Source organism: Lagopus muta, chromosome 1 (genome assembly GCF_023343835.1).
Source record: "Lagopus muta isolate bLagMut1 chromosome 1, bLagMut1 primary, whole genome shotgun sequence".
Taxonomy (NCBI): domain Eukaryota; kingdom Metazoa; phylum Chordata; class Aves; order Galliformes; family Phasianidae; genus Lagopus; species Lagopus muta.
Genome location: NC_064433.1, coordinates 167,230,878 through 167,484,702, shown reverse-complemented (window position 1 = coordinate 167,484,702; position 253,825 = coordinate 167,230,878). Strand labels below are relative to the sequence as shown.

General features: G+C 43.5%; 7 protein-coding genes across 18 annotated transcripts; 4 read left to right on the top strand and 3 right to left on the bottom strand.

Annotated features, from left to right (window-relative positions):
* The first annotated feature begins 3,955 nt into the window (after nucleotides 1-3,955).
* On the top strand, nucleotides 3,956-13,773 carry SPRYD7 (SPRY domain containing 7). The gene is made up of 5 exons (XM_048963557.1): nucleotides 3,956-4,146; nucleotides 4,644-4,760; nucleotides 7,651-7,817; nucleotides 9,480-9,582; nucleotides 12,545-13,773. The coding sequence occupies exons 1-5, from the start codon at nucleotides 4,041-4,043 to the stop codon at nucleotides 12,640-12,642; spliced, it is 591 nt and encodes a 196-aa protein (XP_048819514.1). The 5' UTR covers nucleotides 3,956-4,040; the 3' UTR covers nucleotides 12,643-13,773.
* Nucleotides 13,774-39,030: 25,257 nt separating this feature from the next.
* On the top strand, nucleotides 39,031-91,786 carry KPNA3 (karyopherin subunit alpha 3). Of its 3 annotated transcripts, none has more exons than XM_048963482.1 (17): nucleotides 39,031-39,167; nucleotides 58,091-58,135; nucleotides 70,613-70,702; nucleotides 70,915-70,944; nucleotides 71,032-71,084; nucleotides 71,178-71,273; nucleotides 73,557-73,642; nucleotides 76,265-76,351; nucleotides 76,744-76,913; nucleotides 77,627-77,671; nucleotides 80,667-80,798; nucleotides 81,839-81,967; nucleotides 83,653-83,757; nucleotides 83,893-83,964; nucleotides 84,066-84,228; nucleotides 87,010-87,104; nucleotides 88,667-91,786. In XM_048963482.1, exons 1-17 carry the CDS (start codon nucleotides 39,087-39,089, stop codon nucleotides 88,763-88,765), a joined length of 1,578 nt encoding a protein of 525 aa, XP_048819439.1. In that variant the 5' UTR covers nucleotides 39,031-39,086; the 3' UTR covers nucleotides 88,766-91,786. The 3 variants fall into 3 exon arrangements, with proteins under 3 accessions (XP_048819439.1, XP_048819447.1, XP_048819456.1); XM_048963490.1 differs by lacking the exon at nucleotides 39,031-39,167 and adding an exon at nucleotides 40,209-40,355 and having other exon boundaries at nucleotides 88,667-91,785; XM_048963499.1 differs by lacking the exon at nucleotides 39,031-39,167 and adding an exon at nucleotides 57,292-57,313 and having other exon boundaries at nucleotides 88,667-91,785.
* Nucleotides 91,787-96,683: 4,897 nt separating this feature from the next.
* On the bottom strand, nucleotides 96,684-98,272 carry ARL11 (ADP ribosylation factor like GTPase 11). Its single transcript, XM_048963566.1, has 2 exons — nucleotides 97,728-98,272; nucleotides 96,684-97,643 (listed from the first exon to the last, which is right to left on the bottom strand). The coding sequence occupies exon 2, from the start codon at nucleotides 97,634-97,636 to the stop codon at nucleotides 97,067-97,069; it is 570 nt and encodes a 189-aa protein (XP_048819523.1). The 5' UTR covers nucleotides 97,637-97,643; nucleotides 97,728-98,272; the 3' UTR covers nucleotides 96,684-97,066.
* Nucleotides 98,273-102,738: 4,466 nt separating this feature from the next.
* RCBTB1 (RCC1 and BTB domain containing protein 1) lies at nucleotides 102,739-123,628 on the top strand. 5 transcript variants are annotated; one of them, XM_048963446.1, is made up of 12 exons: nucleotides 102,739-102,895; nucleotides 106,773-106,923; nucleotides 107,345-107,495; nucleotides 107,973-108,139; nucleotides 110,553-110,711; nucleotides 111,701-111,808; nucleotides 112,335-112,477; nucleotides 115,369-115,559; nucleotides 118,031-118,157; nucleotides 118,639-118,790; nucleotides 119,575-119,705; nucleotides 122,689-123,628. In XM_048963446.1, exons 2-12 carry the CDS (start codon nucleotides 106,780-106,782, stop codon nucleotides 122,827-122,829), a joined length of 1,614 nt encoding a protein of 537 aa, XP_048819403.1. In that variant the 5' UTR covers nucleotides 102,739-102,895; nucleotides 106,773-106,779; the 3' UTR covers nucleotides 122,830-123,628. The 5 variants fall into 5 exon arrangements, with proteins under 5 accessions (XP_048819403.1, XP_048819420.1, XP_048819413.1 ...); XM_048963463.1 differs by having other exon boundaries at nucleotides 102,739-103,120; XM_048963456.1 differs by having other exon boundaries at nucleotides 102,739-103,134.
* A 1,091-nt stretch (nucleotides 123,629-124,719) lies between these two features.
* Nucleotides 124,720-161,848, bottom strand: SETDB2 (SET domain bifurcated histone lysine methyltransferase 2). The gene is made up of 25 exons (XM_048964504.1): nucleotides 161,581-161,848; nucleotides 160,828-160,992; nucleotides 157,664-157,786; nucleotides 156,551-156,616; nucleotides 155,655-155,757; nucleotides 154,419-154,985; nucleotides 152,331-152,453; nucleotides 151,389-151,558; nucleotides 150,780-150,999; nucleotides 148,953-149,037; nucleotides 147,680-147,788; nucleotides 146,546-146,871; nucleotides 145,382-145,470; nucleotides 143,342-143,453; nucleotides 136,358-136,464; nucleotides 135,718-135,822; nucleotides 135,490-135,625; nucleotides 133,649-133,756; nucleotides 132,765-132,898; nucleotides 130,580-130,626; nucleotides 128,945-129,003; nucleotides 128,284-128,350; nucleotides 127,288-127,410; nucleotides 126,596-126,667; nucleotides 124,720-125,486 (listed from the first exon to the last, which is right to left on the bottom strand). The coding sequence occupies exons 1-25, from the start codon at nucleotides 161,594-161,596 to the stop codon at nucleotides 125,347-125,349; spliced, it is 3,372 nt and encodes a 1,123-aa protein (XP_048820461.1). The 5' UTR covers nucleotides 161,597-161,848; the 3' UTR covers nucleotides 124,720-125,346.
* Nucleotides 161,849-163,885: 2,037 nt separating this feature from the next.
* Nucleotides 163,886-227,409, top strand: CAB39L (calcium binding protein 39 like). Of its 6 annotated transcripts, XM_048957612.1 has the most exons (11): nucleotides 163,886-164,022; nucleotides 177,978-178,103; nucleotides 180,472-180,679; nucleotides 189,922-190,072; nucleotides 199,681-199,845; nucleotides 204,559-204,677; nucleotides 210,667-210,835; nucleotides 214,799-214,858; nucleotides 216,394-216,459; nucleotides 217,094-217,237; nucleotides 225,895-227,409. In XM_048957612.1, exons 4-11 carry the CDS (start codon nucleotides 189,971-189,973, stop codon nucleotides 226,072-226,074), a joined length of 1,005 nt encoding a protein of 334 aa, XP_048813569.1. In that variant the 5' UTR covers nucleotides 163,886-164,022; nucleotides 177,978-178,103; nucleotides 180,472-180,679; nucleotides 189,922-189,970; the 3' UTR covers nucleotides 226,075-227,409. The 6 variants fall into 6 exon arrangements, with proteins under 6 accessions (XP_048813569.1, XP_048813560.1, XP_048813546.1 ...); XM_048957603.1 differs by lacking the exon at nucleotides 177,978-178,103; XM_048957595.1 differs by lacking the exons at nucleotides 163,886-164,022; nucleotides 177,978-178,103 and adding an exon at nucleotides 180,274-180,397.
* Nucleotides 227,410-230,724: 3,315 nt separating this feature from the next.
* CDADC1 (cytidine and dCMP deaminase domain containing 1) lies at nucleotides 230,725-245,538 on the bottom strand. Its single transcript, XM_048957526.1, has 9 exons — nucleotides 245,406-245,538; nucleotides 239,422-239,516; nucleotides 237,491-237,668; nucleotides 236,167-236,745; nucleotides 235,658-235,707; nucleotides 234,907-235,076; nucleotides 234,192-234,381; nucleotides 233,120-233,180; nucleotides 230,725-231,104 (listed from the first exon to the last, which is right to left on the bottom strand). The coding sequence occupies exons 1-9, from the start codon at nucleotides 245,491-245,493 to the stop codon at nucleotides 231,031-231,033; spliced, it is 1,485 nt and encodes a 494-aa protein (XP_048813483.1). The 5' UTR covers nucleotides 245,494-245,538; the 3' UTR covers nucleotides 230,725-231,030.
* Nucleotides 245,539-253,825: the final 8,287 nt, after the last annotated feature.

Below are 253,825 nucleotides of genomic sequence, written 5' to 3'. Positions count from 1 at the left end.
TCAGTGGCAGCCTGCACACGTGTCAACATAAAGCCGGAGTGCCCCCCTCAGCCATAATTTCCCAAATGCTTCTAGCCAGCTCTTGCCAAAGTCGCTGCCAAAAGTAACACAATCTTGCCCTTTGGCCACATCAGCTCCTCATCGTGGGCCCCAGCCACCCTCTGTGTTGTGCTGGAGAAGATATCTATCACAAAACTGATGGATAAAAGTAGCTGGAGGTCAAAGTAGCTCCTTTTATTTCCAGGTTTGCCTTCCCTGTCAGTAAGGCTTCTCAAAAGCCATGCTACTGAAGACGTGTCAGGCTGCAATTGTCTCCCACGGTGAAACACAGAGAATGAAGGGTTGAGGACATTTGCCAGACTTACCCTTGACTCTAGGTCTAGTTTTCTTTTCCCTGGAGGAGGTTCAGGCTTCGCGTCCCGTTGCAGAGGTGTCAGAGCACACCCAGAGCACGTTCCAGCTTCGGGCTTGTTGAAGCACGCTGCTTTATTCGTATGAGCATACCTCAGTTGGAGAGAGGCAACCTGAGATGTGCCATGAAGCTGCTGTCGGGACCTAATTGGAAATCAACCTGCAAGCGGTGCCAGTACAGCTCAGTAAGAAGACACTGTAAGACAGCATAAATAAACTAGTCAAAGCAGCTCTGTGTATCAAACACCTTAACCATGTATGAACGTTGCACAACTACGCTGCATCTGACTGTACTTTTTTTTTGACAGATACATCTGGACTACATTAAACACTCCAAAAGAAGGATCAGAGAAAGCCATTTCTTATCACTGTTCCATAAAAACTACTTTTAATATGCATTGTAAAAATACCAGGCATTAAGAATCCATGAAGGATCAGCAGCAGCTGAAATGTTCGACTGTACTTTAGAGGTCTGAATTTCAGAGACTGCCTTGGTATTCTGCAAGGTCTCCAATTCCCGATTCGGCAGCACTGAAAAGTCCCATCGTTCTACAGGCAGAGCTTTGACCCTAACTAATACTCAGCACTTTGTCAGATTTCCCCATGAGGACGAAAACTTGGTGATGAATTCAGTTATCTCCTCAGTGTAATCCTATTTATTTACAAAGAATGTACAGCCACGTCCCATTTCCTTGCACGCAGAGGAAGCAAATGGGAGGGAGCGTGCTGCAGCAGTCCAAGTTTGCTGCTCTAGCCAGGATGCTTGCCCAGAAGAAGCTGTCCCTTGGCTTTTTCTCAGGGCCATGCACCACTGCTTCTCCCACTGTCTGCTGGCTCTCGCCTGGTGTTTCCGCTCCCTGACATGCACGCAGGCAAACACAGCTGCAACCAATCTGGGCTCTTGCTGCCGCGTTCGCAAACCGTCCCCAGAGAAATCTGACTTTCCCCAAATTAGTGCTTGCTCATAGGAATTAGCTCATCTTAGTGCCTGGCTGTGCAGCCCTGTGCTGTGGGCAACGGTTTCTAGTTTTTCACTCTCTTGTGCCGTTAAAGAACTTAATTGCTCCTTCCTGAATGAAGCCTGGCCAGCATGCCTGTCAGTTTTAATGAGGTTTGTGACTGCCTATAGATCAAAGCTCTGCCCCGGTGCGTTTTGCTTATATTGCATAAAAATGAAAGGAGAAGTGACCTCCAAAGTAAATAGAACAACGAGGAACGAAGTTAATTTTCATACACCATTTCTGCTGTGCCTTGGCAAGTGTCAGATTAACTGTGTAAAGCAGGAGACTTCCTACAGAACGTAAATCCTCCCAAGAACACATTATGATGAAGATCTGACGCGCACAAGCACAACCTGTTTTTCATCTGAGACCTTGTCTGTATCATCTTCCAAACCACAGGCCTGACCCTGCGAGTGCTTGCAGTAAACAGACCTTGATTTTCCAGTCCTGCGCTATCATTTACTTCTGTGCAAGCTGTGTGAGGAAGTTACTACACCCATTCCAGCATATGTAATAACCTTTTTTTTCACTGGTTTTTACAGGTGGAAATGCCTCCCCCAAGCTCGTGGCAGCACAGCAGTGACTACCAGTGTTTTTTTCCTAGCAGGGCTCTAGAGGCAATGTGGATTAAGAGGAATCATTTTGCTGAGACTTATTAGTCATGTTGTATTACATGCTGTAACAACCGGTGATGCATTACATAGTTCCCTTCTCTCCTGCAGATTCGATGACATCAGGGAACCTTGCTGAAACGTATTCATCTGCAGCCTGTGCACCTAGCTTGCAGGGCTCACGAGAGATAATTGTGTTTTGTGAATGAGGCTCAGAGCAGAAGAACACGAGTCAGTGACTGCCCTCTTCTTTCAGCATGACCTCCAGATACTCCCACATTTGTGGAATGGATGGGACCCGTTCTAATTTTCTGTTCTTTCTCCTATTCTTCTAAGATGGTTCCCAGACAAATTGTCTCTCCTGCTACCGTTCAAGGAAAAGAAGATAAAACCCTATGAGCAACAAACTTGTTTAGGCGTGCGGAGCATAATTTTGCTTCCAGTGTGGGAGGACCCAAAATACTTGGCCTCCCCAGTGAAAGAAACACACACTCAGGAAAGGCAGATGCTGAATTAACCCTTCATTACCATCCCCAGTTGGAGCCCAGATCCCTATTTCCTTGGGGCAGCCTTTTGCACAGCATAAACATTTTGTGCAGCCCCGCTGTTCTAAACAGGCTGAAGGAGAAAAATATTCAGGTCTGGTACCATCCTGCTGGAATTTTTCATCTCCTCCCCCACAAAAGGCATATGAAAAAGCTCCACGCATTACCAGCTGCTTTCCTTGCTCTGGCCTGACCCAGGCTGTATGCTGTTGGTTTTCTCAGCTGTGTGGCTTTACCCACATACCCCACTGTGACACCGAGCTGTCACCAGCACTGGGGGACACCGGTGGAACCAGGTTTCCAGCTAAGGAAGCAATGGAGCAGGAAAGCACCCCCAAAAGCCCTGCTGCCCTGTGACCCAGCAGGCATGGTGATGCTGCCTTGGTGCAGCAAGACCTGCTCATTTCCCCAGTGGTCATATGGGGGGAAAAAACAGTAGAAAAAAATAGGATGGAAGTCATTTGTACGTTGGGTCTCTTCCTAAGCTTGTTTTGTTTTGCTTTCTAAAAATTATTTTATTTTTAATATATTAACATTTGCCATTCAGCATTTACTGTAACAAACCCACAGTGCACAATAAAAATCCCACAGTGCCTTAAATGGGACTAATTATGGCAACACCGAGCTACCAACGAGAACGGCGATGCCCTACATATGAAATGAATAAACATCAGTTTCCACCTCATATTGACTTCTCAGAAGTTCAGGAATAATCCCATTTGGCATATTTTAAGGAAGCGAGCTCTTGACCCCAGATGTTTATGGGCTGTAACAGTAAACCCAATAAAAGAAAGGAAGCATATTTGAAAGCCGCTCTTAAAATCAGATTGGTTTTAGGCGCTGCTTTGTGTAAGGCTGCTTTGCACCTCGTGCTTCACGTGGAGGGCTGAGTGTGACTGACACAGCCCGTCCCGACCAAAAAGGCACTTCTTGCTGCGAGCATTTCCTTCCACATCGCCTTTCCAACACCCACTTTCCACCCACTGCGCCCGCTCACGCTGTGCACACGCATTGCATCAGTTGCATCATTTTCTGTACCAAGCCTCCAGGGAGCGTTCTAGGTGAAATGCCAGGCAGAGAGAGAGTGGCTGAAAATCAACAGGGACGCCAAGCGTGGCCCAAATTGATTTGGAGATGAATATGCCTCTAAAGAGAGGTATTGCAGTCATCCGTTGTCCGCAGGTTGTTGCAGATCGGCAGCTCACTACGCGTGTTGTAAGCTTCCCTACAAATCAAGAACAGGGCTGCTGGGACACCCCTACAGGGCGGCAACGAGCCGCGCCGGATGCTGGATGGGGCGGGAGGACGCCCGCCATGTCGCAGCGCACAGCCCGCCCGCCGGCACCTCCCGCCCGCCAGGGGGCGCTGCTCTCACCGCCCCGCCCGCCGCCGCCGCTGCCCTGTTAGCCCGCGGCTGCGCGCTTCGGCCCGGCTCGGCTCGGCTCGGCTCGGCTGGCGGCGCCCGGCCAGCTATGGCCGCCTCCGTGTTTTGCTGCCTCCGCTGGTGCCGGGATGGCGGTGCCGGTCACATCCCGCTGAAGGAGATGCCGGCCGTGCAGCTGGACACGCAGCGTATGGGTGAGCGGAGCGGCCTCCGTGGCTGTGAGGGGCGGCGGGGCTGGGGAGAGCGGGAGGCGAGGTGGGGCACCGCGGGGCTGCTGTAGGGCCCGTGCTGTGCTCTGGGCACCAGCAGGCGAACGCTCCTGCCGTGGAAGAGAACCTCGTGTTGTTTTATTTTCAGACGGAGTGTGGGCTCGGTGCGTCCTCACAGGGAACCTCTCGGTTAAATTGTGCGTTCTGCCTCTGCTGTGGGCCGGCGTGCTGCCCCAAACTCCCCGGCTGAAGTGAGAGCGGCATACGGGTTTTAAATAAATAAAGCCCAACTGAAAGATGAGCCAGCCCATAAACTTCCCTCTGTTTCACTGTCAGAAGTGTGGCCCGTCGTTGTAGTTCTCGCAGACTAATGAAGCTCTGCCTGGGGCTGAAAGAACAAACATCGCCGTGTTGAGGGCTTTTAAGGGCTCTTCCAGACTCCTGAAAGAGTTTTGAAGTTTTGCTTTTCTTTCTTCTTGCAGGAACAGATGTCGTCATTGTTAAAAATGGCAGAAGGATATGTGGCACTGGAGGCTGCCTCGCCAACGCGCCCCTACATCAGAACAAGAGCTATTTTGAGTTTAAAATCCAGTCCACAGGTTAGTCAGCAAAAACTTCTAACTTGGAAGGCGTAGCAGGTTACTGAGTGGTCGTGTCTCAGATACCGAGCGTGCGCATCTTTCCAGTTGTATCCTTGAACTTTGTGAACATCGGAGACTCTTATAAATGGGCATTTAGAAAAGGAGGTTTGTTTGGTTTTTAATTGAGACTCTGCAATATTGAAAAGAACGGTAAGTAAACTTATTAACTAGAAGAGTACCAACACTAAGATGGTGTGTGTATACTGTCACATGCATGGTTTTTGGTTGACATATTATAGAAACAAACTAGGGAAGTAATCCTGCCCCTGTACTTAGCATTGGTGTGGCCTCACCTCGAGTACTGTGTTCAGTTTTGGGCACCTCAGTACAGAAAGAACACTGGGGTGCTGGAGCAGGTCCAAAAAAGGGCAACAAGGCTTGTGAAGGGCTTGGAGAACATGGCCTATGAGGAGAGACTGAAGGAACTGGGGCACTTTAATCTGGGGAAGAGGAGGCTGAGGGGAAAACCTTCTTGCTCTCTTCCAATATATGAAAGGTGCTCACAGCGAGAGCGGGGCTGGTCTCTTCTCACTGGTGACAGGTGACAGGACGAGGGGAAGTGGCCTCAAGCTGTGCTAGGGTAATTTTAGGTTGGATATCAGGAAACACTTCTTTACAGAAACGGTTGTTAAGCACTGGAATAGGCTGCCCAGGGAGGTGGTTGTGTCTGCATCCCTGCGTGTGTTTAAAATCCGTTTGGATGTGGTGCTCAGGGACGTGATTTAGCAGAGGGTTGTTAGAGTTAGGGTAGTATGGTCAGGTTGTGGTTGGACTTGATGATCTTTAAGGTCTTTTCCAACCTGAGCAATTCTATGATTATGATTGTATGTATGATCACATAAACCATTCGCTATGAAGTCTTAGTTTTTAACAGTGAGATTTATCCAGCAGTGTCTGTACCTATTTGTTAACCTTGATTTGTGATTAATGTGTACTGTGTTTGTCTGAGCAATGGTAACATTCCTTGTGCTCTACTGTGCTCTTCAAACAATGTGCAGCTTTTGTTCCAGCACTACTTTTATTGAAAGGAACCTTTTAGTATGTTTACTTCTTCTGCACAAATTTGCAATATAAGATAGCAGAAATGAATGGAATTTGCAAGCATTATGCTTCTGCTAATGCAGTCAGGTCTGCTAGTGCAGAGGGCACTCCAGACTTGCCTGTATTCCAGTATTAGAAAGGATCATTATTTTTAAAAACATTACACAGTATCAGAATGAAACTGTCCTTTCTCAGAGTGTAGGAAAACAAAAGAAGAAGGGAACTGTTACTCTGGAGACAGGCCTTAGTATACTAACCAGAGCTTGAACCTGACTCTTTCTGGGTAAGGATTATTTGCATCCAGCTTGAAGGGCAGGCAGTGTGAGCAAAGATCAGTCTAAAGCACCTCATGTTCAAAAGAGTTGTTTAGTTTTAAACTACGTATAAACCCCAGTTCAAGCAATTTTACTGTCCTTCCTGTCAGAGGGGGAGAATCAACTGCAGCTGCTGTTCACATATGGCTGTTCCTCACACAAGTGCAGTATCCATGCTCCTATTCTTTAGAAACACTGAAAATAAACTTTTCTTGTCCCTCTGAATCCTGTCTCATCTATTCCTGTGACCCAAGGCAGGAGAATTGTAGACTACTCAGCCTAAAACGTAGATTTGCAGTCTACCAGGGGTCAGCTAGCCTGGCTATTAGAAAGATTTTCAAAGTCTAATCTGGCTCCTGTTCAGATTTATGTCCTTTTCACTCTGGACTTGTAAGTATTAGAATAAATTGTTCAGCATTTTTTACTTTTGAAACTGACATATTTTTGCTTCATTTTAGTCTTGTGTAGATTAAGCAGACTTAGTCTTTTCATCAACTACTTAGTAGTTTGTATTTTTCCTTTTTTTTTTAATTGGTTTTCATGTTTCTTGTAGAATTTCTCTAACTGACCTAATTCATCATAGTGTACGATGCTTAAAATGGCTGCTGTGCTCCACCTGCAGTGGGCATCCTTCACATCCTTTGCATATATTTCCTTTATACATGTCTTACAACCAGAATTTGTTCATAACTTTAAACTGAGACAGGGGAGGTTTAGGTTAGATACTAGGAGGAAGTTTTTCACCCAGAGGGTAGTGATGAACTGGAACAGGTTGCCCAAGGAGGCTGTGGATGCCCCATCCCTGGAGGCATTCAAGGCCAGGCTGGATGTGGCTCTGGGCAGCCTGGTCTGCTGGTTGGTGACCCTGCACACAGCAGGGGGTTGAAACTGGATGAGCATTGTGGTCCTTTTCAACCCAGGCCATTCTGTGATTCTATGACTCACAGTCAACAGGTGCTCTGTGATAACCCTCAAATTATGTTAGCTGGTTGCCAAGCCACTGTTGTATCTGTGCTACTGATTATTCCTATCTAACTGCTCATCTCTGTAATTCAGAACAAGGAAACCCACTTGCCATGCTTCAGACCAATGTGTCAGGTTCATTTCAAAATGGAGTGGCTTGCACTCCTGGCAGGCTGATATGGGCGGTGCGTTTAATAAGCACATTGTGGTGGTATTTAAGTCAAGTTGTTTCAAATTCAAGTTGTTCACAAATCCATCCTAGCTAGATTTGTTTTTCACATCCTTCTAGATTTCCAGTGTGTTTTGGGAGTAGAAGTTGAGCTTAGTGGTTGGAAGTGTCTGGATCCTTATTTTTCAAGATAGATACTATTTTTCTTCAATGTTTTGTGACTGCTGATACCTCCAGTGTAAGCCTACTGGTAGTACTTCTTTGGCACTTGTTATGAAATCCTCTTTATGCTGTCCTACTTCAGTCAGACACTCTAAATCATGCATATTTATTTTCTTACCATGTTAATGTCACATCCTAGGCATTTGGGGTATCGGAGTTGCAACCCAGAAAGCAAACTTGAATCAAATTCCACTTGGCCGAGATGTCCATAGCCTGGTGATGAGGAATGATGGAGCTCTGTACTACAACAACGAGGAGAAAAACAGATTACCAGCCAACAGCTTGCCACAGGAGGGCGATGTGGTGGTGAGTTTCTTTGTGCTTTGTTGTCTTCTCTTGCTGTTCCCACATTTCTCTTATTTACAGCTGTGTGGTCAGACTGACTGTTTTGGTCATGTTATTGTTTGGCTCTTGTCTCACAGTTTGGAGAGCCTAGATGTAAACTACTGTTGTGTTTGACTAGATCAGCAGCCTGGACGTAAGTGGGCTTTGTTCTGAGCATTAGAGAATCATTATTGGGTTGGAAGGGACCTAAAAGGTCATCTAGTGCAGCTGCCCCACAATGGATGGGGACACCTACAGCTCAATCAGACTGTGTTTCTGAGTGGAGAGCCAACTTTACCAGCGTTTGAGCAGCAGCCATTAATGCTCTGCTGTGGTCTGGTGTCTAGCTGGCTGGTGAGTCCCATCACAGGGGTGATGAACAAACAGTGTGCTAGAATGCATTGCATAGTCATGTTCCATGCCCTGTTCAACTCAGGGTCCCTTAACTGACTGGTTAATGATTAGAATGATTGAACTGAGCAGTGATTGATCCTGGGTGACAGAGGGATTGATTTTTTTCTAGCCAAATTTGCAAAGAAGGAGTGAGGTGTTATGTGGGGATTGAATGGAAAAAGGGTCACATTCACTGGGAAGATGACTGAAAAGCAAGAGCAAATTGAGAATCCAAAAGTTTTTCTACTTTGCTGTGCCAGGTTTCCCAAAATATCTGTGTGACTTTGTGTTCTGTTTTATTGCTGACGTGTTCTCAGTGTCCCTTTGGAGATGTACTTTTGAAAATACTTGGGAGCGTATCACTGCTAGTTCTTCTTGCTTCTGAAAAGCACTGATTAGAAATATTATCTATGGAAGCCCTGAACAGCTAAAGCTGCCTCCTCCCCCCTTTACCTGCAGACTCTATGTTATTCTTTTAATCCCCTTCTGACATCATTTTCTTGGAGGGCTGCAGACTGTGTCAGGGTTTGGTTAACCTTTGCAGTCAGGAACAGCTTCAAACAGTTGATCACAGAACTGAAGGTGATGCATCGTTTGGTAACTCCCCACTTGTCGTAAATTTCAATTTATTGTGTTCTGTCATGGGAATCGATTCTGAAGCAGTGCCTGACAACACAAATTGTCACACTCAGACGTACCAAAACAACTGCTTAGCTGACAAAGAAGTAATTTATTACCTCACTAGCGCTTGCTTTCTGCTCTGTGGTGAGCATATTTATAGCATTGTGTATGAAACCATGGCCTGTTACTGCTGGCAGAGAAAATGAGCTGAGAGTGGCTTCCATGCATGGGTATGGACAAATATACAAATAGCATCCTTATTTATTACAATTATTCCCATGGAAAGATACAAACAAGAAGACTGCAGGCTGCTTGTTATTCTCAATTGTTAGAAATGTTGTGATTCTTTACCTTGTTGTGGAATAGTCAGGAAATCTGTGCTGTGAGCCAGCCTCATTAAGATACAGCGTGTGATACTGTTTTCAATGTGCACTAAGGGATCCTGCTGTTCCTCATCACTTACTGACTTCAAGTCCTTTGCAGGAGTATTTCAGGTGAAGTTTTCTAGGATGCTGTAATGGTTTGTGTAACAGTGTTAAAATCTGCCCGTGGCTGAAAAGTTGAGTAGTGTTCTTTTATGTATAAACTTGTTGATGGTATTTGGTTTTGTCAATCTCTTGTGTTTTGCAGGGCATCACATATGACCACGTAGAATTAAATGTATATTTAAATGGGAAGAACATGCACTGTCCAGCTTCAGGTATCCGAGGGACTGTCTATCCAGTTGTCTATGGTAAGCCAGAGATTTTCAGACTGTTTTATATTTTGGATGTTGTTTTTGCACCAGGTCTAATTTGTGAACTCTTCTCCTCACCCAGATGGAACACATATCTTTCCAGTCACACGTCTGTCATTTATTTTGACAATGAAAGCAATTACCTACATGGAAATACAAAACTAGGGAGATAAAGAAGTATATTTTCACTTCATTTGCAATGCTGTTAATAGCCAGAAAACAAAGAACATTGCTTCCTAGCAAAGTATCCACCTTCAACAGGCAGGGATGTTACTGCAGCTGGTCTATAAGCAGCCAGTTAAAAGGAACTATAAAGAGATGGAAGAAAGAAAAAGAATAAATTCAGCATAGCCTAGCTACGTGAGCTAATCTAGTTTATCTCTGAAGCTTGATGTTTATGCCTGTTAATTCTACATACTTGATAAGTGCTTTCAGTGTGAAATACAAATAGATACTGAATTGCCATCTGTATTCTCATACAGAAGTAATAACTGTCATGCAGTACCAGTGCAGCTGCTTGCTGTCTAGTGGGACAGCTTCTTTCCTACGTTACCAAAATGAAACCCAGTTCTGAAATCCAGCAGCTGTTGCAGTTGTGGTAGCTGCTTTGCCAGCAGCCGTCAATGCAGCAGAGCAGTTTTGAGCGAGGAATAAATACCATGTCCAATTAATCCCTGCACAGGCAGTTTAAGAAAGAATTTTTGAATTATGGAAGCTGGAATTTGGCCAAGACATGTGTTAACAATTTACTCTTCTAGAACTTGGCGGTGTTTTTGTAGTTCCCAAGTAGTCAGAATTCTGTTTAACATCTCGTCTGAAAGGCAGCACTTCCCCTTGCTCAGTGTATAATCTATGCTGTACTCTGGGTTGCCTTATAGTTTACAGCAAACGATAACTGCTCATCGGATTCCCTTTACTACATCTGCAGGCATCTCCAGTTTATTTTTGTTCCTGTGTGAGAACTTAGTCTGAGTAATATCCCCCATCTGAGCTCACTTACCTCTTGAGATACCATTAGCTATATGATGTGGATAATTAGGTCATTTCATGGTCGATTCCCACTAATATCTTGACACATTCTTGATGCTACGTTTTATGAGCAGGAAGCAGATACTGTTAGATATGCCACAGAGCCTTCAAAGTCTGTAAATCCAGACTTACACCTTTCCAAGCTATTAAGAATGGAAATTGTTTTCACACTGTTATTTTACCATGTGTGCTTAAGCCACATGATGGCGCTGCTAAAATGCTGTGGCAGACAATAGCTGCCCTGCAGCACTGCTCCTGACAGGCTGGGCCAGCAGCAGAATAGTTGCTGTGTAATAGCTGATTCTTCCTTCTTCCTTTTAGTCTAGAAGCAGTGTTAGAGAATGCTGGTTGCTTTCAGTAAACATTTGGTGACATGTCATCCTATTGTAAATCTTTTTTTCTCACTTTTTTATACAGTGTTTTTTTTTTTTTTTTACAGTTTTATGCAGTGGCCTTTTGTTTTGCCAGACTCTTGTTATCATCTTCTACAAGTGGGCATGATTTTATAATAATCATCATGTTTCCTATGTATTGCTATAACAACTGAAACCTGCAAATTGATTTTGCATGGCTCTTAATTGCTATAAATTCTAAATGCAAACATCCTTTTAATGTGAACTTTATGTCAGGGGAAGGATTTGAGCACAGAAGAGAGTTTCTTAAGCATTTGCCCCATCCATAATTCAGAGTGCAACTATAATGATAGGACAGGAGCGAATGGTTTTAAACTAAGGCAGCAGAAGTTTAGGTTAGATATTAGGAGGAAGTTTTTCACACAGAGGGTGGTGATGCACTGGAACAGGTTGCCCAAGGAGGTTGTGGATGCCCCATCCCTGGAGGCATTCAAGGCCAGGCTGGATGTGGCTCTGGGCAGCCTGGTCTGCTGGTTGGCGACCCTGCACATAGCAGGGGGTTGAAACTGGATGAGCATTGTGGTCCTTTTCAACCCAGGCCATTCTATGATTCTGTGTCTTTCTAAAAGAAACGCAGTGGAGCAGGTGAACACAGCATCATGTCTGACAGTGTAAAACAGAAAAGTGAACTCAAAGGCTGCTCCCTGCAACCTTCAGGCATTTATGCGTAAGTGAGATGCAGAACTGAACCTTAGAGGGGAAAATTCCTGTTGTAGCTCTGAGATATCTAAATTTCAAACCCAACTTTAGAGATGAAGCTCTTCTATTTTGATCTAATATTATTTACCAGGTTTGTCTTAGAAGAAATTGTATTTGAAAGAGAGCTTGCTTTTTTGTCCAGTTGGGCATTCCTATTTGCTAAAGCAATATGTGAAAGTTTTGTTGTGAAAATCCTTAGCAATTTTCTTTTGGTTTTACATACAAAAAGCAACACTTGTGTATATGGGAGGTCGAAAACTTGGAGAGGTATTTTAATAAGCATTAACTTCCAACTTAAAGATGCAGCCAAGGAAGCTGTATGTGTATCACATCCTAGAGCAGCAGTCTGACACCAGCCACTGCAGACATCTGAAATCTTTTAAACCTCCAGAAGAATCACTGTAGACTGCTGAAAGCCTATAAACCTCCAGCAAAATGAATAAGTGAACAGAAAAAATATGCAGCTGGGAGCTGACTACCCTGTGGTATTTAGTAGTGTTGTTACTCAACAGATTTACAGAGAAATAGAGTAGAAAATTTGAATGGAACTGCCTGAAGCTCTGCTAGCTTCCAGTGAAATCAGAGGTAGCATTCTCCTTGCTTCAGCAAGGATTGCTGTCAAGAAGAGTAAATGGGAGAAAAGAGACAATTTGATCTCATTGTGTGTGTGTAAAGGTGAACTTGTTGAAGAGAATTATTTCACCTGTGTTACGTGTACATAAATATTCCTCCTGTTTTGAGGACAGTAAGGGGGCTAATAGGAGACGAAACTGTAAGAGTTCCTTCTCTAATTCCTTCTGTTTGATTCTTTTCTGCAGTGGATGACAGTGCCATTCTGGATTGTCAGTTCAGTGAATTTTATCATACTCCTCCACCAGGGTTTGAAAAGATCCTCTTCGAGCAGCAAATCTTCTGAATGTCAACGTGGTGAACATTTGCACCCTGCACTGTTTTAAAAGCAAACCCAAAAGCTTTTCCACCTTAAATAAAGCTTCACATGTTACCTTTAGGAAACATATCTGTATTTTTAGTAAGTACTTGTGACCGTTGTCTGCAGAGTTATTTGATGCTGCAGTTAACACCTTAATTGTGTTGCAAAGACTAGATTTCTGGCAGTGTTTTGTTGTTGCAGAACCCAGTGTTTTGGACCAGGTTTTTTTCTGATTGATACTTGATGCATAAGGAGGCTAAGGGATGTAATTGACACCAGACTTCAGTATTCTGGACGAACTGGAGCTCTGATAAAAGCCTGTAGTTCTTATGCATATGATAGCTTTGCAGATTGATAGTTCTCATGATTTTTTTCCCAACTTCTTCCATACAGAAGTTACTTACCTTGTTAAAAGGAAGTACTGTGTTTCTAGTCTGTACTCTGGAATTGTGGTGTCCTGGTTGTGCACAATGACTGATACACGATGGCATAACCAGCGGCGAGGTATTTTTTCCTTTGCAAGGTGTAATTTAATCCATTCCCTCACTCTTAGAATGGCAAATAGGTATTTCTCCTAGCTTTTCAACTGCTTTTAACTATGGCAGGTAATAGGATACTTTTGAGTAATGCTTCAAATACTGTTCTGTTGAACCTTAACAAAGTAAACCTGAACACCACCTGTATTTATTTTTTGTTTTGAAGACCGCGGCGCCGTGTTACTCTGATAGCAAAGTAAGAAGCGATTGCTCAGCTTGAGTGTGTGAAGGATATGAGATGTTCTGGTGAAGCCTTACTTGTATACATTATTCTTTTATGGGATATCTTATTTAATTTCTTGTGAATGATTTATAAATGACGAGTGGCGAAGACATTGTTTTAAAATGTGATGCCCGTAAATATAAACTGAGATGCTTCCCCTCCATCCCCCCCTCACTGTCATGTATTTAATATACTTCCTAGAAGAACTGTAAAGAAAATCTTCATACTGGATGTTTGTTTCTTGGTTTTGGCTTTTCCTGGGTTGAGGCATTTGCATACGGGAATTATTTATTTAAGTATTTTTTAGAAATGATCTGATTCTGAAATTTACAAATACAGCTTTCTCAATTCCTCTCACCTTACGGTTTTCTGCATCTTGTCTTTTCATTCTGGGAAGTCCATTTTCCTTCTGTTTCGCCTTGCTGGAAGTATGAAACTGCTCCCAGAGAGTGGTCAGGCACTGCAATGGCTGCCCAGGGAGGTGGTGGAGGCGCCGTCCCTGGCAGTGTTCAAGAGGCGCCTGGATGAGGAGCTGTGAGATTTGGTTTAGTGCTTGTGGTAGCAGAGGTGATGGGAGGATGGCTGGACTAAATGATCATGCAGGTCCTTTCCAACCTTGTGCTTCTGTGATTCTATGATTTGATTCTTTGCTATAGAACCTGATAGGACTGGTGCCCTTTTCAGCATGATGGTATAAACTGGGGAGATTTGGATTGCAGTCCTTTTTCCCCTTCAAATCTGTTCTGCTTTGTTGTGCATCATATATTTGAAGATGATACAAAATGCTCATCCTTGAGTTGGTTTGGCTCTATTTGACACGTACCATAATGTTTCTGTAATCAAGTCTCAGCTTTTCAAACTTGAAATGAGTATATATGCTGTTGTGTTGAAATATAAAAGAAGAGGGAGGGTGTATGCCCTTTTTCCTTTTGGTATCTTTGAACGATGCCTTCAGCAATGGTTCTTTGCCAACAAAGACTACAGAGAATAAAGTGCTTCTTGTGGAATTAAATTTATGTTCCTGGGGAAAAGAGGAAATATTTAAAGGAATTCTTACCACTTCGTCTAAGTGAATCCCACAAACAACTTTTTGTCTGCTATATTGAAGAATATTTAGCAGTAAAAGCTGCTATCTTGAGCTTAATGTAGACTTGGCGAGAGAATTTGGCTTCTCCTTGGAGATAGAGAGAAGGCCATCTTCAAAGTTGAAAGTTTGAAATGGAAAACATTTTGATGAGTAGGAGGAAGTTTTTCACACAGAGGGTGGTGATGCACTGGAACAGGTTGCCCAAGGAGGCTGTGGATGCCCCATCCCTGGAGGCATTCAAGGCCAGGCTGGATGTGGCTCTGGGCAGCCTGGTCTGCTGGTTGGTGACCCTGCACATAGCAGGGGGTTGAAACCGGTTGATCATTGTGGTCCTTTTCAACCCAGGCCATTCTGAGATTCTGTGAAGAATAAAAATGTTCAAAACAGTTGCTAAGCTCATAAAAAATTCAGGAGGGTTTGCTTTTACAGCTGAAACTTGCTCATTTTGCATCTTTAGCAGTAAGATGTGTTTGTAAAACCGCGGTGTAATGACACCTCTAGTCTGAAAATAGGAAACTTCTTGTTCTATAATTGGTTAGACAGGGAAACTGAAGTAAGGAGGATGAACAGAAGATTACCATCCATTTTTTGAAATGGGAGGAGACAGTTTTCACCTGAAAGTGAGCTGTATGGAGACAATTCATAAAAGAATCGAGGGTACAGATAACACCATTGCGCAGGTAACTTACTGACCCACAGGAACAGCAAGTGAATAACCTGTGTCTGAGGGTTCCATTTCAACCTCAGGCAGTAAAACCAGCCTGCTGTGTTCCCAGCCCCAGCTTTGCCTAGGGGAAAGAGTCAGAGCTTATTTCTAAAAGCTTCACTAGCAAGCATTTTCAGTTAAAGATGTAGCAATACATTTACTAGGAGCTAATTCAGTTTATTAAATATGAATCATGTTTCCCAGTGAAACTGGCAAGGTATTTCCACTAATTGTACTGGAATGTTTTCTTAATCTTTGAATGCTACAATTTGGACACCCTATCTCCGAGTGCAAAATGTTGTATTGAGTAATACTGTGTATTTTCAGGCTCCTTTTGAGATTTACTGTGGCAGCAAGATAGAAAGTCTGAACCATCCATAAATAATCCATACCATAAAATTCCTGTATGCACATCCATAAATAAATAGAACTGACAGGGTACATAATACGGGTTGCATGTAGATCAGTAGAGCTGTTATTCTTACAATATTGGAAATGCTTATGGTGCTTTGAGGATAGATGTAGTCTGGTAGTGCTATCCCAAGGAGCTCAAAGTCCTGAGGAGATACTATAAAGCTACAAATACCTTTCAGCAGTTGCCTGAAAAGATGAGGGATTCAGAAACCAGAAAGCAGATTGCATTGGGTAATGGTGGGTAATGACTTAGACCTAAAAAAAAAAAGCTCTTTATAATGAGCAATTCCTTGGGTTAATATAAGTCCTAAGTCTGCAGTAAATAAGTGTAAATGAGGTGTGGGGGGTGTTTCTACCAAGCTTATGTACTCTTGGACAAAAGAGTCCTGTCAGGATACTGCAACAACCACTGCTCAAGCAGCACTATGATGTTCACTGGGGTCTCTTAATGCTCATTGAGAGCATTTCTGCCCCCAGGCCACAATGAGCACTTGGAAGCTGTCATGCCTTCAGGTGCACACATGGATCTGAATACACACTTGCAGGAGGGTGCATGCTATGGTTTTCTTCCTTTCTCTGGGCTTTTTTGCACACACATGCAGCCACGTGCAAAAAAAAACCCAAAACCATAAACAAACAAACAAACAAAAGCATATAAAAGACTCCTGGTCATTGATTTGAATATCTAGCTATCTATGAGTGAGTTCTTAAAGTATTTTTGTAGCACTCATTCAGCTCTGTTACCAATTGGGGTTGTGTTGATGTTGCTTTGCGTACTGAGAACCTATCAAGCTCGTGGCTTGGTTTCATGAAGTGAATCAGTGAAACAGATTCCTGTGTGCCATTGAGTCCAGTATTGAAGGCACAGGGATCTAGAAGGAGAATTCCTTGAGAGCAGCCCTGCAAAGAAGGACCTGGGGGTCCTGGTGGATGAAAAACTGAATGTGAGCCAGCAGTGTGCTCTTGCAGCTCGGAAAGCAAATGGTGTCCTGGGCTCCATCAGAAGAAGGGTGGCCAGCAGGGACAGGGAGGTGAATTTCCCTCTCTACTCTGCTCTTGTGAGGCCCCATCTGTAGTACAGGTGCGGGCTTCCAATGCAAGAAAGACAGGGAGCAGTTGGAGAAGATGCAGAGGAGAGCCACAAAGATGATCAGGGACTGGAGCACCTTCCCTACAAAGACAGGCTGGAGCTTGTTCAGTCTGGAGAGGAGAAGGCTGTGGGGTGACCTCATTGCAGCCTTTCAGTACATAAAGGGAGGGGAGTCAACTCTTTGAAAGGGTAGATAACAGCAGGACAAGGGGAAATGGTTTTAAGTTGAGGGAAGGAAGATTGAGGTTGGATGTCAGGGGGAAGTTCTTTACTATGAGAGTGGTGAGGTGCTGGCACAGGCTGCCCAGAGAGGTTGTGGATGCCCCGTCCCTGGAGGTGTTCAAGGCCAGGTTGGATGGGGCCCTGGGCAGCCTGGTCCAGTATTAAATGGGAAGGCTGGTGGCCCTGCGTGTGGCAGGGGTTTGGAGCTTCATGATCTTGGGGCCATTCTGTGATTGCTGCCTAAAGATAGCAAAACTTTGGAATGTTCTAGAAACTGAGTTAACTCTTGCCTCGTGCTGATGATGGACCTGCTTGTGGAGTCCAAAACCACACAGCTTCAAGGTTTGCAGGAGCCCTGTACCAGAAAACCCTAAACTAAGTGCTACGTGATCATGTTCACTGTTCCTTCCCTAATTCCACAAAGTGTTTTGCAGTTTATTAGTGCCATGGAGGTGGATTTCTACACAGAAGCTGAGAGGGCTGGGGGGAGAACTGTGGCAGACCTCTGCACTGCAGCAAGTCTTGGTTGCTTGAATGGTGAATGTTTACCAGCTGGATATGTGCAAGAATAAACAGACGGTAAGACCAGTTCCTTCATGAGCAGAGTGCTTTGTTTTCTTTCTCTCCATACAGACACTTTAGCATCTGTAGCCTGTGTTGGACCAGGAAAAGCCTGCTGGTCTGACTGCCCACATGAGTCAGCAGAAGAGCTGCTTATCTCCCACATGGTCCGAGTGTCTGACACTTCCAGGGAAGAGGAATAGTTGCTCAGACACTGGAATTTCCTTTGCTGCAGTGGAGAGGTGGGCTGGGGATTAAATGAGATCAGAAGAAGGTTCTCATGGGGAATCGCCTGCTAAAATGCCAGAAATTCCATGTGACGAGAAGTGCAGAAATAAACCTAATGCCATTTTTCCCTTATTCCAGAACCTGCCAAGAAAAAAAAGAATTGTGTCGTCGTGTGTATGTATTTAATACCAGGAGAGCAAAAATAGAAGCCAAGTCGCATCTGTGGAGAGCGCTGGCACATTTAAGAGACGAGACGATTCCTAGCTCTGAGGAACACGAAGGCTTGAGTCACGGCTCTTGGATGCGCTCATTATATTGGCGAGCTGCACATGCTACAATCCCTATTGTTGAAAAATCTGAATTTCCTTCTGCCTTAAAGTATCTGTACTTAGGATAAGATGTACTGAGGATAAGTGAGAAGGGATGATATCGATCATAATGTCAGGACTTCGGTGAGGAGGATTTTTTTTGTGGGAGCAGTGGAGCCCTGGGCCAAAGTAAACTCTGGCAGAATAAGATAAGCTGGTGGAAGTGCTTGCTTCAATGCTAGCTGGCAGCACGCTCCCCATCAAGTCATCTTTTCCTTTCTGTAGGATGGAAATAGTCCTTTCCCTTCAGCAGGACATGGGGAGAACGCATCTGCAGAGTGTGAGGCAGCTGAGGTCATGTTCAGGCTGCTTCTGTGCTGATGCCTGTCACAACTCCATCTCTCCATTGTCTTCAAGATCAAGTCTGGGCAGTCTGAATCACTTATGACTAATTTGAGTGTAATAGTTATAACTCCTAAATTGGGCTTGCAGAGTAGGGGGTGTGAACACACCTTCTGATGTGACAGTACAGGGAGGGCCATTATCCTGGAGTCTGTATTTTGCCACAGATTTCTTTAGGGGAGGATTGGGCTGCTTAGAGCCCATTTCCTGGTTTCTCATTGAAGTCTTTACCTGCTCTGAGGGCCCATTTTCCCACAAGTAGTAGGCCAGCCTTTTGCTTGTTGTGTGTTGCAATTCTGGGAAACTTTGTCCCTACTCAAAAGGAGATGGTTGATACAATCCCATCAGCTGAAGCCCCTGCAGGAGATGCATGACCATGCAGCAAGAGGGTTGTGCTGATGTTACATGATAGGGAAGCAAACTGAGCATCCTGGAGGCGTCTCAGCAGCACGGGCATGTTGAAAGTCAGAGCCCTTGGGAGAGGAATCAGAACTATACCAAAAACAAAATCCTCTGCATTTGCTGCCGCCATTGTGAGGTGGGATGAGCTGATGGCTGGGACTGCTGGCAAATCTGCATCCTAAATACTTTGTCCCAGGTCATATGGAAACCCTGGACTGGGAGAAGTCAGCCAGCTCTGCCAGCAAGTAGAGAGACAGGCTGACCTCCCTGGCTACCACAGCCATGTGGGTGGGAAGAAGCTCCAGGCTAGTGAGCATTAAGGTGTCAGGAGCTCAGCTTATGGCTGCATCACTGCTCACTGCTTTCAGGAGGGTGTTACTCTGCTATAAAATAAATCCAGTTTTACAGAAATAGCTCTGTCCTCACCAAACAAGCTTTGCAGGATAACGCGCTGCTATTCCCGTACTGATAATGCTGTGCTGTTATGAAGATCGCCTTAATGCCGCTGCTGTCTGTTCTCTGTAGGGTGGGAATTGTGATACTCCTCTCACCTTATTCCTTCATCCAAAGAAGTGGGGGTGTCAGATCCATGCTGTGGAATGGCCGGACCCTCCCGATTTGGCTGCGATAGAAGGCAGACCGTGACCTCATGCAGCAATGAAATGCCATGCGATATTGTTAGTGCCTTGTTGTTGCTTTAGGAACTGCTCTGCAAGAAAGTAAGTTCCCTTTTAGGGCCATCTCTGCTTCTGCTCTTTGTTCCTCTTCCTTCCTTACCTTCCTGCCCTTGGACCTAGCAACGTGAATGATTTATACCAGTGTGTTGTGTTAATGTGGAAGCTGCTGGTGTTTTCCTGACCAGTGAATTGCTGGCTGGCATTGGCTCCTGAGAGCCTGGAGCCTTGTTGCACAGTGATTACCCCTGCTGCTGCAAATTTTTATAAATGCAGCATGCAGGCAATAATGCAGTTAATGGTGGTGACTGCAAAATAGTGCTTTGTAGCTGAGAACTTCCTCTACCAAATAGTGTTATTGTGCTCTTTGTATCAGTTGTAGTTTCCATGGCAATAAATAGGAGGCATTACTTTCAGAGCGACGTGCGTACATATGTCTAGATAGCTCAGTGCTCTGGTCACACCGCCTTCACCCAGTCCTGCTTTCTGTATCCTCTGAGGAGAGGCATAAGCACAAGCCCTGTTTTCCCAGCCCATCTGCTTCCACCACACACAGAGGTGCAACCGTAGCAGTAGAAGCTGCAAGCAAGATGTCGTCTGGAGAAGAACAAGCTGGAAGAGTCAAAGTTGGCCTGCAGGAAGGCTGGAAACAAAATCAGGTGTGAGCTTCCCAAGCCAGGCAGCCTCTTCCTTCCCTTCCCTGTGCCACACTGGCCGTGGGGTGCAGGCTGACTGCTGCTAGGTGCAGTTGGCAGTGAACACCTTGCAGTGAGGATGCCTTTCCCAAGCCGCTGCTCCTGGCCTGGGGCACTGAGTGGCATGCAAATGCTCAAACGTGCTCCCTGGCTTGTTTCCCTTGATGGCAGTAGATAAATCATGCAGAACTGAACCCTTACACCAGTTTGCCAGTGGGGAAGGATTCAGCATCTGCTTGCCCAAGTCACTACTCTTCTCACCCAGAGCACCACTGGTGGTTCTTACCTGGATGTGATGCCTGAAGGGAGCTCAGCGCAGCTGGAACTGCTTTAAACCTTCTTTTAACTAACAGTAGCTGTCCCATGTTCTTTTAAATACCCTCAAGGAGACTCTTCTTTTAAATTAAAAGTACACATTGGGTGAAGCCAGAAGTTTGCTTAGCTCAGCATGCTCTACCCTACAGAACACCCTGCAATTAAGCAGCACTTGTGTAGTGTAAATCACAAAACAATTCTCAGCATGGGAACGGAGACAAAGTCACCCCTCAGCCAGACAAGGACGGCGATCTTAGGAGCACGGAGCCATGCACCTGTTTATCTATGAATTTGGGAGCTTCAAAACTGGTGCAATAGAAATTGAGGACAGACAGTGCTTCCACCCAAGAGCAGCCAGGAGCCCGGTGGTCAGCAGGTTGCCTAGAGGTTGAAAGCTTTGATCTTTGCTAGCTGAGGAGGAATGCAGAGCAAGAGTACAAATAAATAAACAGTGCAAGCAATGCAGAAGAGGCATCACCGCCATGTTTTAGAACAAGAAGTAATGGCCTTTAATTGCACCAGGTTGGATATTAGGAAAAAATTATTTTTCAAATGAGTAGTGATGTGCTGGAACAGGCTGCCCAGAGAGATGGTGGAGTCACCGTTCCTGGAGGTGTTCAAGTGTTCCTCCTGTCCTTTGGACAGGAATGAGGAAGGCTGCTGGAAGCCAAAGGGCCTGCCTGCACACAGCTGTTCTGTGGGTTTTGAAAAAGGTTTGGAAGAGTGTTTGCAAAATTCTTACCATGGTACATTCAGGGTGCTTTGCACTGGTACATTGGCCTGATTCTGTATTTCCTCCTTCTTGATGGGCATAAATTACACCATCAGTGCCTTTTGGCTGGAAGATCTGCTTCTTCAGGGAGGGGAAAAAGAGGCTGGGGATGGTAAAGCCTGGGAGAACTGACAAATCCACATCCAAACCCTGTGGTGGGATGGAGAGGAGGAGCACTACAACCGGAGCCACCGTGCTGAGCTGCACAGTGCAGGCTAATTCTAGGCTGTCAGACCGTGTCAGAGAGAGCCTTAGTAATTTCTGATAATTCCTCTTCTAATGCATCTTGATTGAGCAAGGTCCTACGACTGAAATCTTTTTTTCCATTTCAATCTTTGGAGAAAGTGCAGTGTTCAGACTCCAGCTCCAAGCAGTGCAGCAACACCACCACATCCATCACTGCTAGAAGGAGCAGGGCCGCCATCCTCACAGAATGGCACGGCGATGGCAGCAGGACACCGAATGCATCTGTCTTTATGCCATGCAGAAACGTCTCTCTTTCCCTGATAAATAGCCTGCCTTTTTTTTTTTTGTTAATGCACGAGCAAAAACAAACCCAATTCAAAATAGCAGAACTTATGTGACTATAACTGCATCTTTTTAAAGACATTCGCTAGTTCTAGCAGAAAGCTGGTCAAAATTGCAAGCAAAACTGATTGAAAATTTTGTTTTCAGTACAGAGTGACTGCTGAGGCTGCTTGGGATAAGAGAGAATCCAGCTCTGTAGAGCATCCCTGGAGGCATTCAAGGCCAGGCTGGATGTGGCTCTGGGCAGCCTGGTCTGCTGATTGGTGACCCTGCACACAGCAGGGGGGTTGAAGCCAGATGATCATTGTAGTCCTTTTCAACCCAGGCCATGCTATGGTTCTATCATTCTATGATTTCCAGTCCCCTTGCAAGGATGCATCACTCCAGAGGGAGTTCCTCTTAGCAGTAAGTTTGCAAGAAACAAAAAGCAGTTCTTTCTGCTTTCAGGTAGGTCACAGGACCATGGAAAATAGCTGCTAGCAATGCTGTTTGCATTTGCAAGAAGCATTCCTGTTTTTTTCCACTATGTCCTAATGAATTTTTCTAACAGTGGTAACAGCTTTGTAGACATCCCGCAGTGGGGGGTTGGAACTGCAGTTGATGTGCTTTGGTTGAAGTGGAATACACACATTAAACAATAACATGGGCATCAGGTGTTTTGGAGAACATATTGTTTAAGCAGACAGTGACCTTCCCATTAAAAAAAAAAAACTTCTCTGAAGCCCTCTGCAAATAAAACCTGCCTATGTAGGAGGGCAGGGCAGAGGACAGACGCAGTCAGACAACAAAGGCCGTATTGGAGGAGGCACAGCCCTGCAGATGCTAATTCACACTGAGCAGCCACCCTGCACAAAAGCAGCTGGGATTGAATTCCCTGCTCCTTTTTGGCCATCAAGGACATGAAAAAACTTGTAGCAATAATGACTGAATCGCCCCTAGGGAAAGGCTTTCTGTGAGAAAGAAGCAGGGCAGAGCCAGCGGAAAACAAGGGGTCGGGATTGGGGATGGCTTCAGCCAAAGGTACAAATGCAAAGCTCTGATAGCAACTGCCTCTATAAGCAGTGCAAGGTCTGAAGAAGGGCAGAGTAAACAGACAAAAAGTAATAGCAAATACTGCTGCGTGGATGGGAGTGCTCCATTTATTGGTGCAGTTAACACATATGGATCCCCTGCATGAGGCTGGCTGTTGGGGTGTCCTGCTGCTGCTGTGCAGCCCGTGATTATCATTAGGGCACATTCAGTTGCGCATCCAGGGAGGCTCCTGCTCTGCACTGGCTGCGTGCTGCTCTCCATCAGTCCCCATTGTTTCATAATTTCGCTGTACCCAAGGCTTTTTTTATTCCAGTGAAGTCTGCTGTGTTCGTTACCCTCCCAGTGACTAAGCCAGAGAGCGTTAGCGATGCATGATTTCATTTGACTCTTTTCTGGGGCTAGCTAAAAGACAGAATCCTTCTCCATTAATTGCACAACATCTCCAGCTTTGCAACAGCTTGTTTGAAGAGAAGGCACTGAGACATCTGAGAACTCCCTGGCAGGAGACGTGTCTGCTCACTCCCTCCAAGCATGGCAAAGCCCTGCTCAGCAGCTCCACACTGACACATTTCCATGGGATGGACAAGAGCCCCACAGGAGTGGGACCAGCACAGTGGATCTCTCCCTCCATCCCCCACCAGATTTAGCACTGTGAGACACTGACGTTTACTGGCCTGAGCTGAGAGGGCGGCAACATCCTCAACCCAGCAGAGCTGAACTGATGAAGCTCATGAATCAAACGTTGGACATGAGGACTTTGACACAGTCATCCCCTGTTCTGAGAGCATCGTCTGGCTTTAGAGTCAGGTAAGAAATAACTTATGAACAAACAAACCCAGGTGCTTCTGCCACCTTCAACTGGTTTCCCAAATGTCACAAGGAGCATCTTCATCTCTGAGAATGAAAGGCAGCCTCCAAACCTTGCACGTCCTCCATTCTTCCCATGGTACCTCCTGCTTGCAACATCCTCCCACCAGTGAGTTGCATCCATTGGGAATCCCAATGGGCCCCAGACTGCTGAAATCTCCCTCAATGTCCTTCCTTGCCCCAGGCTGCTAAAATCACTTCCTGGGTGTCCTCCTCTGGCTGCCCCCACCATCCTCCACAACACCTTTGCACCTCTCCCATTGAAACCTCAGCGGAAGCTCAGGAGGAACTCTGAGCTTCCCCTGGCTCAGGTTAAACTGTGTGTGCTGCAGCACACAGGTGTGCTCCTCACATGGCTGAACCTTTCCTGCATGAAGAGAGGAATGCACAGCGTGGAAATGTGTGATCCTTATGGAGCTTCAGAGCTGATGGGTGTAAAAAATATAAAATGTAATGTAAAAGACATGATCCTGGGCAACCTGCTTTAGGTAGCCCTACTTGAGTATGGAGACAACCTCCAGATGCCCCTTCCTCAACCTCAGCATAAATACATGACTGTAAAGAGTTTGTATATTCACCATGTATTGAGATACAAAAATGAATACTGTATTTCTATACTATGTTCATATATTTATGAAGATACAATAGTTATGCAATGTATTTCAGGCGTTGTTTATGGCTTGTTAAGATATTTTTCAGCCCAGCCTTTTCTTCCAGGACAGAGAAGAGAAGCCTGCACCCAGATGTGGATGTCTGTCATTCTTGTGCCACGAGTGGGGATAGGAAGGTTGGAGGAGGTCTGACATGATGAGTGGGGAGACCTTTACCAAGGAAAAAGAACTTCAGAGGGTGGACAGGCACTGGAACAGGCTCGCAGGGTAGTGGTCTTGGCCCCAAGCTGCCAGAGATCAAGGAGCATTTGGACAACGCTCTCACAAATAGGATTTGATTTTGGGTGGTCCTGTGTGGAGCCAGGGGTTAGACTTGATGATCCTTGTCGGTCCCTTCCAACTTGGGATGCTATGAGCACAGTCTCTAAATCCTCCTCTGGAGCAGGACCTTGGTGCAGTGCATCCCAAAGGCTGCCTTCCACTGAGAAGCCTGCCTGGTGCTACAGGAGCCCTACAGGACTGGGCTGGTGTGCAGTGTGGCAGCCAGCCATGGGCATTCACCTGTGGACCTGTTCTAAATCAGCAAAAATGCTGAGTTGTGAGTCCCCAGAATAAGCTGAGAAGTCTAGGAAGAGTTTTTACCTTCAGTCTGAGCCTTGAGAGGGCAGCAGCTGTGCCAACCCAGTACTAAAGCTGCTAGTGTTAATACAGACTAAATAGAGAGTGACAGAAGAAAATGTAAAAACCAAAATAGCTGTGTTTTGCCATTTCTGTTTTCTAAAGCATGCAGATATACTAACAAGAGTATCTTAGATCTGTATTCCCTCCAAAAGAGGAAAGCCATAATGAAATGCTGGCAGAAGTGTCTTATCTTCATCAAATGTAGATTTGCCTGCTTGTAATTTCTCATCTCTATTACTTTAAGGGAAAATAGTTTGAAATTGAAGGAAGGAAGATTTAGGTTGGATGTCAGGGGGAAGTTCTTTACAGAGAGAGTGGTGAGGTGCTGGAACAGCTGCCCAGAGAGGTTGTGGATGCCCCGTCCCTGGAGGTGTTCAAGGCCAGGTTGGATGGGGCCCTGGGCAGCCTGGTCTGGTATTAAATGTGGAGGTTGGTGGCCCTGCATGTGGCAGGGGGGTTAGAGTTCAATGATTCTTGAGGTCCCTTCCAACCCTGGCCATTCTATGATTCTGTAATTCCATTACTTGTGAATTTTTAAATTCAGTCCCATGTTTTCTGTAATTTCTGTGTATCACCTGCAGCTGAATTTCGTAGCAATTAACTCCCCAGTACTCATCAGTGGTGGAAAGAAAACCACGGCCTGTAACAATGGTTGGGTCTCACCTCAACCCCTTCACCCCATACAGCCCCACGGATAATGCTGCTCATACAGCACTGGGTGTAGTGCAAGAGCCAGAAAAGTCAGAGAGACAAGCACAGGGCATTCCTGAAGGTGGGCACTGCATGGCTAGTGATTAATAACAACATGCATAATGATAGTGATGGCGATGGCTGTGCAAAGAGTAACATATGGCAAATGGCAGTGTAAATATTCGTCACTCAGCCATTTTGCTTTTTGTCTTGACGCTCGTTTCGCTGCGCGGAATGTCAATATTTAGGAAGAATTAGCTAACAGATTAAATTACACATCCATCAGTGCAAAAGTATTGTGTTCCTGCAATTAGGATGTAAGGAAGGGATAAATGACTTCCTCACTGGTTCTTTTAAAAACATTTAGAGTCAAATAGAAAATAGGCATTAAATCACTGGTGCTGATGGATGTTAGCTTACCCAGTCTTGGCAGCTAGTTTTTCCTGAGATGAAATGAGCACACCTGCAGAAGCAGGAGCAAATCATGATTTCTTTGGCACAAGTGATCCACATATTTCTGTTGGACTCTGGCTCTGCACATCATCTCTCTCTACAGTGGGCCACTGCAGTGCCCTTTGGCCATCAGGAGACTTCCCAAAACCACAGGCCATCACATTGGCCTGCAGCTGGCCACCTCAGAGGTGAACGATCCCACATCCCTGGTAGGCTGGTAGCTGCTCATGCCATGACTTGGGGCTATCAGGAGCAAGCTTAAAAACCCCAAAGCTTCCCTGAAGCCTCCACCCTGGAAGTGGCAGCTGAGTTTTGATCTCAGCATGGGACAGGGAGGTGGGCGGTGCACCATGACTGTTGAAGAGGCATTTGGACAGTGCCTTCAGTAACACACTTTAACTTTTGATTAGCCCTGAAATGGTCACACAGTTGGACCAGATGATCTTTGAAGGTTCCTTCCAAGTGAGCTATTCCACTGGGTTCCATTTCATTTCATCCAAATGCCCCTTGAACACTGACAGGCATGGGACATTAACTACCTCTCTAGGAAGCCTTTTCCAGTGTTTGACCACCCTTACAGTAAATGAGTCTGAGCCTCCCCTGGTGCAGCTTTCATAGAATCACAAGATCATTAATGCTGGAAAAGACCACTAAGATCATCTAATCCAACCACAAACCCACCCCCACCATGCCTACTAACCATGTCCCTCTGTGCCACATCTACACGGTCCTCAAACACCTCCAGGGATGGTGACTCCAACGCCTCCCTGGACAGCCTGTTACAATACTTCACCAGTCTTTCTGAGAAGAAATATTTCCTAATATCCAACCTGAACCTCCACTGGTGCAACTTAAGGCCATTCCCTGTCATTCCACATCCTATCACCTGGGAGAAGAAGCCCACTCTCACCTCACTACAACCCGCTTTCAGACAGTTGTAGAGAGTTATAAGGTTTCCCCTGAGCCTCCTCTTGTCCAGACTGAACAATCCCAGTTTCCTCAGCCACTCCCCATAGGATTTGTGCTCCAGACTCTTTGTTGCTCTTCTCTGGACAAACTCCAGGTCCTCAATATCTTTCTTGTACTGAGGAGCCCAAAACTGAGCACAGTTCTCAAGGTGTGTCATCACCAGTGCTGACTACAGAAGGATGATCACCTCCCTGCTCCTGCTGGCGACACTTTTGTGATACAAATCAGGAAGCCATTGACTTTCTTGGTCACCTGGGCACACTGCTGGCTCATGTTCAGCCAGCTGTCAGCTAGCACCCCCAGATCCTTTTCCTCTGCACAGTCTTCCAAACTTGTAGTGATGCATGGCATCATTGTGATCAAAGTGCAAGACCTGGCACTTGGTCTCGTTGATCTTCATCCCATTGGCCTCAGCCTATAGATCCAGCCAGTGCTGATTGCTCTGTAGAGCTTTCCTACCCTCAGGCAGATCAACTCTTCCTCCCTGCTTGGTGTTATCTGCAAACTTTCTGAGCGTGCACTCAATCCACTCGTCCAGGTCATCAACAAAGATATTAAACAGGATGGGCCCCAGTACTGACCCCTGGGGAGCACCTCTCATGACTGGTCACCAACTGGATTTAACTCCATTCACCACCATGCCAGACAGTTCTTTACATAGCAAAGACTGTACCTGTCCAAGCCATGGGCTTTCAGCTTGTAACGTCTTAAATTACAGTTTTGTGCCATTCCTACATGTTTCATCAGTTCCCAAGGAGCAGAGCCTGCCATCTCCCTTTTCGCTTCCACTCCTCAGGAAGTGGTAGAGATCATACCTTGCATGTAGTTTCATTCTTTGCTTGGGAGGATAAAACTCAGAATATAGCAGAACTGTCATTTTTTTCACCCAGAAGAGGCACAAAAATGTAGTATTTTCCCCCTGCTTTCTTTCCCAGACTCACTGGTATTTGCTGTGCACCGGAAATCATCATCATTCAGTTTACTCCTTGAAAACTCACCTGATCTCCAATGCTGTCAGCATATTCCCATGTCAATCACCAGGAGACACCCACTGCACCAAAACGCCACGGTGTTGTGAAACTGCTTTGGGATACAACTGAACACCTTGACATGCACTGTTTGTTGGCATGCAATTTCACCTTTTTTCTGCATTGCACCGAGGTCCACAAACAAATTTAAGAGGGTGACTAGCATCCCTCAGCACTTTTCAAGGACACGGTAACCTCTTTAAAACAATGAATCTGTGATTCATGGCCAGTAATTTCATGGCTTAGGTGTGCTCCTCTGTTGGGTCTAGGATAAGGAAAAAGCCATTATCCCCGGATTATGTGCACCCGTGCTGAGAGGCCGAAGGCACAGTGCATCCCACCCACGCTCATTGCTCTAGCAGGCTGGTGGGCGATGGCTAACGGAGATAATCTAATCCTTAATCTTCCTACTTTCTCACTAGGGGTTGCTGGCCACTGCCACACAGATCTGGACCGTCACATGGAGCAGGCACAAGCTGTATGAAAGGAGAAATGATTGTGTTGTTGGCATCAGCGATAGCCCATGCTATGCCTGTAGAGACCCCAAAACAGGAGTGCAGCCCAATCCCACATTTCCTGATGAAATCTGCTATCAGAGCCCATCCAAATATCCAAAAGTCAGGAAGCTCAACCAGCCACGGAGAAAATCAAGAGGACTTTGTACCTAAACACAGAAGACGATGCTTGGAAAACAAATCATCTGAGCTCTTATTAGGTTCTTAATTCAGCTGATTCTCTCCTCTGTTGGTCTTCTGCTGCCGCAGAAGAAATCTGTATGACCAGAGCATAAGTTCTACTGAATGTTCATGGGAGACTGGAGAGCTCCTGGGGTCTATTGGGGTAAGAGGGAAGGGCTGGTGGCACCTGATAGGCAGCTGGTCTGCATCCGAAGCCAACTTGGTCTGTGCTTTATTAGCACTAGACATCTATTTCAGATCTCTTCCCTGTTCTCTGGCTTCTCAGAGGGGGTTTAGAAAACCCATTCCTTGTGCTGTGAACAAGGTTGACATTGAGGGAAGACACTGCTGTGACAGACTGCTTTGGACCAATGTTTGTGACAATTGTTGAGGCTGCTGCTGGTGTTTCACATGCCCATCTCTATGGTACTCCCATAGCTCTGAATGGCCTTTGCAGAACTCTCTTACTGACCTACCAGAAATGCAACCTGGGTAGCAATTAAGGAGAGCTTATGAAAGGCATCTGCCCTCTAATTCATTGTTTCTCTTCCCGGTGTCCTTTTGAGGAATAAACCAAAACGTAGGTGCTAAATAATGCTCACTATGAAGGATTTATTGCTATTTTAATTTTATACGTAACTCCCAAAAACTACAGCTCCCAATAACATGTGTATATTGGTCAGATATATCTAAGATATGAAGTTTTAATAACTCCATTTGTCTTCCTGAATTGCATTTCTACTAGACTTACAAAATGTGCTCATATTTCACTCCCTCTCTACCAGTATGGGTTTCTAATGATCTGCATAGAAATAGTGTCATTTCTGGCTTAACTGTTATAAGTAGAAGTTAAATGTGAAGGGAAGGTGAACAGAGGGTGGCTTCTTACCCTCATGATCTGCAAGGATTTCCCCTACAGTTTCCACATCCCCACGTATGTTCGCAGTGCTCGACGCTGTGCAAAGATGTAGTCATAATTATTATCAAACCTCTAGCAGCATCCAGCAAGAGCCTGAACAAAAACCCAGACACGTTAGCTATCAAAACAGGTATTTACATCTAAATTGCTTCTCAGTTTTTTGGATTTCTGGAGTTATAGAGATGTTTATTCAAGCACTTTCCCCTAGCAGCCTGGGAGGTTTTGGGTATAACAGCCATCAGTTGATGCAGCTTGGGTGTACTCAGAGCTGAGAGACCCCCTGTACTGCTGTCACAGCTGTAAGCTTAAATTAAAAAGCACAGCTATCTTTTGTAGCCTGGAGCACTTGTTATCTCTCCAAACACAGGGACGCCCTACTCCTTTTACATGAATGGAGCAATGCCAAGGATTCACCTCTATTCAACCTCAGATCCAAATATATATATGATATATTTAATATGGTACACCCACTTTAATTTCCAAACTCTTGCTTGTCATCTGAATCAAGAAGAAATCCTTGGGAATCTTGGCAAAAGCAGTGCCAACTTCCTTTGCAGCCAGGAGGGTTTCCCATATGCCTGGCCTCCCTCTTGTGCTAGCACCATCTCACTGAGCTCCGATGAAGACGTGCAGATGGATGGACCAGCTACCTATATATACCTATAGCTACTAATCTATAGAACTAGATCTAGATGCTATCTCTTTCTCTTTTTATCCCAGGTCAGTTCCCTGACCAGTTTCACCACCATTTTGTAGCAATGCTAAAAAGGGTGGGCATGGAGCCCTGCCTGCAGCTTTCTCATATGCTGCTGGATGCAGAAGGTGAACAAACTTTGCTGCTCTGAACCCATTCCTCCCTGCTCTTCTTACCCCTCCTGACTAAATAAATTGGTATTAAATACCAATGTGAGCTATATTTCTGTACCCACAGTTGGCTGGCTCACACCCAGGTCAATTCAGACAGGTTTTACATTGACTATGTTGAATCATCACAAAACTATCTGCAAACAAATGCTTACAGAAAGCTCCCTCCCCTCTCAATTACTCCACATCCACATTTTTATTTGTGTTATGCTACCGTTGCTGTGCTTCAGTCTAGATGTAGCATTGTCAACAGTCCTGCTGTTAGAGATTGCACTTTAAATCCCCTGCAGCTTGAGACAAGCGGAGAAGTAGGAATTGTGGCTCTCTCTCCTCTCCTCTCCTCTCCTCTCCTCTCCTCTCCTCTCCTCTCCTCTCCTCTCCTCTCCTCTCCTCTCCTCTCCTCTCCTCTCCTCTCCTCTCCTCTCCTCTCCTCTCCTCTCCTCTCCTCTCCTCTCCTCTCCTCTCCTCTCCTCTCCTCTCCTCTCCTCTCCTCTCCTCTCCTCTCCCCTCCCCTCCCCTCCCCTCCCCTCCCCTCCCCTCCCCTCCCCTCCCCTCCCCTCCTCTCCTCTCCTCTCCTCTCCTCTCCTCTCCTCTCCTCTCCTCTCCTCTCCTCTCCTCTCCTCTCCTCTCCTCTCCTCTCCTCTCCTCCTTTCCTGTTTTCCTACACATTGGCTGCATCTCTTGGCTTCCACGAGGGGACTCCCCAAAATACACACAACCAAGCTTGATAAGTAATAGGCCCCCATCAACATGCTTCCAAGAAGCATCAGCGGCTTTACGAGAAGGAACAATTTATAGGGAGTCTAAGCAGATCAAGACATATATATGCAAAAAATAGATAGTTATGGGAAATTTGTTGGGTTTGGAGCCACTACTGCACAAAAGAGGGACACTGTGCTCACCTATATCTCCTATAATGGAGATCATGTTGCTGAGATAGGCTCCAGGTGACAGGGAGATGAGCTCCATGTGGTACCCAGTGGCCCGTGGATAAGGTCCATCCACACATAGCCAGGACAAAGTCGAGGTTCATCAGAAAGGCAGAGCTGTGAGCAAAGAAACTGCCTGAATGGATGATTCTTGCATTGTCATATGCTATCTTCAAACACTTGAGGCAGCATCAAAAATGAAAACAGACTCCCATCCTTAACAGAAACACCCCGGCAGGCTTCCTATTGTGATTAAATGCTTCAGTTTGAAGGGGAGACACCTAAAAATACAAAGTGAGGCCAGGATCCATTTTGCTACCTCTCCTCTCCCATGTCACCATTTCAGTGGTATTTTTGCTGAGAAGATTAAAGCCAAATGGGTTCACAGTACACGGAATACATCTGATATCGTTAGGAAGCCGTTCAGAAGGATGAATGCCGGCCTACTTTAAAAAGTGGTGGTGTAAAAATAGCACTCTCACACTTGACACGTCTGACCCAGTCGAGCAGATCTCTCTGTGTGCTCAGAAAATAGCTATTTACTTTCATGGCTGAAACGAAACCCTCTCACTGCAAACATGTACCCATATGCTTAGCCTTATGCGCGTGTCGTCTGGTTTATCCAGTCAAAATAGCTGTGCACATTGTTATTTTCAGGATTTAGGATGCTATTACCATGGGGACAGAAGATCCAAATAGATCCTGAGATCAGATCACGGGAGGTTTTAAAATAAAATTGCCATTTCTGCCAATAATCATGTGAAAGCAGCCAAATGCTTTGATGAGTGAGCCTGGGGACTAGCTGCTTTGCTGACTTCTTACACATGGAAGTTACTGAGACAACAAGAACATTATATGTTTTTCTTAACAACACAGTACCAAATGTGCAATTATTTGCAGGCTTTAAATGTGTAGAATGTCTCCTCCAACGAATGGGATGTGGTAGCAATATAGCCAGCTGTGACGGGTATGACTCGATGCCAGAAACATAACTACACTTGAATTTTCTCCCATTAAGGCATACAAGGGGAAGGGGGGCTTATTCCACTTACACACTGCATCTGTGATATTCTACATGTGATATACACACACACACATACAACATACATAGAAGTAGAAACTAAAGCTTGTTATACAGAACAGAAGCTACTGAGATATGCCTCTATTTCTGTTGTACACTGGGGTGCAACCTCCACAGCAAACTGACCTCAGGTCTCCGGAAGGAAGCAATGTCAGGGCAGGTTAATACTGTGATGCAAGAACACGAAAGCAAATCCGCCACACTTAGGATGCTGTAATCAGAGCTGCATTAACGAGGGGCAGGGACAGCCCAATCTGTGGGAGAGTGCAGGAGGCAGTGGCTGTACGACACAGCATGGTGATGCGTGCTGCTTGCTGGCATCAGGGGGAGTAGAAGCATCCTGAGCCAGCCCAGTAAATCTTCACCTTTGCTGCAGTAATTATTCACCTAAAATTGCCTTTGCTCACAAGAGAAGTTCTCAGTCTGAGCTAGTGAAATCACATCAAGTCCACTCGAAGGCTCTTGATAACCTTTGATGACATGAGCACTAAAAACTGCTTTGGTGGCACTGCAATTCTAAATTGAGATGCTTGTGATAAAAAATGCCCATTTCCTACAGCACAGGTAGTAAGCCCTGTAGCTCTCATAGTGTGTAGGAGAAAACATGTATCACTGACACATGCCAAAGTCTGAAACTGGGCATCACGCCTTGTGATGGTAAACATGTGCTGGTTAATAAAATCTGGGCTAGCTAAATGTTTCTGGCTGTAGTAGATCAAACCAAAATTTCCCCATCCATCCCAGGACATTAACATGTGCTAGTTAATGTATATCACTTAGTACCTGATCAAAACAGCAGGGTCATGGCACCATAGTCTTTAGGAAACTGGCAGTCCATGAGGCATTCAGCATTGGTTTGCATTATGATTAGGAGGCGTTAAAGGTCACTCCTACTCCATGCACATGTTCCAACCACAACACTGTGTTGCACTGTCACCCTGCCTTCTTGTAGCCATGCAGAGCTGGTGCAAATGACACCAGTGAGGTCCAGCCATGGCAGATTGCCTCAGTTTTATTACAATCTTCAGTGCAAAGATGTCTGGTTTCTAAATAGTGGATCTTCTTCATGATGGGGCATACAAGGGGAAAATGTTAACCTCTACCCATGCTCCTCCATCAATTCAGGTCCCCTTGTAACCAAGTGACAATTTTAGGTCAAGGGAAGCAGTACTCACTGGTGGGAGCAAGCTGCGGGTCTCCCCATGCTGGCTGGCTGGGTCCAAGATCTCCATAGACAGACATGCTTCCTCTTTGCCATGAAACAGAACCAAACCTCTCCTGATGCAGAGGGTGAGGAATGTGGCAACCCATACTCTGTGACCACTATGTTTAAAGTAGGTTTTCATTATCCCTGCAGAGTTTCCCAAATCCAATGACGTTATTTTCCCTGCTGTAGAGCACTTCTGCAGTTATCTCCCTTCCAGACACACTTCCATCTCACTGCTTCTACTGCGGTATTCTGCGCATCTGTAATGAAGAGAAGAAAGCAAACTCCCAATTATACCAATAAATTATCCACTTTGAAATATAAATTAAGAGAGCTATCCTGCAGACAGCCTTCCCCAGGTCCTCAGGGACCCTCCCTGTAAACATCCCTTTGCTGTTTTCTTCAGATGCAGCTTTATCTGTGTCAAGAATTTCCTGCTCCTTTTTGGGGCTGAGCATCCCCAGACTGCCTGTACCAGAGGGTGTGGGCCATGGAGCAGACCACACAGAGCTGTTTATGCCAGGAAAATCAGCCAGCCCATCAATTTTTACTGCTCACAGCCCAGCCTAGCGCATCTTTCCAGTATTTGCATCCTAATGCCAAACACCAGGAAACTGGAGGACCCGTAGCTCTGCAAACTATATCTCAGAAGATTTTCTTGCATCAAAGCTGTGGGTAAGACGACACGGGCTGCTAATTGTTATCTGCCTTAAATTTGTGAGGGCTGGCCTGAGGCCCTGGCTTACGTCCCAGTGACCCCTCTGAATCTGCAGTGGCCTGGAGCTCAGATGTCAGGGGATATCTGCAGCTCCAGGTGTGTGTTCTGGCACCAAGGACATCCTCCTCCTCCTCCTGAGGTTGGCTGGGCCCAGGGCCAGCTCTGACAGCGCAGCTGGCTGGCCTTGGATCAACAAAAGGATTGAGATGTGAGAAGCACTGGCAGGGACTTGCTGCCCTTCTTGGGAGCTGCTGTTAAGCAGGGCTCTTGTCCTTAGTCTCTGCTGAGCTATGATGAAGTTATGCCCATACCTGGCCCTATAAGTCACCAGTATGGACCCTGACTTGACCTGGGATCTGACTGATCACTGTGGTCTTGTCTGGTGATCTGGGCTTTTGGCTGGCCCTGGATACTGTTACCCAACAAGCTCATCTTGTTTGGGCTCCATGGCAAGGAGCCGCTGTTCTAAAAGACGACACCCCACATCCATCTCGCCATCACCCTTGGTCTTCGTTCACCTCTCACTGAGCAGCTCTTGCTGCTTGCTGGAAGTGGGAAATAGCATAAAATGAGGAAGATCTGGGGTTTCTTACAAGAACAGCAGAGGAGAAAAGTGATACCCTGTCCCTGGGGAGATTCCCCTAACTGTTCTCACAGTCAAAGTATGGGCAAAGTTGCTGAAAGCAGCAACTTGCCTCATAGACAGCACAAGGGAGCTGTGAATAGCCAGAGATTTTATGGTTCCTCCTTCATTAGAAATGTCACCCAGGTTCTGGAAATGCTAGTGTAAAAGCCAGCTGCTCCATCAGTGCACCTGTTCCTTGACTGCAGATACCAAGGCATGAATAAACTCATGCTTTTATGCCTGCATAAACACTGGTCCCTCAAAAGCAAGCCTCATGTCAACTCCTCCACCAGCTCTTCAAGTCACCCCAGAAACAACTTCCCCCAGAAGTGAAGCCAATCCTCTGGGACTGTCCGGCACAGGTGGCCCCAGGAGGGGCCTGTTTTCCCTGAGCTCCAGGTCACCCTATGTTGCTGTAACAGTCCTAAAGGGGGGATGACTGGTCTTGCAGAGAGCCATTGGCCATGCTGCCTGTGGGAAGCAGTAGATGTTGTCTTGCTATAGAGAACTATTCAAGACAGTCAGACCCATTGAGATACCATTGGAGGACACAGAAAGACACCGGAGAGCCAAATTTGATGAAGTACATACTCCTCATATAGCTAGTATCCTTGTGTAAGCCATCCTAGCCTGTAGCTGAGTTTTCAGCCCAAAGAGCTGCATTTTTCACCCCAGACTGGAGCCTGTCACTAGGTAGGATGCCTCCAGGGTGGATTACTGAAGAACCTGGACCCTGATGTGAGAGAGACAAAGTGGCAACAAGAATTGTATTTGGGTATCAAATTCATAGTGGTATGGCTCATTGAGCACTACCTTGCTGATATAAATGTAAGGATTATGCTGGTTCAGAATAAAAGGTCATCATAGCCAGTCCAACAGACAGCAGTAAATGGATGTCTTAAGAAAAGCATAAGAACAGGAAAAAAGCAATAATTCCCCCAACACTTACCCAGGTTCATTTTCAGACGAGGAGTTTTCCTACCTGGGTGTGTATCTTCGTGCACAGCAACTTTCAATTTATTTCTCTTTTGGTGGATCTATCTTACCTCTCCTTCAGTGCATGTTATCTTATCTTTGATGATGGCATTTGACAAAGCTTGGGTCTTCACCAGGACTTACTCTGTGGTCACTACTAAGTCCTAGTCATCATGAGTTAAGAACATAACTTATCCTATCAAGACAAATTTTGACATCAGTGATAGAAACATTAATAACCTCCCTCTAACAGACTACAGAAAGCAAGCCCTATAAGTTAGAATCTGCTGGGAATTAGAGAGCACATGCAAATTCAGTAGAGAAAGGTCCATCCTGCTCTGCTGTGTCAGCAGTCCTACACTGTCCCAGAGGTCTTGCAACTCAAGTTGTCCCATTTTGTGATGTGCCAGCGAGACATGAGACTGACAAATGGGTTAGGTGAATTTTGAGGATTAATTAACAGTATGATTAGAAGTTGTATGACTATACAGATTATTTTTGACAGTGGTCTGTTTTAAATCAGGGGTTTTAAATCATACCACCTCACCAGCTGCCCCGCTCTCTTGCGGTGAGCTGCAGGAGGCACGCACATCTCCCACGTCTTGCCCACATCTGGGTCAGCTTGTTCTGCTGAAGCCAATAGGTCATCCCAGAAAAAAAAAAGCAGCACTCAGCTCCATGTAGTAGAGTGGGACACCTGAAAAGATGTTGCAATCCTTCATCTCTGAGTTGTTACGAAAAATCTTTCCTCCCTATGACTCGTAAGTGACAAAACGTACGTTGTTGGGGCACTGAAGGCACTCACAGATTTCACTGGCCACAACCAGCCTTCCTTCTTTCCCTTCACCTTTCCTTATTTCAGTCCAGACAGGACAGCAGGTTGCATTCAGATCTGTGGCCAGGCAGGGCTGTAGTGGAACTGGAGACCAGCCCTGATGCAGCATTGCTGGGGCAGGGACTGATGCCCCCAGAGGGGGCTGAAATGGAGTACTGGGGGGCTGCTCAGGGCCAATATATCTTAACAACCTGCTCTTGGCCCTAGTAAGTATCTTGAAGATTGTGTTGACTAGGAATACATCAGTACGAAGCTCATGTGGTGGGGAAGAACAGCCACCCTGAGCCATATAATTTGTTCAGTTTCCAAAGCAGCAAAGTACTCACTCCTCACATTTTAGTAGTGTCTGCTAATTATAGTGCCAAAAAGCAGTATTTGCTTAACTACATCAGAATGTTTTCTCTCTGAGTACATGCAAGTTTAATTATCTAGTCAACAGCTCCACCAAGAAGCTTTATTCAGGCAGTAAAACTAATCAAACTGCCATGTAGCTCTAAGAGGAATCCAATTCCTGAGCGTCTACTAAGACTTGCCCAATGCACCACAGCAACTGACAGGCTTATACGATGAGTAGGAAGAAATGGGGCTCAATGATCCTTAAGGGTGCCTTCCAACTTGGGTTATTCTATTATTCTGTGATTCTGATTTGGAGTCAGTGGTAGCAGTTGGCAGCCAGACTTGATGATATCTTGAGATCCCTTCCAATCCCTCCCTGCAATTCTATGATACTATGATCACTACCAACATCTATAAAAGTACGACCTATTTGGTGGGTGTAGGTTTACGGACTGGTAAATTGAGTTGCCTCAGCCTGTAGGTTTCCCATTTTTTATTCACAAGTTTTCCACTTTACCTCATAGGTTAAGTTGAATGGATCTGAACAAAGCTCCTTTGTTGCCAGCACCGCTCTGATGTCCGAGTGGCTCTGAGCAACCACAGCTGGCGGCTGCACCACCTTCCTTGGCGGGCAAAGCAAAGTTCTCAGCTACTGAATCTGCTTCGGCAGCTCTCCTGAAGACAGCTGGGCAGCTGGATCCAATTCTCCTTCACAGCAGCGAGCGTCAGACCTAGGAGCCACCCCTGACATGGCCATCTTGACAAATGTGGTCATGCTGTCCATTGCTCCCAGTGTGGCAGATAGATGCTCAGAGGAGCATCTGTTGGCAGCTACTATCATACAAGAGGGATGGATATGCTACATTGAGCCCTGGGATACAAGCATTTGGCACGCGGCTGAAAAGCAGACAAGCTTCTCCAGATTGCATCCATCCCCCAGTAGGCTGCAGGCCTCGGTTTGCAGAGCTGTGAGTTGGGAGCTGAGGGACAGAACGGGGCTGGGGGAGGCGGTGAGGGAGCACTGAGACCTGTCTCTGTGGGGCTGTGGCATAACATGAACTGGGTGTGAGCATGACATGGCTCGGGGTTTTTGAGGGGAGTGGGTTTTGGGTTTTCTCGGATGCTATCCACAAGAAACACACTCTTCTTCACGACAGGCACTCACTGTCCACCACATCACCTCGGCACTCCGTACCCGATGTCACCTCACCTCACACACCCCCGTGTCCAGCCTGGCAATGCTACGTGTGACTGAAGTACCTCAGACCCACTGGCAGCACGCTGCTGTGCTGCTTTCGATGGCTTCGGGAGGCCCGGCCGGTTTCCCTCCGCGTTCAGAGTCTGGCACAGAAGCGGCGCACTCACCGCGCCCGCCGGCCGCCTCAGACCCTTGCGCGGCGCCACCGGCTCCGCCCGCTCCACGTGCGAGGCCACCGGCCGCCGGGGACTACAGTTCCCAGCACGCCCCGCGCCGCCGCGGCGTGCGCCGGGAAGCGCGGTCTCTCCTCCAGCCTGGGGACGGCGAGCGCGGCGGAGAGAGGGCGGGGCGAAGCGGGCGGAGCCGCGCGGCGATTGGCCGAGCGCCGCCCGCCGCTCTCCCAGTCGCTCGGCAACGGCGGGCGCGCCCCCTCCCCCCCCCGCCGTTCTCTTCCCGCCCCCTGTGGCGCGCGCTCGTCACGGCGCGTCTCCCGCCCCCCTCTCCTCCCCCCCGCCCCTCGCGCGAGCCGCTGCCGCCGGAGCCGCCTCAGCCGCCGGGAGCCGCCGCCGCCATGGCCGAGAACGCCGCCGCCGCCGCCGGCCTGGAGAACCACCGCATCAAGAGCTTCAAGAACAAGGGCCGCGACGTGGAGGTAGGCGAGGGGCCGGTGGGGCCGCGGCTGGGCCCGGCCTCCGCCTCCTCCTCCTCCTCCTCCTCCTCCTCCTCCTCCCGCGGCGGGCGGGCGGGCGGCGAGAGGAGGGGCCGGGGCCTGGCCGCGCTCGCGGCGCCGCCGGCGGGAAGGAGGCGGCCGGTGGGGGAAAGCGCCGCGGGGCCGTCTCGCCTCCGTCAGTCGGGCGCGGCCGGCGGGGAGCGGGGGGTGGGACGGGGAGGCGGCGGGGCCCCACGGCGGGGTGCGGCCCCGGCACCGCCGCCCCCGGGGCCCGGGGCGGACAATGGTGCCGCCGCCTTTTGTGGCCGGGGCCGTTGCGCCCATCCCGGGGCCGTTGCGCCCATCCCGGGGCCGTTGCGCCCATCCCGGGGCCGCTCCCCGCCGCCCGCGGGGCTTCCCGTCTCTCTCCGCGCCAAGTCGGCCTTCCGTTCCGTGTTTAAATGTCGGTGGGCGCGGATTTGGTGTCCGGTTGAGTCGGGAGCTCCACCGGGGCGATGTGGGGCTGAAGGCCCGTCTGCCCCCCGCCGGCATCCCTCCGCAAGCACGGCGCCGGGGCCGGGCTGGGAGCTCGTCCCACCCCGCTTGTGTTTGAGGTTCTGTAACGGGAAGGGAAAGGGGTGGGAGCCGTGCTGGAACCGCACCGGGGCTGGAATCGGATGAGGGTTGACGGGAATGAAAGCGTCGATGTGTGTCAGTGTGCGCCGACTTCTCCATGCCTCCAGCGCTGTCGCCGAGATGGACTCGTGCAGTCGGCCCTTTGGAGAACGTGTGGTGTCTATGCAGGATTCCCACCTATTGTCTGGGTGGGGTGGCGGCGGTGCCGTTAAGCTGACATTCCCGATGCGAGCTAATCTTTACCTTGATTTTTTTGCTGAACTTATGACGGTGGAGCTTCCTCACACAGATATCACATGTGAGGAGCTCATTGACTTTGATACTTCTGGGTAACGCTGGGAAGCGTTAGCAAGTAGCTAAAAATTCCCATCCTTTCTTTAAGCAGTTGCTTCTCAGGGCAAGAGGAGGCGTGGTGGGGTTCCTTCTTCCCTTCTCCTCCAGCGAGGCTCTTCCTGCGGCTCCTCATTCATTTAGCCTGTGCTCGTTGCTGGCTTTGTTGCTGCTTCCTCAGCCTCTGGCCTGAATCCATCGGAGCTCCAAACAGGGAAAGGTTAGGTATGTTGGTGCCCGGTGCAAACTGAACTGTCATCCATCCTTGCTTATGTTACAGCGTGCCCAAGACGGAGGGGAATTAAATATCCGCCTCTGTGGGGGGGAGAGGAGAATTGACAGCCTGAGCTTTACTGGGATTAGTTAAAGCAGCCCTGCTGAGGTACCTCTGCTCTCAGGAGAACGTTTGCTCCTGAAGTGGAGTAATTATTTTGGAATAGGGTATTTGCAGTTACAGAGAAGTCTATCCTCCGGGGTTATCTCCCAGTCTGCTGACTGGCTCCTTTTGTGGCTGAGCCCAAGACTGTGGTGGATAACCACATTAACCCTGCTGGACCTGAAGCTGTCATCCGTGCTTTTGGGATGGGTCAGGCTCTCAGAGGAATCTTTCTTTTGTGGGCACCGAGCAGATGAAACACAGGAATAAGTAAAAGCAGCATGCTCGTGGATACTTGCTAGAATGAAATTTCGATTCATTTAAAGGACTATTAGAAATGCCAGTGTCTGTCGTGTCTTTGAGGACAACTTAATTCATATCAAGTGTCTGAAATTTTCTACTGTAGCTCTTTTTTGACTTTTTTTTCCCTGATCATGATCCTTATTTAAAAGCTGAAGTTCAGAGTGCTTCTATAAGTAAACTTTATGTAACTTGGGTGTCTAGCATGTAAGCTAAATTTATAGCAGAGAAAGAAAGAAGTGCAGCAGTGCTGTATAATTGCTATTACTTGCTGTGCTTCTCCTCAGATACCACTGTACGTTCTGACAGTGTCTGTATTCAGTGAGATTATCAGTTCTCCACAAAACAGTTCTTGCCTAAATCAAGTGCTGCACGTAATTCCCTACTGTCAGCAATTAAATGCACTTGTTTTGGTGCGTGCTGCAACAAGGAGTGTTACATAGAGATGCTGCCTCCAGTTTTTGTACGTGTCTTTTAAAACCAGACTGAGAAGTGCTGTCACTGATCTGCATCTGCACTTTCTCTTAGATTCCACCATAGGGAAAATAAGTGGTTAGAATGATGGAGCAATAAATCATGGTCTGGTATCTCCATTATATCCTTTGGAAAACCTAACCTATTCCATACCGTACGTTCCCAGGTTGGGTTTGAAAGCAGCATTGTTTGAGTCACCTTCTGCCTGGAGACAGTCCCTGCCTTTGAACTCATCAGGCTCAAAAGCATTTTAAGAATACCTTAGCAGCCTTCCCTTGGCTTCTAATAAATACTGAAGAGTTCTTATTGATCCCCTCTGGGTACAGGCTATTATGGCAGACCAGAACACTTACTCCTTTAATTTGTAGTTAACTCATATTTTATTACTGGGTTTGCTAGGCCACGATCATCTTTGCTGTTTGTTAATACAACTTTAAGAGGGAAACAAAAGATGAGTAAGTACTTCTGTCTGACTCTAGGACAGACCTTTGTGCCCTGTGGTCCTCTCCTAAGCCCGAGGATCAGGATCAGGGAACTGGGCAGGTTATAGTAGTCTGTTGCACTATTTGGCCTGTGCACTTCTTAAGTCTTAGATTGGGTTGGAGGTTTCTTACACTGAGTCACAGAATCACAGAATGGCCTGGGTTGGAAGGGACCTCAAGGATCGTGGATCTCCAACCCCCTGGGCGGAGACACACCACTCCAACCACCAACCTCCCCATTTAATACCAGACCAGGCTGCCCAGGGCCCCATCCAACCTGGCCTTGAACACCTCCAGGGACGGGGCATCCACAACCTCTCTGGGCAGCCTGTTCCAGCACCTCACCACTCTCTCTGTAAAGAACTTCCTCCTGACATCCAACCTCAATCTTCCCTCCCTCAACTTAAAACCATTTCCCCTTGTCCTGCTGTTATCTACCCTTGTCAAGAGTTGATTCCCCTCCTGTTCATAGGCTCCCTTTATGTACTGAAAGGCTGCAGTGAGGTCACCCTGCGGCCTTCTTTTCTGCAGGCTGAACAAGCCCAGTTCCCTCAGCCTGTCTTCATAGGGAAGGTGCTCCAGTCCCCTGATCATCTTTGTGGCTCTCCTCTGCACCCTCTCCAACAGCTCCCTGTCTTTATTGTACTGGGGTCTTCAAACCTGGACACAGTACTCCAACATTGCTGTTGCCTTCCTGCATTAAGGAGGTATGGTTGTGTGCGTAGGGCTGGAATTCTGACTTTGAAGAATTCATACTTGTTATCCCCAAAGAAAGAGTAATGGCAAAATCAAATGCCAGAAATAAAGTGCTACTCACTTAATGTTAGCTTGTGTTCTTGCTTTTATGAGTGAGGAGACTTCTATTTTTATAGGCACTGAAATATGATTAGCAGTAGTCAGAACTAACCTGAACCTGCACAGCTGGGTGATAGAAGCCAAAACACCAGTGTCTTCATTTGGATGAACAAGTGCCAGCACAGCCTTCTCTATTTTATATTCTCCAGAATTGTGAAAGGGCTTTTAAAATCGTCCCATGTACAAGGAGAGTGCCTTCCTGTTCATCGCCAGCGTGTGGTCTTAAGGCTCAATGGGTGATTTTGTAAAGGTACAGCACTGATTATTCCGACACAATTGAGGCTTTACTAAAAAAGGTTAAAAGAGTTGCAATTGCTTAATTTGTGATACTCCTTATAACTGCTGGGCTTATTTGTTTATGGTGACATTTTGAACCTTCTGATTTTTCTGCTTGTGGTTTTCCAGCTTCATTCTTTACCTCATAATGTCGTTCTGAGAGCTTTTTCCTCCTGCCACTTCTTGGAGCAGAAATATGTTACTTACTCTCTATTGCAGTAGCAGGCACCGTCTTGAGGATGGAGATGGTAGATCACAGAATCATAGAATGGCCTGGGCTGAAAAGGACCACAATGCTCATCCAGTTTCAACCCCCTGCTGTGTGCAGGGTCGCCAACCAGCAGACCAGGCTGCCCAGAGCCACATCCAGCCTGGCCTTGAAAGATGAAACCATTCAGCCAGTTTCTCATTATTGGGATCAGTCAGCATCGTTGGCTAAATAAAATTTAAAAATTCTTGATAAATTGAGATGTCACAGCCACCACTGCCTCCTCCAGTTACATTTTTTGAGCCCGCTGTGTCACCTTTTGGTCTGTGTCATCTGTGGGCCCAGGGACTTTGTGGCATCCATTCTTATTCCTTACCATCAGCAACCTGATTCTGAATGAGGCAGAGCAAGGCACTGGGCTTAGCCCAGATCTCCATCAGCAGCTCTGGCATCTTCTGTGTGTTTGCTGTTCCCGCTCTGCTAGCAGTGTGGATCTAGCTCTTGAAAATGCTGGGATTTATTCACGTTTTTTTGTCACGCTGCCATGAATTTTTTTGTTTTTTTTTTTTGCAAGCAGAGGAATATTGTTGTGGGGAGGCCAAATCCATGTGATCACTGGGCATCTGAGAAGGGTGTGGGCTGACTGAGAGCCTTGCTCCTGTCAGACGTCCAAGGCGTATTGCAGTGGAGGTACCATAGCTGTGCAGTGTTAACAGATGAGGGGATGTGACGCTACTGGCTCATCTCATGGTGCTGTTTGTGCACTGATTGGTGCTTTTGTGGCCTCCCTGTAATTCCCTCCAACACCAGCTGAAACAAATAAGGCTTGTAGCAATCCCAGAAAGCCAGTTGTTTCCAGCTATTTTGCAGTAACCCGCCTTCTTTCCAGGGCATGCTTTTGCAGGTTGATCAGCCTTCTGCCTCTCGCTTTGCTGGCACAGGATCTAATACTGACAAAGCAAGGGTTGGGAGGGAGTAGGGCTGGAGGGCTGGTTTAGGTTGGTTTAAGCATCTGTGGTCCTGTTGCCTTAACGGCCTCTGTGCAGCTCGGGAGTCAAAGTGAAAGCACAGGTGTCAGGTAGCTTCCTGCTGGGAACTGCTTTTAATGTAACATCAAATATGCTCAGGCAGAGCTTCTAACCTGCAGATCTACAGCTCCTTTATTAGCCTTTCAGGCCACTGTGCTCTCAGGAGAATGCAGATGTGCACGCCTGCACCACAAGAAGAACTGCTTGGGTAGGAAATAAGATGCAGATATGGGAAGCTTGTTGCCTCCTTGCTGTTGCTACATAGCTTTCTAAACTTCAGTTACTCTGCAAGTAAAAAGTGCAGTACTGTCAAATGTTTGTCACCATTGGCAGCAAACAGACACCTCCTTAGTTCACTTTGGTTTACTTTTTTCTTGTGAAACTCAATCAACTGAATGCACTGCATTTGGAAATGTTTAAAAACGTGTACTTTGGGGAGGCATTGTTTGTTTCAGAAATACCTGTGGAGAAGACAATTTGGAGATGGCATCTGATGATGAACATAATCTCTGTAAGCTGACTGGAATCTGTGCTTGCTGTATTGATACCCAATTATTATTTGTTCTTGTGATATCCCAAGGCTTCTCTTCCTGTAATTACACGATTTGGTTTTCTTCATTCTATTGTGTGTTCAGCAACTACAGCTCTTGCCCTGGTATTCCTAACACCTCTTCTATCACGGCGTCAATTTTTAACCTGTAGTCCATGTTGGTAAGTTGGTAGCAGCATAACTATCACGCTAATTTTAGGGGCTCCTTCACTATTTTTATGTGAGTTGTTTGAGGTTTTCATAATGCTTGTGCAGTACCAGCACAAAACCAAGGATGATTCTTTTCCTCTCAAACTGTGTTACCTGAAGAGGTGATGATTAGGAGGATGTAACAGCTACCACCAACTGGTTAGATTTGCATGTACTGTGGGGTTAGAAATGGAATTGGACATCTAATATCTAAGTCCTAAAGAGGCAACAAGCTGCCTGAAGCTGATGTCATTAAAGGAATAGAGACAAACTGCCACAAAATATTAAACCTATGTATTTTTCCAAGAATGCAGCCTGCTCATTGTTTAGAAAATACCTAGGACTGTGAAACTGATGCTGAGTTGGTATTCCTGGATCCTTCCGTAAGAGCTGGGGCTGTGGGCTTTGCATTCCATTCCACTGAATTTGATGTTGGTAATCAAAGAGCTTGTTTCCTCCAGAAGCTTGTCCTGCACCAGAACTAGCTGTCTGTGGAGTCAGCTAGTGGCTAAGCTCTTTGTGCTTCATTCTTTTCATCTTCTGCTCCCTGAGCTGTTCAGTCACATCTGGAGATGAACGGTTGCTCAGGGAGATTGGCATGAAGAGGAGAGTGTAGACCTTGGTCTAGAGGGGGATGTCCCTGCCTATAGCAGGGGGCTGGAACTCGATGATCTTAAAGGTGCTTTCCAACCCAAGCCATTCTATGATTCTATGACTGTTAGCCCTTTACAGTCAGGTTGACACCAGTAAATTTGCTGAGGAAGTTCCATGCTCATTCTTCAGGGTCAGCTAACGCTTGTATCCTTTCCTGGATTAAACAAAGCTGCAGTCCGTTTTCAGGTTGATTTTGTGTGTGTTTAGTGAAACACAGGAGTGCATGCTGCAGGGATGGCTTCAGGACCAGAGATGAAATGAGTATCTTCCCCATTCAAACACCTGCGTTGCTGCATTGGTCATTTCCCTCATTTTTTAATGTCTGTGTTCAGCTGAGGATCTCTCCTTGTATGTTTTAAACCGTGGTTATTGTCAAGTTCAATAACAGATGGATTTTGGAGGCAGTGATGGAATAGGTGACTGTGCAAAATCAGCTTGGAGAAATAGCTTCCTCACAGTTTGAGTTGTTAGCCTTTGATGGAAGTGCATTTTAATGAATGATCAAATCCTATTGTAAACTTGCTGTACAGAAGATAGTCAAACCTCATTTGTGTGAGGTTAAGGTGGTCAGATACGTGTGGGGCACCTCATTGCCTGCTTTCCAAAGATGCAGGAAGGGATTCCTGGCCAGGCATGACTTGATATCTCAGGCTTGCAGGTCTCAGAATAACCCAGTCCTTAACTTCTCCTAAGGAACTGCAGTCTAAGTCACAAAACTGGAATTACACAGAGACTCTGGAGCTCTCTCCCAGGTGAGCCCATGTCACCCTGATCCACTCCTGTCCCAGGTTGGGGGATGGCCCACTTTGTCCCTGGGTTCACTTTGTTCTCTGGCAGTCTTTTCCGATGGGTCCTGTAGCTGGGAGTTCCAGAGGAGCTGTGGTACTTGGCCGTCAGAACCACTCTGCTGCTGGTGGTGGCAGCTTCTTAGCAACAGCTGACACCCTTCCATGGAATGGTGTGCAAATGGGACGTTTAAGAAACTGAAGGCACGCCGAAGAGAGGTGGTGTAAGTATGGCATCGGGGCTCTTATCGCACTGAAAGATGAGGTGGAAGCACACAGAGCTCATGACGTTGCAGTGATTAAATTCAGAAAGATTGCTGATGCTGGAAATCAGTGTATTTTGCAGCTCCTAATGCTCTGTTTTCTCCTTGGCCTGTCAGCTGAGTCTGTTCTCTTGCATCTTGAGGAGAACGATCTCTTCGTAGATTTAATTAGGCAGCTTGCACATGTTATACTTAATTTTTTTTTTTTTTTTCATTTTGATTTTATCTTTCAAAAACAGAAGAAAACAACAACAACAATCATTTTATTTGAGCTAGGTAATTTTTAGACCAAAAAAGCTTCCTATAGAAGAATATAGAGTATCTCTGTAAGGTCTTTGTTTTGTTTTCCTTCATGGCACCCAATGAACGTGTGCAAATTGCATTTATTCTTTCCCATTTTATAGATGGGAATAACTTTCCCCACTTAACAGGGAGGATGTTTATAAGTATAATGTGGGAGGTACTTTAATATTACAGCAGAGGACTGTTTAAGTATCTGGAAACAGAGTGTCTTTGTTGAAACACAGATTGCTCAAGAAGGTATCTGGCATGTCCTTAGCTGAGTGTTTTGTCTGTTTGAGGGGAGAGATCTAGGTTTTGTCATTAGCCTGAGCTGGCATTTTTGGAGGGAGCATAAGGAAAATGAGTTGCAAATTCAGTGCCCAGGTTATGGAAATCCAGCAAGTCCCAGCAAGGGGGTCTGCCACTTTCTGGCTTAAAGGGGAGGTGGGGAGAGTTTGTTTGCTCGGTTTCTTCATGTGAAAGGGGGGGAAGGGGAAGCTAGGATAAATATTTGGCAAGCTTAAGAATGTCTCATCTTCTGTGGCAGGAGTCTGTGAGGCCATTCTGACCAAACACTTCATTCTGTAATTAGATTATGGAAAGTAGTCATCTGCAATTTTAGAAGAAGCTCTTATATTTAAAAGTAAGCTTTTACATTGATTTAAGATTTAAAGAAATCTGATAGTTGCACCCGCTTACCATGAAGAGCCATTTTAATTTTACTTTATTTTCTGTTGTCTCACCCCCAGTACATGAATAAAGACGATATATTGGCTGTGAAGTGCTGCATTAGAAGTGGTGGGTTTGGTTTCTTTTAAAGTCTGTTAGTGGGGAAAGAAACTGGGCTACCTCTGAACTGGATTCTTCTATGCTACATGCCCTATGCAGGGCTCCCCTTCTGCAGCAGCAGCTGGCTGTGCTCCTCAAGCAGACAGTGGGTGTACTTCCCCTCCTCAGTCAGGGAGTAGGAGGAACGCTGGCTTCCCCTCCTAGGAGAAGACAGATTGCTTGTTCTTTCTGGTGGGAGTGCAGGACAAAACTACTGCTTGGAAGGAGTTGGTGATCATGGCTTGGCTGCCTGTCGGCCTGAGCAGACAAACGTTGTATGGTGATGAGTTAGCTGGGGTTAACTGGAAGCTTGGCCTTTGGTGGAGCCCATGCGGCTGTACTGAAAGCTGTCTGCTCTCAGTCAAGGTGTGATGAATGGACTACACTTGTGTTTTGATGTTAAGCAGAGAATTCAGCCCTTCTTCCATTCTATATTAAAACAGCAGATAACAGTTGTATTCTGGATTGCTTCGTGTCCTTCAGCTTCAGTGCAATTCGTGTTGAATACAAACAGCTAAATTGCTTTGAGTCCAGTCTCCTGAGGGCTGGTTGATATACCTCTACCTTTAAACTGGATAATTAGTGTATGGAAATTAAAACAGCAGTGCTCACAACTCACATCTTTGGTGGTAGCTCGGTATGTAGGTTAAAGAAGTGCAAAGAGGGGGTGTCAGGATCTCAAAGAGTAGGCTTACAAAAGAGTGTGTTAGAAGAAAACTCAGCAGCTGCTTTTCTGTGGAGGTCACTTGGAGTAGCAGAGGAGGATAACGTGGATGGGCAGCTTTGCATCCTTAGGGCTTTCAGGTGACTCAGCACCATGAGCAACAATAATTGGCTTGTGGCTTTTTGTGTTGGCTTGCATGTCTGACTGCAGTGAGTCATTGCCCGTCATTGAGTAAAAAACTCAGTGGGTACCTGATGCACCCACTCTGCTGAGGCTCTCTGGGTTCAGATATGCCAGAACAGACTGAGAAACAAGCAGCAGGTAATCATTTTAGAGGCCACAAACAAACAAACAAAAAAAAACCCAAACAAGTAAACATGGCAGATGTAACTGAAAAAGAACTTTTTGGTGGCCTTCAAAAAATAAAAATCATTGCTCTTCAGAGGACAGTTTGAAAGTTTATAGAACTACTTTGTAATGAGATAAGTCTCAAAGTTGGACAAAGGGAAGAAGAATCTGTGTTCATTGTACACTGAGGGGAAAAAAACGTTGGCTGATATCCCTTGGTGCTCATACCTAAGGAAGCAAACAGAGTAGGAAGGGTTAATTCTGACAACAGTTTGATTGAGTTTGGCAAGGATGTCAGATCTTTCTGGGAAGAAATAGAAGGGATCCATGTCTGTATTGTCATTGGTTTCAGTTCTAAGTACTTGCATTCTAAGTACTTCCAGTTTTAAGTACTCACATTCACACCACTGAGATGCTGTTCCAGAATTTTGTGTTAATAATCCCAGAATTTTGGATTCATGCACTGGTTTTGCTTGCTGTTGTTGGAGCAGGCTCTGTGTGCTTTGAAGATGTGAACTAGTGGAACAGCAGCATCAGCTTCTATCAGTGTCTCTTTGTCTGAAGCTTTGTTTCTGGCTGAAGCCAGCTCTACCAGAACAAGTACAACAGTATCATCAGTCTAAGCCTCAACTTTGAACAGACAAACAAATTATATTCCTATGCAAATAGCGAACATCTAACTTCTAATGTTAACTGAAGATAGGCAGCTGCTAACCTTAGTCATCTGGAATACTGTATACAAAGGAGCGCTTGGATTTTTTGCCTTCTGACCAGAGCCAGCCCAGCTTCTGAGGCTTTTGCATTTTCACATAGGTTGTGCTGTTTCATGCTTGTTCAAAGGTGTCAGAAGGAATAAAGAAGAAAAGCTAGTAAAAAGATTTCAGGGGACGAACAGTGTTTACTTCATCAGTGGAAACGCCTTCTCTCACTGTACTGCACCCACAGCCACACTGTAAACTATTTAAAACTGCTCCAGGGTATGCTTATGTGCAGGGGGGGGGAGCTATTAGTTCAATGCAATCCAGCTGTTGGAACTGGGCCAGTTTCTCTTCAGTTAGGCAGGTGGAAGCAGATTGGAATTGACTTGCAAATGCTAAGCTTTCCTGGTCCCTGTACTCTAATCAAGCTACATACTATTCCAGGTGTGTATTCAGGGTAGCTCTTTCCTGTCGGCATTCATCTCCTGGTTTTCTGAGTCTGGTTCCCAAAATGGTGAAAGGTAAGAGCAGAAATAAAGAATTTCAGTGACCAGTTATCTTTTAATGAAGTTTGTAGACTCTAAGAAATTAGAATCAATTTATTCCCTTCTTTCCTTTTTAATAGTCAAAAGACCAAAAGCAGCTAAATGCATGTCTTAGCCAGGCTCCTGAAAACACACTTTGTGTCCAGAGAATCACCAGAACTCTTCTGCTGGCTTGCTTAAAAGCATCCGAGTCATAGAATCAGAGAATCTCAAAATTCTTAGAGTTGGAAGGGTCCTGTAAAGGCCATCTAGTCCAACTCCCTGCAATGAACAGGGGCACCACAGCTACATCAGGTTGACCAGGACATGATCCAGCCTTGCCCTGAAAGTCTCCAGGAACAGGGCATCCACCACTTTACTAGGTAACCTGTTCCTATCCCACCTATATCTACCCACTTTGAGCTTGAAACCATTTCCCCTTGTTCTGTCACTACGGACCCTGCTGAAGAGTCTGTCCCTTCTTTCCTGTTGCCTCCCTTTAGATACTGAAAGGCGGCTATCAGGTCACCTTTGAGCCTTCTTTTCTCCAAATCTTTCCTCTTCCAGCACTGATGGAAACGGTGTAAATGTTTTGATTAAAAGCTACCACTCCTTAGGTATTCTGCATAATGAGGTGGCAGGTCTGGGTGAGCACCACACTGAGCTCCAGATCTGCTTGTTACCGTGGTGAGTAGATTGAGCCATTAAATGGTGGCTGTGCTTTCATCTTCCCTCAACCCAACAGTATAGCTGAAAATGGTTAAAATGTTTAAAATTCATAGCACTTTGGGAGGTTTAGGTTAGATATCAGGAGGAAGTTTTTCACACAGAGGGTGGTGACGCACTGGAACAGGTTGCCCAAGGAGGCTGTGGATGCCCCATCCCTGCAGGCATTCAAGGCCAGGCTGGATGTGGCTCTGGGCAGCCTGGTCTGCTGGTTGGTGACCCTGCACATAGCAGGGGGATGAAGCTGGATGATCACTATGGTCCTTTTCAACCCAGGCCTTTCTGAGATTCTGTACTCTGGTGACATTTGATATACATATTTTTTAAATGTAGAAATGATGTGTGTTATTAAAACAGATTTTTGTGAAATTTCATTTGTAATTTAAACATAAAATCTTTATCCGGGAGTAACAGAGAAAGCAGTGACTCTAGATTTCTAACTAGTTGTATCATTCACACATTTGAATTGGTTTTGCTTTTCTAGTTTGTGCTATATCTGGAGATGAAGTAATCTTACCAGGCGCCCACAGTTCCTTGTCTCTAAAACCAATTTATCTCAGGGATTTTAAATTGCTACTAATCGATTAAGATTGAGTTTTAGATAAAATGTAGACATTACAGATTAATAGAAACCCTAGGACTAGTTTCAGTTGTGGATTAAAATTAACTTGCCATAAAGGAGTACCGGTGTTGGAAATCTGTTACTGCCTTCAGGGGTTGTCTTTCAACTGAGAAACTGCTGTATCTCATGTGTAGTTTTGTCCTTTTGAATTGGCCTGAATTTTCTTCTTGTTTTTCAGGAGAAATGTACTACACCGTGAATTTGCTAGGATAGTTTTTGGAAAATGCATTCATTTGTTCTGGTATACCTTAGGCTAAAATAACTAGATTGATTGCTGGATTGCTTTTATTTCTTTGTTCTGTTTCTGTTTGTTTATGGGAGCCCTTCGAGTTGCCTTTTCAAGTAGTGTGATGTGACATATTGTTCAGTTAAAGGCTCAAGCAGCCAAAGAAGCTTGTTTACCAGACTTAATGCTCTCCTTACAAACTTAATCTAAGTGCTATCCAGAACTTCAAAGTACTCGTTTGTTTTTCTTGGCCACAAAGGTGTGGGTGGCTTTCTGAAAGGCAAGGAGTGGCAGAGCTCTGACAGACCCTTAGCTCTTTAACATATTGTGAGCACCACTTACAGGGTTTCACAGATGTTACTGGTGAGGTATCATAGAGTGGTGGAGATTGGAAGGGACCTTTAAGGTCGTCTAGTTCCAGCCCCCTGCTATAGCACACCTCTAGACCAGGTTGCTCACAGCCCCATCCAGCCTGGCCTTGAATGCTTCCAGGGAAGGGGCATCCACGACCTCACCAGGCAAACCTATTCCAGTGTCTCGCCACCCTCACAGTAAAGAATTTCATCCTAATATCTAGTCTAATTCTACCTCTTTCAATTTAAAGCCACTTCCCCTTGTTCTGTTGCTCCATGCCCTTATTAAAAAGTCCCTCCCCAGCTTTCCTGTAGCCCCCCTCAGATACTGGAAGGCTGCTATAAAGTTCCCCAGGAGCCTTCACTTCTCCATGCTGAACAGCCCCAGCTCTCTCAGCCTGTCCTTGTAGGAGAGGTGCTCCAGCCCTCTGATCACCTTCCTGACCCTCCTCTGGCCCTGCTCCAACAGCTCCATGTCCTTCTTGTGTTGGGGGCCCCAGAACTGGATGCAGTACTCCAGGTGGGGTCTCATGAGAGCAGACTAGAAGGGCAGAATCACCTCCCTCGACCTGCTGGTCGCACTTCTCTTATATGCTTAAGCCAGGAGATCCCAAATGTTCAGTGACTTAAAGATGTGTCTTTAAATACACTAGTAACAAGGGTTACATTACAGTGACAATTCAGAAATTAGCAGGGTTATCTTCAGTCACTGCTTGATATCGAGAGTTTTATGCTCAGTTTTGTCTCCATATCTATTGACTGAAAAATGGGAAAGAAATTTTCCTTTTCTGACTGAAATTGAGCTTTGACATATCTTGTCAGGGGAGGAATAGCACAGTTGGAATGCTGATCTGATGAGAATAGCTTCTGCCCATTGACAGAATCAAAGGCTGTTTTGCAGGAGCTGTAGCATTCTTTGAAGCCTTGTTTTGGGACGTTGATTTGAAGAAGCTTGCTTTATTTTCAAGGCTTAGTCTCTTTTAATAAATTTTTATCTTGTGTCAGCTTAGCATCGTTGTGTTTTGTATTGCCCTGGAATAAGGTTCCTCCATTTGTTAGGTTTGAGTTTCTAGCTCTTCCTGACCTTTGTCATAAGGGTGGAAGAGCCTACAAAGGAGCAATGAAATAATTGGATTATATTAGTAAGTGTTGCAGTCCATAACACAGCAGCTCAGATATGCACTGTGACTTTCTTTGCTGACATATAAACGTCAGCGTCTGTTTTGGTGCTTGGAAAGTGGAGATTATATCTCTTTTAAGTGGAAGATGTCAGTGCTGCTCTTGACATGTAACGCTTTGCATCTGGCTTTGTGAGAGTATTCAGAAAGAACAGAAGTGAGAATACTGATTTATCTAGCAGCATCTGGTAGATTTTTTTTCTGATTTGTTTCATAAGGTAATGAAAAATAAACCAAGGAACCTGACATTAAAATTTTTGCTAGATGTCTGGTTTTGACTTGTAAGCAGGCTTAGTGTTCTTGGGGCATGACAGCTTCACCACTAACTAACTGTTCCACTACAAGACTACAAACTGGAAGAGAAAGATCACATTGCGAAACTTCATTAACTTAATTATGACTTGAGCGATGATAGAATCATAGACTGGCTTGGATTAGAAGAGACCTCAAGGATCATGAATCTCCAACCCCCAGCACCTCACCACTCTCTCTGTAAAGAACTTCCCCCTGACATCCAACCTCAATCTTCCCTCCCTCAACTTAAAACCATTTCCCCTTATTCTGCTGTTACCTGCCCTCGTCAGGAGTTGATTCCCCTCCTGTTCATAGGCTCCCTTTAGTTATTGAAAGGCTGCAGTGAGGTCACCCTGTGGCCTTCTTTTCTGCAGGCTGAACAAGCCCAGTTCCCTCAACCTGTCTTCATAGGGAAGGTGCTCCAGCCCCCCGATCATCTTTGTGGTTGTCCTCTGGACCCTCTCCAACTACTCCCTGTCTTTCTTGCATTGGGAGCCTACTCTTAGACACAGTATTCCAGATGGGGCCTCATGAGAGCAGAGTAGAGAGGGACGATTGCCTCCCTGTCCCTGCTGGCCACCTTCTGATGGAGCCTAGGATACCGTTTGCTTTCCGAGCTGCAAGAGCACACTGCTGGCTCATGTTGAGTTTTGCATCCACCAGGACCCCCAGGTCCTTCTCTGCTGGGCTGCTCTCAAGGATTGTTCCTCCTAGTCTGTTCAGTGATGTGTAAAGTTGTAGCACAACTTGTTAACTGTTATATGTTCTTGCTTCTTAGCAGTATGTGCTAACCAATAGTTACTACTGTTTATTTGTTCTACCATTTTGCACCTTGAATATGATGCTTTAGTACCTTTGTGCTTAGGTTTACGTTCTGTGGGAATAAACTTGAGTCAGTTTGTGGTTTTTAAGGATTCTGCCTTTGCTGAGTTTTCCCTCTGAGATTTGGGGTCTGGTTTCATGCAGTGAAATGGTTCAGCTTTGTCTTGAAAGCTTTGAAAGATGCCGTTTCAGCTTGGCTTGAAGTTACGCGTTTGAGTACGTTAAGCTGAGAAATGACTGCAGTCAGATGCTGTGGATGTCAAACATGGTATTGCCTCCATTGCTAACATCTTGCTAGGCTGCAGCTAATACTGTGTATGGAGGTTTTAGCAGATGGTTGTCCTCCCAGCCTAAAAGCTGGCAAGGAATCCATGGGCTTAGGTTGGGAAATCGTTTTCTGTTTTAGCTGGGGAAAATGTTTAAGCTTTCCATTGGTGTAAATCTCTTGTAAATAATACATACTGACTCTGTACATGTTGGGGCTTGTAGGTCGTATGAAAGCTTGTTCTTAAGTGGTAATGCTTCCTTAAAGGGAAGCTTCGTTTATAGCTGTTGGGTTATGTTGTGTTTGCTTCTGGAGCTGTAAGAAGATGCTGATAACTGCTGTATTTCTAAAATAATTCATCTGAAGCATGAACTTTCTATACCTACTTTTTAAGAAATTCTAATTAATTCACTAAGCCTGTTGCATAAAATAAAAACAGGTTGTGCTTATCAATCTGCACACTTGAAAGCTTACAAAAGCTCAGCAGATAGGTCCAGTACATAGCATGGTGCTGTATGGCACCTGGCTTCCTTGTCATCAGATGAGTGAAGCATGTTTCTGGGTTTAGAAGCAAGGTCTGTCAAGGCACAGATAGCCTAACTGCATTGAGATCTGTCATGGAGCAGTTCCTTCACTACTGGATCATTGTCTGCTCCTGTGGGAGAGAAGAGATAGTCAAGAAGGGGGAGCAGTGTAAACAAATCTTAATTAAACAGAAGGCGTAAAGCTAAGAAATGTGGCTGGTGCATACCCGTATGCATACGTGTATTTTTCACATACACTCTGTAATTCCAACAACTGACGTGTTTGGTGTGGAATCTGTGATCATATATCAGTATCTAGTGGCCAGAGGCACAAATGCTTGCATCATCAGTGTGCATCTGGTCACGGTCAGAGCATGGCAGCCAGGTGTAACCCTCATAGGCTCTTCTGTTCCATGTATGTGTGGGAGAGACCATAGCCCTAATGCTGCACTGCTGAGTTTTGCATGGCCCTGGGTCCCCTGACACACTGGATTTTTAAAGGCATGGTGATGACATGGAGCTGGATTCCCCCTGGGAGTCCTTAGTGCTTAGTGAAGTTGTGTCTAGGTGACATCTCCTGCTTGCTCTGCTAACGGAGGAGCAGCTCAGCACTTAGTGGTGCATACTGCCTGCGTTGTGTCTTTTAAAGGAGGAAAGGAAGAAAACCTGCCGGCGCTGCTTCAAATGTCAAACTGTGTACAAAAAGCTTAAAAGGAAATGCAGGAGAATGCCTAAAAAGGTAAAACTCAGGTGATGTGGAGATTGCCTTAAGACACGTATGGAAGCTCAGAAAATGTATTCAGCTACTCAGAAAAACGTCCACGAAGTTGATAAGCTCTCTGAAGAATGTTTCTGAAGAGTGATAGCTCTCTAAATGAGGAAGAGATGGGAGATTTCTTGCACGTCAAGTGTAAAACCATAATGCAGTAGTCAAATGTTTTGAAAAGCAATTTGTTAAAAGCAAACAACTAGTGAAGAACAATATTGAGACGGGATTGTAATAGGATAGGATCATTGGGGCTGAAATAATGGAAGCGTGAAGCAAAGGTAAAACCCAATTGAAGAGCTGAGTGAACGACTTGTCATTAGGAAGAAGCTTAGAGTCTTCCCAGTAGAGCTTTTGTGAAGAGTTCACTCTGAGTAACCATCTTCAGTTAAAGTATTGCTAGAGATAAATTGATGAAATGAATAGTAATGCTTGCTTGGTGCTACACTGTTTTTCTCTTTACTACAGCAATCAGCTACTAAACAGTTGAAATGGCGTATTTTTCTTAAATCTGCCTTGTTTGTTGAATGGTAGGTGACAAATGCTATGGTTATCCCCTAAGGAGTTTCAAATGTGGTCTGATTTTTTTGTGTGTTCAATGGAAAATATTCTCGAGTACTGTCACAGATAACTGAGAAAATGCAGGTGGAAATCATAATTTGGGATCAAACTGGAAGCTATGTTCTGCCTTGCATCTATTAGACGTCTGAAATTCCATAATCTGGTGCTTACAGTACTGGATTTGGTGTGAGGGGAGATGCTAAAGGGCGCTGAGCTTAACTGATGGGTCGTGCTGGGGTATGGCTTAAATGTAGAAGATTTGGTGTCCAGCATGTTCAGAACAATCCAAAAAAAAGTTTTGTAGTAGAAAATTAAGACAGATTTGTCTAACAGAGCAGAGTCATGACGGGAAATATTGAAAAGCATTTTTAGACTATTTAGTGGCCTTAGATTTGACTTAGTTATTAAAGTAAGTATAAAATTCTAGTTGGCTAGCAGCTTGAATGACTGACCAAGCTAGCTGCATGCAGTGACTTGACAAGTTCTTCATCTTTTTGCGTTTTTCACCCATTCCCTAGCTCTCCAGTTCCTTCCCATACCTCAGCAATCGGGTGTAGGTGGTCGCAGGGATCAAGTGGTATAACAAAATGGTGAGGGAGGGGAAAAGTGTGGTTCTGGTAGATGCTGTGGTGCGAGTGTCCTCTTAGTGCAGTGAGGACTTGTCTTGTTTGAGGCAGCACGTTTCATGCTTGTAGATGTGAAATGAGACTTGTGTTGACCTGAGTTGGTTAATCAAGCACTGAACAGGAAGACAAGTTTTCCTTATGCTTAAGTCAGCCTAAGATAATTAAATGGATACTGCAGTGCAAACGGATTGAGAGCAGTAAAGCCAGGGGTAATGTTGAATCTGCATCCCATGTAGGCTCATGTGAAGAGCTCTCATTTCATTTACCCGTGTGTGAGCTTTAGGATGTTCAGTGTTACCCTAGATGGCCAGTGGGCAGTAATGTTGGTTTTTGTGTACTGCTCATTTTGACAGAAGTTATTTGCTCTAACTCAAAAGGAGCGAAAGTAGCAGTGAAGGTCAGTAGCAAGGATGGAACACAGGAAGTATTTTAACAGGTAAGTTTTAGTGTGGCTGATCTTTCTAGGCCGCCAGCAGTCATTCAGTCCTGATTTTCTTCTGGTTACGTTCTGATGGTACACCTTCTCCACTGTAAAATGAGCCTAGGGAGAGTGCTTTCACGAAGATAAACTGTTCTTACTGACTCTTTTAATCCCTCTTACAATACAGGGATAACTGTATTGTAGAGAATGCATATCGAGTGCCTGGTATCTTCCTGGAATTAAGACTTGTATGGGCTCATTTTCCCTTACAGTGTTTAGGCTGTAGATTTGAAGTAGATTCCATGCCATTGTACCACTTGGTTTCCTTTTGCCACGAGCCTAACCTGTCTTTGCATTGAACTCAGTTGTCTGCTGTCACTCATGGCCTATTCTGGCCAGATGATAGGCATAGGTTATGTGTTTGGGTCATGAGTGTGGTCATAGGAATCTTGAGACTGTCTGAACCTGTATTTGCTGCTGCTTTTCATGCATGTACACAAACACCAGAAGAGTCATTCCAGTGAAACTCTGTGGAGAAGTAAATATTTTCTGTCTTCAGGATACTCATTGTGGTTTATAGCAAAGCTTTCTGTAAGGTGTGTAATCTCTTTATAGAAAACAAGAACAGAACAACTCATGCATCTTACTAGGAGAGATTGAGTTCTACATTATGCACACTGTTTTCCCTATCTTTGAATGAATGAGTGTACTTTTGACCTAGAAACAATGGATTCCAAAACATACACAACACTTCACTCATATATAAACTCTTATCTTTTTTTTTTCTTCCAGACTATGAGAAGACACAGAAACGAAGTTACAATTGAATTGCGGAAGGTGAGTGCTTCTGTTTATCAGTGTTGATTTTCTTATAATGCCTTGGTATCTTTGCTGAACGTTTTCCCATAATCTTTGCTGTTTGACCTCAGACTTGTATAGAGAAGTTGTGTATTTGTAGGTTATGAACTGTGGTTTCTAATGTTAGTTTTACTGTGCTGGTCCATAGGCTCTGTAGAGCAGAACTGAGTACTGATTTACTCAGATTTATGCCTTGGAAGTGAATGCTTTCTGTACCAGTTCTCATATTAGTGCGAAGCTGTCAGCTGTTTGAATGTTTGAAGTCTCTGAATGGGGAAAAAGAGTTTTAGCACTTAGAACATATGAAAGTTACTGTATTAGGTTTATGTGGCAAGATTTTGGTAGCCAGGGCTGCAGGGCTGGCCTCTGTGAGCAGCTCCCAGCAGCTGCCCTGTGTCAGATCACAGGCAGCTCCAGCTGCTCCAGCAGAGACCTGCTGCTGGCTGGAGCTGAGCTGTGAGTGATGGTTGTGCTCTGAGAGAGCAGACCTAAGAAAAGGAAAAACCTCTGTGCAACAGTAGCTGAAAGGGGAAAGAGAAGTGGGAGAGAAACAGCTCTGCAGCCCCCAACATCAATGCAGAAGGAGGGCAGGAGGTTCCCCTGCAGCCCGATGAGAGGCCCATGGAGAGAGCAGGCTGTTCCCCTTTAGCCCTTGGAGTACTGTGTGGAGCAGATATCCTTGTGCATCCTATGGAGGAGCCCATGGGGCAGCAGAGACAGAAGGTGACCATAAAGGAGCAGCAGAGACAAAGTGTTGTGGACTGACCACAACCTGTTCCCCCGTGCTGCTCACAGTAGGAGGAAGGAGGTGTTTTTTGCTTTTAATTTCTCACTGCTCCAGTCTGTTAGCAGTAAGCACTAAATTACATCGATCTCCCTATGGTGAGTTTGTTTTCCCTGTGAGTGATCTCCCTGTCCTTATCTCAACCTTTGAGCCCCTTTTCATTGTATTTTCTCCCTTGCTTTGAGGAGGAAGAGTAAAAGCAGTGCGGTAGAGGTGAGTTGCCCAACAGTGGTGTGAAACCACCATAGTTAGCATGTTTTATTTTCTGGAAAATACTATTTCTGTACTGTGGAGGAAGTTGATTTTTAGGGTCAGGTTTTGGTTATATAGGTTAAATGCCAGCATAGCTGGGAAGATAATAACCATGAGAAGTGGATCTGGTTCAGTTCTCTGCCTAAATACAGGACTTGTTGCACCTTTGTCATTTGTAAAATATTTGCAGCAGCCTTTCTAGGCATCTCAGAGGCTTGCTGCTGGAGGATGTGTCTGCAAGCTGAACTACATCTGGGCCATATATGTAAAGAGAAGGGTACCTTCAGTGTACTTCAGGATAGATCTTGTTCCTTTTAGGCTTATCTTGTTGAGGCAAATGCAGTTCTTCCCTCTTTATGTGCAAATACCTAAATTTAACTCATTGCTACTCATCAGTTTCAGATTGCCAGCATTTTTCTGGAAATGTAGAGCCTCAACTGAGGTTTAAATCGTGCTGAGGACAGTGAAGGGCAATTCTTTACAGTGTTCCTATTTATATTGAGTATGTTGTTAAGTAAAATTCATCCTGTGATCCATAATATCCTTTGGACACTGCCTTTAGTACTGCAAAACAAGGGTAGTTGTTGGTGCTCTACTTGCATAGTTCAGTAGATGCAGTTTTAGACATGGCTTCTTGTTAATTCCATATGCTTTTTCCAGACTTCCTTGACTTGAATTTCCATTCTGATTTCCAGTATTCTTCAAAGCCTCCTCAGCTTGGTATTCCCTGAGTGACTTGATGGAGGTGAATGCTTTGCATATTCCAGATTCGGGCCAAGCTCCTTTGGGTCTCCCTTTGATGCATTTCTCCATTCTGCCATTTGATTCACTTGATCATGTGCATAGGGCATTCTTAAAAGTGCATCTTCCCCCCACGTTCATGGAAACTTGTTTTGTGCATTGTTTGCACACCGAGAGAAGTCAGAAGCCTTGTTAACATCAAGGTGAGATGGAGCTGTATTGACTTTTTTTGATAAATCTTTTACTTGATTTTTGTAGGATAATACCAAGAATCTTATGCTAATACTTTTTGGGATCCTTCTGTTCTTCTAACAAAAAATTTTTTTCTTTTTTGAGTTTTTATAGAAACTCCTGTCTTCCATTATGATATTACAAAAAAATGCTTGTGAGATTTATCCTTAGAATACAAGGGATCATTAGAGAAACCTAAGTGGACCCAGATGACTGGAAAAAAAAATCTTAAGTACTTACATGAGTGTGATGCATCATCGAAAAGTTGTTTAATGCTTTCATATTTTCCTAATCAAAGAAACTAGCTGAACGTGTCTGAAAGTTTTGTGTAGCTTAACTTGACTATGGCCTCATCAATCCTGACAGAGAAACTGAGCTGTGGAGAAACCTGTCTGTGTATGTACAAACAGCTAGCAAGTGGAAAATTAAATAAGCAAGCTTTTACTAAAATGAGATTCAGGTAATTAATTTGATATTTGAATTATCATCATGAAATTCAGCTGCTATTATGGCAGAGGCTCTCTGTTTTTCAGAGCCAGCATGTTGACTCAGTGTAAAACTTGCTGCGTAACTGAGCTATGCTGTGGAGAGCCATTCCTAGCACTTGGGCAGGCCTACACCCATTAGCAAAGCAGTGCTGTAAAAGATGGCTTCTCTAATGCAGCATATCCTCATACAGCTGCTTCAGTTGTGAGACTGCTTACAAGTACTCCATCACATGAACAGGTCTGTTACGCACTTAAAGACATGTAAGCACTGGATGTAGGTCGTGCTGTAAATCATGAGTGAACAGCAGCTGCAGAACACTTGAACACAGGAAGTTGTGTTCTCTTGGAGTGTTTGCTGAGTGTCTTCCATTGCAGACACCCAAAGTCATCTGCGTTACAAGAGATTCAACGTGCATCCAAGTTGTTGATTTGCAGCAACTGAACTACTGCTGCTGGTGGCCACCTGGTTTTCTGCAAGAACTCTGTGGCAGATGTGAGGCCACTGTTTTTGATATAGACTTGGGACTGAAATATAGAGAGTAAATAATTTAAGTAAGTTCCAGCAGTAGAGTGGATCAGATGTAATATTGTTGTTTCAGTTTTCAGCTTTACAGCTAACACTGCTACTCTAGCACAAGTGTGTCAAATTCAGGAAATGCCTCTGTTGGCATGAGTTCAGTGATCCATCTGTGTCCCTTCATGGATATCTCTTCTCAATCCCAGCTATCCAGATGCTAAGTGTGCACCTGGCTTTTGAAGAAAACAAGCAAATATATACATATAATACATATTCTTGATTCCTACAATTGAAGGACTGGATAGGTACAGATCTGTCTTTTAAATCAACTTATAACTATTAAATCAATGGAACTGGTGAAGTTGCTTACATGTCTCTTTTGTAAGATGGAATAAATAAATCACAGCTTTGAACAGCAATAAGCAATTTGTGTGCATTAATGTAAGGTGCTTATTCTCTTGAAATTCCAGATATCAAGTTGCAACACAGTGTTTCAAAAATATATTAACCTTATGCTGTCTTTGTAGCATGCTGCAGCTCTTATTTAGAAGGCAACTTCAGCTTTTTTTTACATTTCTTTTTCCCAACCACATATTTGTGTATCAGCTGAGCAAGTGAAGTTGTTTCTGACATAGCAGTTGTCCATCAGAACGCTGGCCCAGTCCTGGGTTGGCACTGTCAGATGACAGTCAGATGACACTCCTACTAGTCAGATGTCCTTCTCTGATTCCATATTGGCCTTGCTAAACACTTCAATTTAGTGTTTAACACTTTGAGAGTGGACCTGCTATGCTTCTTTGATTCACAGAATCACGGAATTGTAGGGGTTGGAAGGGACCTCTGGAAAGCATCAAATCCAACCCTCCTGCAAAGCAGGCTCCCTACAGCAGGCTGCACAGGAAGGCATCCAGCTGGGTCTTGAATATATCCAGAGAAAGAGACTCCACAACCTCCTTGGGCAGCCTGTTTCAGTGTGAAAAGAGGGTCTTGGATTGTGGCTACACTATGAGTGCAACAGTGGGTCCTAAGAGGTTAAAAAGTAGCCACCTCTCTTGCCAGAGAAATAAAATAATGGTGCCAGTTTTAAACTTCTCAATGTGTAGTGATGGAGGAGGATTAGGATTCAGTTTAAAGTTCTGTACTTGAATGGAACCTGTAACTATATTGCTCTTAGGGATCCTTTGCTTTTAGGCAGTTTTTATAATTTTTTTTTTTTTAAGGGAGGATAAAGCTCTCAACTTGGAGTATTTATTTGCTCTAAGAAGTATAGTACTTAGCCTTATTAGTGCTAGTACAGCCATTAGGTCACATGCTACCCTTCATTTGAAGCGTTATACTCCAAATTTCAGCAGAAACAGAGGATGCTGTCCTCCTTTATCATGCGCTAACTAGAACCCTAAAAACTTCCAGGTCCCTCACAAGGTATTTATTTTTGACTTTGGCAAACTCAGCTGTCTGAGAGCTCACAGACATGAGCTCATCAAAGCTCTAATTGACAATTAACTTTGATGCAATACGCAGCAGTTATTTTCTAACCAGTGTGTGGATTAAGGAGCCGTGGGCATACGTCCATTTACCTGCTTCTCTGGCATACAGTACTTTTCTCTACTCTGATCCTTCTTAAATAAGATTTCTTATGTGTGCAGTACCTGCCAGCTACAGTCACGAGCCTTGAAGAGAAAGATCTGTCTTCATCTTACTGGAAGGACTGTGGTGGGGAAGATGAGAGTGCAAAAGGAAAAACAAATCTTCCTAGAATCACCAAAGTTGGAAAAGATATCAAGATCATCCAGTCCAACCGTCCACTTACCATCAATATTTCCCCACTAAACCATGCTGTTTAGTGTAACATCTAAGCATTTCTTGAACGTCTCCAGAGATGTGTTCAGGTTAGGTAGCAGAACCTCCTTTGTTTGTATGTGTTGTTTCACAGAATGGCTGAGGTTGCAGGGCCTAGCAGAGGTGCCCAGGGCCACATCCAGGCAGCTCTGGGAGATCCCCAAGGAGGAGACCCCACAGCCTCTGTGAGCCTGTGCCAGTGCTCCATCACTGCACAGCACAGAAGGGCTCCTGGTGTTCAGGAGGAACCTCCTGTGCTCCAGTTTGTGCCCATGACCTCTGGTCCTGGCACCAGGCATCACTGACAGAGCCTGGCTTTGACCTCTGGCACCCTACCTTCAGGGATTTACTGATGAGATCCCCTGCTCTCCAGATTGAACAGTCTCAGCTCCCATAGCCTTTCTTCATGGGACTGGCCCCTTCACTGTCTCTGTCTTTCTTTGCTATGCTCTCTTAAGTATCTCCACATCTTTCTGCTGGGGAGCCTAGAACTGGACATAGCTGTCCAGGTGTGCCACCATTGTTGAGTAGAGGGGAAGTATCACCTTCCTAGATCTTCTCAGTGTAGCCCAGGATCCATTAGCCTTCTTTTGATGGGGGCACATTGCTGGCTTGTGTCCAGCTTGATGCCTGCCAAAACTGCCATGTGCTTTTCCACAGAGCTGCTTTCTAGCTGAGTGGACACCAGCATGTCCTGGTGCCTGGGGCTGTTTGTTCCAGGGTGCAGGGCTTTGTATGTCATTTTTAGCCATTAGCCATTCTTGGAGAATGGAGGCATCATGTTTGCTTTCCTGCAGTCTTTGAACACTTCTCCCAGTTGCTGTGATCAATAAGGAATTACAGAGTGGCTTCACAGTGATGTCTGCAAGCTCCCTCAGCACTTTTGGATACATTTCATCAGGACCTCTGGATTTTTTTTTATGTCTGATTTGTTTAAATGCCCTGACCTGAACCTCTTCCATCAAAGGTACATTTTCCTTCACCCTTGATCTCTGAATCCAGGCATTTCCGAAGACCCGTCCTGCTGATAACAGCTGAAGCAAAAGAAGTACCTTGACCTTTTCCCTGTTTTCTATAACCAGGTCTCTTGTTTCATTCAACAGTGGGCCCCTGTTTTCCCTGTCTTGCTTTTTTTACAGATACGCTTACAGAAACTCATCTTGTTGCCCTTAACATCCTGGGCCAGATTCATTTCTGTTAGAGCCTTCACTTTCCTAACTTGTATGATGTAGATTTAGTTTTCTTCACTTCCCAAGATCACTGCTATTTTTTTTCTGGATAGCATCCTTGTATGCTTAACAGATGGCTGGAGAACATGTTCTTATGGTATCACCTCAAGGCTTTCTGACTGTTTTTTTTTCCCTTTGTCATGCCCTTAAATCTCTGTAGGTGTTAATAAGTTCTGTAAGATGGTAATAATAAGACAGTAAGTAGAGCCAACTAATGGTCCTTTCCCAACAATTAAAGAAATTAAATCTTTCCCCGGGTTCATATCCCAGAGCTGTTTCTAGAAATCCATTCAAGCTTTCATTAAGAAGTTGTTCAGCAGAGGTTTTCAGAACATCCCTTTGCCACTCTGATGTTGGATCTGCAGGCATTTTATTCCTTTCATGATGGACTGCAGCCAGTGCTCTCAGGTGCCCCACTCCAATCAAAAGTAAATCTAAAAGATTTTGACATTATATTTAAGTGAAAACCCTAGGAGTTAGCACAGTTTGTTCTCTTTTAGCAGTGGCACCTTAGAAGAGATGTCCGGACTGCTCAGATCTCCTTACTGGACACTGTGTTTGTGGACCTTTCCCTGATGTGAAGAAGTGTTTGATATAGTTTCTTTCACCTGAAGGCAAACACTTACTTGTTTCTTTTCACTTGAAGCTTCTCAATTGAAGAAAAGTTGAGAAGAATATATGATTATGTATTTGTTAACACCTTTCACAACTTCACTAGCATGTCCCATTGCCATGGTCTGAGGTAGTAAGCTGAACTCAGCACATAGCTTAATGGATATCATTTTTGACCAGAAGAATTCTTCCATCTTGTTTGCATTGATAGGCATTTTTTTTAATCCTGTGGCCATCACCCAAGAAGGTAAACAAGAATTTGCATGCTTAGTGGTAGTTAAATTTAACCTCCCCACTGTCAGTGAAGCAAGCAGGGTGGGTATCTATCATCAAAGGATGTGAATGGATCATCACAGTGCTCTCATGGTATTGTTATTGTTCCTATTTGGCATTCTTGCCAGTCATGTATGTCCACAAACCTTTTGTTCGTATGGAAACATCTGTAGACTATTGTAGTGTGGTCTTTACCAGAGCACTGACAAGCTCATAACCCGCAGTCAGCTACTGCTAATAAACTCGCAGACTTCATTATAGGTAACAGGCGTGGTTCAAGCAGTGGTTGAGGTCTTTCCCTTTTGAAGCAGAAGACCTGCATTGTTTCCTTGGTGACAAGGCCCTGCCCTTCAGCAGGAATTCCAGTCTCCTCTTGAAAGATTTCCCACTGGTCTTTGAGCAGGGTGGCTGTATCCAGGCAGGTTTATTTGTCTTCACCTTCACCTTAGATGCCCACAGAAGCTGGTGCTGTCATAAAACAAAAAAAAATAAGGTTTTTTTTCACCGTATGACAAAATGCAAGTGCTTTAAAATCATGCCAAGGTTCAAATTCTGTTTTATTTTATCTTATGCAGGGAAGCAATCATTTTATGGAAGCACTATATACACTGCTGTTTCAAATAGCCGTAGAGCTGCTTTTTAAGACTAGAAGGTTCCATGAATGTTTTGAATTTATAAGACATGCTAATAAGAACAGCTTCTTTTTTTTTTATTTTTTTTTCTTTCTTTTTTTCACTTAGATGATCTCCAGAGGTGCCTTCCATCCCCAGATATTCTCAGTAAGAAATTTTCAGTGCTTTTCAGTAAGTGCTGACCTGTCTGCCTCAGGCCCATGCGGAAGTTCCACTCCTCTTCTGTATGTTCTTGCCAGTTTTTCAGTCCAACCATCTGCAAACAATGAGCAGCTCCAGGAACTTTCTTGTTCAATCTCACTTTTCCTGGCTCAGATCATACTTTCTGAGCTTGTTGCACTGTATGACTGACAGCCTGAAGATGTTGCCTGCATTCACAGAAATTCTAGCTATGGTCAGTTGTGTCCTGGGAAATTCAGTTATCTCCTGCAGGTAAACGAGGGCAGTATATCTTACATGGTTGTTCCAGCTTATTTTGGTTAACACCAACATTAGGAGTTACTCTCTCGGGCACACTCATACTTCCAAAGGAATTGGCTATTGTGTTTGCAGGTGTAAGGGGCTCTTCAGGGAGCTACTTACTGAAACTGGGGAGAACCAGGTTTTTGATTAGTTCAGTTATGGTGTATTTTGTGGCCATTTTTAACATGCATCTAGAAATGGAAGACTTCTCAGCGTTATGCAGTCTCACCATGTTAAGATTTCTTAGTAGTCTGCTGCTGTTCTTCTTTAGTCAGGAGACCCTGTCCCTCAGTAGGATTTCACAGAAGCATTAGAATGGCTTGGGTTGGAAGAGACCTTAAAGACTATCAATTTCCAACCCTCTTGCCATGGGCAGGGCTGCCACCTACTAGATCAGGGTGACCAGGGGCCACATCCAGACTGGCCTTGAACATCTTGAGGATCCACAACTTATCTGTGAGCTCCTATTTCAGTACCTCACCACATTCATAGTAAATTTTTAAACCTAGATTATGTATGTTTTATGGATCAGAATTTGAAATATTGTTGCTTTGCAGTTCTCACTTATTGGTGGCTTTGCAGTGGAATGATTTCATTCCTGCTATCTGTAGAGTTGCTCGTGGAAGCTGTTTTCTATCATTAGAACAGTTCCGTGTCTTTTCATCTAGGGATTCATGAAACCTCCTTCCAGGTAAATAGGACTTTTGTGGGGAGTACTGTTTGGAGATACCCACTGCATCGGTGTGCATACAGACAGTTTCTTGAAGAAGAAACATTTATTTCTCTGTTCCTGATCTTCCTGTGTCCATTGCCAAGCAATGCCCTCTTTGTCCAAATCCCTGAAAGATGTATAGGGAATTGGAGGGACTTCAAATTAGTTTATTAATTAATTAAAAATATATATGTTCACCACCCATTTTCTGGCCACAAGCAGAGAGAACTTGTGCACACCTTTCTAGATATTACCCAAGCAAACTATGTCAGCTTACAGTATTTGTATAGAAGCTCACTCACTATGAATAAACGTGAAGTGTGCATCTTGAAGAATAACACCTTCAGCCAGGTGGTGTTTCTGAAGTGCTTTGTCTACTGGTATGCTCTGGGGTTACCACCTGGTGTTTGTGGGGAGTGATTTTCCAGTTGCTTGGCAGATGAGGGCTATTCCTTCCATTCTGTGCAGATGCTGTTCAGCCACCCACAAAGGGATTCATGCTTTGTTCCATCTGTGATTTCTGTACTCTCAGCTATATTCCAGCTCTTACCATCCTTGTATTTCAGGATGTTTGAGAGAGGTTATCAAGATGCATCTTCCTTCTTGTTTTCTAGAGTAACTGGATACCACAGCCTGTATGTTACACTGTCATAGAGATACAGCCCTGAAGAACACTGATAGCTCAAAATAATGTTTATTTTGAAGGGAGGCACACATCTATAGTGAGATATACATCTGTATTCAGTACCACAGTTACAGTGTGACTTTGCTTCTTGCATCCAAAAACTCCTAGATGTTTCAAGCTAGCAAGTGAATCATACAGTTTCATCTGTTTCTAGCTACTGTCATTTCGGAGGAAAAGAAAAAGGAGGGTCGATGAAATGTGTATTAGATACAAATGCAGTCCACATGTGTGTGAATATCTTAATGTTCCTGTCCCTTTTAATAGTGTGGTTTTTGTTACAAATGGATGGCATCTATTTAACATACACACAGTTGACAGGGTTTGGACTTTACTTTCGAATTTCCACAGAGGAAGACTGACTTGAAATGATTCTTTCATCCCTTCCACATTTTGGAGGGATCTCAGTGGGGGATGTCTAAAGTGTGCCTGTTCTCTCCTGTTCTGCCCCAGCACAGGTGATTTTGTGTGGAGTAAGCAGGGTACCTCCTTTCCCTCTGTGAATATGAAGGTAGTTCCTTAACATCAGTGGATTCAGTGGTGGGGGAATCCACTAAAACAGAGGTGTGAAAAAAAAAGCAACACCTAAACAGGAGAATTTGCAGTTAGAGAAGCTTTGTTTTATTTTTTAGTGATGGGAGGCTTCTATAAGCAAGAAACTAGAAAGAACAAATAGTGATAGGACAATGGGGAATGGTTTTAAACTGAGACAGAGGAGGTTTAGGTTAGATATCAGGAGGAAGCTTTTTGCTCAGAGGGCAGTGAAGCACTGGAACAGGTTGCCCAAGGAGGCTGTGGATGCCCCATCCCTGGAGGCATTCAAGGCCAGGCTGGATGTGGCTCTGGGCAGCCTGGTCTGCTGGTTGGTGACCCTGCACATTGAAACTGGATGAGCATTGTGGTCCTTTTCAACCCAGGCCATTGTGATTCTGTGACATTTCCTAACTGGAATTTTTTTTATTTCCATGAAAAGATAGTTCACATTTGCTGTAATTCTTGACTATTCCGGTTATTTCATCATTGCAGTCAGGGGATCTGCATGAGTCCTACATCTAAAAGTATTTCTAAAAAATATAAGAGTAAAGATCACCTGTTTTTATTGCAGGATGTTGCAGCGCATGGCTGAGCACCTCTGATAACGAATCACTGTTTGAAAACAAGTAAATATTACAGCTGAATGGCCATGGAGAGCAATTCTTAAAATAAACATACTTTACAAAAACCCTGTAAGGCTCTCTCCCTGAATTTTATGATCCAGTCAAATGTTTTAAGGGGAACTCAGACTGAAAACTACCTTTTATCACTGTAGTTTGCTGCTAATGACAAAGAAACTCAGTCCTTCCCAGTTGGTGATTTGCAGTGAATTGTTTAACTTGCTCCAGCAGAGAGCTAGTGGCCCTTCTGCACTAAGACCCCAGCTAATTCAGCCTGCATCTTTTCTGTAGACAAGAAATGAATGCTGAATCAGCGTGCGCACCCTAATAACTGTTTTTCTCCCTGTACATTCATGCATGTGTGGACTCCAGTGTGGCCAGTGTGAACTGAAGTGGTATCTCTGGGTGGAAGGAGAAGGACGGTAGTACTGAAGGTATCAGGAGATTCCTCCAGCATCAGTCCCTTCTCCCAGTTTTGGTGTGTTTTAGAGTCACAGCACAAGTGCTCATGTAAGAGCCATCCATCTTGAGACAGGAAGGAACCGCTTCCTCACAGGGGAATAATGCAGACCTGCACCTGGGAGGGGCCTCTGGAAATCAGATCTGTTCCCTGCAGTCGCCAAAGCATTGACTGTGAGTTAGACAAACAGTGGCAAAATGTGCTTGAGCAAAGCCAGATTGACTCAGGTAGAATGGTGTTTGCTCTTTGCTTAGAATGGCAGCACCAAGTATTTGGTGTGGGAGAATAACAGGAATGTGACACAGGTCTTCATGGTGAATCCATCTGTTAGCCACCCAGTACAGCTTGTCTGTGTGACGGTGTCTTCTCAGCATTGAACTGCCTGCTCATTTTTGTCTTCCTTCACTCCAAAAGAAACGCTGTGTGGGGGGGTCCATTGAACATAATTCAGTTTAAAGGGCTTGGGGTACATTAGAAGCAAGGCATAATATGATACGATCTCCGTAGTCATCACTGATTGTGCAGCAGATAATTGTTTGGAAACCACAAAGCCTGCTGTTCAGTGCTGGGATAATATATATGGTCGAGGTTTAATACACTTTTAATAGCTGTTTAATACACTTTCCCAGTGTTTTGCTTTGCTTTGATTGAAATCTTAATGTGCTTATTAAAATATAAAAAAAAAAGAAGTATTCAGATATACATGCTGCATCATCGTGTTCTGTAATTGTATCTCTAGACACAGCAAGCAAAAAATCTAGTCTAACATTTGGAAAATGCCACTTTATACTTTGGAATAATAATACTTTTAAGACATTGTAGATTGCAGAAGTGTCTGGATACAGTTGCAAGCACCGATTTGATTCCCTTCTTTTTTAATTAGGGCTCAAGGCGTTCTAATTAAAGGTATAAATATTGAATCATTACCTTATCACTGAAATGGCAGTGCTTTGTCTAATTCCTTAAAGGAGCTGTGGCTGGAGGCTGCTTTGTTGGAGCAGGCTGACTGCAATGCCACAGGTGTCAGTGCTGCTTTACACACAGGGCTAACACAGGGTTAAAACTAATGCAACAAAGGAGCTTCAAAGTACGTTTAGCTGAAGATCTTACACTGGAAAATAGTTTCTGTTACATGTGGCTGAACACAAATGTCATCCAGATCTACGTGTACAGTAATTTTGTTAGAAAATTGTTAACTGCAAGTTTTTTTTTCCATTCAGATTTCATGGACTACTATAGCTCTGTGTGAAATACTGTGAATTCTGTTTGCAGTTACAAATGGCTTTATAAAAGCGATTCTATTTGAAGTCTTATTTTGAAAGGGGCTATGATATCATCACCCTACTAATTAGCATTGAATGTATGTATTTTTTGCCATTCCTTTCCAGAACAAAAGAGATGAACATCTTTTGAAAAAACGAAACGTTCCCCAAGAAGAAAGTTTAGAAGATTCTGATGTTGATGCTGACTTCAAAGCAGTAAGTCCCTCGATTCTGGGAATTACTTCTGTAGCTTTGGTATCTCAAAACAAAGTATTCTGTTTTTACTTTAACAGTGGAAACCTTATAGTTACTTGAAAGCAAAATTGTGAACTGATGCACTGTTTAAATTAGTGTGATTGCATAATATGTTGAAAAAGAAGGAAACAAAAGCAACAGAATGACTGAAACATTTTGTTTTTCTTTTCAAGCAAAATGTAACACTAGAAGCTATACTGCAGGTACGTTACTTTCATTTCTTCATGTATTTGTTTATAATTAGCAGTGCTTGTTCTGTGCATTTTTAGTTGTTGTTGTTATTATTTCAGAACGCCACAAGTGACAACCCAGTGATCCAGCTGAGTGCTGTTCAAGCTGCAAGGTAAAAATGAATGAACGGAGGCACAGAAATGAACTCTCTGCACATTTTTCATGATGAACGTTACTTATTTTACTTCTACATTGAATTTCACAGAAAACTCCTATCCAGTGACAGAAATCCACCTATTGATGACTTAATAAAATCTGGAATTTTGCCAATTCTGGTAAAATGCTTAGAAAGGGATGATAAGTAAGTATACCTTTACAAATGTTCATTTTCACTGAAAAATTCTATCCAGATGACTGTTCAAAAGTAGCTGAGGATCCATAGCATGTTACAGTCTAACACAATGGATCAGATTCCATGACAGCAGAATATAAATTCTCCAGGAATATTGTTTACTCTGCTGCTGAGATGTCATTTTCTTTTTTAGTGCTTTCTTGAGTATATCTAATTAATGGAGTATACCTTACTACATTTCTCATTGGTTCTGAATACTGCAGACTCTCCTGTTAACTACTTTTAAGAAACCTGCCTCAGACTTCGTGTGGGCATTTGAGAGAGCAGAGTGTATGTATGGTTGTAAACAAGGCTGTTCTGTATGCAAGAATACAGTTGTCATCTGTTTCATTGGGGTTATTAGCTCAAGTTTGTGGCTCCTTTCACTCCTATTGCATGGTGGGCTTTCTGACTGTGTGCTGCTCCCTCATGTGATACAACACCACAGTAAGCACGCTTTGTGTTCTGATTCTTTGATGGAAAACGAGAGCTTCAGTAGAGGAGATAGAGAATGTTGTGCATGTTGTTGCACGACTTTCATGTCATGTAATGAAAAGTGCTGTATTCCACAATCTGTGAGCCTCTTATTGAGACAGATGGGGATTAACATGTTTGAGGTAAATGTTTTGGGCTATCTTTGGTCTCAGTGAGCCATAAATGTATTTGCAGGATTTCCATTTTCAAAGTCATTTCTGCAGCCACAGGGGCTAGGAGCTTCAAAAAGTGCAGACTGACATTTTGGGTGGAATTGGATGGCTGCAAAAAAATATGAAGTGTGACTAGCTTTGTTTCTAGTTTGTTTAGCAGAGGAGTTACTAAGAAAAGAGCAGGCAGTAATGTCCAAAGCAGATAGTGTTTTGAAAGCAGACAAATGCCTGTCTGCTCTAGAATTAGATGGTTCAGTGCTGTGAAAGTTTAAGGTGAATTTTATTTAGGTTGTTTGTATGATTTATCTTTGTAAACGTTTAAAAGGCCTTTTGAAAGTGAGCTCAGCACTTTCTTAGGCAATCCTTTTGATTGTGATTGCTATGTAATGTTCAGTAAAGGTAAATTTTGCTAAGAGTTTGTGAAGCAGGTAATTAAAGCTGTTGTTTGTGTTAACTGGAAGTTTATCCCAAGGGCACTCAGATCACAGGGGGAAGAAAAATTAATTGTGTGCATGAGGACCAGTTCAGAATTTCAAAGCATTTGATCCTAGAATGTAAGGTTTATAGATAGCTGCTTACACGTGCTGTTTGTTTTTACAAATTTTTATTTCCACATCTTGTACCTCCATCTCTATTTCTTTTCCAATCCTATCCCCAATAACTCCTGAAAATGCTTTGGAAACCAATGCATGATAAAAGCTTAAGGGAAGCAGGTGATATGGCTGTATGTAAAACATAGAGGAAGATGTCAAAAATGAAAAGTAGTCACCTCATAGTAAATATTCTGTGCTACTTCTGGGTCTTGGACACCTTGCTATTACTGCAGTCCTGTAAGCCTGAAACTCTTTTATAGATTTTACAACTCTTAGCCTCTAAAATTTGCATGCACAAGTTTTTGTGCTTTGTTTTATTGGGCTGCTGTTGGCACAAACAACAATTGATGGATAAGTAAGCTAGGATCAGTACTGGTATGATGCTGTCCTTTGGTACTGATTGGTGTACCTGTACCCTGTCTGTGATAGAGCAGACAAAAGCCTTTCTCCCTGTGTATCTGCTTGCATTTGATCTTGGATGTGATGTTAGAAAGGCTACAAGGTTTTGTTGGTTGTGGTCAGCCATGATTAATTTGCTAAGAACTACTGGCAGTAAGACAGTTGCACTTTCTTCATTAAACACTCATGGCCTTTGGGTGGGTTGGGTGTGAAGAGGTGTCTGTTACTTGTTAGAGGGGCATAATCCAATTTGTTGACGTTGTGTACCAGAAGTCTTTCATACTGAAGGCAATCTGCTGATTTGAGTAGCAGTCAGCTTCACTAGTTGGTGGATATTTCAACAAGTGTTACTGATTTTTCTTTTTATTTTTCACTAACATGAGGTTGGAATGATAAGCAGTTTAAAGAGCTCGTAAATGTAAAATTTGTGTTTTTCTTTCCTCTCTGTTCTTCTGAATTGTCCAAGCTTAGAGTTTTTCTAAAAAAATCTTATAGGCAAGTGGCACTGCTTAAATTTGGCATCATGGAGTGCATACAGTGAATAGTGCTGAAGTGAACCATAAAATAATCTGAAGATCATGTCAAGTCACTACTGTAAAATTATTTCATTACAGTCCTTCATTACAATTTGAAGCTGCATGGGCATTGACTAACATAGCATCAGGCACTTCTGCACAAACTCAAGCTGTTGTACAGTCTAGTAAGTATTACAATATGTTTATTGGGGGGGTGGGCGTTTGGGGTTAAAGGAAAAGGGATTTTTGGATAACAAACACTATCAAAACTAGTAAAACAATAAAAATATGTGCCTGTCCTCTTTCTCAGAACTTTCTGCTTTTGCTCTTAATGGTTAATCTGTTTGTCAGTAATGATTAATATTAAGGATCCCAGACCTGAATTTCCCTCAAAGAAGATAGAGAATGACAGGTGATACAGTGAGTGTGACAAAAATGTTAGTCCTTTCTAGTGTTGATTTTTGAGTTCATGTACTGTTAGTTCCCCTACACCTAAAACTTACATTAGAAAGTAATTCTTTCTACTTCAATGGTGTGTTCATAAATCTTAGCAAAGTTGTTAAATACACGTAGTTATGTAAAATTGCCCATCTAAATACAGAGTTAGAATTACCTTCCTTTCCTTGACTGTGTGATTCGTCTCTCCTGTATGCACTGTTTGTTGTGCTGGCTTTGGCTCCTAACCAGCCAGTGAGATTTCCATTACCAAGAGACAGGAAATTAAAGTTAGTTGAAGATAAATTATGTTTGCTGAGTTGAATCAAACTGTTCTTATTTTTTTTGTTGTTTATATATGTAGCTTTTGTGCATTGACACGGTTATCTTTAAGCAATCACTTTGATGCTAAACGCAATGTTTTGTCATTAAATGGGAAGCTATGGCTGAGCAGTTAGAGAGCAAATTGTCTAGACATATTGATATTCAGTGCTGTTATATGGGAAAATGATGACTTAGTTATTTGATTTTTTTTTTTTGTAAAGTGAAAATTAAAATCAAAAAGTGTGTATGCACAGCACAGCAGAGTTGAAAGCATTGCTGTTGGGTGCACAAAGGCTAGGAGTTCAGGGTGGATACGTCCCTCCACAATCTGTTCAGGTAACACTTGAAAAGAAGCAAGTGTGATAAAATGACTGTAGAAAAGCAAAAATATTTCCTTAGTTTTGCTTCTGAAGAGAATATGGAAGTTTAGTTGGAAAGCCTAGCTGCCTCTTTCTGGCAGGTGACCAAGGGACTCTGAACTGTGTTTAGATAAAGGCTGGTTTGCAGGAATGAAGCGATAGACCCTTGCAGCTACAGAGGAAGCTGCTGCAGCCTAAACACAAAAGAAGGCCTCAGCAGTCAGGGACAGATGGCAGTTGGAGGACTGAGCAAGAGAGGGAAGGTACTGTACACACAGAATAGATCTTGGCAGGAACGAATTTGGAGCAGAAGTAATTAATTTTTGTGAGAGCAGTGGATCAGATAGCCTGCAGATCCCACTTTCTCAGACTTTTCTCCTGCTCAGGTACCGATATGAAGTATTTTCATTTCTGCTTTAAAAGCAGGATTGCAGTCAAGTGTAAACTACATACCTGACCCTCCCCTCTGAAATATGTTGAATACATGTAGAGCTGCAGTGTAATTTCAGTAGTCAGAGAGAAAAGGAAGCATGAATATTCCCCTTGAGCTAATGGAAGTGGGATGGTTGTGACAAGAAAAGAGAGTGTTCTAAACAGTATTGTGTTGCTGTCCCTCCCAGCTCGTAGTAGAAATCTACTCCATTACTCATCCATGGCAGGGAAAGAATTTGACGTTCTCTTCATTCTTCATCCCTCTGCTTTTTTTTTCATGAAAACATATCAGGGATTTTTTTTGGCTTGTTCTCACATGTGAAATTATCACCAGGGTATCAATTCACAGTTGCTCACAAACCGTGTTGTAGTTTTTTAAAATTCCAAAGCCATTTTGGTTCTTACCGTCTCTACAAGAAAAAGTTTTTCCTTCTACATAAATTGATCTATTTTACATGAAAGACTATAGGATGAGTATGATAATATGTTGAGTTTAAAAACTGCTATAAGAATTCCCATGTGAAAAAGAATATGAGTTGTCTGAGGGAAGATGGCTCACAGCAACAGCAGAGGGATGGTTTCTTAGCTCTTAAGTGTATTTAATGCAGCAGAGATTGAAACAAAAAATCAGTACCACTTCCTTAATCTGCTGTGTTGCTTCTGTTATATAAGAAGAAATACAAACTTGTCTTAGCACTGTATGGCAGATGGATGTAAATCTTCACTACACGTGGAAGCTAACTATAGCCGCTTCTTGGGAGGAAGCTGTTTTCTTAAAATCAAGATTTGAAACACGTTTGCATGAGTAGGCATGTCATTCTGCTAGGTATGTATTGCTATCTTGGATAACTAACATCTGAATTACCAGGAAATTAAACCTAGCGCCTACGTACTTGTGGCTCTTAGGTAGCACTTGGAAAAATACGGGGAGATGTTGAAATGTGGACAGCATTGTTGTTTAATTCGCTTGTTCTCAGGTTTGTATTTTCTGCCTCTAGAGATTTTTATAGAAATGTTTAACAGGATTTGTATGCCCTTCATAACAGAAGCATGATCTTTTAGGTCTTTTCCAACCTTAGTGATTCTATGATTCTATGATTCTATGTACGTTAGTGTAAAGCACGGTAGAGAAGGTGTTGAATCTGAATCAATGGAAGTATTTTTAATTATGTCAGTTATTCCGTTTTTCATTATTTCAGAAGGTTATTGCAGTGTTTGAGTTCCACTGAACACAAATCCAATCTTTGCATTCCATAGATGCAGTACCCCTCTTTTTGAGACTACTCCATTCTCCACACCAGAACGTTTGTGAGCAGGCTGTCTGGGCGCTGGGAAATATTATCGGTAACTCTTGTTCTTACGATGATTTGCATTCAGGGAGTGTTTCCTTTTAGAATTTGACTTTTGAACATTGACATTATCATATGAGACTATGTTTCCTCTAAGTTCTGTGGCTTAATATATTTTTTCATGTGGCCAGAATTACGTACGTACATACTGTTGTTTTCTAAAGAATAGTGTCACTTGCTGCACAAAATGTTAGCAGGATAAATTTTGTGTCTCTTAAAATATACATACATATCCATATGAATGTATATTTAATTGAACACGAACTTTTAGTAGTAAACTGTTGGTGAGGAAACATAGAATTTCAGAATCCCAACATGCCATTGCATACATTTCAAGATTTTCCATTTTTAATGTAATTTCTTTTACAACAATTTTCATTTCTGTAGGTGATGGTCCTCAGTGTAGAGATTATGTCATATCACTGGGAGTTGTCAAACCTCTTCTGTCCTTCATCAATCCCTCCATTCCCATCACCTTCCTTCGGAACGTCACATGGGTCATTGTAAATCTCTGCAGGAATAAGGACCCCCCACCGCCTATGGAGACAGTTCAGGAGGTAAATACAGCATTATGAGACAGATGCTATTTTATACTCTGCACTAGAGGCCAGATATTTCACACTGTCACACTGTGAATTTATGCATGTCTTTTGCCACTGTCTTCTGCCACTTACTAGTTGTTAAGTAACTTGACTGAGATAGCAGCAAAGCTACTCATCTGAAGCTGGAAGATAACACTGCTTACTTATATATTAAAAAGGACACAAGAAAAATTGACATCTGCATGGTGTTAACGTACTTTTTATCTAAAAAGACTATAAACATGATTCTGTCTATATTCTATAAACAGAATCATTGGAATACAGTTATTTTCAGTAAGAGGAAATAAATATAGACTAGTGAATATAGTTTAGTTTGTGTTTTGACTAGCTGTGAACATACAGTTGTCAAGTCCCCACTTGAGAAGCACCTGAAAATCCCTTTACACTGATGATCGGGGAGATGTCTATGATGTTTGCTTGTTTTCCTCCAAAATATAGTCTACACTTTGTGTCTTTGAAACATATTACTGTCTTTTTTTGTGTTTTTACAAATTTTAAATAAGGTACATATTTTCATACATACTTTAGGGGAATGAGCAGTTGCTGAGAAGTACATGAGTGTAATATGCTAATTCAACCTCAAGCTAAGCTTTATGTTGACACTATTTGGATTCATGTTTGCACAGCAAATTTTATTCTGTTGTAATGACTGATGAACTTCTTTTCAGATTTTGCCAGCATTGTGTGTTCTCATTTACCATACAGATATAAACGTAAGTAATTTCTGAAGTTTTAGATATTTTGCTTTTCTGTGTTGTTTAAAGAGGAAATACTTTGAGATTGTATTTGAGGCAAACTTGATTTTGTTTGTTAACTTACATATAGTTGAGTAAATGTACAATTAAGTACTAAAACTAATGTAATTGTGATCATTCAGAGCAGGAAAAAGGAAGTGCGAGCACCATTTCTGAAATATACTTTCTAAAAGTCTTATTTTTACACTAGAAACTACATTTTTCAAAAATCCTGTTTTAGAGAGTTGTGCTCTAGAAGTTTGGAATTTTGAGATAAACTCTTGGCCTTAATTTAATTTACTTTCATTTTGCCTCAACTTGTTACTTTGCGTAAATAATAAGGTTTGAATTTTGGTTAGTCCTTTGTATGGTGAGAATCTGGTCTTTCTGATCCTTGTGGGTCTCTTCCAACTCAGGCTATTTAATAATTCTCTGGTTTGGAATGTATGATTCTGTTTATCAGTCCAGTCAAATACTGTGATCATATGGTTAAATCTAACTTCTGTAACCTCTTGGATGCCTGAATTTGCAACCTGTTTGACTAAGGAAATCGCATAGGAAGATGTATTTAAATATATTAATATTTAACTATTAAAGGTATTTAAATATTTATGCTCCTGAGCCATGGTTTTTGCATACATTTTCAAAGTCCTAGAGAGTGGTCTTACCTCCTGAGGTCTTTTATTGTGGCTTCAGGAACCAAGATCAGTACACGTAAGGGATACTGAGCTGCTTTTCAGCTCTTCTTCATATCAGGACTTTGTAATGTCTGGAATTGTTGCTCCCTGTAGTAGCACCACAATGTAAGGAAGCAGAAATTGAACACCTTGGTGGGTCTGGGGATAGGGCGTAAGGTTGGTGGAAGTGCCTTAGATAACCTAAGGCCTTAGATAACCTAAGGCATTTCCTTAGGCTTCCTCTTCGATGAAGCGTGTTTCTGCTGCTCTTTTAATGGTGTAGTCATTCCACAAATATTTGCAAACAGTTTAATTTGGGATTTTGCCAGGGTTATCCCAGTGTAATGTGAGTGGGAGACAGCACATGGTGACTTTACAGTTCATAATTTGGACAAACCAAAATGGAGAGTCATAGCAAAACCAAAAATACTTCTGACCTATAGGCTTTGGTTGGCTTTGCTTTGTTTTGTTTTCTGGCAAATTTGAAAGCTATTTGCAAGGAATGATTTTGTGGGAGCTTCTTAAATTAGATGTGAGGCTACGTGGTGCCAGGTTTTGACTGATCTCAGTAAGGGTACCCATCTTTCTCATCCCAAGAATCAGGTGCTGGTTGGAGGTACCAGCGTGGTCCCAGCCTCCCAGTACTGGAGCAGCAAAACTACCTGTGGTGATGAGTCAGTGAGGCAGGTAGATCAGCAGGCAGTCCTGTGAGCACCTCTGGTGGCTGCTGCTCTCATCACCACCAGGGCTGTGGGACAGGAAACTGGTGAAGCTCCATCTCTCACTGATTCTGCTGTGATGTTGGCTCCACTGCAGCACATACTGCTGTCCCTGTGGCAGCAGCGCGTGAAGGCAGCAGCAGGCTGCGTCAGGAGAGCAGTAGGTACATGTTGCTTGATCTCTGGAGATGGGTGGAATCAGTCTGTGGGACAGGTCCTTCTCACACCTTCAGTATTATTTAGCTTTCTTAATAGCTGGAAATTTTGAACAGCTATCTGTTTGAAAGTAAAGTGCAAATGCCTTTACTTAAATAGCAGATGAGGTTTCTTTCAGTTAAGCTGTCAGAGAGAGGAAGCTAGCTCACAGATCTCCATTTGGGTACGCTGCATTAAGCCATTCCCATCTCCTTCTCATAAGCTTCCTTAAATCTCAGCGAGCTGGGCTGCTAACTCCTTTTTGCTCACCATGAGACACTGGGCACAAACTCTGCCTGCAAAGCCTTCAAAAACTTCAGACCATCTAACCTCAGAACATAAATAAGTTGCTTAGATTTAGAGCCTATTGCTCTAACCTCTTTCTACTAAATCAGATGAGAGCCCCATTCAAAAGGTCGTTTAGTTCACAGAGTAGAATATAAACTGGGAGAGTGGGCTTACTGTGCTCTTAATTTAGACACTTCACTTAGGTGCAATGAGTTCAGGCTCTAGTCTTTCTTAAAATTCCAGAGAGTAACTGCTTTGCTTTTTTTAGCTTTGGAAATTGACTTAGAAATGCCCTCATGGGCATCTGGGCTTCTCTTCCTGTAGTTCTTAACATCACCTCCAAGTGATGGGATATTACCTCTTTTTCTGCTAGCTTTGTTTCTGCTTCAAATCCGACCTTTAAAACAACTAACTTTTCTACCTTTCCATTTTTTTGGAGGGCTCTCAAATCATCCATACCAAATCACCAGTGACTTCATTGTTACTTTCTTTAAGTGTGTAATAGTCGTTTCTTTGTGTTTGTTCCCTTCTCTTGAACAGTTGCCACCTTAAAATGTGTTTGTCCTTTAGCTGGTGTAAGAAAGTTCTTTGCTTTAGATTTAAATCTCACTGCACTGTGCATTGAAGTGTAGCTAGATGGCTTAAAGACTAAGGACATTTAGCTGTTGTGTATTCAGAAGATAGTAGATCTAACAGATGAGACCAGGGCTGAGAAGTTGGTTCACTATTGTCTTCAGAAAGTTACTAGCTCAGTTACTTAACTGAGCCATTCATCTGTCTCCAAAGTGCAAATCAAAGCCAACAATTTACCTTTGTCAGGTGGTGAGTGCTGTGACTTCATGTACCAAAACGTGTCAGTTAAAAGGATTTATAACTTACTATCACTGAACAAATGGCCCTGGTTTTCGTTGTTGTTTGTAATAATCCAACACTTAATGCATCAGGTTGCATTTGAGTTTTTCCTGTAACTAAATGGCATGCTTTTTTTTTTTCTTTCTTTGCCCAGACATGGAAAATAATCACTAAATTAAGATTCAGTGATAGGAATTTTGCTACTCAGTGTGTAAATTATGCTATGTTCTTTCCAACTTACAGATTCTTGTGGACACCGTTTGGGCTTTGTCCTACTTAACAGACGGTGGCAACGAGCAGATACAGATGGTGATTGATTCAGGAGTTGTCCCTTTTCTAGTTCCCCTTCTGAGTCATCAGGAGGTCAAAGTTCAGGTAAGTCTGCCTCAGTTTCCATGCATAGTCCTTTGTAACCTGTTTGCTTTCAAACTGTGCCATGGAGTATTTATTACTGCGGTTGAGATGAGCATTGTAGCTACAGTTGTTGTGGATAAACTGAACAAAAAGGTTACCTACACCAAGAAAAAACGTCTAAAATTATATTGAATCTCTTTTTGAAGTAATTTTTTTTATTTCAATAAAGCAGCAGGTTACAAATTTGTGAGTTAAGTTTCTCAGATTAAGTGTATTCTTTTCTGGTTACAGCATCTGAGTAACTCATGGAAATCAATTACAGTTTTGATACTTTTTGAATGTTAATGTCTTTGATTCTGAGTCTTTTCAGTAAATCTCTGATTTTCTACAAAAGGTAGGTTAACTGACTTTCAACACAAAGGGAAGCTTTAAGTTAGTTAATGTGTGCTTGATTTTTATAAATTAACCATTGGAATGTGGAAGCTTCTGTGCATATCTGTGCATTTGCCATATTTGTTTAGTTTGGACTTTGGATGAAGGTTGCCTGGCTCAAAATTTGTCAAACCAGTTCACTTAATGGAAAAGCCTCTCCAGTTTTCTATCACTTACAAAACATTTATTAATTCATAAGGATATAATGTGTGTTTTTGAAAGTCAACTGAGAGTAAATAAGAATATAAGTAGTCTTTTTTTCTTTATTATCCTGCAATGGAGATGTGAATTAAAAAGCTTGCAACGTTTACAGCCACAGTCAAGGCCTAGATATGTTTATTGTAACTCAGATCAGATACATGACAAATTATTTCTTTTGTTATTCTAATCTCTTTCTACTTTCTAATCTTTTGGAGTCGATCTGCAGCGTGCTTTTCAGTGAAATACTGCACTGTTTCTGTTTTGATGAAACAGTGCCTGTCCTAGAGTGCAGCTCAGCAGCCTGTAGTGCTGAACTCTCTTCTGCAGTGTTTTTGTAGAGACATTTAAAAATGATCTTTGTTTTAACAGAAGTAACAGCAACATTTTTAACACGCAGTTTTTTTTCCCTTCCCACTTTGCACGTTCAGACAGCAGCACTGAGAGCAGTAGGCAACATAGTAACTGGTACTGATGAACAGACACAAGTTGTTCTCAACTGTGATGTTTTGTCTTACTTCCCAAACCTCCTGACGCATCCAAAAGAGAAGATAAACAAGGTATGTTATCATCTGCTTCTTCTTTGCTTAATCCTGTTTAAAAAATAGAACAGTGATCTGTAGCATGGCACAGAAGAATTTCTCAGAGCTGTTATCTCTGGGTTGTCAGCAATTCTGCATGAAGACACCGCCTCTCAGTCTGGTGCAGAATTAGGGCAGAAGTCAAACAGGCCTATTGAGGGTCCCTTCGTTACTGTTAATGCATCAGTGCTGATTTTTGGGAGGACTGATTTTTTGCTTTCAAGTATGATTTTTTGTTTGCAAAGTGAGTAAGTGGTGAACTTATACCACAGGTTTTTGTATCTGAGGATTGTTGCTTTTGGTTGAGTTCAATGAGATGGGTAAGAATGGCCCAGTTTTTCCTCCCAAAAATTAAAGGGGTTTAACAAAACTACACTTTTTTTCACAGTTTTTTTTCTCTTCTGTTGTCCATCTTCATTTTCAAGGGAGTACAGAATACCACTGTCCTTTTTTGAAAACTATCCCTCCTTCCTTTTGGCAGAAGGAACTTTGCTGTTGCGAAGGATTAGATGGAATAGGGAGAATTAGATGAAAGGAAGTGATAAGTGCCCTCCTTTCTAGAGCTGCATTTGGTGATGTTTGCTTTATTTTTTGGTAATCATCATGCCATCTTTCCCTGCAGAGATGGGGCTGGCTGGAAAGGAGGCTTTTTCTCTTTTCTCTGCCCCTTTGTTTAGCTTACAAGATTTCCCCTTTTTAGTGTATCACAGAGGGGGATTCTGTTTCTTCAGGCCTCGGAAAATGCCAGTAGTGCTGAAGAAGTTAATTGTCAGCAGTTCAGACTGCTGTGATCTCTTTCTGTCTCCCCTTCTGGCACTCAGGAAAGAATGAGAAAGGGCTCTATGAAGGAGCTATTTTGCTTTAAGAGGAATCTATGAATACCTTTGAGTTTTTTGTTTTAATAATGTGAGGAACAAATACAAATAAAAGTCAAATGTACCTCCCTAAAAAATTGAACCCATTATGTTTTCTCCAGTATTTTATGATTGGTTTGATGGCTTATTAAAATCAGGTTGTTTTTAGGTCAGGTTGAGAGCTTTTTTTGGATATTCTTGATTGGCTTGGCAAAATAACCTGTTGTGAGCAGGAATTTTTTTATGCCAGTAGGTGTTAGCTATGCTGATGAACCACCTGAATGAGATAATTGCTTAGTAAGGTCTCAGGGCTGAAAGTCTTGTCTGATTATTAATGGGAAAACTCAAATGAGCTTTGTAAGCTGTGCTTCATATTTAAGAGAGTAAACAGGAGATGGAAGCACAAAAGGCTACTACTGACCGGTCAGGTCCAAATTTACAGTAGTTTCTTTATTTGGGCTTTCTTTGCTAAACTTATTTAGAGTTTACAAACGTGGCTATGGCTGTAGCAGTGCAAAGTGGATGTAAGGTTTAAGTTGGTATTGCTGCCACTGTGTGAAGTAAGTAATACTTTGACCAGTGAATTAATCATATCAATTTTGTAGTGATCTCGTGTGTGTTTGGCTTTCACAGTGCAATAAAACCTTGTCTGTTGCAAGTCCTACTGGGGAAGAAACCTGGAGGCTCTATTTAGAGATGGTTGTGATATGAGTTGAGGTTTTGAAGCTGTTTTTTTTTCAGTTTGATTTTTTTTCATCTGTTGACTGCTTTCAAAAATGTGTTTTGCTTTTTTATTTTGTTCAATTTTAGGAAGCAGTTTGGTTCCTTTCCAATATCACAGCAGGAAACCAGCAACAAGTTCAGGCTGTAATAGATGCTGGGCTAATCCCTATGATCATACACCAGCTGGCTAAGGTCAGTCAAGCTGTCAGCTATGCAAGTTGTCATCCTCTTTTTATAAACCTGACATGAGGAGTGTGTGATTTTTAATAATGAGCCTGACAGATGTTTCCATGTGGATTTTAATGAGCTATTAATTTTACTCTTCAGGGTGACTTTGGAACACAGAAGGAAGCTGCTTGGGCAATTAGCAATTTGACAATAAGTGGGAGGAAAGATCAGGTACGTATAGTAGGATTTCAGGTTGTCACTTAAACATTGCACATGCAGCCATTTCTAAGAAGCAAAATGTTCAAAGTCCTTTTTTTTCTTCCACTATTTAGGTTGAATACCTTGTACAGCAAAATGTAATCCCACCATTCTGCAATCTACTCTCAGTAAAGGATTCTCAAGTGGTACAGGTGGTGCTGGATGGTCTGAAAAACATCCTGATAATGGCTGGTGATGAGGCTAGCACAATAGCTGAAATTATAGAAGAGTGTGGAGGTATGTGCTTAGTGTGCTTAAAAAAAAAAATAATAAATTACTGAATTCTGTTCTGTCTTCTCTTTGCTGTCTGATGTTTAGTACAGAATTTTTGGGACTCTGGGCTATCTGAATAAGCATATGACACCCTATTCTCTTTATCTTGGTTTAGGGACAGTCATGTTAGAAACAATTAGTGGAGGAGCTTTCTGTAGCTAGGTGTTCCTAGGCTTATATGAGAATTGTACTTCATTTCATTTGGTTATTGAATATACTTGGTTTTGCAGTAAAACACACAATTCTTGTTTTAGTTCAGTGCCTTGGTAGTAGATGGCTGAATAGGGACCTGCTGGTCAAAGTGAGAGATGAAAGAAAATGCACAGGCAGTGTAAGTAGGGATGTGTTGCCTTGGAAGAATACAGGGATTCCATCTGAATGTGTAGAGATGGGATCAAGAAAGCCAAGGCACACATAGAACTGAAACTGGCAAGGGACATGAAAAATAACAAGAGTTTCTACATTTACACTGGTCAAAAAAGAAAGGCCAAAGAAAGTGTTGCCCCTCTGATAAATGAGAAGGGAGACCTGGCAACAACAGACATGGAGACCACTGACGTACTCAATGTGTCTTCACTCTCCGTTGGCCTTCTTGTGTCCCTGTACCTCTAGGCAGGTTGGGGGAGCAAAATACTTCCCAGTCTAAGAACAGAGCAAGTCAGAGGCTGAGTATGTACAAGCCTGTGGGGTTTATGTGCATGCTATTGTATGGAAGGAGCTGGCTGTAGTTGCCAAGGCTCTCTCTATCATTGCTGAAAATTCATGGTTGTCAGGGGAGGGTCCCCAGTGAGGAACCCTAACATTCCCCCAGAAGGGGAAACATAACTTCTATTTTTAAGAAAGGTAGAAAGGAATATCTAGGAAACTACAGGCTGTTGAACCTCATGTCTGTACCTGGGAAGATCATGGAGCAGATCCTCTTGGACACTGTGTTAAAGCATGTGCGAGATGTGGAGGTGACCCAAGACAGCCAACGCAGTTTCACCAAGGGTAGATGGTGCCTGGTCTGTCTGGTGGCTTTCTGTGATGGAGTGATGACATCAGTGGACAAAGGAAACATAACTGATGTTGTCTGTTTGGACTTTGATGTGGTCTCACACTACATCCTTGTCTCTAAGTTGGAGAGAGGTGGATTTGAGTGGTGGAACATTTGATGGATAAGGGTTTGGTTGGATGGTTGCAGCCAGAGAGTTGTGCTCAGCGGCTCTGTGTGCAAGTGAAGATGGGGGACAAGTGGTCTGTCCCCATGGGTCTGTCTTGGGACCGGAGCGCTTCAGCATCTTTATCAGTGACAGTGAGATGGAGTGTGCCCCTCAGCAAGTTTGCTGATGACACCAATCTGAGTGGTGTAGTTGACACTGTACAAGGGAGGGATGTGATCCAAAGAGACTTGGTCAGGCTTGAGAAGTGGACCCGTGTGAACTTAATGAGGTTTGACAAGGCCAAGTGCAACGTGTTGCACTTTGGTCAGAGAAATCCCAGGGATGTGTACAGAGTGGGAGGAAAACTCCTTGAGAACAGCCCAGCCGGACATGAATCAGTGATGCGTGCTCACAGTCTGGAAGCCCAGCAGTATCCTGGGCTGCATCAGCAGAGGGGTGGTCAGCAGTGAGGGCGAAGGCATTGTCCTCCTCTGCTCTCATGGGGCTCCAACTTGTGTACTGCATCCAGGTCTGGGGCTCTTAGCACAAGAAAGATGTTGCAGTGTGCCCAGAGAAGGGTGAAGAGGGTGACCAGAGGATTGGAGCACATCTACAATGAAGAAAGGTTGAGGAAGTTGGGTTTGTTCAGCCTGGAGAAGAGAAAGCTCTGGGGACACCTTGTTGCAGCTTTCCAGTATTTAAGGGAGCTTGCAAGCAGGAGATGGACTGACTATTACACAGTCCGACAGTGACAGGACAAAGGGGAATGTCTTTAAACTTCTTAAAAGAGGGGAGATATAGGTTAGATGGTAGGCAGAAATTCTTTATTTAGAGGTGGTGAGGCATTGGCACAGCTGCCCACAGAAGCTGTAGATGCTCCGTTGCTGGAGGCACTCAAGGCCTGGTTGGCTGGGGCCCCGGGCAGCCTGAGCTGCTGAGTGGCAGCCCTGCCTATGACAGAGTTGGAACTGGATGGTCTGTGAAGTCCATTCCAACCCAAACCATTCCATGGTTCCATGATAATAATTTCATTAAGGCTAACGCATACAAGGAATCAGGCTTTGGGATATTTCAATCTTAGTTTTAATTGATGTAGTGTATTAAGGTAGCACTGAATATAAATTTGAGATCTTGATGTATTGGAAGCTTTTCTCTTGTGTGTAACACATCCAGTGTTAGGGGACTAGGATTTTAATCTGACTTTAGGATGAGATTTTGTTGCCTTGGTCAAATAAAGCCACTTCCTTTGCTTATGTGCAGAATCATAGAATGGCCTGGGTTGAAAAGGCCCCCCCTGCTATGTGCAGGGTCACCAAGCACTAGACCAGGCTGCCCAGAGCCACATCCAGCCTGGCCTTGAATGCATCCAGGCATGAAACAAAAGCTATGCACTAGACAACAGTAGTTTTAAAAACAATATTTCAAAACAACCAGAAGCACAGTGGCTTTTATCTGAAAAGAGAGACGATTCCCTTATCCTATGTTCTAGTATGTTTCTGTAGTAATGTTTCATGGGTTTTCTTGGTTAGGTTTTTTTTCTAAAGTCATCACTAATTCACTCCCAATTAATTTTAAAATTCTTCTCATTTTTTTTTGTGTCCAGGGTTAGAGAAAATTGAAGCCTTGCAACAACATGAGAATGAAGACATTTATAAACTAGCGTTTGAAATCATAGATCAGTATTTCTCTGGTGATGATGTAAGTATGCTAAAGATGGAAAAGTGTATGCGCTGTGCTGTTAGCGCTCCGTTAGTAAGTACGTTGTCCTTGGTGATCTGTTCCATTTGTTGTGAGCATAGCCTGTCTGGGAGGCCAAGCTTCCTGCTCCCTTTTCAGTGCTCCTTCCCTGAATTGAAAGTCTTTGAAGAATTTCTCAATTCCAGGAATTTTCTTCAGCAGTATTAAGATGACTGATCTCATTTTGTGTAAATACATTGACACAGACCCAGCGTTCATTGCATTGACACATACATGAACATATAATTACTTATGATTAGAATCTGAATAGTTCTCTGGCTCTCCTTTTTTTTTAATTTTCTTTTTTACTTCCTCATACACCAGTCTTAGGAGCTGGGGAGTGGATCCTTGTTTCAGATAGATTACTGTATTTCAGCTCTGTAATTGCTCAGTGTGGAATTCACATTGAAGAGAATGAAAACAGAAAACTTTCTGCAGCTGATTGATGTGGACCACCTGATATTTTCTTGCATCCCGATATTTTGACCCAGTTCCCTATGCTTGTGATGATTCTGTGGACAGTGTCTGGTATCCTCCATAATGGTTCTGAGATATCTGTAGTTAACTGAAGGGCATGATCTTAGTTGGTATAGGTGGAAAAATAGCCTTGTTGAGGTTAGTGCTGCTTTTTTGTGCATTTACATTTTGCATAAACTAAAGTAATTTAGTGTGTGCCTAATTGGCTGAATTTACTGCCTTTTTTGGGGATCAAGACTGTACTTCAGATTATTGCCTATACTGGTAGCACGTTTTCTGGAGTTTCTGAAACTTATTAGAGATTGTAGAAATTCTGTAATTGGAAGACAGGAATTAAAAAACGTAATGACAGATGAATTTTCAGACAGTAACTTTAAGTTGCAAAATGAGCCCTTGTCGTTTTAGTACCACTGCAAACCAATGCAAATCCTGCCACTTTGGGAGCTCTGCATTCTCATAAGGTGTTGCTGGTCACTAGGTGCTCACCCCTTTGTTGTTAATCACATCTGCTCCTTTGGTGAGTCCTGTGAAGTGCGCAGGCAGTTGGCATTTACTTCAGAATCAGCATTGATAGCTTCCTATTGCATTAAAGGTGTGCAGACTTAGGCAGCATTGCTTTCAGAAGGCAGAAGTGTTAATTTGTCCACTCACAAACATCTGCAAGCAATTCTGAGACCAGATTCAGTCTTTGTAGTGGTGTGCCCTAGTCCTCCTCCTGAGAATTGCTGCTGTCCCCCAATGCCTTAGTCCCTCTTTCCAGTTCAGGTGTTAAGTTGCCCAAAGTAAAGAGAAATGCCTTAAGGTGAGTCAATTCTGCTCCTCTCCAGTGCCAGACCCCCAAAACCTATTTAGACCTCCCCACCCAGAAGGGCTCTAATGTGCTTGTGAACAACACACAGTGTGAGGCATGTGGCTGCTACAACCAAATTAATGCTATCGCAGTAATACTTAAAATAGATAAACAGATGAACATTTGTGGATCTCTTTTACAAGTACCAAATTGTGCTGGGAACAGACGTTTAACAGATTGCTGTTTTGTTTGATAGATCGATGAGGATCCCAGTCTCATTCCTGAAGCCACTCAAGGAGGTACTTACAATTTCGACCCAACAGCCAACCTTCAAACAAAAGAATTTAATTTTTAAGTTCAAAAAAGTGCAGCGTCTCTGTCCCACACCAGTATGAAGCACCACCAGATGGCTACCAAGTGAAGAAACAAAAGGCTCCAAGACACACATGCCTCTTCGTTTTGATGCTTCTAAAGCAAGCCATGTATCGGTCACTTTGCAGTTGCCAAACGTCACTATCACATGGACTGTAAATGCATATGCATGATCTCTTAAACTGTTTCAGAATTCTTTTTAACGGTCCCAACTACCTTTTTTTGCCTTTTTCCTGGTGCCACATGCTGACAACCGCAATCTGCAGTTCTGTTAAGAAAATTCCATAGTGGTGGCACATTGGCTTTCCACGGAAAAGTAGCTTCTTTGGAAAATGGTGCGCTGTGGATCAAGACACTTTGGTATGATGCGTACATTTTGGAAGACTACAGGGGCCCAGTTTGCTCTGAGCCTTCGTCATTGTCCTCCACAAACATATTTTCATATACTTTATGTGGAAGAATAGATTAAAAAACGCAAGCCAAATGATTTCATTGGTGAAACTGAAATAAAAGTAACTTAAGCAAAAACAAACAACAACACAACACTTGGCAATTGATTAAACACTTAAAGCAAACAGAAAAACTACTTCATCTATCAGTAATTGATGTGTGTTCATTAACTGCCTCAGAAACCAGGGTTGGAGAATGAACTGTAGATTTGGACTGGTAAAGCTTTTGCCATTATACCTAATTTTTGAGAACAGCGAGCCCTATTTGACCACTCACTTCAGCCTGTGTGTTCCTGCTGTTTTGAAGTAATCAAATGCTGTGCATGGTATTTTACCTGAGCTACAACCTGTTACGGACTTGAACTTCTGGTTAAGCTGAAAGCAAGAATCCCAGACTGTAGAGAAAAAAAAAAAAAAAAAAAATTCTGTCCAAAAAAACGTATCGGTTAAAAAGAATCTTGCTTTCAACTTTCAGCAGTCAGTATATTTTGTTTTAAATTGATAATTGGATATGGTTGATTCATATTGGGTTTAAACTGTGGAGCTTTCATGTTTACTGTAATTTAGTCTTAATCTATTTTTTACTTAGTAACCAGTGCTTTTGATGATGTGGTTGGCAACAAACCAGCAACTACTTAGAAGCGTCATAAAAGCTTCATTCTTGGAGTATTGGAAGAGTTACTCAGAAACCAGTCTCAAATCTTAGTCGCGCGATGAAACAAGATGCAAACTGGTTGCCGTGTGAGGCTGTATGGAAGCTGCCGCCATTCAGCAACAACCTGATGTGCAGCGCACATTACATAACTCTACGTAAGGTATGTGAGGTCACTGCTTTAGGAACATGGCCCAGTGGTTTTCAAAGGGATCTCGGTGTCGCTGGGGCGAAGATGGATAATTCCGTAAGCTATCACACAAACTGGTTTTGTTGCTGTTGTTTACTGGGTGTAATTTCCCAATGCGTTGATGTGAAGGGATAGAAAAATCTAAACTAATTTAGTTATTGGATGTGGGTTGTATTTACTGTGATGAAGATAAGGACAGATGCCATCAGAGCTTTGTGGATCAGCTGTTTTTCCACTGATGAACAACGCATAGCAGGTGTGCATTCATTAAATATATATCTGCCAAGGTGGAGCCACTTTAAAGAGCGAGTTGTCTTGTATCCCAGCTGGATACAAGCGTATGTTTAAACTGCAAGATTTTTACTTGCTAGATAATCTGTTTTAATATAGTGGTTTGGCCTCTGATTATTTATAGGTTTTATAAATTTTAGAATCAATTTCTCTTTAAGGTGGCTCAGATTTTTCAACTCTCGTGCACATAAAATTGAGTTGAAGTTCATTGTGCCTTTTTTCTTTTCCCAGAAGTTGAGTTGAAGCTTCATATGGTAACTGCATCCTATTCACACACTATAGTCTAAAACCTTGAAAATGTGTGGTGTTCGCTAAGAAACTAAACAATAAAAAGTCAAAGTTAGGTAAGGTCACAAAGGTTTTGTGGAATTCGAGTTCCAGCAGGTGTTATTGTGAACAAATATTTCCCCTTCTAACTCCATTTCGTTTCCTTCTCTGCCGTATAGACTGACGGTTACCCTGCTCAGCCTGTGCTCACTATTATCCTACCGATTACCTACAAATTGATATTAAAGTAATGGTTTTCCACGACTGTGAAGATCTGATCTTTTTCTTGCACTCAGTGCATTATGTTAAAAGTGAACATCGGCGAACTGAGTCCAGGCAAGACAAGGCGTGTGCTCAGTTCTTTCTGTTGTGACCTTATCAGCTTTTGATTGGGATTGCACCATCGCATAGTTAATAAAGGAAACAAAGTATATTGCTGCACTTTTACGTTTTCAGAACAGTGTTTAAAATTGCATTGTTTTTATTATTTTTTTAAACTATCAGTTAAAATAGACTAAAACGTTCTTTCAAAGAGGCATCTAAATGTGTTCCTAATTTTGTATATGGGCTTAGGTTTTGTAACCAATAAAAAGCTGCTATCAAATACTATAAAAAAAAAATAATTCAAGAAGTTATTTTGAAAGTTACGGAACTGCTTAGTCTTTGCAGATCAACCTATAGGGGTTTTTGTCCTTGACTAAGTATTAGTTAGCAGAAGTCCACCTCAACGTCTGCCGTATGTTACAAGAATGAATAAAGTAAGCTAACGCAGTGGTCTCTGGAACTTGGGTACTGTTCTGGTACGGAGTTTTATACATTTCTGTCAGGTGTTGCCATAAACGTGTACAGGCGGCGATGGTAGGCGGGCTGCGGCTGATGTGTGTAACTGGGAGACGGTGAGTTCTGCTGCCTGCATGGTGTTCTGTAGCATTGAGGAGCTCACCGTCCTGCTCCACCTCCAGAGATGTCTCCAGGTTCCCAGTGCCACTTGGGATCTGTTGTTCTGCAGTGATTTGCCACGCGGGATGGCAGGCGCCTCTCCTGCAGTGTGCCTTGGGAAGCCCTGGGCAGGGATCTGTGGCCAAGCTGGGTGGCAGCAGCCCTCACCTCAAGGTATGAGTTCCCCTCTTGGGGTTCACAAGTGGATTGGAAATGGGCTTTGCATTGTCCTGTGGTATCGTGGCCATCTGATAGCTTCCACTGGGCCCTACCTGACTGACTGTTGGAGAAATGAATGTGTTACTCTAGGAAACGTCTTAGAAGGAACAAAAACTAGAAGATACGCTGATCCTCCTCATACTTCTTAAAACACAAGTGTATCGTAGAATCATAGAATGGCCTGGGTTGAAAAGGAGCACAATGCTCATCCAGTTTCAACCCCCTGCTGTGTGCAGGGTCACCAACCACCAGACCAGGCTGCCCAGAGCCGCATCCAGCCTGACCTTGAATGCTGCACTTCCATTTTGTTTGCTTAATCTGCACAACAGAGAAATAAGCATGAAGATGCGCTGCAGATGTATTTAAAACAAAACAAAACACCACCTTAAAATCTCTAAGTATGGCCTATTTTGTTACTCTGCTCTGACCTATAATGCCCTTTGGGTTTTGAGTGTTTCAAATGGGTCTTTTCTACCAAAGCAACCTGGTTGCCTTGTGTTCTTTCTGCTTTGTTGCATAAAAAATTGCTCCCTTTTGTGGCAAAATCACACGTGTATTCAAGCAGATGTAGGACAACAAATTATGGCAAGCCATTAGGAAGCACCTCTCGAGAAGGGGAAAAGAAGCAGTGGAGAGCTTGGGCAGCAAGAGGCAGTGCTTTGTCACCATGGCCACCACCATCCCGCTGTCCCTGTGATCCAGGGACACAGGTGTGGAAAGTGAGCTGGCTGTTCTGTTTCCCGTGGCAAACTGTGGTTTGTTTTGTGGGTTTTTGTCGTGTGCTGAGATGAAGCATAATGGAGCTCATGTTTGCACCTTAACTATTTGTGTGCTGATCACCCTTTGTGATCTGTATCTCTGTTTGTTTAATCCTACCTCATGGAGCCAGGTGGGAACTTATGTGAATCCAAAAGAAAAGAGAGGGTGAGATGGAGATGTACTGCGAGCAATCAAGCTGCTTTCAATGTTTGTGCAGGAAGATGCATTTCTTGCCCCCTGATCACATCCATCGCTGTGCCCTGTTCCTCAGCCTTTCAGACAGCTCTGCAGGATTCACTGTGATCAGCACAGCTCCTGGAGGAAATCTTCCAGCTTTCCAGAACTGACTGCTGGAAAACATCACTCCTATCAGCTGGGTGAAGAGACTGGAACAGAATCCCATAGGAATCATAGCTTCTCCTGAACCTCGCTGCCTTTTTAAACATGGAGCAGAAAGGCCAGGTTGGATGTGGTGCTGGGCAAGCTGCTCTAGCAAAAGGTGTGCCTGCCCATGGCAGGGCTTTGGAACTGGGTGTATTTTAAGATCCCTTCCAATCCGGCCCAAAGGCAGCTGCAGAGCTGAAAGGAATGAGTTTGGTCTCTATTTCCACTAGGAACAGTGTCAGCAAGGGAATCTACGTGGGATGTAAGAACATCTCCCATGGCTAGGAGGAGAGACACCAGAGAAATACAGAGATTTCAGTTTCCGTGCTGGCTAAGGACAAGGTCATGAAGTCTGCTGGCTGCACCGGGTGGAGCTTCCATCAGATCTGTGCACATCCCTGCCTTCTTGGCATCTCCCATTGCTCAATGGGTACCAGAGACTGCATTTTCCTGGGGTGATGAGAGATGCAACCAGCGTCAGCTGCTGCAGGAACATCCCTCCCTTCTACCTGCAGTGGGTCCAGCAGCCACAGCACCCACATTGCCCACCTGCTTCCGTTGTCATCCTTTAATCCCTCCACACGCATTCCTGCAGTGTGAAAACCTCAGCATCTTCCAAGATTTTGTTTTTGCTTTTTTGTTCCCATGTGGATTGCTTGCCTTGCCAGCTCCTGGGCACCTGCTCAGGGTGTCCCAGCTGGAGCAGAGGGCTCTACCAGCCTTGGCCTCAGCAGGCAGCTCGTGGAGAGCAGTGACTGCTGTGGTACATCAGCAAAACTGGTCCTGGTCTGCTCTGGGACGGTGTCTGTCTTCCTGAGGAGATCTCCAGCTCAGTCCTTCCAAGGACTGGTTCCTCTGTTGCTAAATCTGGCCTGGGGCTGCATGGGTTTGTCCTCTCACTGGAGAAGCCGATGGCTTTGTGACCCCATCACGATGATGGCTTGGTTACAAAAAGTGAATTTAAGAATAATTCATCAACTCTGTGAACTTCGGGTCTTGTAATGCTTTGCAGACAAGAAGTTGATTGTGATTTAAATGCCATAATCAAGAGTCAGAAAGGTGAGGAAAGCCAATTAATTAACCCTTGTAAATGCCAAGGTGTATTTAATTGTAATTTATCATTTGTTGTGGCCTTAATTGCACGGCTGGTGTTTAATACCATGTGGCAATGGTGTTTTAAGCAGTGGTGGCAGATGAAGTTTAGCTCCTGTTTCTGTGAGCTACATGCAGTGAAGCTTTATAGGTGGTATTATTTAGGAGGAGGAAATGATTGTACACCTCTTAGGTGTATTAAGGTCATAATAATGACATTTCTCTGCATTTTCTAACAGTTGCTTTTGCAAACTCCTATGACGTAAAGCCTAGATGGAGCTCTGAGCACCTGATGGAGCTATTGGTGTCCCTGTTCATTGCAGGGAAGTTGGACCAGATGGTCTTTAAAGATTCCTTCCAGCTCAAACGATTCTGTGATTCTGTAATGTTGAAAAAAAGAAGTTATTCTTAGCATTTCTCATTCTCGTTGCCCTTTCTGCCCTGAGGTGTTCCTGTGTCTCTGCCTTACAGCTCCTCTTTGAACCGTCCCTGGGCAGTGGTTCCAGTGCTCCCCTTGACCCCACAAAGGCCCCTGGTCCTATCTGATCTTGGGATGCTCACCAAAGCCAAGGGGACGCAGGGCTGGGACCCATCAGAGTAGGCCCTGCCTCTTACTAGTTGTTGTCAGCCCTATGAAAAGGTTCCTGGGTCATCAGCTGTATCCTTTCCAACACTGTACATCCTCCTGTATGCATACAGAGATTCTTCTTTTTGGTGTCCCCAAAAGAGGTGGCCGTCCTTGGACGTACTTAGAATGGCTGCACAGTGCCTTCAGCAACCTGCTGTAACCTCAGAGCTGGCCCTGCCTTAAGCTGTGCTTTGAAAGATGTCCTCCCAAACTCAGCTGTCCCGTGACTTGGCTTCTTCTGCACATAGATATAACCTATGGCCTGCAGATTCAAGTCAGAGAAAAGCAGATCATATTACCAGCTGAACACTGATGATAAGGCCAGGGAAACAGGGCTGATACAGCTGTGGGGAGCTGCTGGGGTGGCAGCTGTAGGAAGTCAGCATCCAGGAAAGCTGTTGGGAAAGGTTCCCCTGCAGAATCTCCACAGTAAAGAAGTGACGGCCCCAACAGCTTCCTCCAACCCTCCACGCTGCTCTCTTTGCACCAGTGAGTTTTGACATGCAGTATTTAAGTGCTGTTGTGCAAGGCTTTTATTAGGACAGAGGAGGCTGGATAGATTTACCTGTTCTAACGCGCTCTGCAGCACAGGAGGAATGAACAAAGAAGAGAACCCTGTGGTGTTGTTTCAAATGTTACGAGCCAGCATCGTTCTGGCAGTCTCTGTCTCTACACACCAGGAGCCAGCTGTAAAAGCAGAAGCAGCACAGCGTTTCAATCTGCACTGAGTTTAATGCACTGCTGATCCCACAGTGTCCAATGGCCTATCTTGTACCATGAGGAATGTGAGGCCGCAGCATCAGCAAAGTGGGTACGGAATATTTTGGGGCACAGCAGTGTAACAGAGTGATTTGCACTGCACCCATGGGTCTGCTGCTCGAGGACACCATGTGTCCTTTCCACATGCTGCACAGACAGCCTAAGTTTGCTCATCTTGTATGAGTGCAGGTGCTTGAGCACTATTTTATCAGATATAAATAATTCTTCTGTCATGGTGCAGCTAAAAATTATGACATTTTTCACTTGGATTTTTTTATGGAGAACTTCTTATATGTGGTCTTGTCAGATTCTGTTTGTTCGTGACCATTTGAACTCTGCATTCCAGCTGCTGCCTCCTATGAAATGAGACCAACGGCTGGGTTGTTAATTCTTAGCACCATAAAATGCACTGTTAGAAATAGAAGAAGACTTTATGCATTTTTCTTTGGTGATTGTTCTAGGTTGAAGTTCTTCTGTGAAAGCACTTGATTTCTGCTAGCAAAAACGTTCTACCTTCTCTCTCTCCTTCCCCCCCCAACACTTCCATTCATTTCATAATAGAATTATAGAATCATAGAATCACAGAACATTCCCAAGGATCACGGAGTCTGACCCTGGCTCCACAAAGCACCACCCAAAATTCAAACCCTACATCTGAGAGTGTTGTCCAGATGAACTCCTTGAACTCCAGCACTGCCCTGGGCAGGCTGTTCCATGCCCACTGCTCTCTGGTGCAGATCCTGTCTCTAGCCCCCAGTTGCCCCTCTCCTACCATCTCTGTAGCCCTCCTTCAGATGCTTTCTAATAGTTTTATGTCCTTTTTGTGCCCAAAACTGCATCCAGTGCTCGAGGTGAGGCTGCTTCACTGCAGTGTAGGGCAGACAATCCCTTCCCTCAGCCATCTGGCAATGCTGTGTTTGATGCACCCCAGGATACGGTTGGCCTTTCTGTCTGCCTGGGCACACCACTGACTCAACCCTGACTAAGAGAATTTTGGGTGCAGGGAGCCCTCAGGCATAAATCTTATGGCTCCTTGCCCCCGTGGCCTCAGTGAGAGCAGATGGAGCCCTCACTGCAGCAAGGGCTCCTTGCCCCATCCTGAGCTGCACATGATGGGCATTTTGGGTGCCCAGGACATGGTGAACATGGGGAGCCCTTTGGCTCTCAGTCTGCCCACACGATGGTTTCGCCTGATTTTAAGATATCCCAGAGATGGGGCTTCACCTTGACCCCCAGTGTCTTGCCATGCAGGCATTTCCAAACGCTCAGAAGTCCAAATTTAATTTCTTTATATTTAAATATAATCCAAGGGAAAACAGGTGCCATTTTCCTGAAAACAGCATTCACTAAAAATAACAGAAGGAAAGAATGAACCAAGACAAGAATCACAGAATGTCTTTGGTTGGAAAGGTCCTTTAAGTCCTCTAGTTCCAACCCCCAGGGAACAAGGAATTAATACACACGCATTGTCCATCAGCACTAATCCTGATTGACTTCCATGGCTTGAAGATCATACCCACAGGTGACATCTTACAGCCGAACAGCTGCTGCAAGTCCTGCTCCACCAGGGTTGTAGTGTGAGCTGGGAGGAAAACAAAACCCTTCTGTTTCTTGTAGACACATCTGGCAGAGCAGAATCCTGTTCTGAATCCGGTTCAGCTGAGGGGCTGCTCTAGGGCCAGGGATCCCTGCCTCACGCCCCGGAGCAACTCCCCCAGCACCCCCAGGATGTCTTGCAAGCCCTGCCCAGTGTGGGCACTGCATCCCCGCAGCATCCATGGGTGCCCTGCCAGCCGTCCCCTGCACAGTTGCTGTCCCAGCTCAGCGGGAGCCATGGCCCCTGGCAGCTCCTGCTTGTTGGCCAGGAGGAGGACAGGGACCTCAGCAAGACCAGGGTGGCCCAGGGTCTCCTCCAGCACCGCCAACGCTTCAGGCAGCCGAGCCGTGTCTGCGCTGTCTAGCACAAAGACCAGGATGTTGGTGTCCTCCAGGTAGTGGTGCCAGCTGGCCCGGAGGTTGGGCTGTCCCCCAACGTCCCAGAGGTTGAAGGACATGCCGCAGGGCGTCCGCATGGCCTCCACGTTGAAGCCCACGGTTGGGCACGTCTCCATGGCCTGGCCGCCCTTCAGCTGGTACAGGATGGTGGATTTCCCAGCGAGGTCGAGGCCCAGCATGACCACACGCGCGTCTCTTTTGCGCCAGCCTTTGGAGAACAGCTTCCCCATCGAGACACTGTTGCAGCCAGTCAAAAAATATAGCTAAAATAAAACGTATTTCTTGGATAATATCAGTGAATAGCAGAGCACTCTGTCCTACCTCCCTTAGGATTGCTGAAGGAGGAAACAGGCAGCCGGCCCTGGCTTCTCCGCGCAGCTAGACCAAGGCAGAGCTGTTATTTCAGAGGCATGGAGCAGAGCCAAGGAGCACAGCCCAGAATTACGGCTTCTGCACTCCCGCCCCGCCGCCTCCTGCCTCCATCCCGCCCACAGCCCTAGGAGAGCTCCGCCAGCATCCCGCAGGAAGAGCCGGGCACTGCACGCTTCCTCCCAGCGGGGCAGGAATACACCAGCTTTTGTTCATTGGCTTCTCGAGGGGAAATCCACCCCCAGCCGGACAGGAGGAAACCCGGGCTGCTCTGGGAATGTGCTGAATCACAGCTCAGGGGTGTGGATTTCAACACGAGCCACAAGACAACCGACAGTTTGCAGTCTTAAGACCGCACAACACAAATCTCAGTTCGGCGTTGGTTTTCACGACCTGCTGCACGGTGCTGATGGATTTAAAGAGATGCATGCAGACAGAAATTCTAGTGTTTGGCAGAAATACGACCAGCACGAAAATCCATAAAACTTATTGCATCAAGATGCTCACTACATTTTGACTTCTGTAAGTAAGGCAGTCAGTCCTCCGACACTGGGGGTGGGGAAAGAAATCTCTGCTCAAAAAGTTTACCAAGATGGCACCACTCCAACTTAGACACCAGCGGCAGACACGGGCTGCTGAAACGGCAGAGCTTCTTGTGCAAGAGCAGCAGGTGGCAGCCAGCAGAGCCTGGCAAAGTGGATGGTACCCCCATCCGGTGGGTTTCTTGCCCTACAGCTGCTTGAAAGCACGCTGTGCTGAAGCAGCCATAAATCTGCAGAGCAGAGCAACGCTCTCCAGGTTTCCCAGAAGGAAATGTGATTTATGTGTTTTTCCCCATGCATCAGCAGGAGATGTAATTTCCTGGGTGCTGCTGTGCCTGGCAGCTCCGTGTCACATGGCACCACTGCTGGGACAAGCCCAGCACTGCAGCATAGGGAGGTGGCCGTCTGGACATACAGACAACTTTGGCAGGTGTTCCTATGAGAAAAGGCTGAAGCACACCCCGTACAGCTGGGGCTGGGAGGTACTGGGACCACCAGAATACAGAAACAGAAAAAGAGAACTACGGTAAGGAGCGCAGTGATCCTAACCCTGCAGCCCAAGGGCTGCCCAGTGGCCCGAGTCCTATTCCTTAAAGGAGTTAAATCGGTGCCTGGCTCTTTAACCTATTTCTCCTCCAATCTGAGGAAACCTTCCTCCCATGTTGCCTTGGGCTGTGAGATCAGCACAGTGGGTATTTTGTGATGTGCCAATGCGTGCCACGAATTGCCCCTTGAATCTGTGTTTCTCTGCCTTTGCTGCTGCTCTGCTCTGAGGCTGGACGAGTGGTACGGATGATCTGTTTCATTCTCATATCCCTGGTAATGAACACAAGTCTATTCATTTTCTTTCTCCCTGCCACTTGTTCTAGTCGTGGAGGTGCAGTAGATGCCTGCAGAGTCTGATCCACCCACAGCTGTGCTATAAAGGCATCATATTCCAATAAATAATACATGGGTGCAATTGCAATTCTGTGTAAGAGAGAAAAGAAAGTAAAAGCAGATGAGACAAGCGCTGAGTGAATCTATTGCTGGAGCAGGAAGGCTGTACACTAAATAATTCAGAAACTGTGTTCAGAGGTGAGGGCAACCCTTACTCCAGCTATATCTTTTGTGGGCAGAACAAATGCTCTCGCCTTGTTTTTCATGTCTCTGAAGCAAGGATGGCGGTAGTTAATTCTGCTTATAATTAATAGATTCATAGAATAATTAAGGTTGGAAAAGACACTGGGATCATCTGGTCCAACTGTCAGCCCACCCCCACCATGCCCACCATCCATGTCCCTCAGTGCCACATCCACACAGTTCTTGAACACCTTCAGGGATTGTGACTCCACAAATTAAAATATAGCTCTGACTGTCTTGAAAAGCCTGAATCTCGATTCTTCAATTATTTTTTAGTGTGTCTAGGTGAAAAGGGGGGGAAAAAATGAGCAAAAAATGTTATCTGGGCCAAAAAAGACTTTTGCTCAATCCTTTCTTGTACCTTTTACTATTTGCTCCTCCATCTGTTGAGCATCAAAGTTCTGAAGCTAAGATAGCTTTTTTTTATACACTGTTCCTTCAGTTTCTGTTAAAAGGAAGCCCTACAGAGGGAATCCACGCTGCCAACCTATTTGTACTATGTATAGGTAGCTTCTTATCTGAAACTGTTAATTCTATGGGAAGTAAAAATCACAGCTTGCAGGTAACTTGGTGAGGCTCTTCTCTGTAGATCTATCAGGATGAAAGTCTGCTTTGAAATACCCAAATCCGGGTTTCTTTTGTACCTTTCTATATGATACGATGGATGAAAGCGAAGAAAACCTGTGACAATTGATTTTAACTGCATTTTCTCGTGCTCACCACAGAGTGTCACTGTTGCCACACTTTTCTCAGCGAAGAAGCCGTCTCCAGAGGCATCAAACAGCTGCGGCCAAACCACTGGTGCTGGAGCTCCCTGCTTCGGTGAGGGGAGGGCTTCCTTTGGCATCCTTCTGTGACCGGATCTTTGAAACAGGTTTTCCTGAACAGCTCTCTCTCTATTTTGTGAACCTATTTATAGAACGATTTGGGTTCAAAGAGACCTCAAAGAACATCTATCTAGTTCCAACCCCACTGCACATTCGCAGGAAGCTGACAGCGAGGACTGCAGAGCAACACGAAATAAGGTGGCAGTTATAGGTGATATTTAGCTTCAGATCATTTCATCTGGCATCATATGCTAGGACTCTGCAGCTAACTAACTGATGGAAAAGGTTATGCTGAACAAAGAGGAGAGAAACACAGAAGAATTTTCTTTTAGTATCCTTTAACAGTTCATTGAGATTTGCCATCACGACTCTGTGCTGTAGTTGCTTACAGAGCTGCAGATACAGACAGATCTTTTTTATCCAAGGCAGACAAAAGGCAGTGCATTCTATCTATTCTTTTAATGTGCTCCTAGGAATGAATCTGATGATTCAGGTTACAGTAGGGCTCGTGGAGCAACTCAATGCTGTGCTATTGTTCCTTTTGAATTTCAGATGCTCTGAGTTTAATCACTGGAGAAAAGCATTTCATCTGCTCTGGTTATCAAAAGAGATGCAAGTCGAGACGATCAGTGCAAGAGAGATGGCAGCATCTCAGCTAACTCACCCTGAGCTAGCTCATCCAAGTCAGCAATGAGTTACAGACATTGGCAGCACGCCGTCTTATGCAATAATTGTTTCTATTCTTAAAGCAAACAAAAAAGCCTCTGAATATCATTATTTGGCCTGGTTGATCTGTTTAGAGCTTTTCTGAAGTTTCCAGTCTGTCATAACTTTTCCAAGACGGATATAAGGCTTCATATCCCCTTTCCTTCTGGAAAAAAACACAATGAGAGAAGAGTGGTTTTGTTATTGTTTGCTTTTATGAGAAGGAAAACAAGGGAACAGAAAAAGAACAGAAGTAAGCAGCATCCACTAGATTATTAAGTGAATTCCGCTTCTTATAAAGCATTTGTATCTGTTTCAGCCCATTGTAAAGCTCAGGCACCAGTATAAACCAACTGCAATTACCCTGAGGTGTTTAAGGACTTGCTGCACATGTTAATAACTAGCAATAACACCAAGAAACCTGAACCCACGTGAATAAAAAAACTCCACTGGATGCTGTGTACCAGTACTTGCTTCAAAAAAATGGGTTTCTCTATATGATCAGCAGATCTTTTCCACAGTTCTAAGTAGGATCAAAGTTCTGTTTATGTAGCCTCACCTTCTCACCATCTCCTAGCAGTGTCAGGAAAGGCAGCTATCCTCAACAGATTATTTGTTTGTGGGGACAAAAAGATGAGCAGAAAACAGACACATGTAGGCACTGCTATTTCTGCAGCAAAAAGAAAATCATCAATGTGTTTAGGTATACTGTAGCAATCCCCTTTCTGGCTCTTTCAGAGCTTCCCACTGAGGCTCTGACTACACTTTTCCACATATCTTATTTATGCTTTGACTTTGCAGCTCGATGCTGCACAAGCTACCCAGCAGTGTCTTCCCAAGGCCACAGCAGCACAGCATGCAGGAACTTGGCAGGGAACATCTTTCTACCCCTGGCCTCCTGCTGTGCCTTCTCTGCCTCATACTCCAGGGCAGAATTTCTTCAGCATCGCTGATTCCCTCTCACAGCAACCCTTCTGGATTTGACTCCTTCGGTGCTGAAATTATGATTACTCTTTAATGTACTCTTTCTTGTAAGCTGGCCATACCCAAACACAGGCTGATGCCTCTTGCAGGCCCTGCCATGCTGCTCCACAGCTCCCATCAGTCAGCTCCATCTGAGGGTGGTGACACACTGGAACAGGTTGCCCAAGTAGGCTGTGGATGCCCCATCCCTGGAGGCATTCAAGGCCAGGCTGGATGTGGCTCTGGGCAGCCTGGTCTGCTGGTTGGCGACCCTGCACATAGCAAGGGGTTGAAACTGGATGAGCATTGTGGTCCTTTTCAACCCAGGCCATTCTGTGATTCTCTCTGCTGTCGCAAGCCCCCGCTGCCCCGTGACCCTGAGCACGGCCAGGAAAATAAGGAAACTTGAAGCAGCAGCAACCATTTCCTGGTAAGAGCCTCGTCGAACAACAGCAGGCTCTCTTGGGAGAGCAGCTCTGCACTCTTCCCTTTCCTGGATCCTCCCTACAGCTGTGTCCCGTCCTTGAGCTGCAGCTATAAACACGCAGCTGTAAAGACAGAAAACGTCAGTACTGAGTAAAAGCGGAGCGCGAACGCTGAACTAAAAGCCTCTAAAACCCCCAACCCCGCCCCGCCCGCTCGCTGTCCCTCACAGCGCCGGGAAGGAAAAACAGACGGCTGTGACGTGTTCCACCCCTTGGAAGCAAAACACCAATAGGCGACGAGGAAGACGGTCACGTGACGGCAGGCGCGAACAGTCAAGCGGGAAGGGGGGTGGGGGAGAATAAGGGGGCGTGTCACGTGACGCATGGCCCTCCGTCCTCTTCTGGTCGCTGTCACGTGCGCCGTGCCGGCGCGCGCGCTGCCGTGGGGCGGCTGCAACGGTCGTAACGGCCGTAACGGGCGCTGTGTGTGGAGGCGCCTCGGAGGGAGCAGCTCCGGAGGATGCGGCAGCGGCCGGGTGAGGAGCGTGAGGTGTCTGCGGCCCGGCCGGCTCTTCCCGCCCGCCGCTCTTCCGTCCGTACGCTGTGAGGCTGCGGCTGTCACACAACGCTGCCCGGCGCCTCGCGAGCGTCTTCCTGCTTTTCTTTTCTTCAGAAAAGCATGTCTTCGCGTTCAGGACCTTCTGCTCATCATTCCCTTTGTTGCCCGTTTCCTTAAGGCACAGGTCGAGCACGCTGGGAAAGTGAGGCTCTGAAGGTTGTTTTCCTCGCTGGTCTCTATATCAGTAATTATTCTCTTTAGGTCTCGAGTCTCTTGTTTGGTAATCTGTATGCTTTTTTTTAAATGGGGGCAGTTTTGCCTCTTTGGGAAAGCGTCCTGCAGGCTGCTGATAGGAGGTAAGGTGGGCTCTCTGTGTTGGAACTCAGGGGAATGTGTGGGAGAGCCTTTGGGGCAGAGAGTGGCTTAGAAAAGCAGCATTTGGGAGGGAGATCTGATCTTTGCTGCCTTACTCCATGGGGCTCTGGGGCATTCTTATTTCTGTATGCATCTTGCTGGAATATAGGTGGGTTTTCCAGGGTGTCTTGTCCAGAGTGAATGGCTTCAGTGAGTTGTGCTAATGACTCAGCTTCTTATTGAAAAGGAAAATGCACGTTGTGACTGGGGCTGTAGCCTTGTTATGGTGGTTGAGTGGCTCGGTCATCCTAGTAAGGGTTTTTTTTTGTGTGATTAAAACAGCCTTGTGTTCAGTGGTGTCCATGTATGTGCTGGTTTTTGCTTGCATCTCTTTCAGCCAGCTGCTGAGCCAGGAGGACTGCTTGCCAGGTTTTAGTCTTCCCCTGCACTGCTCTTAGAAAGGCATCCAAAAATAAGTCACCTGCATGCAGAGGTTTGAGCATATTGTCTCAGGCATCCTGTCTTATGTAAGGTCTCAGGAAGGTAATAAGTTATGACATGTGATTTTGGGGATGTGACATTCTCCTTGCCATCAAAAAAGATGTCACAATAAAGTCACTTAGTTTGTGTCTCCTGTCAGTGTCAGTAGCATGCATTGTTTCCCTCTTCTCAGCACTGGAACTTGAGATTAAAAACCAAGCCAAATGAGAGAAGATGTTGGGAGGACCACCCTCCTGTCTAGGAAACCTCTGTGTCCAGGGTTTGGCTGTTCTTTGATTGAGGGGCACTTAAAAGAGGATCAAGTTTGCTGCTTGTTTCTTGTTTTTCTGAAACTGGATATTCTAGCTTTTGTATTCTCACTGCTGGTTGATTTCCCAGTAGGGGAAATGAAGGCCTCAGCCTGCTGTTTTTCTGTGCAGGAATAAGAATAAGCTGCAGTGTTGGATCCTGGGGAAGGAGTGACACAAACGCACAACTGTTCTCAGATAATCCTTACAGGGGGATAATCTCTGAAGAGTTAACTGAAGTTTTTTGTTCTGTTGACAAAGGGTACTGTTTTCCCAGTAGGATATTGTATTATTGTTCTGTACAGCATGGGTTTGCTCAGCTAAACTGTAAACTCCATAAAATTTTATCTAAAAGGATTTAAAACAATTTTGTAAACATTGTTTTCAGGGGCTTTGTCGTTTTGTTTTGCATTTTGTTAGACAGGGATTCATGTATGCATGCTGTGTATTGCTCGGAATCAGCCTGCTCATTGTTTCTGTAGAAGGCAGGCTAGTGAATGCATAGGCAGCAGTTCAGCACAGAATATTTGAAGGGCTTCTATCTCTGAAAGCACCGGGCTTGTCTTGTTGTGAACAGCTCTAGGAATTTTTTTCCCTAATGCTGATGGTGCCTTTGAGTTTCGTTTCTTGTCAGCGCAGTGTGAGGCCAGTTTGGTTTCCTTTTCGACAGGTCATCCTTTCTTGCTTATTTTTGGCATCCCTGAAATTTAAGCAGTCATCTTTGTTTCTGTTCCTGTTTGGCTGCTGATATTGTTGGGTAATCTGAAAGATGTCAAAGTAGTTAGAAGAGGCACGGCTGATATGAGCCCCCTCTCCTGGTTGGTTCTGCAGTGGCGGAATACTGGCGTGGCATAAAGCAGCATGGTTGGTGTGGTGTTGTTTATCATGGGGTCATGAGGCAGAAATAAAGACAGTTAAGAGGAGTGGGGCGCAGTGTTTTGCAAAGCAATATCTACCAGAGCACCAAGTTTAATATTATGCCTTCTGTACTTACAAGCATTTCATAGAACCTTGGAATGGCTTGGGTTGGAAGGGCCCCAAGGATCATCACGTTCCAACCAGCCTGCCACAAACAGGGCCACCAACCCCCAGGTCTGGTACTAGACCAGGATTTCTCATATTCTTTTCTTAGAAACGTAGGCATTAAATGTAGATATTGATGTATACATGATGGGTATTCATGGGAACTGCTGCTGTGTTGCATATAGAATCCAAGCAATGGCTTGTTAGCTGATTGATGGAGGCTTCAATTCCAGTACATTCACTACTGCATTGCACTTAAAAACTTCCCATTAAGGTGCAGGTTTTGAGAGGTGTGTATTGTAGTGGGGTCCAGGCCTCTGTGATTATCAGCACGAGTAAACTTAGCTCTTTGCTCGTGTTGTATAGGAAGGTGAGTGAAGGACGCCGTGTTCCTCTGTGCCGCTGCTTGCAGTGACATGTCTGAGGTCTTCTGGATCAGCCTTTCATTGCAAGGTGTGCCCAGAAGAAACTCTGCTTGTGCCTTTTGCTCCTCATATTCAGCTAGCTCCAGGGCTGAAATGAATTCTAGGTTGTCATTGGAGAGAACCTGGTGTGCTACACATGTAGCATAGTCTCTTGGTAGTGTCCAAGGACTCTTACTGGAAAGCTAGGAAAGTGGCTAAGGTTGGTAGGGAATCCATTTTTAGGTGGGGGGGAAGAATGGTGCTTATGCCTAAGTTGGGCATTTCTGTGGGAAATGGCAGATAAATAGTTAAGAAAAAATCTTTTTCATGGCAAGTTTGCATTAAGTAGGGTAAATTAAGTAGGTGAAGTCAAGAATGGACTGAGTTGGAACTTGGTCTTCTCAAAAGAGCAAGACATCACTTTTTTTTTTTTTTTTTTTAAGTGACCAATAACATGTAAGCATACTGCATTGCAGGATTCACTGCTGGTCTTAGATGGCACTTCTTCTGAAACTTTGCCTTGCTTGTCAGCACAGTTTTGAGAACCAAGCATGAGAAGCTAGAGTATCTAAAGCAGATAAAGGAGAGAACCAAGTATCAAGGAATTCCATGGAACTCTCCAATGAAAACTTTTTGGATCTCATGAGACTAGCTGATAACTGTGGGAATGGATCATAGATTGACAGTGGTAGAATCCCCCCAGGGTGTAAGCAATGGTATAATTTTTATGGGCAAGATTGAAGGCCTGAATGAGGTTTTGTTGGCTGGCAGCTTTGTTCTTAAGCTGGTGCGATTATCCTGGGGAAATTGGTAAGAAGCAGCATGGTGTAAGGACATATATACACATGTGTATTCACTGACAGGTGAATACAACATCTGTTATCCAAGCAACTGTTTCCAGCTTGTTTCCAACTAAGAAATGATGACAGTTTCACTTAATCAGCTTCTCCTCCCACGTATCTCACTATTTAATGTACAAACCAGCAAGTTTGTCTTGTGGAATGGTGGCTGTTTAGTAGTACCATATACAATTTGCTTATATACCTAGTTGAGAAAAGACCACTCTTCTAGTGTCCTACCCCAGTCATTTGCTGTTTGTTCACCTTACTACATAGGAATATAATGTAATACTTCCTATAGGATAGAATGCTTTACTCTCGGACACACCAATTAGCACATCTTTTTTCTCATTTAAAGGACATAATTTTACTACCTGTTAATAAAAGCATAAAATACACCTTTAGATAAGACTTTCTTAATTCTGACATTGTCATCTTGCTTGCAGTAAGTTCATGAGACACAGTAACATCATGGTGGATGTGGGAAAGTGGCCAATATTTACCTTGCTGTCACCTCAAGAAATAGCATCTATTCGGAAAGCGTGTGTGTTTGGTACATCAGCCAATGAAGCCATATACACTACACACAATGATGAGGTAAGCCTTTACTACAATGGAGCAGGTTTTGCAAGCCTGGGTAGACTGTGATTTGATTTCTTCTTTCACATCTTATAGAGCTAGTAGGACTGAGTCCTCAGAAGTAGAGCTGTAGCTGAGAGAACATGCTTTTACATGACAATACTGTCTTCCACTTTTGTGACTGTGTACTCTTTATAGTGCAGTTCCTGCAAATGAGAAGCCTGGCTTTCTGGCCTACACAGGTCTGAAGCATTCAGACTCATTAGTTAACTTCCCAAGTGCCCCAGTGCTGACATTCGAATTTAACTGTGAGTGAAGTCTTTGACCCTCAAAAGTCCACAGCAAAGCTCTGCCCTGGCTTCATGAAGACCTGCATATCACCAAATCTGTGCACACCTGAGTGTAAGTCACTTGAAATCAGTCTTCCTCTGTTTTTCAGGTGTTTGTCTTTGGACTGAATTGCAGCAATTGTTTGGGAACTGGAGATAGTCAGAGCACAATAGTACCAAAGAAATTAGAAGCCTTGTGTGGGAAGAAGATTTCCAGTCTCAGTTATGGAAGTGGACCACACGTTCTACTTTGCACCGAAGGTAGGAAATGAGTGTTAGATATAGAAGGATAAGTTACAGATTTAAGTTCTGCTTATATTTAACAAGAGTGGATTAGAGGACAGTTGTGTGAATCTGTTAATTGCATACTAATGCATTATTATGTGTATGCTAGGGGGTCTTCATTGATCTTAAGTGGAACCAGATATATTCAGTAATACGTTTCCCTTGCACCTCCAGTGCGTGGTAACTGCAGAGTTTTATGGTATCAGTTGTGGCTTACTTGGTTTTACCTGTGTGCTTTCACCTATTTCCACTGTAATCTGGAGGTCATACCATGTTATGTGTAGTGGTTGTACACAACATACATAATCTGTCAGCATCCAAAGGAACGTTGTACTAGTTTCAGTACTTCTTAGTTTCTTTTTACTGTCTTGTTGGCACTTTTCCAATCCTTAAAATTCTTAATTTCCTCAGAATTTGTGGTAGGTTTATCACATTCTTCAATGTCTTTTGCAGATGGAGAAGTGTATGCTTGGGGACATAATGGCTACAGCCAGCTTGGGAATGGTGCGACCAATCAGGGCGTTACTCCTGTTCAAGTCTGCACAAATCTGTTACTAAAGAAAGTGATTGAAGTAGCTTGTGGCTCTCATCATTCCATGGCGTTATCGTTTGATGGGGACGTAAGTTGAAACCCGTTCAAATCTCTTAATTCCTTCTTGAAGTGGGAGGTGTAGGTGACCTTGCAGTCTGCAGTGGTTACAACTCGTTCTTTTCTTTTGTTGCCTCAACCTAAGGTGTCCTTTACTTCAGAGCAGACTTGAAAATAGCTTCCCCACTACTTCCTGCCTTTCCCCCCCATTCTCTCCCCCAAAGAAAATAAATAATAGGGTAATAAACGTTTGTCTTATGTTTGTTGTAAGTTTCACAAGGAGGACACCAGGCAGCTGTACTGCTTACAGAGGGAAGACTCTTTGTGATGTGCAAAACTGGAGATTACTTGCTTTGCAATTCTGCTATTAAAGGTGTTTGTTGAGTTGTCACTGGTTAGCCTTCAGTCTGCTTCTTGCAGTCTTCATGATTTCCACTGTTATTATGGAAAGAATGTTGCTTTGTACATCTCTGCACACTTGTGTGTGTAGCTGCTGAGCGAGCATTTGGTTCACGTGCCAAGTCTGCTTTATGCTGTTTGTTTCTGTGGCTTGAGGCTGTGTGTCATGGGAAACACGTCCAATTATTCTCCATTTAGTCAGATTTGACCAGTGTGTGTGTGATTGGAACTGCATTTTACTGCATGGAAGAAAGCTCGAGTCGACTCTGCCTAAAAAGAAACAAAACCACAAAAAGCACAAAGCTTTCTAGCGATGAAAATGGAAACTGCAGCTCTGTCCATCCCAGAAATCTGAGCACGTCTGAGTTATGGTTAATTATGGAGTCATAATGCTGCAGTTAACACAAAGGAGCTGAGGGTAGGAAAGAGACTGAGTTAATTTAAGTGGAATGCATTATATCTCTGAAAGGAGAGCCTGTGCTTAGAAAAGATCTTTGTGCTGTCATGTTTGCTTGGATTAAACGATAGAATTTGATATGTAATTCTCTTCCACGTGGGAAGGCAATAATATTCATGTGTTAGCTTAACTCTTGGTGTCAGCTACTGTGTGGTAGCTGCCTGGGGTGACTGTGCTGTCTTTTGTAATAAACATAACGTGTTTGAAATCTCAGTGGAAGGGGGGGAACTTCTTTGTATTTCCCATGGAGCTGATGTTTGCAGCTGCCTAGCTGCTATGGCTAGTTAATGTACTATAAACACATCCATAGTGTACCTTGCTGTAGCTTAGTCTGTGCTCTGAGGTTTTATCTGTTTCAGAATCAATTAAATTGAAAGCAATGAAATATTTTAAGTGGAGTTTTAGTTACAGAAGGATTTGGCTGCAGAAAGCCTTGTGGCCTGATCTGAAGTTTTCAGAGAGGCGTTGGAGTTGGAAGTAACTCGTGGAAATGCTTGGAATAATTCATTTGTACTGTTGGTTCAGTGTGTGTGTAATGCATTGCAAATAAAAATCATGCAGAGATTTGTTAGATCAAAATATTCAGTAGGGATCAAAGATCCAAAAACTACGAGTAACAATAAGCAAAAGACTAATGCTTTCTCCTCTCTTCAAATTAGCCATGATGTATGAATAGTGGGTTTTTGTTGCTTTGTTCTGTTGCTGTTGTTACTGATGTCTGACTCTTGGCTTGATGAACTTGCTCTATTCTTGGTTAACTGGCACCCTAGGGTGTGCAGATTTGACATAAGGTATCTCTGTCAGCATGCAGGTGGTTAGCATCTCCATAGTGAGTATTTCAAGAGGACAAACTTGTGAACTGTCTGGTTTATCAGAGAGCTGTCAAAAACAGTTCTATGCCAAGGGTGTAACTTCAGTAATACTGAAGAAACTGAATGTCCAAAGCTGTAAGTGTTTTTATAGCAAACTACTTCCCTGTCTCTTGGACTTCCACATGAAAGAAGGCTTTACTAGTATGTATATTAGCTGTGTGCCACTGGCAAACTTGAAACTGCTAGGAATGCTGTTTTTTGTTAATGCCACTGTGTAACAAGGTTGTGTTACTTGGACATGTGGCCTGATAAAACCAGCTGCCTTAACAACTCCTAGAAGAGTGAAAAAGAGGAATGATTATCTGGCTGTAACCTAGGTTATTGTTTTCTCAAGAGTACTGAACAGGGGGGACTTCTGTGTGTCTGGGAATCAAATCACTTTCACTTGAATTCATGTCTTTCCAATATGGTGAAAAGCATGAAGTCCATTCATTCTGCTCTTCTGATCTGACTCTATTTTAGGTGGAAGTACATGCCTTGTGCTGGCTGAAGTCAAATGCTCTGATTCTGTGGTAAAAAGCTGGAGAAGTGCTGTGTTCTTATTTGTGATGTCAGTTCTGTTGTTCATTAACTTAAAACAGATGAAAATTATCTTAAGCATTTTAGCTAATTGAATAGGTTGGTTTACCTGATCTTGGCTATCATAAGATTATTATTTATTACTGCTATTAAGTATTAAACTACAATTTTCTGTTTGTTTCTTCTTTTATGGACAGCTGTACGCTTGGGGCTATAACAACTGTGGTCAGGTTGGATCAGGATCTACAGCAAACCAGCCGACTCCTCGGAGAGTTTCAAACTGTTTGCAGGATAAAATGGTAGTTGGCATTGCTTGTGGTCAGACCTCCTCCATGGCTGTAGTGAACAACGGTGAGGTAAGCATTGCTGTGCTCATTCACTCTGTGTCAGTTACCCTGTCTTATGAGATTGAAGTCTGAGCATGGAATAAATGCTGATACAAAGTGCTCAAGTTACAAATGGTCAAGTGTGCTGTCTTTATGTAGGTGTTCCATCTTATGGCAAAAACTGCAGTGAATTAGGCCTTCATCCAGTCTGCATCTGCAGGAATGTGAACAGTTGTATTCAATGTTTTCATCATTTCAGTAGCTTCTTGATTAGAGTTTTAAAAAATATGTATAATTAAATGGTTAATCTTTCTGCAGAAAGACAGGGAATGACCCTATTTCTTGAGTGTATTGCTGAATTACCAGCTCCAAAAAAAAAAAAAAATCCCACAAAAATCCACTAAAGGAAGAATTTGATTGTTTCCCTAATATTGTGCAACAGTCCCATTTCAAATAAGAAGTTTACAATACTAACTTGCCTCTAAGTTTGAACTGTAACTTCAAATTTACTTTGTCTCACTGTGTAATGTTTTCCTGTCACAGGAAGGGCTGCAGAGGCCCTTGAGGTTGAGATGAACTTCCATTTTGTCTTTGTCCGCCATAATAAAACTAAAAGGAAAACTTGAGCTAAGCTGGGGGCTTCATCTTAAGTGAATCCATTAGATTAATCAGGAGGAAAGTATAGGAAAAGGAAATAAGAAAGTCAGCAAAATCTGTTAAAACTTGCTGTAAACTAAAATCTGTGTCATTACAAAAGTGTTAGTACTTCAAAGAGATGTATTTTTGAACACAGAAAAATTTAAGATGTAATACAGGACTGAAAAGCTGAATGCAGTCAGTTGTACAATGTATTTAGTATCTGTCATCCTTCCCTGCATTCCTTTTGAAACAGTGTACAGATTTCTTTTAATAAGATATCCTTTTTGAACCTGTGCTTGATATTAAATCTGAAGAAACCAAGAATGTATATTCGGTATTTCTAGGAGGCTGGCTTACTGTTGTTTTCCTTTTGCCTTTAGGTTTATGGCTGGGGTTACAATGGTAATGGTCAGCTGGGTCTTGGAAACAATGGCAACCAACTAACGCCGTGCAGAGTGGCAGCATTACATGGTGTGTGTATACTCCAGGTATGTCTAATGCAGAAATGAGGGATGCTTTCATGTTTCTAGCATCTGTTAAAACTGTATCTTTAGAGTCTTACTGCTGCTTCTGGATTTCACAGCTCTAATGCTGAATCTATGTGGTTCCTACAGATTGCATTAGGAGTATAAGAAAGGGTAGTTACTCCACAGAGTGCTTGCTTTTGTAATTGTGAATGCTTTATGTTTGGCTACTGTAGCTGAGTAGATTGTTTTAGATAAAAATGACATCGTTGTTACTGAGCTGTAGGAGTGAACTGCACTGGGCAAATACAAAAAGGGAAACAAGGGAACGAATATGTTCCAATTAGATTCTGTGTTGATATGCTGATTAGCCCTTCTAATGTGTTTTGTGCTAGCTTTAAGTACTGAGAAATAACACATTTTATTAGGTTGAAGATAGGTAGATAAAAGAATGCCTGAGGTGTTTAACGTCAGCTAGACTAAGGTAATGTGTGTGGTAATTTTGTTCTTGTTTCTTTTTTGTTTAGTAATAATGCTTATACGTTTACAGATTGCCTGTGGCTATGCACACACTCTAGCACTAACAGACGAGGGTTTGCTCTATGCCTGGGGAGCTAACACTTATGGGCAGCTGGGAACTGGCAATAAAAGTAACCAGCTAAGCCCGCTGCAGATCATGATGGAGAAAGAAAGGTAATCTTTCTGAAGCTGTTTCTGAGTTGATATATTTGGGCATGTGTTATGTGGTCTGTAGCATTGGAAGCATGTGCATTTGGGGTTTTTATTCTATTTTTATTGCCAGTGTTGAAAGCACGGTAACTCTTTCTATAGACTGAATGCTTTTTGCTCTCTCCAGTGATTATTGAAAGTAAACATTTTATACTTTCCCAATGCTGAAAAAAATGACCAAGTGTTTGGCTTCTCTAAATGTGGTTCCTTTAAAAAAAAATAAATAAATAAAAATTGGAGCTATGGAATCAATGAGCCAAGCTTTTAAGCTGCATGGAGGCCTTCATTAAAGGGGAGGGGATGATGGCAGGAAGGAGAGACAAGTGAGGGAAAATCCAGTTTTGTGAAAGAGCTTTGGACAAGTGCCTCTGGACAGTGGTCAACTATGGAAACAGAACTCAATTTTCAAGCTTGCTAGAGCTGTGGCTAAATGCTCCTGCTTTTATCAGTGGTACCACTTAGCAATTTCTCAGATTTGTAAAGGATTGACCTTTGTCAGCACTCCTTCAGCACTCTTAGAATATTTGGGATGTAAGTCTTACAGCTCTTCTGCTGCTCACTTACAAACATGGACCTCACTCCCTTTCTCTGGGGCTGAGTATATACCTGAAGATAGTCTTAATTTAGTTTGGAAACATCATGGTCTATAAATCCCTTAACTTGTGTTATCTCTTATGTTACAGTCTCCTTTTAACAAAGGAATACTCATGGCTGACTTTCTTTTCCTCCGTTTGCATTGGAGTATTAAAATATAGCTGAGGAGATGTCCGAACAGTGATTCTAAGAAGTCATTCCTATTTTTTTCCTGTTTCTCACACTTCTCATTAAATGAAAAAGTGCGCAATGCTGGGATTATTTAAGGGCTTTAAAAAGTTTGGAGGGGGGTTGGAATAAGGATAGAAACCAACGCAGCAGGAACCACTGAGGTGAGGCTGGCTTGTCTGTGAAGGAACTGGCATAATGAAGCAAAGTGAAATATTTCATTTGGAGCTGAGTGCGAGTCCAGAGGAAGCCACAAAGGTGATCAGAGGCTAGGGCACCTCTCTGCTGAAGAGAGGTTGAGGGGAAAAAGGAGCAAGTAAATGTTTAAGTTGTGTCTGGAATCTAAGGGAGAGACAAGTCACTTGAACACACTCATCTTGCTTGACTTGACTCTCTTGGAAACAGTGCTCCAAGTGGGTGAGCTGTCATTTCCCATGAAGCATATTAATGCTTCTCCTGATCCTTTTGTTTATATGACTCTTCTGTCACACATAAAGTTGCTGACAGTTCCTTGGATTGCATTTTATGTTATTTTAAAGAATTTTGCCCATATAGCTTGTAAGGATCTTTTAGACTGAAGTTCGTGTTAGCTTTGGAGGCAGTTTTGAAGATACATTAGTTGCATTTTTGTAAGTATACACTTACCATGTTGTACCAAATGTTTACTACGAAAGTATTGTTTTATACTAAGCAAGCATATCACCTATTACCTGTATGTATACTGAAAGTTATTTTAGATCTTGGTCTTTTAACGTTGAAAGAATTTTGTACCTAAAATGTATGTGGCCTAAAAAGCTGACTTATCAAGAATATTGTTCTATAAAGGAATAAACTTGGAGATGCATGCTTTTAGACTGGTTGTTATACATTTATTTGTCCCAGTTGGTCCGTGTTGGATTTTTTTTTGTTTTGTCTTTTAAAACAAGAAAAGCACAGAAACATAAAGTTCTCTGATGCATTTTTAACATGGGGGAAGCCAGGAAAGCATAGCTTTCAGCTTTGAGCTTACCCTAGGACTTCCCCTGACTTTTGTTTGTTGTCTGGACAGACGTGCTGAAAATATCCTTGGCAGTCCTTTCAGTGGAACTGTGATTCTTCTTGGTTCTCTAAATAGCAAGATAGGGATTCTGCGAGCAATGGGAGGAACAACACAGATGTGTGCATCAGTAGCACACTTAAGACTTTACTTAAAAGGCAGTGATAGCTCTTTAAGAATGAGGAGTTAAGTGTGTATTCACTTTCAACAGGCAGTGCTTCATTTGAGCAGGAAGTTGTTCCAAGCTGAGTTTCAGCATTAAGGGAAGGAAATGAGGGTGGTGAGGCACTGGTACAGGTTGTCTGGGAGTGGCGGATGCCCCATCTCTGCAGACACCCAAGGTCAGGCAGGAGGGGCTCTGAACACCTGGTAGAGCTGTAGATGTCCCTGTTCACTGCAGGGCAGTTGGACCTGGTGGCCTTTAAGGGTCCTTTCCAACTCAAATAATTCTGTAATTTGATGAAAATAACAGCAAAATGGGAAGCCAGAAACACAGGCCAGATCTCTGTTTGCATAAGGGAGGTGGGGGGCAAGGATTAAAAGAAGGACAGAAATGTTTCTTGAAGAAAAGGCTTATTGAAAAATATGTAGGATCTTAATTTGAGAGAATTTTCATGGCTGTTTTGAAAGTTCTGTGAAGTGCTCTATCATACCATAGTGGTATTATAACATTCTGATCTGCTCACTGTCTGTAGGTTTGCGAGTTCTGTAAGCATTTATCACTGAGAATAAGTATCTGATGTGTATTGCTTTTAAAGGTGAGGGTGGGAAATACTGTTTTTCTTCATCTCCTTTCTATGATTATGGAAGAGGTGGAAAAACGTCCAGTAAAACTGACAGCATCAAAGCAATGTCTGATTACAATAAGATCTACAAGCAATCTGAAAACATCAGTGCAGCTCTTAATTATCTGTTCAGGCAGGATCATGCTGGTGCAGGGCAAAGAAGCACAGGAGTATCAGTACGTATCTTGCTCAGCTTTTATTTTGGTGCAGCGCTTAGAAGGTCAATCAGTTTCATACCTTGAAGTATCTGACAAGGTTTCTTCTGTTTGCAGGGTCGTGGAGATTGCAGCCTGCCACTCTGCTCACACTTCGGCTGCCAAGACGCAGAGCGGCCAGGTGTACATGTGGGGCCAGTGCCGCGGCCAGTCTGTGGTCCTTCCCCACCTCACTCACTTTGCCTGCACTGATGATGTGTTTGCTTGCTTTGCTACCCCTGCTGTTATGTGGCGTCTTCTCTCAGTAGGTGAGAACGAGCTCTGAGATGGCAGCTGGTGCTTGAAAAGCTGAATTGATTTCAATACTGCTATGAAATTTGTTTCTGTGTTGTAACCTCTGTGCAGACTTGTGGTTATTACCGCAGTGTACCGCTTCTGTTTGAGGGTGGTTCTTGCTTTAAGGAGAACTGTCGATTTAAAACTAGTTCTCTCTAGGGGGTGGTGGTGGTGTTTCTTTTGTTTCTCTTCCATCCTTCTACTGAAGGGAGCAGTCTGCTTCAGCCAAAGATCCAGAATGGGGTTAACAAGACTGTTTGCCAATAAACATCCAGAAATTGCCTTGTTTACACTGTGAAAATTGTGTATTTCATATGTTTGAGCTTCAGCTCAGGATAGGGAATGGCTCCTGGATCAGTGAGCATTACTTAGCACTCTTAAAACTCTTTCTACTCAAAAGAATGCTCCTGAGTTTTGTTACTTTGGTCTCTAATGACTTTGAATAGTATGCGTTGCCTTTAGCTTTTCCTCCTTCATATTTACTCTTCTAGCTTGAATGGGAAAGAGCAAATCTCTTGTGTTTCATGCTAGGAAAGCAAAAGTAACCTTTTCTCCAGACTTGTACTTTTACCTTTCCACGTTACACGTTATATTTGTCTTACCTGTAGACAGCCCTGTAAATGTTTGAGTCCCTCTCCCAACCTGGTTTCTCCACAATAACTTCTCATTTAGCACATTTTTGCACTTACAGTGGTCTGAGTAACAGCATCTCATCTATAGAGGAAACTAAACAAGCTTACCAGAGACAGAAGATCAGCTTGGATTGATCAGTCTCTGGGCAAATCCCAGTCTTGTTTTATCCCACTTCCTCAGTTTTCTAATCCTATGAAATATTTGTTATTCTTGCCCTTTGCAGAGGTCTGGTGGTTGTCCTGAACTGTATTTTCCTGGTTGTGAAGGCTCTAAATGGCACCTTCCCACTTTCAGTAACTTTAATTTTTAATTTTTATGAAGTATTTCCAGATTGAGTATGAAGGGTATTTGGATGTTGTTCCTCTATTTTAATTCTTAACCTAATATTTCCAATTACTCAATATTTACATCAAGAACAGTAATTCTCCGAGCATTTTTAATCTCCATCCTGTGTATATTTTTCCTTCTCCACCTGTTTTATTCATTACAGGCTCTGAAAACTTCTTTTTCTCAGCTTTTTCTTAGTGAGAGCTAACTCTGCATAAAGATTATGTTCTATTTCCAATTATGATGGTTCTACCAAAGAAATAAGTCAGTCACTCAGGATTGACTGTACTGAAGTTCAAATCTGCATCCTTTTTGAGGAATGGACTTAAGGTATCTGGGGTGAAAGTCCATCATCAGCATAGCTTAAACTAAGCTGGTGACCTAGGAAAAAAATCACATGAGCAAGTGAATGGGTATTGGAGTGTGGTTTATTTAGCCCCAGTGAGATGTCAGCTCTGTGTATGATCCATGCAGAGTAAACTACAAGAGTTTAGGTTTTTTGGGGGACAGAAATATAACATATATATACTGTTACACATTTTAAACTGTCCCTAATTATGAAAAGTAGTTAGCATGTGGATGATCTATATGCAGTCCTGTGGGTTACTGGAGACAAGCTGCATCTTTTTGCAATGGAAGCATTTTTTTTCCTTTCTTCTGTTTTCTCCTTCTTTGTACTTCTGAGATGCTTAAAATAATGGGTTGAAGTTGAGTTATCTAAAAATTTAGAGTTCTTGCTTTACTCAGTCTTAGCCAGCTTGTGCTGCATATGTTACTAGGATTTCTAGGGGTGAAGAACAGGACCGTTCTGAGGTCTCTGCAGTAGACCCTAGTATTAAGAACTATCAAAGAGCTGTGATCTCACAGCTTTAACCCCCTTCCAAAGTTGCAAAGCTGTCTATCCTTTAAAGTACATACTGTATTCTCAGTACAGTCTCCCTTCTTGCAGCAGGTCTTGTGTTGTCATGATTGACTGAACTGAGTGTAACAGCATCACCAGTGACTGATATTAGTGAGCTCTGGCAAAGAGTCAAACAACCTGCAGGCTGTTGCTGTACACAGTGTCTCTAGTGAGCTGTAGGTGGTGCAGATTGGCCAGAGATGAGTTTGCAGGCTGGTCTCTCTTGCTGTAATCCAGGTGCGAGTGCAGAGCAGAGCTGACCCAGCACTATTGCTAAGCTGCCAGAAGGCTGCCAGTTTCACAGCTGGTCTGTGCACGGAGACTGAGAAAGGAAGTCCTCCAGGTACTGGAGAATCTCCGTGGTGCTGGGTAATGAGCTGGAATGGGGACTGCTGACCATTGCTGCGTGCATCTTGTGGAGCAGTCCTTGCCACCAGAAAAGGGTAATAGATTCATTCATTTGAGCCCTGATACTGACCTTGACATTCAATGACTTCAGTGGCTAGCTTTAATTACAGTGATTTGTGTGTTCTGGATAAGGTGCTTACACATGCTTTCTTGGTTTAAAAATTGTTTCTGCAGAGCAAGAAGATTTCTTAACAGTAGCAGAGTCTCTGAAGAAGGAGTTTGACAGCCCAGAAACCTCAGACCTAAAATTCCGAGTGGATGGAAAGTACATCCATGTTCATAAAGCTGTTCTAAAAATCAGGTAGTGCTTGTATTTCACAGCTCCTGTTTAAACAATAAAACCTTTTAGCGTTGCCTCTAAGGGGAGATGGGAAATAGGAGGGGTGATACCTTAAATCTGCAGTATATACTACCTGTGTATCTGTAATCAGTTTAAGTGAAGTGACTGTAGAAGGCACTGAATCGAAACTCTGCCTTAAAACAGTCCATACTCATAGTATTCATTAAGTCTATTTGTTGTTACCAGAATAATATATTTTGTTAAGCTAGTCTGATTGCAGTGTATACTGAAATGTTTCTGTAGCATAGCTTGAATTGGTTTTGTCTTGATGCATAACAGTGTACACTTCATTACAAAGCAAAATCTGGACCACTGACTGATAAGATATGGTAACATATATGTGACTATTATAGAGGGCACCAAATATACACTTCAGAGAGGCTAGAATGTTTTATTCATTTGTTCATACAATAGTGTTCCAGATGGTGTCTTTGTCTCTTAGGTGTGAACACTTCAGAACCATGTTTCAGTCCTACTGGAATGAGGATATGAAGGAAGTGATAGAAGTAGACCAGTTTTCTTACCCTGTGTATCGTGCCTTTCTCGAGTACTTGTACACAGACAGTGTGGACCTTCCTCCTGAAGATGCAATAGGTATTGTTGTGGTCCAGTTCTGTTAGACAGCAGCATCCAGAGAAACTGAGAAAGGGCACGAAGAATAAATGTATTAACGTAGGCTTCTGGTCCTATGATGCGTTTTTTCTGGTGATTGATTGTGCTGCCTTTAAACAATCACTGGAGCAAATTTGCTACAGCAGAAGTAATGCGTGAAGCACTTGCACACGTTACTGAATATAAGACAGGATAATACAAAAGGATTTGTCTGTATGTAATAATGGAAACTTGGGTAGCAAAGCTAAGAACAAACTGTGACTCGAGCCTAGATTTTTACAGTGGTACACTTATGCTCATGTTGTGCTGATTTTGCAACAGCTCCACTATCAAGCATTTAGGTATGTGAATCAGTGGAACAGTTCACTTATTTATTGAGATTAGCAGGATTGTAGCATGTGGATAATAAAAGGCCTTTCTTCCTATCTGATGGTAAAATACTCTTATAAAAGGGTATGTGCAAGAAGTGTGCCATAGCCACATAGCACTGCACACAGAATGCAGATGCAGCCTGTACCATGGGAGAATAAACTTATAGAGTCACAGAATGGCCTGGGTTGCAAAGGACCACAATGATCACCCATTTCAACCCCCTGCTATGTGCAGAGTCACCAACCAGCAGACCAGGCTGCCCAGAGCCACATCCAGCCTGGCCTTGAATGCCTCCAGGGATGGGGCATCCACAGCCTCCTTGGGCAACCTTGGGAAATTGTTGAAAGGGTGGAAATAATTGCATGTGACTAATGTGGTGGCATTTTAATTGCAGGGCTTTTGGACTTGGCTACTTCATACTGTGAAAATAGACTGAAAAGACTGTGTCAGCACATTATCAAGAGAGGGATTACTGTGGAAAATGCATTTTCATTGCTATCTGCTGCTGTCAGATATGATGCAGAGGTAAATTTCCAAAGTTCAGTCTCTTAAATAGGTGGCTCCTTTCTGACCTAAACTGTGGAGGAAAGCAGTCAGTCATGTTTTCATATAAGCTAGCTCCAAATATCAGATAGCACTATCTGCCACTTGCAGGATTTGAGAATGTTGCCTTTGGAATTAAGAGCTTCATTGCAAATATGGTTTTTATATGTATTTTTTGGATATGACTTGGCGGAGAGGAGAGGTGTGGGGAGGGTGAGCTGGTACACAGATATCTAAAGATGACTGAAGTTGCAGGTAGAGAATTGGTATCTGTCAGTGTTTGCATTGCTTAGCTCATGGTGGAAGTCTAGAACAGTTTTCATGAATTATTGTTTCTGTGGGAGGAAAAAAGCCTCCAAAAAGAGAAGATAAAGACTAACTCTCAAATGAGAGAAGGGCTTAAAAACAAAGCAAAAATCACATTATGGAAAGAAACTTGTAGGTCTTGTAAGGTTGTGGGTTACACGTGATATCACGTGGTGGTAGGATCTGAGGAGTGGTTTATTTTCTGAGTTATTTTAACTGCAGTCAAATACACTTTCTTTAAATTATGCTTATGAAATGGCAAGATTACAGCTGCTTTATGAACCTAATTAATTTTGAAGACTGAGGAACAGCATGTGAAAAAGGAGGAAGGCCAGTAAAACATCCTGCAGAATGTCTGCATTAGGACATCGCTGGCACGCAGCTATGTCATGTAATCAGGAAGTATTCCTGGGCTTTCTTCAGTCCTTTGTGCTCTAAATAGTATCCATGCATCATATTTGCAGTTTAGTTTGTTTTTCACCTGCTATTTATAAAGAGTTGGTTCTCAGTAAGTGAATTCTGTGCTGCTTCTTGCACTTGAGAGCTGTCAGTAGGCATGAAATGCCCTAACGCAGCCACTTCAGAGACTGACTTCACAGCCTTATGGTGTGTTGCTGGTTTGATGTACCTTAGTGAAGGGCTGCCTTAGAGTCTGAATTATGGCTTCAGCTCTGTGGTGATTAAAGGCTGTGTCAGTGCAAGTCATGGAAAACAGGAAGCTTAGCCTTAGAAGGTTGGTTGTGGAATGGGTGCTCAGAGTGATTGATTCTGCCTATAAGGGGAAGCTGGAAGTGAAGTGCAAGTTGATCCAAATGCCTACATCAAGGAGAGAGTAGGCAATACTGAAGGGCTGCCTTGTTTAAAACAATAATTAAAGATGTATAGTAGTGGTAGATCAGAGTTTGAAATTGCTTGGGTGATGTCGTTCATTCAAGGGTCTGCGTGTCTGGAAGACAGCAGGTAAAAGGACTTCACTAATTTAAAGTGCTTTTAGGATGTGAAACTCCCCCATGCTTTTGGGGATTGAGTGACTGGATGAAGTGCCTAGATCTAGTTCAGGTCTTCCTTCTGAGGAAGGTTAAAACATTCATTGGATGTACTTGTGTTTTTTTTTTTTTCTTTTCACTTAAATCTGTATTAAGTGCAGCTTGCTGGGAGTGCATCCATCCACAAATGAAATTCAGACTTTTTGATACAGAGTTCTGAATTTCCTGAAGTTTCTTAATAGTGAAAGAACACTGTTTGTTGTACACCTTATTTCATTGACTTGGTATATGAATTTTTAATAAAGCAGTGCAAAATACCGTGATGTGTATGATGTAATTTTGTTTGAAATGCTGGTTAATTCTGTTCTTAAAAAAAAAAAACAAACCAAAAACAAAACAAAAAAAGACCCTCAGTGTTCAGTTCTAATAAGCTTGTCTTTTTTCATTGCACAGATGCCAAACAAGTCAAGATCTGCAGCTTCAGAAAGCCTGGTGTTAGGCCAGGATGCATTTCTGTATCACTGTTGTGTCAAGAACTCGCTGGCACACAGTTGCCCTAGTTGTCACTGTTGACCTTAAGTGAAAATCTGAATGATAACCAGCCTGTCATACCTATGGTGGCTTAAAGAGCTGCGCACACTTGCTGTGCCTTGCTGCAGCACTCAGTCTGAGCTAAGGAGGAGGGGTGTGTTCTCATGTAGAAAGCACAGTTCCATAAGTTGGTGAAGCACTGAAGGAAGTGGAACAGAATGGGGAGCTGCTGTTCTGGAAGGGCTGTGGCATATTCCTCAAAGCAGCTTTGCTCTGCACCACAAGGAATTGATTTCCTTCCTCCTCAAAGGAGAGCTGGAAACAAACAATGTGAGCGGGAAACCTTCTGTGCTCAGCATCACGTTGTCAGCTGCTGTCTTTTGTTTTTTAGACATCCTTTCTCTCTGACATCACATGGATGCAATGGGAGGCTTTTCAAATCCTTAAATGGAAGGCTCTTCCAAGCAGTCTCAAATATCCAGAGCAAAACTTCTGCAAGAAATGCTGTATTGTGCCACAGTGTATCTTCATTTTTATTTGGGTCATCTGTGAAATGCTGTGTAACCTGGGTCTGTTTCTAATGAGCACGAGGTCTTCTGCTTAAACTCTGCTTTGATGTTGCCTGTTACACACTTGCATTGAGCCTGGTGATGTGCAACTTGAAGGCTTTATATAATTAAGCAGGAAATTGAGCAGCCTTACACATAGGTCTGAGTTCATATTATGGAATGAAAGAGCTGAATTGTCTCCATCCACAGTCTTGGTTATGTTTTGCTATCCTAGCAATTCCTGTTGTTTGTATTGGGTTTTAACAGGTGTCGGTAAATGTAAATGAGATGGTTCATATGAAGAAACTTCAAAAGGTACAAAAAAATCAGATATTCTGAGGAATGTGACTCAGCTGTATAGGGAAAACCAAACCATGGCTGTTTTGTCCCCTAACTGTGTTAGTGAGGGTAGAATCATTTTCTGATGTGTTTCTGTAGGGATGCTGGGATGAGGGAGGAAAAGGTTGAAAGGTGCTGGATTAGTTTGTCTGGTTCTCTGCAGAAGTAAAGCTTAGAAAGGCATTTGTGCCCTACTGAATGTAAGCTGCTGTAATGGAAGAAAGATAATGAGGCTTTCCTTTTTTTTCTATTTAGGACTTAGAGGATTTCTGCTTTAAATTCTGTGTTAACCACTTGACCGAAGTGACCCAAACGGCAGCATTTTGGCAAATGGACGGCCCCCTGCTGAAGGAATTCATTGCTAAAGCCAGTAAATGTGGAGCCTTTAAGAACTGAGTTGAGGCTGCAAGCGACGGGCGTCTGTAGGATGTTTTGCAGATGTAACAGGTCGGTGTAACTGCGCGGGTAAAAGCGGTACCTGGTGTCTCACAGCAGAAGCTGTGCAAGGCCACAGCAAAATGTGCTCTGTACTCACAACTGAACTGCTGTAAAACTGTTAAGCAATGTACTTGCATTTAGCACATCTGGATGGAGGAACTAGCAGCAGAGCTCCTCACAAAGGAGAGAGTAAAAACTGCAGCATCCAAGAGGCACCAGGTGATGTTAAGGACTTTTAGGCTAGGAAATCCTGTTTCTAGCATTGCCTGTTAATATTTTAAATGTACTGTTTAAGGGCTCAGAGCCCCTGAATGAAGTCGTTTAAATCATTAGCTCTCTGGGTTATAAAGAGCCAAAGGGCATGGATATCTTTTGTTGCAGTTGCATGATGTGAAATTGCTGGTTGCTGCGTATTATTAACCAAGTGTATTCGGTGCTTAGAGAAGTGTGCAATACCAGTGCATCCTCAGAGCTTGCAGAAGCAACTGACAAAGGTAACTCAGAAAAGAGGGGCTGCTAGCAGATCTAGTTTGAAGCCAAATTCTATATTTGGGTTGTAATGTATACTTTCTGTAATCTGCTTAAGTAATATTTATGACAGTTAATGGGAAGATTTCCCACTTTGACTTTAGTTAATTGGTTCCCCTAGTGGAAAAAGAATACTGTTCTGAAAGCATTTGTTTCATTTTTTTTCAGTTAAGTATTGTATAAATTTAAACTACGTGCAATAAAATTCTTTTTTTTTAAAATAACTCTTTACAAGCAAACTTCCTTGAAGAAAATGTCAAGTTTTGTGTTATGTTGCTACACCTAAGTTGATTTATTAGAGGAAAAAAAAAAAAACAAAAAAAAAAACCCAAAAAACCTCACAGATGATGTATTACTGAATCTTACTGACCTGACTGTGCTTGATGTGCACCTGTGACCTCCATTTCAAAAAGCCTGAAGTTTGTAGGTACCAGCACAGCACCTGGTGACTGCAGTCCATGTTGCTGATGTTTCCAGACAGGAAACACTGATGCTGCAACTTCACAGCGGCCACGTGCTACCTACTGTTTGTATCGTGTGCAATAAGGATGTTACTGTGCTGCCTCCAAGGGTAGAGAAGTTTAAATTTGAAGTTTAGATTGACATTAACAGCAGATTGGCTTTTTGAGGTAAACCTTTGCTCAGTGTGGCAGAGCCAAGGGTTTCATAGTGCTGTTAGAGAGCAGGGATCTTCTACAGCATGACAGGAGGAGTTCAGTGTAGGATTGTGTGAAGAAACACTTCCATGTGTGTCAAAAGCAGTGTTAATGCACAACTTGTTCTAGACTGCAAACTATAAACTAATCTTGGCTAAAGGTCTAGCTTGGTGAGAAACAATTTGGGCTGCCCTCATCAGGAATTCAGATCTTTGCAATAAGGATGGAAAAAGAATTAGCCTGAGTTGAACGAGCTTTACTTCTTTCCACTGATGGTGTATTTTCATCTTGGTTTCCTAGTAACTCATCATAGATGATCCTTTCTCCACTTTGATGCATTGAAGGGCATTGCCTTGGTTTTAGGAGGCACAGGCTGGCCCTGGAGCCTGTTGTGCCACTCTGTAGTGTGAGAGCCATGCTCTTCAGTGCTGCTTCTACTTGCTGCTGAGAGGCACAGTGTTGGTAAACCCAAGGGGGTGACAGCCTGCCCCCTCCTAGGCCACATCCCATGCAACAGTGGGGCTTCTGAGCAGGACTGAAAACAGCTTTCTTAAAAACACTTTATTTTTATTAAGTTACTCTTTTCTAATTAATGCTTTTCTGTATTCAAATCATTTTAATATAATAGCTCTTAAAGGATACAACTTCCCTCTGTTTTTTTCTTAAGAAAGGAAAAAGACAGTCCCATTGTCTGATCCATTCTATACTGTACACATGGATTGGAGTGTAGTACCTCACCACTTCTGGTCTGCCTGCAGCCATCACTCTAGCACTGCTGCTACAGCAGACCTAATATCAATCAAAAAACACTTCTAAAAACCTCCAGCTTACAATCCCAATGACTTCTCTCAGTGCAAGTCCTGCTAGTTGATCTTCTTTGGAAAGCCAGGGCAGCACTGTGGTCCTTAAAACAACACCGTGTAGATGCAGACAGGGAAGTGGCCACTTCACACAGGCAGGAGAGGCTGCTGCAATTAAAGTGACTTGAAAAACCTTTCAGTGGCAGCTGATGATAGTCCCTTGTCTTTGAAGGAAAAAGTCCTTGGGGAGGGTTTTATTCAGCTTTAAAAAACTACAGCTGAAGTATAATACAATTATCCACAGTAAAATTTAAAGAGTAACAACTTCAAGTTACTGCAACAGTGAGGTATAAAAATGAGTAAAAACATCCAGTCTTTGCTTGTGGCCCTAACCTGGGGGAAAGGAAGTCACACACTGACCAGACGTGCTCTATATGGTTCCTATCGTCAGAAAACGTGGAGTACTGACACCATGACTGACAGCTGTGGGGTTACTCAGACACTGTACTGGATGTACTGGCAGTACTCTCTTGGGAGGGCAGGGAAACTTCTTTTAACTCCTGCAGTAGCTCAATCTGGTTATCCAGTCTTTTCCTGCTTTCCAGCAGTTCTTGAATTTTTTCTTCAGTCCCTATTATGGAAAAGAAAGGGATAAAAGCTTTTATTTATTTTTAGATAGAACAGTTATTAATGCCTATTTAGTGTTATAAATTAACAGCCACATTGCAGAGGCCTCTACTGCTCAGTTTTGCCTAGTGACACCAGTGCCTTTAGAGTGCTGCACTTTCTGTGACCCCTCATCTCTACTTGTCTTTACTGTCAGCCATCACAGTTGGCACTCATCCATTGATGAAGGTTTGGAAGCAGCTTCGACATGTGTTCTCATTATTGACTTGGAAAGTAGAAGTAGTTTGGATGGAATCAGAACAGAAGAGGGTGACTGAGGAAGATCTGAGCTGCAGAAGTAGTGGGGAACAGGAGGGGGGACAGCCTTCACCAGCATACCCATAGGTGGCAATGCCTGCATCTCTGCTGTAAGCTCAGAAAAGGATGCAGTGTGCAGCAAGTGTAACTTGGGATGATGAGCAGAAATGTGTCCAACTGCCCTCAGATGAGGCAGTGTTAGAACCTTGCATTGAGGTTACCTGCAGCAGGAGGCCTGGTGATTTAGGAAACAACAGCTTTTAGTCAGTGGCAGCACTCCATTTTAGGGCCTGTTCTCTATAATTGTTTTGGCAACGACTTCAATACTTGAAGGCTTGAAGGCACACTAAGTACTAAGGTTGTCTACTAAGTTTTATGCTTGGAAAAAACAAAAGAAATGCTGAGAAGTAGTACTAGGTCTTCCTGACCTGCTAAGGGTAGGGAAATTGACATGTTTAGAGTTAGAAATAGACTAGGGGCTGAGGGAATGGCACAGAGCTGTGTCAGGGCAGGGGCAGCGGGGGGTTAAGGACAGGGTCTGCACCAGAAGGTGCTGGGCATGGAACGGCCTGCCCAGGGCAATGGGCACAGCCCTGAGCTGCTGGAGTTCAAGGAGCGCTTGGACAGCACTGCCAGATCCATGGCTGAATGCTGGGTGGTGCTGTGCAGAGCCACGAGTTGAACTCAATGCTCCATGTAGGTCCCTTTCAAGCCAGCATGCTCTACGATTCTATTATTTTAACATAATTCTCAGAAGAATAACCTTTATACTAAAACCATACCAAGTGCTACCAGCTGACAGCATAATTCACTTACCTGAATGAATATTTGTCAGTATGTTCTCAAACAGTCCGCAGTCAAAGAGCGATATTACCGTCTCCTCATACTCTGCAGGGAATGATAATATCACAGAGGAAAGGTTTACAGAAGCCTTAATGTAGTGCCTAACATTAGATGCAGCACAAATTAATTCATTAATGATTTACATTATAGGAATTAGCTGCATTACAGCAATTGCTTGAGGTTTTAAGAAAAGCCAAGAAAACACAGCACATCTCCATAGCACATCTAATTCTGGACATCTTCATCTATCACTGCCTTAATGACCATGCCAGAATTATGCTTCAATTTCCCAATTGAGGCATTTTGTGTTTATTTCAATGGAAGCCTGCAGAGTTCACAGGACCATCAGGAGGTTCTCTCCTGGACTCTTCTTCACTGTGTGGGAGAGGAGCACAGCTGGTCTTCCCCAGCTGTCCTACCAAAATTCACGACATTGAGTACAACAATTTAAAGTCAGAAGGCCTACCAGAGCACACTGAGTTAGCAGCAAGTTCCCTCTATGCCAAAAAAAACAAAACACAGCACCTCTGCCCACCTGCAGAAATATGACAGAAGCCAGTTGCCAAGTACTAACAATGGCCCCACGTCACCGTTCTGAGGACTCAAGTGCTTGGCAGCCAGATCAACATTTCTGCTGTGAGAACAGCCACCGCAGAACCCCGTACCTGTCTCTGAAGTGTTGTCATCCATCAGCTTTTCCTGTGCCAAGTGAAGGGTGTCCAACATTTCTTCAAATATGTCATCCAGAAGCCCTGCTTGTTTGCATTTCCTGAGAAAGTCGATTCGGACTGTTAAAACACAAACACAAACACTCGTAAACATAAAAGATCTTGAGCACAGCAGCTTAGGCTTTACCCATACATTTCAGAAACTGAAACTTCAGTTCAAAGCCCACTTCTAGTAACACACATCCACCTGGCTCCTCTTTGCTACTCACTCAGCCCTCTGCAGAGGGAACAACAGTGTGGTCAAGTTCTTTACTGTGAGAGTGGTGAGGTGCTGGCACAGGCTGCCCAGAGAGGCTGTGGATGCCCCGTCCCTGGAGGTGTTCAAGGCCAGGTTGGACGGGGCCCTGGGCAACCAGGTCCAGTATTAAATGTGGAGGTTGGAGGCCCTGCATGTGGCAGGGGGTTGGAGATTCATGATCCTTGAGGTTCTTTCCAACCCTGGCTGATTCTGTGGTCAAGAGAATATAAGCACTGTGCTGGGTGTAAGTTCACAGAAACTCAAGATTAGGCTTTGTTCAGAAATCAATGCATCCCCAACTCCTGATTCACCGTTCCTAGAGCTGCTCAATACCCCTAGTGTAGAAAAGCAGGTGATGTGCTTTTACACTACTTATTTTTAAGTTCTCTGGACAGCACCACAGACTGAGCAGGATAAAGGATAGAAAACACTGCAAGGAGCTCAATATTTAAGAAGCCCATTTCCTGCCCAGGAAATTCTCATTTAAGGTGTACCGAGCAGCTCTTGCACACTGCTGCATGGCCAGAACCTGTGCAGATACTGTGCAAATCAGACTGTCTTCCTTGCCACAACAGTCACTTGTAGAAAAAGGAAATGGAAGTTTTCAGCACTGCTGCTATCAAACATCTCCAGACAGTGAACATCAATGCAACACAGCACAGTAGCACGCAGCTGTTCTATAAAGGCAGTCACACCTTTGTGTCTGCTGCTTTTCCTTCTTAATATCCGTAATCGGTTTTCTTCTGCCGTCTCTTCTGCCCTCTGTAAAAAAAAACAACACATTTTAACATCAAACTGATGTTTACTGCTCTGTTTTCCATACCTTACCTCTGTGTTAGTGGGCAGGGAAAAAGCAGCTCATGATTTTGTGAATCAAGTCAGCTTCTCCACACACCTACCAGTACCCCTCTCCAGACATTCAGGATTCTAAAAGGGGAAGCAAAAACTGCTTCAAAGTGAAATCTCTAAGGAAAGCACAGTGAGGGACACTGCCCTTCTTAACTGCAGTTACTGCACTTGCACAATATACTCAACAGCTGAGAAATTCTTGGAGACAAACAACCTAGTTGTGAAAGTACAGCTGAAAGCTGCAGACCGTCCATGTCTCCTCACATTGCTCCCTCTAATGCAGAGAGCTGGAGATGGCAGCAGCTCTTCCCAAGCTGCAGGCTGGCTCCTCTGGGAAGGAGAAATCCTGATACCCAGCACTCAGGGAAATTCCCATGAAAGCTCTGGTGGAGCCAAGAGAATCCTGTGAGTCTCTCTTAACACACTGTCAAAAATACTTCACTAAAGGAGTCCTTTACTGCAGCAGATGAGGGTTTCTGTTTTAGAACTATTTAAATTTGGAATTACCATTTGTTCCGTGGTGGTGGAAGATTTCGATGCATGTCTTTTCCTCTTATTAGCTGCATCTAGAAATCAAGAGACAAAGTCTGATTAGATCTGTGAAAACTGACTTTTTTCTTCCAACCAATCCTTGTTACTGTTAACACATGCTCAAAACAAAGGCTACACAAAGAATTATTTAGGTGTCCCAAAGGTATATGAAATACATTAAGTTTCCTTTGCTCCTAGAAAACCTCCAGAGCTCCCAATGGGAAGCAATGTTACTGGTGAGCTTGTATTAATTAAGTTGCAAAGCATTTTTAGTGGCAAAAATCTCTGCAAACTCTGCTTCTTTCTCTCTGTCCCTCCCATCAGTCCACACCAGCCTCTCTCCACCACAGCATCATAAGCAGAGGAGAGAAAGCTGAAGAAGGGCACAACCACCACCAAAACCTGAGGGCTTTAAACACAGTGGAGTGACATGGCTCTCTCCCTTGTAGCTCCACATGCCTTGGATAGCGTGTAGTAAGCGCTAAACCTACTAGAAATTAACTTGGGAATGAGGAGTTACTGCTGGTACAGAAAGAGCTGTTAGAACAAGCTCTTTTTGGGCTCTGTGCTGTACATTTGTATTTTTCCTGGCCTGAAAGGAAATCATATCCACCCAAAACAAAGCTGGGTGGCCTATTTTGGAGCACTACAAAGTGCTGGCATAGGCACAAAGCACGGCTTGCTGTCTGTCAGGACACCTTTGATGAACACTAGGGTTTCCTCAGCCCTTCCTGATACATTTTACAGTGCATTAAGAGTTGCCCTGGAAAGCAAGGGAACGCAGTCCAAACAGCAACCCAACCTCTCTGCTCCTCACAGACTGTCCTCAGCTCTTCTATGTGCATCAGGTTTCTCTCCAGAAACATCCAACACTTCCAGCTGAGCAAATGCTGGAGCCCACTTCCAAGTTCAAGCTGCCCTCCCACCCCTGCAGCAAAGAGCAGCCAAACCTCTTGCCCTTAAGGTACCCTGTCCTCTTTCCACTGCACAGCAGGGGCCTGACATTTCCATATAGGAATGCAGAATGTACCTAAAACAAGAGGGATGTTTCTCAACTCAATTTTCTCCAGACTGCCATGGAAAACATGCCTGGAGAGCTGGTTAACTCAGAGACACTCCTGACTACCTCCAAACGCAGCAAGCACCAGGACCATCAAGTTCAACTGCACTCCTGCAGCAGAGGAAGCAATTCTTTAACGCACCCTTTTGCTACATGTAAAAAGCTCTTTGGGATCCTTCAGAATGAAAGGCCACGTTTAAGAAGGACTGCAACGAATGGAGAAGATGCAGATGTGAATGTTCTAACATTGCTACAGACAAAATGCCAGGTTTTTACAAGTTGCTTGGGCCTTCCTGCCATGAAGGGTTGAGTCCACAGTCAGTTGTGGAGGAGATCTGGAGCTGATCAAATATCAACGTTTCCTAAATCAACAGAACTTATTGATTTCTGGTGCACATGTGGGTCTCAACCAACCGCCTCCTGCAAGATCAGAAACTCCCCACTCAACAGAAAGGAGGAATAACGTTCAGTCTGTTCAAATGTGCCACTGACTGTAGTATGCACACCTCTAAAACAGATACAAATCAATGAAGCCATTAAAAGAAACTCACCATAGTGATTGGTCCTGTTGCCTGGGTCATGTTTTGAGCAGAACACTCTGAAAGTTCAGTTCAATTTTAAGAGAAAAAGTATTAATGAACACATACACAGAGTTATGCTGACTGATTTTAACAAATATTTGAGTATTTTCCCCTCCATCCATTCTGTGTAAATTGAAAGACATCCTAAAAAGAATCAGGATTTTTCTCCAGCATTACCCACCTTGAAGTGAAGTCACACCCACACAAGTTTCTAGTGTTACTTCTGAAGCCTCAGCAGGTTCTGAATGTGGCAGCTTCAGATTAACAGCTCTATCACCCCACTGTCTGGCCTTGCTCACTGCTCAAATCAGCTCAGATGCATTTAATGCCAGGTGGCACTGGGCACTGACACAGTGCGTCACCTGCAATACTCTTCCCAAAGCAGCTCATTAAAATGAGATAAACACTGTCAGGACAAAATACTGAACTACTAATGCTACTTCTTCGTAGCTACTGCCCTTCTGCCTCCCCTGTCCAGTACCAGCCAGCTCCACAACTTGTTTAAATGCTGGTGCTGCCAGTTAAGTTATAACTCTGCAAATATGCAGGATGCGAAGATTTCCTCCACTTTTAGGTGAGAAACAGGAATCCCTTGGAAGAGGCAAAATGCAACAAATGCAGCTTGGAAACACTCCTTACCTTGTGGATACAGTTATTTGTAGATAACATATCCAGCTTCTATCAATGCCTTTCTTACAGAAGGATCCCAAATCACTTTTTCAACTGCGTCACCTTGTCAAGAGCATAGCTGAGCTCATCTTTTCAAAACAAACCTCCATTTGCAACGACTAATGCTCAAGTGTTAAGAAGAAATTTTTAAAGGGAACTGCACTTACTACACCATTTTCTAATTAGCAACATTCTTTTACTTAAAAATAATATTAGAAGTGCTGAAGAGTAGGCTGTTTCCTTGACAAGACAGCTTTTTCTTTTGCATGCAATTCATTTTGATGCACAAAGACTACTTGTGCATGCTTCACAACTTAGAAAGCTACAGTACTGGAGGCATTTTATTTATAGGACCATAGAATGGCCTGGGTTGAAAAGGACCACAATGCTCATCCAGTTTCAACCCCCTGCTATGTGCAGGGTCGCCAACCAGCAGACCAGGCTGCCCAGAGCCACATCCAGCCTGGCCTTGAATGCCTCCAGGGATGGGGCATCTACAGCCTCCTTGGGCAACCTGTTCCAGTGCATCACCACCCTGTGAGTGAAAAACTTCCTCCTAATATCTAACCTAAACCTCCCCTGTCTCAGTTTAAAACCATTCCCCCTTGTCCTATCACTGCCCACCCTCATAAACAGCCGTTCTCCCTCTTGTTTATACGCTCCCTTCAAGTACTGGAAGGCCTGTGAGGTCTCCCTGGAACCTTCTCTTCACCAAAGGTTCCCTCAATCTTTCTTCACAGGAGAGCTGCTCCAACGTGCCTGAATTTCCAACACTGCCCTCCAGTTGGGCTTTTAACTCCCCTCACACTTTTAAATCTATTCTTCCCCAGTTAAAAGCAGCCTTCATAAGCACAAGGACTTCTTATAATGCACACACAGCATTTTACTACCCAGGCCACCCTACCATCACTGGCACCATGCATTATGCTTACACCCCCACCCGTACTGTCACTAACCTTTAACAAAGCACCGTGTGCCTTCTCTTCTCTATTCTGCTCTGTTTGCTTCAATAATCTCTGCTCATCATCTCAACAGTGGCAATTCAGGATTTAAAACACCAGTTCTCCCCTCTCCAAAGGGATTCTCTCGCTGGTTCACTTTTCAGTGTATTTCACCATGAGGAAGGCTGTCGATCCATGGCCATAGGTTTTCAAGTCTCGTTCTTCTCTCCAGTAATTTCACAGCAGCTACAAATATCCCCCTCCTCTTATGCCACTGATCCAGTCAGTCCGAAAGTCTTTGCCATCAAATTCCTAAAACTTGCCTTACCACTTCTTTCTCATTCAGCCCTCTTGCACCTCTTCAGTACAGCTTTGCTATAGCTTTGCTCTGTGCAGGACAGGCAAACAGACTCACAAGAGGTGCTTCTGAGTCCTTTTCCCAAATCTCTACAGCACCAGCTCAGAAAACCATCAAACCCAACCATACATTTGACAAACAGCACCACAACCTGGACCATCCTACACCAGAAAAGACTGTTAAATACCGGTAGACTCCATTTACTTCATCTGTTTCTGTGGCTGCATCATCACACAAGGCACAGAAGTAGTGGTAGCTCCTGCGGCAGGCTCTCTCCTCACATCCCACTGTGGCTCCTTTCTTGCGACAGAAATTGCACACCTACAACAAAATGAAACCTAACTTAGGAAACCAACATCATCCTCTTTGGGAAAATCCAATCTTCCATTGTGATACTTAGAGCTCTGTGTAATGCAGCCAGCTCACAATGCCAAACTCTCACCCTGCTCAATGTTTCACTCCTCTCTCTGCTATTTTGCCTCAGCTGCATCATTTCACCCTTTAAGCAGCACAAAAAGAGCTACATGAGACATGGACAGCTTCCCTCCCCACCTCGCTCCAAATCTTGCCCAACCTATTTCTGTGCTTATTGGTTGCATTTATGTTTTTTACACTAACTTTATAAAGAAATGAGTTCCATCCAAGAAGAGAGAAGAAGAGCTGAAAACAAAACAATTAAGAAGATCTCATGTTAATCACCCTCCTGCTAAAAAGAAAAGGTGTTTCCCTTTATCCTTATGGGGTTGGATAATTTTGTTGCAGGCACTGGGTTGGTATTTCAGAGGCTCTCAAGGAAGTCTCTTAGTTTTTCCTCTTAGGAAAAAAAGGCCAGAAAACCCAATAAATTCCAATTACTAAGAAAAATAATAATGGAATTTCAATAAGTACGATATCAAATTGAGGTTTTTAATTCTAAATCTGTAATTTCTCCAATCTTAGTAGGTCAGGAGGACCAAGGCCTTCTTTTATTTCATCTCCCCAGTCATAGCAGACCAGACAACCTCAGTGTGCACCCTACCACCCTGCAGTGCTTTCAGACAGGACTGAGTGCAGATTCAGAAACTGCCTTACCAGTCGCTTTCCTCTTTTGAATTCATTCAACACGGATTCCACATCAAACCTTAAATCTAGATTTTCTGGGTTATACTCTTCAGATTCCACAAATCCAGAGGAAAATAACTAGAAACAAAGAAACAATGGCAGGAATTAACAGAGTCAGTTAGTCATCAATGTATAGAATGTCCCTCTCTTTTGTCACTGATTTCATACATCTGATCCTCTTGCACATACACGATCTCACATAACTTAAAGATGAACCAAGAACAGGCTGAAAGGTGAGAAAGTGAACTCCGTAAGAAGCATGAATGAAGTCCACAATGCCCAGAGTAAGGAGGAGAAACTGTTTGGCTGACAGACTTCCACACCTTGACCATCTTATCTGACCAGTTGTTCAAGCCAAAAAGCAGCCAAGCAGCACACTCTTCCAAAGGCAGACACATTTATAAAGTCATCAGAATCACAGAATGGCCTGGGTTGAAAAGGACCACAATGCTCATCCAGTTTCAACCCCCTGCTATGTGCAGGGTCACCAACCACCAGACTAGGCTGCCCAGAGCCACATCCAGCCTGGTCTTGAATGCCTCCAGGGATGGGGCATCCACAGCCTCCTTGGGCAACCTGTTCCAGTGTGTATGAAAAACTTCCTCCTAATATCTAACCTAAACCTCCCCTGCCTCAGTTTAAAACCATTCCCCATTGTCCTATCACTGTCCATCCTCATAAACAGCCATTCCCCTCCTGTTTATATGCTCTCTTCAAGTACTATGAGGCCACAATGAGGTCTCCCCAGAGCCTTCTCTTCTCCAAGCTAAACAAGCCCAGTTCCCTCAGCCCTTCCTCACAGGAGAGGTGCTCCAGCCCTCTGATCATCTCAGTGCCCTCCTCTGGACCCACTCCACGAGCTCCACGTCCTTCCTGTACTGGGGGCCCCAGGCCTGGACGCAGTGCTGCAGATGGGGCCTCACAACAGCTGAGTAGAGGGGGACAATCACCTCCCCCTCCCTGCTGGCCACCCCTTTGTTAATGCAGTTGGCCTTCCGGGCTGCAAGCACACACTGCTGCTTAGAGGTAAAATAAAAAAATAAAAAAATAAAAATCATTCACACAACATTTACAGCCCTAAAATCGATTTCAAACCAAGCATCCAACACTTAATTATGTTTTTGAAACACTGTGGAAAAATTAGTAGAAAAGTAAGGCAGGAGTAGTGAAAGCCAGAAAGCAGTTCCAGGAGCAGACACACTTCCTGCAGTAAGGAGCTCTCACTTATGGGAGAATATGACATCTGCAACTGATTCTGCACACCAAGAACCAGCTGCATCAAGACACCAGCATGAAAGAGAGGCATTTTGACAGCCAAGAAAACAACAATGTTCTCAGATCACTCAGAGCTTAACAGACATTTGTACATGGTTCACTCAATTCAGTGTCTCACGAAGACCGAATTTCTACTGCCAGACTGCATGTATCCATAACTGACCAGGACATGCATGCACTCGCTGACCAGGAACAGAGATGTGAAAACACCAAAGAGCAATGTGCCAAACTGCTGCAATCATGTTCTCCTCCTCCCCAAAATTCTTACAGATGTGTTTTACCACAGATCTAGCTATTTTCCATTGCCCCTTCTCGACTGACTAGTGATGCACCCATCTTTACTGCTATTTTTGAAGCAAACCTTTGTGCAGGATATCATAAACTTGAGAATATTTCCTATTTCAACTGAAAGAAAGAAAGGACAGAGTTCATTGTAAAGTTAAAAAGAATTATAATAAGAATGGACAAGCGGTAGAAGTTTCCCCTTTAGTGCTTCTCCACTCTCCTTAGGCACTGCCCAGCTGAAAACCACTCACCAAACAACTCTGATGAGCTGCAATATTTTGCTCTTTGGCAACGTACATTATAGAAGCAGCCTCCCCTTCTGAACAGAAGGCACACGTCCTTCTCACCATTTTGGCCATCGTCTGGAGAGCACCTGGAACAGGAAGACTGGGACAAAACAAGCCACTTACTTACTTCACAGAACAGTCTTCCCCCCCTCCAAGTTATTTACAGCACCACTCCATGCAATGCAGTCTTACTTTGTGGTTTTCCCTTCAAGTCCACAGCAGAAATCTTCAGTTTCCCACTCCCATGAGGTGAGATGCACCAAATGTCTGAGACGTCGCCGCCGACAGCCCTGAGCTCTGTAGAATAAGGGTGAGAACAGCCTGGTGTTATTTTTAAGAAAAAGGATTTGAAGAATTCCAGCAACAAAAGTACAAGATAAGGAAATCTCACAGCCCAGCAAATCGGGCGCATATTTCTCTCTTTCAGCAGTCAACTCCTGCCTCAGTTAGTTCCATATCCCGTCTACTTTATGAAAGGGGAGGTCTCCAATGAGGACACCAGAGCATAAGGGGATTTCTTTTTTCACCTCTGGCTCTGCCACTTTACTTAATGACAGGCAAGTCACTCAGCCTCCATGCATACCTGATTTCTTTTTCCCCCCAGCACCTTTCTGTACCTTGTAAGCAAGGTAGGATGGAGACAGACTTACACTATCTATACAGTAATCATCACAACAGCCTTAAAACTTAGGCATTAGATCAACAGACAACAGAAACAAATGGAAATCCATGGAAAAATTAGAAGCAGAACAGAAACAACAACGAAAGGAAACTAAAAAGCATGTTTATGGTGTTTGAATGGTTGGGAAGAGTTCTCACAGCAAGTTAACACCTGAAATCGCTGCAGATGCATAGGCCCTGGTCCTCCCAGTTGGATGAGGTGTCTCTGGGTGCCCTAGGAATTTGGCAAGATGCTGAAGTTGGAGGCTGCAGTCCCAGCTGTCCTTACAGGCTCTGAGGAGGAATCCTGGTGCTGAAAGATAACGAAAGATATTTGGTAAGGTCAGCCTTTGTATTTCCAGTGCCTTCGCAGGCACTCTGAAGCAATGCAAGGCCAGCTCTCAGCCAATCCTCACCGCAAAAGCAGCGAGCCTGCATCCAGTGCCCCACTTAGCTCACCATCCCACCACCAACAGCAGCTTTGCTTTGGCCCTATGCTCTTCCTTAGGTCTCTGCTACAGACTGCTGTCAGGAATAGGACACAGAGCTACATGGAACAGCAGATCCAGCTAACTGCTCTTAAGCAAGAAGGGAAAGGCTAAGAGCATAATTCAGCTCCAGTTTAATTATATTTTGCCTGAACAGCCATTGGTTTCACTACACCTCAAGTGTTCTGTGTGAAGGAGCAAGAAACCATCATTTCTGCAGTGAGGCCCACAACACCACAGACCTCTCATTCTTTCTCCTGCTGCCCCCTTTTCAAGGTGAAGAATCCTTGCACAGAAGCTGTTCTGCATCTTTGATCATCTCTGTCACTTCCACCTCCCTTCTCTTCTACAATCATAGAACTGCTGACGTTGGAAAAGACCTCAAAGATCATCAAGTCCAACCACAACCTGACCATACTACCCTAACTCTAACAACCCTCTGCTAAATCATGTCCCTGAGCACCACATCCAAACGGATTTTAAACACATCCAGGGATGGAGACTCAACCACCTCCCTGGGCAGCCTATTCCAGTGCTTAACAACCCTTTCAGTAAAGAAGTGTTTCCTGATATCCAACCTAAACTTACCCTGGTGCAACTTGAGGCCACTTCCCATTGTCCTGTCACCAGTGAAAACAGACCAGCCCCACTCTCACTGTAAGCACCTTTCAGATATTGGAAGAGAGCAATAAGGTTTTCCCCTCAGCCTCATCTTCCCCAGACTGAACAGCCCCAGTGCCTTCAGTCTCTCTTCCCCAAGCCTGTAGGAAGAAAATAACCTTCAAAACAGTGAGGTAAAAAGGCACAGTAGCACTCTATTCTTTCTTTTTATTTTCCCCTTAGGAATTCATAATATCCCAAACACATTTTGGATTGCTTACAAGCACACTGACAGAACCAACTGTTGCAGTCCCTTGGTTCCTTCCCTAAGATGCAGCAGGCAGCATGAGAGGCATCAGTGTTAGGACTGCTGTTCTGACCACGCACCACTTTCCAATGCTTGATTTTCTCACCCTTGATTTCATAGCAAAACAACTCGTCGCAAACTTCTTTTGTGGCTTTTGAGAGGTGACTTTCACCTTCGCTACCTCAGAACCTAAGGTGAACGTCATCTCCAGGAGCTGAAGGCTCTTTCTCTACTAATGGGAGAGATGATAAAGCTGTGAAACAGAAGATAGAGGGAAAGCAGCCAAGGGAATGAATCAGCTGTGTGCCCCTGCTACTGCTCTGCTTGGTCCTTGTGCTGTTTTGAATCAACACGCCTATCAGTGGTTGCAACGGCAGCAAAATGGAAGAAAGCAGTAAACGAAAGTAAAAGAGAGCATTTCTCAGTGCACAGTGATTGTGCAATGCCATGGTATATTTCCTTGAAATATTACTCATAGGTCCAACTTTCTCCTTTCCAGAAGCAGCTCTGGGAGCACCTGTGCAGGGAGATAAAGCACATTTTTGCCGGGCAGAACAAGAGGCACTAAAAGCCCCCAGCACACACATGGCAGGGTAAGGAGAATCCAAGGAGCTGCCTGACTCCAGTATCCTCACTGCTCACATCAGGCACGTGGAATTGTGCTGCCAATGCAAGGAACAGAAAGAAGTCACCACATACCCGTTCTTTGTGGGAAATCACAGAATGGCCAGGGTTGGAAGGGACCTCAAGGATCATCAAGCTCCAATCCCCTGCCACACGCAGGGCCTCCAACCTCCACATTTAGCACTGGACCAGGCTGCCCAGGGCCCCATCCAACCTGGCCTTGAACACCTCCAGGGACGGGGCATCCACAACCTCTCTGGGCAGCCTGTGCCAGCACCTCACCACTCTCATAGCAAAGAACTTTCCCCTGACATCCAACCTCAATCTTCCCTCCCTCAACTTAAAACCATTTCCCCTTGTCCTGCTGCTATCAACCCTTGTCAAGAGTTGATTCCCCTCCTGTCTGCAGGCTCCCTTTAGGTACTGGAAAGCTGCAGCGAGGTCACCCCGCAGCTTCCTTTCCTCCAGCTGAACAAGCGCAGCTCCCTCAATGAGAGCAGCAGCACAGCACAGCGCTGCGCTCCTCTCAGCCCTGCGCCGCGCCATCAGCAGCACAAACACAGCTGCCCATCGCGAGGCTTCCACAACAAACCCACCCTCTGCTTACACACAGGAAACGTTTCCACTATTTTTTGAAGCAGATGGACGGCCTGGCGGGTCCGCACCTTCTCACCGCCGTTCCACGTTACGGGATAACCGCAGGGCTCCTCAGCGGCTCCCGACTCTCCCCCGCTCCCGAGGCGCTCGGCCTCGCAGCGCCGGAAGCCCTCAGCCACTCCCTAACACCCTCGTTCCACGCGCTGCCGTGCCTACGGTGCGGCGGGACCGGCGGAAAGGCGCGGACCGACCCGCAGCGCCGCTACTTACCGCGGGCCGCCCGCTCCCGTCCACCGCCACCTCCGGGCCCGGCCTGCACGGCGCCGCGCTTCCACGCGGGGGAGGAGCGCGCAGAAGCGGGCGGGGCGCGGCGCACAGCGAAGCATGCTCAGTAACAGCCCGGGGCGACGGGGTGGGGCTTCGAGCGGCCGATTGGCTGCTGTACGGAAGCGGGCGGGGATTGGAGGCGGGAGGGTCGCGTGGTAAAGGAGCGGCTCTCGGCCCATACCCGCGCCTTTAGGTGCGGTAGAGCTGGGGTCGGGGGTTCGAATCCCGCTCGGGGCTCGAACCCGAACCGCCGGCAGCGGAATCACAGAGAATCATAGAATGGCCAGGGTTGGAAGGGACCTCAAGGATCATGAAGCTCCAACCCCCTGCCACATGCAGGGCCACCAACCTCCACATTTAATACCAGACCAGGCTGCCCAGGGCCCCATCCAACCTGGCCTTCAACACCTCCAGGGATGGGGCATCCACAACCTCTCCGGGCAGCCTGTGCCAGCATCTCACCGCTCCCACAGTACAGAACTTCCCCCTGACATCCAACCTCAATCTTCCCTCCCTCAACTTAAAACCATTTCCCCTTGTCCTGCTGTTATCCACCCTTTCAAAGAGTTGATTTAGGACCACCTGCTGTACAAACATTACACTGAGCCGTGCACAGTGGGTGCTAACACCCTCTCCCTGTAGACCACAGGGCCACACAACTGCCAGCCCTTCACCAGGACAGCCTCAGTCCCCACAGGCAGTGCCAGAACTGTACTGAGCAGGGCACCACCTCAGGAACCTCCTGCTGGTTCTGTCAGCACTCCTTCATATCCATGACAGGCAGTCAAGGATCCCTACACGTCTGCTCCTGGGCTCTGCAGGCTCGGCCACTTCCACCTCTGCTTTCTTTAGTACTTAAGTTTTTACACAGTAACTCTGCTGAAGTGCTGGTGATGCTGACAGCCATGGTCACAGACACCCATCCCTGCAGGCATTCAAGGCCAGGCTGGATGTGGCTCTGGGCAGCCTGGTCTGCTGGTTGGTGACCCTGCACATAGCAGGGGGTTGAAACTGGATGATCAGTGTGGGCCTTTTCAACCCAGGCCATTCTGTGATTCTATGAAACACAGAAATGGAGCAGCGTGAGAACAAGCAACCAACCCAAGAGCCCCATGCCATGCTGCTACCTGGTGTAACATTCACACTGATGGCAGGCTCCTAAATAGACACAGATCATGTATTTTCTGCAGCAAGGAACAGCTTTTGCACACCAGTCCCGCACTATAATTCCTACCATTGAGCCATGAAAGAAAATTAAGAATGGTAAAACAGACTTCTTTTTTCACCTTGATTTTTAATGACATTTCCATCTGTTTTTCCACATTCAAGGTGAGCTTGGAGACATGAAGGTGTTTTCTACGTCCTCACTTGTTTAAAAAGCTTCTAGCAGTGCTGACTTACCAGCAGGCTGTAAATCTTTAATACAGCAGCACAAATTCATATTTGAAGTTCGAAGTATCCAAAATAAACCCAAAAAACAACAGCTTAGGGGCACAGGCTCTACGTTTGTCCACAGTTACACAGAACTTCATCAAATCCAACTAGAGGAAGACAAATCCTAAGCTGTATGGACACAAGCCAGTCCTCTCGCCTCTGGGCCTTAGGGCCAAGAGCTGGCTCCTGCTTCTCTTGCAGTTTGTAGCGTAGATGTAGGCCTGAAATCCCTGCTGAAAGCGTGGCTGCCTATTTTTTGTTACTCACAGGACTGTGTTCAGCCAGTGTATCAAAATACATACAATTATTTGCCATGACTTGAGCTTGCCATAATTTATGTCTCATTTTCAATGCTCTTATGGTTTGAAACATAGTATATGTAAGCTGATTTACACCTTGAAAACACATTTAACTCATTTAAATGAGCAGTCAAATCCATAGGAAAAACATGTTGCAAATTATTTTATACTTTGTGTGAGCTTTCCGAGACAGTGAAAATTAAAACATTTGTCAGCACTGCATGAGTATTCTGGATATTTCTTCTGCAGTGAACAAGTTCATTTCGTAAGTTGTTTTACAAACGAAGCCCAAGCTTAATTATTAAAGAAGAAAACGTGTGTATCTGCTTAGTAATAAAAAACACATCCCTTCACAGGCACACACACCAGTAGGCAGGCTGAAATATTGTCATCAGCAATCACTGCATTTTATTTGCCAAGTGGCACCAGTTCACTGAGGCTGAGGGAACTGGGCTTGTTTACTCTGAAGAGAAGGGGTGACTTCATTGCAGCCTTCCAGTACCTAAAGGGAGCCTACAAACAGAAGGGGAATCAACTCTTGACAAGGGTGGATAACAGCAGGACAAGGGGAAATGGTTTTAGGTTGAGGGAGGGAAGACTGAGGTTGGATGTCAGGGGGAAGTTCTTTACAGAGAGAGTGGTGAGGTGCTGGCACAGGCTGCCCAGAGAGGCTGTGGATGCCCCGTCCCTGGAGGTGTTCAAGGCCAGGTTGGATGGGGCCCTGGGCAGCCTGATCCAGTGCTAAATGTGGAGGTTGGTGGCCCTGCATGTGGCAGGGGGGGTTGAAGCCTGATGATCCTTGAGGTCCCTTCCAACCCAAGCCATTCTATGATTCATGTACCATATATCACACATGTTTCAAACCACCAGAGCTCGTGCAGGTGAGAGAAGCAGTCAATACTGCACTTGTCACCTACGCAGCCCATACTTGACCTACATGAAATCAACTCATGGAAAATACTGCTAAAAACTATGTAATAACAGAAAAAATCTCCCATCTTCTGGGGTCCCGTTACTAACCGTCTAGGGCTGCTTCCTGTATACATCAGTGAGACCACACTTCAAGCACAGCGTTCAGTTTTAGGCCTCTCTCTGAAAGAATGGAGAGCTGTTCAAGTGTGTGCAGAGGAAAGCAATGAAGCCTTGAGGAATGGCTGAAGTAATTGCAGTTGTGCAAGCTGGAGAAGAGGGCACAGAGGGGAGTCCTCACTGCTCCCTATGGCTATTTGAAAGCAGGTTGCAGAGAGAAGAGTGCTGGCCTCTTTTCTCAGATGACAAGTGATGGGACACGAGGAAATGGCTTCAAGTTGTGCCAAGGGAGGTTTGTATTGGACATCTGGAAGAATTTCTTCATGGAGGGGGCAGTTAAGCCATGGAATGAGCTGCCCAGAGAGGTGGTGGAGTCTCCATCCCCGCAGTTGTCATGAACATGGCATTTAGGGACATGGTTTAGAGACAGGACACACGTTAGGCTGACAGAACTGATGATCTTGAAGATCTTTTCCAAGTCAAATGATTCTATGATCTACCAATTTTACAGCCTCCTCCTGAATCTGCACACAGTGTCATCAAACGTAGATCATTTCTTTCCTACCAACAAACCACACAGCAAGGATTTCTGTGTCTCACCTCTGACATACTATAGACACAGCACTGAAATGAGGCACAGCAGATCTTGAAGGATTTCACAGAATCAAAGAATCATTTGAGTGAGAAGGGACACCCACAGGCCATCTGGTCCAATTCTGCAATGAGCAGGGACACCTACAGCTCCATCAGGTGCTCAGAGCCCCATCCAGCCCGACCCTGAATTGTCTCCAGGGATGGGGCATCCACCACCTCTCTGGGCAATTTCTGTCACAAGCATGGAGGAAGATGCAATTACTTCTCTCACTTACAGCAGGACTTTCCCAGCTCACCCTGTAGCAAGTCACTACTTTGCTGAAGTTCTGATTAATCTCATTACTACTCAAGACAAACTGTCCCACCAGATCCATTGGATTTAGGTATATTTAAATAATTCTCAGCACTCAGACAGACTTGCATTCATATGAGTTTCGGGAAACTGAGTTATGCTAATTCATCATTGTAGGAGAGCACAGGAAACATCAATCAACCACTGCTGTGCACATCCATCATATTTCTGTTGCAAACTGCAGAACTGCATGATTTCTTCCAGCTTGTAAATGAAAGGTGAGCGGGGAAGGGATGCAGGGGAGGAGGTGGGGAGAAAGCTTAGGAGCACAGAAAATATCACATAGGACAAGTTTGATGCCTGTCTTTGTGACAACCAGCTTTATCCATGTAAACTATAAAAATGACATTTAAATGTAAATTTTAAAAAGTTATCAGATAAAAGGCATTTTTGTTCAGTGTAATTAGCACCACAGATTTAACTGTACTGCTCAGTATCCAGTCCCTTACAGCACATAAATCTCTATGTACACGAGGTGCTGACAGTAGAAAAGCTTGCTCTATAAGGTTTTCTTCCTGCATTTCTGAACTCCACACCAACAGGAAATCTCTGTCTCTGGCATACTTCCAACTTCATATCCATAATCCCACGTGAGTTCAGTTCCAGCTTTCACATGCCTAAGAAATAAAACATCTGGTCAATTTATTTAAGTGAAACAGTGATGTGCTTACAATTTGTCACCAACAACTCACAAGCAAAATCCAAACGCATACGGAGGCAAAAGCATTGCACAGGCAGCCTGCTCAGATTGAACCAAGAGATATAAGGAGTGGCACCAAGAGATATAAGGAATGCTGACTTCCCTACTAGAACCATGAGGAGTGCAAATACCTGCACCTAGCAATTAAGGTTTTGTCAAGCAGCCTGATAGAGTCAGGTTCTAAACAACCCATTCTAACTTCCAGGTGAATTTTTGGCAAAAAAAAATAAACCAGAGAAAAAGGAAAGAACCAGATACATGAATACAGCTAAATGAGAGCATGGGCAGCTTTGCTCTTTTTACTATGCACAGCAAATCACTGGGGTTCAAACAGTTCCATAGGTGCAGTGGTGATGAAGGTTACCATCTTCAGTCTAACAAGCAAGCTTTTAGTGCAACTGCACTGCACACGTGCACAAAGCCCAGGACTTGAAGTTAAGCACAAGATCTTCAAGAACCAGTTGCTGTGACAAGTATGTGAAAGAGAAGTAATTTCTTATGCAGGAAACTGACTGTTCATAATGAATGCCAAATTAAATAGAGACCAAGGCGCTGAGGTACAACCAAGGGAAAATACGATAAAATACTTGTACTGTAAAGAAGAGTAATTGTGTGATACTTCTCACAGGGTAAGATATGAAATACCCTGTGAATTATCAGGCAGCAGGCTGAAAATAAAGCAAATGAGAACTTATCAAGCAGAGCATAATTGTAATACGAGACTTTTTGCCTCAGGATGTTCTGGAAGCCAGAAATATCAAATAATTTAAATTGTGGCTGGGTAAGTTTACAGAATATGTAAAATGAAGTTCAATGATTCAAATGCTGTCCTTAAGGTAGAAAAGTTGCAAAGGGGTGACTGACAAAGCAACAGGACAAGCCAGGGGAACATTTCTTCAACTGTCCCCCTTAACTGCCTTCTGCTGACCACTGCTGCCTCTGCCCTTTGGCCTCAATCCCCCTTACACAGTTATTTATTGACTACCTGAAGAAGGAAGATTCCAGCTAAAATAAAATCTTGTTTCAAACTATTGTCTTCAGAGCTCTCATAAACCCCCCCAGAGCAATCCACAGCATGCATCAGCACAGGATCAAGGGCTGGGCCTACGGCTGCAAGGCTCCACAGAGTATCTGTGTACCTCAGGCAGAGGGTTTGTCTAAAATAAATCCTTTCTTCTGCATAACTAACTTCCTATAGCTCATATTTTCCTTCCTGGGTTTGCTTGTGGCCTTCTTTTGTCTCGCTGGCACCTGCAATCTGCATCTCCCCCTGTTGACATCTGGTAGGAGATAACCACACCTTTTGCTTTCAGAGGAAGTTTCCACTCTAGAACCCTATTGCCACATTCCCAAGACAAGTCTGACTATGCAGAACCTTGCTAATCTTGGCAGCTGTAAAGAAAAGGTTTGGAGTCAGCTTGATGCCCACAGAGAAAATGTATGAAATTCAAGATTCTGTAGGCTCCAACTCTGCCCTAAAGGACACAGCTCTGCTGGCCACTCTTTGGGACACAACACTCAGACCAGTCAACCCCGGCTTTTAAAATGACCACGCTGAGTTAAGCCTACTCTTCAGTGGAAATACTAGCTTTAATGATAACCAAAATGGATGCACCAAAACCAAGCTACCCCACATCACATTTCAGTGCAAACTAAATAAACTTAGTGACAAGCAGATTTTTTACTTCAGTCTTCAGTGCACAATGAAAAGCCACTCGCAAGCAGTCAGTTTTATGGTTTCATGTGGGTAAATACCTGCACTCTTAGCATAACTTTTCCTTCATAATTCAGCATTATTTTCTTCCCTCGTGCCTTGAACAAACCTTAAAATTCTGAAAAATTCACCTGTTTGTGAAGAAAGCAACCCATGGGAAACTTCTGTTGTGAGTCTCCACAAACACACTCTGTGCAAAGAGATTGGGGCAGCAGCTGTGCTGTGAAACAAAATACATGAATTAGAAACCTGGTCCTGCACTGAAGATTCTATTTTGTGTCAGGTGTGTCACTGCTACAAGAAATTCCTTCCTCCCCTCCTCCAGTCAACACAATTGCTGTTACTTAATGCACTGCCACTGGTTTTGTTTAGCCATGTCTCTAACGTATCATCTCCATCATATAAGTACCCTCTCTTAGGAAAATCAAAGCCTTTTTAATCAAGCTGTTCTCCAGTGATTTATGGTGAGAAATCATCTTTGATTTACGATGCGGCACAAATTATCACTAGATGACATGCATCTCAATGGCAGTGGAGCAAGCAATAGGGACACGTGCATGGTCATGGATGAAGGAAGGTTTCAGCAAGATGAACTGCTACTCTTACCCCCATACTACCTCTGCAAGGAGGTAACACTTACATATATGCAGGGATTTTGCAGTAGGACACATATCCATGCCACCAGAGAGAAATAAGTTACTTGTTGAGTGCATACAGGTGTGTGTGAAGCATTCATCTTAATTGGAAGTTCTCTGGAAATCACTGCTATCTCTGGTTAAGTTGAAGCTGAGAGACTTACTAACCAGGTATCTCACAGTATGACTTTTTTCTACAGCTCAGTCCTATTCAAGAATTTCCTACAATATCACAGCACTTACTTTAAACCAGCATAAGCCAGAACTTACAATGGCTTGGAAATAAAAAGCGAAGCTGGGAGAAGGGTTGTGGCTCAGTACAATGCATAATTTGATCTCTAGATACCCCACACTCCCAAAATCATATTCTAAAATAGAGGAAAGAAGTGTCACTCATTACTTGGGAACATTTCACTCTGTAACCCAGTGTTGCCAAAACCTACAGGCCATGCATCTTATGTAAGCCCTCACAGCTGGCACAAGCCAATCTGCTGTCCTGTCACTTCAGAGTGCAGGGAGCACCACACTGCCTTCACACACAGCCAACCACGTATTTGGGTTATGATAGAACAGACTTTTGAAAAACCTTTCTGGCTCATGAAAACACATTACTCATTTAAGCTAAAGTGAGTAAAAGAACTTGTGCAAGTTTTTACTTACATTAAGAAAACGACCCACATTTCCTTCTTTTGTGGCATCTAGTACATAGATATTTTCATCATTAGCATTCTTCAGAAACGTCCTGTCACCGTCTGCATCCACACAAAATATGCCTTGTTTTGACTGTCTGTGAGCTTCCTCTTTGCAGTTAGCTTTCTGTGGTGTGGATGGCTTCACAACGCATTTATCATTCAGCACATCCAATCTGCCACAGGCAACAGCCTTCACAGACAGACTCTTCCTTTTGCATTCTGCACTGCCCATTTCTGCAGGCTCCGTCTGTCCAACTTCCACCAGATCTTCTTCCTTCTGCTTCTGGATGGATCCTGTCAATTGATGTCCAAGTTACCTCCCAACATTAGTTCAAAGCAGAAGCCAAAGCCCTTGTTTGGCCCCAAACTCTTGTCCATCCATCTTTCTTTGTTCCCCAAAGTGCACGTGGTTTCCTTACCATTTGCAAAGTCATAACTATCCTTCCAAACACCTTTCACCACTTGTGCTGCAGATCACTGCACCTCCTTCTGCAGTTCCTAAAGCATTTGCTTATGCTTCCCATGAGTGACCCACTCCCTCCCTTCCTCTCAAATCCCACTCCAAAACCATTTCTTCCACAAAGCCTTTCCTCCTCATTCTCTACTTTAATTTAATTTCTGAGAGAATCACAAACTGCAATGAAGACAGAAGCAAGATGCATGTGCAAATAATACCAGTTTCACATTGCTTCCCAAGGTTGAATGCTCCCAACCCTGCAATTCCCCACGTATCCTTTTTTGTTGACTGCTACAAATAGCGGGTATGACACAACATTATTTTGTGTATATTTTGAAATAGTATTTCCCACAGCTGCCCTGTAGTTGAGAAACAATTTTATGAACTGTTTAATGTGCCCCAAGGTCAACTTTGCAGGCAAAATAGCATCCTGTGTTAGTTAATGCACTGTGATATGCAGGGCAGCAATAACTTTTGTACTGCTGAGCTGCTAGAGCAGCCTAGGCACTCCACGAGCATCATTATTCTATCCTGAGAACAGGCCTGCAACAAACACGAAGATCACTGTTTACATTTTAAGTCTATCCCATGATGATGGGGCACAAGTATGCTAAGAGTGCAGTGTTTGTAACTCTACAAACCTACTTTCTTTTTCTTTGTTTGTTCCACTGGTCAGTTCTGCTTTGCTTGAATGCTGAGGCTGAGAAACATTATCTTCATCTGAGCTGGCACTGTGCACCAGAGTATCAACCTCCTTTAAATAAAACAAAAAATAAGGAAAAGGTTGTGATGTATTTTTGCTGTATGCAACTCTGGGTCAACAAAGGATAGTAAATAGATTCTAAGACTCCAGGGTTTAAGTTTCAAACCTACCGTGACACTGAGTTCCAAAGGTCCAAACTTTTACTGCAATGCAACACATACCTTAATTTCAAATGATTCCTTGGAACAACTTGGAAGAAGCTCACCACTCAATATAATATTTATGTAAGTGCTTAAGGCCCAAAGATTTCACTAGTCTAAATGTTTTTGTGTTAAGTTGAACCAAAGCCCAAATATGCTTTGTATGTGGTTTTAATAAAATGAACAGTAAAGAAACCAGTTATGGAAGCCCTGGAGTAGAACCAAACTGCCAAATTTTAGCATGAAAATATCATGTGCAATGAAACCTGTAGAGTAAGTTTACACCAGTCTCCTTCCTTTGCACATATTTTGCACTTGGGGCAGATAAGATTCTCTTCACTGTGCCACTGCATGAAGTTACTGCTCCCATGATTTTCTTCTCTCCCTGCTGTATCATTTTCTAGGGAGACATCACAAAAATATTATCATTCTGACTCCCTATGTTGCAATTATTTAACAAAGGAGGTGGAGGGGGAAGAATCCTTTATTGAGACTCATAACTGGAGTGTATGCAGAGGGTGAGGTTGGAAAAATGAAGGCTGTGAGAGTAACTAGTGCCATTCTCAGCAAGAAGTTGAACAGCTGATAATGGAGAAAGGACAGGATACAGCTTCCAGCTCAGCTCACAGTGTGACATAAAATCACAGAATGGTTTGGGTTGGAAGGGACATTTAAGATCATCTAGTTCCATCCCCCTGCTGTAGGCAGGGACACCTCCCTCTGGACCAGGTTGCTCAAAGCCCCATCCAGCCTGGCCTAGAATGCTTCCAGGGAGGGGGCATCCACAGCCTCTCTGGGCAACCTGTTCCAGTGTCTCACCACACTCACACTAAGGAATTTCTTCCTAATATCTATCTATATCTACCCTCTTCCAGTTTAAAGCCATTTCCCCACATAATTTCATGATGAAACATCGTTAGGATTTTTAAAATGTGTTTGAGATTAAGAGGTCAAAATTAACACATACGTTCAGCATAGTGAATATTAATCTTTTAAAACCACTTATTAATATTACCATTTTTAGCTGGTGATTATCCACAACAGCTATTCTAGTTCCAAGCCTTCTCACAGCTGCAGTATTCAAATTCCTTGGATGAATTCTGTACAGAAAGTTCAAAGGGAAACAGCAAAAGACAGACACGTAAATAACTCTCACAACACAGGTTTCTTTAAGAGTCTCTAGCTCATGAAGATCAGATCACTGCCTGTAGTCCTACTTTCAACTCAAACTACTTTTAAGAATGGGAGAATGAGGTTAAGTTCTCAACAGCACTTGAATGAAACACTATCATTTCTTTTTTTTGACAGAGACCAGCAATTGGTTTTAAATCCTTCTTCACTGCTCCTGAGAACCAAATTTGCTGTTGTTTGATTATTATCACCTCAACACAGAGTACCTACACAGAGTTCTGCCTTTTTGCTGCTATTGCTTTCCATAGTTTTGACACTGTAGCTTCAAACAGGAAAGCAAAACAAGTTTAATGGGGAGAAAGAATAGAGGGTGAGACAGTCAGTAAACAGCAGATACAGAAAACGTTCTCACACAGAAGAACCTCAACCTCTTCCTGATGTGAAAGTGTGAAGAAGGATGGGAAGCAGTGTTTGGTACATATCCCTAAAACATCAAAAGTCACACTTATGTTTAGAATGCAGTAGAAAATACCAGCCTAAACCTGATCTGAGCATCTGTATAACATCAAGCAATAAGTAACAGGTCTTTATCAGTAAAAAATTCAACCTAAAACATACGTTTTTCTTTCCATGAAAAAACCAAACCAACCATGATGATATTTCTTTGGGTTACTGATAATGGCAAAGAGTTCTATTCTTTAAAGATTTCTTATTTTTTAAGAGTTGGAATAACAAATTCTTCCTCTCTGTTCAATTTTCATATATCTCCCATGTGAAACGTTTTTATTCTCAGAAAGGGAAATGAATGAGATCGAAGGTAGCTGTACAGTAATCACAAATACAAAAATATTCTTCCCTACAGTTTATAGGGGAAGAACCTTTTAGATATAGCATCTAGTGAACAGCTGACAATTCTATAATTCACAAAATTATTGATTTGTTAGGTTTCCAAGATACCAAAACGTGAGAATATACTGGCAGGTATTTGTTTTAAAGTTCCTGTTTGTCATGTCATTGTGCTTCTCAAAGATCTACAATAGCCTTTCCCCACAAAACAAGTATTTGCAATTACTTACAGGTATTACAAAGAAAGGGTAAGCAAAGCAAGGCAGAAAGTTGAAGAAAACAAGCTCCTGGTGTTCTTCTGAAAGAGACTACAGTATGCTACTGATGAAGCCACATTATTATTTTGCAGTAGTTTTATTTCAGGAATCCTGATAGGCTATGAGACCTAATGAAGGTAACAATTTCTGTGTATTGCAACAACACCTGTAAAAGCAAGGCACTGTCAGACTCCTACCTGGCAAGGTTAAAAGTCCTAGCAGAGCGCATTAAGGGACAAAGAAGAAGTTTAGAGATGGAAGCAAAGAATAGTACAGTTACTGGCTAATTTACTATCAGATCCTCTAGTGTCATCAAGTATGTTTTTAATTGCTTCTTTCTTTTCAAGTTAGCACAATGATTCATGCCCTGAAGAGGTCAAGACACTCAGGAGCCAAGTGGGATTTCTACCAAACGCCAAGAGATGCACGTTGTGAGGAAAATCAGTATATAAGAATAACTAAAACCCACTAAAACCAACAACCAGGAGTTAAAAGGTTGAAAAAGTAAAAGAAACACCTCTCAGCAAACAACACTCAATTCTAGTGCATGTTTTATAGAAGACATTCTAGAATAACAGAATATTCCGTTTTACATTCAGTGAACTTACAGAGGTGATTCACTTTCATTGTCACAAGGTGGCTCCTGCTGCTCAAGCATATCATCTCTGCCAGTGTGCACGAGTTCAATCTCAGATTCTGAACAGCTAGAGTCCAGTTTTCTTTTTTTGGAAAGAAAGCTTTGCTCTCTGTCATTCACAGCGCTCTCCTCTTTCGAGTCTTGATCAGCACCTCCCAACTCCTGAACTTCAGCTCTGCTCATTAACCTGCCTGGAAGAAAAAAATATAATTAACTGTTACTTTATTAAGCTGGGTCATACACAGCATCCTAGCTCAAACTTGTATTAAAGGCAAGAGAATTACTTGGGAAAACAATACTTTGCACCTATACTGAAGGAAAACTACCCTTTGCACAGGATGCAGAGACTTGTGAGGGAAAATGTAGGTGAGACAGGCTTTGCTCCAGATAGCACCATCACACTGCAGAATCCTTCAAGGTTTTTCCATCTGTCTGATCATCCGCAAGTTCAGGTCATACAGGCTCACTTCTTTCCCAACTTCAAGTTTCCCTGCTTGCTTCTCAAAGAAATTCCATGGCATAGGACAGAGGGGGGGGTAAAAGTTATGCTGCAAGTCTTCCACAGGTCATCTTCTGTTACCTGAGTAAGTACAAACAAACGTCCCCTTGTCGATGTCATCCAGGCAGCGGACACCCCAACCCTTCTTCTCTGTGTTGAACACTTGCAACCGAACTTGAATACCATGCTGCACAACTCTGTTCTGACACATCATCTTGTCACATCTGCACGACACGCTACACTCATAAATTCTGTCAAGATGAAGCAAAATAAAACACGGGAAAGTCAAGTTGCTGGTATGAACTTCACTCCGGAGTACAAACAAGGCTGAAAGGACAAAGAGCCTGGCTAAAACTGATTGCACAGCACTGCTCCAAAACTCATGACATTCTTGACTGTTGACTCAACAATTTCAAGAGTTTATCAGCCAGATTTTGGTATAAGATGACAAAAAAATAAAAGCTACCTTTTTATTTTACAGATGAAAGTCAGACGTGCAGAAATCTTAAAGAGGCAGCTGATTCTACTGGAAGAGACTTTGTAAAGGCAACCTGTCTGCCAAGACCTCACTGCAGCTATCAGGAGTTCAGGATTTAACCAAATGACACTAAAAGAATTCAACCTGTGCTTTTTTACATTTGTTTGTGTGTTCTTAGACTGATACTGGCTGTGATGGTCTTGCAATAGATCTTGCAGTAGCTCTCCTTTCCTTGTGGCAGGTTTCCTTACCACTGATAGCAAGAATGAGCAAGTACAAGGGCCAGGAGTCCCTGAGCTTCTAAACCAGGTAATACTGGTTACTGGTTAAACCAGGTTACTCTTCTTGGGCCTCAAATTAAGATGTGATAACTGTAGTATCTGCAGCACAAAAGTGTTTTTTTTTATCTCTTATTCCAGACACATTAATTATTTCTGTAAAAATCATTCTTATCAATTAGTAAAACTGACAAAAAAATCAAGGTTTCAGTAATTCAAAGACAATACAGTTGTAAAGAGTACACAAAACAGCTCTGTCTTTATTACCCACTAGGAACAGGCCCTTCCAGTCTTTTGTAACTGTATCCACGAGACGTTTTAGTATTAGGAGACAGAGAAACTTTAGTACGGCAGCCTCTTGCAGTTAGCTGCAGACATGCACACTTGGACCTAGAAAATAAAAGTAACACGTTGTATAAAAATCAGAATGTATTTGGAGCAGAGTAAATCAAGCTTACATCTAGATAATTTAAAATGTACTTGACTATATACGAACACAAATGCACTATTTGATCATTTTTTCCACCTTTGCTCCAAAAAGTCATTTCAGGTACCCCATCCTCCTCTTTGTCTCTCGCCTGCTTATCCGTGCTTACAAAAATCATGTCCCCCCTGTTCTCCATTCTGCCAGCCTCTGCAAAGGCACACACAAAAAGTTGACGTGTGACAGCAATCACTGCCAACAGGACACTGTCAAATGGATTGAAGGAAGGGAAAAAAATCATCTGGTTCTGGTACAGCATCCCAATCTGTTAGCCTCTACTTCATCACCTTCCTCTCACTCCAGGCCCTAAGAATTGAATTATTCCACACTACCAATTGGAGAACTCCAGCAGTAATGCTGATCCTCACCATCTGAAGCCATGACTGCTCCAAAGACTCGCTGCAATTAGCCAAATCTCAACCCCTGAAACTACACATCGAAAGCATCTCAGGTCTTGGTGAGGTTCAACACACAGAAGGAGCATGCTATGTGCTCGCTGTTCTCTGCTGCCCAGCTAAAACTAATTTGAGTTACTGAATCTTATTCTATTTCAAGCTAGTGAGTACTACTGGTGATAGGTGGATGGTTGGACTGGATGATCCTGAAGGTCTTTTGCAACCTCAGTGATTTGGTGATTCTCTATGCAGGGTCATAGGCAGTTATACTGCACAGCAATACAAGCGTGTCCTTTAGCTATCAATTATACAGAATACATTCAATCCAAGATTAATACCTGCAGGCAAAGACCAAGTAAAAGACAAATACCCCTCAGGTGAGCAGAAAACCGAACTCACATATATTAACTGTGGCAGTTTCTCAGATTTAAACAAAGTCCAGAGTTAGCAGGGTTTAGAAGTCAACTACAACGAGCAACACCATTTGAAACAGTCCAGAATGTAAATTTCTTGCGTGACCTCAGTGTTTCACAGCATTTCTTGAGGAAAGGATGGAATGTAGAGACTGTAAAAGGAGATTTCTTCCTCTGCTCTAATTAATTTATCACAGAATCTGTGGCCACAGAATGGCCAGGGTTGGAAGGGACCTCAAGGATCATGAATCTCCAACCCCCCGGCCACATGCAGGGCCACCAACCTCCACGTTTAATGCTCAGGGACCATCCAACCTGGCCTTGAACACCTCCAGGGACGGGGCATCCACAACCTCTCTGGGCAGCCTGTGCCAGCACCTCACCACTCTCTGGGTAAAGAATTTCCCCCTGATGTCCAACCTAAATCTCCCCTCCCTCAACTTAAAACCATTTCCCCTCGTCCTACACATATCAACCCTTTCAAAGAGTTGATTCCCCTCCCCTCTGTAGGCTCCCTTTAGGTACTGAAAGGCTGCAATGAGGTCACCCCGCAGCCTTCTTTTCTCCAGGATCTATGACCAAAACTACCTGACCTCTCTAGGCTATCAAATCCCAGCCCTGAGGGATATCATCCTGCAGAAGGAACTGCAGCAGAAGTTATCACACAGGAACCTTCCCTGCCTCCCAGAAAAATAAGCTGCCATCTGCTAGCACAACTCTCTCCCTTTCCCACTCCCTTCCTAAAACCACAAGATCTCCTTTCCTCCTCCACTTAAAGGAGAAGCACTGCATGTCTGAGAATAAATGTAAAGGAACATCGTAATCCACATCTTGATTGCTTCCTTCCCTGTACCAGAGGCTAGGTAGGTGGAGCACCCACCTTCTGGAGAAGACAAAGACACAGTGGTTTCAGTCAACACCGTGGCACAAGACAGCTACTGCAGACATCCACGTAGAGTTGTTCCTTCATCATTTGGCACTGCTTGGTATTGTGCACCTTCACACCTCCAACACCACCCTAATACTGACACATTAAGCACTGGGATTAGATTCTTCAACTTACCTATCAATGCAGCCATCCGTGCAGTCACATGAATCAAGAAACATGCTGGATAAATTGTTGAGATAATATCCACGAGGCCACGATGCCCTCCGGTATTTGAAATAAGGTAACCTGGCACGGTCAATGTCATTAGAGAAGGAAATAGGCACAGATTCAGCTCCATTGCTAATATCAAGATCAAACACGAGGGGTTCTGGATTTACAATGTTCCTGCCCAACAGGACGTATGTGTTGAAAGAGAAGTGATCAATAAATAAGAAATCACATTTTGTCTCAAACAAATAATTCTGAACATCTTGAAAACTCCTCAGACTTCTGCCACAGGGAGCTTTGTAATGCACATCCAGTGACTTTGAAAGGCAGTCTGCTTTCGCATGGCGTCTCTGAAAGTGAAACAGTATTGGTATCTTCAGAGGATTTTCACCCTTGTAGGAGCTCACTGCTCTGTTGGACAGACACGCACTGGAGCACTTGTGGATCCGATACCGGCGATTCAAAGGTGCACGATGAATTTCACTCGATCTTTCTTCACTCCCTGAGTCCGATTTTTCAATCTTCTCCTTTTTGCTGATAGGAATGAATGAGAGAGAATGAAAATGAAAGAGAGAATGAAAAAAAAAAAGAAAAAAAGACAGAAAAGAACAGCATCTCAGATGATCAGTAAGCAGCCAGTCTTCTAGTGGCTCAGCATTATTAGCATAGGAAAGCTTGAAGGCAGCCAAGGGTTTTACTGAATGCCTGCCTGCATTACCTAACATCTCTGACACCATATGCAGACATGCACAGTGCCATTCCAAACAAGTGACAGCAACAAAAAAGGAACCATACTTTCATCTTCCAAATCAGCTCCCAAGGCTAATTATGAAAATGAAGTCATGTCCCTAATAACAATCTTCACAGTCTGTGAAAGCTTGAGAACTGAACTTAAAACTTTCAAGTGCCAGCACTGCTAATCCTGCTAATAATCATGGATCTTCATTCAGAACAAAACAGATGTTCTATCCTGCAAGGCTTTCACGTGGTATATTAGATAAGTCTGCTTAAAACCTCAGCTTTTCCATATGGGTCAATTTAAAATATATATATATTTACTTTGAAAATTGTCAGGACTCAAAGTTGATTTTAAAATCAATGAATATATAAATAATACAGAGAGATTAAGTACTCTCTAATTCAGTAAAGATAGGTACAGTAATAAGCTTTGCCATTCTGGAAGTATTAAATAAATACACTGACCTGTGCGAACCCTCTACAGAATTTCCACTGTTGTCATCTCTAACAGGATGCTGTGGTTTAGGTTTGGGTTCCTTTGTATCCCCTTCATCAAGAACATCATTTACTGAAAAAATTGGGATATAAGCAAAACCTCAACGGTCCACATTTCAATGATCTATAATTGAATTTAGTTACTAAAGAGATAGCTGCCAAAACACTATAAAGGTAATGCATTGCTATGAACTACAGTTAACAAAGCATGCTAACAAGCACCCTCCTAGAAATAAATGTTTTTTGCACTTATACAGAGTGAAGTGTTTGCATTAAGGTTCATGGGTGAGAAGCTCACACATGCTCTTCTCTCTCTGCTACTTCTCCCCATCCTCCCTCCCCCTACCATCCTTTCTCCCCAGAGGAGAAAAATGTAAGTGTACATACACAAATCTGAGACAGAAACACACTGCCAACATTTATGCTTTTTCACCAGCCATCACGTGATTTGAGTATTAAAGGCTTCCATGAGGCTTTCAAACTGCACAGAGGTAAGATACTGGAAACATACACAGGTTTGTCTTCATTATTTGAGGTAAAGTGCTGGCAGGGTATTGCCATGAGGGGAATAGTGTACAAGGCAACTTTGGTTTTTAGCTCAAGCTTATCAGTGTTTCTTACTGCAATCTCTAACTTCACTTGGTCCAAGCCACACACACACACACACACACACAAACAAACAACAGAAGTACAAACCCAGATGAATGTCTGCAGTTCAGTAACTGCAGAGGAAATAATCATTTTTTTTCCTTGCACTGCTAACAAGCTCCTGACATCTACTTTATTGATTTCAACGTCAGGAAACAAACTTCTGGTGAGACTAATTAAGGCTACATAGCAAATAAATGCAATTAAGATGCACTTACCATTTGTCAACGTTAAAAGATCACCCAGATCAGCTTCGTTTACCAGTGTCCAAGCCTGCCGGCATTCTATATAAAAACAAAACAGAAACAGATCTGAAGTGCAATATAGTAATAGGGACAATGATAGTCATCACTGCTAGAAGGAAAAAAAAAGCTAAACTCCAGACATGTTTCCTCACTGTACTGATATAGAGCACTGTAACACAGACACTCTAATTCACTTTTTGCTACAGTCCTGAACAGACACACCTAGGAGAAGCAACACAGTCACAGCTCACATCAGTAACTGAAGGAGCACTGCACAACCACTCGCTTCCAGAAAGCTGCTGGAATGCTTTTAAACACAAGTCCAGTAGTTTTCAGAGGCAGCAATTTGTGTAAGCACGAATCAGTGCAAGATTCTCTCTTTGCTTCTGTCACCAGACTGACTATCTTCTGGCTAAGGACAGGATCTTGTCAGAGCAAATTAATGCTACCCCTGAATTGCTGGATGTGGTCTTCAGGTAATAAGACAACGAAGAGGTGACCAGTTCTGTCTCAACCCTATGCAATAAATATCACAAGTTGGCAGACAAACGTCAGTAAAATTCACATTAGTATTTTAGTTTGGAACAAAACAAAGGAAAATAAAAATTTCAGTATGGCACAGATTCATACCAATACCTGGAGATTCAAATTCAACCTTTAGCTCTGCAATTCTGTAACATTTTGTCATAAAACCAAGATTAAGGAGCTCAAGTTACCCCCCCTGCAAAAATCCAGTACCAATTTAAACAAGCATTGTAATACAGAGTGTGAAAGCATCTTAAACCATTACACATTTTCTTGCACAGAAGCAGCGAGATGTGAAGATTAGATTTACAGGGATGATTTAACAGTAAGAAATATTTTTATAAATTAAAACACTAGTAAAATTAAAAACCAAACCTGTGTACTGCTCTAGCTTTATCTTCTGATTTTGATGTAGATAAAGAACATTTAGTTCCATGAAAATCAGGGACATTCTTATAACAAACTGCTGTTACATTTTTCTGCTAATATTACAACGGCTTTTCTTCAAATAAGACTGCAGATCATTCACAGTCCTGCTGAATGATTACAAGGATTTCAAACCTTGGTTTGTGGCAGTTCCATTCTTGATCTTCTCCTTTAGCAGCAGCAGTACTTCTTGCACCTGCTCAAATATGAGATCCACTCTCCTACTTTCCAGTTGTGTCCAAAATGCCTTCAAATCACCTGAAATACAAGTTGTCATTTACAAGACTGCACAGCTTCCAAGAAATCTAAAAACATGAGTAGCTCTTATTGGACTTTTCAAAGGCCCCCACTCACATTGGTGGGAAGCAGGGGTCTAGTACTTCTGAAAGATCAGGTAAGACATGTGTTTTTCTTACTGTAGGCTTAAACTTTCATGAGCCTATTTTCTAACCCTGAGCATGAAAGTGAAACAACGTAATGATGAACTGACTTCTGATGGCCCATGAAGCTTCTCTGACATCAAGTTGCAAGTCCAGAGGGAGCCACAACGATGATCAGGGCTGGAGCACCTCCTTTATGAGGATAGGCTGAGGGAGTTGGAGAAGGCTCTGGGGGGACCTTGTAGCAGCCTTCCAGTACCTGAAGGGGGCCCACAGGAGAGCTGGGGAGGGACTTTTTATAAGGGCATACCATGACAGGACGTGGAAATGGCTTTAAACCTAAACTGGGTGGATTCAGACTAAATATTACGAAGAAGTTCATTACTGTGAGTGTGGTGAGACAAGTGGAACAGGTTGCCCAGAGAGGCTGTGGATGCCCCTTCCCAGGAAGCATTCAAGGCTGGGCTGGATGGGGTTTTGAGCAACTTGGTCTAGAGTGGGGTGTCCCTGCCTACAGCAGGAGGTTGGAACTAAATGGTCTTAAAGGTCCATTCCAACCCAAACCATTCTATGATTCTTCAAATAATTTTTCAAGTACATCAACAGAGGGTGTTCTGGAAGCCTCTCTCTAAATATTCATTAAGTTTCACTATAAATTAATCACAAAATCACAGAACTGTAGGGACTGGAAGGGACCTCTAGAGATCACCTAGTCCAATCTCCATGCCAAAGCAGGCTCTCTGGACCAGGTTGCACAGGTAGGCACCTAATCATCACTGAAACTCAGAAATGACAAAGGAGAATGTTTTCAATGGAAAGAACTGAACGTATTACCACAGAAAAGGCATTTGTGAATAGCTCACAGCCAAAAGCTTCCTTAGCTACCATGCTGCCCCATCAGTATTTTGGTAAACATTCTAGAGATAAAACATTGAACACACTTTCAGATAAAAGTAGTTTGATAAATTTTGCTCACCAAGTATATTAAGTACAGCAGCTAATACGCCTCTTACATTACAGAATGGCCTGGGTTGAAAGGGACTACAATGATCATCTAGTTTCAACCCCCTGCTACATGCAGGGTTACCAACCAGGCTGCCCAGAGCCACATCCAGCCTGGCCCTGAATGCCTCCTTTCTCCATTACAGATATTTAAAAGAGCATTTTGTTTGGAGATTTTTAATTACTTTTTTTTTTTTCTTTAAACCACCGATCAGATCATGGTTTATCACATCTCCTCTCTTCCATGAATATATGTTTGAGGTACTAAGCCTGTTAATTAAAACACTACCAGTGCATCTTTGGCAAGGACTTCGAAAAGAAAAAAGAAAAAAGCAAAAAGCAAAAAGCAAAAAGCAAAAAGCAAAAAGCAAAAAGCAAAAAGAAAAAAGAAAAAAGAAAAAAGAAAAAAGAAAAAAGAAAAAGAAAAAAGAAAAAGCTCAGTGTGTCACCAGACCATGCTAGAAAAGGGAACACGTCCTCTGTTTTGGTTAACAATTCCCATCTTCAATTGTGAAGCAGTTAATTAGTAAATCTTTTTCCCCCGCTCCACTTCAAGAGCTACAGCCCACCATCACCACACAGTGTTTACAATCTACTTTCAGACAGCAAGTTATGGCTGCCAGATGTGCCACAATGACACCTTCCCAGCTGTCACAAGATGCAGCACTACTGCAAGGCCTGCAAAAAGATGTTGTTTTTATTTTCCTTAGCAAAGAATGACTTTATTGCTCAGCACAACAGAACCCAAGTAATGCTATGTCAGTACAGAGCTTACAGTTACTCCTGAAAGGGTCATGGAAATAACAATCCTTTGTCACTACACCACAAGATGTTTCTATAATCAGCAGTTAAAAACTTACTATTAAAAATAAACAGGCAACATGGAAAGTACTTTTTGTAATATTACTGATCTGGCACTAACTCAACAACATTTAACAAGCTTTTGTATTCACAGCAATAGCAAGTATGTACATATATCAAAGTCTCTTGGAACAGCACACTGTCAATGAGACAACTGGTGCTCTGGGCCATTCCTACCCTCTTGCTGTGCCTAACAGTATCACAGATTTAAAATACTGCGAAACAAGCATATGTAACATCCCTCTTTAAAAAACACATATTCAGAAATATCATTAAAAAATTCCACTGTGGCAGATCAAAACTGTTGCCATTATTTGTTACCTGCTTTCAGAAGCTTTGATTTAATTTCAATATATGGTTAACAGTGGTGGAAGGTCCACTTCAGATGATGGGTGACAGAACAGTCTTTCATTTCTGGGTCAGTTCTAACCTTGCATAGGCCAAAAGCAAACAGACCACATCACTACTGCCTGTCCTGCTCATACCTCTCAACTTAAAAGGCTTTCTCCCACTTCTCATGCTTGAGTGCCCTGAAACTCCAGCAGCTAGAGTTATGAAATTCACAGCATAATTTTAATTTCAAAGAAGCAGATGTTCACATCATTCATCTCCTCTTCAATGTTAAAGCTGCTCTTGTTGATCTCAGCCAGGAGGACGTGGAATGAACAGACACAGAATGTGTTCAGTTTCTCAGCCTTCAAAACAGTCTCAACCAGCTGATGACTCAGAGCATAGACCAGCAGCTGGTGGCAGTACTTCTAAAGCTGGCTGAGGCTATTGCTTCTGGGAGATTTTCTTTTCCCTCTATCTCTGTGATCATGTATCTTTCAGTACTGCGCAAAAGAATGAAGTTAGAGCAAGAAAAAAAAGCAGGCTAAGCCAGAGTTCCCCAGAAAAACACTTGGGCGTTTCCTATGAAAAACCCATAGTGCTGACACATACTCTGTACACGATATAAGATGGAACTGCTGCCATCCAGTTACCATTTTCATATTCCAAGCAGTGTCAGACAAACACCACATTCCCCGTTCCCTCCATAAGTCTGAATTACACTACCTTCAGCTGTCCCTTTTCTGGAAGTGGGACGGTTCTTCTCTTCAGGACAGCCACGCAGCACTGCAAGGGGTGCAGAATGGACAAGTATGAGTTCAGATGAGAAATAAAAACGCTTGTCACCAAAAGGCGTGTTGGCAGTTATCAGCAGAGGTATCAGTGAGAACACTGCAAGAGAAAGTGCTGTGGTGAAACGCTCCTCCTTTCAAAGCTACACAGAAACACAAGACAGAGTAGAAGAACGTTGAAGTGAAAGAAATTGGGAAGGCTTTTTTTTTTTTTTCAAGCACACATAGATTACCATCACTACAACATGATGCTGCGGTGAGGTGAGCCACACTTTCTGTTGTGCTCAGATGAGCAATCCCTGCCTCCTGTTAGCCCTTTTTAACTACTGCAGCCGTACTGCAATTAAGCTACACACAGGGAAAAGCCCAAAGGTTGTGGGTTTTTTAGGTCAGGGTGTACTGCGTCTGTTTCACAGCAGACTCGATGGAGCACTGAAGGAAAGCATTTCTCAGCTGCGCGGCAGATACTGGATTTCTGGCCACGACCACCAACGACACAGCATCAGACAATTACAGCGGCATTCCCACGTGCTTCTCCTCGACTCTGGCACGGAAATTTCATTCGTTCGAGCGAGAAAGGAGAAAAAAGCGAAGCTCCTCACGAGATCTCACGAGTTTTGCGGCAAAGTTTCTCACAGGATCTGCTTAGCGACCGCTCAAAACACGCATTCATACCGCTGAGGCTTACTTCGGTTCCCCTCCATGTCGCGGATCCCTGCTTAGGCTGGGGAGCGGCATGCAGGTGTTCCCGTCCGGCCCCGGCTGGACGAGGGCATCCAGGCCAGGCCGCGAGCGCCCCGCCAACGCCCGCATCCGCGCGGGGCCGACATGGGGCGAAGACCACGCGTGGGGGCGCGCCCGCGTTACTTCACTCAGCGATACCCCAGCCAGCCGCTGCCCCGCCACCACCCGCCGGGGGGCGCCGAGCACCCGCTGTGCGCATGCGCCGAGCTCTCTTCGTTGCCTTGCGGTTCACCTTCTGCGCACGCGTAAGGAGGGGCCGGGCCGCCCGAGCGAATCGCTGTGCAGAGGAGGCGGGCCGCTCACGGCAGATGGCGCGGGTGTCTTTGTTGCTATTGGTGCGGCTGGGGTCGCGGTGCGCGCGGCGCTGGCCAATGGGAACGCGCGGGAGCGGGAGGAGGGGTCCGGGTGGCAGAGCCGAGAGGAAAGCGGTGCGTCCGCCATCTTGGGTGGGCGGGGCGAGTTTGGGGCCGGGCGCGTTGGGGGCGTCACTGTTCCTTGCGGTCCCGCCATCTTGGCCATGGGGTGAAGGGAGGAGGGCTGTCTGAAAGCCTTGTGTTGACCTAGTCTGGTCTGAGGTGCTCGGGGATGTAGTGCCTCTCGTGGTGTGGGTTGTGAGAGGGTTCTTCTGTAGTTGGGCACCTGTGGGGAAGTGGCAAAAATAAAAACAAGCTTTAAGGGGATGTTTAACCTTTTGCTTTCAGCTAAGGTAATAAATTAAAAGACTCAATAAGTGTCCAAGTTACTTAACGCCACTGCTGGTTGCTGTCATTTGCTCTTGCTGCCATTTACTCTTGCTGCTGTGTCCTGTGAAACAACTGCTGTTATTTTGATTCGGAGCACATCAGTACAGGCATTTACATTGCCCTCAAAGTTTTCAGCAAAAATACTAAATGAGCTTCGGCGTTGTGGCAGTACAAGATGATTCCTCAGGCTAAAATCAACCTACTGGAATAAAAGGCCTGAGAGATTGGTTTAAGTGCTGTGCACGGGGAAGGGAACAGGCTGTGGTTTCAGCAGTGGCTTTGTGTTTGCATTTTAAAAAGAGAGATTCCTTTCCTGTAGCAGTTTGTTTTGAGTGCAGAGTTTCCTTCCTTCTGAAATACTAGAACTGATGATTGCAGACTAAGTAGTTTTATTTTACTGAATTATTTATATACACACACATACAAGTGACTGCTGAATGTTACCAAGTGCCTGTGGTGCCACAGGCTGTATGAGGAATATATCAAACGCAAAGAATATGGAGCAAAACGTTATAATGATTGCGTTAACAACAAGTTATTTTAAAAGGAGATTTCCTTATAAAGTTGCACTTCCTGTAATAAGATTCTCCTAAACAGCTTCTGTTGTTTGCATGCATGTCTTGAAACTGTGATAAGCATTAATCAGCAATGTGGAGACAGTACAGCCACCCATACAGCCATCCATTGCGGATGCCCCATCCCTGGAGGCATTCAAGGCCAGGCTGGATGTGGCTCTGGGCAGCCTGGTCTGGTGGTTGGCGACCCTGCACATAGCAGAGGGTTTGAAAAGAGATGATCATTGTAGTCCTTTTCAACCCAGGCCATTCTATGATGATCTTATAAGCAATTAATGTTATTAAATATTCATATTTCTGCTTGGGCACCATGACTGTGTATGACTGCTTGCCTGGTGTGCTTAGGAAGCTAACAATTTTTATGATTATATAGTTTCCATTTGCTTCACAGTCATCAGCGGCAAATGAGCTCAAGTTTGGGTTTTTTTTTCCCCACCTATAATGCACTGAAATACAACTACTAGAAATCTGACCCTAATTTTACTTGAAACCAATAAAAATAGTATAACTAAATGGAACCATATAACGCAATGCCAAGAAAGGTGTTCCCTTTGCTCTGAGCAAGCTGATGGAGGTTATTCAGTCTGTTGGGATGAGGTCTTTTACCTGATACCTGTCAGTTATATGTGAAGATACAATGCTAGTGTTATCTGTGTTACTCACTATAACATAGTAACGTCACTCAATCTTTTAATTAGGAACTAGGAATGATAGAAATCAGAAGCACGACTGCATACTTGTTGAACAAATGAGAAATAGGGATATTATGTGCGTATTATTTGACAAAAGGGAAAATTGTCTTTCTTAAAGACTAACATGTCGCTTGTGTAAAATAACTGAATTTCCTATTTTTTCCTCTTTTATCTAGAGCTGGAAGATATGCTTTCTACAACCAGGAAGCAATGTCTACTGTTGAGCAGGTGAGCTCAGTTCTTCCCATACTCACAAGCAGTGCTGAAGAGACATCCCAGTGATGTGCCCGCAGCACTCCCCTAGCAGGGGTACAAACTTGAGACTCACCCACCAGCTTCTGCAGCCTAGACCAGGACTGACAAACTGCATCTAAAGGTGAGGGCATCCCATTCCACATGCTTATATGTCTGTTAACTTTTTGTTTGTCATCTTTGTTAAGATGACAGTGAAAGGATTAACTAAGTTAGTGGTATGATTTATTGAGTTGGTGAATTATGCTTTTGTATTATATGGTTCTAGTAATACTAGTAGCGAATCAAGATGAACAGTTGCTTAGGTAGACAGACCATAAACGGTTTTTTGAGTGGGAAGCTGACCCCAAAGCAACCATTTCTTCAACTCTCTTCTCCAGGAATGGTTTTAACATCTTGAGTACAATGGGATCTGGGTATATCTTCATTTGGCCAGATAAGCTTGGGTGAGGTACAGAGACACCAGTCTCTCTTTAGAAAATAGTGAAGCAGTGAAAGCCACAGACATTCAGAAAAGGTTTCATGATTCTCTTGTAGCTTTTTGTTCTCTTCTGACTGGATTATCTTTTTGTTGTCTTGACATTTTTCTTCTTAAAGTGCTTTCATCTCAGTTTGATACTTCTACCTGCTCCTTCTCTGTCACATCCTACTTTTATCCTTTGTGATTTAACTTACTCCCTTACAGGTAAGTGTAGGTAACCTGTATAATCAATAGATATCAAGATGTTATAATCACAATATAATCAAGAGAGTTAGGCAAAGTAAACAACGATCACAAAAAGAGAAAGGCAAAGTAAACAACGATCACAAAAAGAGAATAGGTGGAAGAGCTTACCCTTTGGCTGGGCTCACCAGAAGACACCAAGAGAAGTGATCTCTGGTAGCCAGCCCTTAAATAGGTCTTAAATTGCCTTCACCTGTGCTCCTCTGGCTGACTCATGGCTCGCCTCAGGTGATCAATCAGAGGTTCAGGCCGTGACTCAGCAGTTCCCATACAGTAACCATACTTCATTCTTTCAAAAGGCAACTTTAAGATAGTGTTCTCTTTTATTACACTGATTAGTTTAAGTCTGGTTTATACATAGTCTGTTATTTTTCATTCATCTAATATATATTGACAAAGATAAATCAGAGAGCAGATGGTAGTTTTGTAAAGATCATTGCTTTTTTACACAATATGCTCAGTGGGTTATCCTTCAGCTTATCCTAGAAGTCTGACTGCTATTTATAAAGATGCATACTGGTGTTCTCTGTAGGTATATTGCTTACTAAATACTGCACGTTATTTACAGGCCCTCCATGCTGTGTTTTGTAGTTGTGTTACTGTTGCAGATATATTAGTTTTTAGGTAGTATTAAGTTATTTTGGATATTAATTTTTCTGGCTACTTAATCAAGGAAAAGAATATTCAGTTCTTATGGAAGACACTGGTCCTGTTAAATGATTTTGTTCTACCTGTGTTCTAAGAATGTTCACATTCCTGGCAATTAAAAGTGAAGAAAAAAAAAAAAAAATCTACTTAGAAATTCCAGTTCCCAACATCATAAACTGTTAATCACCCTAAGGGAATCTTGAAACACGCGCAGAGACTTGCTATGAAAAGGAAAGAAAAAATTTGTGTCACCATTGAAACAATAGAGTTCTTTCATGTGGAGGACCTAGATATCTGTTAATTACCAACTAGGTTGAGGGTTTTGGAGTCTGGCCCAATATGCTGAAAGTCTTAACCGTCTACTGGCTGGCATATCTTTGAAGGTCTGCATTCGGAGACTGGTAATGTAATGTATTTCATCTTTATGGACTGTTTATGTAGTAGAACTGTTTCCATTTTTAGCTGTGTTTCTGTCTTGGAGTCTCAGCATTATCTGCGGTCATAGATTCCAGATAGTTGTGTGAACATAGTAATAAAGGACTGATTTAAATGTTAGATAACGCTGGGTGAAGTCAAGGGACATGAGTTGTCTTTCCTGTGCCACAACCCACTTACATTACATTACACTGAGACATCAGGCCTAAAACTGTGTTCTCTGATTTTGGGTGACTGGGATGAATTTACAGTCCTGAAAGCCTTTGGTTACAATTGTGCTTGAAATCTCTGGAAACCAGGCTGTAGATGTATATGAGAAGAACTGAAAATAAATGCATGCCTGAAACCTTTTTAATTTTAATTTCTTTATGTGAATATAACTACATATTTATCTGAAAAAAAGAAAGGAAAAAAAAAGATTGGTATTTTCTGAGGGAAAGCTAGCGTTCATAAGATATTCTAACCATTCTGATGGGCTTTGTTTGTGGGTTTGCATGCAGATCAAACTGTGCACAAAATATTTTAGTTAAGTAAAGATGTAGCAGACTAAAATTTAGAGATATATTGAACTTGCAGTGTTCCCACTACTAAGAGATGTATTACATGGTGTACCAGAGCTTCTTTTTTTGTTGTTTTGCCTTCTGTTTTTTTAATCAAAGTGTAGAGTAAGTTGTAAGCCTTCATTGTGATGCCTGATGATTGATAGGTGAGTTACAAACAAAGCAGTGAGCACCTCACTTAGAGTTGCACTTGATATAACAAAGCCCATCAAAATGATGCATGTAGCAAAACTGAAGTAATGATTATGTCTAGATGCAGTAAGCACTTTCAAATAAAACTGGAAGGTAACACGTTTTTAAATATGCTAAAAAAAATTTACTACAGCCATAGGAAACAATGAAAAAGGTTTATAGAGAAGGATCAGGTAAGCCACAATCCTGTGTGCACTTACATTTGGCACTGTCAAACAATGAAGTGGTTCTGTTCTTGCTGCTTCACTCAGCCTTCCCCTGTTAATTTGTGTGGCTGCTTAATGAAACTGGCTCAGAGAACTGGTTGGGGTTTAAAAGAAATTACTTATTTGTTTCAGCTAATTTTACCTGAATAAAATTCCCCATCTAATCCACTGTACAGATTCTTGATACTTCTGCTTCTCTCAGGGAACTGGGGGTGGCCAAGGGGCAAAAATTAGACTCTGAAGGTGGACTGGATTGCTTTCTAATTTTCTTGTCAGTGTCTCTTATCTCAGCTCAAAGCATTTGTGCAACTCCTTCTGTAGTATGAGCCACCTCAATGTTTGTGCAGAGCATTGAATACAGGTTATTGTGGAAGGTGTTCATTGCACAGCAGAAATGTCCTAAGATTCAAATTCTCTGCATTTTAGGTTGTGTTAGACCAGAAACCCTCCAGCTTCCTATGAAAACTGGAATTGGATGGGCTTCTTTCAGTAGTGACTGGGTTTAAATTCTCTTTTGTTATTGCTGTAAAATTCCTGAGTGACTAGAACTGAATAGTGGCAAGGAATAGACAAAGTGAATTGTGGACCTAAAACTTTGCAACCCTTTCTCACAAGAAATGTGCTTCAGGTTTCCATCAGTGTGCTGGCTGGCTGAGCTTAGTTCTAATATGTGAGTTTGGCACTGAAGAGGAGAGCTATACTATTTGCTACAATACAATGCCCAGACAAAGACTGAATGATACTAGACAATAGATTGGCAGCCATATGCTCCTAGAGCAATTTAATTGTGAAATGACATCTTTAGATTATATTACAGCATAAGCTTTTTATAAAAAATCCACTGATATTAATGATGTTTGCTTTGTTTGTTTCTTGCTTGTCTTGTTCCAAGTGACCATTGCTTAGGATGAAAGAAAGTGCTGAATAAGCAGGTACCTCTTTATTTCCAAAAATAATGTTCAAATCAAAAGGGGAAGGGAAGGGAAGCCCTCCCAGTTGATGACCATGGACCAATACTGCATAACTGAGCTTTGAAACGTGGGGCCAATTGAGTTATAGCTGTTGGACAAACAGATTTTCCATAGGCCCCTCTTTGTCACACTAGCACAAGAGCAGGTGAAAAAAAAGGATATGTACAAATTTATCTGTAATGTTTTATTGCAACTGTACAGTTCAGTTGTGCTTAAACGTTGGAAAGATGCTACGTGTGACTTCTTAAGAGCCCTGGAAGTTACTGAATATGGAGAAACTGAAATAACGTGGAATGAAAATCATCTTCCAGCAACTACAGTGATCTTAGCAACATGTGACCTTCAGCTCTTTGTTAGGACTTTTTCATTTCTCAGCAGGGAGGCATGGCTGTATCGGCTTTCTCTTCTCAGGTGTACCTTTTTAATTGCACACTGTCATTTTCTAGACTTCATTGTTCGTCAAGCAGCTGTCTTTCACTTCTGCAAGTAAGTTAGAGGTGGTCATTGGCTACCCATTGCTTTTGGATACTGGAGAAGCCATCTGCATCTGAATATCTGGTTTATTTTTGTTCCAAATAAAGCATCAAATTGAGTTTTACAGACTGGGAGCAGGCTTGCAGGGTGCTTGTAGGTATCTTTCAAAGCAAATGTATTGTGTGTATCATAAAATCAGTCTCTGGGAAAACTCTGGTTTTGTGGGTTTGTGATTGGTTGTTTTTTGTTTTTTGACAGATCAGTTAATGTAACTGAGTAAATTAGCTAAGTTAGAAGTTTATTACATAGAAATGGTGTTGATCTTTGTTCCTACTCCTCCTTGTCTGCAAGGCATTGATAGATCTTGTGTCTTTTACATTATGATCTGTATTGAAGTCTGTAACTGCCCGAGAGATCTGTACTCCTCTACTGCTGCAACCATTTGCCTTGGGCAAAATTGGAAAGTGTCAGACAAAGTGCTTTTGGTCATCAGAGGCACTGAGATTTGAACGAACACTGAGGTCGAATAAGGAGTGAACTCAGGTCAAATTGACTTGATAACGTTTAGGATACACTCTTTTTGGTGAAGATTTTCTCTTCAATAAAAAATCCAATGTGAATATAAAATATATATGCCACTGTGATTCATCTCTGTACAACCCTCTTTTTGTCAGGGAAAGGAAAATATTTATCAGAGGAATTCCCAAGATACCCTCATGCTATTCTAGTTTCTTGGGAAGCAGTTAAATGCTGAGAAAACATTCTGCCCATTGTTTTTCCTCTCTGTCATTGAACTCTCCATCCTGTAAACTGTCTTTTCTCGTCACAGTTCATAAGGTCATGGGAGAAGATGGCTGCTAAACTATGTACCATTTTTGAGACTACAAAACATGGACTAAACAGATCTTCAGTTCTGCAGGATGTGTTGTTACATCACTAATGTACTTCTAACAGAGCTTACAAGAGTGATTCTCAAAGAGGGGAGAAAAGTATGAGAACACGAGGCTATCTAGAATATGCACACCTGAATGCTAAAAGATGGTTTAAGCAACAGGGAAGTCCCATCTTGCTTTAGAAGTGGTCCAAGGGCAGCAGCTGATACGTAATGTGTATAAATGTAGTTTTTAAAAGATGATTGAAGAAAACTCTCCAAATTTTCTTTGGGAGTTTTTTAGTGTAAGGCTAACTAAGGAGCAATTCTGAAAATAACAGGAAGAAAAAGAGCAGTGACGTAAGTCTAATAGCTGCACTAACATTGTCAGTAGTGATGCTGAAAAGGCAGAACTGTTACATACATCTGTAGCTTAAATAGAACTGAATATACAAATAATCATATAACGATGACCAAATCTTCACATTGTAGCAATAAACAGTGACATAAAGCATCACAGAATCACAGAATGGTTTGGGTTGGAAGGGACCTTTAAGATCATCTAGTTCCAGCCCCTGCTATAGGCAGGGAAACCTCCCTCTAGACCAGGTTGCTCAATGCCCCATCCAGCCTGGCTTTGAATGCTTCCAGAGAACACATGGAATTCTTTATTGCAAATTTATGCAGACTGAAGAAAATCTTTTTTTTAAGTGGCTAACGTAACACTTTCACAAAACTGAACTAATACGTATTACTAATATGTAATAACTGCCATTCTATCTGATTAATTGAAAACAGGCATTATAGAAGATCTGATGTATCAGATAGATTAAGGGATTGATCTGCTGTCTAGGAAACTGACTCATGAAACCCTTATACTTGATGAAGAATCATTGAATTAAGATCTACCTAATGTTGTGATATTCAATTACTGGACGTTTGTTTGCAAAAAAAAGAACCCAACCTCAGACAAACCCATGGTTACATGAACTGCAAAATCCTTCCTGACAGTTTTATCTAGGCTGCTTAGAGCATAAGAATAACAAAGCATGGCATACCCTCCTATGTTTGATTGAAACAAAGAGCACATTGGCTCACTCTTTCAGAGTCAGCTTTGGGAAGTTAATCAGTATGAAAAACAGACTGGATGTACCTTAAAAATGAGGAACAGTACCATAAGAAACAGCACTGCAAAGTACAGGGGCCACGGGCAGCAGTCAGTTGAAAAGGCACGCACATATATGATGTGGCCAAGAGCTGACAGTAATTGAGTACACTGAACTCAGAATAGGGGATTTCTTTTCTGATATTATTGACCTTCTGGAATATAATCAAGTTTGAAAGATGCACTTTCAGACATATTTTGGATGTGAAATAGGTACTGATTGCAGGTGTTGGAAAAGCATATCTGTGGCTGGTGACAAATAAGGAAATTCTGGGTTTGTTGAAATTGTTTGATTGTGGTTAGTAGCTATGCATAAACAGAGAGGAAAGCCTTCCAACAGCATAGTCTTGCAAATACAGAAGTCACATAGCAAGATGCAGAATGTAAAAGATAACATGAACGTGCATAAAGGAAATGATATTTGAAGTGATGGTTAACTGTTGTGCTAACTGGACAAATGTTTTCCAGCATTTGAAGTCAGTGCCGAGATCTGGGATCTTTTAAAAAGCTGCTCTTGTTCAAGAAGCTGTTAAGCTGTTCCAAACAGTAACTAATGCTTTGTGAAAATCAGAGCAGTTCTTTGCTGGTTGGTGCTTTTTTTGTGGTTGTTTCTTTTTAAGTAAGTATATTTATTTCTTATTCTGAGAAGAGGAAGAGAAAAAAAGAATCTGTTTCAAACTTTATGTCCAAATAATGTCCTATTTTGTAAGGCTGTATGAAGCATTGAGGCTGCTTGTAGTTTTGAAAGGAAAGCCAGTTCTGTGTAAATGGTCCCAGATTATCATTACATGTTAATTTGGAATTCTCTAACCATGTAATCTGTATCCATTTTTAAACAGAAAATTGTAGAGGTAGGTAGTGTGGCTCCTGAGTGAAACAGTAAGATATTCAATAGCTTATATTTATGTCTTTAGTTACTTGGCTAATATGCAACTGTTCGGATTCAGGTCTTTGTGTGCTGAAATATTTCAACGGAAGTTTTTGTGCTTGTGAAAGTAATTTCATCCCATGCTGACAGCTAGTAGAGACTGTCTTGCTGTGGCCATGGAAAGTTAAAGTGGTCTGACTCTTGGTACCCGACATTCTGGTGGGATTCTGCACTCATGAAATAAGCCTTTTCTTTTCACTGCTGCTTTGATGGACACTCCAGTTTGACAATAATGTAAGACAAAATTTGATGTCTTTCTAAACATTGCTGGTTTTAAGGAAGTGGTTTCAGGACTTTTCTGTCATGCTTCCACTACCAGGCCTGCAGTTCCAGCTCCTTGGAGCACAGACTGGTTAATTTAGTATACAGGTGGTTTTGTCTCCTTATTATTTTGGGATTGCATTCTAAAAAAAAAAACCTGAAAAACAGAACCCAAACAACAAAAACACACAAAGGAGAAAAAAAGGTTATTTCTCTAGAAAGAGAGGAGGTATGGAATCCACCTTTATCATGAGAAAGGTGACATTTCTTGAACTATTTCCAGTGAGTGTAACAATAGATCTGTATGCTGAGTAATAAAGGAGCTGTCAGATTGCACTGAAAGATGTACAGACAAGTGATGTTTGCCAAGAAGATTTCCATCGCTGTATTTGACCTGATACGACCTGTATATTTAGATATTACCATTTATATATGAGTAATTTTTTTTCCTGGTGTCCAAACACCTGTCAGGGGTTTTCACTGTTAAGGCTACCCCAGAGAAGAATCAAAGCAGGCACAGGTGCTACTATTGCTTCAAAACAGAGGAAGACAAGAAGACAAGAACACTACTGCATGTTGTTTCCTATTCAGTGCACAATTCCTGCACTAAAACTGCTGGTGGACCTTGGGCTTGCTTCCATTTCAGGAGTTCTAGGAATGACCCTGCTTTGTTAATTAAAAATAAAGGAACTCAACTCATAATTGGACACTTAGTGGTTGCATGTGTTTGGCATAATAATTAATTTGTGATGTCAGTTGCTGGGCAGCACAGATGGAGAGAACAGTAGATGGGTTGTAGTAGGGTGGAAATGTGCATGGATGTCTCCTCAGTGAGGCATGACATCCTTGAATTTCATGGAATTCCATACAGGTTAATTGGCTCTATAAAGGTTTTTTTCAGGATGGACAACATCTCTTTCTGGAGAGGCTTTGGAGTAATCTATCCTGAGACCAGAGGAAAATGTGGCTAAAATGAATGATGGGAGATTGTGCCAACAGGGACCATTTGTCAAACAACAGGGGATGAGATGCTGTTATAGTCATGTTGTCATTCCTACTGTGGGACAGAGAATGCAGGCATCCTGTGTTCCATGACTGGCTGTGTATGTGTTCTGTGAAAGCAAGCGTATACACAGTCTGCCAAGTGGTGAATGTACTTAATGGTTTGTCAAGAGGAAGGACATTGGGGTACTTTTGGAGTCAGTGACTCTGTGCAATTTGGATTTGATCATAGAATCACAGAATCACAAGGTTGGAAAGGACCTACAAGATCATCTGGTCCAACCATTCTCCCATCACCACTGCTACCACAAGCACTAAACCAAATCTCACAGCTCCTCGTCCAGATGCCTCTTGAACACTGCCAGGGACGGCAACTCCACCACCTCCCTGGGCAGCCATTCCAGTGCCTGACCACTCTGAGAGAAAAAGTTCTTCCCCATGTCTAATCTAAACCTCCTCTGGCACAACTTGTGGCCATTTCCTCAGATCCTGTTTGCTGCCTGGGAGAAGAGGCCAAACCCCTCCTCATCACAACCTCCCTGCAGGCAATTGTAGAGTGCAGTGAGGTCTCCCCTGAGCCTCCTCTTCTCCAGACTGAACAATCCCAGCTCCCTCAGCTGCTCCTCATAAGACTTGTGCTCCAGACCCCTCACCAGTTTCATTGCCCTTCTCTGGACACATTCCAGGGCCTCAATGTCTTTCTTGCAGTGAGGGGCCCAAAGCTGAACACAGTACTTGAGGTGCGGCCTCACCAGAGCTGAGTACAGGGAGAGAAACTTGCATTTGTTCTGATGACTTGTTCTTGAGGTTCCCTGTTCTGATCCAGTATTTTAAACCACCTTTACTGAATAATAGCATTTGGTAATGAGAAATAATGTGAGAAGATGTAGGTTCTCTGAGTCCAGAGAAAACTGTTGGCTGTCAGAGGTTTTCTTGTCTGGCTTTGGGCATGCCAGTTTAGATCAATGCTTGCTTAAAAATAGCAGCTTTTCTTCATAAATTATTGTAATGCTAAAGTTTTATTCTCTGGCACTGGAAAAACCTGTGATTCTTCATCTAAATGCAGCAGTTTGGACTTTCAGCGTAGTACTATTACATTTTTGGTTCAGCCTGCCTGCTTTTGTAGGGTACTGAACTTCTATGAGAGGAGTCTCAAAAGTTTGGTATGTCTGTGGGTGTGATTTCTGGTGATGTACATCACAGGAACTGTAAGTATATTATCTCTATCTGCAATAACAGGGGGCAGCAGGCTGTGTACTGCCTAGTGCGTTTTATTTTGTTTCTGTCACTGTAGTGTCAGAGTGCCTTACGTTCTTGGATGCATTCATTTTCCTGCGAGGAGACTAAGTGACTTTTCCAAGTTCTCAGAGAAATGTGCTACACAAATAGGAACTGATTCTTCAGTTCCTTTGGTCTGAACTTTGGAGTTCAGTTTCTTTGGTCTGAACTCATTTCTTCATCCTATGCACAACATCCTGTCTCTGCATAAGACTTTCTGTTAGTATTTATTCTCTCATTTGAGGCAATCTCTTGCAATATACAGCAGTTCTGTGGTTTTGGTGCCCTGAAGAAGTAACTGAGTGGAATGTAGTAAATTGTTGATGTTGCTGATGTCTTATTCAGTCTCTTATCCATACAGAACAGCTGTCTCAGCTCTCTTGGCCGGTCAGTCTTAAGAGGAAGAGGCAGTCTGTTGTGTCTAAGTACTGCAGATATAATTTCAAACTCTCCCAAGAGAAATAGTTTCTGGTTTTGCATCTTTAAAATGAATGGTTGTGGAGACATTGGTTGCTATTGAGCATGGTGATTTTGGATGACACTTTAAAAAGTCTCTAAGATGCCAATTGCCAGAAGCTGGAAGATGAAGGTGGTCCTTCTTCTGGCATATATTTCTTTTTTTTTTTACATTGTATTTGGTGTCAGATGCTCTTGGAGCTTTGTCTCCATCAACACCCAGAATGTCATCCAAAATGATGGTTCTGGTTTCTATCTCCTAACATTCTTCAACAACCCATTTTAGAATGCACATCTCTGTGTGTTTGCTCAGTGACAGCTCGAACTTTTGGTTTAAATTAAACTTAATTTTGTTTGTTTGCAGATCATCTGGAGAGCATGTGATGAAAAACGTTTTAGACTTCTGTAGAAATGGTCAGTAGAGGAAAAGTCTCAATCCACTGTGTTTTATTTTCCCTACCCATCATCTCTTTTCTCAGAAGTAGAGCCATATGTTATGTGTAATTATTATAATCAGAGATCAATCAGTCTGTCGTAATACTTATATGACAAATCAGCATTAGAGTAAGATGAATATGCACTAATATGCTTTTCAGCTTAGAGCATTATTAGGAAGTTTGGTTGCTGTTATGGTAGGTGATTTTTGTGTGTGTGATGTGATATGAACTATAAAATTGGGTGTCCCACGGTACTTCTGTGAAGAGAGGTTAAATGTTAGATCTTCAGCAAAGGTCTTTTTTTAGTTCCTTCTGAAATGAATTTTCCTTTTCACATTTTTATTTCTATGAATAGAATAAGCATTTATTTCCATTAAAAAAAAAAGAAAAAGCTGTGAAATTGGTTGAATATACCATGTTGGGATAGGAGCACTTTGAAGAGGTAAGGGCTGTAATTACATGAAAAGCACCTGCTCAGTCCGTCAGGAAGTTACTGGTTTTTGGAGGACTACATTTTGTTTCAGTCCACAGGTAAAACTTTTGTCATGTCAGAATGTTCACTGTTCCTCAAGGTAATGTTCTCCACTCATAAAAATGGGAGTGCCATTATGATTCTTAATCATGTTTTATGTTGGGACACAGTAGATAAGGAATGTGATTAACATTTTATAAGTGACTTTTTAGGGCAGGCATAAACATTTAATCTGTATTTCATTTTTCAGCTGTTGGTTGTATAACACTTTAGAAACATTCTTGTTTGGGGTGGGGGGTGAATATGTATGGAAGAGGTTTCACTGTAGCTGTTTTAATCTACTTGAAAGGACAGAGCTGATAGATGGCTTTAAAATTAGATACCTGAAGTATTTCGTACATAAACGTTTCTGATTTCTGGTAGAAAGGTCAGTGTTGATGTGTGATGCTGGAGTGAAGAACTTGGGAATAATAAATTCAGGGGAACTTAACAGCAGTTTATAAGAGTTAGTGCTGGTTTTTAAAAACTGAAGCAGAACAGAAAAATACTTACCTTCAGTAAGTGCATCTCCTGGCATTAAGGAAGAGAAGGCAGTGTGTGTTTAGGATCACTAGAGGGAGCCTAGAGGAAGAAGAGGGGGAAGCATTGAAGACATATTTGCATTTTTAGGAGCAGCTTGCACAGAACCATCCATCTAATCCTTACTGCTTCCTTCATCTACAACACAACTGCAGGTCACTACTCTCTGTTCTCAGACATTCAGTTCAGAGAACTCAGTTTTCTAGCTCTGAGAGAGGCCAGAAGCTTGGCTGCCTTTTAGGTGGGTGTAGGAAAAAAGACCTACCTCTCCATGTATCGTACCCCTTTTTACCTTCTTTTGTGTTTGAGGGAGTAGGCACGTGTTGTTTTTCAGTGCAGATATGTGCATGCTGGAGATATACTGTAGATGATGAAGAGCTTTAGTGGCATCAGTGTAGAATGGTCACATTATGGGGGTTTGGGGGAAAATGAGCATCTGCAGGCTTGTATTAGAATACAAAAGCACAAAGTTACTGTAAAATCTCTAATTTTATGGGATTTTAGAAATGTCACTCAACACACTTTTTGTATTGTTTTGTTGTAAAGCTGAGTGCTTTGACTTGAAGTGCGATGTCTCCATAGGGCAGATAAACAATGAAAGTAATTTGTTTTAGTCCCCTCACTCCACACCTGATAAACTGCCATAATTTTGATTTCCTGGGCTCTGTAAGAGAAGGAAGAAATCCTGTCGGGTGGGTTCCTTTAGTTTTGAGGGTTTTAATCTTTTTAGTATTTTAGGGATTCTCTTTTCAAATAATTTCTGGGCTGACAGTATCATGAGATTTTAGTACTAAGCATTGTTCTTCATGTCAGTACAGAACTTCCACTATTGATACCCTTACTGATTGCAGAATGCTTTTCATGAGCAGTAAGATATTTGCATTGTGGCTTTTGAGTGCTTGATTTCACATCTGAAGAGTGTAACTGACAATGGCATGTTCCTGTTTAGAAAAAAAAAGGGGGGGGGGAGGGTAAATATGTATATATATATATATAAAGGAAAAAAAAAACTAATTCTGGACTTTACTTAGTTTCTTATATTCCTATAATTTCAAGGAAAGTAAGGGAAATATTTCTTATTTTGCTCTCCTCTCTGATACCCCAGGATTTACAAAGGAAGATTGCAATATTTATATAATGTTTTTAATATACATTTCTGTCAATTATACACTCTGAAACATGTTCAGAGTCATACAATTAAACTGAATATTAAAAAGTATAAATTGTTATAGCAGTAATGAAATAAGGAGCACTATGTTTTGAGTGGTGTAACCAATTATGTATTTCCTCATTAATTAGTTGCATCTGTAGTAGAGGACTTTATGAAACTGAACACATGGCTGTCTTACACAAGTCTGAAAATATACAACTTCTAAAATATACCAATTCAGTAAAGGTAAGAGAAGTAGGCATGAATTAAAGTCAGAAACTTTTCACAGAATCACAGAATTGTAGGGGTTGGAAGGGACCTCCAGAGATCATCGAGTCCAACCCCCCTGCCAAAGCAGGTTCCCAACACCACTTTTTAGTATTTTAGGGATTCACTTCTTGATATCTGCTATTATACAACTTGTTGCTGTGTAGAATTGAATTTTGATTGCCCAGGGCCTTGGCACTGAGCATTTTTGGGGGAAGGAAGGACATTTTTCTGGTTGTTATCTGAGGCTTTTTTTTTTTTAGGGCTTTGGAATGCTGGAAGTAATCTTGGAGGAGGTAGACAGACTGTAAGTGGGTGATTAAATGGGCAGAATTAATATACATGTACTGCATGTTTGTCATCTGCCTCTGTAATTTATTGCTACCACACTCATAGTTCAAGCTCCTTAATTTCTCTTTCCAATTTTAGAAAATAAAGGGTAGGAATAATGGAATGCCTTTTGTTTCTTCCCTCTTTGGTCTTTATTAGATGGCATAATTTAAGAAAACAAGGACAAACATTTCTCAGAAGTTCTCTGTGTATTAGCCTGAGGTCTCTCATCACTTTAAGGGAAACAAGTATAATGGAATTTAATTATGTGGAGGCTGGGATCCTTTAGCAGTGCGTAGACATTTTTTTTTCAGTGTACTTTTTGGACTAGGAAGAATTGTTGACTATTCATAATTACATCATCCTTCTACTTGAGATGGCTACAAATTATGAATTGAAGAAAACATTATTTCTTTTGAAATATTTAATAACCTCTTGGCAAAAAAAAAAAAGAGAACAGGTAAGAGCATAAGTAATTATGGCTTGATTTATTGAGGATGGTGCAGCACCTTTTCTTGTCGTCTGAGAATTAACTGCACTGATGATGAAACAAAGATTGGAAAAACAGAGAAAGTTGCTCCACGAGCCCCACTAGCTGCACTCCTCTGAACAGTCTTTTGACTACAACACAGGAATGGGGGCATGACAAGTTTCTTCCTCTCCCTGCACACAGAGAGCTCCTAGGAAAGTCAAAACGTATTTCCTGAGGTATAAACCCATCAGAGCTGAACTGTAAATTGAGTGCACGTTCAACTTGCTCCTTGGAACCATGAAAACTGATGCACGTAGTCTGAAACAGGTAATAGTTTTATAGATGTTTTTATGCTTATAGAGCATTTCTCAGTCAGAATGTGCTGTGAATACTTTTGTTAACGTTGTGAAATACCATTTATCCAATTGGGTCCCTTAATGTGCAACTATAACATTTTTTTGAGGTTACTCATGCAGTTTCAGGTTAGTATCCATATCCACCAACACTGAGCTCCAAGGGGTAACAGAGGGGTATCTTTTTATTTGTTGAAATGATGAATGTAATGTACGTGTGATATAATTTCCCTAGGGAGAGTTCAGGTGAAACAAAAAGAATTCTCTTAAAAAGAAAACGACACAGTGGAAACTAATGATATAACATGTTCATATTTTTGTGTGTTCGTAGGAAAAGCCAGTACCTTCAGTAGTAGCCACAGGGCAGACTTCTCACCATTTGAATCCAGCTACGACATTTACTCAAATGCTGTGATATCAAGATTAAAAAAAAACAGTCAATACCACTTAAGAAAATATTACACCAGTAATTCACAGGACTGGCTGAGAACAACCATTGCCACTTGGTGTCACCTGTTGCAGTACTTTTGGGTGCAGAAGGAGCAGCACTAAATTCATTCCCAGTACCGCTGAGGGCAGTCCAAAAGCATAGGAATGACATGTGCTGATGATGTGTTTTGTAAAGCACAGGCACAAATCACAACACGCTTTACAGATAGGAGCACAGATCTGCTGCTCTGGAGATGGCTCAGTGCCTCCTGTGCAAATGCAGAAGTATGCTGTGAGGTTCAGGGACTGCTGCCTCTCTGTGCTTAAAATAGCAGAATGATTGAAGCCAGGCATGCTGCCGATCCTTTCCTCTTCAAAGGGGAGATTTTCACTACTTCTCTTTGCCTTGCTTAGGAACTGGGATGGTGAGCAAAAGATGTTTGCCCTTTAAAAGGTGAATATTTCAGCTGTACTCCTACGAAACACCTCTCCAAGGTGTTTTTCATACTTGTTTTGTTGTTGTTTGTAACATAGGGCTGTGAATAGCGACCAGAGGTGAGCCCTAAATGCATCTGTCTAATGCTGGTGTGCAGCAGGGCTGAGAGTAGTTTCCTCAAGCAAATGTTGTAACATACAGAATTATTTTGAATAATGTGGAACTTTAGTTGCCCCTAGTTCTAAGGAGCAGGAGACAGGAGGTCCCCAGGAGGTAAAATCTCCTCCCAGGCTGCTGTTACCAGCATAAATGCACGCTCAGTTCACATCCATGCCAGGGCTTGGCCAAGATCTGTATGAGGATGGATTTCAGTATCCTACAGTGCTAGTGGTGCCTGGTAAAGATTTTTCCTTCCCCTGCTCTTGATATAGCTTCAGACAGCCACTCACACCTTCCTCTGGATGTAGAACCATAGGATGGCTTGAGTTGGAAGGGACCTTAAAGCCCAGCCAGTTCCAGCCTTGTACCATGGGCAGGGCTGCCAACCACTAGCTCAGGCTGCCCTGATGTATGTGGCACTTGCTGGGGAGTAGCTGCTGAGAAAGAAGAATGCAGCATTAAAAATTCCCTTAATTGCATTCTGCTCTATTAGCTTGCTCGATAATAGCTGGTAGTGACTATTGCAGAATATTTTAATAGCATGGGTTTTTTTCCCTGTCACTTTAGCCCTTGTAAAGACGCTTTAAGCTAATGTGTTTCTCCGTGAGACTGGAGTTTTGTTTAGAATGTACTGCAGATTTATTTTTTTTCCCCCGCAGTGTTTTGAGAAAAACGTTTCTGATCTTCATGTTAGAAACAGAGCCCGGCAGGAAAGAGCAGTAACTTCAGCTCCTCTGGGCAGGACTCCTTCTACTGAAAGATGTCATGCGTTAGCGTGTTGGTTTTATCTTTATCTTGTCGAAACAAACCATTGTTGGGTGCCCTTATTTGCATTCTCAGCAGGAAAGCAAGGTGAATAATTTAATTGCAGCAGCCGCTGCCACGTGATTGGGGCGAGGATCGTCAGAGCTGCCCCCCGTGCACCGGGAGACTTGGGAGGGGAATGGAAACTTACAGCAACGATGTGAAATTTGTTGCATCTCTTCCTTTAACCCGAGGAGGATCTCTCAGCGGAGCTCCATCCGTGTTCTTTCGCTTTACACGCGATCCTCTGACGTGGAGGGAGGCAAAGGGGGGAGCGAGCCCATGAGAAAGGCGAGAGCGAGGGAGTGGGAAGCGGGGAGGGCGGTGGGAACATCGCACAGCCAGCCACGGGGCTACTCAGAGCCGAGGCAGAACTGCCCCTGGCACACGGCAGAGTCTGGCTGCAGGGAAAGGGGAGTGGAAATTTACAGCTGCTCTGAGTGAGCGCGTGTGTGTGTGAGTGTGTGTGCGTGCGTGCAGGCTCAGGCGCTCATTGCTGCTCACGCTTTTCCAGAGGGTAACAGTTGCTCCGCGGAAGGAGAGCGAGAGGCTGAATTCCGGAATCTGCTTTCCTCTCCACGTGTCAAGAAGGAGAAGCTGACATTACATGGGAGATAACTGAAAGCCCCCCTGGCTGGCCATGCTGGCAGAGAGCTGTCTTCAGCACCTCGCCATGGTGCTGCGCTGCGCTGCCTAGGCACGCCTGGACCCTTCTGCACGCAGTAAGTACCGGCCGACATCCTCTCCTTCGAATCACATGAAGTTCAGTAATTGGACAGAACTTTCTTTTTCTAGTTAGAAATAGCGTCTTCCTAATAAACTGCTCATTTATTTATTCTCTATAGTTACGCCGTTTGCTTTTTATAGCTTTGTAAACTGCGTTACCAGGAGTGGCTTTTAAAATAAGGCAATCCTAAACAATGCGCCTTCTGTTACATAAGGGACTGGCTCGGTGACCAAACCCTCTGTGTCCATGGAATATCTCTGGAAATGGGTGTATTTACAGTGTGGTTTCCAAAAATAAAATATCTGCAATATATCATTGCTCTTGCTCCTCTCTGCCGACTGCCTGCAGCTGCGAACTCGCTCCCGAGATGCAGAGGAATGAGAGCACAGCCACTTGCATAAGAAACTCAGGAGCTGCTAGGGATGAATGTAAGATGAGCATGTGTGTGAATTGTCACAAGAAACTGCATATGTAAATCAGCCATCTTGCTATTTATAGCCAATAGGTCATGTCAACCTGAAATTCTAATTTCATGAAATGGGCTGTTTGTGGGGAGGTTTTTAGTGAGGCAGAACTTCCATTGAGCTTAATGGAATTTTTATGAACAAATAGTTTGTCTTGGAATAATTACTGCAATAAAGTGAAATTACTGCTACAGTGAATTATTTTCATATATTCTGAATTTACTAAAGTAGCACATCAGGCTTGCTGAAGACGGGGTCAAGTTAATGCTGTGTAGAGGGGTAACTCAGTAATACTGAACAAAAAGAAAAGTAGCATTAATATTCCTCACTGATGGATTTAGAGGAAGTCCTGTTCCCTCTCGGTCGCTGCCTATGTTATTTGAATTATGTTACCAGTATTCATTATTCCTAGAGTTATTATTACTAGAAATGGAAATTTAACCTGATTTCTCTTTAAGTAAGTGAAAAGCTGTTAAGGGCTGTTATCTTAGAATTGTATGTACCTCAGAAACATAAGTTAAGTGATTCCCTTCGTTAGAACTGAGCTTGTGGGACTTTTGCTATAGACTGTATTTAGTTAGGCACAGGCTTGAATTCTTAATGTTTTAGGTTTGAAAGATTTCATGTTGACTAATGGAAAAAGGGATCCCAAATATTGTTACCTAATTATTGGTTATTGTGGCTTTAAAATTTACTGGTATCTTACTTTTCTAGTTTTATTCAGTGTAAAATAATAACCTGTTAATTGATCATGCCTGTCAGCATGAGTGGGAGGGTCTGTGTGATACAAGAATGGCTGAGGGTATGAGTGTGGATGCAGTTTTTGCATGGTTTTAGAACCTGAATGTTACCTGGCATAGGTGTGCAAAAGCATTATTTTATAACAAATATTTTATAATAATATGCTTGTTAGCACAAAATTTGTTGCAATAAAAGGACACTAGTCAGCAAAGTCAAAAACTCAAAAAATTTGGCTGATGAACATCTGAGCTACAGTGGCTGCTTCAGCACCTCTGTCCACCTGTACCCCTTCTGTCCCCTTTTTCCCCTCTTGTCCTGACTGAGGTCCTTGTAAGACTGTGGAGAAAGTGACTGGAAACCCGTTCTGACTTTTTTTTTTCCACACCAGGCTATTTTTTGTTCCCTGGCATGTTTCCTCACCACGTGGCCCAGCAAACAGCAACACCAGTCCAGGAGAGGTGGTGGTGTAAAGCTGTGAGTAGGCATGGAGTAGCATGGCACTGTCATGGAACAAAAGGCTTATCAAACTGCAGCCTCAATGACCAGACAGCCATTCAGTGTTTGAAAGACTGTATTGTGGTTTTTTTGTTCTTCATTGAATGGACATTCAAATATTCAACTGAAAATGAAATTCTGCTTTATTTGGTTGCTTCTGTAGAGCTGTATCACAGCATTGCAGTGGAGCATCACCACGAGAACCTTCAGTTTCATACCATTGAACAACTACTTGATATTATTAATATTGTTCTATGATTATACTATACGGTTAGGCACATTAAGGGCAGACCTGTCTAGCTATCCTCTATGATCTTTACAATGCTTACCATCTGTTAAAAAAGGTGTTTGTGGCAAAAGTAGTAAGCATTACAGAATCACAGAATGGCCTGGGTTGGAAGGGACCTCAAGGATCATGAAGCTCCAACTCCCCCACCACAGGCAGGGCCACCAACCTCCACGTTTAGCACTGGACCAGGCTGCCCAGGGCCCCATCCAACCTGGCCTTGAACACCTCCAGGGATGGGGCATCCACAACCTCTCTGGGCAGCCTGTTCCAGCACCTCACCACTCTCATAGTAAAGAACTTCCCCCTGACATCCAACCTCAATCTTCCCTCCCTCAACTTAAAACCATTTCCCCTTGTCCTGCTGTTATCTGCCCTTGTCAAGAGTTGATTCCCCTCCTGTTTGTAGGCTCCCTTTAGGTACTGAAAGGCTGCAATGAGGCCACCCCACAGCCTTCTTTTCTGCAGGCTGAACAAGCCCAGCTCCTTCAGCCTGTCTTTGCAGGGGAGGTCCTCCAGTCCCCTGATGATCTTCGTGGCTCTCCTCTGCACCGTCTCCAACAGCTCCCTGTCTTTCTTGTACTGGGGTCTTCAAACCTGGATGCAGTGCTCCAGATGGGGCCTCATAAGAGCAGAGCAGAGAGGGACAATCACCTCCCTGTCCCTGCTGGCCACCCCTCTTCTGATGGAGCCCAGGATACCATTTACCTTCCGAGCTGCAAGAGCACACTGCTGGCTCATGTTGAGTTTTTCATCCACCAGGACCCCCAGGTCCTTCTCTGCAGGGCTGCTCTCAAGGAATGCTCCTTCCAGTCTGTATGCCTGGGATTCCTCCGGCCCAAGTGCAAAACCTTCAGCTTTGCTATGTTGAACCTCATTAGGTCCCTCTGAATGGCGTTACTGCAAGTTTTTGTGTGTTTCAGATAAAGTTTCATTCACCCTTGTACCAGGCAGGAACTTTCAAGACTGGAAATGCAGCAAGTAACCAACAGAATAAGGCTTATTCATAAATGTCAGCATTTTTAGAATAATTTTGTTGAAAACAGGTAGCATTAATTCAGCCTATCCTCCTAACTGTCCTCTCGTCTTTTAATCCATTCTCTGACCTGCAATGTCCTTTGCAAAAAAAAACTTGTTGAGGATTTTCAAGAGAAGTTACTTGTGTAGGTCTGTTTCCTTATGCCTGCCAAATGTAGCAGGGATCATGTGAGAGGACTGTGCAGACTTGTCAAGGTGATCAGAAGTCTTCTGTTTCCTGGTTTGAGTTCCTGACTCTAATTGCAACAACCTTCAGAAATATTGTTGGAGGGAGACATGAAGGGAGAATAAAGTATCTCTTTCATTATACAGAGACTGACTGGGCAAAATTACCAAGCAAGTGTGCTAATTCGGGCCTAAAATATATGGCTTCAAGGCACACTGATATGAATGGAAAATGAAAGCCTTTATTTCCAAAGAAGAAGGTCTCACTCATACTAACTTACTGAAATGCTTTTTATTCTGATAAATAAGTAGTTGAAAGTTAGGAATTAAGAAAAGGGCAATGTGAGATACTAGAGGGGAGGGAAATTATTCACTCATTCATTGTTGGATAGCAAATTGCTTGTCCAGAGGAACATCTGAGAAGAATGCACTGATGGGATCACATGCTCTCATTCTTGCCTTTGTGGGCAGGAGGTGTTTGTTTTTGAACTACTGAACTGAGCCACATTATAGTGGGATTGGTTGATGAGTAGAGTGGTGTTGCTGTCTGCATTTTTCCTTCATTTTCCTACAAGATCAGCTGTGCTGTAATCTTTTAAGAAGGTATACGATAAAGAGCAAAGAACTTGGGGAGTGTGCCTGGAAACAGAACTAGATCTCATAGTGTGCTTCATAGCTGTATTGAAGAGCTCAAGTTGCATTGATTTTATTTTCTATGGCATTCCCTTTGTGAGCAGATAAACTGGCAAAAGAGAGATTTTGAAGACTGGTAAAAAAAAAAATCATAGGCTTTAGTGTTAAATGATCTAGGTTGCATTCTTGGCACAGCCACTTATTTTGTCTTTTTTTTTTTAATGTGGACTTGGGTAAGCGTTCTCATTGTTCTGTGCTTCAGCTTCTCCCTTTGCAGAGAGAGAGGAGTAACAGTATTCACACAGCATTTTTGGAAGAGTGTTTTCCATCTTAATTAAGTATTTGCAGAGTTGGAGGCCTCTGAGGGAAGGCATGTTCTGAGTGTAAAGGGATGTTATCTCTGTCAGGCTACTGGATGTCCTTAGAGCTCACTTCTTGTAAACCTCATGTGCCTCTGGATTCAATTTACTGCTTTGGACTATGTGAAATACTTCTTTTTTTTTCAGACTTGAACAGATACAGCTAGATGTGTAGAAAGTGTTGCTTTAAAATTGTCTTTTGGTGCTTCTGTTACTTACCTAAAATGAAATCACATTTCCCCCCCTCCGCAAACAAGCACTCCTTGAAAGTATTTACGTAAAGGTAAGGTTCATAGAAAGTATTGGACTCCCCAGCACTGAAGGCTGTAATGTTCTGTTTGTACTGATGGCAACTGTGGACTTTGGAAACCAAAATTCCTTACGTGGTGCTGCCAGGGCATTTCCCCTGTGAATGGGAGAGGTGCTTTCAAAGGCTCTGAGTGTCAGGCTGGTGAGACACAGATGTTTCTTTGGTTCACCTTGTAAGCTTCTCACAAGAGTCCTGGTGAAACATCATCCCAACTGATATTTTATAAGTTGGCTTTCCCCTATTAGGAATTCAGAAATGACTACAATGCATTTTTGATGTTATAAAAACATATGCTGCTGAATAACCATTAGATGGAAAATGTTTTCCTAGAAAGTAGGAAAGAAAGGGGCTCATTCAGCTCTGTCCCTTGCTGCCAGACAACAGTGTCAAAAACTTATGAACAGATGCTCTGTAGTGTGCCTGTTGAAGTAAGTTATTTCAAAATCTCAAAGCTCCAATGGTTAGAAACCTATACATTTTTAGCTTCAGTTTGCTCATTGGCAGTTTACAGCCATTTGCTTGTGTACAAATAGTACATTATTATTATTACTTTGGCAGAAATAATTTCTTCCCTGTTTTTTTCTTCTGAGCTTACTCTGGTTTTATTTGGCTTGGATGATCACTTGTGTACAGTATTTCACATGAGGTTTCATCAAAACTTTGTAGAAAAGCATGAATGCCTTTGAATTTCTACTGGAGATTACTTTTTAATTCATCACAAATTTGTACTTATCTTTATCTTACCTGTAAAATACAAATGTAGTGACCAGTCACTTCTCAGGATAGACATCTTGAAGCAAATATTCATCTGTTCTTCTATTGTATGTTGACTGACACTTGCTACTTTTATTTTTTATTCCATTTTTATTTTTCCAATCCTACAGGCTGTCAGGTTTCTCAGCAATGGTATTCCAGTCCTCTTTGGTATTGATGGTGTCTTCCTATTTAGTCATCAGAGTTTTTTGGTAGGGCTTCAATTCCTGTGCCTCTCTAAATAAGGTCCTCTTGCAAAATTGCTATTGCCATCTCAGAGGATCAGCCTCCACTTACATGGTAATTTTTCTTTGGCTAGTTTATTTTTTTAATGTTTAATTTTATATCCTTTCATGTCAGACGTGTGGGATCTGCTGTATTTTCTTTGCCTTGCACTTCATTAATGAGAGATTATAGAATGAGCTACCTCTGATAAGCCTGCACCGCATTCTTTTTGGTTCTCATTCATCTTTGTATTTCAATTATTTTCAGACTGATTGCTTTTAGAAACAAAGCTTTTCGCAGTCACACCGTCCGTCTCTCATCCTACTTCTCTTCCCACAGCAACCTCTGAACTTACTAACCAGTTTCAAGCAACTTTAACAGAGGGCTACATATCTTGAAAATGCTGAGCTCTGAAAAAAAGCGAAGTGAAAGTAAGTCATGAAGTGAATAGGGAATTTAAACCAGATTAGTGCTTCTGCTGAGGAAAAAATCTTCAAGTTAAAGGTTAAAGAGCAGAGAGCTGATAGAAAGAGGACAGGGCAGAAGCGTTGCAGCTGTGGATACAGCCTTAGCCAGAGCTCATTCTTTTGTAGGTGCTAGAGAATCCACTGAGGAGAAACAAACCTGAAGGAAGGGAGTCTTGTTTTGCAGTGTTCCCCATGGAATGGTGGGTGCTAGGACTAAGTGGTACAACTTCCAAATCTTGGCAAAGTGATTTTACCACCTCTTGCTTCTGTCTGTATCTGTGAATAGTGTATGCCCCCTAGGACACTCCAATGGGGAAAAACAAAAGGATCTGGAATGCAACTGTAACTTGCAGTTGCCAGTATCATCTAGGTGACGGATCGTCTATTTCCAGATGCTGATGGGTTAAAAAATATTTCCTAAGGCTAAGAGAGGTCTCTGATGCTCTCTTGGGACTCTTTTAATGGCCATTATTCCTTTTTTTTCCCCTCCATATTTCCTTCCATATACAGTGGATGCTTTGCTTTGTGTGTAAGACTGATAAATGAAGTGAAACAGAGACTTGTCTCTGCTCAGAAGGAGGATGAACTAAACAGTCTCTTGAGTCCCTTCCTGCCACATTATCAGCAGTTTTTGCCATTGTGATCAGAACAGTGGTAGGGTATGAAGTGAAGAGAAACACTCACTTATCACTCAGCAGTGCTGTGGTATCTCAGTGATAAGACAAACTGTAGAGAGGAAAAGTGCTAGCTGGGTTACTGGACTGTAGCAAAATGAATGATTATTTACATACAATATACTCTAGACAGCTATGTAAGTGACTTCTTTGGAGGAGGCACTTGTGGCTCACAGCAATATGTCACTTAGGAAAGTAGATTTATTTTTTAAGACTCATAATTTTTCACTCGTGACTGCTTCAATGTAAAAATCAAATTATCTCCCCCTTTGCTTTTCCTTGTGTAGTGACCTCTAAAAGGGGAAGATGAAAAAATGCCTGTGGCAGTCTGAGCAACCCTACCACACCTTGATGGTATTTTTTCTAAAATGCATCCTGCCAGTTAAGGTTTTGCTCACCGAATGTCTCTCTCAGATCTTCACAATCTCATGCTTTGTTTTCACAGGTAATAAGAATATGCAGAACTGGTCCCTTTTGTGCGTTCTGAAGTACTAAGCTAATTGCAGAATGTGTGAGGTTACAGGGCTCTTGGTGCTTGCGAGCAGCTTTCAAACAAATGTGTTGTATAATACTGCCTTTGCCTGCAAGATGAAGTAAGCTAAGTGATGAGAGGCCCAGCCTTTTCCAGTGCTTGTGTATAGCTGAGCATTCCCAAATGAGTTAGTCATGAGTATACCCAGTATTCAGTCTTGCACGTTGGCAAGTTGAGGTGTGACTCTGTTCTGTTGCTAGTCAGAGGGTGCTGCCAAAAATCACAGTTTTGAGCTCCATGGGAGCAGCGCTGAGCGCTCATTTTGACTCCTTCGTTGAGAGCTCAGCCAAGTATTGAAGGTTATGTGGCCAAAACTGCAGAAATGAAAATTAATTTGAACCAAGCCATGAGGAGCTTGTAAGTGGAAATCTGAAGGAGGAGAGCTTTCAGAACTTGAACGTGAAAATATTGCTGTAAAATTGACCTAGCAACAAGTGAGAAGCTATCTACAAATTCATCTACTCTTGACATTATTAAGGAACTTTTGGTTTAAATGTTTCCTTTGTGTCATAGGAACTGTTCTTGTAAAGATAATCTGCAAATATTTTGAAATGTTTTTAATAAGATGTTAGGACAGAATCTGAATCGCTGCTTTTTTTGTTGTTGTTTGGTTTGGTTTTTTAAAATATTCCTCTCTCATTTGAATTTTGTCGTTGGCAACTTATGTGATTGCTATTTATATTTATAATACAACATATATGTCACCTGGGCATTAGTTCCATAGGGTCTTTTGGAGTTATTAGCACAGGGATGTGTGCCACAAGAGGGATCATACTTCCTGGGGGACTCTGAAGTTTTTCAGCAGTAACAACAAAACATGAGGAGTGTTGATTGGTACTATGGGGGGAAAGGCATGACTATATGACAGCTATTATGATTTTTATGTCATACGTTGCCCTCATTTAATTCTCCCCTTTAAAACATCTTGTATAAAGTTTTTGTTTTGTTTTGTTTTGTTTTAATTGTATGATTTGAGAAGGAACAGGGAAGTGGAAGTGATTTGTTTATATATTTGTGTTGTGCTAATGTGTTAAATATGTGTGCGGAGGGTTGGTGATGATGGTTGTCTTCTGTTGTGGAAAGAGATGAAAAATACTCAACATTTTTTCTTTTTTTTTCTTGTTTTTTTTCCTCTCTGTGTTGTACAACTGGGATGCAGAGTTGTGCAGTACTCTCCCTGTAAAATGTTACTTGCCTTAACAAGAGTACATTCCCATCTTTAGTCTTTCTGTTGACTTCAGTAGGTCTTTGTATAAGACTCTCAGTAAAATCCATGGGAGTTTGCAACTTAATGGTTTATAGGATCACAAGCTAAGCTACTTGGTTTCTTTCATGTATAAATACAGTGACTTGGTATTTGCCTTTCCAGCCATACAGAGAAGGAATGTCTTAAATTAAACAAGCAAACTTATTTTCACTGAAATGCTCAATCTTTCATTTAAATGTCATGAAAACATTTGTGTCCACATTTAGGCCTAATACTGTGTTTTGGGTTTAATTCACGCAGTGTTTTTACATAAGGGAGATCTGATCCACAGGCTCTGATGGATTCTTGAAGTCTGTCAGACTCAAGGAGTTAGCCTAAGTCATAACAAGACCCTCTAGACTAAAAAAGAGAAGCAGCTGGAAAAGGATGAGTGATGGCTGATAAGCTGGATCTTTCTTGTGCACTGTTTTAAACAAAGGATGCTTTTGGCATGAAGGAGTCTAAAGTTAGTTACTCTGCATCACAGTGGAACTGGTAAAATTTATATGAAACCAACATCAGAAATTTAGTGGAACCTGCAAGGCACTCACTGTCGACAAAATGTTTGATGTATGCATACAGATGGAACTGAGGCACTGAAGTGTATGTTTGAAGCTTTAGGAAGTATCCAGCTTCTGTACAGGTGCTGAGTTGCTGCTTTCCACACGCTGACAGAGGCTATTCAATTTCTGATGAACTTGAAATCAAGTGTATGTGAGAATTTCTAGTGCTTAGCTGAAGTAGAATACAGTGCCTGAGGCATAACCCTCTCTTGTTCATAATGTCTTTTTGTATTTTTATTGCATTTTTGTAGAGACCTTAAAAACTATTTTTTCTCATTTGATCTAGGCATTCCTCTTCTACACTGAAAGAAGAAATCCAGGTGAAGAAAAAAACCATGCCTTTGTTTAGTAAATCGCACAAAAATCCTGCTGAGATTGTGAAAATTCTGAAGGAAAACATGGCCATATTGGAAAAACAAGAAAAAAAAACAGACAAGGTATGAGGTAATGTTGTAGAAGACTGATAAGGTTTTAATGGTGGGGAAGCAGCACAATCAAGAGAGTGAAATTGTGTTCACTCACTGCCCCGATTCCATAAGCACTTGCATGCGTAAGTAGCTTTATGTTTGAACAGCTCTACTAAAATCACTGGGCTTTTGCTAACTAAAGGACAGCAGATGGAATCACAGAATAGAATCATAGAATGGTTTGGGTTGGAAGGGACCTTTAAGATCATCTAGTTCCAACCCCCTGCTGTAGGCAGGGACACCTCCCTCTAGACCAGGTTGCTCACAGCCCCATCCAGCCTGGCCTTGAATGCTTACAGGGAGGGGGCATCCACAGCCTCTCTGGGCACTGTTCCAGTGTCTCACTACCTTCACAGTAAAGAATTTCTTCCTTGTCTGGGGGTCAGAAAGAAAATGTTGAGGTCCAGGAGCCTTATCCAAAATGAGGGTTGATCTACTACTTTTAATAGGAATCTAACAAAACAGCATAAAAGACTATTTAAAAGCTATTCTGCTATTAATTGGTCTTAGGGAAAAACAAATGAGAGTGCCAATTAATGTGCAGCAACCCAGAGGGCAAAACTTACTTCTGATAAATGTCGTTCATATAAAGCATCAAGCCTGTCTGTATTTGCATACCTATGCAGTCTCACTGTATCAGGCTTTTCTAAACTTTGGTGTGTGTTTCCTAAACATGCTCTGCTATTTCATGTTCTAATTGTAATGCTAGATTTTTGCTAATATTATTGTTCTCTTTTAACTCTGTGACACTGACCTGAGTTACTTTCACCGCTCTTCTGTAACTAGTTGAGAAGTCACACAACAACATAGAAAATGATGTTAATTAACAACAACCTAATTTCAGGTTAGAACTGAGTGACAGAATTAACAGTTCTTGTGCAACTAAGTAGCGTGTTTGCACGTGGTGCTTCTCCCACTTTGAGCAGGAGTTTGCATTAGAATGAACTAAAGCAAAAGGTAAGCACAGTTGCCATTGCATCCAACCAAAATTCTCTGGAAACTTTTTGTTTCAAAGCAAGTAGCTCAGTATGCTAATTATGTAATATCAGTCACATGAATTTCAGTGAGGCCTCTGGTATTTGATGTCTCAAGCTGAAATATCTTCAGTTAACTGTAAAGCACTAAGAGAATTTGAACTAAAAGTTAAATAAATAAGTCAGCAGCGTTTGTGCTCCCCACCCGACTTCATCCTTCAGAACCTGATTAAAGCAGTCATTTAAAGCAGAAACTCTAGGCTTGTTTTGTTGTTGTTGTTGTTGTTTGTTTACTTTGCAGCATGATTCCTCCAAGTTGTGGTTTTGAGGATTTTTGGCTTTGAGCTGTTTTGTTTATTTGGGTGTCAGTGACAAAGTAGCAGAAATTCAGACTTCTTAGAAATTGGAGAACTCAGTGTAAATTGTTCATTGAAGTCCTAACAGCTGGTGTGTGTTTTCCTTGCAAAGCAAAAGATATGGGAGATTTTCCCCAGCTGATTAGGATGGAAACAGCTTGAGAGTTTACTGACAACGGTGGCTTATTCTGCATTTGATTGAATGGAATACAGATAGGCCATTTAAAAAAACTGAAAACCCTAATCTGGCAGACTCTCCTCAACTGTGAATTCTGTGAATTATATTGATGTGGACTATCCTAATTCACAAGTCCACACTGTTTCCAGCCTGCATGCCTCACCACCTTGTTGTGCCTTTGCATGTGACTGCACATGGCCAGGATGGGAGGCTGTCCATGTCTCCCCCCCATGCTGTGCACACATCATTTTTCTCTAGGTTAGCAGGGAAGGAGGCTACATTTCAGTACTCTCTGACATAGTTTATCATTTTTGTATGGAGGCTGTTGCTGTTGTAAATGAGGTTAATGAGAGTTACTGAGGAAGAGACGGAAAGAGGACAAAGCAATCCCTTCAGCATCAAGGCAGAAAGTCAAGGAAGCAGCACTGTATTGGACATTTACACATGTGCTTACATGGCTTGTTGAATCAGGACCTTGCACTCAGACACAGAGGAAACACAAAGGGCCTTTCTCACTTTGGAGGAGAAGATAAGTAGTGCTGTCATTCATCTGAAGTGTTGCATTGTGCTGCTCTGAAATAGAATCATAGAATCATAGAATGGCTTGGGTTGGAAGGGACCCCAAGGATCTTCAGTTCCAAACCCTGTGCCACAGGCAGGGCCATCAACCTCCAGATCTGGTGCTAAGTCAGGTTGCCCAGAGCCCCATCCATCCTGCCTGCTGAAGAAAGAAGCCTGGCTAATGGTCCTGAGTTCAGAAAGGTAAATCATGTGGAATTATCTTCAGTACCTGTGAAAGTGATGAGTTTAAAATGCATAATGAGAATAATTCTTGCTAGTCACCATTGTGTCTCTTATTAAATACACAGGCTTTGTGGGCTCAGTGGACTTGTGTCTGAATGTTGGTTGTGTTTTGAATTGAAGGAGAGGAGGTAATGGTGGCACCTTCATTGATGCAGAAGTTTTTGAAATTTGCTCAGATATACTAATGAATAATGTGTTGTTTCTTCATGAGTGTGATTATAGAAATTTAATGAAAAAAGCAAGGGAAGATAAAGTACAGTATTGCACTCTGCAGAGACTTGCAAGATATAGAAATTTACCTCTAGTGTTCCTAAGGGAGATAAAATGTCTTACACTTTCATTAAGGGTCCAGAGGACTGTCTCCTTCAAGAGCCACGGATGGTTGATTTCCCAGAGCTGCCCGAGAGTTTTGGACCCTGTGGGCCACTGAGTGTAGATGTTTGTGGGTCAGGGCTCTTTCATTTCTTTCAGATTTCTGTCTCCTTATGAGTCATGTGAACTGGACAGCTATTGTATCTGGTTGTAAAATTGAGGTTCCCAGGACTTGTAAGAGCACCCCTGACAGTATCTCTGATTTTGTGTGCTTGTGAAATCCCTTCCAACTAGAACTTGCCTCAGATGCTTAAACAAGGTTTATCTTGTGACAGTTTAGCTGTCATTGTAGTACGGCAAATGTGACATGTGGGCTGAGACAGCTAAAAGCTGCTAATACACTCAGAATTGGCAGAGAAGAGTGACAAAGCCTGAATAACTGCAAACCTGAGGGAGATCTTCCTCATTTCCTTTCCCGAGCTGAGAATCTTAGATACGAGATGCAAGTGGGCAGCTGGGGCAGTGCAAATTTGACAATTTGGATGCAGCCTCCTGTAACGTTTAGCAGAAGTCATCTGGGCTTCAGAGAGACTACTTGTAAGTGATACAAAAATGATAATTCCTTTCAAGCTAAGCAGCACGCTGGTAGTGGGACTTGTACAACAAATCAGTGAAGACTAATTTCAATAATGGCAGGAAGAGAGAAGATACAGCTTGATAGATAGGATGAAGGGAAGTCACTTTTAGGTATAAAGGCAAGTGTACATCTTCTGTGAGACACAATTCCATGTATGCATGATATACAGAAGTTTTCACTCTTTTTTAGTACTTCTTGTTAGTCTTAGAATGGGGCCCATTCAGGCTCTGACAAAAAATTGACTGCACTAGCATCTGTCTTTCTTAGATAAGGATTGAATTTGACCCAGTTCTACATATATATGTATGTATATATAAAACCATTAATGGGTACAGGGCTGCCTTAAAGCTTTTTAAACATTTCCAATGGAAAAACAGACTAAGATTGAATGCTAAGTCCTTATTATTTTATGGAAATGTTTTGTTTTTGTTTGCGTGCATGTGAGTTTAAAGCCTTGCCATTTTCTAAGCTATGTTCTGAAGGCTGATAGAGCACAGGTTGAGAATTGCTACCACACGTGGTTCCTCTTCTTCTGAAGTGCTCTAACACCTTCTTTTTCTGTCTCATTTTTAAAAAATAATGTCTACTTAAAAGAAGATACTGCAGCACTGGAAAAATGGATGTAAGAATTACAGGATTAAGTAGAGTAAGACAGCTGGAAAGTGAACTAAAGCCTTCCTTATCAAGCATCCTCCTTTCCAACATCCACAATAAATAAGAGGGTTCTTGTGACATGTGCAGTTGCTGGGATCATATGTGGGCTCTGTGGCGAGGAACAATTAATTATATTTTATTACAGAATTCTATAAAAGTTAATCTCAGTTGTATAGAAGCAAAATAAGCTTGCATTTAATGAGTAATACTAATTCAGGAATTAAGCAGAAAAGGAAATTTTTAACAGTGTAGGAAAGAAAGCCTTCAGAGCACCTCTTCCTGCTTTCTGCTGCAGACTTTTGTACCTCCCAGAGGATATGCATAAATGGGGAGAATGGAAGAGAAACCCCAGGAGCAATACAGTGGGCAGGAGATTCGTTGAGCCTGAGGAAACGCAGCATGTGATGTAGTTGTTGTGCTGGTTTGTTTATGACTGGTGATACCATTGTGTGTTTTGTGGATGGATATTGTAAAATAACATTGGTGGAACGGATGCCTGACCCATCTCACAAAGAAAGGAGGTGACATCCTGTCTCCTTGAAGGCACGGGGTCTGGTCAGCACAAAGCAGTTCAGGATGCACATAATGTGTCCCCGAGGCATATCCTTGAGATCATCACCCTCCTACTGCTAATCAAACATGCTGGGGTGTGGCACCCGTGACTCAGTGCCATCTGTGGAGCCTACAGGTTTGGTAACATTTCTGAACCCATGGTGCAACAAAAGCTTTCAGAGTGCCCCATGCTTTTAATTGAAAATACCAAAAGGAGGTTGGGTTGGGTGCAGCTTGGCCTAAGCTGTCTCTGTGTTTGGCCTGGATGGGCTGAAAGATTTGCAGGTTTTGGCAGAGCCTGGTCCAAACCTTAAGTTTGTCATGGAACCCAAAACCATGACAGAGCTGATATGGGCTTCATGTGGAGTGTTTTTCTGGCAGACAGAATCACAGGCTGCAGCATCTTCAACTGGTGTTCAAAATATACTTAAGGTAGATGTACAGTAACTCAAAGCATCTAACTTCTTCCCCTTTCTCTTACATATATCCAACAAAGCTGCTTGTTCAGGTAGGTTACTGTAATCGGACCTCTGTTTCATCTTGGTCTGCTGTAACACATTTGGTACTGTTCAGAAGGGTCAGGAGAGCAGCATTTTAATAAAGCTGCAATTAAAAGTCTTTAGGATTTCCATAATTTTCTTTTTAATAATAAATCTTGCTTTCTTGCTTAGCACCAATGAAGCCTTTATCAGACCCTATTCACCTTGCTCCTGCATGGTTAGAGCAACTGGGGTCCTCTATGTAAGATGAAGTACATGCAGAGGACAGGATGTGCATTTTCATGGAAGAATGCTTGTGTGACTATTGCGAATGCTGATACCTGTGGACTCAATTCTGCTGCTGCCAAAGTCAGTTGCAAAATTACCTTTGACTTCATTGCTATACACTGAAACCAAGCGAATAAAATCAGAAGGGTTTGGCACTCCTTCCTTCTAACTGCACAAAACTCACATGCCCAGGGATTTTGTGGAAAGTTTCCTGTTTCAGCCTCCCAATTCTGCTGAGACCTGTTATTGCTCTAGAGGTGGGAGAGACTCCAGATATTATCAGGTACTGGTGCCAAGTGTTTGAAGCTTGTCACTCCTGGTTGCTTTTCCATTTTTAAGCATCTTACAATCTTTGTTTCTGTCTTGAGTGCAGGATTAATAGTGGGAAAGGAATTTATGTCCAGGTGGGGCAGTTCTATCTCTTCCAGGTAATCGTACCGCATTTTAGAAGTTTAATTATTGTGCCTGCTTTGCTAGATTGTCCTTGCCAACCTCCTTGGGTAATAGACCATAATATTTGGCTAAATGTCTGCTGAAGTCCACAATTTGTTCCTTTTAGCATGAAACTGCACCAAGAATAAGTCAGTTGAGATGTTCCTTAGGATTTCAGTTTTGGATTCAAATTCTACTAATGGTTCTTCTTAGGAGTTGCATTTAGAGAGAGTTGTGTCACTATTAAGGAAAAACTATTTTGATACACGCATTGAGAGTATGTTTTAACGTAGCTGTAAAGTAAAGGAGACAGAACTAAACCTAGGGGCCTTATGCTTTTGATTCTGATTTTTGGCATGGAATACTGGAAGCTTACTGAGTGGCACATGGTAATATCTCATATCACATTGTCAGGTGTCTTCATGTTCCTGTGTGCTGCTGTGTAAGACTGCAAAGGTTAGGAAAGCAGTTTTTGCCCTGGAAATATGCTAGGTAGGCAAATAGAAGCTCTAAGATCCTATTTGCTGTGTTTTGTGGACAATTGGGAATTTCCTAATCACTATGCATATATCAAATGACATATTTTGCTTACATATGTGTTCTATCTGGGTTTGGAAGGGTAGGAAAAATTCATGGGATCTTTTTTTTTCTTATCATTACAGTTGGTCATAAATGTTACGTTGAATCTCTGGATGAATAGAAGATAAGAATAAGCCATTCTGACCTGGAACATATGTATGAAATCTCCAACCTGTCTGTAAAACAGAGGTAGCACAGAGGCAAGAGAAGCCATTGAATGCTTTTAAAGTCGCAGTTTAGGTGGAGGAACTCAGACTGTCAATTAATTCATAGTCTGATACATTTTTTCCTGAAGTTTTTTGTAGTCTTCCTTGAAGGAGAGTAAAAAGATGTAATGAATCTACATCATTTAACAGGAGATTCATCTGTCTGCCTCTTAGACAAGTGTAACAGGTCTGGGTTACAAATGGCCTTTTTAAGATAAACATATAATTCATCTAAGTAGCTAGAAGAAGGAAAGGTTTCTAATTAGAGATAATTTTTATTAAGCCTATTGGAAGTCTGGAAACTAAAGTGGTTGAAGTTACTGACTCTAGTTAAAACAGTGATCTGCAATGGGATTTTTCAAAAACTGCCCTTACGGATTGTTTATTTCTGAAGCAGAAGATTTGCTTTGTTTTGTTATATCATGCACAAGCAGTGTTGCAAATAAGGTAGCTTACTGTTTGGATATAGAAAACCCAAAGCAATGTAGTTACAGAAATAACAGTTCAGTTTTCTGCACGGACAACAGATAAGACCTTTGTTGTAACCTTCCATGTTTGGAAGTTTCAAGAACAGAAAAATTTTAAGACCTTTAGGATTTCTTTGTAATCCCTTAATGAAAAAACCAAGACGCTCCTTATTGCACAGTCTTGTATAGCTCTGGAATACAGAGAAAAAATGTAACTGTTTAGGCACCGTTCCCAGCTGTTTTAAGCCTGTTAAATTGCTATCCTAAGAACATTGGTATGTGCTTTGGCCCTCCTGTAGAGATCAATCCAAGAGACTCAATAAAATGAAGACATTGTCATTTAGACCTGGCAAAGTGAGGTAAATGGAAGAATCTAGTATTTGCTCTGTGGGGTAGGAAGATCAAAATGCTTCATAATGCTAAAATACTGAAATATTTCTGCACAGACGTAGCTGTGTTACCCACAGTGAAACGAAGAGTGAATCTCTGCTGCAAAGTCAGCTGGTCTTCAGGTTTATATTAAGTTGGAGAAAAGAGAGAAAGTCTTGAGGACATAAGGAAGGATTTTTTCACACAGAATTTCAGTAAACAATTTCTTCATGGACTACTTTCTTTGTGTTATGATCCTATTGAGTGGCAGTGACAAGATTTTGTTCTACCAGGAAAGCAAGCTTAAGACCAAGAATCTCCTGTCTATCAAGTTTCTAGCTTTCACTGTTGAAACTCTTGATTAGTGCTGACAAAATCACAACTTTTTAAATAAGGGAGGTTGAACACATTTATAATTTAAGTCAGGAAAGTGATGCAATCTTATCTGTTCTACCAGTTCTCCATCTCTAAGGCTGTTGTACATAAGGTAGTCCAGTAAGGTTAGTAGACTAATGCAAAGACTTATATTCCAAGTCTGTCTGGCTTCTTAGGAAAAGTTCTGTAGCTATGTTTCTTTTATCTTTTATTTTTCATGTATTGAGTGAATATGTCTGGCTTTGTTGTTTGTTTTGGACAAATCTTGGATCTTTGGATCTTGGAATGACTTTTTCTGCTGAATCTCATGCACGTTTCCATCACTGACACAGGGTGTTATTCTAAAAATGCCGTCAGATTAAGGAGAAATGTCAAAGAGGAGACTAGAAATTGGCTGTTAATTCACAAGTCTGTTTGGGATTATGTTTTTCCTACAGATTGATTATGAGGGTTAGAAGTAGAAGAGTGGCCCTTACGTTTGCCCAGGAATAACTTTTGTTAGAGGATTTAATGTCAAACCACTGAATATCTGGAGGATATAGAGGGAGGAAGTCAAACACAAAATAGAAATTGTATGTATAAAAGCAAAGAGGGAGGGTGGGAAAGCTGATATGTTAGAGAAATACAGCTGTGGGAGCCATTGTGCCCATCACCATTACATGTTCTGTCTTTGCTTTCTCCTTCAGCACTTTACTTTTTTGCCCTCTTTTTTTGAGAATAAATGTGAAGCTGAGTCTTGCAGGCAGTTTTCTATGGATTAGGAAAGACTCATACTTTAAAGGAAAGGTATTAATTTTTCTAACCCTAGAACACCAGAGATATTCACACCCTTCCAAGCAGAGCTGGTGAAAAGCCAAAAACGTATGAGTTTTCCTTTGATATGAAAATATTTGCTCAGCTCTCATAAAGATTTAGAGCTTTAGTTTACAAGATAGCACCCCTGTTGTTAATTCCATCTGTACTCTGTGGGATATCTCTAGTGAGATACCACTAACATTTGAGATAAAAATAGGCTCTTTTACTGTGCTGCAATAAGGAACAAAAAGACTTCTGCTGTGGTTAAAGTTATCACAGTCATACTAATTTACATGCCACTCATGCTGGCCTGTCTAAACTAGCAGAAAACTGTGAATAGCTACAAATGGACTGGGAGAGAACATACCTTTATGCTGTGCAAAATGGATGCTTGAATGATCCAGGTTGATGTGATGTGAAGGTGGCTTTTTCTTGTTTCGTCCTAATGTGAATAAAATCAGTATTGAAGTGTGGGGTGATCAGCAGCACTGGAGAGATGTCTCTCCTGAGCACTGTGGGGTTATGTTACGTGGATTGATGTGGTGACATTTGGAAGCACGACATTTTCCCTTTCGGTTTATGTGAGAAGCATATTGAAATTATCGATCTGGATTCGAACATCCATTCATGTCCAGTTGGCTTTTACAGATGATGGTGAGGTTTTTTTGTGTGTGTGCACCTTCATGTATTTTTTTTTCCTGTTAAAGCTAATGAAACACTCATTTCAAATCAGTGTTCTGCAGCATAGATGTAAAATACTGTCCTAGTTTCAGAAACATTCACTATCTCTGCTTTCAGACCTCTCCTTTACTTGCATCTCATGTCTGGACAAAAAAATCCAGTCAGCCTCATATGTGCACTGTGTGCTGGATGTGAGTGTATTAAATATACCCTGACCCAGAAAGAGCTGCCGCCTGCACAGCCCAATGGCTAGAGCAGGTAGGATTTAAAGCAAACACACACAAATAAGGCCTTTACTGCAAAGAGTCTTTGTGTATCCAGGATGGAAAGGGTGGAGGGTGTGAGGGCAGAGCTACCTCACTGTGAAAAATGGATGTTTGCCTTTGAACCATGGACATTATAACTCACATCTCATTTTAACCTTATCTGTTGGTCAACAGGCGTCAGAGGAAGTGTCAAAATCTCTGCAAGCAATGAAGGAAATTCTGTGTGGGACCACAGACAAGGAACCACCAACAGAAGTAGTGGCTCAGCTGGCACAAGAATTGTACAACAGTGGCCTTCTAGTGACACTTATTGCCAACCTGCAGCTCATAGATTTTGAGGTAGGTCAGTGTGCATACAGACCTTTTTATCTCCCTGATGTCAGTGTTGTCTGTCATAAAAACTGTATATGTTCAAAGTCTAAATGTTATTGCACTTGACTCATATTTGCACCATTTTTCATGTGCTGAAGGAGGTAACTGTAGTAGATCAGTCAGGATAGTGGCAGTGCTTGTGTACTGGAAGTAAGTGCAGTACCTCTGATTTAACTCTGATTTTCTTAAATGCAAGAAATGTTGTAATGTGCATCCAAACAAAATGATGCTGACAATAGCGTTTATGATCTTGCAAGCCACAGTGTTTAACTTCTTTGGAACACTGCAACCCAAACCACCACTACCTCTGAAGTATGTATCCGATTTAGAAGGGATTCAGTGATGAGGAATGAAAATAATTATAAGCTTCGGACAATCTCTTATGAAAAAAAACCTTCGAAAATTAGGATGGTTGAGTTGAGAAGAAAGGTGCTGAAAAAGGTATTAAAAACTGGCAGCAGGTGGCAAAGTAAATGGGATTGCTCCCATTTAATTTTTTTGATTAAAGAAGAAATGAATGTAGTTCTGTTTTAAGCAGAAAAGTTAATATAAACAAGTATTATTTGATTATATAGCCCATTGAACTCATTGCCAGTTTTGTTTCTGAAGTCAAGGACTTAGTAGAACTAAATTAACTGCAGTTCCATATAATTAAGGAGAAAAACAGTTTTGGTAAAACAGATGACTGCAATTCAGAATAAATATAAACTCTTTTAAATTGAGCTTTAGGTGGTGGGGACTGGGAAGAAGCTTCATAACTGACAGGACGTTACAGTATTGCTGTGGTCTAAGGCCAGCTGGGATGCAGTTCTCCAGGGCTTCTGTTATTAGTCTTGCAGCTTCTGTTGTTCTCTGGCACTGAAGAATCAGTAGAATTGTCTGAGGATTTCCCAGGATTGACAGCCATGGTTCCTAAGAATCAAACCTCTTCAGTTTAGGTCTGAAGCCAGTACCCAATGTGCAGGGTTGGGTGGCTGCTGAATTTAAATGTTGGCTCCCTGAAGAAACTGCCTGATGCTCTCAAAGTCACCTTTTGTGGGATCTTCTTTCTTGTGGAAGATTTTTTTCACTACTGAAGCCACGTGTTGTTTCTTTACTTTCCATTTTGGAAATGAATGAAAAGGAGGAACGGTGGGATTTATGTTTGCTCCTGGCCCCAGTAAAGCCAGTACTCAAGGGACTGATAGATTTTCTATTAGTTTTTGAAAGCATTCTTGTTACTGGAGTTCAACTCTTGACATCTTGAATTCAGGAGACTTTAATGCTGGAATTTCTTCAGATCTTTTCAGTTGTCATCGCCCCCTGGTAACTATTAAGTGTCTTAAGTACAAAAAAAAAAAAAAATCACATAAAATCATTACCCTAAAAATCACACATGTTTTATATTTATATGCTTTTTTTAAGAAAATAGAAAGAGAAGAAGATAGTGTTAGCAAGTATACGTCAGAAGAGAAGCTACTGGATTTTTTCAGTTTCTTTACAGTCTGTATTGCTTTAGTTAGGACAAAAAAAATCTGTCACCATGTTTTCTTCCAGTATTTAAAAGGGAGTTTATAAACAGGAGGGAGACTGATTTTTTACACAGACAGATAGTGGTAAGATAAGGAGGAATAACTTTAAAAGAGGTGGGATTTAGGTTCAGTGTTAGGCAGAAATTCTTTACTCAGAGGGCAGTGAGGCCCTGGCACAGCTGCCCAGAGAAGCTGTGGGTGCCCCATCCCTGGAGCTGCTCAAGGCCAGGTTGGATGGGGCCATGGGTGGCACTGCCCGCTGCAGGGGTTGGAACTGGGTGGGCTTTGAGGTCCCTTCCAACCCAAGCCATTCTGTGATTGATTCTATGATGTTGGATCCCCAACCTTTAAATGCAGGCAATGAGTGAAATATCAAATGTGTTGTTGAATTGATGTTATTACAAACAATTCTGAGGTTTATTGTGAATGATAAAGCTTTTTCGATAATTTAGTAGAACTATTAAAATATAATTCAGAAATCAGTAGAAAATGAATGACTTTGAAAAGGAAGTCTGTAAAGCAATATACTGCTTTACATACACTGGATGTCTTCACATCCCTGTAAACTTCTTTAGATTTTCAACTTTTCTGCCTGCATTTTCTTATATTTTTGTTCATAGTTGTCATTTAGGTTTCTTTGTTAAGCAGTCAATTTCATCACTTATGAACATGCAAATTAGCTTTCTGCTCTGTATGTTATGGTAGAAATCAAAGTAATAAATTACTTGAAAGTCTGATTTCTGAAGGTGATAATCTTTATGTAAATTACTTCATTTTGTCTTGATTCCCTTTCTCTTCCTCCTGTCTCCAAAATTGTTGAACCTACTGGTCAGTTTGAGCTTAATTTAGGTGTACTTGTACTTATCTTTGAAATCTTTGAAGACTTCATGAACCTCAATGGCTATTGAGAGGAGACAGATCAGGGTTAGTACTCCCACTTAGTTTGTGCTCTGCCTTTTGCTGGAGTCTGATTTCACTTGTGTTTCATCTGCCAGTAAGTGCAGTAAGTATGGGGTGCCTACACATGCTTAGGGGATGTTGTCATGTCCTTGCGTATCTCTGTCATGCATCTATTGAAAATGGAGGTTTATTGCTTCTGTCACTCAAGAAACAATATGCATACAGTATTGCTAATAATACTGAAATGAATCACTGAAGTTGGGTTTGAGTAAGATCAAGATCAGACTCTATCTTTGAAAATTTGGAACGTGAACTTCATTGTTGAACGCTGAAGAACTGAGGCAGTTGTGCATTCCAGAAGAGTCAGTTTTAAAAAAATTATGTTACTAACTGTATGTAAGCCTAAAGGTTCACAAGCTATAAAATCCATAAAGGAGACTGGTGACATTGGAAGTTTTCCCTTACTTTATCTTGAGATAGAAGCAAAATTACAGTGTGTGTATAATGTGTGTATATGTGCATATATATATATATGCAATTTGTTACTTATATGATGGCATCTTTTGGGATATTTTTTGTTGTTCTGCCCTTCTCTCTCTGCTGCCTTATCGTGTGCTCCAGTTGTCATATGTATTTCATTATAAGGCAAACTCAAATTGCAGATCCAAGTGAAAAGCACTGCAGAAGTATTCCTACAATTTTTATGGTTGTCTGATGATGAGAGAAGTCTGCCTTGGTTTCCTCCCTGCCTCCATTTTTCTAAAAAGAATCCAGAGAGACCAACTTCTCTCACGATCACTGGTCTCTGGAGAATATGCTGCTATTGGATGTAATGTACACCTAATGTTAAGTAACTAATAGAAAATTTGGTGTAGCAGAGAGAATCGCTTATTTTTTGGCCATTTTTCTCTCTCCTCTTTCAACAGCTCTTCTTTTTCTGAATTGCTTTCATTTTGGATTAACTGCTAAAGCCACTGGGGATCACGGGATTCCAGACATACGTTATGGGTGTTGTAAAGAAAGAGGAGAATGTGGCATCTTTATAAAGAGTTAGCTTAACAGAAAGGGTGTCCAGGGGTTGAAAGTGCTACAGACAAAGGCAGATGGACTGGCCTTGTCTGATCTGATCCTCTTGTTTAATTCCCTGAGTCCCCGAGTCTCCAAACCAGCTGGGTTGGAACTAGTAGGAAAGAATATTTTGTGTTACTCAGCAATGATTTATTTGTAGAGGTGAAACCAGGGAATTTCCCTCTGTGTGAAACTGTCTGCGCCTTGGCTTAAGATGTTCAATCATTTATTCGCCAAGGAATGTTTGTCCTCTCCAGACAGATCAATGATCATGTAGAGATTATAAGTAACCTTTTGCTTGGGCTTGCCCTGTGCATAGTGACCCACTGTTTACTCAGTGCCTTGGTTACTGACCATTAGTGCAGCAGTCTTTCCCTTCTATTAGTTTCTCCCATCGTCTCTTGCAGCCATGGGAGAAAGCAGTGGGGGAGGAAGAGGACTTATAATGGATTGGCAAACTGTGTAGGTGAATAAAACATAATTTGGAAGGGTCTTCTGAAAAGTTACGTGCAAGAAGTATTCAAAGACAAAAGATGACAGCACAGATGAGTGTAGGCCTAGATACAGGAGAAAAGCAGGACAAAATTAAGGATCCTTTTCCTATTAGTTGTGGCTGAAGCTGAGATACGTATGACAGCCTTTTTATCAGTACAGTTATTTCATTCCTCATGGTGAAACAATAAGTATAGTTTTAAATGTAATCCTGTTTTTCAGAACTATGTTCATATTTGTGAAGATGACATTCAAATAGTGGGAAGATTTAGCTTTATAAATCTAGACTGTGTTTTGTTGTACGTAGTGTACTAGCTTGATGATTGCATTTAGAGGCTGGGGAACAATAGTATACAAGGCAAAAGCACGTTTGGCTCAGGAAGTTGTTTGCCTTTTTTGGAATTTAGTGTTTCTATATAAGAAAGCCAAGGAGTTGCTCAACAGAATAAGGAGGGTACACATTTTCATTTAGTGAAAAGAAAGGTACAAGTGTGTGTGTGTGGGGGTTGGTAATCTTAAGAGCCACTCAAGGGAGGAAATCTTGTCACTGAAGAAAGAACAAGTGTGATATGGTGCGACTGTGGAGAGCCCCAGAAGGAGACAAGCCTGTTTTTGTTTTATATTTAATTTCCATTTTAAATAGAGATTATAGAGAATGGTCATTTGCTCATGTTTCTACAGTTGAAGAATTGTTTTTCTTCTTTAACAGGGTAAAAAGGATGTTTCCCAGATATTTAACAACATCCTGAGAAGACAAATTGGCACACGCAGCCCTACTGTGGAATACATTAGTGCCCATCCACATATCCTATTCATGCTTCTGAAAGGGTGGGTGCTTTAATTCGTCTTTAATTTCTGTTAAAGAGCGTTGCCTGGAACATACTGGCATTGCAGCTCATCTATTTTCTCACTTTCTTACTTATTTTCTAACAAGGATTTTCAGATTTTGTTCCAGATTTCTTGTTTTGTTTCTTTCATATTTACTTACTTTCTGCTTCAATGTCTACTTTTTAATGACTGGATTATTTCATTCGGCCATTAAAACTTCATGTTGGAATAATTATGTGCAGCTTGTTTTTGATTGCTTACCATGTGACGTGTACTTCAGTTCTTGCCCTAAACTAGCATTGTTGACAACTGCTGAATTTCATTTAGACCGTCTTGCACTGCAGGAGGGAATTATACTGGTGTCTGTGAATAACTGGAGTCATATGCTGGACCACCGTGGGGTAGAACACAAAGAAGCAAAAATGCATAAAACGAATAGTTGTGTCTGTGGGGCAGGCTTCTCAAATGCTTGTAGCCACATGCAAATGTCAACTTTAAATTAATTGGGTAATTAACTTCACGTCTTTCAGCATTAAATCTTTCTTTTACTTGTAACCTCTGTGGTCGTAAAGTGCTGAGTAATAAGGTGGTGGTTCCCAAGGTAAGTCAGCCAAGGAGAGGGAGTAGGCTGCAGCATGGAGAAGACATCAGCTATAGTTGTGCTCAGGAATGCACAAGCTGCCTAAAACTCTTGAGGTTTTTGTCCCCTCTGTGTGACCAACAGTGCCTCCCATTTAGCAAGAATCTTTGCTTTTCCAACCCTTACAGTCTACTGTTTTCTGTGGTTTACTTCTGGCTTTAGATTTTTGTTTATTTTCCTCTGAGGAAAGGAGAATGTATGTGATGTGGATTGAAGAGCTGGTACAGAAATAAGTGCATTTAGCAGCTGATCATTGTGAAACAATGTAGGCTGTCATAGCAGTTATCTTGGTGCGGCAGTAACAGCCGTACAAAAACTGCATTACAGGCCTTTTAAGCTAATGGTGCTTAGAAGAATGATTTTTTTCAAAAATATCTTTCTTGCTCTTGAGGCTTAAGATTGGCATTTTTACTGTTTGCTCCACGATCACTATGAAGAAAATACTTGAGCCATATCTAAGATTTGAGCATAACGAGAATGCAGCCCCAAGGGTAAAATCCCTTCCAGCTGGCCTCCCCCTCTGCCAAGGGCAGACCTGAACAAGTGAGCCTGGCCTTTCCTGGAGTCAGGGGAAACAGGCATGTCTGCAGCATGAGCCCTCTAAACTGGCTGTTTGCTTCAAAACTGGCAAGAGCCCAATGCAGCTGAGCAGGAAAATACAAGTAATCAAGTGAACTAATTTCTATCAGGGATTTAAGGGAGGCTGAACCTGTCATTGAAGGTGGTGTCAAAAGTCTTGCTTGATGAGATAGCAAGAGGTTCTGGTCTGATCTGCTGCTTTTCCCACCAGCAGGGTGGGGGGCAGGCAGGGCAGGTCACTATTCTGAACCAGGTCTTCCTCATACAAGGATTGTGATTAATCGTGGTTTCACTTTGATTTTGAAACTGTGACTTGTTCTGTGTTACTGAGCACCAGCATCTTTGAAAAGGAATAATTAACGGAGTTTAGTCTCATTTGCTCATTAAAATTCAACATTTATACAAACCTCACACTGTTTATTTCGGGAGTGTGATGATCACAGTGATGATCCTTCTAGTACCTAAAGGGAGCCTATAAACAGGAAGGGAATCAACTCTTGACAAGGGTAGATAGCAGCAGCACAAGGGGAAATGGTTTTAAGTTGAGGGAGGGAAGATTGAGGTTGGATGTCAGGGGGAAGTTCTTTACTATGAGAGTGGTGAGGTGCTGGAACAGGCTGCCCAGAGAGGCTGTGGATGCCCCATCCCTGGAGGTGTTCAAGGCCAGGTTGGATGGGGCTCTGGGCAGCCTGGTCTGGTATTAAATGTGGAGGTTGGTGGCCCTGCCTGTGGCAGGGGGTTGGAGCTTGATGATCCTTGAGGTCCCTTCCAACCGAAGCCATTCTATGATTTGAGGACTCTATGATCATTCTCTCAGCCACAGTTATGTTGTACAACTGTTTTCAATTTCATATAGAGATGCAATCATTTTCTTCCCTCTTTGTCTTTTTTATTTCCTCCTCTCTTTTTCACTTATTTTCTTCTTGCACGTTATGTGTGCATCTCTACCATATGTCTCAGCTTTATTTCAAGTTAGAAAATATTTTTGGATTGTGTCCCAGATATCCTTTGGCATCTGTAGCAACCAAGAATATTAAAATGAAAGTAAAAAAAATTGTTATACATATGTACTGCTGACAGACACTCCACTGTGGGTGACCTGAGCCAGAGAGTGCATTTGTGTGCTTTTTAGAGATGCATACAGAAGTGTGGTGTGTTAGTTTGGGTCTCTGGCTCCTTCTTGACATCTCGACTATCTCTCTGCAGCACTGCACTGTATGAGAAGTGCCATTTCTCAGATTTTTCATTAGAAAGTGCTGTTGGATTCTTTCAGAAGATGGCCCGATTGATCACTGGTGATAGCTGAAAAGTAGCTGTGTGATGATGTCTTACCTAACATACACAGGTCCACTGCCAGGGCTGCCTGAAAATGGCACCTCAGATACACACCTAAAACAAGGGCAGGGCTCGCTGCATGTGCCTTGCTGCATGCAGGCAATGGTGACACTGGGAAACACGTACTTAATGGGAGGCATTGCCATTTGACAGCGTTACTTCAGGGTGTGTTTTCATGTTTATTTAATGCTAAGTGGAATACATTAAATCTACTTAAAAGAAAGGAAAGTAGATTTGGCTTGCTTGTACCATTTAATGTTTGTTATAAGACATTGTTTGGAGAGGAAAAAAAAATATTTCAACCATGGCTGTAGAAGAAACAGCCTGGAACTGTTGTGCAGGCTAGTCATTGTTTTGCTTGTATTGGATGCAAAATTTCCTCTGCCCCCTGACAGTCAGTTCACAAGAGTATCAACAAAAGGTTGCTTTTTTCACTGCATAATGTGAGCTCTGTGGAGTGGGAAGGATCCTGAATCAGGGCTCCCTCCCAGTACTTCCTGCCCAATACTCCCGTGGCACTGCCACTTTGAGGTAATTGTTCCTACCTTTTTTTTAGCCCTCGCTTTATTTCTTGGCTACTCCCTCCCAGATTCTCAGCTTCAGAAAAACATGTAGTGCATAGTTTACTGCTGTTTTTTGGGAGGGGTAGGTTAATTGACTTCGCTGCATGAGGACTTGTGCTAATAGCATCTTCTGTATGTGTATCAATAGGAACTTTCACAGAATCACAGAATGGCCTGGGTTGGAAGGGACCTCAAGGATCACAAATCTCCAACCCCCTGCCACACACAGGGCCACCAACCTCCACATTTAATACCAGACCAGGCTGCCCAGGGCCCCATCCAACCTGGCCTTGAACACCTCCAGGGATGGGGCATCCACAACCTCTCTGGGCAGCCTGTTCCAGCACCTCACCACTCTCACAGTAAAGAACTTAATTAGAACTTAAAGAACTTAATTTCAGATGAATGTAATGTTTGGTGTATAGAGTATCTGATATATTCAATTTGTACTTGAATTTAATTTGTATCTGATATATATATAATTTGACCCAAGTCTGTCTTTGGTGTCAGAGTATTGCACTAGCTTGGAAATAATTTGGTCCTTTATAAGTTAAAATATTTTCCCTTTTCAGTACAGTGACTACAGGAGACTTGAAGTGCATGGCTCTGCTTTTGTTGTTTTGTTGTTTCTCACAAGTTAGAAATGTATAAGACTGTTTGTGACTATCTATCATGTCACGTGCAATTTCTAAAGTATTCAGTCACTGCCCTGACTTGTGATGATCTCTTCGTATCACAGTGAAGTTAAAATTATATTGGTGTGCTGCCTGGAGTTGCTGAATTCCCCCTGAGTTTTTTCTAAGGACAAGCTCAAGCTATGTTAGTTAGCAAGGAGAAAAGAATAGAGCTGTTTGCCCTGACCTTCAGTCTTCCAGGCTTGTGTCTTTGTGGTTTATTTCATTGTGCATCCATACCTTGTACCATCTTCTGCACTAGTAGAACTCCCTTTGCACCAAGATGCATCTCTGCTCTTAGACTGGCCTCTTTCAGCCTCCGCAATAAATGTTCTGAAATATCCCGAGTCCATTATTTCTTTTTCTGGTTGCCCTCTGTAGCCAGTATGTGGGGATTGCTTCAGGTTGTACGTTCAGCTGAACAAAGGAGAACTGCATGCAGTCCTAATTGCTCATTAGAAGAGCATCTCTGTCACTCCTAGCTGGTGGCTTGCATGGAAATATGGGTTCAGATAACGTGCTAGTTGTGACCAGGCAGCCTGTAAACTTCTTCCAGGCATTTTCCAGGAGCCAAGCCCAACTTCCCTCGCTTATGTGAGCAGTCAAAGGTCCATAACCCAGCTGTAGATAATGGAGCATTTGACTAAGAATGACTCTGTTGATGCTCATGTTTTAAAAAGTTATTGTGCTGGAAACAATGTAATTTGCTTTTATTCCAACCATAATATTTCTTAGCCAAGTATTAAATATTTTCCTGGCTGCACTCCTAGGAGCAGCTCCGCCTCTTTCTGCTTGAAAATTAGTATTCCTGCTAATGGGCAAGAGGGGAGGTGTGCCTTAACAGAAAGTAGTAACCAGTGTGTGTTGTCTAAGGAGTTGTAAGTTCAGGGTTGCAAATGCTCCCCAAAAGGAAACAAGCAGGGGCTTGACTTTTGCATCTACTTGAGGGTGGGAAGTTTCATTTGCCTTTTTGGAACAGCAGTTCATTTTTCATTAAGCTAACTATTGTTGACATCAGGTTGAAATATGCAGCTCTGGTATGCTCTCAGAACACTACAATTCTTTTAAATTGCATGTTGGTGGTAAATTTGAGGGCCCACTCACTCACAGCACAGATGGCATTTTGTCTTTTTTTGTTTGTTTGTTCCTTTTGGCCTAGCGCTAGGAATTAATTGTGCAAAGGAAAAATGATGCTGATAAGCTCTGTGTGATAATACACAGCTCTGATGTAGTATAACCAGCTTATTGAAACAGAGCGTGCTTTCTGTCCCTTGGACTTGGTCACTTTCACGTGACTGAATATCGCTGGAAGAAGTTCATTTTAAGTTCTCATGACTGTTAGATCGCATTCTTTTTTTTCTTCTTCTAAATTGTTTCCAACAGTTTTGTTTTGGGTTAATTTCAGCGTTAAAGACATCAAGACTTTATATAGAGAGGAGATTATCTGAATTCCCACCCTAAGCTCCCTGCCTGCCTTTCCAAGAGAAGTGTGCCAGCTCCTCTCTGTGATGATGCCTGTGCCGTAGTGGGATTGTAACTTGAGGCACAAACTCCTGAATAAACCCTTAACCTCTGCTGTAGTGTGTGGGGGGGAGGGAGGGAGTTAAGCAGAATTCCTCCTAAACTGCAGGAAAGGTCTTCAGGGCTGCAAAAGCTTAATCACACTGTCTTTGGAAACTCTTCCTACCTTCCTTATTAGACATTAATATTCTGGAATTATGCACTCTAGAAGAGTGGGAGTTGATGGATCGTCATGAGATGTTGTGTGGTTGTTTTTTTAATAAGCCGAGGAGTTCAGTACTACATCTGAAAAGGGAAATTATTATATTGAATGGGCTTTGCTTTCTCATAAATCCAAGGGAGTAAAGGAATTCTGATGAAACCTTATGCATTCTACAGTCTCTTCACGGAGAGGAGGTGTAATGCACATTCATGCTGAAATTACATTGGCTTGTGAAGACAGAGGTTTGTAATGGGGAGTGCTGAGAGCCTTATTTGTGTGCATGTTACTGCATTGTGAGCTGCTCTCCTGAAGCTGGACACAGTACTCTCATTGGGGAAGTCTGTGTGTGTGCTGTATCCACTCTGGCACATATATATCCTATGCTACAAGTTTCCCTAGTGCTGTAAGATTGCCTGTTTATTTTTGTTCTTCTGTTTGATCTTTTTTTTTTTCTTAATTTCCTTTAATTCTCCAGCTATGAATCCCCAAATATTGCCTTACGCTGTGGAATTATGCTGAGGGAGTGCATCCGGCATGAACCGTTGGCCAAAATCATACTTTTCTCAGAACAGTTCAGAGACTTTTTCAAGTATGTGGAAATGTCAACGTTTGATATAGCATCTGATGCCTTTGCTACGTTCAAGGTAATTTATTTGATACCTGTATCTTAGTGTCGTGTCAAAAATGGCATTCCATCAGTAGTGATAGTTGAATATCGTATTGCCTTTAAGCTGAATGGATTTTTCATTGCTCAGTAAGGAGTATAATTAGTCCTTGGTGAGCTTGTAACAGGATTCACAACAGTGATTAAGTCTGCACAGATTTATGTTTCACTAATGTTCTTCATCTTGATGCCCCAAGGCCCTTAATGCAACCATTTAAAACTCAGGTTAATCATGCATTACATACAGTTCTTGTGGAATGCATAGCCTTTCTTCCTTCCCTAACCTTCCCCAAATTAAAACTGCTACCCATTATGACCACAAACAGCCAATGGAAGGAATCATTTAAAATCCACTTTTGAAACCCTCTAATTGTTGCTGACCCTTGTGAGCTTGAGAATTGAGCTTAGCCTAATGCTGTGCCCCTGATAATTATCTTTACATGTTTGCATGATTACATTTGTGACACATGGGTTAGTGCAAGGACTGTAGTGAGGAGAGCCAAGTAGGTCAAAGTGTCATGGAGGCGTGCGCTGGAGGAAGGCCTTGGTGTTACAGTGGCCCTAAGTTTGTGTGGTGCTGTAGGGACTTCTGTCTTTTGACAGCGGCTGTGCTGAAAGTTTGGAAAGGCAGATCAAAGGAGAGGCTTCATGGAGCTCTTCCAGTCACAACTAAAACACTGCCACCTTCTTATGTGCAAGTGACAAAGAGTTTAATTGTACCCAGGAGTGTGAAGGAGCTCTAGCAAGGGCCAGCTGCCATTTCCCACTGGGGCTTCCTGACAGGTGTGAAGCTGCTGGGGACAATCTGTGGGTCCCCTCAGTGCAGCAGGAGTGGACCAAAAGCAGGAGGCAGGGTTTGCCTTTCACTGCAGCACTGAATGCAGGGGCCACGTGACCTACATTCTATATCCAGTCTGTGTTTGTATTAAAAGTGGAGCTGGGAGAAGCTTGCCAAATTTTGTGGGATTTGTATATGACCATCATCTTTCCTGCACAGAGTTAATACAGTTTTTAAGCACAATTTAGTGCCTGTGGGCAAAATATGCAGGGAAGATTGGTTTATTTCTGAATAATAACTTAAGCTAGAGAAAATTCTTTTCAGGTAAAGAATCATCTAAATATAGACGTAACTTTTTCCCCCTGTCATTGGGTTCTTTGCTGTCATAGAAACAAGTTGTTCATTCTTTGCTCTCAATGCTAATTAGAAACATGATTAGATAGACCTAACTTAGGAGTGTCTGTAAGGAATGTCATTTTGGCAATTTACCACCTAGTGAGATCTGGCCTCAGTTTCACTAACTGATGGAATATATTGAAGATTTCCACAGTGGAAATAGTGTTTTGTTTGTAAGTAATGAGTTCAGCAGGATGACCAGTTCAAAGACCCCCTTAAAACAATTAGTAGGTAACTGCTGTTGAATAAGTTGTGTTGTTGTTGTGCCCCCCCAGGCAGGAGGTGGGATGTGGACACAGGTCAGTTAAGCTAAGACAGGGACTAGAGACTGCTGCAATTCCCCCAAGGCAGGAGGGATTGGTCATCCTTCATGGATCTGCAGCTGTGGAACTTATTTCTGTCCCTTGTGATCTAAGCATATTTTTAGTAAGGTTTAAAAATAGGGTTCTGCATCCTCACGTGCATTAGAAAGAGAGAGAAGTATGAGGGCAGTTGTTAGGTCAGAAATCGCCTCTTAAAATGCTTGTAGCAAGTCAGTAAACTGCATTTTGATTTAAATTACCTTTTAGCACCTGATAGGTACCCAGTTCTGGAAATAAGCCAGCTGCTCATCTCACCTTCTATTTGACCATTACTCCAAATAACTGGAACAGCAAGAAGTGATGTGGAAGCAGTTGAATCATGAAATGTGGGGCTACCTTATTTCTAATAGCATAAAAATCAGTGCTACAATCACTTACTGGGTGGATTGCTGAGCTCAGTGCTCTCAGTTCTGTTTCCCACATTGGCTTTGTAGTATTGTCAGGGTGTCTCATAGAGAGCTGAAAGTCTTCAATAGTCTGTGCACCAGAGGAGGATTTAGTTAAATGTGAGTTAAAGTATTTATAGTAGGAAAGTATTGCAATTTTTAATGATGTTGAGATGTACTTCTGAATGAAATTCAGCCAGGTACATGGCAGAGGGGAAGTAGAGCTGCTCAAAACACAGAGGAAAACAGCTTGTGATTTCCTATGAGAAACTCATTTTGGATTATATTCCATTTGTGCCCCCTATTGAAAAATGTTGTACTTGCTTCCTAAGTGCCTGCATCAAAGCTTCTGAATCACATTTCTTGTGTTCAGCCTTTTAAGCTGGCATCATTGCAATCTTGCTAAACAGAGGAATATTTTATAAGGATAATGTACTGGGTTTTATAGTGCTCTGTTTTCCTCTTATAATTGATGGCAAAAACAAATTAAAGGATTCGTATGCAAAGGATTGCTTTTGTTTGTTATGCTGCAGAGGGTGTGGGTGGTGCATCTACATCAGCTTCAGTCACTGGATAAGGAAACCAAGGAAAAGTTGATGGAAAAGATATCAGAAACTGGTTCACTGAAACAAACATAGAATCACAGAATGGCCTGGGTTGAAAAGGACCACAATGCTCATCCAGTTTCAACCCCCTGCTATGTGCAGGGTCACCAACCAGCAGGCCAGGCTGCCCAGAGCCACATCCAGCCTGGCCTTGAATGCCTCCAGGGATGGGGCACCCACAACCTCCTTGGGCAACCTGTTCCAGTGCATCACCACCCTCTGTGTGAAAAACTTCCTCCTAATATCTAACCTAAACCTCCCCTGTCTCAGTTTAAAGCCATTCTCCCTTGTCCTATCACTATCCACCCTCGTAAACAGTTGTTCTCCCTCCTGTTTATATTCTTCCCCTCAAGTACTGGAAGGCCACAGTGAGGTCTCCCTGGAGCCTTCTCTTCTTCAAGCTAAAACATCTACTCGAATGGACTTCATCAGGCATTTATTGTGGTCACTGTTATGCTTTTAAAAAGGAAATAAGATAAAAATTAAACTTCAGTGCCTCAAACTGGTCATTTCAGTGATAGCTATTCATCCAGTAAAGAGACTTAGTTTCTTCTGGAGCTGAACATTTGCCTCTGTTGCTGAGCACCAGCATCCCCATTCTGGGGAACAGATTGCTTTAATTTAAATTTGAATTAGTTATACACCTTTCAGAATGAGATGGATTCAGCTTCAGCTGTCTGAAGGCCTCTGCTATTGCCAAGCATGTCTTGGGCAGAATAACAGCCACAGAAGGAACTCACCCCACCTACCTGAGAGCCCTTTCTGGAGGTGGAATGGCTGTGAAGAGAGCCTGGATTGCTACTGTGGGTCTGGGCCTAACTTTTAGGTTTTAAGTAGATCATATGAAGTCGATCATTTGGGGGTTGGACACGATGATCTCTGGAGGTCCCTTCCAACCCCTACAGTTCTGTGATTCTGTGATTCATATGTATATCCTGTGGCTGAATTAGAGACTGCCTTGTTGCATTTTTGGAGATGGCAATAGCAGTTGATGAAACTGAAAATGCTCTTCCTGTTGTGGGGCAGAATGGAGATAACTGTTGGTTATGGAACGAAAGCTGATCCCTCCATAAAGAGTTGTTTTGCTTTTCTTCTTCCCCTCTCCCCAGCTTATTGAAAGTACCGTACACAATGACCACAAAAAACAAAAGATGAGAGGAAGAAGGAATATAAAGAGCTTTAGAAGAGCTTTGTGTTGATTCTGTTAGCATTGATTGAATTCTCCTCCTGGTCCTAGTAGAAGCAGTACAACTGAATTTCACGCAGTATTGTTTCTAAATGGTCTTTGTTTATGGAAATCGTGTTGGAGATAGCTTGTAGAAGATGATGTGTTCAGAATATTAAAGTGCATTTGAGAATAAAGAGGTGGTTGAATAAGCACACTCTCCAAGGTAGCCTTTTTCTGTTCTTTTCCAGGACTTGTTAACAAGGCACAAGTTGTTGGTAGCAGATTTTATGGAGCAAAATTATGATACGGTGAGTACAAATGATAGGAGAACTTCTTAAAATCTCTTCATGCTTAGCTGAAAGAAGCCTATTTTCACCAGTGGAGGATTTCATGCTCCACATAAAATAGTGGAACAGGATTGCAAACTAAACATTGCTTTTACAAAAGGTGGTATTTAAAATACAGGCACCCAAGCTGCTCACACACACAGGGGACAGATGCCAAGATTTCACAGGAGCTCATAGCTTTAAAAAAAAAAAAAAAAGATTTATTCATTTCTGCATTCTGTCTCCTCATAGGTAAACTGAACTGCAAAGTTAGTCAGTAGGTAAAGCGCAGAGGAAAAAAAAAATCATGTTTTTAAACAATTTTTTGGTATTCCAGAATTGATAGGATCGTACTGGTGTCGTTTTGGGATAGAGGAGAAGAGTTACTGGGAGGAGGTTTTGCATGACTGAAAGCAATATGCACGTAATGGTGGACTAAGATGTCATTATTTGTCTTATCATCCAAAGTAATTTAATTCCTTGATTTGTTGCCATTTTTCACTTTGACTTTTTGTCTATGTTTTGAACCAAATGTTGGTCAGAAAAATTCCACTGGAGTCAAATTGGTCGGATACAGATAAAGGAATGAGACTGCAGGTTATGTTCTTGTGTTACCTTAGGTATTCTTTATTTTGCTGCCAGAAGAAAAGGGACAAAGACTACCTCTTTCATTCTAGAGTTACCAAGAAGGTTAAATAAAGATCAGGCTGATTATTGCAGGGTCATAAATGCAGCTCAACTGGAACAAAATTAGGTATCTGCTAATCTTTTCTCTGTTAGAACTGAAGGAGTGCAGTGGAATAGTTTCCATTCAGTCCTTACTGAACATTTAAAATTGGAGGTAGAAATACAGGTCATTAGGATTTTTCTCAGACAGGAGCAGGTTGGTTTGGTTGGTTGATGACTTGCACGTACAGTGGCACTGCCATTCTTCTTGAGCACAAGATTCCTTTGACCCAATGCTGCAAAAGCCAGTGTGCACCCTACTCCTTATGAACCTCGTCTGCAAATTGCTTTAATGAGTTGGGGTGTTGAAGGCAGGTGGCACCTTGCAGAAGTGCTTTTAGCACATGCCAGTTTGGGATATGCTGTCTCCAACCTGGCATGTCCTATTAATTCACAGAGCAAGTCATGACCATGATATGAGTGAGTAGGTGTAATTTGTGCTGGACCCATGCGTCCTAGCAACAGATTCACTCCCATGAAAGAAAGCTGTGCAAGCAGTGGCTGAATACTGTCCTAGCTGGCTCAAACCACCTCCTCTTACATCCAGTGTGGTATCACTTTCTGTGGTATTTGGCAGATGAGTATTGCTGGACATTAAATTTGTGCTGGACATTTCAAACAAAGAAAAAAGGCTGCAAGAGCCAGGCCTGGCATTGCAGTGAAGTGTTAGAGGATGGCACTGCTGCTACTTCTGCTGCTCCTCTGCTGTGGCAAGAACCGGGAGGAAGGAATGGGGAGAAGGAAGGATGGACATGAACTGTGAATGCATTTGTGTTTTTTTGTTCGTCTAGATCTTTGAGGATTATGAAAAACTCCTTCATTCTGAGAATTACGTAACAAAGAGACAATCTTTGAAGGTAAAGTGTGATTTCCTAGTGCTTTCCTTCTAAATTTGTATTCCAAGTTATGCAAAACATCAAAATGCATGTATGGCAAGGAAGTAAGCATGTCCTTTCTAACAGCAACAACAACAACCAAAAAAAGAAATGCTTGAGGATGCTCTTCATACAGTGCACAAGAGCTTATTGTGAATTTCATTTCCTGAATCTGTGGTGAAACATTGGACTTCTTGTATGGAATAAGCACCATTGCTTTTTCTCTGACCTTTGTACTTCAATTCAGCACATAAGTTAAAATGAATTGGGAGTAACATCATAGTTCATGTTTGCCTATTGCTGCTGCAGCACTGAAATGCAGATGAGAACACATAGGTGTGTTCCTGTAATATCTCACTGAAATAAAGGGTGTCCTTGTGGGACAGTTGCACTGTACTTGCTTCTCTTCTAGCTGGCTCATACCAGCTCCTATTACATCCAGTCCATGTGTGGTAACCCTACTATAAAGTTTGGAAGATGGGCATTAAGTAACTCACTACGTTAACAGCCCTAGTTAATATAAACAAAAACTAAAGTATGCTGCTTTTATTTATTTCCTTTCAGAAATCACATGTTAAATGGAAAATGCTCTTTTATTTTGTAATTTTCTCTATAGCTGCTGGGTGAACTGATTCTAGACAGACACAACTTTGCCATCATGACAAAATATATCAGCAAACCAGAGAATCTGAAGCTGATGATGAACTTGCTCCGAGACAAAAGCCCCAACATTCAATTTGAAGCATTCCATGTGTTCAAGGTGAGCTAGAATGAGTTGTAAACGTGACAGACTTTCTTTTCTGCTCATAAAAGTGTCTTGCAAGGTGGCCAAGAGAAAGCCTGGAAAAATAAGGCAAAAGGTTGAGGTTTACAGCCGTGTCAAGCATCTGAGAACATCTTTCTTGAAGACCTTTACTATGCAACCTCTGTTTTCATAGAGTCATAGAATGACTTGGGTTGGAATGTACCTTAAAGATGTAGTTTCAATACCCTGCCATAGGCAGGGCTGCCCCCCACTGGGTCAGGTTTTGCCTTCCTTCAGGTGAGTTCTAATGCAGCATCATTTCAAGCTGTGAGGGTTGTCGCTCACACACTGATGAAGTGGATGGTAACAGCACCAAAATGCACTGCTTCTAGATATTGTTCAGGGTCCTTTCCCCAGCTCTTATGTAATTTTACCACGTGATTCTGGGTAAACATATTTAAAACAACAAATCCCCACAGTGTCTTAAAACTCTTGGTTAAGATCAAAAGCAGATGTACAAATACTGTGCATCAACGTGAAGGCAGTTTGCTTTGAAAAGTATTAGAAAGATTTGATAACTCTCGTTTGAAATGACTTCAATCTTTCCATCCTTCTGCACTCATCATTAATAGAGTCTTAAATAATTACCAGACCGAAATAATGTCTTTCTTTTCTTTATGATCATAGACTCTTAGAATCACTAAGGTTGAAAAAGACCTCCCAGATCATCCAGTCCAACCGTCCACCTACTAACAGTACTTCCACGTTAAACCATGCTCCTCAGTACAACATCTAAATGGTTTTTGACCACCTCCAGGGATGATGACTCAACCACTTCCCTGGGCAGCCCATTCCAGCACCTCATTGAATCTCCTTTGAGTCTTCCCTGGCACAACTTCAGGCCGTTCCCTCTAGTTCTGTTGCTAGTTATGCAGGAGAAGAGTCCAACCCTCCCTTCAGTCAGTTGTAGAGAGCAATAATGTCTCCCCTGAGCCCCTGTTCTCCAGAAATGATTCATACTATATGGTGAAAAGATTACTGTTTGCCTCTCAGAAAAGTTCTCTGCTTTGGATCAGAGAGTGAGTTGAATTGTTCCTATGCAAGGCTGCTTTTGGAGTTGCCACAATAATATCAAACTGTGTGAATGGAGTTGCTTATAATTTTTTAAAAAGGGGAACTGTGAGGATATCCTCCCTCAGAATGGTTGGGAAAGGTTCCAGATCACGACAGAAGCCATGCTGTTGTGATAAAGTTGCCTCACCCTCTGTGCATTCACAGTAACAGGTGGAGTTTTTTGTGGATCATTGGATCCACAAATCACCAATCGTTGGATTGGTGGAGTTCATTGTGGATCTTTAAAGGATGTACAACGTCTTCAAAAAGCTTTTTATTTCCCTGCCCTCCCCCACCCCCCCCCCCCCCCCAAAAAAAAAACAACAGTTTTGAGCAAAGTTAAAAAAGAAACAGAAATCTCTCCTTGAAATAAGCTTGGTAAGCTGTTTCCTTGCTGACTTCCTCCATAGTCAGCAGAACCACCATGAGTAACTTCTCCTCCTTTCCAGGAGGTTTGTGACTCCAGGGTATGAGAGCAATCAGGCTCAACTTGCAGCTTTGAGATACCTGCAGGGGGAAGGGTTCAGAGGACTATTGCTCTGTTTGCCATTCTGTGAAGAAATGCCTATTTGTATGTATGAAACACATGAAACACATTCAGGACATGCTGGTCCTGAATTAATGATAGGCACGGCCTAGGCCTTGGGAAGAGCTGAATTTGCTATTTTGAGAAACATGTGAAAGGATTTTGAATTATTCAAAATGACTCCAGCGTGCAACTGTGTCACTCGTTGCTGTTGCTCCCATTCTGCCTTCCCATTCCTTCCTTCTCCTTTGCTCACAGCTCATGTTGCATTTCCAGTTACAGTGCAGGGATTGTAGACACAGCTTTGCTCAACCTCTTGCAGTTGCTACGCCGTGGAGATCATGCTGAGCAAAATAAGTGCGTGATGGTGACATTATGTCTTTTCAGTTCAAAGTACCAAACTCTGTCCTCAGATACTGTCCTCTGTGGGATGTTGCTGTGTTTTTCAGCAGTACCCATCAGCAGCATTAAAGCAGTGCTTTGTGCTATCTTGTATGTGCAGTGTTCATTGGGTGGGAATTGCAGACTCAGAGCAGAACCCAATCAGCTGGAACTTGCTTGTTTATCACAGCAGCAGCACAGCTGTAGAGGTAAAGCAAAGCTCCCTGACTGGGGGGGGGCTGGCTTATCTGCATCCAGCTTCTCCCAGGTGGACAGGGGAGGTATAGAATATGTTATAGAAAATCCTGTTGTGAATTAGCTTTGTAGAGAAGGTCAGAGAAGAGCATTTTCCTCTGACTTCTCTTTTCAAATTGAACTCGAATTGCTGGAGAACTAGAAAAGAGAATCCTTAACTACTCAGGAGAATGGGAAAACACTGCTCCGTTCCTGTGCCTTGTTCTGCAGTGTCCCTGCTCACTGTTTCTGGGTTAGTGTCCCTGAGCCCAATTCTCTTATCAGCTGTAATGATTCTGTGCTAGTGTAATTGGGAAAAAACTCTGGTCTTTAGCTTATAACCTCATAAATTTTAAACTGTGCCTGCATTTTTAGATTGTGCTCACAAAATACCTCTACAGCCTGGTTGAAATTACAGCACACTGCCCGCAGTGATTTGAAATCAAAGGTCTGCTGAAAAGTGGGTATTGCTGCCCTGACTGAGCTGCCAAAAGATTTAGGTTTAAATTTCCTGATGTAGATGTTTCACCAGTTAGACACCTTTGAAATGAAAAAGTGCTTGTTTTGTAAGCATTCGGGTTCTAACTCTCCTATGCTGCAGCCAACCTAAAAAAAAAAAAAAGAAAAGAGATGTGAAGTCCATGAGGCAATTTCTAATGATTCAAAATTGTAAAAGAGTCTGGAATGATGAGCACCTCGAGTACAAAAACACTTGGCAGGTTGTTTGGTGGTGAAAATGCTGATGCCCCTTTTTGCCCTTAGCATATTCTACTCATCTGGAGTGCTATGAGTGGGAAATGGAGGATAAACAGTGTCTTCTTGCAGTGCTTGCTTCCATTCTCTTCTCAGAAGATGTTTGATCTTCCTCCCAGCTTCTTCCTCCTCCTTCAGTTGCCGGAGCGAAATGGAGCTTCTGTCTTGCAGTATCACCCTGAAGGCTGTTGGTTATATAAAGCTGGATGTCCCACAGGGTGTGTGTGGGGGGGATTAGCCAGTGTCTCATAGAATGTCTTGGGTTGGAAGGGATCCCAAAGCCCAACCAATTCCAACCCCCTGCTGTGGGCAGTGCCACCCAGCAGCACAGGCTGTTCAGGGCCCCATCCAGCCTGGCATTGAGTGCCTCCAGGGTTGGGGCACCCACAGTTTCTATGGGCAGCTGTGCCAGAGTTTCACTACCCTCTCAGGGAAGAACTTCCCCTTGACATCTAACTTAAATCTCCCCTCTTTTATTTTAAAACCATTCCCACACTGACTACCTGTGTAAAAAATTGAGTCTCCTCCTGTTCATACGCTCCCTTCAAGTACCAGAAGTCTGCAATGAGATCTTCCCAGAGCTTTCTCTTCTCCTGCCTCAACAAGCCCAGCTCCCTCAATCTTTCTTCATGGGAGAGGTGCTCCAGCCCTCTGATCATCTTTGTGGCCCTCCTCTGGCCCTGCTCCAAGAGCTCCATGCCTTTCTTGAGCTGGGGGCCCCAGGCCTGGATGCAGTGCTGCAGATGGGGCCTCACAAGAGCAGAGAGGGACAATCACCTCCTTCTCCCTGCTGGCCACACATCTTTTGATGCAGCCCAGGATACAGTTGACCTTCTAGGTTTCAAGCACACACCACTGGCTCATGTTCAACTTTTCATCCACCAGGACCCCCAAGTCCTGGGCAGGGCTGCTCTCAGTTCTTCCACTCTGCATGTATCTGGGATTTCCCTGACCCACATACCATGCCTTGCGCTTGGCTTTGTTGAACCTCATTAGATTCACACAGTTCCACTTCTCAAGCCTGCATAGATCCTGTGAAGGGATGGCATCCCTTCCTTCTGACATATCAACTGCACCACACAGCTTGGTGTCATCAGCAAACCTGCTGAAGGTGCACTCAATCCCATTGTCTCTGTCGCTGATGAAGATGTCTCAGAATACCAGTTCCAGGATGGACCCCTGGATGAAAAGACGTTGACCACAAACCTCTGACTGTGGCCTTCCAATCAAGTTGATTCCTTAGGAAACGCTAACTCACCCCCACCTTTTCCTTCTCCCTCAGAAATAGCCTAGTGGGGTCCCCTGGGCTTTGGCAGACACCAGCTCTCTCTGCACTGCTCCCGTGAAGAGGTGTCAGTCCTGAGCATTCACGCTCTGAGGAGCAAATGGTGGGGAAGGCTCTGCAGCTCCTTTGGTGGGTTTGTGAAGCTGTGAGCAGAGCCTTCTGCCTGCTTGCTCGAAGGGCAGAGCACAGCTTCAGATGTACACGAGTGTGGTACAGGTCCCCATGTTACCCAGAGCATTTACAGATAAAGGCTTAATGCAAACAAACAGGTTATTTTGAGGAAAACACCCTGGAGTAGCAAATGGGGATTATGTAATCCTTGTTCTCAAGCGGACATATAGCAAGATATATTCTACTGTGTACATCTAAAAATAGAGTGAGTGCACTGTGTTTTGTGACCTCGGTTTCGTTCCTCCATTCCCTTTCACGCGCATGCAGTGCTGCCTGCTGCAGCCTGCTCTGCACACAGGCACATAATGGGACTGTCCTGACTCTGTCCTCTGGGTCTGAGCCTGAAGCCAGATGTGTGGCAGTGTGTCCTTCTTGTCTCTGCTGGGCTCCCCGAGGATGGCGATGGCTGCTGGTTCATAGAACCATATGAATGGCCTGGGTTGAAAAGGACCACAATGCTCATCCAGTTTCAACCCCCTGCTGTGTGCAGGGTCACCAACCAGCAGACCAGGCTGCCCAGAGCCACATCCAGCCTGGCCTTGAATGCCTCCAGGGATGGGGCATCCACAACCTCGTTGGGCAACCTGTTCCAGTGCATCACCACCCTCACAGTGAAAAACTTCCTCCTAAGGAAGTGAGGGTCCCTAACAGAGTGATTTTGGTGTCTGACTTCTCATGTGGAAGAGTGTAAGAGTTCCACTTCAGGCAAGTTTTTCTCAGTTGATTTTTCATTCCAATCCTGTTAAATATATTCACTAAACAAAACTGTGCTGAAAGGGCTATTTTTAGGATTGGAATTTTTGCATGCATACTCTTTGTTTTAGGGCTCTCACGTATCAGAATTAAGTCCCTTACAATAAATCCATGGGTGAAGGAGACTTTCCCTGAAGTGTTCTAGCTTCAGTGAAACCTCATTTCAGTGAAAATGTCCCAGCAGGCATTCATAATGATTGCTGTTTACAGAGCTCGATCTCCATCTTTATGACAATGCAGATCTCTGAATGGGGGGCCCATTTACAAGCAGAACCTTACACGGGTCCCAGTCCTGGGCTGTGTGAAGCTGCTGGGTCAATACTTGCAGAATTGATTTTCTTTGCTTGGCTGTGGCATTGAATGGCTTCTCAGTAATTTTCTGGTCCTCTAACTTTCTCTTCTTGCGAGTCCCCACCAACACTGAGCAGAACGGTCCGTCAGGGTGGTGTGTGTGAAGGTTCAGTCTGGCAGCTTTGCAAAGGGAAGACAATAATAATCCATAAGTAATCGAGCAGCAGGAGGAACAGGATGTGACATCCTCTATTAAACCAAGTTCTTATTGACTTTGGTAATGCCCATTATGGAACAAGTTTGAAATGCTGGTTTACCACTGAAACCTCTAAGTTCTATCTGATGGTCACAGAGTGGGAATTGAGCTCCGGAATGAGAAACTTGCAGCAGCATCCTGTTGGGTTGTTTTCCTCCCCCTTGCCTGCAGGTTTGTGCATTGCTTTCCACAAAGGAAGCTGTCCAGGTGCCGTGCGGCTTCTCTCAGCCCAGGAGCTGGATGCTTCTGGCCTCCATCAGTGTGGGTTGGGTGCGGGGCTGCTTTTGCTGAGCCAGAGCTGAACATTCATACCATGGGACCTCAGGCACAGGGTGGATAACAGCCAAGTGCATTCAGATTTACATCTCCAGCTTCTTTATTTCTCAAACTGTGGGAAAACAACAGATCCATAGCAGAATATCAACATTCTTTGCAAGGGGGGAGGGATATTGCGTTCATAGAGTCACAGAATCATTAAGGTTGGAAAGACATCTAAGAACATCTCATGGAGCCATCAGCCCATCCCACCATGCCCGCTAACCATGTCCCTCAGTGCCACATCCACACGGTTCGTGAACACCTCCAGGGACAGGGACTCCACCACCTCCCTGTGCAGCTTGTGCCACTGCATCACCACTCTTTCTGAGAAGAAATGTTTCCTAATCTCCAACCTGAACCTCCCCAGCTGTTGCAGGCAGCAGTGTGCTATTGACAGTCTGTCAGGTGTCAGCAAATGCCCAGGGGCTGGCAGAATCATAGTCATGGAAGCACAAGGTTGGAAAGGACCTACAGGATCATCTGGTCCAACCATCCTCCCATCACCACTGCTACCACAAGCACTAAACCAAATCTCACAGCTCCTCATCCAGGCACCTCTTGAACACTGCCAGGGACGGCGACTCCACCACCTCCCTGGGCAGCCATTGCAGTGCCTGACCACTCTGAGAGAAAAAGTTCTTCCTCATGTCTAACCTAAACCTCCTCTGGCACAACTTGTGGCCGTTTCCTCGGGTCCTGTTTGCTGCCTGGGAGAAGAGGCCAAACCCCTCCTCATCACAACCTCCCTGCAGGCAGTTGTAGAGTGCAATGAGGTCTCCCCTGAGCCTCCTCTTCTCCAGACTAAATAATCCCAGCTCCTTCAGCTGCTCCTCATAAGACTTGTGCTCCAGACCCCTCACCAGTTTTGTTTCCCTTCTCTTGACACATTCCAGGGCCTCAATGTCTTTCTTGCAGTGAGGGGCCCAAAGCTGAACACAGTACTTGAAGTGCAGCCTCACCAGTGCTGAGTACAGAGGGATGATGACCACTCTTCTCCTGCTGGCCTATTTCTAATGCAGGCCAGGATGCCGTTGGCCCTCTTGGCCAGATGTTGCTCTGTGAAGGACTGGAGCACCTTGCAGGACAGCTGTTACCGTGGGGTGGCTGCCCCGAAGGGATCCCTGAGAGTCCCGGCTGTGGGTGCTGCTGTTGGGAAGCTGTATGCAGCATAAGGCTGTAAATGTCCCTGTTCATTGCAGAGGGACCACAGCCTGGCCATGCGTGGGTCACTGTGTGCGTTGCACCTCTTGTCATACAGCTGCATGCAGGGAACTCCCACATGGCAGGATATAGCCCAGATGTGCATGTGGGCAAAAAGGCAGGAGAGGAAACCTGTGGGAGCCATGGGCTGGGCTGAGCAACAGCTCTGCCTGCATTGGTCCAGACAAAATGCCATTCTGTGCTGTAAGCAGATGTTTGTTTTTATTCTGGTTTGAACGGGCTCAAAGGGAAACTGGCTGTTTTCCAGTTCTGTCCATCCTTAATTTCTCCTCGTTGGGTAGCGAATAGTTCAAGTTATTTGTGTCATTGCACAAGCACTCAGCACTGTTTTGTTGACCAGCCATGGCAACCTCAGCACCAGCCCACATGGGAGCTCCTCCTGGGCTCTGGTGTGGTGTGCTGGCTGAGCCCCCATCTCCTTGGCCTCCTTGGGTCCTGGCACTGCTGGCCTTGAGTTCCCGTTGTCAGGATGACGGAGAAAATGCAAAAGCATCAGTGCAGGGGTGATGTTCAGAGCTATGGGTTTTACAAGAGGGAAAATGAGAAAGCAGCTCAGATAAGCCTGAGCAAGTGATTATTGAGAGCAGTCTGCCCACAGTGCTGGTGAGTGGCTGGGTGTCCTGTCACAGAGCCATTCAGTAGTCTGAGTTGGAAGGGACATCAAAGCCCACCCAGTCCCAACCTCCTGCCATGGGCAGTGCCAGCCAGCAGCTCAGGCTGCTCAGGCCCTCATCCAGCCTGGCCTTCAGTGCCTCCAGGGCTGGGGCACCCACAGCTTCTCTGGGCAGCTGTGCCAGGGCCTCTGAGTGAAGAATTTCCCCCTGAGGATGGCCCGCCTCTCTGCTTGGCCCCGCTGAGGGCAGACCGGAGCTGGGTGCACCCACAGCACTGCTCCGCCTGCTGTAAATTTCCACGCTGCTGGGATCGGATTAGGCCAGGGGAAGCAGAGCCTCTGACGTGTCTTCCAAACCAAAACAAAGCCGACAAGGCTAATTTTAGGCCTGGGTTAGTATGGAAAGGATATCAAAGCTGACAGGGAGCTTTTTCCATTCTACTTATAATTAACAAATGTCTTAAGACTTGCATGTGGGGGAGGCTGAGGAAGGATAGTCCGCTCTCGACAGCGGGGTTTGCAATCAAGCACTTTATCAACAAAGAGTAAAACGGAGGGGAAGTGGCACCACACGCAGGCACAGCTTTGCTCCAGGTTGCATTGAACCAACACATCGTAGCTCCGTGCCCTGGGACAAGGTGTGTGCAGTGCTGCTCTGCCAGCCTGCATGGCTGGGGAGCTGTGGCTGCGGCAGCGCTGTGACTGACGGCTCCTTTCCCTCTTCTCCCCCTGCCGTTCCTGCTTTGTGTGCATGCAGGTTTTTGTGGCCAGTCCAAACAAAACGCAGCCCATCGTGGAGATCCTGTTGAAAAACCAACCCAAGCTCATCGAGTTTCTGAGCAATTTCCAGAAAGAGAGGACGGATGATGAGCAGTTCACCGATGAGAAGAACTACCTGATCAAGCAAATCCGAGACTTGAAGAAGCCGACGGCATAAAGAACTCCACTCATTTTCCACTGTAGGCATTAATCTCTTCTGTTAAGTTCCTCAGTGTCCCTTAAACACCACAATAGTGCTTGAGAAGGCACGGCAAGTGCCTGGGTTTTTTATTTTGTCTTTGTTCCTAGATGTCAAGAGTATAGGGGTTTTACATGAAAGCTAAAAGAAAAAACAACCTAGAATAATATATTATTTTTAATCGAGACTAGAATTATTTATGTCAGTTTAGAATCCCTCTGAACTAGAAGCCGCTCTGCCATTTGTGCTCAAGGAGGACAAACCTCCTAGCTTATCTCTGTGGGCAGGCTCGCATGCTGGGGAGCGCGCGAGGAGCTCCTGTGTGCCGATGCTTTCCCTCTGCACCCATAGCTGTGACTTTGTTTGAGTGCTGCACACACACACACGACTGTGAAAGAGTACATTTGTCTCTGGAGTTAGCTGCAGTTACAGATTCTGTTTTTTTAGCCAAAACAGGCACGTTTTTCCTTTGCTTTTGCGTTCTCGTCTTTGAGCTTTCTTTAACCCTAGATCAGAGGTTTTCTGTTCAGTCTGCGCTGGGGAGGTGGATGAAGGCAACTGGCTGGGCAGAATCATGCACTGCAAGGTGCCCAGCTGGAGGAAGGTGAGAACACCTCTCTTGGTGAGATGTGGCCTCAATGTGAGCTGCTGTGTGGCCCTGGGGCTGCAGAAGCTGCTCTCAAAGCTGAGAGCATCTGTTGGGTGCTCACGTCGAGGCCTTGGAGCACCCAAAGGCTGCTGCTTACCTGGTGTTTTCTATCTGGCCATTCACACGTGGATTCAGGTTCCGCAGAGGCAGTCATTGCACTGCTCACTCATTCAAGGTTGAATAAGCTGTGTGATCCAAACAGTGTTTCCTGTGTGTGTTGGGACAGTATGGGGTCTTTTTTCAGTGGGATTGAAGGTGTTCTCTGGGGCTTCATCGGGATGTGGAGTTTGAGAGCAAGGAGTAGAAATGTCTTGAGTTCTTGCCAGCTGAAGTCCTGAGTTGTGCTGTTTGTTGCAAGGTTGTTTTGCAGCCAAAGCTGGCACTGATGCTTCAGATAGAAAGGCCAACTGAATTGTGAAAATGGAGCAAGGCTTTTTCCTTCATAAAACTGTTGTATATTGGGGTGACTGATACTTCTATTTATGTGCTATGAAAAAGGGATGAAACTGAACAGATTGTGGAGTCATGGGTTTGTATTGTTGGTTTTTGTTTTTTTTTTCAGATGTCAGATATACACACACACAAAAAAGCACATCTTAGTTGCCTGGAATTTAAAAAGAAAATATTTACAAGCTATTAAAGGCATGATTACCAAGTAAGCCATATCTCTATGATTGCTGTCTTTTTTTTTTTTCCCCTCTTGCCCTTCGGGAGAGCAAGGCTGCATGGTGCCAGATTCTTTCTGCCCTTCTCCTGGCACCTCAGGCTGTGGTCTGGCTGCAGCACGAGGACAGGTGATACCTACTGCCAGTGTTGGTGTGAGCAGAACGTGCCCAGCTGCCATCCTCTGCCCACTGTGGTGGCAGCCATCCAACCACAGCAGTAAGGGCTGGTGGGAAGTCTGTGCGTGTGGGAAGAGAGGAAGAAAGGGCTGGTTGTACGCTGAAAGGACTTGTTGGGTTCTCTGCAGTTGGTTGCACAAGGAACTTCTCCTGACACCGGATATTGCCAGCACACCTCAGCTGGGTCAGCTCCAAGCTCAACTTGCACGGCTCTTTGAAAGAAGCAAAATAAAGGGTGAACGAGACGTCAATCACCGTGCTGCTGTTTCACGCCCCTTAAATAAAGACGGGGTCTTCGAGCTGAAGATGGCATTCGCTGTTTCCATCGGTTCACTCGTTCACGGCCCGGGCGCCGCTCCAACAGCTCCGCATTTCCCCGAGATCGGCACGTGGGGGAGCTGTGGCCGCAGGACCGAGCTCAGTGCTGGGAGAGGAGCGGGAGGAAGCGAGGGCTGCAGCCTTTCCGCTCCACTGCCCACCCCGCAGCCGCGCCAGGAGTCAGGAGGGAGCATCCCTGACTTCAAGCTGTCAGCTGTGCGACTGCTGCAACAGGAGAGCGGGAAGGAGCTGCCAGCGGAGTGTCAGTTCCAAGGGAAGCTGCTGTGTGCTACCACCTTCTGTAAGAGAGCAGAACTGCAGCGCATCCTGCCCCGGCTCTGAAAATGCTCTGCCCAGGTGTGCCACGTATGTGGGCTGCAGAACTGGCACTGCGCAGCCTGGGAAGCAGAAGGAGCCCAAGGACGATGAGTGCAGTGTTTGACAACACCTCTCTGCAGTTCCCTTGCTGTGCAGAACAGTCAGCCCCACATATGTGGCACTGTGACACCTTCATTAGTGACAAGACCACCTGCATCTGTTAGAAATCGACCGAAACCATCTGCCTGCTTTGCCTTGCCAGTCTGCAGGCGATGTCGCCTACCGGATCCAGGCAATGAAAGCCCAACGTTCTATCTGCAGCTCAGCAATACACTTCAGTACTTACTGCCAGAATCATTTATTAGCAGAAAACATCTTTTGCTGTAAGGCAAACAATTAGCAGAGAATTTCTGTAATTCTTGCTCAAGAGGCCAAACTGTTAGCAGCAGCTCATACCTGCAATTGAAAAGACTGCTCTGAGATGAACCAAAATGCGTACAGAAATTTCATACGTATATATAAAATATATAGTTCTACATTTCTTAACTTTAAATACATCGTTCTTTTGATGTAAGAAACACACACCCTACAGTTCATTTGCAGAAGCGCAGCAGGAGATGCCCGACCTCGCATGCCTCCCCTGGGCAAGCAGACGAGATGCACAGCAGTGCCTGCAGTCTGTGGGTCAAGAGAAGCCCCTGCTCACGTTCTTCCTAATCTGCAATCCCAGCAGGAAACACAGCAGAGTTACACGGATCATCAGAGCCTACGGACATTTGTGAACCTCTGCTCAAATCTGCTCTGAATGCATCCAAAGATGGCGTGACAGCAGGTCAGACTTGCAAGCCTTCAGCCTCAAAAGCAATTCCAAGTTTCACAGGAAGTTTTGTACAAAAATCCCTTTTAAAAAACCAATAAAAACTGAAGGTAAAATCGTCACTCATGAAGGTTACAGCAGCATCCACTGCAGTGCAGTTATTTAACATGTGCCATTTTTGATGCTTACATCGTGATTTGCCTCTCCTTGTACCCAGGCCACCCACCACCTTTCAGGGACTTTTCCATCTCAGCTGTTCCCATAAAGACACAGACTTATCCTGCTTTGATACCAACTGACCGATGAGGATAAAACCTCAAGAAGCCTTAAACCTGCACTTATTTTTTCCCTGCTGCTACCTCAAGCAGGAGAGCACTGCCGATGGATGATGGAAACATGAAGGTGTCAGGGTACGGGGGTGCTTAAATCTAGACAGTGTTCTTCTAATCTGTAGAGAAAGCCAAGAGTAATCACTCTTACACAAGAAGAAATGGAAGGAAAACAGTATGACAAAGTAAAATGTTTGATTTAGAACAGATTATAATGACAGTCTTGCTTACGAAGCACCAATATCCAGTTTTAAACTCGAGTGGAAGTTACAAGCCATGAAACTTGACGAGAGGAAGAAAATCAGTTTGCGAGGGTTGCATGACATCCAAAACAGGAACATCCTCCCCAGGCCCAAGCTGGACTCTGTCTGACAGAGGCACAGACCTCCTGCAGCTGGACCTGCTGGTCCAGGATCTCAGGCCCTGTGCTCTGGACCACACGAGCTGGTGGCAGTTCAAAGCAGCAGCAGATCAGACACTTCCTCATGAGCTACTGTGCAAATTTTTGAGGTGTGATGCAAAAAGTGGATTTCACCATCCTTCCCTTGGTTGACAAACAGGGTCATGTTTTCATCCTGGCCCTGGGAAAGGACAGCAGTGGTGGTGGATCAGCCACTTGCCTGGCAAGATTTCTGCTGCTGACTGCACACACCTCTCACCTTACCCGAGGCTGTGTTCAGTTTCACTACACTGAGAGAAAGCCTTCCTCCAGCTTAAGTAAGAGCAAATTCTCATGGTGTAAGAGGATACAAGCATCCCAGTTCTGATATGAAGTTATCTGATGAGCCGTAAGGAATGTCAGCTCCTTGCTGCAGTTCAAGAACCTACCTTAAACTGCAGGACCAGACTGCGTGAGAACAGTCTCCCTGCAGCTAATGCTATGTTAACACTGCTTTGCATGCTGTCCCATCCCAGCTTTGCTATCCAAAGCCTGCAAAGAACAAATTGAAACTAAGCAGAATCTTAGGACACAGTTCTTCTTCCAGGGTTTTAAGGATGGAAGCAAAGGTGTAGGTTAATTCAGATGGGATGTGCTTGAGGCAGCACAAACAACACACCCCAGCAATGCAAGTACCACAGAACAAAACAGCTGTGCTGCCATGGTAGTTGGAAGAAATTATATATGAGAGACAAACAATCTCCAAATCACTTCTCCAACAACCATTATGTCCCAGTGGCAGTGCCTCCATTAAACAAACAGACTGAGAAGCAAAAGCCACTTTGAGGAACTGGGCCAGTTACTTATCTACCGTTTTCTTGGAGATTCCTTTGAGGTCTCTACTTGAACCACAGCTTATTTCTGCATTCTGTGAACCCAGAACTTAGAAATTCATTCCCTCAATCTCTACACCGAGCAAAGAGATAACATTTTATTATTCCTCTGATCTACCAGCAACAAATTTCTGCATTTGTTCTTATGCATTAACAATTATTTGCCACCCAATTACTTTCATAGAAAATACAAGCAGCATTTTTTCCCCAGGAACTTCTAAATTAAAAAGACCTTCAAGTAATTCTGAAAAACATTCAAGGCATCATAAATAAAGTTATTCTAAAAATCACTTTCCAAACAATAAATAAAATCCTTCGTTATTTGAAAGTGCAAACAGGCTGCGTTATAAAAAGCACAGAGCAAGAATGCAGGAGTGCTTAAGTGATTATTCAGTAGTGACCAAGACACAGTTTCTTGTTCTGGTGCTGCTGATCATCTACTGATTTTGTCTTCTGAACTCCATCTAGAGAAAAAACAAAAGTGAAATGTTAATGCAAGAGGAGGCATTGTCTAAATATTCCATGCATACAGGCACAGGGGAGTAACACTGGGTGGGGGTGGGAGAGGCTGTCTTCTTTCCCATGAAGGGATCACACAATAGTCATTGCAAGAGGAACGTGTATTGCAGGAAGAGAGCAAACTGGAACAGTGTTGAGAAGGGAAGCACGCCATCCCAAAGGAAACACTGTTAGAGAAATTAAGCGTTAAAGAGGTGTCAGACAAAAGGTACCACAGGGTGAATCTTTCTTCAGCTGAAACCCATTAGGACACAGAGGGACGAACACACCCTGACATTATGCAACGATTACTAAACACTACCCTGAAGCCTTCTCTCTTTCTTTCTTCCCACAACTTGTAAGGAAATTGCTGGGAAGAGATTTCTCCAGCTCCCTACCTGTTAGGCATTAGCTGGAATTAGCTTGTGGTATGTAGCTATTCATGTGCTACAAAACACCGGCTCTTAGCACAGTACTCATAGCTTGGAGCTACTGCCAGCTCTCTGCCTTTTCTGCTTGAAGCACAGAAGCTCCAAGCTTACTTTTCCACGTGGTTTTCACCTGGGCTGAGAAACATTTTAAGGACTGGTGGCTGACAGCACCACGGCTGCCCCAAAAGTAATGCCTCCTATCTTGCTATGCTGGCCCACCACTCACAGGTGGATGTTGGAGGTGTGGCAGTAAAGGATGAACCTTCCCACCAATATCCCACTACATTTTGTTGCTGTGTGACAGATGGCTGCAGCGGGGCACTCTGACGTGGAAGATGAAGCAAAGGTGTGTCACTGAATCTCTCCATGCAGAAAAAAACTGACACTTCGTTGACACCTGCTGAACGTTCGAGATGCAGCCCTCAGCACATCAAGTGATGGATGCTGTCTTTTGGGATAGCAAAGTGGTGATCCTTCTGGATTTCCTGGAGCTCAGAAAAACCATGACGCTGTAACTGCTACACTGTGACACTGGCTAAGCTGAAGGCTTAAACTTCCAGAGAAGAAGACAAGTTTTCTTTCGCAATGCAATAACACCAGGCTCCAGTTTGAAGACTGCAGAGCAAATTGCCAGCCCTGGCTGGACTGTCCTACTACACCCTCTGTGTAGACCAGATTAGACACATGCTGACTTCTATCTGCTGATGAATGATAGGCTACACAGGCAACAATTTCCTAGCAATGGTGCCATCATAGCAGCTGTGAAATAGAAGTCACCTCTGCTGGTACAGATTTTTACAAGCACGGCATGCAGGTTCTTGTTCATTGCTGATGAAAATGCATAGCTAATCGTGGTGACTATGTTGAAAAATAGTGTTTTACAGATGAGAATTTCCTTTATCAAAGTGTTATTGGCTCTTATATCTGTTGTAGTTTCCATGGAGATAAATAGGAGGCACTACTTTCAGAGCAAACTACATACATGCCAGCAGGGTAGGACCCCTCTGTAGCACACAAAGGCTTCAGCATAAACACGCTGCTTTCAGAAGGCGGCAGCTCCCTTGTACAAGGGTGCAGGTAGACAAGGATCTGGGGACCCGTGCCCCTGTTAGAATAACAAAAGTACCCCAGTTCAACGATAACAAAGATGAAGGGAAAAAATAATGTATGTATAAATGTTCACTGAAAAACACTGCTGTAGGTTCTCCTTCATTTAAGTGACTCAGAGTCTAATTTCTTCTGAGAGGAAGGGCACTCCAAGTCCCTTAAAGTCTTCACAAAACACAACATAAAACGTAGTAATGTAGTCTGAAATGATCTTAACAGTAGCATTAGAAGATTTTGTAATTGTGTGCAAGTGCCCAGCATTTGTTAAGACAAGCTTAGATTTTTGACTTACCTTCAGTTCATCTATTCAAAAAGTTTAGAGAAGCATTCATGGAAAAATGTAACTAACTGAAATCAATCCCCAGAGGAATTCAGATTTGTTTAACGCTTGATCTTACTTACAGACTTCAGTCATAAAACACATTAATGAAAAAACCACTTACTTTCCCTCATTGTGGGATCATGGAACTCAACGGCATTAGGGTGGCATGGATTTAACTGCCACTGGTAAAAGAAGAAAAAACAGTTTATTTCATAGAATCACAGAAGCACAAGGTTGGAAAGGACCTACAAGATCATCTGGTCCAACCATCCTCCCATCTCCACTGCTACCACAAGCACTAAACCAAATCTCACAGCTCCTCATCCAGGCACCTCTTGAACACTGCCAGGGACGGCGACTCCACCACCTCCCTGGGCAGCCATTGCAGTGCCTGACCACTTTGAGAGAAAAAGTTCTTCTTTATGTCTAACCTAAACCTCCTCTGGTACAACTTTTGTTTGTTTGTTGCCTGGGAGAAGAGGCCAAACCCCTCCTCATCACAATCTCCCTTCAGGCAGTCTCTGAGCCTCCTCTTCTCCAGACTAAACAATCCCAGCTCCCTCAGCCACTCCTCATAAGATTTGTGCTCCAGACCCCTCACTTATTCCAGAAGACAGAAGAAAGAGCAAGGGGAGAAAGAAGTAACTTTCCAATGTTCACTGTGAGCTGGGAAAAGAAGGGCTCCCCCTCAGACACATACTTCCTTTGAGGATAAAGATCCCTTAAGGCTTGTGTGGCCATTTATTCCCCTGAGATGGGGAAGGAAGCCTGCTGAGACTAACAGGACTGCAGTTTGGTATGGTGAGCACCCTGAGCACAGGTGAATTTGGCCACCTTCAAAACCCACCACAGCTCTTTGCAGAGCTGCCAGAAGGGCCTATGAAAGCATGCTGCCATCTCCCACCCCATGCGGCAGAACGGAGGTCTGAGGAGAACTTCAGCGTGGTGAACCGCCGTGTCAACAAGCAGCCACAAGTCAGAGGGCAATCTGCAAGGAAATGACATCCCAGAAAACAGGCACCACACAGCACATGGCACAGCACTCCTCCCCAGAGGTTCCAGAGCAACCTCAGTGCCACTCACACTTGATTAAACAGCACACTCCTGTATGCCAGCTCTGTGACTGCTCACTCCACCCTGCCATGAATGCTACCCGCAGGTTTTTGTATATAACACGTATTTTAGATACTTACAGTAAATTTGCTTACACCCTCCAGTTCACCAAACTTCATATAGGAAATATCTGCTTTCTTTTTTCCCGCATCGACATCTCCTGCATAGATTTGCTTGATACCAGCCCCTTTGATTAAAGGGACACATTCATCACAAGGACATTTTGTCACAAATATCATGCTTCTCTCGTCTGGCTTTATTTCTCGACACCTACAAGCAGTCAGAAAGCAGAATTTCAGCATTTACATCTTGATAGTTTTGAATGGTGACAACAGGAAGAAGCAAAGAAGTGCTGTGCTACTCACAATCAGCTTATTCCTGCTTAAGAGCAGGAGCATACAAAACCACCTGGTCTGGTTTTACTACCTGTGAATGAAATGCCCCTCCTACCTTTCCATACACATCACATGTGGCGTCAGGAGCCTCAACAATTGCCACGCTTCCATATTTCAGGTTATAACACAGTCCTAGCAGGAAGCAGAGGCAGTGGCTTATATTTGAAAGATGGCTGCCACACACTGGAGTGAATTTCCTTTCAAAACCAAGTTCACTTAGATTCTGTCTGAAGAAACCCCACAGCTGACTGTGTCTGTGCACATCCACGTTCTGCCCCGTAAGTATAAACAAGACTGGGACTGCAAACCACGTCTCTTCACAGTGACATCGTGCTTCTGTCACAAAATTATTTCTGAACTGTCGTCTCTTTTTTTTTGGTGGTAAAGATCAACTCATTACCTGAATGTCAAGGCGTTCTGCTCAGCATGTATGATGTATCTGAACTTCCTGATTTCCCGATCTTTTTGTTTGTCATCCATGTGTGGAAAATCAGCATATTCAGATCCAACAGGAAAGGCATTGTAACCGCAGCCTACGAAATACATTGCTCCTGTTCCATCACAGCTTCTCTGCAACAGTAAACAAATCAGGGAATTTTGAGATGTTTAAACTGAGTACTGAGTCACAGCATTGTGCAATATATGCTTTCACATTTTGTTTAGTATGCAAGCATTGTTAAGTTCATGCCAAGTTACAGCAGTTAGAAGAGAACTCAGCCAACTGCTGCATGTCTGCACAGTGCTGTTCCACGAAACCACGCAGGCAAACTGCAGCAACACAGACAACAGACCAAACTGGGCTCTAAAGGCTTCCCTTTTTGCATAGTGTTAGAGGGAACAAAAAGTGTAAAGCATTTGGTCACCTGGAATACTGACAATTAGGGAAGCGAGCATGCTAAGAAGAGGTAGATACACCGTGGCACTTACTGACCTGATTTATACTTCCCCTTCATCTTGAGAGCATAAGCAGTGAAAAGTTAGGTACAAATAGTGAGAAGTACAGGGCTTTCTACAGCATTGCACATGTGTACAAGTTTACACATGGGTTCAAATATTTACCTACTATGCATATGCAAATTAAAAGAAACACAAGCCCAAAGCAGATACAAGCATATACAAGGGCAAGAGAAGGCAACTTTCAAAATACTTACTGCTTTTTCTTCTGCCCAAATAATAGCTCCGACTCCTGTTTTATGATCCTCTGGAACACATAAATTTTAGCAGTAAATAACAAATGAGGTACTTCTAAGTCATGTACATACTAACATATTACATCCTAGAGTAAGGTTGTTCTCTGGATAGGAGAAAGGAACGCAGGAAGACCGAGAGCTTTAAAGTGTTGAGAGTCTACTGCAAAAGCTGGGGGTGCTTCAGCAGCAAGGCCAGCCATTCTGTGATTTTGTCAGGTCCATTTTTTGCCAGATGCTGAGAAGCAACCAATATGTATAAATAAGAACACACGTGCCAACAACACATACAGAGCAGCACGACGATCTGAGATTGCAAACCATCAAAACCTCGGATTTATTACTTCTTAATTGCTGCCATTCCTTAAATATGTAATGCTCAAACTAGGAAATTCAATAGAAGAAGCAAGACAAAATAACCAGGAACTCACCCACACGAGATCCATTCCTATCCCCCTGCAGTAACAACTCACCTGTCCGGTAGGCGAGCAGCCTGGCTTGTACCATACAGTGCCTTGCAATCTCTTGGGGCAAACCCTGATGGCATGTTTCATTTGCTGGCTGTGGTTCACTGCTGTAAAATCCAAAGCAACCAAAGACAGGGACGCTGGCAGCCACCGTGGCCAAGACCAAGACCAGATCTTTCATATTTTGCCTAAGATTGCTGAAGTATGGATTTTCACAGAGGTTCTCCAGTCCTATGGTCATCAATATTTGCTTGTGTGTCTCCTCATTTGAAATCAGGAATAAACTTTCATATTCTTTAATTCTTTCTTGTCTACATGCAGTATAAAAGTCAGTATTAAAGTCAGGCTGGGATTTGGCTATTTTTTTAATAAAATCAAGCTTGGTGGAAGTTTCTTCAATAAACTGCACCATGTAGCACACCAAGGGCTGAAGCAACACACACACCCGAGCACGGCTGTTTGACTTCAGCCTTTCTACTGCTTTGGCATCGAGCTTTGCATCACTGGTCATCGCAGGATTGGATGCCTCATTCTGCAAGCTGATTTCAGGATCTGCGGGCCAGTAAGAAATCCTGTTCACTCCAGCTGGAAGAGAAGACAATGCAGAAAAAGGAGCCATTGAAGTACGGTGGGATGCAAACCTCAAAAGCAATACATTATTGCCTAACCCTGTTTTTAGTCTTTTAAGGCCCCATGTGCTGCGTAAGGCATGGCTGGGCAATAAGAATAGCAGGAGCCTACCTGATTCGATAACCAGATCATAAACAAAAACAGAAATTTCTTAAGTTCCACCATCTTTGTGGCAGCATGATTTTGCATCTTACCTATAACAGATACATTGCCAATGCATAAAAATGTCTGTGATAATAGAAACTGCTGCTGAGATTCAAATCTAATCAGGAAGTGAATAATCCGTCTTCACCTCACTTGAAAAAAGGAAGACTTAAAGTCCTTCCTTGTGATTTCTGCACCATCTTTATTCTGTGCCACTAATATGCTATGAGAAGACAAGTTAAAAATGTAGTAAACAGGATCTGGTTATCAGGCTTAGGGTTATTCTGGGAAAGTGCAATGGCTGTGTCAGAACCTCAGCACTGAGAGACAGGCACCACAAACAAGAGTTGCTGCACAAAGAAATACAGTCTCAATAGCAAACCCTAATATCCTGATCATCAGTTTCAGGAAATGCACATTCAATACTGTGGAAAATAACAGTGCAGGCTTCCATGAGCTGCCAATCAGCTAGGATAATCAAGGAGAACATAGGCGTTCTGACACCACCAAAGGCAAGTGTAACAGCTGTTCCCACTACACTACAATCAGCTCTTACCGTTTACAATCATTTTTAAGCAAGTTGAACACGGTTTTCTGGAAAAGTAAAGATCACAGTTTTTAAGTCTCGATCCATGTTTAATGAGCGCGATCTGACCAGCATGCAGGTCTGGACTGGAACAATGAAGACCAATAATGGTCATGTTCTTCACCACAACCAGACCGCTCTTCTTTACCTACGGAAAACAATGCATGGTTATTAGCATTATGTCCACAGGGAGATCACAGCTTGTCCCTGGTAACACTCATCCACCAGGAATGGAGTACATTGCTCCCCGGTACAAATTTCCATATGGATCATTAAATAACCTGTGCTGTATTTCCACTAAGCAGTGCCTACACGTGGATCTTAATACCTGAGTGTTGTGTCTCTGTCAAACTTCACACCAACACTTGTCACCAATTCCTCTTTTTTTCTGACTATAGCTTTACCCATTAGAAAACTCAGGAGCTGCACAGAAAATTCCATCAACTACAACTTAAAGCCTCTCTCAATCATTCAGCTACTGTAAGTGCTGATGATTTCAATTTCTGTCTTAATCTTGATCATCCTGGGACCCAATAGGTCCTCTAGCTTTATTTCTGTTTTTTCAATTATAGACATGAATTGTGGTTCTAAATAAGGAAAAAGCCTGCAAGTCATAGACAAGAGCTCTTACATCTGGATTCCCACATGTTGTGAGGAAACTGAATACTGCCTAGTTTGATCACAGAATCATAGAATGGCCTGAGTTGAAAAGGAGCACAATGCTCATCCAGTTTCAACCCCCTGCTATGTGCAGGGTCGCCAACCAGCAGACCAGGCTGCCCAGAGCCACATCCAGCCTGGCCTTGAATGCCTCCAGGGATGGGGCATCCACAGCCTCCTTGGGCAACCTGTTCCAGTGCGCCACCACCCTGTGAGTGAAAAACTTCCTCCTGATATCTAACCTAAACCTCCCGTCTCAGTTTAAAACCACTCCCCTTGTCCCATCACTGCCCACCCTCCTAAACAGCCGTTCCCTCTCCCATTGATGATGCAGATCTTATTATGCAATCCAGCTGTAACCCAAACACTTGTCTGTAAATTATTCAATTTCACTGTGTTTACAGAGATAGGGCTGTACCAAACCCCACATATAACCCACGTGCCTTTCCAAACTGAATTACTGCGTTTCAACCTATATTTGAAGTCTCCATAGTGTTCATCTACCCCTCTTTCACAAACACAGCAATCAGTCTGGGACACGCAGTACAACACTCTGAAAACTACTCGTCACTCAAGTTATTATCCTATCTTTTCTTGTCCTGGTTGATATATGTGCAATGTGTCTCAGCACATGGATCTGCCGTGCACAAAGAAGTCATCATTTTAAAGAGGGTAATAAGAGCTCTGACTACAAACAGAGACTCCCTGTTCCAGGACACTCTGCAAATACCCCTGTACTTCAATGTATAACTGGCAGGTATACAGAAGACTCATTGTGGAAGATGCTTTCTTTTCATTGTCACTAAGGTAGTTACCTACAAGCTCCTGATCAACAACCAGGAGTTTTGAGTAGTTCTGTGCACATTCACTGCATAAGAAAACTTCTCTACAGCCACTATCACTATCATTGTAAGGACTCTCTCTACCTCACAACCAGTGGGTACTAAGAAATGCACAACATGTTATGCTTTTCAAAATACCCACCAGCATTTTTACTGTTTGCTTCATCTGCTGGGGTTACGTCTAGCCTTTCAAGTGTTTTCACTAACAGCAGTTTGTGTAACTGTTCTGCTGTTTTTCTCTCACTGCATTTTCTTCTACCTCTAAGTAAACTCGAAAAAAACCTGTCAGCTTTTTCTTTTTTCTTCTCCAGACTATCTACTCTGTACAGAGTAGTTAGCTTACAAAGCTGTCAGCATCTGTTCAGAAAGACCAATTAACAGTAAGCTCTGATGTTTTACCTGTGATTTCTTCTGTTGTTCGGCAGAAGGAAAGAGCTCCATCCAGAGACTGAACAAAGTAAAAAGATTGACCTTAGAAAGCCTGGGTATTTGGCCTGCCATTAGAAGAAAAAAGAAATAGTTATTAAAGAGTATTTACAAATAAAAATGACATTGTTTTAATAACTAAGACGTATATCCTAGTCATGGGGGTGCCATAGAGGAGATGCTAGCAACCTTTCCAAAGCGGCACACCAGATTCCATGTTTCTTTCCTAGGTTAGGGGATAAATTTGCTAGAAGAACACAACCAGAGCTAGTGGCGAGGTCACAGAACCATAGAATGGCTTGGGTTGGAAGGGACCTCAAGGATCACCAAGTTCCAACTCCCTTGCCACAGACAGGGCTGCCAGCCACTAGCCTGATTAAGTGGTAGATCAGACCATCAAGACGTGGCTAACTGGCTGAGCAGCACCCTGCCTCTCCTTACCTTTATGTTACCAGATCCTACTTCTATCGGAAACATCCAGGCTTCCACAAAGGAAAAACAAAACTGGCACAATTTCTATGTTTTACAAATTTCCTCACTTTTCATTAGCTGAACATGGAAGTTTCTGTTCTGTGAAATGATACAGAAGCGTTATAATGCAGCAAGACTTTGCTTATGATGAGAGCTACCATCAGCTTTAATGCCTTAATATATACTTCTCCCAACATCAATCCCAACTGCCAGTTTTCTAACTCGTCTGTAGGTAACAGAAAGGCTTTCCTCAGACACAAAAGTTCTCATGAACATTTTCCACTTTGGTTACTGCAGAAACTCTATTATCAACCTTTCTGCTATGATAGCAGCCAGACTGTGGCTCTGAGCAGCCTGGTCTGGTGGCTGGTGACCCTGCACACAGCAGGGGGTTGAAACTCGATGAGCATTGTGGTCCATTTCAACCCAGGCCATTCTGTGATTCTATGATTCTATGAAATTCCAAATTATTCTGGAAAGTAAGTCAAGCCAGAATGTTTGCAGCAAGATAATTCTACTCAAAGGTGGAAAGCATGAACCGCAGAGCAGATCCCACATAACTTCAGTTCATGTTACCAAATGATTCCCAGATGCTGACAGAAATGTGAGACATATGACTCAGCTTCAGGCTCACCACACGGAGAGCTATCCCAGCACACATCATGGTCTCACACTGACACCCTCTGCATGACAGGACATGCCACTGTGCAGTCTTGCAGTCACACCAGTTATAGAGAAACCTGTTTCTCAATTTGTACAGCCTGCTTAAATTTTGCTTAGGTTTTAACAAAAAAATTTAAACCTGTCACTGTGACTGAGTAACCAAAGGGGCAGCAAAGAACCACCATCAACCACCTTGTGCCGCTTTGAGTCTCATCTCAAAATTCAGATAGAATTCTGTAAGGCCCAGCACTCAGCATTCCAAGTGTCCCACAGCTGAAGAAGGAGCTGTCCTTACAGACTGGAAGGAGCATTCCTTGAGAGCAGCCCTGCAGAGAAGGACCTGGGGGTCCTGGTGGATGCAAAACTCAACATGAGCCAGCAGTGTGCTCTTGCAGCTCGGAAAGCAAATGGTGTCCTGGGCTCCATCAGAAGAGGGGTGGCCAGCAGGGACAGGGAGGTGAATTTCCCTCTCTACTCTTATGAGGCCCCATCTGGAGCACTGCATCCAGTTTTGAAGACCCCAGTACAAGAAAGACAGGGAGCTGTTGGAGATGGTGCAGAGGAGAGCCACGAAGATCATCAGGGGACTGGAGGACCTGCCCTGCAAAGACAGGCTGAGGGAGCTGGGCTTGTTCAGCCTGCAGAAAAGAAGGCTGTGGGGTTTGCAGCCTTTCAGTACCTAAAGAGAGCCTACAAACAGGAGGGGAATCAACTCTTTGAAAGGGTAGATAACAGCAGGACAAGGGGAAATGGTCTTAAGTTGAGGGAGGGAAGATTTAGGCTGGATGTTAGAGGGAAGTTCTTTACACAGAGGGTGTTGAAGTACCGGCACAGGCTGCCGAGAAAGGCTGTGGATGCCCCATCCCTGGAGGTGTTCAAGGCCAGGTTGGATGGGGCCCTGGGCAACCTGGTCTGGTATTAAATGGGGAGGTTGGTGGCCCTGCATGTGGCAGGGGGTTGGAGATTCATGATCCTTGAGGTCCCTTCCAGCTCTGGTCATTCTGTGATTCTGTGAAGGAGCAAGCACTGCATTGCTCACTAATGCTTTCGCCCTCCCTTAAAGCAGTTTTGCCTCACACGACTGGCAAGGGAGAAGGTCAGTCTAATGACAGAGCTGTGAACCCAAACATTTAGGACAGCAGTTAAACACATACAACACATGACTGCAATACCATTTTCAGACTGTACTTCTGCAGCAATTTTCACACAGAGGGAAGAACAAAATGAGGGCTTTTGGAAAGCAGCAACTGCCCTCTTAGCAGTACCACCTGATCCCACACTCGCTGGGCTGCACAGCTGGGGACATCCCCTCACCACACACAAACACTATGAGGGGCCCATAATGAGCCCATTAGACATGCTTGCTAGCAAGCAAGTAGCACATGTGAAGATTTGTCTTCTCTTGTACTAAAAGCAAACACTAGAAGTAATTCTGGCAGCCATACTTCAATAAGCAGATTTTATTCTCTTAAATGGACACTGCACCCTCAGTAAACTGTAGATGACACCAAGATGAGAGGAAGTACTGATATGCCTGGGAGAAGGAAGGTCCTACAGAAGAATCAGAACAGGTTGGACCAGTAGGCTGAGGCCAATTGTACAAGCTTTGCTAAGCCCAAGCACTCTTTGGTCACAACAACCCTGTGCACTGCTACAGGCTTGGGGCAGAGTGCCTGGAAAGCTGCACAGAGGAAAAGTATCAGAAGGTGTCAGTTGACAGCTGGCTGAACGTGAGCCAGCAGTGCACAAGTGGCCAAGAAGGCCAACCGCATCTGGCTGGTATCAGCAATAGTGCAGTCAGCAGGAGCAGAGAGGTGGCTGTCCCTCTGTACTCAGTATTGGTGAGGCAGCACCTCGAGTACTGTGTTCAGTTTTGGGCTTCTCACTACACTGAGGCTCTGCTGTGTGTCCAGAGCCTCGATGGGTCTGAAGCACAAATCTTATGGGGAGCAGCTGCTCAGTCAGGAGAAGAGGAGGTTGTGGTGAGGCAGGGGTTGGCCTCATCTCCTGGTAACAATGACAGGACTAGACATAAGAGCCTGAAGTTGCACCACAGGAAGCTCAGGTTGCATATAAGGAAACACATCTGCTTAGAAGGAGTGGTAACGCACCAGCACAGGCTGCCCAGGGAGGTGGTGCAGTCACCAGGCCTGGAGGTGTTCAAGAACTGTGTGCATGTGGCACTGAGATAGTGGACATGGTGGGGATGGGCTGATGGCTGGACTGGATGATCTTAGCTGTCTTTTCCAACTTCAATGATTCTATGACATTCGAGTTCATCTGTGTTACAGCCCCACGTCACTCACTCACATTTACAATATCCAAATGACAAGCTAAAAAAACCAGCAAAATTTATTTCACCTTGCATGTCTACCATCATAATTTCTAAAATGGATTGCAATCTATCATACAGAGTAGACCCCAAATAGAATATGCCAGAAACAAATTGAAACTATTGGTTTATTGGACCTTATCTGGGTGCAAGATGTTGAACACATGAAAAGCAAACAGAAAAAAGTACAGAGTCTGCTTCCTGTTGTGAATAGATACAGATTTATCATGAGAAGCAGGAGGATATTATGATGAAAAAGGAAAGAAGGAAGGTCACAGTTAGCATTTCCACGCATCTGCATCTTCATTCATTTGCTCTTTGCTAACAAGAGCAAAGCCAGGCATGCTCTTTTCTGATGCATCAAAGCCTCCATTTCCCTGTTAACACAGCCCATCCTCAAACACAAGGCACGATTTTCCTCCTGCAGGTCAAAGGCCTCACTGCAGTGAGGGAGAGTGTGTTTATGGAACGCAAGCTGTGAAGGGCAATGCTGAAGGCACCGCTGTGGGGCACGTCCATGAGATGTGGCTCAGAATGTAATTATGCCTGATTTGCAATGTGGGAATCCGTAGTTCAAAGTCTGAATGTCTCGTAAGACCATATCATAGAAAAACTAACACTGCTTTGAATGTCGTTAAGGAAGAGATCAGTGACATCCTTGTGACCTTAAAGCACCTGGAAAGGGAAAACAGAAGACATGTGCAGAGCAAAACTGCAGTGAGAGTGGGATTCTCATAGAGACAGCCGGACACAGCCTCCACTGCCTGCCAGGAGAGCCAGCAGGCCTCAGCCCAAAGCTGTGCATGAATCATAGAATCAGTAAGGCTGGAAAAGGCTACTGCAATCATCCAGTCCAACCGCCAGCCCATTTCCTCCATGTCCACTAACCACATCACTCAGTGCCACATCTACATTGTTCTTCAACACTTTCAGAGATGGGGACTTCACCACTTCCCTGGACAGCCTGTTCCAATGTCTCACTGCTCCTTCGAAGAAGAAATTGTCCTTAATATCCTTCCTCAACCTCCCTGGCAAAGGTTAAGGTCATTTGCTCTCATCCTATAGCTGTTACCTGGGAAAAGAAGCCGACACCCCACCAACCTGCTCTCAGATCATTGTAGAGAACGATAATGTCTCCCCTGAACCTCCTCTTTTCCAACTAAACAATCATAGAATGTCTTAGGTTGGAAGGGACCTTAAAGATCATTAAGCTCCAACCCCCCTGTCATAGACAGGGCTGCTACCCAGCAGCTCAGGCTGTCCAGGGTCCCATCCACCTCCAGGGATGGGGGGATCCACAGCTTCTCTGGACAGCCTGTGCCAGGACCTCACTATCTGTGACCAAATAATTTTTTCCTGATATCTAACCTAAGTCTCCTGTCTTTTACTTTAAAGCCATTCCCCTTCATCCTATCACAATCAACCCATGTAAAGAGTCAGTCCCCCTTCTGCTTATAAGCTCCTTTCAAGTACTGGAAGGCCACAATGAGGTCTCCCTGGAGCCTTCTCCAGGCTGAACAAGCCCAATTCCTTCAACATTTCCTCATAGAGATGCTTCAGCCCTATGAGCTTCTTTGTGGCCCTCCTCTGGACCTGCTCCAACAGCTCTGCACCCCTCCTGTGTTGTGGGTCCCAGATCTGGATGCAGTACTTGCAGATGGGGCCTCACAAGGGCAGAGCAGAGGGAGACAATCCCCTCCTTCTCCCTGCTGCCACCCTTCTGTTGATGCAGCCTGGGATGCAGTTGGCCTTTTGAGCTGCAGGCACACACTGCTGGCTCATGTGCAGCTCTTCACCCACCAAGACCCCCACGTTGTTCTCTGCAGGGCTGCTCTCAATGAGTTCAGTCCCCAGTTTGTACTCCTATCTGGGACTGCCCCAGTCCAGGTGCAACACCTGCACTTGACCACTTCTCAAGCCTGTCCAGGTCCCTCTGGATGGCATTCCTTCTTTTCATTGTGCCAACCGCACCACCAGCTCGGTGTTGCCACCAAACTTGCTGAGGGTGCATCGGATCCCACCGTCTGTGCCACTGATAAAGGCGTTAAAGAGCACCAGTCCCAGGACGACCTATGTGGGACACCACTCACGACCGGCCTCCACCTGGACACGGAGCCATTGACAACGACCTTCTGGCTACGACCATCCAACCCCTTTTTAGCTGGACCATACAGCCCAGCCAAACGATCCCATCTCCCTCCGCCGCTCCCCATCAGATCTGTGCTCCAGACCCCTCACAGCTCAGCCGCCCCTCTCCGGACACGCCGCAGGCCCTCAGAGCCTTCCTGCAGGGAGCTGCAGTCCAGCAGCACCCCACAGCGCCGTGCAGGAGCTGCCCAAACCCGTCCCGGCCACAAGTGGCTCTCCGCTCCCTCAGCGCCCAGCCGCAGCAACCCTCAGGCCGCGCGCTAAGGCCGGCCGTTCGCGGCCGCTCGCCCCTCGCAGCACCCCGCCCCGGGGCGCCTCGCGGCGGACGCGTGGCGGCGCTCACCAGCCATGCTGTCGGTCTGCGTGCTCGCCGCGCTCATTCGCGGCCCCCTCGCCGCCGCCGCCTCCTCCTCCTCGTCCGCGCCGTGCATCCGTGCCGGTGCCCACAGCTCGCCCCGCCCCCATAGCGCCGCCGCTCCTCCCCTCAGGGCGGCGGAGCGGCGAAGGCGTCCCCATGGCAACCGCCGCTGACGGGCGGCTGCTTCGGCCAATGGGAGGCGGGGGGTGGAGGTGGGCGCGGCTTCCCTCTGGGGGGCGGGCAGGGGCTGAGGGGTGTCTGGGCGCTGGGGGGGGATGGCGGGCGTGTAAACTTTGCAGTATGTAGTCATAGAGCTGCTTGACTACGGATGGACCCCTGAAGGCCATCCGGTCCAATTCCCCTGCAGTGAACAGGGATACCTGCAGCGCCATCGGGGGCTCAGAGCCCATCCAGCTTGACCTTGGGTGACTGCAGGGATGGGGCATCCGCCACTCTCTAGGCAACCTGTGCCATTGCCTCACCACCCTTATAGTAAAAACCCTTCCTTAGAACCAGTCCAAATCTCTCCTGTTCTAGTTTGAAACCATTTCCCCTTGTCCTCCCACAGCAGACCCTGCTAAAGAGTCTGTCCCCTTCCTTCTTACAGCCCGTTACTGAAAGGCTGCTCCCAAGTCTCCCTGGAGCCTTCTCTTCTCCATGCTGAACAGCCCCAGCTCCCTCAGCCTGTCCTCATAGGAGAGGCGTTTCATCCCTTGGATCATTTTGGTGGCCCTGTGGATGCACTCCAGCAGCTCCATGTCCCTCCTGTGCTGAGGATTCCACATCTGGATGCAGTACTGCAGGTGAGGCCTCATAGCACAGAGCAGAAGGGCAGGATCAGAACTTGTTACTTGGGCTGTCCAGAGAGAGAAAGCTTGGGAGAGAAAAAGGGTTTTGTGTGTTTAAACTATTGTCATGTTGTCTTGAGTGAATGGTTGAGAGCTTAAATGCCTACTAGATATCAAATACCTGCATTGGGCTGCTGAAAGATGAGCTGCTTCTACATGGTTTGACTGCCTCTGTTCATGGTCTAACAGGTTAACAGAATAAACCCAGACTTCACATTTACTGTCTTTTATGGGGAGAATGAATTGTAATTAGCTGGATAATTCTTATTGATTCCAAAAGAGGCAATGTAATAACTTTGAGATTTGGTAACATAATGCAAGGGAGTTACTTCATTCCACAACTATGTATCTCTATAAAGAAGCCATCAGTGACCACTGGAAGAAATGTGTGTTCCTGAAAGTGGTTGAGGTGTCAGTTAAAAGTACATGAAGGCTTATGATTCCAAAAGGGATGTGGACAGCAAAGAAAATGAAAAGACTCACTTACATGCAGAGTCCCCTAATTAGCTTACTGCTTGTTTTTTCTGCTTTTTCCTCATCAAGAGACTATTTTTCTGGAGAAAAGCACGTGGGGTTCAAGGGCAGTTGGTTTTGACTCTCTGCAGTAGAGCAGAAGCAAGAAGCCAAAGGCTGACACACCACTTCATACCTATGCAAAAATAACTGCCTCATCATTTCTTCCTATTGAGGAACAGCTGGGAAACGTGTTTGGATTGTGTTGATACTCTAAACAACTGCGCTTAGCTGGAAAACAATTTTGGCTCCCTCGTTTATTGGCCAAAAATACAGTTTCAAGTTCAAGAGCTTTTTCCTTAGCAGATCGCCGCTGCCTACCTGGCTGGGTCAGCCTGGCACAAAAAGGTTCCCTGGAACTCCTTGGCTGTATCTGCTGTTCCACAGGTTACTGTCCAGGTGGAGGCCAGTCATGAGTGGTGTCCCACATAGGTCTGTCCTGGGACTCTTTAAATTGGTACTGGTATACTTTGAATTCTCTATCAGTGATGTGGACAGTAGGATCAAGTGCACCCTCAGCAAGTTTGTTGGTGACACACGCTGTGTGCTGCGGTTGACACAATAGAAAGAAGGAAGCCATCCAAAGGGACCTGGATAAGCTTGATGAGGTTCACAGGTACCTAATTCAAGGCCAAGTGCAACTTATTGCACTTGGGTTGGGGCAATCCCAAGCATGTGGACAGACTGGAAGAAGAATTCCCCAAGAGCAGCCCTGTGAAGGACTTGGAGTTCCTGGTGGGTGAAAAGTTGAACATGAGCCAGCAGTGTGTGTTTGCAGCCCAGAAGGCCAACTATGTTCTGGGCTGCATCAACAGAGGGGTGGCCAGCAGGGAGAGGGAGGGGATTCCCTCTGCTCTGCCCTTGTGAGGCCCCATCTGCAGCACTGCATCCAAGCCTGGGGGCTCCAACAAAGGAAAGATGTGGAGCTTTTAGTGGGGGACCAGAGGAGGGCCATGAACATGAACCAAGGGCTGCAGCACTTCTCCTATGAAGACAAGCTGAGAGAGCTGGGCTAGTTCAACCTGGAGAAGGCGTGGGGAGACTTCACTGTGGCCTTGCAGTATTTAAAGTGAGTTTATAAAGATGAGGGAAATCAACTTCTTACATGTGGCAGTGACAGGGTAAGGGGGAATGGTTTTAAACAAAGAGAGGGAAAATTTAGATTCAATGTCAGGAGGAAATTTTTTACTGTGTGTGCAGTGATGCACCGGCACAGGCTGCCCAGAGAGGTTGTGGATGCCCCATCTCTGGAGGTGTTTAAGGCCAGGTTGGATTGGGCCCTGGGCAACCTAATGTAGTACTTGGTCTAGCAGCTGGCAGCCCTGCCTGTGACAGGTGTTGGAACTTGATGATCCTTGAGGTCCCTTCTTACCCAAGCCATTCTATGATTCTGGATTTAAATAAAACAAACAACCCCCCTCTTGAAAAGTGAGATATTAAACATCACTGTAGAACGTAGGTACTTTGGTTCATATAGGGAATGTCTGTTATTTGTTTGTATCATGCAAATAGAACAAGCTGCTCTTTCATCTTTGCAAGCCAAGCTTAAGGAATTTCTGCACCTCTGTCAGGCAAAACCACATGCATCCTGCAGCCTCATCAGTCTGCTAGTGATGACAATATCTCTGTTGATCTAATAATTAAAATCAAGTAAGCAAACAAACAGGAATTAATGATGCTAATTAAAACAAGAGGAATCTACTGGTTCTGGAATCTACAGCAAGATAGTGACTTCTTCATGTCCATGCACTTTAAGGAGGGGCTGCACGAACCTGTTAGGGATTGGACCTAGGAGCTCTGACTCTCCAGACTTACGGAGCTGAGCTTGCTGTACTCCATGCTCTGCTTTGCAGCCTGGGAATGAGCTGCCATGTTTTATCTCAGAAGAGTCTGCCTTCCTGTGAAGCTCTCCTTACGCTGGTTTTGTGTTTCTGTTGAAAGCAGCAGAGGGTTGATATTGCTGTGAGTGAGAATTTCTTTCTTCCACTGCAATAAAAACGTGGTGTTGCTTTAGAAACAGAAAGGCAGTAGGTTTTGGATTGTGCCAGGAGGGTGAGAGATGAGAGGGGGAGATATTAAATCCCAAATCTCTGCCCATGCACTGCTGATCTACATGCCCAGAATGTATGTAATCAGTAGCTGAGGAATAAAGCATTGTTTCACCACAACATGTTAACTGGCTGCATCTTATACCCATATTTAAGCATTTTATCTGCAGTGCTGTCTGAAATTCTTTCACAAACTTGCACGTGCCATGCATGTGTGCACAAGTAAAATGATAAGTATATGAGAAAGTATTGAGGCATTGGTGCAGTGCTTTGAATCTCTGATGTTGACTCACACAAAAAACTGACTTTTCTAATAAAAAATTAATTAATTAAAAAATTAACTTTTTAAATTGCAGACACTTAGTGGTGTTTTATTTATTAAAATGCCAAGATGAGATTTCCTGTGGCTCAGGAAAAGACACGAATATGCTTTTCAGAAGTGACACGGCAAATGAAACAGCTGGGATAGTGATAAACGTTTGCCAGGTGCTTAAATTCTTTTAAGATTATTCTGTATAACTCCAGAACAGATAACAGCTTGCACAAACAAACCCCATATAAATGAGCAGGGAACAGAGAGGAGCGTGCCAGTTCTCTACAGCAGCACGCTGGAGACTGGGCATGTGTGATGTGTCCTGTCACAGGGTCTGGCTTGGACTTTTCCCCATCCCACACAGAGATTATGTATTTTTCTTATTATGTGATTCCTTAGACAGTTTGATCCCATGTTTCAGTGATGAAGAACGCAAGATTTCCATTTTGTTTTCCTATGTAGAAACAAATGCAGTATTCCTGGAGCCCTTGCTACATTTGCACATGGAGACAGCTGTCTCCTCTCACAGACATGTACCTTATGAAGCAAGAAAGGTCTGAAAAGAAGGAAATGAAAAGGAAATGGAGTCTGGCTGTTACCAGCTCCTGAGAGGAGCTGTTTTCTTTCTCACTAGCAGCTGCAAAATGAACTGCAGTCCAAATCAGTTAATGACAAGAAAATACCTAGAGAAGGAGTAGACCGTAAGAAGAAAGGGATTAGAAGAGTGGCTCTGTGCTGTAAAGAGCTTCTGTTTCCTGGGGCTGCTTCCAGGAACACTGGAGCAGCAGAACAGATTGCCCATAAGGGTTGTAGAGTCTCTTTCTCTGGAGATACTCAAAACCCACCTCAACGTTTTGTTGTGCAACCTGTTGTAGGGAACCTGCTTTAGCAGGGGGATGGCCGAGGTGATTCCTAGAGTCCCTCCAGCCCCTATGATTCTGCAATTCTGCATTTTCCTGTGCCTTTCCCAGCCTTGGCTGATTTCAGACATCTCCATCCTCCCCAGCTTCCTCCCCATTCCCATGCTCTGCAGGAGGCATCTCCCTTCATGCCAACCAGCTCAGAAAGCAGCAAATGCTACTCTGTTCAGCATTGGCCTCTCCTGCAGCTCTCTTTCACTCTTATTTCTCAACAGAACAGGGAAAAAATACAGTGAAAGAAGCTGATGGGTTGAGATAAGGACAGGAAGATCATTTGCCAGTTGCTATCACAGGCAGAACAGACTCAGTGTAGGGAGCTAAATGTAATTTAGTGCCTATTGCTAATGTGGATGTGGAGGTGAGCATCACAGCCTGCTTGGCAGCAGCAAAGAGCTGATTGTCAAGGAGGGAGAGAAACCATGAAGAACTGAAACATGAAGACAAGGAAGTTGCTGTTAGTATGGTTTTCTGAAACTTTCTGAATGGATTGCATCCATCCAGAAAATAAAGGGCACATCGTAAGGCAAGGCACAGCCTGAAAGAGCCTTGTAAGAGCTGGAGACGTACAGTTGGTTAGGAGATGGTGGAGATGGTAAGCAGAGTAGACCTGCAAACCTCTGGAGACTGCTTAAGCTGATTGTCATAAACATTTGATTTCTGAACTGATTTGTTCAGGATCCATTTAATGGAGCGCATGGTTTACACTCCTGTCCTCAGTAATCCTTGTGAATGAAACAAGCCACTGGAACAGGCTCCCCAGAGCAATGGTTGCGGGTCCAAGCTGCAGGAGTTCAAGCAGTGTGAGGACAAAGCTCTCAGCTTTATGGTCTGGTTTTTGAGTGATCCTGCAGTCAGGTATTCAACGATTCTCATGGGTCCCTTCCAACTTGGATATTCTATGATTCTAAAACACAGGCACAGGGCTGCACTCTGGCAATGCGCTGAGGTTTGAGGGTTGTTCCTACCGACGGCTGCAGGGCAGGAGTTGACTCACAGCCGGTTGTCCGCTAGGGGGCTCCTACAGTCTGCCTGGAGTGCCCTCCCCACCGCAACGCAGGAAAAAACACCCAACCCTGCTTTAGGGTTTTTCTCTTAAAACAAACAAACGAACAAACAAAACAAAAGACAACACAACATACGTGCAAAACAAAACAAAACAGCTGTTTTGCACTACTTAAGGAGACTTAAGGAGGAGGGACATGGTTAGTGGACATTGTGATGACAGCTGGACGATTGGACTAGATGTCTTTTCCAGTCTTTTTGATTCTATGATTCTATGAGGTTGAAGATACTCTCCTCAATTCCCCTGTTGATCCATCACCTCTTATCATAGAACCATAGAATCATTAAGGTTGGAAAGACCACTAAGATCACCTAGTCCAGCCCCAGCCCATCACCATCATACCACTGACCATGTCCCTCAGTGTCACAATGTCATGGTTCTTGAACACCTCCATGGATGGTGACTCCACCACCTCTCTGAGAAGCCTGTGCCACTGCCTCACCACTCTTCTGGATTAGAAATTTTTCTGAATGGCCTAAACCTCCCCTGGTGGAACTTAAGGCCATCACCTCTCGTCCTATCACGGTCACCTGGGAGAAGAGGCTGACCCCCACCTTGCACAACCTCCTTTCAGTTCACTGTAGAGATCAACAAGGGCTCCCCTGAACTTCCTCTTCTCCAGGCTGAACAATCCCAGTTCCCTCAACCACTCCCCCATAAGACTTGTGTCAGGCTGGAGGCTGGTCACAAGCTGTGTCCCTCAGGGTTCAGTCTTGGGACTGGTGCTCTTCAACATCTTCATCAACGACACAGATGATGGCATCGAGTGCACCCTCAGCAAGTCTGTGGATGACACCAAGCTGAGAGGTGCAGCAGATATACTAGAAGGAAGGGAAGCCATCCAGAGGGACCTGGACAGGATGGAGAATTGGGCACATGAAAACCTAACAAGGTTCAGTAAGGCCAATTGCAGAGTGCTGCACTTGGGTTGGGGCAATTTCAGGTGTTTATACAAACTGGGAAGAGCTCTTTCCCTGTGGAGAAGGACTTGGGGGTCCTGGTGGACGAGAAGCTGAACATGAGCCAGCAGTGTGCGCTTGCAGCCTGGAAGGCCAACTGTGTTCTGTGCTGCATTAACAAAGGGGTGGCCAGCAGGGAGAGGGAGGTGATTGTCCCCCTCTGCTCAGCTCTTGTGAGGCCCCATCTGCAGCACTGCGTCCAGGCCTGGGGCCCCCAGTACAGGAAGGACGTGGAGCTCTTGGAGTGGGTCCAGAGGAGGGCACTGAGATGATCAGAGGGCTGGAGCACCTCTCCTGTGAGGAAAGGCTGAGGGAACTGGGCTTGTTTAGCTTGGAGAAGAGAAGGCTCCAGGGAGACCTCATTGTGGCCTCATAGTACTTGAAGGGAGCGTATAAACAGGAGGGGAATGGCTGTTTATGAGGGTGGGCAGTGATAGGACAAGGGGGAATGGTTTTAAACTGAGACGGGAGGTTTAGATCAGATATCAGGAGGAAGTTTTTCACTCAGAGGGTGGTGATGCACTGGAACAGGTTGTCCAAGGAGGCTGTGGATGCCCCATCCCTGCAGGCATTCAAGGCCAGGCTGGATGTGGCTCTGGGCAGCCTGGTCTGGTGGTTGGTGACCCTGCACATAGCAGGGGGTTGAAACTGGATGAGCATTGTGGTCCTTTTCAACCCAGGCCATTCTGTGATTCTATGATTCTGCACCCCTCACAGCTCTGTTGCCCTTCTCTGGACATGTTCCAGGGCCTGAATGCCTTTCCTGTAGTGAAGCCCAGAACTGAACACAGTACTCAAGGGGTAGCCTCACCAGTGCCAAGTACAGAGGCACTGTCCAAGCCTGGACAACCATTTTCCCATCAAAAGTTGTCTTTTTCATATGCTCTGGTAACCTCTGGCTTAGATGGCCTGCATGGAGATTTGTGTTGAGGCATCAGCCCCAACATACGGATTCAGCAGGTTCCTGTGTTAGAAAGTTTGGTGCAGATAACAACATTTATTTTGTTGCCAGTGGTTTGAGGCACCTCAGGGTCACAGCAGTGGCTTCTGGGCAGGCTGCAGAGGCTGCCTCAGCCACCTGATAGCCACCCCCTCACTGCAGGCTGGTGCCTGCTGTGCCACCAGTGTGCTGAGCCCAAAGCAGAAATAATATAGAACAGCTGCATGTGAGCCTGTGGTAACAGTGGCTATGCTATGCTTTGCCCCATGATCAAATGTTTTAGGATCTACTGGTAACAAGTGCCTAGGAGGCTTAATTTCATCTCTGCCCCTATCCTCTCACAGCACATATTGGTGTAGCCACAGCACAGTTGCTGTGCTGAGCCACCAGCTCCCACTGGTTCTCTCCTGAGCTCCAGGGAATCCTCATGATAGCCTCTGCACAGTGGCACATAATAACAGGACACCAGATTGCAAATTGTTCCCTAAGGCACTGGAGGTGTATCTGCAGGCAGTCATTTCAATAGGCAAGTGGCTTCTTTTGGTGAAGTGAAGCCTGTTGCCAAAGCAAATCCAATCTGCTGAGCCAGGAACACCAAGGCTTGTTCACATCAGGCTGAACTCACCAAACATCAGGGTGACATCTGATCACTCCAGCTAATTCAGAGCAGATTTGATTATATCCGCTCCTTATTCAGCCAGCTCTTTTTCCACTTATTTTGTATAATCTTCGTATAATCACAGACATATCCTCAGGTTTTTTTGGTCTCCTGTGGGAACAAGGCAGCAACAGCACCAAATC

Coding starts and splice junctions, on each gene's coding strand:
- CAB39L (XM_048957621.1), top strand. CDS start 181,052: ATGCAGAGGAATGAGAGCACAGCCACTTGCATAAGAAACTCAGGAGCT. Junction 204,678..210,666: donor CTATTCATGCTTCTGAAAGG/GTGGGTGCTTTA, acceptor TTAATTCTCCAG/CTATGAATCCCCAAATATTG. Junction 214,859..216,393: donor TGGAGCAAAATTATGATACG/GTGAGTACAAAT, acceptor TTGTTCGTCTAG/ATCTTTGAGGATTATGAAAA.
- KPNA3 (XM_048963482.1), top strand. CDS start 39,087: ATGGCCGAGAACGCCGCCGCCGCCGCCGGCCTGGAGAACCACCGCATC. Junction 71,085..71,177: donor AGTGCTGTTCAAGCTGCAAG/GTAAAAATGAAT, acceptor TGAATTTCACAG/AAAACTCCTATCCAGTGACA. Junction 73,643..76,264: donor TCAAGCTGTTGTACAGTCTA/GTAAGTATTACA, acceptor TGCATTCCATAG/ATGCAGTACCCCTCTTTTTG.
- ARL11 (XM_048963566.1), bottom strand. CDS start 97,636: ATGGGGAAGCTGTTCTCCAAAGGCTGGCGCAAAAGAGACGCGCGTGTG.
- SETDB2 (XM_048964504.1), bottom strand. Junction 136,465..143,341: donor AGAAATGCAGGAAGAAAACC/TTATAGAGCAAG, acceptor CTGTAAGGACAG/CTGGGACTGCAGCCTCCAAC. Junction 126,668..127,287: donor TGACAACACTTCAGAGACAG/GTACGGGGTTCT, acceptor CATTCCCTGCAG/AGTATGAGGAGACGGTAATA.
- SPRYD7 (XM_048963557.1), top strand. CDS start 4,041: ATGGCCGCCTCCGTGTTTTGCTGCCTCCGCTGGTGCCGGGATGGCGGT. Junction 7,818..9,479: donor CACAGGAGGGCGATGTGGTG/GTGAGTTTCTTT, acceptor TGTGTTTTGCAG/GGCATCACATATGACCACGT. Junction 9,583..12,544: donor TGTCTATCCAGTTGTCTATG/GTAAGCCAGAGA, acceptor TCTTTTCTGCAG/TGGATGACAGTGCCATTCTG.
- RCBTB1 (XM_048963437.1), top strand. CDS start 103,222: ATGGGGGCAGTTTTGCCTCTTTGGGAAAGCGTCCTGCAGGCTGCTGAT. Junction 107,496..107,972: donor CGTTCTACTTTGCACCGAAG/GTAGGAAATGAG, acceptor TGTCTTTTGCAG/ATGGAGAAGTGTATGCTTGG. Junction 118,791..119,574: donor TCCTCCTGAAGATGCAATAG/GTATTGTTGTGG, acceptor TTTTAATTGCAG/GGCTTTTGGACTTGGCTACT.
- CDADC1 (XM_048957526.1), bottom strand. CDS start 245,493: ATGCACGGCGCGGACGAGGAGGAGGAGGCGGCGGCGGCGAGGGGGCCG. Junction 235,708..236,166: donor GCTGCTCGCCTACCGGACAG/GTGAGTTGTTAC, acceptor TATGTGTTCCAG/AGGATCATAAAACAGGAGTC. Junction 235,077..235,657: donor TTTGGGCAGAAGAAAAAGCA/GTAAGTATTTTG, acceptor TTACTGTTGCAG/AGAAGCTGTGATGGAACAGG.